The following is a 253,234-nucleotide window of genomic DNA, read 5'->3' on the forward strand; positions in this document are numbered from 1 at the left end:
AGTGGAAATGCCGTCTGGTGGTGGCTGCCGAAATCCAAATCCTTCGGGGTTAGGACCGTGCAGGCCCTGCTCAGTCACAATGGACGACGTGTGTGGGTGGGTGTGTGTGTGTGTGTGTGTGTGTGTGTGTGTGTGTCTCTGTCTCTGTGTCTGTCTCTGTGTCTGTCTCTGTGTCTGTCTTTCCGACAAAAGAATAAACACGTTCATTCTTTTGGCAGATCAATTTCCACAGTGGAATTCTCCGCCGCTGACATTCCGCAATGTGTACTGGTCCACAGAAGACCCATTCACACCAATGCAAATGTTCGCAGAATTACGGAGTGCAATTCCATAGGAATTCAATCGTGTGCACATACCCTATCACTTTATTTGGGGATATACATCGGATTCGGAGATAAGGGTGGGTTCACACTACGTTTCGTTAATAGTGACTCCAGTCGGCTCATTTTTGCCCCGCGTCCGGTTTTCTGACCGCACCTAAAACCGTGGTATACCGCAGTTTTTTGTCCGGTCAGAAAACCGGATACGGGGCAAAAAATAGCTGAACGTCTCCTATGAAGGAGACTTATCAAGCTCCGTAGTAATTTTTTTTTTTTTTTTGCGTAAAAAAGGCGCACGTGTGACATTTCTATACATGCTGCGACTTTTTGATTTTTGCTTATTCCAACGCACATTTCTGAAATCTGCTCATGTATTTATTTTTATTTTTTTTACTCTGCAGTGGTCATGTATTTATCAAATGCGATAGTTGCTATTTATTAGGGATCGACCGATATCGTTTTTTTTTACGGCCGATACCGATAATCGGTGGAGGTTAGAGCCGATAGCCGATAACTTATACAGATATTCCGGTATAAGTTATCGGCTATTTATCCCCCCGCGACACCGCTGCAGATCATTGATTTAAAGCGGGCGCTTTAAATCAATGCACAGCAGTGGCTTTTGTGGTGCCATAGGCCGCCGCCGCCATCCGCTTCTCTCCCCCTACCTGTCAGAGTGGTCCGGGCCATCCTTCCTGTAGTGTCCGGCGGCATTCCGGGTGAAGGGTGAACCGGTCCGGGCTGTCCTTCTTCTCCGGGGGTCCTCTTCTCCACTCCAGGCAGGATCCAGCCTAGTAACGCAGCATAGACGCCGCTGCGCAGTGACGCACCTGACGTCACGGCGTCTATGCAGTGTACTAGGCCGGAGCCTGCCCGGAGTTGAGAAGAGGACCCCCGGAATGCCGCCGGACACTACAGGTCGGTGGGGGGGCGGTCGTGGTGCGGCGGGTTGGGCGGTTGCGGTGCGGTGGGGGAGGCGGGGCATTATCGGCAAGGTAATTGCCGATACCGATAATGCCCAAAATCGTGATTATCGGCCGATAATATCGGCCATACCGATAATCCGTCGATCCCTACTATTTATGAAGAAAAAGTAGCATTTCCATTTAAAAGTCTCATATGTATTCCAGGTCCAACCTGGCTTACAGAAGTGCATACGTCCGCAGAAAAGGACATTAACACCAACTTTAACAACTGTTCTTGTTCTACTACAAAGCTACTACATTGATGTTGATTATTAAAAAAAAAAAATAATATTATATAACTAATAACTATTAATTTTAAGGTTGAAAATACACACTGCACACCTTGTTAATTTTAGGACACGTACATGCTGGCGTACCCACTAAAAATTATAAAATTAATGTTGTGTTAAAATAGAATAAGGCACAAAATAATTGTGTAAAAATTTTTACAGACTACGTAAATAACCCGTATGTGCCACTAAAATGTTTCCTAAAAAAAAAAAAAAAAAAGAAACCTCCACAGTAATACAGATTCATGCACATTTTGGGGTGGGTAATGTACCGAGCCGTTTTTTTTATTTTTATTTTTTTACATTTTTGTGGCTTCACTATTGTTTAAGTGCCTGTTGGTGCTGTTCCTTTCTGACGTAAACTCCGGCCTCAGCGCAACGCAAGACTCCGCTCACCAACGTCACAAAATGCGGGCTCAAAATTAAACAAGAAAACCTCCGGAGTCCGTCCAGATATTCATGGTGCGGCCTAGTATGTTTTTAATATTTTTTTTTTTTTTATTTCTGAGGAGGGTGGGTGGGTTGTTGTGGGATAGTTCGAGTTCAGCTATTTAGTGCCAGTTAGGGTGTCACCCGATGCGGTACGGACCCCCTCCCCATCACTTTCTAGTAACGCTACTGGTCATAAAGGGTAGATTAAGAACTTTGGTTCTTAACATAAGAGAAAACTTTTCTGTTTTAAAAAATGCTTTTGTAATCGGGTTTCCCGAGTTTTGCTTACCGTATTTTTCGTCATATAAGACGCACCTAATTTTATAGGATAAAAATCTAGAAAATAAAGATTCAGAACCAAATACAATGTAAAGTATAGGACAGTGATCTTCAACCTGTGGACCTTCAGATGTTGCAAAACTACAACTCCCAGCATGCCCGGACAGCCGTTGGCTGTCCGGGCATGCTGGGAGTTGTAGTTTTTAAACATCTGGAGGTCCGCAGGTTGAAGACCACTGGTATAGGAGGTAGTACTCGTGTCCACGCCGCTCCGGAACGTCACCGCTGCCCTGGATTTCGCCTTCCATCGCTGTCGCCGCGTCCCCGTCGCTCTGGAACGTCTCTGCTGCCGGGTATCCTCCGTTGCCGCCATCACGTCGCTATGTACGCCGCTCCTATTGGATGATGGGACGGCGTGCGCGACGACGTGATGGCGCCAGCCATGCAGGGGATCCCAGCAGGGAGCAGACACCGAGGAGGCAGGTAAGGTCCCTCCCGGTGTCCTGCAAGCTGTTCGGGACACCGCGATTTCACCACGTTGGTCCTGAGCAGCCGGGTTAGTGTCACTTTCCCTTCAGACGCGGCGGTCAGCTTTGATCGTTGCGTCTGAAGGGTTAATACAGGGCATCACCGCGATCGGTGATGTCCTGTATTATCCGCGGGTCCCGGCCGTTGATGGCCGCAGGGACCATCGCGATAGGACAGGTATTTGCCGTATAAGACGCACCAACTTTTCCCCTCCCAGTTTTGGGGAAGAAAAAGTGCGTCTTATACGGCGAAAAATACGGTATGTGCGATTTGTTTATCAAGGTCCTGCGACTATTTGATAAATAGGTCCCATGTAAGCAAAAGTAACATAAAACAATTGTCGTATAAAAGCCAAACGTTTAAAGGAAAATTGTCAGCTTTCTCCCCCCCCCCCGAACTAACCAGTTGGTAGGGTGGGGGACGCTGATCAGTTTGATCCTTACCGTGCCCGGATCCGCCGCGCCGTCCGTCCCTAATCTATATTCAGTATATTCAAATGAGGTGCTAACTGGCACTCTGACGTCAGTGTAGGGCCGCAGCGCCGCCCAGCTCATCAATATTTCTCTTCTCCCCGCTCTGTAATGAAGAGAGAGGGGAGGAATATTGATGAGCTGGGCGGCGCTGCGGCCCTACACTGACGTCAGAGTGCCAGTTAGCACCTCATTTGAATATACTGAATATAGATTAGGGACGGACGGCGCGGCGGATCCGTGCACGGTAAGGATCAAACTGATCGTGTCCCCCGCACTACCAGCCAGTACCACTGGTTAGTGCGGGGGGAGAAAGCGGACAGTTTTCCTTTAAAAAGATTGATAAATCTACTTCTATATGACTGCGGCCGGCTTGGATACGGGAGCACCCGGCTTTCACGACCCCCAGATGGATTTGGTTCCCGTATTAATAAAACGTAGTGTGAACCCACCATTACGGACGTGTCCTGATATTGTGGTGGTTGTGTGGGACCCATCATCGCCACAATGCGATTTATACAGAAGTGCATTGTGGGACCACCATAGGTCCTCCGTCTGATACACAAGTCCTGACCCCCCCATCACAATCCTTATCACTATCCCCTGATCTGATCTCCTCTGGAATCTACGTCTTCCAGGAATAATGTGATAGGACGTCCTGCGCGCGAGCCCCCTCGTGACCTCACGTACCCCTCCGACACAGTCAGCACTTCCTGTGAAACACGACTGGAGCTGCTCTCACTATTGTTAGCTGATGTTTCACCAAAGGGGGGGAATTATTTACTATGAGCGGTGTCCTGTTTGTTTGGAGCCGGCTGGGAATTAGCAGGCGGGCCGAGTCTCAGTGGCAGCGGCGGGGGCTCATACCAATGGCCATTGGGGGGGGGGGGGGGGGGTCCATGTGTTTTCAGACCAGGTAAACAGGAGGTGCCAGGGAACGGGTCACTATATTTGTTTCCAGTCTGATAAGTCCAGGAATAATAGCGCTTCCTTGGGAATGTTGTCAACAAGATCTGCTACGTAGACGCTCACTTTGTTTGTTTGTTCCTGTTCCGTTCTCTCAGTAGAAGGTGCCGGATTGTGACTTGGCTTACAAGGTGAACAAAATAAAAAAATATTCACACGCGGCGGTGGCGGCGGCGGCTTCCATCCAGACGTCTCCGAGAGTGGAAGAAGTTTGCTGCGGGGAATTCTAAATTTAATATATGACACAATGTTATTTGTTCTGATTAAAGGAGAACACCCGACACCACCATAGACTTGCATGATGCTAGCTTCTCAGTCACATGACACAGAGACGGAAGAGAACTCGCTAAGGCTGGGTTCCTACAACATTTTTGCAATACAGTTCCCGTATCAGGTTTTGATTAAAAAAAAAAAAACAGATTCCTCAAAACAGGAATAAACTGTATCAAAACGTGTCTACAAATGTTAATCCATATACGGTTTGAAAAAGAAAAAAAAAAAAGTTTTTAACTTTTCATTCCATTATTAATAAAGTTTCACTTGTTTGATTGAAATTCCAAGAAAAAAAAAAACTGTGCAAAGTCAAAAACTGTATGGTGAAAACTAGGGATATTATCGGCCGATATTCACGATTTTGGGCGTTATCGGTATTGGCAATTACCTTGCCGATAATCCCATAATGCACCGCCACCACCCCACCGTGTCACAAAAGCCGCTGCAGTTCATTGATTTAAAGGAAAATATTCATCCCCCCTCCCTCTGGTTAGGAGCGGTGAAGAGAGGGAGATCAGGAGGAAGGGGGGATGAATATTCATGAGCGGCGCTCACGTCAGTGTCAGTTATCCTGCAGAAGCCCCGCCCATGCCAGTTACAGCAGGATATACACAGAGTTTAAAACTACAATTGCGGGCGAAAGGCGGTGCGGATCAGACCAAGGTAGGGCTCGTTTTAATCGGCGTCTCCTGCACTATCCACCAGTACCTGTGGATAGTGCGGGAGAAAATATGTGACAGTTTTCCTTTAAAGCACCCGCTTTAAATCAATGATCTGCAGCAGTGTCGCGGGTGGGGCGTGGGGGGGGGGGGGGGGGTCAGGGGCGTAAATAGCCGATAATTTATACCGGAATATCGGTATAAGTTATCGGCTATCGGCCCTAACCTCCACAGATTATCTGTATCGGCCCTAAAAAAACGATATCGGTGTATCCCTAGTGAAAACCGGATGGAACCGTACGCACATACGGTTCTGTACGGTTCCCATTGACTCCCATGTTAAAAAATAAATAAAATAAATAAAAAGTATACGTTTCAATATGGTTTTTCACCCGAACTAAAAACCGTGGTAGGCTATGGTTTTGGATACAGGAAAAAACTGACACAACCGGATGCATCGTTTGGCATATGGTTTTCAAAAAACGGTTTTCAAAAAATTGCAAAAAAACGTGGTGTGAACCCGGCCTAAGCGCGCCCTTTTCTGCGCTTGTTCTCACATTGGGTTTAGGTCTAATAATCCACAGACCGGCTGATTGAAACTTTTGATATGTCTTCTTCTGGTGACAGAACCCATTTAAGACCCCCAGGTATTTTTCTGGGAAAGCCAGATGACAAGCAAGATGTTGGTGGTAGAAGACAAGCATTATGGGTGCTTAAGAAGTTGCTGCTCAGGAGTCTGGGAAAGCTTGCTGAACACAAGTAGAGGAGCCTTAAAGGGGTACTCCACTGGAAAACATTTAAAAAAATAAATAAAATAATGCCAGAAAGTTCAACAGATATGTAAATTACTTATATTAAAAAAATCTTAACCCTTCCAGGACTTATTAGCTGCTGTATAATCCACAGGAAATTCTTTTCTTATAGAATTTCCTTTCTGTCACGACCACAATGCTCTCTGCTGACACCTCTGTCGGTATCAGGAACTGTCCGGAGCAGGAGAGGTTTGCTATGGGGATTTGCTCCTACTCTGGACAGTTCCTAAAATTGAGGTGTCAGCAGAGAGCACTGTGGTCAGGCAGAAAGGAAATTCAAACTTCCTCTGCAGTATACAGCAGCTGATAAGTACTAGAAGGATTAAGATTTTTTTAAACAGAAGTAATTTACAAATCTGTTTAATTTTCTGGCACCAGTTGATTAAAAACATTTTTTTTTTTCCAGTGGAGTACTCCTTTAATGGCACTCCTCCCCCTTACATATGCACAGTTGCATTGGATGAGCATGTATGTGTGGCTTATACTCTGGGGAAGTGTTTCCCAAGCAGGATGCCTCCAGCTTTTGCAAAACTACAACTCCCAGCATGCCCGGACAGCCGTTGGCTGTCCGGGCATGCTGGAAGTTGTAGTTTTGCTACAGCTGGAGGCACCCTGCTTGGGAAACACTTCCCCAGAGTAATGGACATGTTTCAATTCAATAGCCCACTCCTTCATTTTTTAATATATTCCCTTAAAAAAATAGGGTCAGGACACCCCCCCCAATAGACAATAGGCATGGATCACATCATGAAACAACACTACACAGACAAAGATAGGACTACACAACTTCCTGTCAGGAGAAAGGGTGGAGCCGGGAGCAGTTGAGACAGCACCTCGTTGCAAATAAGAGAACTACACACCTTCTTGTCAGGAGAGAGGGAGAAGTAAGGGAGCTGCTGTGACAACACTCCACTGACAGTAAGAGGACTACACAACTTCCTGTCAGGAGAAAGGGTGGAGCCAGTAGCTGCTGAGACATCACCACACTAAGAATGAGAGAACTGCACAACTTCCTGTCAGGAGAGAGGGAGAAGTAAGGGAGCTGCTGTGACAACACTCCACTGACAGTAAGAGGACTACACAACTTCCTGTCAGGAGAAAGGGTGGAGGCGGGAACTGCTGAGACATCACCACACTAAGAGTGAGAGAACTGCACAACTTCCTGTCAGGGGTGGGTCACACAATAACAAGCCAAAGCCATTACAATTTGTGGTGACGCTATATTAGTCAGTTATATATCTTTTTGGGGTGATAGTCTTATTTAAGCACAATTTTCTGATACCAGAATACCCCTTTAAAGGGGTACTCCGGTGGAAAACTTAAACTTTCTGGCACCAGTTGATTTAGAAAAAATACAGATTTGTAAATTACTTCTAATTTAAAAAAATCTTAATCCTTCCAGTACTTATCAGCTGCTGTATACTACAGAGGAATTGTATACTACAGAGGAAAATCTTTTTTTTTTGGATTTCTTTTCTTTCTGTCCACAGTGCTCTCTGCTGACACCTCTGTCCATGTCAGGAACTGTCCAGAGTAGGAGCAAATCCCCATAGCAAACATCTCCTGCTCTGGACAGTTCCTAAAATGGACAGAGGTGTCAGCAGAGAGCACTGTGGACAGACAGAAAAGAAATCCAAAAAGAAAAGCATTTCCTCTGTAGTATACAGCTGCTAATAAGTACTGGAAGGATTAAGATTTTTTTTAATAGAAGTAATTTACAAATTTGTTTAACTTTTTGGCACCAGTTTATTAAAAAAAAAAAAAAAAAAAAAAAATGTTTTTCACCGGAGTACCCCTTTTAATGTAGTGCAGATGGTGATATGCTGGTCAGGAGATTCAGAATCGTCCTGACCGCCATGGTGACTAATTCACAGTCTGCCTTAGGGAATATCTAGAGCTCCCCTTTAAGTTGATAAGAGCATCTTTATAAAGGGATCAGTCTAGCTACTCCTTCCATTAAAATCTAGCATGTTCAGTCCCTATTATGATAAACCTTTACGTGGCAGCCCACAAGCTGTACGGCCCTCCGCCCGTCATGTGACCGCGTCTTATGACCGCGCGCCACAACCAAGAATTTGCAAATACTGAATATCTCACTTCTGCTATCGGATCTAAACCTTGTCAGCAGAGTTCACTGCCTTCTTCCCTCCAGGGCTGAAAATCTTTACAAATGTCAGAGGAGCTACGAGACAAAGACTTATTTCAGCTCTTTCCATGTTTTCGAGTTTTGATTTATATTCTTTAAGGCTATTAACTGTGTACAGTCGGTGTCTTTTATGTTTTCAATAAAAATTTTCACGGACATTTCAAAAGTTGTCATCGGTCAGGGTGTTATCGTAGCGCACAACCACAAGCTTCTCTCCCTGCTCTGTGTCTATGAGACCTGGACGGTTCCATAGACCAGTATTTCCTAACCCGGGCACCTCCATCTGTTGAAAAACTACAGCTCCCAGCAGATTAATGTATTGCAGAGGGGCCCTTGTTCAGCCTTCTTCCCTCTGACGGGGATGAGACGCTGCAAAAAAAAAAAAAAATGTATAATAATTATGCAAATTAGAAGTTCCAGATGTCAAATTTAGAATCTAAGGCAAATACAGAATCTGTTGCAAAACTACAACTCCAAGCATGCCCGGACAGCCGTCGGCGGTCCGGGCATGCTGGGAGTTGTAGTTTTGCAACAGCTGGAGGCACCCTTGTTGGGAAATACTGTCATGATCAGAATGTAAGTATGGCAATGTTTCCCAACTGGGTGCATCCAGCTGTTGCAAAACTACAACTCCCAGCAGATTAATATATTGCAGAGGGGACCTTGTTCAGCCTTCTTCCCTCTGACGGGGATGAAACACTGCAAAAAACAAAAAAACATAATTGTGCAAATTAGAAGTTCCAGATGTCAAATTTAGAATCTAAGGCAAATACAGAATCTGTTGCAAAACTACAACTCCAAGCATAACCGGACAGCCGTCGGCTGTCCGGGCATACTGGGAGTTGTAGTTTTGCAACAGCTGGAGGCACCCTGGTTGGGAAATACTGTTAAGATCATAGTGGAATCATAATGCAAGTCTGTGGCAATGTTTTCCAACAGGGTGCCTCCAGCTGTTGCAAAACTACAACTCCCAGCAGATTAATATATTACAGAGGGGCACTTGTTCAGCCTTATTCCCTCTGACGGGGACGAAACACTGAAAAAAAAACAAAAAAAACATAGTTGTGCAAATTAGAAGTTCCAGGTGTCAAATTTAGAATTTAAGGCAAATACAGAATCTGTTGCAAAACTACAACTCCAAGCATGCCCGGACAGCCGTCGGCTGTCCGGGCAAACTAGGAGTTGTAGTTTTGCAACAGCTGGAGGCACCCTGGTTGGGAAATACTGTCATGATCAGAATGGAATCATAATGTAAGTATGGCAATGTTTCCCAACAGGGTGCCTCCAGCTGTTGCAAAACTACAATTCCAAGCATGCCCGGACAAGCCAGCGGCTTTGGATTTGTAGTTTTGCGACAGATGCTGAATTTGCCTTAATTTTTTTAATTTGACATCTGGGACCTCTAATTTGCACAATGACTATTTTTTCACCGTTCCCCTCCAATTTCCAGTACTTTATCTCCCAAGACGCAATGTTTTGTCTTCGTCAGAGAGAGTAAAGCTGAACAAAGGCCCCTCTGCAATACACTAATCTGCGGGGAGTTGTAGTTTTGCAACAGCTGGAGGCTCCCTGGTTGGGAAACACTGCCATAGTCTTACATTATGATTCCGTCCTGGGCATGTGACACAGAGCTGGAAGAGAGCGCACTAAACGCGCACTTCTCTATTTCGTTCTCGTAGACTCCAAGCAATAAAAACTTTTTGGTGTCATTTCCTATTTCTAGTTAATGGCCATCTTTGCAGACATTTTTTTTTTTGTTACTGAACATAAAAATAAAGCTACATTGTAAAAAAAAAAATATATATATATTTTGTGTATACAGCTCTTGTGCAGACATATGTGTCTCCATGGTTACAAAAAAATAAATAAATAAATAAGTTACCCATCAAATGCCCTGATGAAGCCAAGCTATAGGTATGCTGCTATATGTGTGTGTCTATATATATATATATATATATATATATATATATATAATGACACGAGTGATGCACAGTCAGGTGATGGATGAAGCAAATAGTTAGTCTGTGACTAATGCCCGCGGTCTTTACCTTGAAATACCTCGCTGGACAGGTCATCAGAATTCGCACAATGTGATGACATTTGACATAGCAGCGAGGTGACACCACCAGCAGCCATTGCTAACCAATATTGGGATAAAGAGCGGCGAGCGAGTGAGGCTCATTCATGGCTGCCCGCGTTCATTCACACCAATAACAATGGCCAGGGCTTTTTTTTTATCCGCATCCTTTTTACGGCCATATAAATCAAAGATGATCCAGCCGGTGTTTATCTAGAATTTCCTGGAAGCCGCACACAATCGGGGGCTTCATTCCAGCGTAGGATGTGGATCTTTGCTCATTGACAACAGGTTTAGTGCATTGTCCATATGAATACACGGCAGGCTTATCCAGAGAATGGCCTCCCGCAGGGAGATCACTGTCACTGGCCTCTACACCATCGCCTGCCACGTGCGGATGTCACCATGTGACACTGTGCCGAAAACACAAAGCAGCATTCCATTCACTTAATACTAATAATCCCACGCTGGGAGGGTTATTTACTGTACTCGTCTTTTTAGAGGGAAAATGTTACACAGGATTGTGATTCTTAAAGAGATATTCCTATGGAGAGCATTTCAATGTGAAATTATTCCTGCGTACAGAAATATAACTGCTATAATACTGCCTCCTATGTACAAGAATATAACTACTATAATACTGCTCCTATATACAAGAATATAACTACTATAATACTGCTCCTATATACAAGAATATAACTACTATAATACAGCTCCTATATACAGGAATATAACTACTATAATACTGCACACTATGTACAAGAATATAACTACTATAATACTGCTCCTATATACAAGAATATAACTACTATAATACAGCTCCTATATACAAGAATATAACTACTATAATACTGCCCCTAAATACAAGAATATAACTACTATAATACTGCTCCTATATACAAGAATATAACTACTATAATACTGCTCCTATATACAGGAATATAACTACTATAATACTGCTCCTATATACAAGAATATAACTACTATAATACTGCTCCTATGTACAAGAATATAACTACTATAATACTGCTCCTATATACAAGAATATAACTGCTATAATACTGCTCCTATATACAAGAATATAACTACTATAATACTGCTCCTATACACAGGAATATAACTGCTATAACACTGCTCCTATATACAAGAATATAACTACTATAATACTGCCTCCTATATACAAGAATATAACTACTATAATACTGCCTCCTATATACAAGAATATAACTACTATAATACTGCCTCCTATATACAAGAATATAACTACTATAATACTGCCTCCTATATACAAGAATATAACTACTATAATACTGCTCCTATATACAAGAATACAACTACTATAATACTGCTCCTATATACAAGAATATAACTACTATAATACTGCCTCCTATATACAAGAATATAACTACTATAATACTGGTCCTATATACAAGATTATAACTACTATAATACTGCTCCTATATACAAGAATATAACTACTATAATACTGCCTCCTATATACAGGAATATAACTACTATAATACTGCTCCTATATACAAGAATATAACTACTATAATACTGCCTCCTATATACAAGAATATAACTACTATAATACTGCTCCTATCTACAAGAATATAACTACTATAATACTGCTCCTATATACAAGAATATAACTACTATAATACTGATCCTATATACAAGAATATAACTACTATAATACTGCTCCTATATACAAGAATATAACTACTATAATACTGCTCCTATATACAAGAATATAACTACTATAATACTGCTCCTATATACAAGAATATAACTACTATAATACTGCTCCTATATACAAGAATATAACTACTATAATACTGCTCCTATATACAAGAATATAACTACTATAATACTTCCTCCTATATACAAGAATATAACTGCTATAATACTGCTCCTATATACAAGAATATAACTACTATAATACTGCTCCTATATACAAGAATATAACTACTATAATACTGCTCCTATATACAATATAACTACTATAATACTGCTCCTATATACAAGAATATAACTACTATAATACTGTCTCCTATATACAAGAATATAACTACTATAATACTGCCTCCTATATACAAGAATATAACTACTATAATACTGCCTCCTATATACAAGAATATAACTACTATAATACTGCTCCTATATACAAGAATATAACTACTATAATACTGCTCCTATATACAAGAATATAACTACTATAATACTGCTCCTATATACAAGAATATAACTACTATAATACTGCTCCTATATACAATATAACTACTATAATACTGCTCCTATATACAAGAATATAACTACTATAATACTGTCTCCTATATACAAGAATATAACTACTATAATACTGCCTCCTATATACAAGAATATAACTACTATAATACTGCCTCCTATATACAAGAATATAACTACTATAATACTGCCTCCTATATACAAGAATATAACTACTATAATACTGCTCCTATATACAAGAATACAACTACTATAATACTGCTCCTATATACAAGAATATAACTACTATAATACTGCCTCCTATATACAAGAATATAACTACTATAATACTGGTCCTATATACAAGATTATAACTACTATAATACTGCTCCTATATACAAGAATATAACTACTATAATACTGCCTCCTATATACAGGAATATAACTACTATAATACTGCTCCTATATACAAGAATATAACTACTATAATACTGCCTCCTATATACAAGAATATAACTACTATAATACTGCTCCTATCTACAAGAATATAACTACTATAATACTGCTCCTATATACAAGAATATAACTACTATAATACTGATCCTATATACAAGAATATAACTACTATAATACTGCTCCTATATACAAGAATATAACTACTATAATACTGCTCCTATATACAAGAATATAACTACTATAATACTGCTCCTATATACAAGAATATAACTACTATAATACTGCTCCTATATACAAGAATATAACTACTATAATACTGCTCCTATATACAAGAATATAACTACTATAATACTTCCTCCTATATACAAGAATATAACTGCTATAATACTGCTCCTATATACAAGAATATAACTACTATAATACTGCTCCTATATACAAGAATATAACTACTATAATACTGCTCCTATATACAATATAACTACTATAATACTGCTCCTATATACAAGAATATAACTACTATAATACTGTCTCCTATATACAAGAATATAACTACTATAATACTGCTCCTATATACAAGAGTATAACTACTATAATACTGCTCCTATATACAAGAATATAACTACTATAATACTGCCTCCTATATACAATGATATAACTACTATAATACTGCTCCTATATACAAGAATATAACTACTATAATACTTCTCCTATATACAAGAATATAACTACTATAATACTGCTCCTATATACAAGAATATAACTACTATAATACTGCTCCTATATACAAGAATATAACTACTATAATACTGCTCCTATATACAAGAATATAACTACTATAATACTGCTCCTATATACAAGAATATAACTACTATAATACTGCTCCTATATACAAGAATATAACTACTATAATACTGCTCCTATACACAAGAATATAACTACTATAATACTGCTCCTATATACAAGAATATAACTACTATAATACTGCTCCTATATCCAAGAATATAATTTGTTATTATGTTTTATTACTTTAGTGTAGAAGAATAATGTGTCCTCCCCTCCCCCGCTGTGATCTGACGTCTTGCCCTCTTGTCGTCCCCAGGTCTTCCTGAACAGTACTACAGCCTGACGTGGTTCCTGAGCCCCATCCTCGGTTTGATATTTACTCCTCTCATCGGCTCGGCCAGTGACCAGTGCACGCTGCGATGGGGCCGCCGGCGGCCCTTCATCCTTGGCCTCTGTGTCGGAGTTCTTCTGGGAGTTGCACTTTTCCTCAATGGCTCTGTGATCGGTAAGTGGCCATTTCTCAATGGGTGGCAGATAATACTGTAGGCGGCCCGCGCACCGATTTGAACATTTGATTGGTTGCACAAGAAGTTTTTATGGCCCTTTTGTAGGATCGGTGGTTTGCACTGGGGTCTTTGATTTTGAACCAATTGGGGACATATGCAAAATTGGTAGATTTCCCTTAACCCCTTAAGGACCAGGCCATTTTACACCTTAGGACCCGGCCATTTTACACCTTAGGACCCGGCCATTTTTTGCACATCTGACCACTGTCACTTTAAACATTAATAACTCTGGGATGCTTTTACCAAATATTCTGATTCTGAGATTGTTTTTTCGTGACATATTCTACTTTATTTTGTAGGTAAATTTTCGGCGTAAATTTAGCATTTTTCTAACTTTGAAGCTCTCTGCTTGTAAGGAAAATGGATATTCCCAATAAATTTTGTTTTTATTCACAAATACAATATGTCCACTTTATGTTGGCATCATAATTATGGACATATTTTTGCTTTTTGAAAAAATTAGAGGGCTTCAAAGTAGAGCAGCAATTTTCAAAAATGTCATGAAAATTGCTAAATCTGAAGGGACAGATGTTACAGAACTACAACTCCCAGCATGCCTAGGCAGTCCAGGCATGCTGAGAGTTGTAGTTTGGCAACATCTGGAGGGCTACTGTTTGGGCACCACTGTAACAGTGGTCTCCAAACTGTGACCCTCCAGATGTTGCAAAACTACAACTCCCAGCATGCCCAGACAGCCTTTGGCTGTCTGGGCATGCTGGGAGTTGCAGTTTGGCCTCCCTAGTGGTTGCCACAGTAAAGATCATTTTACTTTCACTTTCAATTCCCCCCCCCCCCATTGACGATTTCATACCTGAGCCAGGATCCAGCAGTCTCCAGCGACGATCAGCTGTTCCCAGGCATCTTCAGGTAAGGTACCCGGCCTCCATCTTCTTCCCACGATCCCTTCGACATCCAGGGGTGGCCAGAACGGGGGGCTGCCATGGCAACCCACTGTCCTGCTCTGCTGTTGGTCAGAATCAATTATGACTAATGGCAGGGGATAGGAGGAGATCGCAGCATTGCGACTTCACTCCTGCCCTGCAAGATGATCAGGGCTGTCACTGAAAGCTCCGATCATCACAATTTTTCGGGTGATCGGGTCACCAGTGACCCGATCAGCCCGGAATAGGAGAAAATCGCATGTCTGAATTGACATGCGATTTTCTGCGATCGCCGACATGGGGGGTCGGCATTTGCACGGCATTTGCACGGCATGCCTGCTGAAGGATTTCAGCAGGTATGCCATTACGATCTCCGCCCAGTGAGCGGCAGAGACCGGAAAACGCCATGACGTACTGGGTCCTTATAGCCCAGGGTACGGAGAAGTACACATTCGTCATGGGTCCTAAAGAGCTTAAAGGGGTACTCCGTTGGAAAACTTTTTTTTTTTTTTTTAAATCAACTGGTGCCAGAAAGTTAAACAAATTTGTAAATTACTTCTATTAAAAAATCTTTGCCCTACCAGTACTTTATAGCAGCTGTATGCTACAGAGGAAATTCTTTTATTTTTTAATTTCTTTTTTGTCTTGTCCACAGTGCTCTCTGCTGACACCTGATGCCCGTATCAGGAACTGTCCAGAGCAGGAGAAAATACTCATAGCAAACCTATGCTGCTCTGATATGGACAGAGGTGTCAGTAGAGGGCACTGTGGACAAGACAAAAAAGAAATTCAAAAAGAAAATAATTTCCTCTGTAGCATACAGCTGCTAATAAGTACTGGAAGGGTAGAGATTTTTTTTTTTTTTTTTTATAGAAGTCATTTACAAATCTGTTTAACTTTCTGGCACCAGTTATTTTGAAAAAAATGTTTTCCACCGGAGTACCCCTTTAAGGACCCTAGAATGTGTAGCACAGTGCTTCCTAACCAGGTGGCCTCCAGCTGTTGCAAAACTACAACTCCCAGCATGCCCGGACAGCCTTTGGCTGTCCGGGCATGCTGGGAGGTGTAGTTTTGCGACAACTGGGGTCACTGGGTTAGAGCATCAATATTTACAAAGCAGATTTATAAGTCACTAGCTGTGTTTTCGGCAGAGAAGAGTCTGGTAAAGCAGCCATATTGGAGCTTTTCCGGATACTGGAAAAGCTGGGTGGCATGCATACTGCATACCACCCAGCTTTGCCAATCTCCTAAAGCCCCAGTAATAACAAGCCGCTCGTCCCCACTGCAGCAGCACTGCCATGCCCTCTCCCTTTCCCTGCACTGATGTCTCACAATAAATCCCTTCTCTCCCTGCCCCTGTACTAACAATTATTTTCACCTGCCTGCCGGACAGTTAAAGGGGTACTCCGGTGGAAAATCAACTGGTGCCAAAAAGTTAAACAGATTTGTAAATTACTTTTATTAAAAAAATCTTAATCCTTTCAGTACTTATTAGCTGCTGAATACTACAGAGGAGTTTTTTTTATTTATTTTTGGAACACAGAGCTCTCTGCTGTCATCACGAGCACAGTGCTCTCTGCTGACATCTGTCGATTTTAGGAACTGTCCAGAGCAGCATAGGTTTGCTATGGGGATTTTCTCCTACTCTGGACAGTTCTTAAAATGGACAGAGATGTCAGCAGAGAGCACCGTGGTCATGATGTCAGCAGAGAGCTCTGTGTTCCAAAAAGAATAGAATTTCCTCTGTATTATTCAGCAGCTAATAAGTACTGGAAGGATTAAGATTTTTTTAATAGAAGTGATTTACAAATCTGCTTAACTTTCTGGCACCAGTTGATTTAAAAAGAAAAAATAAAATAAAGTTTTCCACCGGAGTACCCCTTTAAATCATACTTTACCATGACATTTGAATAAGAAATATTGGGGTAAGTCTTAGTCAGGGCTTGAGTTTTAGATCAGGCAGAATTCTCATTTTCAATTTCAGATTCAGTTTCCCAAATCCATGGTGAGAAAGGGTTTATGAAAAGGTGTATGCCAAATTATCCCAAGATCAAGAGTTATTCCCCATCCACAGGATTGGAGAGAAGTAGTAGATTTGTAGGGTTGGGGTCTCCCTACACGTGAATGGAAGTCCCTTGCTACCTGAGTGACTGAGCTCTCACCCACTGTTCCATGACTTTGCCATAGAGAATAAATGGTGATTTTACCAAGCAGGTGCACTGCCACTCCACGCACTTGGGGTACGATTGCGCTCTGTGGACCCTGCCCCCCGGATCAGTTTGTTATCCTGTCACTATGGTACAGCTTTTTATCTTGGCATAACCATATTAACAAATCCTGTCCTCACTGTGTCTTTATTCTCTATGTACATCTAAAGCTGCACAGAAAATTCTACCTATTTTACCTGTCTGGAATCAGACCCAGGTCTCTGGTCTCCCATGGTGGATGTCATCCATAGCCAAACTGCTTAGCATTGAGCCACAGCCACAGTCCTTTATCAGCTTCCTTACAGTTCATAGGCTGCCCCCATCTGGTATACTGGTTTATATATGATATCTATCTATCTATCTCATATCTATCTATCTCTCTCATATCTATCTATCTATCTATCTCATATATATCTATCTATCTCATATCTATCTCATATCAATCTATCTATCTATCTCATATCAATCTATCTATCTATCTCATATCTATCTATCTATCTCTCTCATATCTATCTATCTCATATCTATCTATCTCATATATATCTATCTATCTCATATCTATCTCATATCAATCTATCTATCTATCTCATATCAATCTATCTATCTCATATCTATCTATCTATCTCATATCTATCTATCTATCTATTTATCTATCTCATATCTATCATCTATCTCATATCTATCTATCTCTGATACCCCTTGATACCCCTATGAATGTTTGGTATTCACTGCTATACTGCTTGAGAAAGGTCAGGTTGAGCTGACCGAAACGTCGCTGCTGCTTGTAATGACATCTTATATGAACAAGATAGAAAGTAGGGAAGTGCATATTAAAACGTAACTTTTACTGTAAATTGCATAAAATAACACCACTAAAGTGAACCCTGTGATATCGTGACACTAGTTAGTGCCTCTTGTACAGATATCCTTATGTATACTACAATTAAATGTAGACAACCCAACGCGTTTCCACCGCTTGCAGCGGTTTCATCAGGGGTAGTTAATAACAGTACCTCAGTACAAGACAAAATATAATGTGTAAATAATATAGAAACGGGTCCCCAGTATTCAGGATATGTGCATTACATTTGTGCACCAAAGACCTGACACTAAAGTTTCATAACTACACACTGACTTCAATCAGAGGCACCTGTGAAAGAAAGAGAAAATACCAACATAATTAGGATGCCGTAAATGTAGAAATGTGTTCCAAATCAGGCAGCTAGAAAGGACCTCCTACCTAGCCTTCTCCTGTGGTACGTAAAGAAAAAGGCACAGATATAGCTCATATTAGGACTCTTGTCCAAAATCTAATGACACCTTATATGGAATAAAAATCAAGTTGTTTTTTTGTTTGTTTTTTGCCACTAATGGTGCTGTGGAGAGATATTATTTTTGTTTCTATCTATCTATCTCATATCTATCTATCTCATATCTATCTATCTCATATCTATCTCATCTATCTGTCTATCTATCTATCTCATATCTATCTATCTATCTATCTCATATATATCTATCTATCTCATATCTATCTATCTCTCATACCTCTATCTCATATCTATCTCATATCTATCTATCTATCTATCTATCTATCTCATATCTATCTATCTCCTATCTATCTATCTATCTATCTATCTATCTATCTATCTATCTCCTATCTATCTATCTATCTATCTATCTATCTATCTATCTCATATCTATCTATCTCATATCTATCTATCTATCTCATATCTATCTCATATCTATCTCATATCTATCTATCTATCTATCTATCTATCTATCTATCTCATATCTATCTATCTCCTATCTATCTATCTATCTATCTATCTATCTATCTCCTATCTATCTATCTATCTATCTATCTATATATCTCATATCTATCTCATATCTATCTATCTATCTCATATCTATCTCATATCTATCTCATATCTATCTCATATCTATCTATCTCATATCTATCTTCATCATATCTATCTATCTCATATCTATCTATCTCATATATATCTATTTATCTATCTACTTATCTTTCTATCTGTAACCCAAAATGCAATGCAGCAAGTCCTATGTACAGTAATGTCCCCCAACAACCTATGACTATCCTGCTATTGCAGATCTACAACCCTGCCTGTAGGCAGCTGTCAGTGCATGCTGGGAGTTGTAGTTTTGCCACACATTGGAGACCACAGATGTTAGATGTTCCAGATATGAGCCAAGTGAGCTCTTCTTGCAGCTTTGACTGTGACTGGAGCGCACTGACTTGGCGTCGGACTACATCTGCACAAACCGTAGGTGTTTGTGTTGCTCTTGCGGCGTATTGTGCGATTCAACAAACAATACACAGAATGTATGCAGAGCGCGCTATGACGGAGCGCGCAACAGGGAGACGCTGCCAGCACTTGGCATGAGAAACCTCTAGGAACCTGTTCACAGGGAGATGTTTCCTGTTGTGAGCCGTTTTCCCTTTATTGCATATCTTACGATGCATCCTGTTTCCAGTATTATTCCAAATATTATCTCCTTTCTCGCTCTCTGTTCTTTTCGGAGACCCGGCCCCGCTGTGGGAAGAAATGACTCCTTCCCTGCAAACAAATAACGGACCCTCATCCTTCGTGCCATAAATACACGGACAAATAAGCGCTTTTTAAGATTCACCATAATCGCACGCCAAACTTTTTCTGAAGAACTGTTCAGCCTGAGCCTCCTGGTTCATTAATAGAGCGCTAGAACTAACAATGGAGACTGACGCACGGGCAGATCAATAACCCGGCACAACTATCATAATCTGACCAGTAGGAGTCACCCAAGTAGGGTGCAGAAATGTTCAGCCTGAGCTTCCTGGTTCATGAATAGAAGACAGATCATTAAGCAAGCGGGTTAGAGCAGTGTTTCTTAACTGGTATTCCTCCAGCTGTCACAAAACTACAACTCCCAGCATGCCCGGACAGCCAAAGGCTGTCCGGGCATGCTGGGAGTTGTAGTTTGGCAACAGCTGCTGGGGTTACTGGGTAAGAGCATTTATAATTACAAAGCAGATATATAAGTCACCAGCTGAGTTTTTGGCATTGGCCTTTCTTACTGTGAGAAGAAAATATCTGCCTGGTAAAGCAGCCATATTGGAGCTCTTCCAGAGACTGGAAAAGATGGGTGGCACGCATATTGTGTACCACCCAGCTTTTCCAATCTCCTAAAGCCCTGCAATAACAAGCCACTTGTCCTCCCAGCACGTTTTATTGCAGCAGCACTGCCATGCCCTCTCCCTGCCCCTGCACTGATGTCTTCTCTGGCCTCACGGGTCTCAGCTCCCAATAAATCACCTCTCTCCCTTCCCCCATATTAACTATTCTTTTCACCTGCCTGCCAGACAGTGAAATCATACTTTACCATCACATTGGTACATTGACTTTGTTACATTAAAGCGCTCCTCTATGTTAATGGCACCTGTAGCATGAACTGTTTTTATTTAGTTCATGAATAAGAAGACTGATGTGGTGTCAACGGAGTGGATAACGTGAAGTTAACCTTTTCGTGACGCCTGGGCAGTGTTAGCCTGTACACGGTCTGAGGTTTGAGACAGCTTCTCCTGGGCCAAGCGCAGGGCAATAAATACTCTGATGCAAGGTTAGGGATAACTGTCTTTACTGAGGCAGGATAGATGGTAAATCCTTTACAGCATAGATTGGTGCAAGGGGAGGTGCAGAGTAAACCTTGGAAGCCTATCGCCTTGCTTGGACTTGTAGTTGTTTGTGATGTATGGTGACTGACTTGTGATGAATGGCAACCCACGCTGACTTTGGGGCTGCAGACTGACTGACTGACATGGTTTAGTGCTTACCGCTAGGCTTTAACGTTCACCTGAGCGTAGGGGATTTTCCTTAGAAGATGCGTGGTTGCAGGAGAGGCCTCCTCAGATCACCTCACTCTTCTCTCTGACTTCTCCACACTGTACCTCAGGAGTTTATCTCACAACTAGCACTGGAGCTGGACTGGAACTAATCTGGGCAGCTCCACCCCCCCTACACAATATACAAGGCAATTCGGAGGACTCCCATTGGGGCAGACAGGTCACCTGATGCACTCTGCACCTTCTCTGCTAACATACTTAAAGAAACAGTTACATATAAAACTCTAGAATAACAACAATGGCATAACAATATAATATATTTAGTCCTGAGTAGTGTGGGCCCAAGACAGACACTGGAGGCAACATCTGCCTGACAGGATGGGCAGGATACGGTATTCCGTACTGGGTCACCACACTGATACTTAGCAGATCAGTAGGAAGGGAGGATATCTCTATATAACTAGTCATATAGACACAGTAGGTACATGGGGGGCACGGTCCTCATAGACGCCGATGTTACATGCTTTGCAAAAGGATAAATTTAAACCAAGGCAACACAGGACCCCGCAGTCCTACACTGTTATATATATATATGGTCAGTGGTGCATTGTGGGTATTCCACATAATCCATATAAAACATGTATTTCTCTCCCCCCTCCCCAGGTCTCGCCATCGGAGACGTCCCGGAGAATCAGACCATTGGGATCGTCCTCACAGTGCTGGGTGTGGTGGTCTTAGACTTCTGCGCCGATGCCACGGAGGGTCCGATCCGCGCCTATCTACTGGACGTGGCGGATACTGTAGAGCAAGACATGGCACTGAATATTCACGCCTTCTCGGCTGGTACGTGCGCCACCTTTATGTCCCCTGAGCCTCAGTGAATTTCTGCACCTTTTTAGTATTTCGTTTTGTTTCTCCTCTGCACCATTGTACTATTTTTCAAGATCCCTGCATGCTGACAGTGAATAGAAAAATCTTCTTAATAAATGCAGCCTGAGATCTGCCGGTGTTGTTGCTATGGACTCGCTGCCTAACAACCACATGCTTTTATATAGGGTTGTATCTGATTACTATGTCCAGCTCAAGGTAGTATTGCTGCTTTGCTGAGGGAGGAGATGGGAAAACAAGGGTTAACAGAACCAAAATCTCAATGTGGTACTGATCGTGGGGGTCGCGCTGCTGGGGCCCCCCGAAATCTCCCTGCTGCACCCGGCGTTCGTTTAGAGCGTTGAGTGCAGCACCGGAGGCTCGTGACATCACGGCCATGCCCCATAGACTTGCATTGAGGGGGTATGGCCATGACGTCAAGAGCCTCCGCCCCGCATCGCCAGCCATCCAGCACGGAGCGAAGTTCACTCCATGCACCGGATGTCTGGGGTGCCTCAGCCGAGATCACAGGGTCCCCAACGGCGGGACCACCGCAATCATACATCTTATCCCCTTATCTTTTAGATAGGGGATAAAATGTCTAGGGGCAGAGTACCCCTTTTAAGGCTTTATTAAAGGGGTACTCCAGTGGAAAACTTTTTTTTTTTTAAATCAACTGGTGCTAGAAAGTTAAACAGATTTGTAAATTACTTCTATTAAAAAATCTTAATCCTTCCAGTACTTATCAGCTGCTGTATACTACAGAAGAAATGTTTTTCTTTTTGGATTTCTCTGATGTCATGACCACAGTGCTCTCTGCTGACCTCTGCTGTACATTTTTGGAACTGTCCAGAGCAGGAGAAAATCCCCATAGCAAACATATATATGCTGCTCTGGACAGGATTTCTCTGATGTCACGAGCACAGTGCTCTCTGCTGACCTCTGCTGTCCATTTTAGGAACTGTCCAGAGCAGTAGAAAACATATGCTGCTCTGGACAGTTCCTAAAATGGACAGCAGAGGTCAGCAGAGAGCACTGTGCTCGTGACATCAGAGAAATCCAAAAAGAAAAGCATTTCCTATGTAGTATACAGCCCCTAATAAGTACTGGAAGGATTAAAAAAAATTTATAGAAGAGATTTACAAATCTGTTTACCTTTCTGGCACCAGTTTATAAAAAAAAAATATATATTTTAGACCGGAGTACCCCTTTAACTATATTCATGTAAATCTAATCCTATGCGCTGCCACTCTGTGGCGCTGCAGTTTAAAGCATAGGGGGAAGGTAGCAGCAACAAACTAAGGGCTCATTCACACTGCAGATATTCCTAAAGGATCAGCAGTACAAGCCAGAACATGTTGGAAAACCCCTTTAAATCCAGTAATAGTGAACAATGGTGAATACACTGTGGGCTCCATTGTCTGTTTAGGGGAACAATGATATGTGCATCCTGACAGATTCCCAGCAAGTCGTGTTACGTATCTGGTGCCAGAAGCGGGCGAGCTGCACACAAACTTTTGGGGGGGGAGGACGTTTATAAATATATAGAAGACTGAACTACACAATAAATAATTGACAGACACTATTGTACTTCATACGTTTGCTTTTGGAAGGGAGTGTATGGATTTTAGGTAATAACATAAAGTGACTAGGCCTCCATGGCTGCCATTAGTGATCCACTTGTGTAGGCAGCCTGTACTAGCCGATCACTGATTTACAGGACCAATGCAATGGGATTGCATTGATCTGTATGAGCAATAAAATGATTGCTCGTACGAGTCCCATAGGAGGAAGAAATGTAAACAAAAAATGAAAAATAAATTCCCAACATTTATCAATTGAAAAAAATGTATAGAAAAAAACGTATTTGGTATCACCACTTCCTGAATTAAAACTATTAAAATATAATGATATTGATCCTGCATGATGAACAGCGTAAATGGGAGGGAAAAATACCATTTATATTTCCATATATTTCAGAAAAGAAGCAATTAAAGAAGTCATATCTATATCAATATAGTACCTATAAAATCTACAGATCACAGCGCAAGAAATGAACCAGCACAGCCTCAAATTTAAAAAAAATTTAAAAAGTTGTAAGAGTCAGAATAGGGGAATTTTGCACTTTTTTTTTTTTTTTTGTAATTTACATAGTTTTTTTAAGTAGTAAGAGAAGACAAAAGCTATATTAATTGGGTATCACGGTAATTGTGCCCATCTGCAGAAATACTACAACATTTCTGTTTTATCATTAGTTGCACTGTATAAAAACAAACCTCCTCGAAAAAAAAGAACATTTATTTCAATTATACCCCACAAATAATTTTTTTTTCTTTATTGTATGATGGATGTTAAAAGTAAATGTCATTGCAAAAGAACAACAAGTCTCATATGACACTAAAGATAAAAATTGAAAGAGGTAAAGGGGTACCCCGCCCCTAGACATTGTATCCCCTATCCAAAGCATAGGGGATAAGATGTCTGATCGCAGGGGTCCTGCCGCTGGGGACCCCGCTATCTCCCTGCTGCACCCAGCGTTAGTTTAGAGCGTTGGGTGCAGCGCCGGAGGCTCCTGACGTCACGGCCATGCCCCCTCAATGCAAGTCTATGGGAGGGAGGCGTGAAGGTCGTCATGCCCCCTCCCATAGACTTGCATTGAGTGGCCGTAACGTCAGGAGTGGGTTGTGGCCGCAACATCACAAGCCTCCGCCGTGCATCGCCTGCCATCCGGCATGGAGCGAAGTTCACTCCGTTCACCGGATGTCTGGGGTGCCGCAGCCGAGATAGCGGGGGGGCCCCAGTGGCGGGACCCCAGCAATCAGACATCTTATCCCCTATCCGCCCCTAGACATCTTATCCCCTATCCAGAGGATAGGGAATAAGATGTCTGAACGTGGGGGTCCCACCACTGGGGACCACCGCGATCTCCGCTGCGGCACCCCAGACATGGGCACAGAGCAAACTTCGGATGACTGGCGATGCGGGGCGGGGGCTCGTGACATCACGGCCATGCCCCCTCATTGCAAGTCTTCCCATAGACTTGCATTGAGGGGGCGTGGCCATGATGTCACGAGCGGGGCGAGTCGTGACGTCACGAGCCCCTGGAGCTGCACCCGATGCTCTAAACGAACGCCGAGTGCAGCAGGGAGATCCTTTGGATAAGGGATAAGATGTCTAGGGGCGGAGTACTCCTTTTAATGCTTTAAAAAAAAAACAGAAATTATACTTGGTTTGGTTGTTAAGGGATTAATAATGATAGTTGTTGATGTTTGGGAATACAAGCCTATACATTTATTTTATTCTGCTTTTTCTAGAGGCTTTAGGATTAGTCGTTGACTATAACCATCAATCCATCTATGGTTGTCCCAACTGTAGGACCCTACCGATGCGCTATGGATATATTCGTACAGTCTTTATGTTTGCTGATTTCCACCCCTCTCTCGGCAGGTCTTGGTGGAGCCATCGGTTACATGCTGGGCGGTCTGGATTGGACTCAGACTTTCCTCGGATCCATCTTTAAGTCTCAGCAGCAGGTGCTTTTCTTTTTCGCAGCCATAATCTTCACTGTGTCCGTCGGCCTTCATCTCTTCAGCATCGAAGAAGAACAGTTCAGCCCTCAGCAGGAGCGCCTGGAAGACGAAGCCGATACCTTGTCAAGCATGAGGCTAAACAGTACCCTGGTGCCCATGTCTCGGCTGGATGTCATCAACGAGGAGAAATCCTACTCTTTTCCAGACGAGGTCCAGTCCGAGAAGGATCTAGATCTCGACTATCTTGAAGTGGATATCAAAAGGAGCCAAAGCGATTCTGTCTTGCACATGCCCGACGCCACGCTGGATTACGAATCAGAGTTTCTACATTACATAGAACCCTCTATTTTCCAGGACTGTTCCTACCCAAACACGCCACGCAGCACCAGCCAGGAACTCCTCCATTCCAAATTCAACCGCCTGTCCGCTTTCCTCAGGGAGAATGAAAGGGAAGAGGAGATGTTGCTCGATAATCACGTCAATGAAGCCAAAGTGCCCAATGGCGGAGATTTAGTACAGAAAGAAAACATGAACGGACACACCAGCATGGGCATGAAGCAGTCCTGCACCGCCAACTCAATGCGGCGCCGCCGGCACATGTTCTATCGCCAGCCCTCTTACACCTTCTCTTACTATGGCAAAGTAGGGTCCCACCGATATCGCTACAGGAGAGCCAACGCCAGCCTGCTGATCAAGTCGTCCCGCAGCATGAATGACATCTACGACATACAGAAGAGACAGCGCCAAAGGCAAAGGCACCGAAACCAGAGTGGGGCCACCAACTCCAGCGGCGATTCTGAAAGCGAGGAAGGAGAGACTAAGACCACGGTCAGGCTGCTCTGGCTTTCCATGCTGAAGATGCCCAAAGAGTTGTTACGTCTATGTTTGTGCCACTTACTGACCTGGTTCTCCATTATTGCCGAAGCAGTGTTCTACACAGACTTCATGGGTCAGGTCATCTTCGAAGGTGACCCTAAGGTACATCACCCCCTCCGGCCTGATACTGCACAGATCTGTAGAGGGGGCTAATGACCGCTGGGGTAGCTGCTCTAACTAGTGGGCTATGGTTCCATTTAATGCCTAAGACAGTGTTTTTCAACCATTGTGCGAAAACTACAACTCCCAATATGCCAAAGGCTGTCCGGGCATGGTGGGGGGTTGTAGTTTTGCAACCGCTGGAGGCACAATGGTTGGCAATCCACTAGGCTATGGTGTCACTGGAATATCTGTACTCCCTAATGGCTTAGGGTAAGGAAGGGTAACAGTAATGTATGTGGTGGTCTATGACATTGAATGGGAGAATTGTTACAACCCTGGTGGCCTAGGGTAGGGAGGAGAAACGATAATGTATGTGATGGTCTATGTCAGTGGTCTTCCAACTGTGGACCTCCCAGATGTTGCAAAACTACAACTCCCAGCATGCTCGGACAGCCGTTGGGTGTCCGAGCATGCTGGGAGTTGTAGTTTTGCAACATCTGGAGGTCCACAGTTTGGAGACCACTGGTCTATGGCAATGAATGGGAGAATGGTTACGTCCCTGGTGGCCTAGGGTAGGGAAGAGTAACGATAATGTATGTGATGGTCTATGGCAGTGTTTCCCAACCCAGTCCTCAAGGCACACCAACAGTCCAGGATTTTAATTTTTCCCTGTTCTATTCCAATGGAGTAACTGAAAAAACCCGTAATGTTGGTGTGCCTTGAGGACTGGGTTGGGAAACACTGGTCTATGGAATTGAATGGGAGAATGGTTACAACCCTGGTGGCCTAGGGTAGGGAAGAGTAACGATATTGTATGTGATGGTCTATGGCAGTGGTCTTCAAACTGTGGACTTCCCAGATGTTGCAAAACCACAACTCCCAGCATGTCCGGACAGCCAACATCTGGAGGTCCACAGTTTGGAGACCACTGGTCTATGACATTGAATGGGACAATGGTTACATCCCTGGTGGCCTAGGGTAGGGAAGAGTAACAGTAATGTATGTGATGGTCTATGGCATTGAATGGGAGAATGGTTACATCCCTGGTGGCCTAGGGTAGGGAAGGGTAACAATAATGTATGTGATGGTCTATGGCATTGAATGGGAGAATATTTACATCCCTGGTGGCCATGGGCATAGAAAAATCTGAACAGATTATATATCTGACCTTGACCTGTTTGACATTACCGACCAGTTTTGGGGACTTGGATTAATTGCTGTGACTACTGGGGTAGTTGATGGGGGGGCTTTGTGACTAGTAAAGATGTAGGAAGGCATAATGTGAGGCTACTGTGACTAATGGAGATTATTGGGGGGCTGCTGTAGGGTATACTTTGACTATTAGGGTAGGCTGAGGCTTTTTTGACTACTAAAGAAGTAGGGAGAAATGTTCAACTATGGGGGATGTGGGGGGGGGTCTGGTACTACTGGGGACTTGGGACTGTTTTGACTGCTGGAAATGTAGGGGAGAAAAATCACAGAAAATTGAGTCAAAATTGTGTAAATTCACAGAAAAGAGACCATACACACTGGTTACTGGTATAAGGGATAAAATTATCGGTCCCCATTTGTTAGATGTTCTTCATAGACTGTATCTGTCTTCGGGCACTTTACTGACTGCAGGGCGTTAGGCGGCCATGATGCATTGTGTGACCTGCGGCTATTGCTGGCTGTATGTGACAGAAAACATTGGGAAACACCAGGTGCTTGTGGTTTTCCCCCATTCACAAATATTCTGACTATTAAAGGGCTACTCCCCTGGAATTTTTTTTTTCTTTTTTAAAATCAACTGGTACCAGAAAGTGAAACAGATTTGCAAATTAAAAATATTACTCCTTTCAGTACTTATCTGCTGCTGTATGCTCCACAGGAAGTTCTTTTCTTTTTTAAATTTCCTTTCTGTCTGACCACAGTGCTCTCTGCTGACACCTCTATCCATTTTAGGAACTGTCCAGAGTAGGAGCAAATCCTGATAGCAAACCTCTCCTGCTCTGGACAGTTCCTAAAATGGACAGAGGTGTCAGCAGAGAGCATTGTGGTCAGACAGAAAGGAAATTAAAAAAGAAAATAACTTCCTGTGGAGCATACAGCAGCTGATATGTACTGGGAGGAGTAATACTTTTATATAGAAGTAATTTACAAATCTGTTTCACTTTCTGGCACCAGTTGATTTAAAAAAAAAAAATGTTTTCCAGGGGAGTGCCCCTTTTAACCCCTACTTCTCACCTACTGCTGTTCCTGGGTCGTCTAATTTTTACATTTTTTTCCCCTTAGGCGATATCTAATTCAACAGAACTACATCAGTACAATGCCGGGGTGCAGATGGGCTGCTGGGGCCTGGTCATATACGCTGCGACTGCTGCCATCTGCTCAGGTAAGGCTTGGTCCATTATTGAAGAGTTCTGTAGCATCCCTGATGCCATCTTACTTTCCATTCAGTATTACTCCCTGCTTCTGTGCTCACAGCTCCGCAGCTCTTACCGTGCAGGACGGTTGCGATGACGTAATCTCATCGCGCGCGGTCTGCACCAGAAGTCCTCCGCCATAAAAGACGCAAAAGTCCACTAGAGAGTTTATTGAGTACAAAAAGGGTTTAAAAACAATGCAGAACTGTAAATCTGGAGCCGCTATAGAGACCCGCTATGTTACTTGGCACCAATGATACCTGCACCCAGGCAGCTGCTCAGTATTTTACACAATACTGTCCCTTACACCATACTGTCCCTTACACCATACTGTCCCTTACACCATACTGTCCCTTACACCATACTGTCCCTTACACCATACTGTCCCTTACACAATACTGTCCCTTACATCATACTGTCCCTTACACCATACTGTCCCTTACACCATACTGTCCCTTACACCATACTGTCCCTTACACAATACTGTCCCTTACACAATACTGTCCCTTACATCATACTGTCCCTTACACCATACTGTCCCTTACACCATACTGTCCCTTACACCATACTGTCCCTTACACCATACTGTCCCTTACACAATACTGTCCCTTACACCATACTGTCCCTTACACCAAACTGTCCCTTACACCAAACTGTCCCTTACACCATACTGTCCCTTACACCATACTGTCCCTTACACCATACTGTCCCTTACACCATACTGTCCCGTACACCATACTGTCCCGTACACCATACTGTCCCGTACACCATACTGTCCCGTACACCATACTGTCCCTTACACCATACTGTCCCTTACACCATTCTGTCCCTTACACCATTCTGTCCCTTACACCATTCTGTCCCTTACACCATACTGTCCCTTACACCATACTGTCCCTAACACCATACTGTCCCTTACACAATACTGTCCCTTACACCATACTGTCCCTTACACCATACTGTCCCTTACACCATACTGTCCCTTACACCATACTGTCCCTAACACCATACTGTCCCTTACACCATACTGTCCCTTACACCATACTGTCCCTTACACCATACTGTCCCTTACACCATACTGTCCCTTACACCATACTGTCCCGTACACCATACTGTCCCTTACACCATACTGTCCCTTACACCATACTGTCCCTTACACCATACTGTCCCTTACACCATACTGTCCCGTACACCATACTGTCCCTTACACCATACTGCCCCTTACACCATACTGCCCCTTACACCATACTGCCCCTTACACCATACTGCCCCTTACACCATACTGTCCCTTACACCATACTGTCCCTAACACCATACTGTCCCTTACACAATACTGTCCCTTACACCATACTGTCCCTTACACAATACTGTGCTGCCAACCACCACTACATAGTAACATCTCGTCAGTGAGGGCCTCATGTTCAAGTTTTACCTAAGGCCTCACGAGGCCTAGAGCCACCTCTGGACACTTTTATCAGTATAAATATAAGCACATGTTTTCTGAATGCTGATCCATGCCGATGCTAGTTCGGTAGGACGTTGCGTTGGGATAAGTACCCGGCTCTGGTGTCAGTGTTCAGAGAGCAGGGATTAGATCGTGTATCATGCTGCTGGAGGGATAAGCTGCGGCAGATGTTGCCGCTCTCGTCCTCTTCTCATTGCCAGATAAAGAGGTAACCGCACGTGGACATCAATGTGTTCCGAAGCGGAGGGTATTACGATGAACAGGAGAGACTGCTGGAACTATAACCCCTATCATCTTAAAAGGGTACTCCGCTGCTCGGTGTTTGGAACAAACTGTTCCTGAACGCTGGAGCCGGGAGCTCGTGATGTCATGGTTGCCGTCACGCCCCCTCCCATAGACTTTCATTGAGGGGGTGGGGGCGTGACGTCATGAGGGGGCGGGGCTATGACGTCACAAGCTCCCGGCGCCGGCTCCAGCGTTCAGGAACAGTTTGTTCCAAACACCGAGCAGCGGAGTACCCCTTTAATCGCCAATATGTCGCTGATTTATGACATCTGCCATAAAGCGTCTTCTCCATATATTTGTATACAGATGTCACAGACTTCCCTTTTCTTGCCCCCTTTACCCACTTTTTGTGAAGAAATTCTTTTTCTTACTATAAGTCTGTGCAGATTACCTACAACTTACATTTTCTTATATTGTAAGTCAATAATGACTGAAAAGGTGTCGCTGATGTCTCCAGGGGGTTTAAAGGGTATTCCAACAAGTTATGGGATAAGTGTGATGTAGCAGGGGGGGTCCGAGCACTGATGTCTAGAATGGCACCCCGACGCCTTTGTTTTGAATGGTGCAGCAGGCATGGTGGGGGTTGTAGTTTTGCAACCGCTGGAGGCACGCTGGTTGGGAAACCACTGGGCTACGGTGTTACTGGAATAGCTGTACTCCCTAGGGTAGGGAAGGGTAACGGTAATGTATGTAATGGTCTATGACATTGAATGGGAGAATGGTTACATCCCTTGTGGCCTAGGGTAGGGAAGGGTAACAGTAATATATGTGGGGGTCTATGACATTGTATTGGAGAATGGTTACATCCCTGGTGGCCTAGGGTAGGGATAAGTAACAATAATGTATGTGATGGTCTATGGCATTAAATGGGAAGGTGGTTACATCCCTGGTGGCCTAGGGTAGGGAAGAGTAACGATAATCTATGTGATGGTCTATGGCATTGAATCGACGAATGTTTACATCCCTGGTGGCCATAGAAGAAGCTGAACAGATTATACATCTGACCTTGACCTGTTTGACATTACCGACCAGCTTTGTCATTAAGACCGCCGTCTCTCTAGCGTTTGATCAGATTGTATGTATTACGACTTACCGTATACGTATAAATAATCGCTTGTCCGTTGTTTTTCGCAGCCTTGCTACAGAAGTATCTGGATAATTATGACCTTAGTATCAAAATCATCTACATTTTGGGAACCCTGGGCTTCTCCATCGGCACCTCGGTGATGTTCATCTTCCCCAACGTTTACGTCTCGATGATCATGATCAGCACCATGGGAATAGTCTCCATGAGCATCTCCTACTGCCCATATGCCCTGCTAGGACAATACCATGAGATGGATGAGGTGAGGGGCTCAGTCCCGTTCAGTGGTGCTGAAATGGCACAAAATGTTTTTTTTGTTAAAGGGGTACTCCACTGCCCCAGCGTTCAGAAAATTTTTGCTGGTAAAATTATATTTTGATATCCATGTTCTCTGTGTGTGTGTGTGTGTATATATATATATATATATATATATATATATATATATATATATTCTAACTTTAGATGGTGTTGGCCGGTTTTATCTAGTTTCAATTAACCATAACCTTAGTTCTGGCCAGCACCCAGTGATGTTCGAAAACTATCCAAATGACCTTGGTAAATAATGAGGCTTTTTCAAGAACAAGCTTTTTCTATGATAAGAAAGTTTAAAAGGAACCCTGTGTTTGGTAAAAAATAAAATTATACACCATGAGCCACCGGGGTTCCTTAGCCAATCAGCTCACATTCAGAGTGTTGCCATATAAAATAGCTGTAATCTATTTTGGGGTATTATTTTCTTTTATGGAGCGGTTTCTCTCCATGTAAGAGAACATCCATCTGTATCAATACATATGAATTAAATCTGTCTACTAATCAACACGGCTGGAGGTGACTGATCACAGGGAGAAATAGATCCTAACAATTTTGTTCCGATTGCCGGGTGAGGGGGTCGAGACGTCACGGCGATGCCCCTTGTGACATCATGCCACGCTACCTCAATTCAAGTCTATGGGAGGGGGTGTGGCGTCTGCCACGCCCCCTCACATAGCCCTGCATTGAGGAGGTGTGGTGTGAAGTCATGAGAGGTGTGGCCGTGACGTCACGACCCCCGCACCCAGCGTGCAGTGGAGTACTGGGGCAGTGGAGTACTGTTTTAATTTTGATGTATCTAATTTTTTGTTATTTTTTTTTCCCCCCTTTCACAGTACATTCATCATAGCCCCGGGAACTCCAAGAGAGGCTTTGGCATAGACTGCGCCATCTTGTCTTGCCAGGTTTACATCTCGCAGATCTTGGTGGCCTCTGCCCTCGGTGCGGTGGTAGACTTGGTGGGCAGTGTTCGGGTGATACCTCTGGTGGCTTCCATAGGTTCCTTCCTGGGATTTCTCACGGCTACGTTCTTGGTAATATACCCCGAGGTCCCAGACGAGAACAAGGAGGAACCCAAACGCCAGGTCGCTCCGGACGCCGCCACTACTAACGGAGTGGATCCTGACAAGCCCCTGGTATTAAAGCTCTCCCCCAAAGGGCAGGCGGCTGCAGTTACTCCAGAAGTAGAAAACGAATCAGCTGTATGAGCAGATGCTTTAAAAAGAAAAAAAAAATCATAACACATTCCACACTGACTCCGCCCACAGCGACAAAATATCGGACGGACGTCTAGACTGAGCTCAACCCATGACCCGTAGCTTCAGGTGTTCTCCTCGTGTGCTTGTGTTACAGAAGGTGAAGTGCGAGGTCATTTCCGATCACCGGGGGGGAAGCAAAACACGGAAAAATAGATGAAGATTCATTTACTTTTCCGGTTTTGCGGATTTTGCCTTTTACTGCATGCGGAGTATAACGTATGTTATTAACGACAACTAGTTTTGCGGTATTTTATGACACTTTGGGTGTATAGAACGACGATTACGTCTTTTTTCAATAGATTTTTCTCTTGTTGAAATCACTGCTGATCTGTGAACGCACCCGTCAGAACACATCTGTCAGCGACACGCAATGGATTCGCCATTTTGCCGATATGGAAAGAGCAAAAAAATAAATATAAAAATTATTTAAAAATAAATAAAAAAAAATTTGCATTTTTTTTTGTTCCCTGCCCCGCTGCTTCCTCTTTCCCAAGGCTCGTGTCAGTCCTCGCTGCAGTGTATAGTTATATTCGTGAAGCAGCGAGCTCAGGATGAACGGGGCGCAAAAGGGAAACAAAAATGTAAATATAAGATGGAGAAGGCACTTAGATCTATTGCGTGTGGGCGGCAGATGATTCGCTTTCACCTCAGAGACTCTGCAGCTTGTACTCTGCGCCTGAAAACCACCAAGTGAAAAAGTTTATACATATATATATATAATTTTTATTTTTTTTGCTATATTGCATTAATTTCATTTTGCCTTTTAAAATTCTATATATTTTGTGTTGGAATGTACCAATAGTTTTTAGTTTTTACAAATGCCTGGCAAATCCGTCCAATTATGGGACGCCGTGAGAATGCGTATGCGGTTGACTTACCCCCCGTTTTACTTAAAGGATGTGTTCGCACACCGTAAAAATAAAAAATAAAAAAAAATTACGTTTTTTTTTTTTTTTTTGCTTTACAGCCAAAAAAAAAAAAGGAAACAACAAAAAATGATGTAAACCAAAAAAACGGTGTGTGAACATGGCTTAAGAAGGAATTATGTTGTTCCTTTTCACTTGATGTCAGGTGTTCCAGATTTAAAGCAATACTACCCCTTATTTTTTTTCTCAGTCCAATCACGTCAGGTCAATGGCTCTAATATAATATATGGCTTATATTGCACCAGAGAAGAAATCTGCTTTAAATCCTAAGCGATTAATGTAAATATTTGTTTTTTTTTGTTTTTTTTTCTACCGTCATTTAATTTCAAAAGATTTTCTGAAACTGTACTTTTTTTTTTTTTTTTAAGCATTTGCATCTTACTGATTAGTTAAGGAAACCAATTCGCGTATGTTGCATACGTTTCAGTTCTGGGCTTATAGAGCTGAACTGTATAGGCCGGGTTCATACAGGGTCGTACATCATCATGGGGCGGCCATCTTGCCGGAGCTGTTTTTAACAGCCTTTTAGAGATATTCTTTACTGCAAGCTTTGTGAACTTTGGCCATAATTGTCTGGACTTTTCCCATTCACATGAATAGGAAACGTTACTGGGCTTGCTCTGTGACCTTTCAGGAAGGTCATTCCACAGAGAGGGAGAGACTGAGCTGTGAGCATCATCTATTGTCTTCCCTATCTACTGTAGCCTCTGTCTTATCATCACAGGCAGAACAGGAAATCTCAGCTCAGTTTTTGAAGACTAATTAGCTTATTTTAGATAGAAAAATTAGAACAAAATCACCAAAAATTCTTTAAAAAAGAAATGTTTAACATAAACACTTAAATAAAAAATAAAATTCCAAAAAGAATTGAAAAAATTAAATTCGAATGACACATTCCTTTAAAAAGGACAATTGAAATATCAATAAAATACATCAACAGGCACCCAAAAAATGTAAAATGCCACTATAATTTATTTTTCTTACTCCCTATGTGAACCCGGCTTTAACACATGATTGACTGGTGGAATTTTTTATTTTTACAAAAAAATGGGAAGCAGATCTGAAAAGCAGGAGCCCTAATATTTTTTCCGGGGACAAAAATATGCAAATGGCACATGGGCGCAGATGTGACCATGTAAGTGCACGTTTGATCCGATTTGATGAAGGGTCACATGGGAGGCGTCTTTTACATGTCCACTTATCAGGAAGCCGTGCCCCTCGGAAGGCCACCCAGTAAGGGCCTCCATCATAAAGGAAAACTTCAGTCGAATGTGGATTTGTGCTCCATTTACTCATAGTTACAGTTTGGCTGTAAAGGCATGCTGGTAGTTGTAGTTGTCTTACTGCTTGAGAACTGCCAAGGTTGAGCCACTCGATGAAGGTTTCCATTATTTGGAAGTTGGACGACTCTACCTGGTGTATGGGCTACAGCAGTGTTTTCCAACCAGAGCACCTCCAGCTGTTGCAAAACTACAGCTCCCAGCATGCCCGGGCAGCCAACGGCTGTCCGGGCATGCTGGGAGTTGTAGTTTTTCAATAGTTTTTGAATTTGACATCTGGAATCTCTGATTTGCACAGTGGCATTTTTTTGCTGGTCCTGTCCATGCTCCAAGAAGCAGTGTTTTGTCTTTGTCAGAGAGAATACAGCTAAACAAGGGCCCCTCCGCAATACACCCTGTTTGGGAAGCACTGGGCTAGAGCGAAATTTAGGTCAATGTGCTGTGCAAAAGCTAGAACTAATTTTGTAAAGCACAAAATATTTTAGATTGGAATCTTTTGGGCATGTGGATGGGAGACTTTTTTTCTCCAAATTTCCTTTTTTTTTCTTTTTTTTTTTCCCCCCTCCTTTTCTTTTTTGCACTTTGTGATAATCACAAATCCTCATTAGTTGTATTAAAAATGCATGGTTTATAATATGTATATATAGTAGAATACTGGCATGTGAAAAAAAAAAGTCATTTTGCCTTAACAACATCTTTTTTAAGATCGTAAATGTTGTTCCGCTGCCGGTCTATAGGTGCTGGGCAGGAATTTTACCGACACTTGAAGAAAAATAATAGGTCGATGTTTGCATTATCTTGCTAAGAAACAAAAAAACATTTTAAATAGATATATAAATATTCAATCCTCATAGCTGTACAGTACAATACCATTAATCCAGGCCCTCAGATGCCAGATTGTCAAATGTTCCGGATTATCAGAGAATAAAAAATTCATAATTACTGTATATAATATAATAATATATTGCTATCACTTAAAAAAAAATTCTCTAAGTCTTCCATTTTGAGTTTTTTTTTTTTTGCGAAATTTTAACTTGGTGATTCTGGGAAAGTAAAAAAAAAAAAAAAAAGTGCTGAATTAAAGGAATTTTACTGTAATTAATGTATATTTTCACCTTTCATCATTTTACAGTTTACATGTTTTGCAAAACTTTAGTGATTTTTGGTTACATCCAAAGCTGCATCCGATTAGAATGACTAAGCTCAGTTTTGAGAGGCACGCCCCAGAGGAACTGCAATGAGTCAGCTCAGTGTTGTGACACGCCCCCGAGGATTTGTAATGAGTTAGCTGAGTGTTGAGAGACATTCCCCAGAGGAATCTTAATGAGGCAGCTTAGTGTTGAGAGACATGCCCCCAAGAATTTGTAATGAGTTAGCTCAGTGTTGAGAGACACGCCCCCGAAAATTTGTAATGAGTTAGCTCAGTGTTGAGAGACACGCCCCCGAGAATTTGTAATTAGTTAGCTCTGTGTTGTGACACGCCCCCGAGCATTTGTAATGAGTTAGCTCAGTGTTGTGACACGCTCCCGAGAATTTGTAATGAGTTAGCTCAGTGTTGTGACACGCCCCAGAGAATTTGTAATGAGTTAGCTCAGTATTGAGAGACATTCCCCAGAGGAATCTTAATGTGGCAGCTTAGTGTTGAGAGACACGCCCCCGAAAATTTGTAATGAGTTAGCTCAGTGTTGTGACACGCCCCCGAGAATTTATAATGAGTTAGCTCAGTGTTGTGACACGCCCCAGAGAATTTGTAATGAGTTAGCTCAGTGTTGTGACACGCCCCCGAGAATTTGTAATGAGTTAGCTCAGTGTTGTGACACGCCCCAGAGAATTTGTAATGAGTTAGCTCAGTATTGAGAGACATTCCCCAGAGGAATCTTAATGTGGCAGCTTAGTGTTGAGAGACACGCCCCCGAGAATTTGTAATGAGTTAGCTCAGTGTTGTGACACGCCCCCGAGAATTTGTAATGAGTTAGCTCAGTGTTGAGAGACCTACCCCAGAGGAATTGTAATGAGGCAGCTTAGTGTTGAGAGACACGCCCTGAGGAATTGTAAAAAGTAATCTCAGTTGTTGAGGGACACGCCCTCGAGGATCCATCATGCTTAAAGGGGTACTCCACTGCCCCAGAATTCGAAACATTTTGTTCCGAACACTGAGTGCAGGCGGCGGGGGGTCGTGACATCACGGCCACGCCACCTTGTGATGCCACACCACGCCCTCTCAATGCAAATCTATAGGAGGGGGCGTGGCGGAAGCCACGCCCCCTCCCATAGATCTGCATTGAGGGGGCGTGGTGTGACATCACGACTCCCGCACCTAGCATTCTAAACAAAACAAACTCTGCACAGGGATCATGGGGGTCCCAGCGGCGTGACCCCTGCGATCAGGCATCTTATACCGTATGCTTTGGATAGGGGATACGATGTCTAAGGGCAGAGTACCCCTTTAAGTTATCTTACAGTGTGACTAAAAAAATCAGCAAACTGTGAATGCAGCTCTTGATGTGACTTGGAATATGCAAAGCTGACTATGATCTGTAGATTGTATTTAAGCTGTTAAATGGTGTTAAAGGGCGAACCAAGGCCTTAAAGAGACGTACAGCATCAAGTAACCCTGGCCCCTAGCAATAAGAACCTATATGCAGATTGTAATAACGTATTACCTTCCTATGCTGATACTAGTGATGTGATGCCTGCACTAGACCGACCCTGGTGTTTTCTATTTGTTTACTTTTTTATTTTATTTTTTTTATAAACGTTTACGCTACTTGAACTAATGTCTCTGAAGCAATCAGGAGTCTGACCCAATCCTTATTGAAGGTCGATGGCCGGTGCATCATAGGACACTTGAAATGAAGTTTTAGCTGCTGATTTACATAAAGATACGCCAGTGATTATCAAGACTACTAAAGCGTCTGCGGTCGCACAGAGTCATAAAGCAAGATGCTGCAAAGATGTGATGGGAGAGGACAGCAATCAGAGAGAGAGAGCCCCCTAAATAATTCCCCCGCCATCTCATAGCCAGCAAAATCCTCTGTCCGTGCACAAGTATGCTAAGGATGATAGGGCTTTGTAGAGTGTAGTTGGCACTTCAGATTGCCCAGCATGCCCCTGGCCTTCCTAGTGGTCAGTGTTAGAGATCTTAAAATTACATAATATGAAGTAGTCACAGACTGCCCTTCTGTGCTGAACAGACTTAGGTCCAACCCATGAGTATTGCAAATTATTTCTTCTCTAAGGAGTTAACCTAGCACCACCTAGGGCCAGCTACACTAATGTCTGACTCATCCCTTTTTTGAGCCATCTGTAGACAGCTATTTTTGGTTCCCACCCCTCATCAGTTCCTAGCCGGGTGCTGGATGGCTCGGAGAGATGTCTTTGGCACCTTAGAGACGTATTGCTTGGTCCTATGGTGCATGGTAAACAAGTGCCGATCCCGTCGATTGGACGATCCCATAGATTGGCGCTCATTCACAGAGCCTTTGCATGGCTTGATCGTTCCTACGTCCCTTTGCTGCATTCAGATCTCGTTGGTTGACGGTAGATTTTTTTCATAGGTCAAAACTACCCAATGAGTCAGTAAACAAGCTATTCGCTGATTTGTCAGCTGATCGTTGGCCCTATTACATATGGCAATATCGACCTGCTTGGCTGATGATTGCTCCATGTAATAGGGCCCTTACTCCCAGTTCTGTCTTCTCAGGGAGATAAAGGGTAAGTCTGGCAGCGGTTTCCCGTCTCCCCATTCCAACCACATGAATGCTTGGCCGAATGAAGTGAATGGTAAAAATAGTTCATACTTTTAACCAAGAGAGACGTACAGGAGAAGTTGTGTAGCTAATGGAGATAAGCTTTATTTTTGATGGCAGCTTCGGATCTACCGGCATGCCCAGTAAAATAGATATCCTGGGTAAGAGTTTTTTTTTATAGTTGAAGAGTCATGAAGAAAAATAAGAGTCTTATTACCCCCAAACACCATAACATAAGGTATCGCTAGATGAAGATAGGGTATATAGTAAAGCATTAAAGTCTTGGCTTTATCGTTCTGGCCTTCGGTCAATGGATGGACCCTTTTTACCACCAATCTACATTGCAGCATTTCCATGGTCAGAAATAGCCAAGTAGAGAAACCCAACGAGACCCTAATTTATTTGTTTGATTTGTACAATTAAATTGACTGTGAGGGTCAATAAAACATCTGGTTTTCTGATTGTAAAGGATTGGGCCATGATGGCCAGAATTGGGTTTGAGTTATGTTGTCACGTTCAATAATGCCAACACTGTACCAAACATTTCTCGTGGACAGTCATGTTTTACAAATACTGTTTGGTGGAACCAAGATTGCTCTCAAATTTGGAACAGTATGGACCTGCCATGATCCCAAACTCAAGTCCACCATAGAGGAAAGTGTAGTTTTCGTGTTGCCGAGACAAGTCTAAGGACTCTCCAAACAATCGTGGTCAGGAAGTTACACATGTGATAGCACATAGAGGACTTATTTTCATATACCCACTTGGGATTGGTCGCCTTATAAGTCCACAGAGACTGTGTGAAGATGATATTAGACGGACTGTATGAGATCCAGCCAGAATGGCCCCCAGTTCAACTCTGCTCTCTTTAAGGGGGTTGCAAGTATTTTGTGATGACTGGAGTTGACCTTTTAAGCTTTCGCTAGTGCCTACAGTTTGGTGATGAAGTATTAATGGTTGATACAAGGTGAAGTTATAGTGTTATTTATTAACATACTGATTGTATCTTATTTTATTATTATTTTGGGAGGATGGCATTTAGCTGTCCTCTTTTTATTGGGCATATACCAAGGGAGCTGACTTTATTACAGTGCATTTCTTTTTATAATGTGCGTCGGTGCAAACTGGCACCTTCTGCGAGTCCTCTTATAATCGTACTCTGTGGCGGGATACACTATTACAAACTAATACTCTAATACCCAGACGTGTCACCTTTAATACAGTGACCCCCCGACCTACGATGGCCCTGACATACGATCATTTCAGCATACGATCACTCTCAGAGGCCATCGCATGGTGAAGGCAGCATCAACATCCGATGCTTTTGTATGTCGGGGCCATCGCATAAACGGCTATTGGGCAGCGCAGACTGCTTCAGCTCCCACCGGATAGCCGTTTACAGTGCCCCGTGTGGTCCGCTGACGATCACTTACCTGTCCTCGGGGCTCCGGCACGTCCTCTTCGGGATCCCCTTCATCGTCGGCGCTCTCCATCGTCGTCATCATCACGTCGCCGCGCACGCCATCCCGTCATCCAATAGGAGCGGCGTGCGTAGCGACGTGATGGCGGCGACGGAGAGCGAGGATGATGGGGAAGCAGAGGCCTTGCCAGAGGGTTGGGGACACCCCGGGGACACGGAGACAGCGATGGAAGGCGACATCCAGGGCAGCAGTGACGGTCCGGAGCGGCGGGGACAGGTGAGTATAACCTCCAATACCAGTAGTCTTCAACCTGCGGACCTCCAGATGTTGCAAAACTACAACTCCCAGCATGCCCGGACAGCCGCTGGCTGTCCGGGCATGCTGGGTGTTGTAGTTTTGCAACATCTGGAGGTCCGCAGGTTGTAGACCACTGTCCTATACTTTACATTGCACGGATCCCCCAACATACGATGGTTTCAACAAACGATGGTCCATTTGGAACGGCTTACCATCGTACGTTGAGGGACCACTGTATAGTGTCATGCCGATTGGGAGATTCACACTGTGTAATCTTTTGGCACCAGAAATGCGAGTCTGATCTCTTTAATTTAACTTGCACAAACCTCTTTATATTTATATCTGTTGGTCACAAACTAAGGAACATCAGTTCCCATTTGGGGTATCGGTGCTGAGTTAAAGACGTAATAATTTGGCACTTGCTTTACTCGAGCCTTTGAATACTTTGGCACCTAATGTGGTAACATCTAACCACTTCATTGACACTGTTCAGGTGTTGTCCGAGACACTCTCCACATTGACATCTGTCTTCCTGTGACGCTGAAACCTTAGCTCCCATTTGTAAGAACAGTGTTGATCAGAGGTAGAGATGAGCGAACTTACAGTAAATTCGATTCGTCACAAACTTCTCGGCTCGGCAGTTGATGACTTTTCCTTCATAAATTAGTTCAGCTTTCTGGTGCTCCGGTGGGCTGGAAAAGGTGGACACAGTCCTAGGAGACTCTTTCCTAGGAATGTATCCACCTTTTCCAGCCCACCGGAGCATCGGAAAGCTGAACTAATTTACGCAGGAAAAGTCATCAACTGCCGAGCCGAGAAGTTCGTGACGAATCGAATTTACTGTAAGTTCGCTCATCTCTAATCAGAGGGTTTAAACCTTTGATCTCTTGGCACCTGATATTGAAAACCAACTCTTGCACATTGTACAACTCTCATGCGAGACAAACAAGAAAAACCATGCAGAAGCGTGATTACAGATCTAAAATCATAAATTTTATTGATACAAAGAGTTAAAATATAAATGTGAACAATGTACAACGACTGGAGACACGACAATGAGAACAAAAAAATGGCAAATCTCACCCCAAACGGATAATATAAAACCAAATACTGGTGTACAAAACAGCTAAGTGCCAAAAGGGAAGTTCCGCCCCGGAAGAAGCCAGGAAGTGGCGAAACGTCGGGCAGTGGCGTCTCATCTCCCTGTTATATTTTCACCACTTGGTAATATATACTTATGACTTCATTTGGGATTGTATTGGTTATTTTGAGGGAACTTCCCTTTTGGCACTTAGCTGTTTTGTACACCAGTATTTGGTTTTATATTATCTGTTTGGGGTGAGATTTGCCGTTTTTTTGTTCTCATTGTCGTGTCTCCAGTCGTTGTACATTGTTCACATTTATATTTTAACTCTTTGTATCAATAAAATTTATGATTTTAGATCTGTAATCACGCTTCTGCATGAGTTGTAGTTTTGCTAAATTTGGTGGTCCACAGTTTAGGAAGCACTCCTCCACATTGATGCTGAAACATTAGCTCCCGTTCCTTATCCTGGTGTCGATCAGTGGGTTTGACCTCTTGGCACCAGATATTGAAAGCCAACTCTTGCACGTAGTACAATCCTCCATATAGAAATCTGTCCTCCTTTTTAAAACCAATTCTGATGCATTGTGGGGGGGGGGGGGGGGGGGGAATTTATCAAAACCTGTTTAAAGAGGCCTGTGAAAAATGAAAGAAGCGATCTGATTGGTTGCTATGGGCAACTGCACCATTCTTTCTCTGCCCAGGTTTCGGCACCATATGTAAAGAACGTCTCTTATGTATTTGGTGTAAGCATCAAGATGGCGGCTTTTATATAAAGAGCTACATCTTCTTCACCTTTCACGCCTCCTTAAATGTCCAGCAAGGGTTGAGTGCACGACACAGCGCCATTTTTTTTTTCTGTATAATACCACTGACGGAGTATAGTATTAAGTGTCAGACAACACTAATATATTGACAGTACAGGGTTTTATTGGTTGGTTATAGCAGCATCAGATTAATGAGAATATGTTGTCTGGCCACATTAGTTATTGTTTAATGCTTTAGCTTGCCAAATAAGGGATGATGGGAGTTGTAGTAATAGTTGGCAGCATGGCGACCTGGGTTGCAGTATTTTTTTTTCCAACTGTTGTTGAAAGTGCCGTACAATAAGAGCAATATAATATCTATTGTGTGCTGCTCAGGGAAGAAACAAAAACATTGCATGGCGCCATATCCCCAAAAAGTGCTGTGTTATTCATGGTAATAAAAAAGTTATTTGAGTTTATTTGACCTTTTTATACATAATTTTGGTATTTACTTATGGGCAATATGGGCTTTATAGTATTCTGCAGTGGCGGGATTAAAAAAAAGAAACAAAAATAAAACAACAGCGCCACATCTGTCTTCAGGGTGTGTGTGGTATTAGCCTGAAGTCCCATGCAAGTCTATGGGATTTCTGGGAAATCTGTTTACTGATCGCTGTAGTCTCGGGCTAGGAAGCTGTGGGAGATTTAAACCGATATCCTGCCGCCGGAACGTGATCGGAGTTACACTTTAAAGATTCCTAAACGTTGGGGGGAAATTTATTAAGCTGTTTGAGGGCCCGTTCACATTAAGGAAATTTCGAAGAGGGAACATTGGGTGGATTTCGCTTCAATGGGATTCCGCTGAACAGTTCACAGGCTCTGCACCACTCAAAGCTCCTCCCCCGAGGATCCCCCTTCCATAGGAATGGTGTTTTAACTTGCTCTGGAGCTTGCAGTGTGTTTGTTTTTTTTTGCTCGCTTGAAAAATGTAACCCCTTATCTCCCAAATATTTGGGTAACCCTGTTCATACCGTCGTTCGACATTCGTGGTTCACCCTTGGGGGCATCTCATTTGTGCTTTGTCACAACATAAGCCTTAATAGGTGTATAGTGTTAGCCTATAACACGCCAGTATCCCCCACCACTGACCCTGTATAGACCCCTATATATACTTTTGCCATAAATGTAGCTTTTATGTAACATTCATCATGTGCCTACTTTATGCATCATTGCCTGGCTCTCTATATTGTAGGTTAATTATGTCAAAAATAAATATATATATTATTTTTTAACTTTCTGCCTATAAAGCCTTGCTCGGATGGCTGTACACCAGTTGTTTCCCAACCAGGGTGCCTCCAGCTGTTGCAAAGCTTCAACTCCCAGCATGCCCGGATAGCCTCTGGCTGTCCGTGCATGCTGGGAGTTGTAGTTTGGCAACAGCTGGAGGCGCTTTGGTTGGGCAAAGATTCTGTAGACCATTGGTCTTCAACCTGCGGACCTCCAGATGTTGCAAAACTACAACTCCCAGCATGCCCGGACAGCCGTTGGCTGTCCGGGCATGCTGGGAGTTGTACTTTTGCAACATCTGGAGGTCCGCAGGATGAAGACCACTGCTGTACGCCATGGCCTACTGAGGCTCATCATAGATTTCTACCCATCACTTGGACTGCATCGGTAAATGGGGCTTAATATTAAAATTGCGCCACATTTACGTATTTAGTATCAGCGAATAAGTTGGCCATTCACACACATGGAAGCGTCAAGTCTTCCAGCCAAGATTCCCGGGGCGGGTGATTTACCAAAGCTAGTGCAATAGGAAATTGGTGCAGTTTAAGAAATGAAATTTGATTGGTCGTTACATATTAGATCAATTTCTAGGCCCCACCCCCCAGGGGTTTTCAACATGCCTGCTTCCTTTATTCTTGGGGCACAAGCCAGCAACCAGAGGCGCCTGGCAGCAGCTATCAGCCCTCTTCTCATCTAGGGGGTGCGTGCACGCTCACTTGAGCTGAGCATGCATAAGGATCAGGAGAAAAGACACTCGTTGTCCCCGTGTCGGCAGATTTTTTACGACAGGTCTCCTAAAGGTCTAAACTTTTTAAATTGTATTTTAAAGTTTTAATTTTTCTAAAAAATTTAATCAAATATTATGCCTCCCCCCCCACCCGCCTTTCCCGAAATAACTATTATATAAAGAGAAATTTCAGTTTTATAAAAGAGTCGACTATTTTGGTATGTGGCGTTTAATACAGAGAAAAAAAACGTGGAAACTCCTAGATACACACACAGAGAAATATATATATATATACAAAAGGCTATAGGTTACATAACAATGTAACGTAACACTGAAACGAAACAAAACTTTTATTTTATTTTTTTTCTTTTTCTTTTTTTTTTTTTTTATTATTTCTTTTCTTTTTTTCTTTTTTTTTTTTATTATTTCTTTTTTTTTTTTTTATGCCTGGAAAGCTGCACTTTAGGCATCTCGTAATGAAGAAAAAAAAAATAAAAAAAAAGATTCTGGTTCTATAGTGAACTGCCCGTATAAACAACTACTTTTTATCAACTTATTAAGTTGAGCACTATTGTAGCTCTTGCTGAGTTTAGCAAATCTTATATAAGCGTGTGTTAAACACATGAAGTCGTTTTTTTTTCTAGAGGGATAAAGGGATTAAGCGCGAGTGACGTCACGAGCGACCGATCGCCGAATGATTTGGGGTTTTTTTTTTTGTCGTTTTATTATTGTTTTTTCGATTTTTGTTTTTACACTGTGGAGCTTGTATTATTCTATTATTTTCCTGTTTTGATCATTTGCATGATGATGATTATTATGTTTTTTTCTTTTGCTGAAATTTTGTTGAAGCCATGTTCCGTGTTTATTTTCTGTCTTGTCTGTCTGATCTGGTTTAATTTAAAGATGATGATGATGATAATAATAATAATGAAAAAGATTTAAAAAAATAAATAAAATGGAGGGATTTTTCCGATTCCCTGCTCTGTATACAGTGTATTTCAATACGTTGTTCAACAGTTTGATCTTAATAAACATTTCAGTAACTGATTGCACCCTCTGTACGTTGTCTTTATTCGCACCGTCTGATTCAATGTTCCTGCAGAAATTGGGGTAATGCAGTAATCAGTGACACACTGTTATGGAGGATCTGTAGATGACACAATGTTATGGGGGGATCTGTAGATGACAGGGATCTGTAGATGACACACTGTTATGGAGGATCTGTAGATGACACAATGTTATGGGGGGATCTGTAGATGACATGGATCTGTAGATGACACAATGTTATGAGGGATATGTAAATGACACACTGTTATGGGGGATCTGTAGAGAACACACTGTTATGGGGGATCTGTAGATGACACACTGTTATGGAGGATCTGTAGATGACACTGTTATAGGGATCTGTAGATGACACACTGTTATGGGGGATCTGTAGATGACACACTGTTATGGGGGATCTGTATATGACACTGTTATGGGGGATCTGTAGAGCAAACACTGTTATGGGGGATCTGTAGATGACACACTGTTATGGGGGATCTGTAGATGACACTGTTATGGTGGATCTGTAGATGACACACTGTTATGGGGCTCTGTAGATGACACTGTTATGGGGGATCTGTAGATGACACTGTTATGGGGGATCTGTAGAGCAAACACTGTTATGGGGGATCTGTAGATGACACTGTTATGGGGGATCTGTAGATGACACACTGTTATGGGGGATCTGTAGATGACACTGTTATGGTGGATCTGTAGATGACACACTGTTATGGGGCTCTGTAGATGACACACTGTTATGGGGGATCAGTAGATGACACACTGTTATGGGGGATCTGTAGATGACACACTGTTCTGGGGGACCTGTAGATGACACACTGTTCTAGGGGAACTGTAGATGACACACTGTTCTGGGGGATCTGTAGATAACACACTATTATGGGGGATCTGTAGATGACACACTGTTCTGGGGGATCTGTAGATTACACACTTTTATGGGGGATCTGTAGAGGACACACTGTTACGGAGGATCTGTAGATGACACTGTTATAGGGATCTGTAGATGACACACTGTTATGGGGGATCTGTAGATGACACACTGTTATGGGGGATCTGTAGATGACACTGTTATGGTGGATCTGTAGATGACACACTGTTATGGGGATCTGTAGAGGACACACTGTTATGGGGGATCTGTAGATGACACTGTTATGGGGGATCTGTAGATGACACACTGTTATGGGGGATCTGTAGATGACACTGTTATGGGGGATCTGTAGATGACACACTGTTATGGGGATCTGTAGATGACACACTGTTATGGAGGATCTGTAGAGGACACACTGTTATGGGGGATCTGTAGATGACACACTGTTACGGAGGATCTGTAGATGACACTGTTATAGGGATCTGTAGATGACACACTGTTATGGGGGATCTGTAGATGACACACTGTTATGGGTGATCTGTAGATGACACTGTTATGGGGGATCTGTAGATGACACACTGTTATGGGGATCTGTAGATGACACACTGTTATGGAGGATCTGTAGAGGACACACTGTTATGGGGGATCTGTAGATGACACTGTTATGGGGGATCTGTAGATGACACACTGTTATGGGGATCTGTAGATGACACACTGTTATGGAGGATCTGTAGAGGACACACTGTTATGGGGGATCTGTAGATGACACACTGTTACGGAGGATCTGTAGATGACACTGTTATAGGGATCTGTAGATGACACACTGTTATGGGGGATCTGTAGATGACACACTGTTATGGGTGATCTGTAGATGACACTGTTATGGGGGATCTGTAGATGACACACTGTTATGGGGATCTGTAGATGACACACTGTTATGGAGGATCTGTAGAGGACACACTGTTATGGGGGATCTGTAGATGACACACTGTTATGGGGATCTGTAGATGACACACTGTTCTGGGAGATCTGTAGGTGACACACTGTTCTGGGGGATCTGTAGATTACACACTTTTATGGGGGATCTGTAGATGACACTGTTACGGAGGATCTGTAGATGACACTGTTATAGGGATCTGTAGATGACACACTGTTATGGGGGATCTGTAGATGACACACTGTTATGGGGGATCTGTAGATGACACTGTTATGTGGATCTGTAGATGACACACTGTTATGGGGATCTGTAGAGGACAAACTGTTATGGGGGATCTGTAGATGACACTGTTATGGGGGATCTGTAGATGACACACTGTTATGGGGGATCTGTAGATGACACTGTTATGGGGGATCTGTAGATGACACACTGTTATGGGGATCTGTAGATGACACACTGTTATGGAGGATCTGTAGAGGACACACTGTTCTGGGGGATCTGTAGATGACACACTGTTACGGAGGATCTGTAGATGACACTGTTATAGGGATCTGTAGACGACACACTATTATAGGGATCTGTAGATGACACACTTTTATGGGGGATCTGTAGATGACACACTGTTATGGGGGATCTGTAGATGGCACACTTTTATGGGGGATCTGTAGATGACACTCTTATAGGGATCTGTAGAGGACACACTGTTATGGAGGATCTGTAGAGGACACACTGTTACGGGGGATCTGTAGATGACACACTGTTATGGGAATCTGTAGATGACACACTGTTATGGAGGATCTGTAGATGACACTGTTATGGGGGGATCTGTATATGACATTGTTATGTGGGATCTGTAGAGGACACACTGTTATGGGGATCTGTAGATGACACACTGTTTTGGGGATCTGTCAATGACACACTGTTATGGGGATCCGTAGATGACACTGTTATGGGGGATCTGTAGATGACACTGTTATGGGGGATCTGTAGATGACACACTGTTATGGGGGATCCGAAGATGACACTGTTATGGGGGATCTGTAGATGACACTGTTATAGGGATCTGTAGATGACAATGTTATGGGGATCTGTAGATGACACTGTTATGGGGATCTGTAGATAACACACTGTTATGGGGGATCTGTAGATGACACACTGTTATGGAGGATCTGTAGATGACACACTGTTTTGGGGATCAGTAGATAACACACTGTTATGGAGGATCTGTAGGGGAAACACTGTTATTTGGGATCTGTAGATGTTACTGTTATGGGGATCTGTAGATAACACACTGTTATGGGGGATCTGTAGATGACACACTGTTATGGAGGATCTGTAGATGACACTGTTATTGGGATCTGTAGATAACACACTGTTATGGAGGATCTGTAGGGGAAACACTGTTATTTGGGATCTGTAGATGACACTGTTATGGGGATCTGTAGATAACACACTGTTATGGGGATCTGTAGATAACACACTGTTATGGAGGATCTGTAGGGGAAACACTGTTATTTGGGATCTGTAGATAACACACTGTTATTTGGGATCTGTAGATGTCACTGTTATTTGGGATCTGTAGATGACACTGATATGGGGATCTGTAGATAACACACTTATGGGGATCAGTAGATAACACACTGTTATGGAGGATCTGTAGGGGAAACACTGTTATTTGGGATCTGTAGATGACACTGATATGGGGATCTGTAGATAACACACTTATGGGGATCAGTAGATAACACACTGTTATGGAGGATCTGTAGGGGAAACACTGTTATTTGGGATCTGTAGATGACACTGATATGGGGATCTGTAGATAACACACTTATGGGGATCAGTAGATAACACACTGTTATGGAGGATCTGTAGGGGAAACACTGTTATTTGGGATCTGTAGATGACACTGTTATGGGGATCTGTAGATAACACACTGTTATGGGGATCTGTAGATAACACACTGTTATGGGTGATCTGTAGATGACACTGTTATGGGGGATCTGTAGATGACACACTGTTATGGGGGATCTGTAGATGACACTGTTATGGGGGATCTGTAGATGACACACTGTTATGGGGATCTGTAGATGACACACTGTTATGGAGGATCTGTAGAGGACACACTGTTATGGGGGATCTGTAGATGACACACTGTTATGGGAATCTGTAGATGACACTGTTATAGGGATCTGTAGATGACACTGTTATAGGGATCTGTAGATGACACTGTTATGGGGGATCTGTAGATGACACACTGTTATGGGGATCTGTAGATGACACACTGTTATGGAGGATCTGTAGAGGACACACTGTTATGGGGGATCTGTAGATGACACACTGTTATGGGAATCTGTAGATGACACACTGTTATGGGGATCTGTAGATGACACACTGTTCTGGGAGATCTGTAGGTGACACACTGTTCTGGGGGATCTGTAGATTACACACTTTTATGGGGGATCTGTAGATGACACTGTTACGAAGGATCTGTAGATGACACTGTTATAGGGATCTGTAGATGACACACTGTTATGGGGGATCTGTAGATGACACTGTTATGTGGATCTGTAGATTACACACTGTTATGGGGATCTGTAGAGGACAAACTGTTATGGGGGATCTGTAGATGACACTGTTATGCGGGATCTGTAGATGACACACTGTTATGGGGGATCTGTAGATGACACTGTTATGGGGGATCTGTAGATGACACACTGTTATGGGGATCTGTAGATGACACACTGTTATGGAGGATCTGTAGAGGACACACTGTTCTGGGGGATCTGTAGATGACACACTGTTACGGAGGATCTGTAGATGACACTGTTATAGGGATCTGTAGACGACACACTATTATAGGGATCTGTAGATGACACACTTTTATGGGGGATCTGTAGATGACACACTGTTATGGGGGATCTGTAGATGGCACACTTTTATGGGGGATCTGTAGATGACACTCTTATAGGGATCTGTAGAGGACACACTGTTATGGAGGATCTGTAGAGGACACACTGTTACGGGGGATCTGTAGATGACACACTGTTATGGGAATCTGTAGATGACACACTGTTATGGAGGATCTGTAGATGACACACTGTTATGGGGGGATCTGTAGATGACACACTGTTATGGGGGATCTGTAGATGACATACTGTTATGGAGGATCTGTAGAGGACACACTGTTATGGGGGATCTGTAGAGGACACACTGTTATGGGGGATCTGTAGATGACACACTGTTCTGGGGGATCTGTAGATGACACACTGTTCTGGGGGATCTGTAGATTACACACTTTTGTGGGGGATCTGTAGATGACACTGTTATGGGGGATCTGTAGATGACACACTGTTATGGGAGATCTGTAGATGACACTGTTATGGGGATCTGTAGAGGACACACTGTTATGGGGATCTGTCGATGACACACTGTTATGGGGATCTGTCGATGACACACTGTTATGGGGATCCGTAGATGACACTGTTATGGGGGATCCGTAGATGACACTGTTATGGGGGATCTGTAGATGACACACTGTTATGGGGATCTGTCGATGACACACTGTTATGGGGGATCCGAAGATGAAACTTATGGGGGATCTGTAGATGACACTGTTATAGGGATCTGTAGATGACACTGTTATAGGGATCTGTAGATGACACTGTTATGGGGATCTGTAGATGACACTGTTATGGGGATCTGTAGATAACACACTGTTATGGGGGATCTGTAGATGACACACTGTTATGGAGGATCTGTAGATGACACTGTTATGGGGATCTGTAGATAACACACTGTTATGGAGGATCTGTAGGGGAAACACTGTTATTTGGGATCTGTAGATGACACTGTTATGGGGATCTGTAGATAACACACTGTTATGGGGATCTGTAGATAACACACTGTTATGGAGGATCTGTAGGGGAAACACTGTTATTTGGGATCTGTAGATGACACTGTTATGGGGATCTGTAGATAACACACTGTTTTGGGGATCAGTAGATAACACTGTTATGGAGGATCTGTAGGGGAAACACTGTTATTTGGGATCTGTAGATGTCACTGTTATGGGGATCTGTAGATAACACACTGTTATGGAGATCTGTAGATAACACACTGTTATGAAGGATCTGTAGGGGAAACACTGTTATTTGGGATCTGTAGATGACACTGTTATGGGGGATCTGTAGATAACACACTGTTATGGAGAATCTGTAGGGGACACACTGTTATTTGGGATCTGTAGAGGACACACTGTTATGGGAATCTGTAGATGACACACTGTTATGGAGGATCTGTAGATGACACACTGTTATGGGGGGATCTGTAGATGACACACTGTTATGGGGGATCTGTAGATGACATACTGTTATGGAGGATCTGTAGAGGACACACTGTTATGGGGGATCTGTAGAGGACACACTGTTATGGGGGATCTGTAGATGACACACTGTTCTGGGGGATCTGTAGATGACACACTGTTCTGGGGGATCTGTAGATTACACACTTTTGTGGGGGATCTGTAGATGACACTGTTATGGGGGATCTGTAGATGACACACTGTTATGGGGGATCTGTAGATGACACTGTTATGGGGATCTGTAGAGGACACACTGTTATGGGGATCTGTAGATGACACACTGTTATGGGGATCTGTCGATGACACACTGTTATGGGGATCTGTAGATGACACTGTTATGGGGGATCCGTAGATGACACTGTTATGGGGGATCTGTAGATGACACACTGTTATGGGGATCTGTTGATGACACACTGTTATGGGGGATCCGAAGATGAAACTTATGGGGGATCTGTAGATGACACTGTTATAGGGATCTGTAGATGACACTGTTATAGGGATCTGTAGATGACACTGTTATGGGGATCTGTAGATGACACTGTTATGGGGATCTGTAGATAACACACTGTTATGGGGGATCTGTAGATGACACACTGTTATGGAGGATCTGTAGATGACACTGTTATGGGGATCTGTAGATAACACACTGTTATGTAGGATCTGTAGGGGAAACACTGTTATTTGGGATCTGTAGATGACACTGTTATGGGGATCTGTAGATAACACACTGTTATGGGGATCTGTAGATAACACACTGTTATGGAGGATCTGTAGGGGAAACACTGTTATTTGGGATCTGTAGATGACACTGTTATGGGGATCTGTAGATAACACACTGTTTTGGGGATCAGTAGATAACACTGTTATGGAGGATCTGTAGGGGAAACACTGTTATTTGGGATCTGTAGATGTCACTGTTATGGGGATCTGTAGATAACACACTGTTATGGAGATCTGTAGATAACACACTGTTATGGAGGATCTGTAGGGGAAACACTGTTATTTGGGATCTGTAGATGACACTGTTATGGAGGATCTGTAGATAACACACTGTTATGGAGAATCTGTAGGGGACACACTGTTATGGGGGATCTGTAGATGACACACTGTTCTGGGGGATCTGTAGATGACACACTGTTCTGGGGGATCTGTAGATTACACACTTTTATGGGGGATCTGTAGATGACACTGTTATGGGGGATCTGTAGATGACACTGTTATGGGGGATCTGTAGATGACACTGTTATGGGGGATCTATAGATGACACACTGTTATGGGGGGATCTGTATATGACATTGTTGTGTGGGATCTGTAGAGGACACACTGTTATGGGGATCTGTAGATGACACACTGTTTTGGGGATCTGTCAATGACACACTGTTATGGGGATCCGTAGATGACACTGTTATGGGGGGATCTGTAGATGACACTGATATGGGGATCTGTAGATAACACACTTATGGGGATCAGTAGATAACACACTGTTATGGAGGATCTGTAGGGGAAACACTGTTATTTGGAATCTGTAGAGGACACTGTTATGGATAATCTGTAGGGGACACACTGTTATTTGGGATCTGTAGATCACACACCGTTATGACACTTTTAACGGGGAGGGGGGGGGGGGGGAGTCAGAAGCTGTTGGTACTATGGGGGATCTATCCAGAAATTCCAGACATTCACACATCTCGGACTCAGTGTTACAGACATCTCACATTTTCTTTCTGATAATTTCTTTCTGACCTTCACTCCAGCTGTTTACTGTATTGTAGGAAACAAGAAAGAAACATATGAAATACGTACAGAAATGTAAACTTCAGGGGGGATTATACTGCCACACAGTGGACACGTGGAGTATTCACACTGTGCCGTCATATGACGGATTTTGTGTACGATCTATGAATACACCTTTAGGGAGGAGTCAGCTAAAGGGATAAAATATATATTCAAACAAAATAAAAAATGTCATATTGTCTTTGAGATTGACTTCAGTGGGTAGGAAAATGCACAGCAGCAAAATACGGCACGTGCGTCACCCTAGCCTCAAACAGTTAAAAAAAAGAAAATAAAATAATAAAAAAAATTAGATAATATAAAAAACACGCTACTTCTGCTTTTTTTTTTTTATTTAAATCCGCTCCTAGACTAAAAAAAAAAAAGAATAAAAAAAAGGAGAAGTAGCGTCTGTTTATTTTTCTAAACTAATGTATTGTTTTCCAACCAGCTGTTGCAAAACTACAACTCCCAGCATACCCGGACAGCCTTAGGCTGTCCGGGTATGCTGGGAGTTGTAGTTTTGCAACAGCTGGAGATGCACAGTTTGGAGACCTAAGGCCTAAATGATGAAAATTCATCAAAGGGGTACTCCGGAGGGGGAAAAAATATTTCTAAATCAACTGGTGCCAAAAAGTTTAACAGATTTGTAAATTTCTTCTATTTAAAAATCTTAATCCTTTCAGTACTTATTAGCTGCTGTATGCTCCACAGGAAGTTGTGGATGAGAGAAAAAGGCTCTCACTGGATTAGAGAAGCAGGACGGTCACTTTAAAGGGGTACTCCGGCAATCAACTGGTGCCAGAAAGTTAAACTGATGTGTAAATTACTTCTATTTAGAAAACGTAATCCTTCAGGTACTTATCAGCTGCTGTATGCTTCAGATGAAGTTGTGTAGTTCTTTTCTGTCTGACCACAGTGCTCTCTGCTGACACCTCTGTCCGTGTCGGGAACTGTCTAGAGTAGGAGCAAATCCCCACAGCAAATGTATCCTGTTCCTGACAGTTCCTGACATGGACAGAGGTGTCGGCAGAGAGCACTGTGGTCAGACAGAAAAGATCTACACAACTTCATCTGAAGCATGCAGCAGCTGATAAGTACCTGAAGGATTAAGATTTCTAAATAGAAGTCATTTACAAATCAGTTTAACTTTCTGGCAACAGTTGATTTCCGGAGTACCCCTTTAAAGTGACCATCCTGCTTCTCTCATCCAGTGATGCGCCTCTTCTCAAAGTCTGCCAACCGGGCTAAATGTCTTTCAGTGCGTTGTAGTAGTCTCCGATCTCTCACCGAGTAGAACACTGCCCAAAAGTAGCCTCTGAGAGCCTTTTTTTTTTTTTAAAGGGCAGCGGAGGAAGCACCTTCATGCCATCTAGCAGAAAGACCCAATGTCTTATCAGACCGCACCCGTAATCACTTAGATATCTGCACAAAATACATTGCTGTCTCTGGGAATGCAATGTCTGCCCAGTCCTAGTGCGGACTGATTCAGCCGCCCTCTCTCGCCGAATCTCCGGCAGGAATTTTTCCGGCAAAAAGATTCCTCATTCTAAACCTGAAACTTACCCCCTCCAAAAAATGGCAAAAAAAAAAAAATGCGATGTGGATTTCAAATTGGACTTTTTTTTTTTCCCCGTCACTACCTAAATTTTTTTTAAAAAACTGAGAAAATAAAAAAGTGAAACACACATACACACTTTATTAAAAATTTATACAAATTTCGGTATGAAAAAAATAATTTTTATTACTTTTTTTTCCATCACTACTGCATTCTTTTTATTTTTTTTATTTATTTATTATTATTTTTTTGGGTACCAAAAAAAACGCCAAAGGGGCCAAAAATGCAATTTCAACTCAAATGCAAAAAAACGGCACAAAAAAATGCAAGAAAAAAACACAGGAAAATGCCAGAAAAAAATGCAAGAAAAAAACGCCAAACAGGAAAAAGCAAGACTTCTGTAGATGGGAAAAATAAATGGCGAAAAAAGTGCTGTGTGTGCGTGTATGTTGCCCTTTTGCGCCCCCCCCCCCCCAAATAAATAAATAAGTAAAATAAAATCTGTCACATGATGACATAAAATCGGAATTGTAACTTAGAAATGTGACAATTACACAGACCTCTGCCCCATTGCATTGGACAGTGTTTCCCAACCAGTGTGCCTCCAGCTGTTGCAAAACTACAATTCCCAGCATGCTGGGAGTTGTAGTTTTGCAGCAGCTGAAGGCACACTGGTTGGGAAACACTGCACTACAAAATCAGGGTCCAGTCTGATAGGCCATTCAGGAGTCTAGAAGAGCTGGGTAATAACCTTCGGCCGCCCAGGCATGCTGGGAGTTGTAGTTTTGCAACAGCTGGAGGCACACTGGTTGGGAAACACTGGCATTGGGATTGCGCTATGGCGCTTGTACAGTGAAATACTTGTACAATGCTGCCATCTAATGGACAGTTCTCACACTGCAATGCATTATTATAATTTTTATTTTTTTTAAACATTATGTATTTTTATTTTTGATATTTGTATTACTCGCCCCACTTACAGATATGTCAGAAGTTTTTTTTTTTTTTTTTTTTTTTTTAAAACCGGAGGCTCACTTGGATAAACTATACTAGATTTACCTGCAGTCCTATGTAAATCCACAGATTGCACATTGGGATATCACCATGAACTGTCACATTCACAGACTCAGCTTTGTACATCTCACAATGGACGTAAGGCTATGGCGTTCATATTCATAGCAGTAAGGACATGCTGGGAGTTGTAGTTTTGCCACAGATTGGATATGACTGTTCTGAGTCTTACATGAGGCTTGTAGTTTAGTAGGATCCGTATCCCCAACCTACAGCCCTGGATCTGATCTAGAGACATAGAATGTGTCGGCAGATAAGAACTAGTGTTGAGCGGCATAGGCCATATTCGAATTCGCGAATATTCGCGAATATACGGACGAATATTCGTCATATATTCGCATATTCGTTATATTCTCGTTTTTATTTTCGCGCATGTGAAAATTCTCGTATGCGAAAATTAACATATGCGATAATTCGCATATGCGAAAAGTAGCATATGCTAATATTCGCATATGCGAATTTTCGCGCGCCAGTCTTACACAGTAGTATTACAGCCTTCTTTACACCACACGAGCTGGAAGCAGAGAGGGGTGATCACTGTGATGTGTACTGTGAAGAAAAAAAAAAAAAAAAAACGAATATTCGTAATTACGAATATATAGCGCTATATTCGCGAAATTCGCGAATTCGCGAATGTGCGATATTCGCGAATAATATTCGAATTGCGAATATTCGCGAGCAACACTAATAAGAACCATTCGGCCCATCTAGTCTGCCCAATAATCTGATTACTATCAATAGTCCCTGGCCCTATCGTATGCGAGGAATAGCCTTATGTCTATCTTATATGCAGGGCTGCCATCAGGAATTCTGAGACCCCTTACATAGCCACCACCAAGTCCACCCCCCATGGCCTGCCCACTATCTTCCCCATTGGCTATGAAAAAAATATTTTTTTTAAAACAGGACAAGAGCACTTTAGTACAATGAGGAAGGATTAAACATTATCACTATACATATTCCCATTATACTGTTACTGACCAAATCCTGTATACTGAGACCAATATTACCAATAATACCAGTATATAAGGAGAAATATTATCACCCTACATATTATTATCACACTGTTACTGACCAAATCCTGTATACTGAGACCAATATTACCAATAATACCAGTATACAAGGAGAAATATTATCACCCTACATATTACCATCATACTGTTTCTGACCAAATCCTGTACACTGAGACCAATAATACCAGTATACAAGGAGAAATATTATCACCATACATATTACTATCATACTGTTACTGACCAAATCCTGTATACTGAGAACAATATTACCAATAATACCAGTATACAAGGAGGAATATTATCACCATACATATTGCAATCCTACTGTTTCTGACCAAATCCTGTATACTGAGACCAGTATTACCAATAATACCAGTATACAAGGAGGAATATTATTACCATACATATTACCGTCATACTGTTCCTAACCAAATCCTGTATGCTGAGACCAATATTACCAATAATACCAGTATACAAGGAGGAATACAATCACTATACATATTACCATCATACTGTTACTGACCAAATCCTGTATACTGAGACCAATATTACTAATAATACCAGTATACAAGGAGGAATATTATCACCATACATATTACAATCCTACTGTTTCTGACCAAATCCTGTATACTGAGACCAGTATTACCAATAATACCAGTATACAAGGAGGAATACAATCACTATACATATTACCATCATACTGTTACTGATCAAATCCTGTACACTGAGACCAATAATACCAGTATACAAGGAGGAATATTATCACCATACATATTACCGTCATACTGTTCCTGACCAAATCCTGTATACTGAGACCAATATTACTAATAATACCAGTATATAAGGAGGAACATTATCACCATATCCCCATACATATTACCATCATACTGTTCCTGACCAAATCCTTTATACTGAGACCAATATTACCAATAATACCATTATACAAGGAGAAATACTATCGCCATACATATTACCATCATACTGTTACTGACCAAATCCTGTATACGGATACCAATATCAACAATACCAGTATACAAGGAGGAATATTATCACCATACATATTACCATCATACTGTTACTGACCAAATCCTGTATACTGAGAGCAATATTACCAATAATACCAGTATACAAGGAGGAATACAATCACTATAAATATTACCATCATACTGTTACTGACCATATCCTGTATACTGAGACCAATATTACCAAAACCAGTATACAAGGAGGAATGTTATCACCATACATATTACCATCATACTGTTACTGACCAAATCCTGTATACTGAGACCAATATTACTAATAATACCTGCACACAGGGTAGAATAATACCGCCACACCATGACAAATACCATTACGACCACATAGTAACTGGATCAAAACCACTGAACATAGACCGATATCCCCCCCCCCCCATACAAAGTCCCCGAAAAAAATGCAAGCCACACAGGCATACGCTGGAGGTTTATCAAGTCACTGAAAATCAGACAGATTTAACATAAGAGTGGGCTCTGTGTATGCCAGTCTGCTGTATACCTGCCAGCAGGTTGGGGCACATCATTACATGGCACTAGATACATCATTTATTAGCATCAGCAAAACTTTCACCCAGAGTCCTACATCTAATGGCTCTTGAATTGCAGCAAAACTACAACTCCCACACTGATCTAGGACATGCTGAGAGTTGTAATAACAAAAGATAGTTGGGGAACAATGGTCTAGGACAGTGGTCTTCAACTTGCGGGCCTCCAGATGTTGCAAAACTACAACTCCCAGCATGCCCGGACAGCCGTTGGCTGTCCGGGCATGCTGGGAGTTGTAGTTTTGCAACATCTGGAGGTCCGCAGGTTGGAGACCGCTGGTCTAGGACATGCTAGGAGAGATACTAGTTGGAGAACACTTCCCTAAGACTAGCTGGGAGTTTTAGTAAGAAGAGCTTTAGAACCACAGATTAAAGGGGTACTCCGGTGGAAAACTAATTTTTTTAAATCAACTGGTGCCAGAAAGTTAAACAGATTTGTAAATTACTTCTATTAAATAATCTTAATCCTTCCAGTAGTTATTAGCTGCTGAATACTACAGAGGAAATTCTTTTCTTTTTGGAACACTGAGCTCTCTGCTGACATCACGAGCACAGTGCTCTCTGCTGACATCTCTGTCCATTTTAGGAACTGTCCACAGTAGGAGAAAATCCCCATAGCAAACATATGCTGCTCTGGACAGTTCCTAAAATGGACAGAGATGTCAGCAGAGAGCACTGTGCTCGTGATGTCAGCAGAGAGCTCTGTGTTCCAAAAATAAATAAAAAATAACTCCTCTGTAGTATTCAGCAGCTAATAAGTACTGGAAGGATTAAGATTTTTTTTAACAGAAGTAATTTACAAATCTGTTTAACTTTCTGGCACCAGTTGATATAAAAAATTCCACCGGAGTACCCCTTTAAAGACCACTTCCCCAGGACATGCTCAGAGTTGTAGTAAGAGAAGCTGCTAAAGGGGCAATGATCATCAGGTGGCGCTGTCCCGGCTCCATACACGTCACTGCTGGCCCATTATACCTTATATCAGGTGTCCTCTCCCCCTGGCGCACTGCATTAGGTAATTGAAGGCTGCAGGTAGAGGATCAGGGGACGAGGGTAGAGATGCCAGGCACATGTGTAGGTTGCTTGGTTTTCCGGGTACACAGGCAGCATCCTGCTGGGCAGACTGTACTCTGCAGCCCGCATGTCGGTGCTGCTCCTGAGAGACCGGTCCGGCCACAGCAGTCACAATGTGATCAGTCACTCAGCGCCCAGGAACCCGGACATCTGACAAATCACTGCAGAAAGGGGGCAGAGAACTTGCTTCTGTCTCTGCATTCAGGCCCTGCTTATATGAAGGATAGCCTTATGCCTATCTCTATCTTATATGAAGGATAGCCTTATACCTATCCCTATCTTATATGAAGGATAGCCTTATGTCTATCTCTATCTTATATGAAGAATAGCCTTATGCTTATCCCTATCTTATATGAAGGATAGCCTTATGCCTATCTCTATCTTATATGAAGGATAGCCTTATACCTATCCCTATCTTATATGAAGGATAGCCTTATGTCTATTCCTATCTTATATGAAGGATAGCCTTATACCTATCCCTATCTTATATGAAGGATAGCCTTATGCCTATCCCTATCTTATATGAAGGCTAACCTTATGCCTGTCCCTATCTTATATGAAGGATAGCCTTATGCTTATCCCTATCTTATATGAAGGATAGCCTTATGCCTATCTCTATCTTATATGAAGGATAGCCTTATGTCTATCTCTATGTTATATGAAGGATAGCCTTATGCCCATCTCTATCTTATATGAAGGATAATCTTATGCTTATCCCTATCTTATATGAAGGATAGTCTTATGCCCATCTCTATCTTATATGAAGGATAGTCTTATGCTTATCCCTATCTTATATGAAGGATAGTCTTATGTCTATCTCTATCTTATATGAAGGATAGCCTTATGCCCATCTCTATCTTATATGAAGGATAGTCTTATGTCTATCTCTATCTTATATGAAGGATAGCCTTATGCCTATCCCTATCTTATATGAAGGATAGCCTTATGCCTATGTCTATCTTATATGAAGGATAACCTTATGCCTATCTGAAGAATAGCCTTATGCCTATCCCTAACTTGTATGAAGGATAGCCTTATGTCCGTCCCTATCTTGTATGAAGGATAGCCTTATGCCTATCCCTATCTTATATGAAGGATAGCCTTATGCCTATCCCTATCTTATATAAAGGATAGCCTTATGCCTATCCCTTTCTTATATGAAGGATAGCCTTATGCCTATCCCTATCTTATATTAAGAGGATAAATGTAGGCAGCACACCAATAATAGTGCTAAATCAAAGTGCTTTTATTCCAAGGAACAAGACAACGTTTTGGCGATCTCACAGCGCCATTTTCAAGTGGTTTACAAGTGATATATGTGGGGTTTAAATACACTCCCCAATCAGTGACATCACAATCATTTACAAATCACATGACATTCTGACATGGAAATAAAGTGAAAAGATTCTCATATAATACATAATTTACGCAATCCAAACAGTGTATTATACTGTGATAAACATATATTTTATGTCCAATCTTTAATATTCATAAAAAATAAGATAAACGTGCTATCTATGTAAGTGTCAAAAGTGACGTAGTGTAATAATTAAAAACATTACCGGGTCAAGCAGTCCCGTCTCCACACTGACCTGCTAATAAGCGCGCCATATACCGCAAGCCCGAGTCTCACATGGGACGCCGGGACTTACTTCCGGAATTCAACCAATCACAGTGACAGCGTCCCGTAGTTATGGAAACCACTTAGACTATCAGTCCGGTGGTGACGTATGCAGCGCGGCCAAGCTCCGTGGCACCCAGCGCATGTTCAGTAGCAGCTAGTGATCCAAAAGCGCCATCTTTAATAAGGGTAATTGTAGATTGCATTTAATTGTAAGGTACTGGCAAAGTACGTTACTAAAATTATATAATCCTCCACAGTATCACCCTGCTGTCATAACACATTTATGGGGCTTAGACACTGCACTCTGTTATTTAAAGACAGTCCTGGGTGCATCTCCTAGAATCCATAGGACCCCAGAGCACGCATATCCCACTCAAAACAGGTGAGTCCTCACCTTCTGTTGATCGGGGTTATACACCAGGCTGTATTTTGTGTACAGAGGTGTCAAAACAGCTCCCCTTCACGCAAATTCCATTCATACCAGGGTGTACCTGTGGGAGTTTTAAACACTATATCAAAATTATGAGTAATTATCCATTATATATTTCGGGTGCTGTCACTATGATGGTGAAAAAAAGTGAAAAAAACTCATTATATTAGACAAAATAATAATAACCATAAGACTAAAAAAATATTTGCGGTTCTTGGCTTTGGTCCTCTTTTTTTGTGTGTGTCTCTTAAGGGCTGCTTGTCCGGAATGTAGCATCTTAATTGATCTGTAAAACAAAGAAGAAAAGAGAATAATATTAACATCACTCATAAAAGATTCAAAATACCTCTGTTTACAGATCTGGCACTTAGGAACACAGACATAGTTACATCATTATTTTAGGAGAAACCACAAACTCCACGTTAAGACCATTGGGTTTCAGAGAGTTGAGGTCATAGATCCATCTCAACTCTCTTTTTGTAGTGTGGCAACCCTATCACCGCCCCTTTTCAGTGGCGGAATATGGTCCACCACCATGCATTTTAAATCATGTTCCCGGTGGCCGGCCTCCAAGAAATGCTTGGAGACTGGTAAGTCAATCCTATTTTTGCGTATAGAATATCTATGTTGACCAAGTCTCACTTTAAACTCGCATTTCGTTTCGCCAATGTAAATGAGTTTACAAGGACACCATAAAATGTAGACCACATAGTTGCTTTCACAGTTCAAATAGTATTTTATTGGGTATGTTTTCCCTGTTTGGGGGTGCGTGAATGTATTCCCTTTCTGGAGGTACTTGCAATTCACGCACCTCCTACAGGGGAAGCACCCCTTAACACCCACAGAAGCATATTTTTGTGTCTGCACTTGTTTAGACACGTCTGCTTTCACAAGTGTATCTTTCAGATTCCTAGATCTACGGTAAGACATTAACGGGAATTCTTTCAACTCTGGAATTTTAGGATAACTCTGGCTAATCAGGTGCCAATGTTTTCTAACTTTTTGAGCAATTTTGTTTGACACTTCATTATATGTTGTGATGAATGGAATACGTGTCGATTGGTCTTTTTTACACCTATGGTTTCTCTGTCCGTTTCGTTCTTCATATAGTCGCTGTTTCTGCCTCTCAATCAGTTGACGTGGGTAGCCTCTCACTACAAATTGTGCTGTCATCTTATTGATAGCACGTTCCAACTTTTCATCATCGTCCACAATTCTACTTGCCCGTAGGAATTGGCTATAGGGTAAACTAGCAACCATTGGTCTAGGGTGACAGGAATTAAACTTAAGTAGAGTGTTACAGTCAGTCGGCTTACTGTATAAGTCGGTCGATAGTTTCTGTCCCATGATGGATACCTCCGTATCCAAAAATTGTATCTTGTCACGTGAGTAAGTGAGTGTAAACTGTAAGTCCGTATCAACATTATTTGGGTATGTTTGAAAGGCCTCTAGTTCCTCCCCTGTGCCACTCCAAATTAAGAAAATATCATCTATGTAGCGCCACCACCCCAGGATATTCCTGGAGTGGTGGGCCACATAGACATATCTCTCCTCAAAGTCTCTCATGACTATGTTTGCATACGTGGGCGCCATGTTGCTGCCCATGGCAGTCCCACGTAATTGAACATAGTACTTCTCATCAAAGAAAAAATAGTTATTCTGTAACACAAACAGCAAAAGTTCCAAAATGAATTCTCTCTGCTCTATATCAAATTGTGCCTCAATCAGGGCACTGTCTATGGCCCTTGCTCCTCTATCATGTCCAATGGACGTGTACAGGCTTACTATGTCAAAACTGGCAATAATTGCATTGGGGGGTAGCTCTATCTGTGAGATTTTTGCTAAAAAATCACTGGTATCACGTAAGTAAGACTGTGCATTAATTGCGAATTGTCGCAAAATTTTGTCCAAAAAGATGGATACATTGTTTGTAATGGACCCTCTGCCGGAGACTATGGGCCTGCCAGGAGGATCCCGCAGGCCCTTGTGGATCTTCGGCAGGAGGTACAGTAAAGGGGTGATGGGGTAATTTACAATCAAGTACTCACTCAATTTTTTATCAATTAGTCCACATTCCAACGCTCTATTTACAATATTCTGTAATTTGTTTGACATCTCATTTATAGGGTCTTTAGACAATATTTTGTACACCTGAGGGTCTCCTAGTTGTCGATAGGCCTCTTTCAAGTATGTGCTCCGGTCCATAATCACAACCCCGCCGCCCTTGTCTGCCGGTTTAATGACGAGGTTGTGATCATGGACCAGTTCCTGTAAAGCAAGTAATTCGCTGTGTGTTAAGTTGGGATGTTTTAATTTTGTCTGCTGTTGTTTGATGGAAATAAATTCTCTCCTAAGGCACTCTAGGAATGTCGTGACTGCAGGGGAATCTACAATAGGTTGAAAGTTACTCGGAATATGTACATCAAGTGTACTGTATGTTATATTAAGGATAGCCTTATGCCTATCCCTTTCTTATATGAAGGATAACCTTATGCCTCTCCCTATCTTATATGAAGGATAGCATTATGCCTATCCCTTTCTTATATGAAGGATAGCCTTATGCCTATCCCTATGTTATACTAAGGATAGGTGGTAACTGCCCATTTATGGTAACTGGTCAAAGATGGTAACTGCCCATAGATGGTAATTGCCCATATATAGTAACTAATCATAGATGGTAACTGTCCATATATGGTAACTGGTCACAGATGGTAACTGGTCATAGATGGTAACTGCCCATATATGGTAACTGGTCATAGATGGTAACTGCCCATATATGGTAACTGGTCATAGATGGTAACTGCCCATATATGGTAACTGGTCATAGATGGTAACTGCCCATATATAGTAACTAATCAAAGATGGTAACTGCCCATATATGGTAACTAATCAAAGATGGTAATTAAAGGGCCAAAAGTGACCAAGAAAATGTCCCCCACACTTTTACACCACCAACAGCCTGAACCGCTGATACAAGGCAGTAGGGATCCATGCTTTATGTGGTTTACACCAAATTATGACCCTGACATCTGAATGTCACAGCTACAATGTTCTTCCATCTTCCTTTGTCCAGTTTTGGTGCCTGTGTGAATTGTAGCCTCACATTCCTGTTCTTAGATGACAAGAGCGGCCCCCGGTGTGGTCTTCAGCTGCTGTAGCCCATCTGCTTAAAGGAGTTATCCAGAAATAGAAAAATAGAGGTAATTTCATTCCAAAACAGCTCCACGTCTGTCTCCAGGTTGGGTGTGGTTTTACAACTTTGCTCCATTCACTTGGAACTGAGCTGCAAAACCACACCCAACCTGGAGACAGACAGGGTGTCGTTTTTAAAAAAAATAAATCAGCTCTTTTTTTCTATTCCTGGATAACACCTTTAAAGATTGAACATGTTGTCAGAGATGGTATTCTGCAGACCTTGGTTGCCTTTCTGTCATCTCGAACCAGTTTGCCCATTCTCCTCTCACACCATCAAGGCATTTTCCTCCGCACAACTGCCGCTCACTGGATATTTTCTCTTTTTCAGACCATTCTCTGTAAACCCTAGAGATGGTTGTATGTGAAAATCCCAGAAGATCAGTTTGTGAAATCATCGGACTATCCTCTCTGGCACCAACAACCATGAAGCTTTCACAGTCACTTAAATTCCCTTTCTTCCCCCGTTCTGATGCTCGGTTTGAACGTTAGCAAGTTGTCTTGACCCCGTCTACATGCCTAAATGCATTGAGTTGCTGCCGTGTGACTGGATAATTAACTATTTGTGTTAACGAGCAATAAAGCAGGTGTAACTTAATAAATTGGCCCTTGACCGTATATCGGGAGTCCTCTTGAGATATATATATATATATATATATATATATATAATAGACAGAAGGCCAAAACATGATGTGAATGGGGCCTAAGAAATCGTTCTCTTTAGTAGATTGATAGGCGCAGACAGAGCTACAGAATAAATTTACCTATAGCACAGTGAATCTCAACCAGGGTGCCTCCAGCTGTTGCAAAACTACAACTCCCAGCATACCCGGACAGCCAAAGGCTGTCCGGGCATGCTGGGAGTTGTAGTTTTGCAACAGCTGCATTTGACACCTGAAAAATCTGATTTACCTAATGACTATTTTTGGCTGTTCCCCCAAAAAAGAGTGTTTCAGCTACGTCAGAGAGAATAAGGCTGAACAAGGGCCCCTCTGCAAACACAAGTCTAAATATTGCAACACAGTAAGCCTACCTGTGGAGATCCAAATCAGTAGTTACAGAAAACTGGAATGAGAACATTTAGGGTCCATTCAGACAGCAGAATTTTTAATCCAGTGTAAAAATTCCGCTTGTAAATTTCGGCACAGCTCAGTATCACTTTTTGGACATGTGGCCAAAGTTGCCGTCTAGCCCCAGCCTTATCCACATCATCCATGGCTCCCTATGTGCTGGTAGCTCTTGTTCTCTTGAGACGTGTTCACACACTGACGCTGTGTTATGGGAACATTAATATACTGTATATATATAGAGAGAGAGAGAGAGAGAGAAAAATATACATATTTGTTTATTTAATTATTATTATTTTTATTTATTATAATTTTTTTAGTACATTTTTTTAATTATAATTTTTTTTTATTATTTATTCCTTTTTTTTTAAAGTAAAAAAAGAACCATGAAATGACAGCAAAAAAATATATAAAAATAAAAAAACTGCGACGTGTGAACACTGACTCCAGGTGAGACGGAAATGTGAAAAAACTTCTCCGACATTTTACTTTTCTGTTGTTTTTAAAATTTACACTTTTTTTTGGGCCAAACCATTGAACATTTATCACCTGCAGGCGCTGAATATGAGGGGAGCAAAGACAAATATTTATGTTCCCTGTTTAGTTTTTGTTCCATTAATAGTCGGGGATTAAACTACGGGAACATTATCTGTTCTTTTCTGTTCTTTCGCTTTTTGACATCCGAAAGCTGCTCTGGAGAAGATCCAGTGCGACAAAGACTGAACGATGGAGGCCGTAAAGTTATATGAGCGTCCGCCATCACCCGCTACCCGAAGAGATGACGGCTACATAGGACTTTTAACTTTTTTTCTTAATTTTTTTTACTTTTTGGGGTTTTTGTCTGATTTATCTTTGTAATTTTTTTTCTCCAACTTGAACGTATTTGGAGTCATATTTAAAAATGAGTTATTCTTATAGAAATACAATGTATTTTACCCCCCTTAAAGGGGTATTCTGGCCTTAGACATATTATCCTCTATGCAAAGGATAGGGGATAAGATGTCTGATTACAGGGGTCCTGCTGCTGGGACCCCCACGATCTCCGTGCAGCCCCCGGCATTCTGTGCCAGGCGCTGCTCCTGGGACTGAGACGTAATGTCACGGCCATGCCCCCCTTGTGATGCCATGCCACGCCCCCTCCGATCATGTCTATGGGAAGGGGTGTGGCCATGATATCACGTCTTGGAAGCAGCGCCCAGCACAGAATGCCAGTGGGCTGCAAGGAGATTGCGGGACCCCTGCGGTCAGACATATTATCCCCGATCCTTTGGATAGGGGATACATTCTAAGGCTGGAATACCCCTTAAGGGTACATTCACACGCGCAGATTTTTTTGCGGGTTTTCCGCTGCGTATTTGAAAGTGGGCGGGCTCTTCTCGGCTGTCCGCAGCAGATTTTCCGCCGCAAAATTTTTGCTGCGGAAAATCCGCCACAGTCCCTACTGACTTCATTGGGGCTTGCGGCGGATTTTCCGCAGTGTACATTCCGCTGCGGAAAATCTGCTGTGGACAGCCGAGAAGAGCCCGCCCACTTTCAAATACGCAGCGGAAAACCCACTAAAAAATCTGTGCGTGTGAACGTACCCTTAAAGGTACAGCCAGCTTCATGTATGCATTTTTTATTTTCCTCCTCGCCTTTTAAGAGGCATAACTCTTACTTTTCCATCCACAGACCCATATGAGGGCTTGCTTTTTGCGTGACCAGTTGTAGTTTGTAAGGACACCTTTCATTTTACCATTAAAAAAATGTATACACAGTTCACTTTACAGTAAAACTGACATGTTTTCGATATTCAGTAGATCAATATGATAAAAATGATCCCCATGTTTACACGCTTTACTATTAGGCTGCTTTCACACTATAGAATTATCCATTTTAAAGATCCGTCATAATGATCCATTAACAAAACCATTAAAAATGGACATAAAACGTCCGTTACAAAATCGCATTATAGTCTACGGGATTTTTACATTACCCATTTAACCTGTCATAGCCCGTTGTTAATAACAGATGTTATTTTGTGACGGGAGAAGGTAACGGAAGAAATAGTGAATTATTGCACAAACAGACATCATAGTAGCATTATTGCACAAAATAACCAGCAGCTAGAATGCAGGAGAACTCTGGTAAAAATAGACACACCCGAGATCTCATTGGTTCTGAGCATTAACCATTCCCAATCCAGGGAGAATAGCAAACTGCTCAGAACAAACTAATATGTGAATACACACCTAAACAGAAAAATACAAAAACAAATAAACGGACATTACACCGGCCATTCCTTGTGGTCACCATTCAGTTTTGTTGTCTCATTTGTTGGAGTCTACGTGTTCTTTCTTCTTCTCTTTCACATTCAGCTCATCTTGCTGCATGTTTTTTTAACTATTTGTTTATGGGATTTCTTTTTCATTGGAGGCATTGTTTAGTTTTGTAAGTCTAGTATCAATTTATTGTTATGGAAATACAGAATAAAGATACGGTGTCATTTTTACTGAAAAGTGCACTGAGTGGAAACGGAAGCCACTTAACTCCTTAACGACGAAGGATGTATATTTACGTCCTGCATCGACTCCCACGATATGCCGTGGGGTCACGCGGTGACCGCGCATCATATCGCGGCGGTCCCGGCGGCCATCAACAGCCGGGACCCACAGCTAATACAGGTCATCACCGTTCATGGTGATGCCCTGTATTAACCCTTTAGACACGGCGATCGAAGCCCCAAAAAGTTACAAAATGGCGTTTTTTCTTCGATTTTGTCACACAATGATTTTTTCTTTGTTTCGCCGTGGATTTTTGGGTAAAATGACTAATGTCACTGCAAAGTAGAATTGGTGATGCAAAAAATAAGCCATAATATGGATTTTTAGGTGGAAAATTGAAAGGGTTATGATTTTTAAAAGGTAAGAAGGAAAAAAACGAAAATGCAAAAACTGAAAAACCCTGCGTCCTTAAGGGGTAAAATGTAGAAAATGGCATGTTTTTTTTGTTTTTTCACACAAATGTCTACTATGGCGCCCTCTAGTGAGCTATTGGTAAATGATCACATCCAGCACTAAATCCTAAACGACATGTTATGACTGTCTCATGATGTCTTCCTGCAGGACATGATGGGAGTGTATAAGCAGAGGTATTAGCAGTACAAAGCAGGAAGTCCTCATGGGTGTATAGGAAGGGATATTAGTAGTACAGAGGAGAACTCATGGGTGTATATGGAAAGGTATTAACAGTAGAGGGTAGTGCTCATGGGAGTGTAAGGAGAGGCATTAGCAGTAGAGGGGGGAGTGCTCAAGGGTGTATAGGGAGAGGTTTTAGCAGTAGAAGGGAGTGCTCATGGATGTATAGGAAGAGTTATAATCAGTAGAAAGGGAAGTGCTCATGAGTGTATAGGTAGAGGTCTTAGCAGTAGAGGGAAGTGCTCAAGTGTATATAGGGAGAGATATTAGCAGTAGAGGGAAGTGATTATGTGTAAATATGGAGAGGCATTAGCAGTAGAGGGGGAGGTGCTCATGGGTGTATAGGAAGAGGTATTAGCAGTAGAGGGAAGTGCTTGTGGGTGTATAGGGAGAGGTAATAGCAGTAGAGGAAAGTGTTCATGGATGTATAGGGAGAGGTATAAGCAGTAGAGAGGGAAGTGCTCATGGGTATATAGGTAGAGGTATTAACAGTAGAAAGGGAAGTGCTCATGGGTGTGTAGGGAGAGGTATTAGCAGTAGAGGGAAGTGCTCAAGGGTGTATAGTAGAGGGAAGTGATTATGTGTAAATATGGAGAGGTATTAGCAGTAGAGGGGGAGGTGCTCGTGGGTGTATAGGGAGAGGTATTAGCAGTAGAGGGAAGTGCTCATGGGTGTATAGGGAGATTTATTAGCAGTAGAAAAGGAAGTGCTCATGGGTGTATAGGAAGAGATATTAGCAGTAGAGGGAAGTGCTCAAGGGTGTATAGGGAGATATTAGCAGTAAAGCAAAGTGATTATGTGTAAATATGGAGAGGTATTAGCAGTAGAGGGGGAGGTGCTCATGGGCGTATAGGAAGAGGTATTAGCAGTAGAGTGAAGTGCTCATGGGTGTATAGGAAGAGGTATTAGCAGTAGAGGTAAGTGCTCATGGGTGTATAGAGAGAGGTATTAGCAATAGAGAGGGAAGTGCTCATGTGTTAATAGGGAGAAGTATAAGCAGGAGAGGGAAGTCCTCATGGGTATATACGGAGTGGTATTAGCAGTAGAGGGAAGTGCTCATAGGTGTATAGGGAAAGGTATAAGCAGTAAAGGGAAGAGCTCATAGGTGTATAGGGAGAGGTGTAAGCAAAAGGGAGGGAAGTTCTCATGGGTGTATAGGGAGAGGTGTTAGCAGTAGAAAGGGAAGTGCTCATGGGTGTACAGGAAGAGGTATTAGCAGTAGAGGGAGGTGCTCAAGGGTATATAGGGAGATATTAGCAGCAGAGGGAAGTGATTATGTGTAAATATGGAGAGGTATTAGCAGTAGATGGGGAGGTGCTCATGGGCGTATAGGAAGAGGTAATAGCAGTAGAGGGAAGTGCTCATGGGTGTATAGGGAGAGGTATTAGCAGTAGAGAGGGAAGTGCTCATTTGTTAATAGGGAGAATTATAAGCAGTAGAGGGAAGTGCTCATGGGTATATACGGAGTGGTATTAGCAGTAGAGGGAAGTGCTCATAGGTGTATAGGGAAAGGTATAAGCAGTAAAGGGAAGTGCTCAAAGGTGTATAGGGAGAGATGTAAGCAAAAGGGAGGGAAGTGCTCATGGGTGTAGAGGCAGAGGTGTAAGCAGTAGAGAGGGAAGTGCTCATGGGACTATAGGGAGAGGTAATAGCAGTAGGGTAGTGATCATAGGTGTTTAAGGTGAGGTATTAGCAGCAGAGTAAAGTTTTCCTAGGTGTATAGGGAGAGGAATGAGCAGAAGGGAGGGAAGTGCTCATGAGTGGATAGGGAGAGGTGTTAGCAGTAGAGAGGGAAGTGCTCATGGGTGTATAGGGAAAGTTATTAGCAGTAGAGGGGGAAGTGCTCATGAGTGTACAGGGAGAGGTCCAAGCAGTAGAGAGGGAAGTGCTCATGGGTGTATAGGGAGAGGTAATAGCAGTAGAGGGTCTTGATCATATGTGTTTAAGCTGAGGTATTAGCAGCAGAGTAAAGTTTTCCTAGGTGTATAGGGAGAGGAATGAGCAGACGGGAGGGAAGTGCTCATGAGTGGATAGGGAGAGGTGTTAGCAGTAGAGAGAGAAGTGCTCATGGGTGTATAGGGAAAGGTATTAGCAGTAGAGGGGGAAGTGCTCATGAGTGTACAGGGAGAGGTATAAGCAGTAGAGGGGGAAGTTCTCATGGGTGTATAGGGGGAGGTATAAACAGTAGGGAGGGAATTGCTCATGAGTGCATAGGAAAAGGTATAAGCAGTAGAGGGGGAAGTGCTTATGGGTGTATAGGGAGATGTATTAGTATTAGATAGAAGTGCTCATAGGTTTATTGGGAGAGGTATTAACAGTAGAGGGGAAAATTCTCATGGGTGTATAGGGAGAGGTATTAGCAGTAGAGGGAAGTGCTCATGGGTGTATAGGGAGAGTTATTAGCAGTGGAGAGGGAGGTGCTCATCGGTGTATAGGGAGAGGGATTAGTAGTAGAGGGAAGTGTTCATGGGTTTATAGAGAGAGGGGTTAGTAGTAGAGGGAAGTGCTCATGGGTGTATAGGGAGAGGTATTAGCAGTAGAAAGAGGGAAGTGCTCATGCAGCTGTACAGAACACTGGTGAGGACTCACTTGGAGTATTGTGCACAGTACTGGAGACCGTATTTCAAGAAGGATATAGATACATTAGGGAGTTCAGAGAAGATACTAAACTAGTCCATGGATTACAGGATAAAACTTACCAGGAAAGGTTACGGGATCTTATCATGAGATAAATGATAGAAACTTAGTGTTATATAGAGGACATAATGTTATAGAGGGGAAAGGTTTCTGCAGGGATTTGAGGAAGTATTACTTTACTGAGAGAGTAGTGGATGCATGGAATAGCCTTCCTGCAGAAGTGGTCACTGCAAATACAGTAAAGGAGTTTAAACATGCATGGGACAGGCATAACGCTATCCTTCAGGTAAGATAGAGATACGCAAAAGGCTATCCTTCATATAAAATAGGGATAGGCATAAGGCTATCCTTCAGGTAAGATATGTATGGGCATAAGGCTATCCTTCATACAAGATAGGGATAAGCATAATGCTATCCTTCATATAAGATAGGGATAAGCATAAGGCTATCCTTCATACAAGATAGGGATAAGCATAAGGCCATCCTTCATATAAGATAGGGATAGGTATAAGGCTATCCTTCATATAAGATAGGGATAGGCATAAGGCTATCCTTCATACAAGATAGGGATAGGCATACCATCTTTGACCAGTTACCATAAATGGGCAGTTACCACCTGTGACCAGTTACCATATATGGGCAGTTACCACCTGTGACCAGTTACCATATATGGGCAGTTACCATATATGGGCAGTTACCATCTGTGACCAGTTACCATATATGGGCAGTTACCATCTATGATTAGTTATCATATATGGGCCTTTACCATCTATGACCAGTTACCATATATGGGCAGTTACCATCTGTGACCAGTTACCATATATGGGCAGTTACCATCTATGATTAGTTACCATATATGGGCAGTTACCATCTATGACCAGTCACCATCTATGACAAGTTACCATATATGGGCAGTTACCACCTGTGACCAGTTACCATATATGGGAAGTTACCATCTATGATCAGTCACCATATATGGGCAGTTACCATCTATGACCAGGTACCATATATGGGCAGTTACCATCTGTGACCAGTTACCATATATGGGCAGTTACCATCTATGATTAGTTACCATATATGGGCCATTACCATCTATGACCAGGTACCATATATGGGCAGTTACCATCTGTGACCAGTTACTATATATGGGCAGTTACCATCTGTGACCAGTTACCATCTTTGATCAGTTACCATCTAAGACCAGTTACTATATATGGGCAGTTACCATCTGTGACCAGTTACCGTATATGGGCAGTTACCATCTGTGACCAGTTACCATATATGGGCAGTTACCATCTATGATTAGTTACTATATATGGGCAATTACCATCTATGGGCAGTTACCATCTATGATTAGTTACCATATATTGGCAGTAACCATCTATGAGCAGTTACAATATAGGTGCAGTTACCATCTATGACCAGTTACCATATATGGGCAGTTACCATCTGTGATCAGTTACCATATATGGGCAGTTACCATATATGGGCAGTTACCATCTATGACCAGTTACCATATAGGGGCAGTTACCATCTATGACCAGTTACCATATATTGGCAGTAACCATCTATGACCTGTTACCATATATGGGTAGCTACCGTATATGTGCAGTTACCGCCCCCACCCCCCCACCCCCACAGCAATCTGGGGGAAACTCTTTGGAGCAGAGAAAGCATTTCTGCATCCTGAAGCCCCACTGATAGCGTTCATTGGAAAGTGACATCACTTGAGTCCCCTGGTGTATACATTAAGCATCTACCTATCATGGAGGCCATAAGCTGGCCACTGTCACCCATAGGCTAATATAGAATCCCTTTCATGGATGATATTTTAAAGGATCCCAAGGTCTGGAATACTATAGTCTACTGATATAGGACACTTATGTTATAGAGAAGCAGCACCTGAGTGGGATGTTTTTTTCTGTATGTGATACTTTTGAAGATCCAGCACGAACTCTGACTGTAGGCCACTAAAGAGATTAGTGTATTGTAGAGGGGCCCTTGTTCAGCCTTATTCTCTCTGACATAGGAGAAACACTCCTTTTTGGAGTACTGGAGCGTGGACAGGGACCACAAAAAATAGTCATTAGACAAATCAGATTTATCAGGAGTCAAATGCAGCTGCTGCAGAACTCCAACTCCAACACGTATTTAATATGTATCTGGACAAGTAGAGCTCTCTCCAGTGAGTTTTATCTCGACTTGTAAGGTTATGTACTGTATGTTGACCTTAAAGGGGTACTCAGATGGAAAAAAAAAAATCAAATCAACAGGTGGCAGAAAGTTATGCAAATTAGCAAAGTTATTTTACTTGAAAATCTTAATCCTTCCAGTACTTATCAGCTGATGTATGCTCCAGAGGAAGTTGTGTAGTATTTCCAGTTTGACCACAGTGCTCTCTGCTGACACCTCTGTCCATGTCAGGAACTGTCCAGAGCAGGAGAAAATCCCCATAGCAAACCTCTCCTGCTCTGGACAGTTCCTGACATAGACAGAGGTGTCAGCAGAGAGCACTGTGGTCAGACTGGAAAGAACTACACAACTTCCTCTGTAGCATACAGCAGCTGATAAGTAATGGAAGGATTAAGATTTTTAAATAGAAGTAATTTACAAAAATGTACTACTTTCTGGCACCAGTTGATTTGAAAACATTTGTTTTACACCGGAGTCAGGAAGGGGTGATAAGAGGTGCAGGGGGGGGGGGGGGGGGGTTATGGGGGTGATAAGAGGTGCAGGGGGGGGGTGTTATGGGGGTGATAAGAGGTGCAGGGGGGGTGTTATGGGGGTGATAAGAGGTGCAGCGGGGGTGTTATGGGGGTGATAAGAGGTGCAGGGGGGTGGGTGTTATGGGGGTGATAAGAGGTGCAGCGGGGGCGGGTGTTATGGGGGTGATAAGAGGTGCGGGGGGTGTTATGGGGGGTGATAAGAGGTGCAGGGGGTGTTATGGGGGTGATAAGAGGTGCAGGGGGTGTTATGGGGGTGATAAGAGGTGCAGGGGGTGTTATGGGGGTGATAAGAGGTGCAGGGGGGTGTTATGGGGGTGATAAGAGGTGCAGGGGGTGTTATGGGGGTGATAAGAGGTGCAGGGGGGTGTTATGGGGGTGATAAGAGGTGCAGGGGGGTGTTATGGGGGGTGATAAGAGGTGCAGGGGGGTGTTATGGGGGTGATAAGAGGTGCAGGGGGTGTTATGGGGGTGATAAGAGGTGCAGGGGGTGTTATGGGGGTGATAAGAGGTGCAGGGGGGTGTTATGGGGGTGATAAGAGGTGCAGGGGGGTGTTATGGGGGGTGATAAGAGGTGCAGGGGGGTGTTATGGGGGTGATAAGAGGTGCAGGGGGGTGTTATGGGGGTGATAAGAGGTGCAGGGGGTGTTATGGGGGTGATAAGAGGTGCAGCGGGGAGTGTTATGGGGGTGATAAGAGGTGCAGGGGGAGTGTTATGGGGTGATAAGAGGTGCAGGGGGGTTTATGGGGGTGATAAGAGGTGCAGGGGGGGGTTATGGGGGGTGATAAGAGGTGCAGGGGGGGGGGGTTTTATGGGGGTGATAAGAGGTGCAGGGGGGGTGTTATGGTCGTGATAAGAGGTGCAGCGGGGGTGTTATGGGGGTGATAAGAGGTGCAGGGGGAGTGTTATGGGGTGATAAGAGGTGCAGGGGGGTGTTATGGGGGTGATAAGAGGTGCAGGGGGGTGTTATGGGGGTGATAAGAGGTGCAGGGGGTGTTATGGGGGTGATAAGAGGTGCAGGGGGGTGTTATGGGGGTGATAAGAGGTGCAGGGGGGTGTTATGGGGGGTGATAAGAGGTGCAGGGGGGTGTTATGGGGGTGATAAGAGGTGCAGGGGGTGTTATGGGGGTGATAAGAGGTGCAGGGGGGTGTTATGGGGGTGATAAGAGGTGCAGGGGGGTGTTATGGGGGGTGATAAGAGGTGCAGGGGGGTGTTATGGGGGTGATAAGAGGTGCAGGGGGTGTTATGGGGGTGATAAGAGGTGCAGGGGGTGTTATGGGGGTGATAAGAGGTGCAGGGGGGTGTTATGGGGGTGATAAGAGGTGCAGGGGGGTGTTATGGGGGGTGATAAGAGGTGCAGGGGGGTGTTATGGGGGTGATAAGAGGTGCAGGGGGGTGTTATGGGGGTGATAAGAGGTGCAGGGGGTGTTATGGGGGTGATAAGAGGTGCAGCGGGGAGTGTTATGGGGGTGATAAGAGGTGCAGGGGGAGTGTTATGGGGTGATAAGAGGTGCAGGGGGGTTTATGGGGGTGATAAGAGGTGCAGGGGGGGGTTATGGGGGGTGATAAGAGGTGCAGGGGGGGGGTGTTATGGGGGTGATAAGAGGTGCAGGGGGGGTGTTATGGGGGTGATAAGAGGTGCAGCGGGGGTGTTATGGGGGTGATAAGAGGTGCGGGGGGTGTTATGGTCGTGATAAGAGGTGCAGCGGGGGTGTTATGGGGGTGATAAGAGGTGCAGGGGGGTGTTATGGGGGTGATAAGAGGTGCAGAGGGGTGTTATGGGGGTGATAAGAGGTGCAGGGGGTGTTATGGGGGTGATAAGAGGTGCAGGGGGGTGTTATGGGGGTGATAAGAGGTGCAGGGGGGTGTTATGGGGGGTGATAAGAGGTGCAGGGGGGTGTTATGGGGGTGATAAGAGGTGCAGGGGGGTGTTATGGGGGTGATAAGAGGTGCAGGGGGTGTTATGGGGGTGATAAGAGGTGCAGCGGGGAGTGTTATGGGGGTGATAAGAGGTGCAGGGGGAGTGTTATGGGGTGATAAGAGGTGCAGGGGGGTGTTATGGGGGTGATAAGAGGTGCAGGGGGGGTGTTATGGGGGTGATAAGAGGTGCAGGGGGGTGTTATGGGGGTGATAAGAGGTGCAGGGAGGTGTTATGGGGGTGATAAGAGGTGCAGGGGGGTGTTATGGGGGTGATAAGAGGTGCAGGGGGTGTTATGGGGGTGATAAGAGGTGCAGGGGGGGTGTTATGGGGGTGATAAGAGGTGCAGGGGGGTGTTATGGGGGTGATAAGAGGTTCAGGGGGGAGTGTTATGGGGTGATAAGAGATGCAGGGGGGAGTGTCATGGGGGTGATAAGAGGTGCAGGGGAGTGTTATGGGGGTGATAAGAGGTTCAGGGGGGAGTGTTATGGGGTGATAAGAGATGCAGGGGGGAGTGTCATGGGGGTGATAAGAGGTGCAGGGGAGTGTTATGGCGGTGATAAGAGGTGCAGGGGGTGTTATGGGGGTGATAAGAGGTGCAGGGGGGTGTTATGGGGGTGATAAGAGGTGCAGGGGTGTTATGGGGGTGATAAGAGGTGCAGGGGGGTGTTATGGGGGTGATAAGAGGCGCAGGGGGGTTATGGGGTGATAAGAGGTGCAGGGGGGAGTGTTATGGGGGTCATGAGAGGTGCAGGGGGGTGTTATGGGGGTGATGAGAGGTGCCCCCCCTCCTCATTACCCCCCATAACCCCCCCTGGTTATAGTAATCATGAGGAGAGTTGGGGGGGGAGTTATAGTAATGATGAGGAGAGGTTTGGCGGGGGGTTATGGGGGTGATGAGGACACAGAGGATAAGAGGGGTATATATGTATATATGATGTGTATGCATGTATGGCAGTATTGTATTCAGTGGATACAGTGTGGAGCAGCATTATATTCAGGGTACAGTGTGTGGCAGCATTATACTCAGGGTACAGTGTGTGGAAGAATTATATTTAGTGGATACGGTGTGTGGCAGAATTACATTTAGTGGGTACAGCATGTGGCAGTATTATATTCAGGGTACAGTGTGTGGCAGTATTGTATTTAGTGGGTACAGTGTATGGCAGTATTATATTTAGTGGATGCAGCATGTGGCAGTATTCAGGTTACAGTGTGTGACAGTATTATATTCAGTGGATACAGTGTGTGGCAGTATTTTATATTCAGGGTACAGTGTGTGGCAGTATTATATTTAGTGGGTACAGTGTATGGCAGTATTATATTTAGTGGGTACAGTGTGTGGCAGTATTATATTCAGGGTACAGTGTGGGGCAGTATTATATTTAGTGGGTACAGTGTATGGCAGTATTTTATTCAGGGTACAGTGTATGGCAGTATTATATTCAGGGTACAGTGTATGGCAGTATTATATTCAAGGTACAGTGTGGGGCAGTATTATAATTAGGGTACAGTGTGGGGCAGTGTTATATTTAGTGGGTACAGTGAATAGCAGTATTATATTCAGGGTACAGTGTGGGGCAGCATTATATTCAGGGTACAGTGTGGGGCAGTATTATATTTAGTGGGTACAGTGATAAGCAGTATTATATTTAGTGGGTACAGTGAATAGCAGTATTATATTCAAGGTACAGTGTGTGGCAGTATTATATTCAGGGTACAGTGTGGAGCAGCATTATATTCAGGGTACAGTGTGTGGCAGCATTATATTCAGGGTAGAGTGTGTGGCAGAATTATATTTAGTGGGTACAGTGTGTGGCAGAATTATATTTAGTGGGTACAGCATGTGGCAGTATTATATTCAGTGTACAGTGTGTGGCAGTATTATATTTAGTGGGTACAATGTATGGCAGTATTATATTTAGTGGATACAGCATGTGGCAGTATTCATGTTACAGTGTGTGGCAGTATTATTTTCAGTGGATACAGTGTGTGGCATTATTTTATATTCAGGGTACAGTGTGTGGCAGTATTATATTTAGTGGGTACAGTGTATGGCAGCATTATATTTAGTGGGTACAGTGTGTGGCAGTATTATATTCAGGGTACAGTGTGGGGCAGTATTATATTTAGTGGGTACAGTGTATGGCAGTATTTTATTCAGGGTACAGTGTATGGCAGTATTATATTCAGGGTACAGTGTATGGCAGTATTATATTCAGGGTACAGTGTGGGGCAGTATTATATTTAGGGTACAGTGTGGGGCAATATTATATTTAGTGGGTACAGTGAATAGCAGTATTATATTTAGTGGGTACAGTGAATAGCAGTATTATATTCAGGGTACGATGTGTGGCAGTATTATATTCAGTGGATACAGTGTGTGGCAGTATTATATTCAGGGTGTGGCAGGATTATATTCAGGGTACAGTGTGGGGCAGTATTATATTTAGTGGGTACAGTGTATGGCAGTATTTTATTCAGGGTACAGTGTATGGCAGTATTATATTCAGGGTACAGTGTATGGCAGTATTATATTCAAGGTACAGTGTGGGGCAGTATTATAATTAGGGTACAGTGTGGGGCAGTGTTATATTTAGTGGGTACAGTGAATAGCAGTATTATATTCAGGGTACAGTGTATGGCAGTATTATATTCAGGGTACAGTGTGGGGCAGCATTATATTCAGGGTACAGTGTGGGGCAGTATTATATTTAGTGGGTACAGTGATAAGCAGTATTATATTTAGTGGGTACAGTGAATAGCAGTATTATATTCAAGGTACAGTGTGTGGCAGTATTATATTCAGGGTACAGTGTGTGGCAGCATTATATTCAGGGTAGAGTGTGTGGCAGAATTATATTTAGTGGGTACAGTGTGTGGCAGAATTATATTTAGTGGGTACAGCATGTGGCAGTATTATATTCAGGGTACAGTGTGTGGCAGTATTATATTTAGTGGGTACAATGTATGGCAGTATTATATTTAGTGGATACAGCATGTGGCAGTATTCATGTTACAGTGTGTGGCAGTATTATATTCAGTGGATACAGTGTGTGGCATTATTTTATATTCAGGGTACAGTGTGTGGCAGTATTATATTTAGTGGGTACAGTGTATGGCAGCATTATATTTAGTGGGTACAGTGTGTGGCAGTATTATATTCAGGGTACAGTGTGGGGCAGTATTATATTTAGTGGGTACAGTGTATGGCAGTATTTTATTCAGGGTACAGTGTATGGCAGTATTATATTCAGGGTACAGTGTATGGCAGTATTATATTCAGGGTACAGTGTGGGGCAGTATTATATTTAGGGTACAGTGTGGGGCAATATTATATTTAGTGGGTACAGTGAATAGCAGTATTATATTTAGTGGGTACAGTGAATAGCAGTATTATATTCAGGGTACGGTGTGTGGCAGTATTATATTCAGTGGATACAGTGTGTGGCAGTATTATATTCAGGGTGTGGCAGGATTATATTCAGGGTACAGTGTACAGCAGTATTATATTCAGGGTACAGCGTGGGGCAGTATTTTATTTAGGGTACAGTGTGTGGCAGTATTATATTCAGGGTACAGTGTACAGCAGTATTATATTCAGGGTACAGTGTGGGGCAGTATTTTATTTCGGGTACACTTTCTGGCAAGGTTATAATGATTTCTGTCTTCATGCAGAGGATGAGGATCTGCTGACATTGAGGAGCCAATGATGTCTGGATGTCAGACTCTGCAGAGAAGATGGAGCTGGAGGAAGACCTGGTCTCTGGATGAGATGAAGAAGAAAAGATAACAGAGAAGATGTCACTCAAGTCAGAAGACGTCACTCAGGTCACTGATATCATTGTGTATTCTCCTGACTGTCCCATCAGAGCTGTAGTCACTTGTAAGTTCTGCAGTGATGATGGGTAAAACTGTGTCCAATCTGTGTCTCTCCAGCTGTTACAAAATTACAACTCCCATTGCAAGAGGCTCTTCAGACATGATGGGAATTTTAGCTTTCCAACAGCTGGAGAACCACTTCAACCGAGGTGATCGGTGGGGTCTCAGCAGTCAGACCCCCACCAAAAAAAATGGCCCTGGGGGGGGGGGGGGGGGGGGGTCTGGACAGGGGGGTATGGGTAGGGAACACTGCTGCACCTAATGTGGGGGGAACACTGCTGCACCTAATGTGGGGGGAACACTGCTGCACCTAATGTGGGGGGAACACTGCCTGCCTACTAAGGGGGAACACTGCCTGCCTAATGTGGGGAACACTGCCAACCTAATGTGGGGAGAACTATGCTGCACCTAATGTGGGGGAACACTGCCAACCTAATGTGGGGGGAACTATGCTGCACCTAATGTGGGGGGGACACTGCCTGCCTAATGTGGGGGAACACTGCCTGCCTAATATGGGGAGAACTATGCTGCACCTAATGTGGGGGGAACACTGCCTACCTAATGTGGGCAGAACTCTGCTGCACCCAATGTGGGGAGAACTCTGCTGCCCCTAATGTGGGGGGAACACTGCCTACCTAATGTGGGGAGAACTATGCTGCACCTAAAGTGGGGGAACACTGCCAACCTAATGTGGGGGGAACTATGCTGCACCTAATGTGGGGGGGGGGGGGAACACTGCCTACCTAATGTGGGGGAACACTGCCTGCCTAATGTGGGGAGAACTATGCTGCACCTAATGAGGGGGGGAACTCTGCTGCACCTAATGTGGGGGGAACACTGCTGCACCTAATGTGGGGAGAACACTGCTGCACCTAATGTGGGGGGAACACTGCTGCACCTAATGTGGGGATAACACTGCTGCACCTAATGTGGGGGGAACACTGCTGCACCTAATGAGGGGAGAACACTGCTGCACCTAATGTGCGTCGTATCGACGTTCGCTCACGTTGCACTCCCAGAATTCAAGGGCCAGCGTTACTATGTCCTGATGCCGGCCCTAAAGCGTGATGTGCGTGAACATCAAAGGGGGGTGGGGGGGCCTCCATGTCCATTTTGCTTGGGGCCCCCAAATTCCTTCAAATGGCCCTGACCGGTGTACCCCTTTAATCATGAATATCATGACCATCAGTAACATCAATTGGTTATAGAGGCAAATGTTTAACAATTCTGGTTTATTTTAGAGAACAAATATAAAATATCCAGCAGAAAAAGAACCCACGTGGCTCTTATGGTTGAAAAACAACAATAAAATAAAGGTAGCTGTGTAAAATCAGTAATGAAAATGACAAGATCTTCTGAAACATAGGAAAAAATGGCAGATGTAAAATTGGATCCTTAGTTCAGCGCAGTGCAGTAGAAGAAGAGTCTGTAATGCAGGGGTTAACTTCATATGGTTTATTCAAAACACAATTGCAACGCGTTTCTTGCCCATACAGGGCACTTCCTCAGGCAATGTGTATACAGGCATGGCAAACCTTCTAAAGGTTACATCAATCAGGCTACTCTGGCTATTACTAGAACCAGAACAGCTGCACTAAACACTAATAAATACAAAAAAAGCAAAAAATCTTTATTATATTCAAAGTAACAAAATACATAGATGGCAACTATGTGTATATAGAGATGATAAAATAGTGTGTTCTAACATAATCTACGGGAGTAAAGAGATATGTCGGGATGTGAGTTCGATCCCTCTTACGGTGAATGCGCATCTCTGGCCATAGTAAGCGTTAGTCCGGATTCGGGCTTCTCACAAATTGATGAATGAAGGCGCTATACAGGCCTTGGCGTGGCTGGTGGTGGGCGGAGTCAGACGTTTTTAGCTCTAGTCTGGATTCTTATCTTCAAGTTTATTAAATGAACAAGGCCGCTATATACGCAGTGGAGTAGCTAATAATGGGCGGAGTCAGCAAGTTTTGCTTTTTAGATGATAAGATGTGCGCTGGCTAAGGTTTTGTAATGCCGCACCATGGGGAAAAAGTAGGAGCGCTATACATGCCGTGGCCAGCGGTGGGCGGAGTCAGAGGGTATTGAAAATTAAGAAGCTGTATCTGTTAATATGATAGACAAAGAATAAGTCAGCCAGCACTTTAGTTGATACCAAACTATTATATGGACCTGGCCTACAGGTGCACGCTACTAGGCTAGATATACAGCAACTGGAGAATACAGCAGCACACTGCCAGCACAAGGATATAGGTGAAACATGAATATGCAGATAAAACATGGAGACTATACAGCTATGGTGTAATAGATGCAAATGTGAAACTATGAAATAGTGAGGCACTTAGCTCGCAAATTTGTCTCCGCCGGCGGTCAAATAGCTTGGACCGTCCCACCGCGATAAGGTGGCCTCCTGGGACGGACCCTACACTGTGAATATGCCTCTGTGTGAACAATTCAGTCAGCATGGCAGGGTCTGCTGCATTCTTCTGTTGCTGTATATCTAGCCTAGTAGCGTGCACCTGTAGGCCAGGTCCATATAATAGTTTGGTATCAACTAAAGTGCTGGCTGACTTATTCTTTGTCTATATTGCACATACGGGGGAGTGGCTACCTCCATGTTTGCCTTGCACCCCACCCACCTCTATCAGGTGTATATAAGGTGTCTTGGATGTTCCAGACCCTGCCATGCTGACTGAACTGTTCACACAGAGGCATATTCACAGTGTAGGGTCCGTCCCAATGAGGCCACCTTATCGCGGTGGGACGGTCCAAGCTATTTGACCGCCAGCAGAGACAAATTTGCGAGCTAAGTGCCTCACTATTTCATAGTTTCACATTTGCATCTATTACACCATAGCTGTATAGTCTCCATGTTTTATCTGCATGTTCATGTTTCACCTATATCCTTGTGCTGGCAGTGTGCTGCTGTATTCTTCTGTTGCTGTTAATATGATAGATAGCAGGATACAGAATCCACAGTTAGTAGAGGTAAGTAGGTAAAGCGGTGATTAATTGTAACGGATAAAGATGGGAAAAAAAGGTCCATAATAGATTATATTACTACAATAAAAAAAAAAAAAATAAAATTTGTAAAACGTAGGGAATCTTTTCATGAATATGAGAGTAATAGGGGATGTAGAGACCCGACAGGGATAATATTTAAGTTGGGAAGAGATCTTGTATAATAAAAAGAATTATTATTTAAGGAATGGTTATATTTCTACTATTATAGCAAAGCTTTACAACTAAGGAAAGAAGAACCTTATATATCAAGGGGGGGGGGGATAAGAAATACAAAGTATAAGGAGAATATTACATGTGGGAAAAGGATGTATGGAATTTGATCTATTAGAATATATAAAAAGGGGGAGTGAGAGAGATAGGATATACTATATATTTAGATGAGATGATTAATCGCAAAGCATTTATTTAATATAAGAAATACGGTTTCCATTGAGTCTAGAATGCCTGAGCAATATAAATATATCATTTAAAAATTGGTTTATTTGTAACAATAACATTAATAAAAATTATTAAAAAGATAAAAATGGGAAGGGGAGGAACTGAACAAAGGAGGGGGGTGGAGGGGGGGAGGGGAAAGGTTATGGGGAGGGAGAGTGAGCACATCGCCTGTGATATTAAATGGTACAATTGGTATCCCTATTCATATACATATATACACATATATATATATATATATATATATATATACATGCACATACACACACACATATAACCCCTGGGTAATAGTAAAATTGGATGCCGTAGAATGCCGTACACCCAAAAGCGGCATTCTCCTGCATATCTATCTATGCAGGAGAACGCCGCTTCCGGGTGTACGGCGCGTGGCGCATGCGCGGGGCTACCCATGTGACCTACACCAGGAGGAAGACTGTGATGAGTCAGCCATGAATATTCATGAGCCGGGCAGCCGCTCCGCCCGGCGAAAATGACGTAAGCGAGTTCGTGCTGATACCTCCCACTGAGTCCCAAGCCTGGGAATACCATATAACTAAACATGAAGATATCTGGCGAACCACTGCACAGTTTTTAATGAGGTAAGAAGCGTTTTAATCTGGATCACCTGCACTACAAGCCTGTGTAACAGGTTTAGTGCGGGTGTTTCTAATGACAGATTTCCTTTAATTTGACTTGGTGCCAAAATATTTTTCAATGTGGGGGCTCTACAGAAATTGATGCCCGGTGTATGGGTTAACGATCTCTTTAAATGTTGGTCATTTTCTAAAATAAACCAATTTTTTTTTTTAATATTTCTAATTTCTGGTGCTGATCTGCTAAAAGTGGCTATAAAATTTTATTCCCATTTATCCTTTTTCTCAACTTTATCTCTTGTTTTATCGTTTTTTTTCCCCTTTTATTTTATCGTTGGACTTTTCCCTATCCTTTCTGGTAGTCAGGCAGTCTTCCTGTGTAAGTAGTTTTGTCTTCTGGTAGGCGTCAGAGAGAAGTTTTTCTGGGTAGTTTTTTCCCCGAAATCTTTTTTGTAAAATGTCCGCTTGTATCCTAAAGTCTTCTTCTTGAGTGTAAATTTTTCTAATATGTTTGTATTGCAAATAGGGTACATTTTCAAGCCATTTTTTATGGTGACTTCTGCCAAAATCAATATAGCTGTTCGTATGTACTTGCTTAAAATATGTTGATGTAATACATTTATTTTCATTGTGTGAGATAGTAAGATCAAGAAATTGGATAGACTCTGAGCTAACATTGACAGTAAAATTGAGACCCCATTCATTGTGATTGATACACTCTACAAATTATTTTATTGAACATTGATGCCCATCCCAGATAAAGACTAAATCATCGATATATCGTCGATAAAATGCCACGTGCTTCTGAAAATTTATTCTAAATATGTCTGGTTTCAAATGCCCCCATGAATAAGTTGGCATATGACGTGGCTACTTTTGCCCCCATTGCGGTCCCCTTTGTTTGATCATAAATTTACTCGAAAACTTACCCTTAAACGATTCTTCAATATGAAGAAATCTGATTGTGAGAACAAAAACACAGAAGCAGACGTCCAAGAACCTGAAACTTATATACATCAGGACGTAAAAGCACCATTGGTATTCCTACACAAACTCAAGGACAATATATTTCTACATGAAATGGTATCTCAGGACTTCAAAAAACTTGATAACAAAAAATCGAAGAATACACAGGTGAAGAAAAACAATCTGAATAAAAACAAAAGGAAGCAATGAAAAACCTTAAAAAAAATCGGGATTTAATTTTTAGACTAGCGGATAAAGGAGATCTAGTTGTCATGAATTATGCCCAATATCACAAAGAAGCTTTACGGATTTTATCAGACACTACTTTTTATGAGAAGGTCCTAGGAGACCCCTTTACTCCAATTCAAAAACAATTAGGAGTGTTCTTCCAAGAAGCACAGCAAGAAAAAATTCTCAATAAACAAGAATATCAATTTCTTACTATGAACCACTGCAACCGTCCTTATTTTTATTTTCTTCCCAAAATAAACAAGTCCATCAGTAATCCTCCCGGTCGGCCCATCATTGCCAGCACAAATTCACCCACCAGTAACCTTGTTCATCATATAAACTTATTCTTTCAAAAACACGTTAACACACTTCCCAGCTATCTTCGTGATTCCACACAGCTCATTCAACACCTGTCTGAAATCCCATGGAAGTCCTCCTATATAATGGTTACTTGCGACAGCTCTCTATACAAATGTAGCCCACCATTTGGGCTTAGAGGCTGTTAGAGAATTTTTATTAAAAGATCCGGAAATCCTTGAACCACAGTTGTCTTTTCTTCTAAAAGGTCTGAAATTTATCCTTGAAAATAATTATTTTATTTATAATGGAGACATTTATGATCAAACAAAGGGGACGGCAATGGGGGCAAAAGTAGCCCCGTCATTTGCCAACTTATTTATGGGGGCATTTGAAACCAGACATATTTGGAATAACTCTATTTTTCAGAAGCACGTGGCACTTTATCGACGATATATCGATGATTTAGTCTTTATCTGGGATGGGCCTCAATGTTCGATAGAATTTGTAGAGTGTATCAATCATAATGAATGGGGTCTCAATTTTACTGTCAATATTAGCTTAGAGTCTATCGAATTTCTTGATCTTACTATCTCACACAATGAAAATAAATTTATTTCATCAACATATTTTAAGCAAGTAAATACGAACAGCTATATTGATTTTGGCAGAAATGGCAGTCACCATAAAAAATGGCTTGAAAATGTACCCTATTCGCAATACAAACGTATTAGAAAAATTGCACTCAAGAAGAAGACTTTAGGATACATGCGGGCATTTTACAAAAAAGATTTCGGGAAAAAAAACTACCCAGAAAAATTTCTCTCTGACGCCTACCAGAAGACAAAACGACTTACACAGGAAGACTGCCTGACTACCAGAAAGGATAGGGAAAAGGCCAACGATAAAATAAAAGGAAAAAAATGATAAAACAAGAGATGAAGTTGAGAAAAAGGATAAATGGGAATTAAATTTTATAACCACTTTTAGCAGATCAGCACCAGAAATTAGAAATATTAAAAAAAAACGTTGGTGTATTTTAGAAAATGACCAACATTTAAAGAGATCGTTAACCCATACACCGGGCATCACTTTCTGTAGAGCCCCCACATTGAAAAATATTTTGTCACTAAGCCAAATTAAACAACATCTCCCAAAAAAACAAAAATTTACCATTATTGGGAGTTTCAAATGTGGAAAGAGCAGATGCCTATGCTGCCAAGAAATAACACATAAACAACATAACTTTACTTCAAATGTCACCAATGAGGTTTTTCCCATAAAACATCATTTATCCTGAGAATCGGACTATGTCATCTACTTAATTAAATGCCACTGTGGGATCCAGTATGTTGGACGGACTACCATGAAATTAAGAAATAGGATAAACAAACACGTTTTTAATGTAAAGACAGGTTTTATGCTTAATAGTTTGTCCAGACATTTTAATATCACACATCATAATACCAATAAAACGTTCACGGTTACTCCCATTGATCACGTCCCCAAACACAAATCCAACCGATTCAAACTTTTACAAAAATTAGAGGTGTTTTGGATATATAAATGTAACACATTACAACCGAGAGGCTTGAATGAAATTTCCGAAACAATTTTAGTCTAACTGTCCTCTCCTCTTTTTTCCTTTTCCTCTCCCTATCCAATTTTACTATTACCCAGGGGTTATATATATATATGTGTAGTAAGGAGATTACATGAGGAGGAGGTTTGTTACAGTGTGTCACCCCCAGTAGTAAGGAGATTACATGAGGAGGAGGTTTGTTACAGTGTGTCACCCCCAGTAGTAAGGAGATTACATGAGGAGAAGGTTTGTTACAGTCTGTCACCCCAGTAGTAAGGAGATTACATGAGGACGAGGTTTGTTACAGTGTGTCACCCCAGTAGTAAGGAGATTACATGAGGAAGGGGGTTTGTTACAGTGTGTCACCCCAGTAGTAAGGAGATTACATGAGGAGGAAGTTTGTTACAGTGTGTCACCCCAGTAGTAAGGAGATAACATGAGGAGGAGGTTTGTTACAGTGTGTCACCCCAGTAGTAATGGAGATTACGTGAGGAGGAGGTTTGTTACAGTGTGTCACCCCAGTAGTAAGGAGATTACATGAGGAGGAGGTTTGTTACAGTGTGTCGCCCCAGTAGTAAGGAGATTACATGAGGAGGAGGTTTGTTACAGTGTGTCACCCCAGTAGTAAGGAGATTACACGAGGAGGAGGTTTGTTACAGTGTGTCACCCCAGTAGTAAGGAGATTACATGAGGAGGAGGTTTGTTACAGCGTGTCACCCCAGTAGTAAGGAGATTACATGAGGAGGAGGTTTGTTACAGTGTGTCACCCCAGTAGTAAGGAGATTACATGAGGAGGAGGTTTGTTACAGTGTGTCACCCCAGTAGTAAGGAGATTACATAAGGAGGAGGTTTGTTACAGCGTGTCACCCCAGTAGTAAGGAGATTACATGAGGAGGAGGTTTGTTACAGTGTGTCACCCCAGTAGTAAGGAGATTACATGAGGAGGGGGTTTGTTACAGTGTGTCACCCCAGTAGTAAGGAGATTACATGAGGAAGAGGTTTGTTACAGTGTGTCACCCCAGTAGTAATGTGATTACATGAGGAGGGGGTTTGTTACAGTGTGTCACCCTAGTAGTAAGGAGATTACATGAGGAGGAGGTTTGTTACAGTGTGTCACCCCAGTAGTAAGGAGATTACATGAGGAGGGGGTTTGTTACAGTGTGTCACCCCAGTAGTAATGTGATTACATGAGGAGGGGGTTTGTTACAGTGTGTCACCCGAGTACTAAGGAGATTACATGAGGAGGAGGTTTGTTACAGTCTGTCACCCCAGTAGTAAGGAGATTACATGAGGAGGAGGTTTGTTACAGCGTGTCACCCCAGTAGTAAGGAGATTACATGAGGAGGAGGTTTGTTACAGTGTGTCACCCCAGTAATAAGGAGATTACATGAGGAGGAGGTTTGTTACAGTGTGTCACCCCAGTAGTAAGGAGATAACATGAGGAGGGGGTTTGTTACATTGTGTCACCCCAGTAGTAAGGAGATTACATGAGGAGGAGGTTTGTTACAGTGTGTCACCCCAGTAGTAAGGAGATAACATGAGGAGGAGGTTTGTTACAGTGTGTCACCCCAGTAGTAAGGAGATTACATGAGGAGGGGGTTTGTTACAGTGTTTCACCCAAGTAGTAAGGAGATTACATGAGGAGGAGATTTGTTACAGTGTGTCACCCCAGTAGTAAGGAGATTACATGAGGAGGGGGTCTGTTACAGTGTGTCACCCCAGTAGTAAGGAGATTACATGAGGAGGAGGTTTGTTACAGTGTGTTACCTCAGTAGTAAGGAGATTACATGAGGAGGAGGGTTGTTACAGTGTGTCACCCCAGTAGTAAGGAGATTACATGAGGAGGAGGTTTGTTACAGTGTGTCACCCCAGTAGTAAGGAGATTACATAAGGAGGAGGATTGTTACAGTGTGTCACCCCAGTAGTAAGGAGATTACATGAGGAGGAGGTTTGTTACAGTGTGTCACCCCAGTAGCAAGGAGATTACACGAGGAGGAGGTTTGTTACAGTGTGTCACCCCAGTAGTAAGGAGATTACATGAGGAGGAGGTTTGTTACAGTGTGTCACCCCAGTAGTAAGGAGATTACATGAGGAGGTTTGTTACAGTGTGTCACCCCAGTAGTAGGGTGGAGCGTGTTAATTGGAGGAGTCAAGGGGTTGGCAAAATTAGCTTTTGCTGAGGCAGAAATCCTTGCACCCGCTCTGATCAGGGCCATTGATACATTGACAATTTGTGACTTGTGATCTTTACTAAGTGTTTTTATTTTTAACAGCTTTACTATTTTATATCCCTCTGTGGGTGAAACAAATAACTCCTTTTCTGCTGGATATTTTTTCATATTTCTTTTATAGAAGAAACCAGTATTGTTGAACATTTGCTTCTATATCTAATAAGATCTTGATTGACACCATTTCCCATATATCTTTACAATCGACATTACATTTCACTGTATCAAGGAGAATATGTTTTTTCTTTGGCTTGAAAGTTTATGTTCACACTAGGGAATGACCACACAGAAAATCTCCATGCGACATTCCGGAGGGCGCTAGGACCGCACAGGAATGCACCATCTCATAGACGGCTATGCATTCCGTGCGGAGTCTTCAGAAAAACAGGTTCATTCTTTCTGCACACACGGAAATCGTAATTTCCGTGCCGGAATCATCTGGCGCTGAAATTCCGCCGTGTGCAACAGAATAAAGTTGAATTTAACAGGACTTGTTTGCAGCAGAATTTCTGCACAGAATTCTAAGCGGAATTCTGCAAGGAAATTCAGAGGTGTAAACATAGTAACATAGTTCATAAGGCAGAAAAAAGACCAGAGTCCATCAAGTTCAACCTATATCCCTACTGATCCAGAGGAGGCAAAAAACCCTCATACTAGAGGTAAAAATTCCCTCCCGACTCCAAATATGGCATCAGAATAAATCCCTGGATCAACGTCCTGTCCCTATAAATCTAGTATATATAACCTGTAATGTTATTATTCTCCAAAAATGCATCCAGACCACCTCCTCCGGGAGAGAATTCCACAGTCTCACTGCTCTTACAGTAAAGAACCCCCGTCTGTGCCGGTGTAGAAACCTTCTTTCCTCTAGACCAGGGGTGGGCAATTATTTTTTCCATGGGGCCACATTAGAAACTAAAAAAATTGTGAAGGGCCGGGTAGTTTTCCCCCAGATTAGGAGCATAGTTTCCCCAGATTAGGCAGCATAGTTTTCCCCCAGATTAGGAGCATAGTTTTCCCCCAGATTAAGCAGCATAGTTGACCCCCAGATTAGGCAGCATAGTTGACCCCCAGATTAGGCAGCATAGTTGTCCCCCAGATTAGGAGCATTGTTGCCCCCCATATTAGGAGCATTGTTGCCCCCCAGATTAGGAGCATAGTTGCTCCCCAGATTAGGAGCATAGCTGCCCCCCATATTAGGAGCATTGTTGCCCCCCAGATTAGGAGCATAGTTGCTCCCCAGATTAGGAGCATAGTTGTCCCCCAGATTAGGAGCATAGTTGTCCCCCAGATTAGGCAGCATAGCTGTCCCCCAGATTAGGCAGCATAGCTGTCCCCCAGATTAGGCAGCATAGCTGTCCCCCAGATTAGGCAGCATAGTTATCCCCCAGATTAGGAGCATAGTTGTCCCCCAGATTAGGCAGCATAGTTGCCCCCAAGATTAGGAACATAGTTGTCCCCCAGATTAGGAGCATAGTTGCCCCCCACATTAGGAGCATAGTTGTCCCCCAGATTAGGCAGCATAGTTGTCCCCCAGATTAGGAGCATAGTTGTCCCCCAGATTAGGAGCATCGTTGTCCCCTAGATTAGGCAGCATAGTTGTCCCCCAGATTAGGAGCATAGTTGTCCCCCAGATTAGGAGCATAGTTGCCCCCAGATTAGGAGCATAGTTGTCCCCCAGATTAGGAGCATAGTTGTCCCCCAGATTAGGCAGCATAGTTGTCCCCCAGATTAGGAGCATAGTTGTCCCCCAGATTAGGAGCATAGTTGTCCCCTAGATTAGGCAGCATAGTTGTCCCCCAGATTAGGAGCATAGTTGTCCCCTAGATTAGGAGCATATATACACATACAACACACAGACACATATATACACAGACAACACACAGACACATATATACACAGACAACCCACAGACACATATATACACACAGACAACACACAGACATATATACACAGACAACACACAGACACATATATACACAGACAACACACAGACACATATATACACACAGACAACACACATATATACACAGACACATATATACACAGACAACACACAGACATATATATACACAGACAACACACAGACACATATATACACAGACAATACACAGACATATATATACACAGACACATATATACACAGACAACACACAGACATATATATACACAGACAACATACAGACACATATATACACAGACAACACACAGACACATATATACACAGACACATATATATACACAGACAACACAGACACATATATACACAGACACATATATACACAGACAACACACAGACACATATATACACAGACACATATATACACAGACAACACACAGACACATATATACACAGACACATATATACACATACAACACACAGACACATATATACACAGACAACACACAGACACATATATACACAGACAACCCACAGACACATATATACACACAGACAACACACAGACATATATACACAGACAACACACAGACACATATATACACAGACAACACACAGACACATATATACACACAGACAACACACATATATACACAGACACATATATACACAGACAACACACAGACATATATATACACAGACAACACACAGACACATATATACACAGACAATACACAGACATATATATACACAGACACATATATACACAGACAACACACAGACATATATATACACAGACAACCCACAGACACATATATACACACAGACAACACACAGACACATATATACACAGACAACACACAGACACATATATACACAGACACATATATATACACAGACAACACAGACACATATATACACAGACACATATATACACAGACAACACACAGACACATATATACACACAGACAACACAGACATATATATACACAGACACATATATACACAGACAACACACAGACACATATATACACAGACACATATATACACAGACAACACACAGACACATATATACACAGACACATATATACACAGACAACACACAGACACATATATACACAGACACATATATACACAGACAACACAGACACATATATACACAGACAACACACAGACACATATATACACACAGACAACACACAGACATATATACACAGACAACACACAGACACATATATACACAGACAACACACAGACACATATATACACAGACACATATATACACAGACAACACACAGACACATATATACACAGACACATATATACACACACAACACACAGACACATATATACACAGACAACACACAGACACATATATACACAGACAACACACAGACACATATATACACAGACAACACACAGACACATATATACACAGACAACACAGACACATATATACACAGACAACACACAGACACATATATACACAGACAACACACAGACACATATATACACAGACACATATATACACAGACAACACACAGACACATATATACACAGACACATATATACACACACAACACACAGACACATATATACACAGACAACACACAGACACATATATACACAGACAACACACAGACATATATACACAGACAACACACAGACACATATATACACACAGACAACATACAGACACATATATACACAGACACATATATACACAGACACATATATACACAGACAACATACAGACACATATATACACAGACACATATATACACAGACAACACACAGACACATATATACACAGACACATATATACACAGACAACACACAGACACATATATACACAGACACATATATACACAGACAACACACAGACACATATATACACAGACACATATATACACAGACACATATTTATACACAGACAACACAGACACATATATACACAGACAACACAGACACATATATACACAGACAACACACAGACACATATATACACAGACAACACACAGACACATATATACACAGACAATACACAGACACATATATACACAGACACATATATACACAGACAACACACAGACACATATATACACAGACACATATATACACACACAACACACAGACACATATATACACAGACAACACAAAGACACATATATACACAGACAGCACACAGACACATATACACAGACAACACACATATATACACAGACACATATATACACAGACAACACAATGTGTGGTCTGACCAGTACTGTACACAGTATTCTATGTGTGGTCTGACTAGTACTGTACACAGTATTCTATGTGTGGTCTGACCAGTACTGTACACAGTATTCTATGTGTGGTCTGACCAGTACTGTACACAGTATTCCATGTGTGGTCTGACCAGTACTGTACACAGTATTCTATATGTGATCTGACCAGTACTGTACACAGTATTCCATGTGTGGTCTGACCAGTACTGTACACAGTATTCTATGTGTGGTCTGACCAGTACTGTACACAGTATTCTATGTGTGGTCTGACCAGTACTGTACACAGTATTCTATGTGTGGTCTGACCAGTACTGTACACAGTATTCTATGTGTGGTCTGACCAGTACTGTACACAGTATTCTATGTGTGGTCTGACCAGTACTGTACACAGTATTCTATGTGTGGTCTGACTAGTACTGTACACAGTATTCCATGTGTGGTCTGACCTGTACTATACACAATATTCTATGTGTGGTCTGACCAGTACTGTATACAGTATTCTATGCGTGGTCTGACCAGTACTGTACACAGTATTCTATGTGTGGTCTGACTAGTACTGTACACAGTATTCTATGTGTGGTCTGACCAGTACTGTACACAATATTCTATGTGTGGTCTGACCAGTACTGTACACAGTATTCTATGTGTGGTCTGACCAGTACTGTACACAGTATTCTATGTGTGGTCTGACTATTGATTTGTACAGTGGTAGAATTATTTCCTTGTCATGGGCATCTATGCCCCTATTGATGCACCCAATGATTTTATTAGCCTTGGCAGCAGCTGCCGACACTGGTCACTACAGCTAAATTTACTGTTAACTAAGACTCTTAAGTCCTTTTCCACGTCAGTCGTGTGCTCCCATTTAATACATAATCCCAGCCTGGATTTCTCCTCCGCATGTGCATTACCTTACATTTATCAGTGTTGAACTTCATCTGCCACTTCCCAGCCCAAACCTCCAACCTATCCCAATCCATTTGTAACAGTGCACTGTCCTCTATAGTGTTATCTACTATGCACAGTGCACTGTCCTCTATAGTGTTATCTACTATACACAGTACATTGTCCTCCATAGTGTTTACCGCTTTACAGAGTTTAGTATCATCTGCAAAGATTGTTACTTTGCTATTCAACCCTTATTCAAGGTCATTAATGAATATATTAAATAGAACAGGACCCAAGACTTACCCCTGTGGTCCCCACTAGTAACAGTCACCCAATCAGAATAAGTAACATTAAGGCTAAGTTTCAACTTGTTTTTTTTTTTTTTTTTTTTTAAATGCCAAGAAAAACGCCAATTCTGCCGCATGGCGTTTTCTTTTGGCCCAAAAACGCTGCGGCCAGATGTTAGCTGTAAATCAATGAGAAATCGCTAAATTCTTATTCCACTTGCCATTTTTCAGTTTGGCATTTATTTTGATCCTTTTGGCATTTTTTCACTATTTTTTGCCGTTTTTCAGCCCCTTGACGGTTTTGCTAAATCGCAGCATGTTGAGGCACTGGCGTTTTTTTCCCTGAAATCGTGGCATTTTTCTCCCATAGAAGTCTATGGGAGTAAAAAAAAAACCAGAATAACGCCATGTGGGTTTTAACTTTGGTGTTTTTTCAGGCGGTTTTTATTCTCTTTTGGACTTTAGCGATCCAAAAAAGTGATGGAGATACCTTTTTTAATAAAATTTCGTAGGGTACCATTAAAAAAATAAAATAAAAAAGATACAGTAGTGATGGAAAAAATTGTATTTAACGAAATTTATCTTTTTTTATAACAAAATTTTTATTCATTTTTAAACAGGGATCAATTCATGTGGGCGGGTGGGGACTGAAAAATATAGCCAACAGTAATAAAAATGTAGTGTGTGTGTTTTTCACTTTTTATTCTTTTTTTTTTAGGTGGTACTACTACTCCCAACATGGAACACACACTGTTCCATGATGGGAGTAGTAGTACCTGTACTAATTGACAGATTGCCCCAGGTCCCTTGTGCTCCTCCTGTATAATGTATAGATGCGGTGGCCGCTCTTCTATGGTCCCCTGCACTGACGTATATATACACCTATTCATATTTCCCGCAGAGAGCTGTGATTGGCCAGATGGTTTCAGCCAATCACAGTTCTGTGGGATATATGAATATGTGTATATATACGTCAGTGCAGGGGACCATAGAAGAGCGGCCGCCGCATCTATACATTATACAGGAGGATCACAGGGGGTGTCAGGAGTGACATTCGCTGTGATCTGTCCTTAACTGCAGGTACTACAGCTCCCAACATGGAGCAGAGTGTGCTCCATGATGGGAGTAGTAGTACCTGCAGTTAAGGACAGATCACAGCGGGTATCGCTCCTGACAACCGCTGTGATCGTCTATAATATAGCAGAGATGCGGAGCGGCTTTCTCCTGTGCTCCGCATCTCTGCTGTGCACTCCGGCCAGTGATGTGAATAGGACATCACTCATTCATATTTCCCTCAGAGCTGTGATTGGCTGCAACCATCTGGCCAATCCCCACTCTGGGCGGGAAATATGAATGAGTGATGTTCTATTCACATCACTGGCCGGAGTACACAGCAGAGATGCGGAGCGCAGGAGAAAGCCGCTCCGCATTTGTGCTATATTATGGACGATCGCATCGGGTGTCAGGACTGACACCCGGGGCGATATGTCTATTACTACAGGTACTACTACTCCCATCATTGAACACTCTGTTCCATGCTGGGAGTAGTAGTACTACCTAAAAAATTTCAAAAAATAGAGGGAAAAAAAGTGAAACACACACACTTTATTAAAAATTAATAAAAATGTTGTTATAAAAATATAAATTTCGTTAAATACATTTTTTTTTCATCACTACTGCATCCTTTTTTTGGGTACTCAACAAATTTTGGGTACCAAAAAAAAAACGCCAAAGGGACCAAAAATGCAATTTCCACACAAATGAAAAAACGCCAGGAAAAATGCCAGATGCAGGAAATTTCACTGGCGTTTTTTTCTTACGTTTTTTTCATACCAAAATACGCAGGACAAAAAACCAAGTAGAAAGACAAAGTAGAAGCTTAGCCTTATAACCACCCTCTGTTTCCTATCACTGAGCCAGTTACTTACCCACTTACACACATTTTCCCCCAGCCCGCATTCACACAGCAGAAATTCTGCATGATGTTACCAAACGGAATTCCCCCAAACTTTTATTGCCTATTCACTTTAATAGCAATGGCAAGGTCATTCACACAGCGCAGAAATTTTGATGCAGAAATTCTGCTTTCCGTGCTCCCAGAAAAATATAAGTCTGGTCTTATATTTTTCCAGACTTCAGCTGCGGAATCCTATTGAAGTCAATGGGGACTAAATTTGTGCAGCATTGGGGGAAATCCTGCAGAATGTATGCAGAATTCTGCATGTATTCCATCTTTTTAAGTGTGCTGTGGAATCATGCAGAAAGCATCTGGATTCTGCAGCACAAATTCTGCATCAATTCAGCATCAATTCCTCATCAATTTTGCAAATGCTCAAAAAGATACAGAATTCTGCAAAAACAAATGTGGATGTGGAATTGATGCTGACATGCGGAATTTCTGCCGTGTGAAGGCGTCCCAAAAGGCTACAATCACATGGCAGCATTTCCACACATCCGCACCAGTTCTGCCTCCGCATTCATTTGGGTGGTTTCTGGCTTGTGCGGATTTCGCGTGGAACCGGTGTGGATTATGTGTGGAATCCGCGTGCAGCCATTCTGAAGTGTGAATGGGAGTGTGGAATTCCATTGAAGTCTATTGGGCTTTAATTTGATGCGGAATCCGCATGCGGCAATTCTGAGGTGGGAACATGGCCTCACACTATCACCAGTGGATTGGATCTTCACCAGTCTGTACCTAACTACACCCGATCAAGGATAAAAATTTGAGAAAAAACACTTTTCTTTTCAAAGGAAAAAAAATAATTTATTGCAGGATGGTTTATTAGCTTGTGGATAAATTGTTTTTCAATAGAAAAGAAAAAAAAATCACAAAAAGTTTAAAAAACTACAGTACGACTGAATCCCCCCCTTTACATCTCCATGTAGAACAGGTCGTCTTTGGAATGCATCTCGTTCTTGTTTTTGGTCTCTATCACCGGTCATTGGATCTGGTGATAAAATGTCTCCCATTGGAGAATGCTCCATTTATTTTTGGGAATCATGTGACCCCTTAGACATCACTATATAATGTTGCTACTCTGTAACGGCAAGGTTACTATGGCATTGGATATAGCTGTCATTGTCCCGGAAGCCTTGGAGTTTTTGTGTAGACCCAGGATGTCCATGCTGGTTTGATCACGTTGATGCTTCCTGAAGATGCTCCTCATGGTGGACTGGAAGTTGTTGGTGACAAAACAGTAGACTATAGGGTCCATACAGCTATTTAGGCTGCTCAGAGTCACCGTAACGTGGTAGACGATGAGTATAACATCCCGAGACATGGTTGTGCTGGCACAGAAGACCACTTGGCTAACATGTATGGGTGTGAAGCACACCGTGAATATGATGAGCACGGTGATGAGAAGCTGTACGGCCTTCATGCGTCTCTCTCGGCTTTGGTTCATGAGGGTTGACCTAGACAAGGCCCACATGATCCTTAGGGTGTAGAAAGTTATGATGATAAGTGGCACAAAGTACTCGAAGACTGTCAGAGTAAAGAGCTGAAACTGGCAACACAATGGGTGATTGATGGTCGTGGTCAAGATGGTGAAGGTCACCACAACAGCAAATATCCATATAAAAATGCATATGCATTTGGCATAGTTGGGACTCCTCCACTTGCGTGACGCCTCCACCTGCACGATGGCCATGTAGCGGTCAACACATATACATGTCAGAAAAAGTATACTACAATACATGTTCACAAAGTAGGTGAAGCTGTGGACAAAGGAACAGGTGGGACAAGCCTCGGCGCTGTAGTACATGACGATGCGGGTCGGCAGGGAGAGGCCCACCAGGAGGTCCGTCACTATTAGGTTGATGGTGTAGATTACTGAGGTGGTCTTGGCTTTGGTTCGGAAGCAGAACACATAAATGGCCAAGCTGTTTAGTATTATCCCCACGAGGAAAATAAGGGTGTTAATGATCAGAAGGGCCACCCAAAGCCCATAAAATCGGTTGTGTAATGTCTCGTCTAAGTCTGCCAGTTGGTTCGCTTGGGGTTTCTGAGTATTTGCAAGAGACGTGTTCAACCCCTGGTCCCCCGTGGTGTTGTGGAGTCGGTTGAGCAGGCACTCCATGGTCTCCAAACCTACCTAAAATGAAGACAGAGAAAAAGTTACACTGAGTTACCTCTGCATCCCCTTAAGTTACTCCAAAAAACTTTTGCACCTAATATTGGGCTTTTCCTAGATTCTGTGTCTTTCCAAATCCTGTCCAATCTGTGTCAACAGATAAGAACCATTTGGCCCCTCTAGTCTGCCAAATATTGTGAATACTATCAATAGTCACTGGCCCTAATCTTATATGAAGGATAGCCTTATGTCTATCCCTATCTTATATGAAGGATAGCTTTATGTCTATCTCTATCTTATATGAAGGATAGCCTTTTGTATATCCCTATCTTATATGAAGGATAACCTTATGTCTATTCCTATCTTATATGAAGGATTGCCTTATGTCTATTCCTATCTTATATGAAAGATAGCCTTATACCTATCCCTATCTTATATGAAGGAAAGCCTTATACCTATCCCTATCTTATATAAAGGATAGCCTTATACCTATCTCTATCTTATATGAAGCCTTATGCCTATCTCTATCTTATATGAAGGATAGCCTTATGCCTATCTCTATCTTATGTGAAGGATAACCTTATGCCTATCCGTATCTTATATGAAGGATAGCCTTATGCCTATCTCTAGCTTATATGAAGGATAACCTTATGTCTATCTCTATCTTATATGAAGGATAGCCTTATGCCTATCCCTATCTTATATGAAGGATAGCCTTATGCCTATCCCTATCTTATATGAAGGATAGCCTTATGCCTATACTATTCATGCATAAACTCCTTCACTGTATTTGCAGCGACCACCTCTGCAGAAAGGTTATTCCATGCATTACTGTCTTGATTCCCTTCATGTCTTTAAAAGTTTCTATCAAGGACTTTAACAGGGAGCCATAAGGTTGGTGGCCTCACTGTAAGGAACCTACCGTATGAGATAGGATAGGGGAGTGGTAGTCTGTCGAGGTCGGTTACCGCAAAAACGTTAACTTGCTAAAGATGGAACTGAGCGGCAGAGATCGCAACCGTGGAACCTTCATAACAATGGAATCCCAAACAAGGGCCGGATGTGTCTGTGAATAAAGACAGTAAACAAGGAATTATTTTAAATACGTCACCAGAGCAAGATCAAGGGGATGACAGAGAAGAATATTATAGTAGTTATATTCTTGTATATAGGGGCAGTATTATAGTAGTTATATTCTTGTAAATAGGAGCAGTATTATAGTAGTTATATTATTGTATATAGGAGACTGTATTATAGTAGTTATATTCTTGTATATAGGAGCAGTATTATAGTAGTTATATTCTTGTATATAGGAGCAGTATTATAGTAGTTATATTCTTGTATATAGGAGCAGTATTATAGTAGTTATATTCTTGTATATAGGAGCAGTATTATAGTAGTTATATTCTTGTATATAGGAGCAGTATTATAGTAGTTATATTCTTGTATATAGGAGCAGTATTATAGTAGTTATATTCTTGTATATAGGAGCAGTATTATAGTAGTTATATTCTTGTATATAGGAGGCAGTATTATAGTAGTTATATTCTTGTATATGGGGCAGTATTATAGTAGTTATATTCTTGTATATAGGAGGTAGTATTATAGTAGTTATATTCTTGTATATAGGAGAGCAGTATTATAGTAGTTATATTCTTGTATATAGGAGCAGTATTATAGTAGTTATATTCTTGTATATAGGAGCAGTATTATAGTAGTTATATTCTTGTATATAGGAGCAGTATTATAGTAGTTATATTCTTGTATATAGGAGCAGTATTATAGTAGTTATATTCTTGTATATAGGAGCAGTATTATAGTAGTTATATTCTTGTATATAGGAGCAGTATTATAGTAGTTATATTCTTGTATATAGGAGCAGTATTATAGAAGTCATATTCTTGTATATAGGAGCAGTATTATAGTAGTTATATTCTTGTATATAGGAGGCAGTATTATAGTAGTTATATTCTTGTATATGGGGCAGTATTATAGTAGTTATATTCTTGTATATAGGAGGTAGTATTATAGTAGTTATATTCTTGTATATAGGAGAGCAGTATTATAGTAGTTATATTCTTGTATATAGGAGCAGTATTATAGTAGTTATATTCTTGTATATAGGAGCAGTATTATAGTAGTTATATTCTTGTATATAGGAGGCAGTATTATAGTAGTTATATTCTTGTATATAGGAGCAGTATTATAGTAGTTATATTCATATATATAGGAGCAGTATTATAGTAGTTATATTCTTGTATATAGGAGCGGTATTATAGTAGTTATATTCATGTATATAGGAGCAGTATTATAGTAGTTATATTCTTTTATTTAGGAGCAGTATTATAGTAGTTATATTCTTGTATACAGGAGCAGTATTATAGTAGTTATATTCTTGTATATATAGGAGCAGTATTATAGTAGTTATGTTCTTGTATACAGGAGCAGTATTACAGCAGTTTTATTCTTGTATATAGGAAGCAGTATTATAGTAGTTATATTCTTGTACAGAGAAGAAGTATTATAGTAGTTATATTCTTGTATACAGAAGCAGTATTACAGTAGTTTTATTCTTGTATATAGAAGACAGTATTATAGTAGTTATATTCTTGTATATAGGAGCAGTATTATAGTAGTTATATTCTTGTATATAAGAGCAGTATTATAGTAGTTATATTCTTGTATATAGGAGGCAGTATTATAGTAGTTATATTCTTGTATATAGGAGCAGTATTATAGTAGTTATATTCTTGTATATAGGAGCAGTATTATAGTAGTTATATTCTTGTATATAGGAGCAGTATTATAGTAGTTATATTCTTGTATATAGGAGCAGTATTATAGTAGTTATATTCTTGTATATAGGAGCAGTATTATAGTAGTTATATTCTTGTATATAGGAGCAGTATTATAGTAGTTATATTCTTGTATATAGGAGCAGTATTATAGTAGTTATATTCTTGTATATAGGTGCAGTATTATAGTAGTTATGGTCTTGTATATAGGAGCAGTATTATAGTAGTTATATTCTTGTACATAGGAGACAGTATTATAGTAATTATATTCTTGTATATAGGAGCAGTATTATAGTAGTTATATTCTTGTATATAGGAGACAGTATTATAGTAGTTATATTCTTGTATATAGGAGCAGTATTATAGTAGTTATATTCTTGTATATAGGAGGCAGTATTATAGTAGTTATATTCTTGTATATAGGAGCAGTATTATAGTAGTTATATTCTTGTATATAGGAGCAGTATTATAGTAGTTATATTCTTGTATATAGGAGCAGTATTATAGTAGTTATATTCTTGTATATAGGAGCAGTATTATAGTAGTTATATTCTTGTATATAGGAGCAGTATTATAGTAGTTATATTCCTGTATATAGGAGGCAGTATTATAGTAGTTATATTCTTGTATATAGGAGCAGTATTATAGTATGATGTGCGGCGTTCGTTGCTGCCGTGGCGTCGTGTCTGCGGGGAGGTGCGACCCATGGACTGGTTTGAGTGGCATTAGGGCCGCTCTGCCAGTGGGTCGTTCCCCCTGTGGGCGCTGGTGTCGCGGCGGTTTTATGCTACGCCATTTTATGCTAGGGACGTTAGGGACCCACTCTAAATAGGTGGCCTTGACGTGGCGAGTGGGCTTTGTACTTTTTGATCAACGTATATACTAACTACATGTTAGTTTTTGAAATTATGCTGAGAAGCAATCAGATCATTGTGCAAGAGTGTAGATGTGCACCATGTCTGTTTTCTACCTGAATTCACATTATAGTAGTTATATTCTTGTATATTGGAGCAGTATTATAGTAGTTATATTCTTGTATATAGGAGCAGTATTATAGTAGTTATATTCTTGTATATAGGAGCAGTATTACAGTAGTTTTATTCTTGTATATAGGAGGCAGTATTATAGTAGTTATATTCTTGTACAGAGAATAAGTATTATAGTAGTTATATTCTTGTATATAGGTGGAGTATTATAGTAGATATATTCTTGTATATAGGAGCAGTATTATAGTTATATTCTTGTATATAGGAGCAGTATTATAGTAGTTCTATTCTTGTATATAGGAGCAGTATTATAGTAGTTATATTCTTGTGTATAGGAGCAGTATTATAGTAGATATATTCTTGTACATAGGAGACAATATTATAGTAATTATATTCTTGCATATAGGAGGCAGTATTATAGTAATTATATTCTTGCATATAGGAGGCAGTATTATAGTAGTTATATTCTTGTATATAGGAGCAGTATTATAGTAGTTATATTCTTGTATATAGCAGCAGTATTATAGTAGTTATATTCTTGTATATAGGAGCAGTATTATAGTAGTTATATTCTTGTATATAGGAGGCAGTATTATAGTAGTTATAGTCTTGTATATAGGAGCAGTATTATAGTAGTTATATTCCTGTATATAGGAGAAGTATTATAGTAGATATATCCTTGTATATAGGAGCAGTATTATAGTAGTTATATTCTTGTATATAGGAGCAGAATTATAGTAGTTATATTCTTGTATATAGGAGCAGTATTATAGTAGTTATATTCTTGTATAGAGGAGCAGTATTATAGTAGTTATATTCTTGTATATAGTAGGCAGTAATATAGTAGTTATATTCTTGTATATAGGAGCAGTATTATAGTAGTTATATTCTTGTATATAGGAGTAGTATTATAGTAGTTATATCCTTGTATATAGGAGCAGTATTATAGTAGTTATATTCTTGTATATAGGAGCATTATTATAGTAGTTATATTCCTGTATATAGGAGAAGTATTATAGTAGTTATATTCTTGTATATAGGAGCAGTATTAAAGTAGTTATATACTTGTATATAGGAGGCAGTATTATAGTAGTTATATTCTTGTATATAGGAGCAGTATTATAGTAGTTATATTCTTGTATATAGGAGCAGTATTATAGTAGTTATATTCTTGTATATAGGAGGCAGTATTATAGTAGTTATATACTTGTATATAGGAGCAGTATTATAGTAGTTATATTCTTGTGTATAGGAGCAGTATTATAGTAGTTATATACTTGTATATAGGAGGCAGTATTATAGTAGTTATATTCTTGTATATAGGAGAAGTATTATAGTAGTTATATTCTTGTATATAGGAGCAGTATTAAAGTAGTTATATACTTGTATATAGGAGGCAGTATTATAGTAGTTATATTCTTGTATATAGGAGCAGTATTATAGTAGTTATATTCTTGTATAAAGGAGCAGTATTATAGTAGTTATATTCTTGTATATAGGAGCAGTATTATAGTAGTTATATTCTTGTATATAGGAGCAGTATTATAGTAGTTATATTCTTGTATACAGGAGCAGTATTATAGTAGTTATATTCTTGTATATAGGAGCAGTATTATAGTAGTTATATTCTTGTATATAGGAGCAGTATTATAGTAGTTATATTCTTGTATATAGGAGCAGTATTATAGTAGTTATATTCTTGTATATAGAGGCAGTATTATAGTAGTTATATTCTTGTATGTAGGAGCAGTATTATAGTAGTTATATTCTTGTATATAGGGATCAGTATTCATTTGACTTTATTATTAGTGTTTAGGTTCTGTTGCTTCATACATCAGTTAGTTATTGTGAGTCACAACTTTGAGCTTTTCTCACATATCAGACAATATCCTGTTAGAACTTTCGCTCCGATCACCTAATATGGCTGCATAATAGACGCAGCCGCCGCTGCCGTACGCAGATTCAGATTATTGTAATGATGAATTTACAGATGACACAGAGCTCGGTTCTCAGGCGTCTCTGTCATCCCAGCAGAGTACTTTATTTTTCTAATCATATTACAATGCAAGATGAATTCATGAGCTAAAACCATTATGAATTCAAAGTCAGACCCATATATTGCTATTGGTGCCATGTTAGGGATCTATATGTAGGCCAGTTCTAGTATTGAAGAGTGTTTCCAAACAAGAGTGCCTCCAGCTGTTGTCAAACTACAAATCCCAGCATGCCCGGACAGCCAAAGGCTGTCCGGGCATGCTGGGAGTTGTAGTTTTGCAACAGCTGCAGGCACACTGGTCTGGAAACACTGTTCGATGCCCAGGTTCTATGGTGGCACATAATATTGCCAACTTTGGAACTACCTGTTATTGCTCCAGTGCAATCAAATATAAAACAATAAGTAATTTCTCCAATAGTCTTGATTAAAACTATCCTCCCGTTTTGTGTATGCAGCTCCTGTGCAGTTCTCTGTGTTTTCAGATACATACAGTGAAACTGAAAAATAAAAAAAAATCTGAATTGACCACTTGAGCAGATTATCAACTTTCTGCAACAGATTTTCAGTCCCACCATATATTCTGGACACTGACATGGTCAACTTTTTTAACATGACGGCCAACCCCCAAAAGGTCGCTTTTTAATGCAGGTTTGGATGGTCATTCTCTAAAATATTCTGTATATAAATACTAGTAGACAATCTGATGTTACCCGGGTCCTTCCTACCTAAACCTTGTGGGAGAAGAAAAAATACAATGACGCTCTTGTCCTCATATCCCGACCACATATCTTGTCCTCATAATCTGACCTTATATCCCATCCTCATATCCCGTCCTCATATCCCGACCTCATATCCCAACCTCATATCTCGTCCTCATATCTTGTCCTCATATCCATTCCTCATATTCCAACCTTATATCCCTTCCTCATATCACGTCCTCATATCTGTCCTCATATCTGTCCTCATATTCCTATATCCTATCCTCATATCCCACCCTCATATCCTGTCCTCATATGCCGTCCTCATATCCCAACCTCATATCCTGTCCTCATATCCCCTCCTCATATCCCGTCCTCATATCCCATCCTCATATCCCGTCCTCATATCCCGTCCTCATATCCCGTCCTCATATCCCGTCCTCATATCCCATCCTCATATCCCGTCCTCATATCCCCTCCTCATTTCCAGTCCTTATATCCCGTCCTCATATCCCATCCTCATATCACCTCCTCATATCCCGTCCTCATATCCCGTCCTCATATCCCGTCCTCATTTCCCATCCTCATATCCCATCCTCATATCCCGCCCTCATATCCCAACCTCATATCCCATCCTCATATCTAATCCTCATATCCCGTCCTCATATCCCGTCCTCATATCCCATCCTCATTTCCCATCCTCATATCCCGTCCTCATATCCCATCCTCATATGCCGTCCTCATATCCCGTCCTCATATCCCGTCCTCATTTCCCGTCCTCATATGCTGTCCTCATATCCCGTCCTCATATCCCGTCCTCGTATCCCATCCTCATTTCCCATCCTCATATGCCGTCCTCATATCCCGTCCTCATATCCCGTCCTCATATCCCGCCCTCTAATCCCGCCCTCATATGCCGTCCTCATATCCCGTCCTCATATCCCGTCCTCATATCCCGTCCTCATATCCCGTCCTCATATCCCGTCCTCATATCCCATCCTCATATCCCGCCCTCATATCCCGCCCTCATATGCTGTCCTCATATCCCGTCCTCACATCCCGACCTCATATCCCGTCCTCATATCCCGTCCTCATATCCTGTCCTCATATCCCATTCACTAATTATTCTCTGCACCTTTCTGTCAGAGTGTCAGCAGACTCTTTAAACTCCCCGGGCAATCTCTGCAGCCCAAGAGTAATGCGATCAGGAGGTATACAGGAAGTGCCATAGGCTTGCATGAGACCTCAGACATAACCCCCACACTTGCATAACTCATGTAACCATGTTTCTTCTAAATATTTCCAGCCATTTGAAAGTCATGTAGGAAAATACACATGTACATTTTTACCGACATACATACATATATACAAACTGTAAGCAAGCAACTGGTAAAATGGAGTATAGGACGTATGTATCACAGGCTTCTTGCCTCAATGACTTACAGGGGTACTCCGCCCCTAGACATCTTACATCCTATTCAAATGATAGGGGATAAGATGTCTGATCGCGGGGGTCCCGCCGCTGAAGACCACTGAGATCTCCCTGCTGCACCCGGCGTTCCTTTAGAGCATTGAGTGCAGCACTGGAGCCTTGTGATGTCACGGCCAGGCCCCGCTTGTGATGTCATGACCATGCCCCCCTCAATGCAAGTCTATGGGAGGGGGTGTGACGGGATGGTAGGGGGCCCTGGTGATCAGACATCTTATCCCCTATCCTTTGGATAAGATGTCTAGGGGTGGAGTACCCCTTTAAGGCTGGAGTTTGGGTCCAAGTTTTGAGAGTGACTGAAGGTTCTGGAGATAAAATCCCTCCCATACTGCTGTTCTGTGTGTGTTGGAGTCCTGAACCTGATCTCACAGGTGTGTGAGCACTGTCACAGAGCAGCAGAGAGGAGTTACTCTGAAGCAGATCAGCTTGTCTGTGGTATGTGGGATACTGATACACTGCACCAAAAAGACTGACTTATGCACAGTTTTCTTAGTGATATAAGGGGCTCCTATTGGCCTGTATGAGTGACCCAATAGATGCCAGGAAGCATGAGGCAGCATTCATGTAATATTGTGATATCATAACCAACTATGTTGTGTGTAATCTGCTGCCGATTTTGGATCCTCCCCTCTGTTAGCAGTCATGGGAGCGAGAAAATGCACATTTAAAGTTTTTTTTTATTTTAAAAGAATGTCCCATGTAAGTTGTTCTAAGATTATATATCACATTCAACACCATCCTTACACCACCCATAGTGTTCCAAATGGTAATAATGCCGCCCTTGGTAGGAAGAGCTGCCTCCTAGCAGGTTAAAATGCCTCCAAGTAGGTAGAGTTACTCAACAGTAAGAGAGCTGTCCCTTAGTAGGTAGGGCTGCCCCATTAGGTAGAGAGTTGTCCCTTAGTAGGTAGGGCTGCCCCATTAGGTAGAGAGCTGTCTCTTAGTAGGTAGGGCTGCCCCATTAGGTAGAGAGCTGTCCCTTAGTAGGTAGGGCTGCCCCATTAGGTAGAGAGCTGTCCCTTAGTAGGTAGGGCTGCCCCATTAGGTAGAGAGCTGTCCCTTAGTAGGTAGGGCTGCCCCATTAGGTAGAGAGTTGTCCCTTAGTAGGTAGGGCTGCCCCATTAGGTAGAGAGCTGTCTCTCAGTAGGTAGGGCTGCCCCATTAGGTAGAGAGCTGTCTCTTAGTAGGTAGGGCTGCCCCATTAGGTAGAGAGCTGTCCCTTAGTAGGTAGGGCTGCCCCATTAGGTAGAGAGCTGTCTCTCAGTAGATAGGGCTGCCCCATTAGGTAGAGAGCTGTCCCTTAGTAGGTAGGGCTGCCCCATTAGGTAGAGAGCTGTCTCTCAGTAGTTACAGCTGCCCCATTAGGAAGAGAGCTGTGCCTCAGTAGGTAGGGCTGCCCCATTAGGAAGAGAGCTGTCTCTCAGTAGGTGGGGTTGCCCCATTAGGTAGAGAGCTGTCCCTCAGTAGGTAGAGCTGCCCCATTAGGTAGAGAGCTGTCCCTCAGTAGGTAGAGCTGCCCCATTTGGTAGAGAGCTGTCCCTCAGTAGGTACAGCTGCCCCATTAGGTAGAGAGCTGTCCCTCCAGTAGGTAGAGCTGCTTCACTAGGTAGAGAGCTGTCCCTCAGTAGGTAGAGCTGCCCCATTAAGTAGAGAGCTGTCCCTCAGTAGGTAGAGCTGCCCCATTAGGTAGAGAGTTGTCCCTCAGTAGGTAGAGATGCCCCATTAGGTAGAGAGCTGTCCCTCAGTAGGTAGAGCTGCCCCTCAGTAGGTAGAGCTGCTTCATTAGGTAGAGATCTGTCCCTCAGTAGGTAGAGCTGCCCCATTAGGTAGAGAGCTGTCCCTCAGTAGGTAGAGCTGCCCCATTAGGTAGAGAGTTGTCCCTCAGTAGGTAGAGATGCCCCATCAGGTAGAGAGCTGTCCCTCAGTAGGTAGAGCTGCCCCTCAGTAGGTAGAGCTGCTTCATTAGGTAGAGATCTGTCCCTCAGTAGGTAGAGCTGCCCCATTAGGTAGAGAGCTGTCCCTCAGTAGGTAGAGCTGCCCCATTAGGTAGAGAGCTGTCCATCAGTAGGTAGAGTTGCCCCATTAGGTAGAGAGTTGTCCCTCAGTAGGTAGAGCGGCCCCATTAGGTAGAGAGCTGTCCCTCAGTAGGTAGAGCTGCCCCATTAGGTAGAGAGTTGTCCCTCAGTAGGTAGAGATGCCCCATTAGGTAGAGAGCTGTCCCTCAGTAGGTACAGCTGCCCCATTAGGTAGAGAGCTGTCCCTCCAGTAGGTAGAGCTGCTTCACTAGGTAGAGAGCTGTCCCTCAGTAGGTAGAGCTGCCCCATTAAGTAGAGAGCTGTCCCTCAGTAGGTAGAGCTGCCCCATTAGGTAGAGAGTTGTCCCTCAGTAGGTAGAGACGCCCCATTAGGTAGAGAGCTGTCCCTCAGTAGGTAGAGCTGCCCCTCAGTAGGTAGAGCTGCTTCATTAGGTAGAGATCTGTCCCTCAGTAGGTAGAGCTGCCCCATTAGGTAGAGAGCTGTCCCTCAGTAGGTAGAGCTGCCCCATTAGGTAGAGAGTTGTCCCTCAGTAGGTAGAGATGCCCCATCAGGTAGAGAGCTGTCCCTCAGTAGGTAGAGCTGCCCCTCAGTAGGTAGAGCTGCTTCATTAGGTAGAGATCTGTCCCTCAGTAGGTAGAGCTGCCCCATTAGGTAGAGAGCTGTCCCTCAGTAGGTAGAGCTGCCCCATTAGGTAGAGAGCTGTCCATCAGTAGGTAGAGTTGCCCCATTAGGTAGAGAGTTGTCCCTCAGTAGGTAGAGCGGCCCCATTAGGTAGAGAGCTGTCCCTCAGTAGGTAGAGCTGCCCCATTAGGTAGAGAGTTGTCCCTCAGTAGGTAGAGATGCCCCATTAGGTAGAGAGCTGTCCCTCAGTAGGTAGAGCTGCCCCTCAGTAGGTAGAGCTGCTTCATTAGGTAGAGAGCTGTCCCTCAGTAAGTAGAGCTGCCCCATTAGGTAGAGAGCTGTCCCTCAGTAGGTAGAGCTGCCCCATTAGGTAGAGAGCTGTCCATCAGTAGGTAGAGTTGCCCCATTAGGTAGAGAGTTGTCCCTCAGTAGGTAGAGATGCCCCATTAGGTAGAGAGCTGTCCCTCAGTAGGTAGAGATGCCCCATTATATATAGAGCTGTCCCTCAGTAGGTAGAGATGCCCCATTATATAGAGAGCTGTCCCTCAGTAGGTAGAGATGCCCCATTAGATAGAGAGCTGTCCCTCAGTAGGTAGAGCTGCCCCCAATTAAGTAGAGAGTTGTTCCCTAGTAGGAAATGATAGGAAGAGCTTTCCACATCAAGTGCAGAGCTGCCCCAGTAAGTAGACTGTATCACCATTCAGTAGAGAATTGCGTCCCCAGTATGGATAGAGCTGTGCCCAGTAGGCATAGTTGCCCCCAGAAGGTATAGTGGCCCCCAGTAGGTATAGGGTTACTCGAGTAAGTAAAATTGCCCCTATCACTATCTGTTAGATGTGGGTGTAACTTGGCAGGTGGTGATTGAAAGAGCTTTATTGTCCGTTCAGTCATTACAAGTCATACAATAAATTACAATCACACAAAGCATGATCGTACAATACACAGCAAAGGTTCCCTAAGCTATACATCGCACATCATGCTACTCTAACACTCCGCTCAATCCTGTAATAGAGAAGCACAAGAGATCGAACAACAAAACAATACAATCTGTGATCGGGGTAGGGGTAACTTGGCAGATGGTAGGCATAAGAAGGAAGCAATAGCACCGTGGGACAATAGCACCTCCTTCAGGTACAATCTGCTGCCTGAGGCAAGATGCTTATCTCGCCTAATGGCAGATATGACCCTGCATGTAGTACAGAGGTAGTTCAGAACCCTTTTTTTTATGATGCATATGTGCCCTAATAGAGCATACAGAAACCCCATAAATTATAAAAGCATTCAGGTCAGACAATGGTCATATCGGCAATGACATCACACAGTGATTATATCATCTGTGACATCACACAATGATTATACCAGCTGTGACATCACACAATGATTATATTAGCTGTGACATCACACAATGATTATACCAGCTGTGACATCACACAATGATTATACCAGCTGTGACATCACACAATGATTATACCAGCTGTGACATCACACAATTATTATACCAGCTGTGACATCACACAATGATTATACCGGCTGTGACATCACACAATGATTATACCAGCTGTGACATCCCACAATGATTATACCAGCTGTGACATCACACAATTATTATACCAGCTGTGACATCACACAATGATTATACCAGCTGTGACATTACACAGTGATTATACCGGCTGTGACATCACACAATGATTATACCAGCTGTGACATCACACAATGATTATACCAGGTGTGACATTACACAATTATTATACCGGCTGTGACATCACACAATGATTATACTGGCTGTGACATCACACAATTATTATACCGGCTGTGACATCACACAATGATTATACCAGCTGTGACATCACACAATGATCATACTGGCTGTGACATCACACAATTATTATACGGCTGTGACATCACACAATGATTATACCGGCTGTGACATCACACAATGATTATATCAGCTGTGACATCACACAGTGATTATACTGGCTGTGACATCACACAATTATTATACCGGCTGTGACATCACACAATGATTATACCAGCTGTGACATCACACAATGAATATACCAGCTGTGACATCACCCAATGATTATACCAGCTGTGACATCACCCAATGATTATACCGGCTGTGACATCACCCGATGATTATACCAGCTGTGACATCACACAAAGATTATACCAGCTCTGACATCACACAATGATTATACCAGCTGTGACATCACACAATGATTATACTGGCTGTGACATCACACAATTATTATACCGGCTGTGACATCACACAATGATTATACCGGCTGTGACATCACACACTGATTATACCAGCTGTGACATCACACAATGATTATACCGGCTGTGACATCACACAATGATTATACCAGCTGTGACATCACACAATTATTATACCAGCTGTGACATCACACAATGATTATACCAGCTGTGACATTACACAGTGATTATACCGGCTGTGACATCACACAATGATTATACCAGCTGTGACATCACACAATGATTATACCAGGTGTGACATTACACAATTATTATACCGGCTGTGACATCACACAATGATTATACTGGCTGTGACATCACACAATTATTATACCGGCTGTGACATCACACAATGATTATACCAGCTGTGACATCACACAATGATTATACTGGCTGTGACATCACACAATTATTATACCGGCTGTGACATCACACAATGATTATACCGGCTGTGACATCACACAATGATTATACCAGCTGTGACATCACACAATGATTATACCGGCTGTGACATCACACAATGATTATACGGCTGTGACATCACACAATGATTATACCGGCTGTGACATCACACAATGATTATATCAGCTGTGACATCACACAGTGATTATACTGGCTGTGACATCACACAATTATTATACCGGCTGTGACATCACACAATGATTATACCAGCTGTGACATCACACAATGATTATACCAGCTGTGACATCACCCAATGATTATACCAGCTGTGATATCACCCAATGATTATACCGGCTGTGACATCACCCGATGATTATACCAGCTGTGACATCACACAAAGATTATACCAGCTCTGACATCACACAATGATTATACCAGCTGTGACATCACACAATGATTATACTGGCTGTGACATCACACAATTATTATACCGGCTGTGACATCACACAATGATTATACCGGCTGTGACATCACACAATGATTATACCAGCTGTGACATCACACAATGATTATACCGGCTGTGACATCACACAATGATTATACCGGCTGTGACATCACACAATGATTATATCAGCTGTGACATCACACAATTATTATACCGGCTGTGACATCACACAATTATTATACCGTCTGTGACATCACACAATGATTATACCAGCTGTGACATCACACAATGATTATACCAGCTGTGACATCACACAATTATTATACCGGCTGTGACATCACACAATGATTATACTGGCTGTGACATCACACAATTATTATACTGGCTGTGACATCACACAATGATTATACCAGCTGTGACATCACACAATGATTATACTGGCTGTGACATCACACAATGATTATACCGGCTGGGACATCACACAATGATTATACCAGCTGTGACATCAAACAATGATTATATCGGCTGTGACATCACCCGATGATTATACCAGCTGTGACATCACACAATGATTATACGAGCTGTGACATCACCCAATGATTATACCAGCTGTGACATCACCCAATGATTATACCGGCTGTGACATCACCCGATGATTATACCAGCTGTGACATCACCCAATGATTATACCAGCTGTGACATCACCCGATGATTATACCAGCTGTGACATCACACAATGATTATATCGGCTGTGACATCACACAATGATTATACCAGCTGTGACATCACACAATGATTATACCAGCTGTGACATCACCCAATGATTATACCAGCTGTGACATCACCCAATGATTATACCGGCTGTGACATCACCCGATGATTATACCAGCTGTGACATCACCCAATGATTATACCGGCTGTGACATCACCCAATGATTATACCGGCTGTGACATCACACAATGATTATATCAGCTGTGACATCACACAATGATTATACCAGCTGTGACATCACACAATGATTATACCAGCTGTGACATCACCCAATGATTATACCAGCTGTGACATCACCCAATGATTATACCAGCTGTGACATCACCCGATGATTATACCGGCTGTGACATCACACAAAGATTATACCGGCTGTGACATCACACAATGATTATACCAGCTGTGACATCACACAATGATTATACCGGCTGTGACATCACACAATGATTATACCGGCTGTGACATCACACAATGATTATACCGGCTGTGACATCACACAATGATTATACCGGCTGTGACATCACACAATGATTATACGGGCTGTGACATCACACAAAGATTATACCGGCTGTGACATCACACAATGATTATACCGGCTGTGACATTACACAATGATTATACCGGCTGTGACATCACACAATGATTATACCAGCTGTGACATCACACAATGATTATACCAGCTGTGACATCACACAATGATTATACCGGCTGTGACATCACACAATGATTATACCAGCTGTGACATCACACAATGATTATACCAGCTGTGACATCACACAATGATTATACGGGCTGTGACATCACACAATGATTATACCAGCTGTGACATCACACAATGATTATACCGGCTGTGACATCCCACACAATGATTATACCTGCTGTGACATCACACAATGATTATACATAAATATGACATCAAAATGACACAAAAGGATTATACCAGAGAAGCAACTCTCACATAACCAGCAGTGACATCACATATCAGTGGTGACATCACACAATAAATAAATCAGCAGTGACATTACACAACATATAAACCAGCAGTGACATCACATATCTGTGGTGACATCACACAACATATAAACCAGCAGTGACATCACATATCAGTGGTGACATCACACAATAAATAAATCAGCAGTGACATTACACAACATATAAACCAGCAGTGACATCACATATCAGTGGTGACATCACACAACATATAAACCAGCAGTGACATCACATATCAGTGGTGAAATCACACAACATATAAACCAGCAGTGACATCACATATAAGTGGTGACATCACACAACATGTAAACCAGCAGTGACATCACATATAAATGGTGACATCACACAATAAATAAATAAACCAGCAGTGACATCACACAATATATAAACCAGCAGTGACATCACATATTAGTGGTGACATCACACAATAAATAAACCAGCAGTGACATCACACATTTATTAATAAATAAGTAATGAAGAATAACATTATGAGCAATATTTATAGTTTCCTCTTGCCGGCCAGTAGGGGGCACACACTATCTTAATTTAAATACTATCTGGAACTAATCAGCAATGTATCTGGCAGTATGACCATGGGAAATCTTCTATCATACAATGTCTTGTACAATGGGGTGAATATTGTGTGACACGTAGGAATAGCTTATTAATAAAATGCAATGGGGGATACATTGTTGCTGATTCCATCTCATCCTAACCGCTAATAATAGTAATAACAACAGCAACAACCTCTTGGGGGCAATATTTTAGATATATTCTTGTATATAGGAACAGTATTATAGTAGTTATATTTTTATATATAGAAGCAGTATTATAGTAGTTATATTCTTGTATATAGGAGCAGTATTATAGTAGTTATATTCTTGTATATAGGAGGCAGTATTATAGTAGTTATATTCTTGTATATAGGAGCAGTATTATAGTAGTTATATTCTTGTATATAGGAGCAGTATTATAGTAGTTATATTCTTGTATATAGGGGGCAGTATTATAGTAGTTATATTCTTGTATATAGGAGCAGTATTATAGTAGTTATATTCTTGTATATAGGGGCAGTATTATAGTAGTTGTTACGCCGAGCGCTCCGGGTTCCCGCTCCTCCCCGGAGCGCTCGCTTCACCTCCTCCGCTGCAGCGCCCCGGTCACGTCCTCTGACCCGGGGCGCTGCGATCCTGCTGCTAGCCGGGATGCGATTCGCGATGCGGGTAGCGCCCGCTCGCGATGCGCACCCCGGCTCTCCTACCTGACTCGCTCCCCGTCTGTTCTGTCCCGGCGCGCGCGGCCCCGCTCCCTAGGGCGCGCGCGCGCCGGGTCTCTGCGATTTAAAGGGCCACTGCGCCGCTGATTGGCGCAGTGGTTCCAATTAGAGTTATCACCTGTGCACTCCCTATATTACCTCACTTCCCTTGCACTCCCTTGCCGGATCTTGTTGCCTTAGTGCCAGTGAAAGCGTTCCTTGTGTGTCCCTTGCCAGTGTTTCCAGACCTTCTGCCGTTGCCCCTGACTACGATCCTTGCTGCCTGCCCCGACCTTCTGCTACGTCCGACCTTGCTTCTGCCTACTCCCTTGTACCGCGCCTATCTTCAGCAGCCAGAGAGGTGAGCCGTTGCTAGTGGATACGACCTGGTCACTACCGCCGCAGCAAGACCATCCCGCTTTGCGGCGGGCTCTGGTGAAAACCAGTAGTGGCTTAGAACCGGTCCACTAGCACGGTCCACGCCAATCCCTCTCTGGCACAGAGGGTCCACTACCTGCCAGCCGGCATCGTGACAGTAGATCCGGCCATGGATCCCGCTGAAGTTCCTCTGCCAGTTGTCGCTGACCTCACCACGGTGGTCGCCCAGCAGTCACAACAGATTGCGCAACAAGGCCAACAGCTGTCTCAACTGACCGTTATGCTACAACAGTTGCTACCACAGCTTCAGCAGTCATCTCCTCCGCCAGCTCCTGCACCTCCTCCGCAGCGAGTGGCCGCTCCTGGGATACGCTTATCCTTGCCGGATAAGTTTGATGGGGACTCTAAGTTTTGCCGTGGCTTCCTTTCCCAATGTTCCCTGCATCTGGAGATGATGTCGGACCTGTTTCCCACTGAAAGGTCTAAGGTGGCTTTCGTAGTCAGTCTTCTGTCCGGAAAAGCCCTGTCATGGGCCACACCGCTCTGGGACCGCAATGACCCCGTCACTGCCTCAGTACACTCCTTCTTCTCGGAAATCCGAAGTGTCTTTGAGGAACCTGCCCGAGCCTCTTCTGCTGAGACTGCCCTGTTGAACCTGGTCCAGGGTAATTCTTCCGTTGGCGAGTATGCCGTACAATTCCGTACACTTGCTTCAGAATTGTCCTGGAATAATGAGGCCCTCTGCGCGACCTTCAAAAAAGGCCTATCCAGCAACATTAAAGATGTTCTGGCCGCACGAGAAATTCCTGCTAATCTACATGAACTTATTCACCTAGCCACTCGCATTGACATGCGTTTTTCTGAAAGGCGTCAGGAACTCCGCCAAGATATGGACTCTGTTCGCACGAGGCGTTTCGTCTCCTCGGCTCCTCTCTCCTCTGGTCCCCTGCAATCTGTTCCTGTGCCTCCCGCCGTGGAGACTATGCAGGTCGACCGGTCTCGCCTGACACCTCAAGAGAGGACACGACGCCGTATGGAGAACCTCTGCCTGTACTGTGCTAGTACCGAACACTTCCTGAGGGATTGTCCTATCCGTCCTCCCCGCCTGGAAAGACGTACGCTGACTCCGCACAAGGGTGAGACAGTCCTTGATGTCTACTCTGCTTCTCCACGTCTTACTGTGCCTGTGCGGATGTCTGCTTCTGCCTTCTCCTTCTCTACAGTGGCCTTCTTGGACTCTGGTTCTGCAGGAAATTTTATTTTGGCCTCTCTCGTCAACAGGTTCAACATCCCTGTGACCAGTCTCGCCAGACCCCTCTACATCAATTGTGTAAATAATGAAAGATTGGACTGTACCATACGTTTCCGCACGGAGCCCCTTCTTATGAGCATCGGATCTCATCATGAGAGGATTGAACTTTTGGTCCTCCCCAATTGCACCTCGGAGATTCTCCTTGGACTTCCCTGGCTTCAACTTCATTCCCCAACCCTGGATTGGTCCACTGGGGAGATCAAGAGTTGGGGGTCCTCTTGTTCCAAGAACTGTCTAAAACCGGTTCCCAGTAACCCTTGCCGTAACTCTGTGGTTCCTCCAGTAACCGGTCTCCCCAAGACCTATATGGACTTCGCGGATGTTTTCTGCAAAAAACAAGCTGAGACTCTACCTCCTCACAGGCCTTATGATTGCCCTATCGACCTCCTCCCGGGTACTACTCCACCCCGGGGCAGAATTTATCCTCTCTCTGCCCCAGAGACTCTTGCCATGTCCGAATACGTCCAGGAGAATCTAAAAAGGGGCTTTATCCGTAAATCCTCCTCTCCTGCCGGAGCCGGATTTTTCTTTGTCTCCAAAAAAGATGGCTCCCTACGTCCTTGCATTGACTACCGCGGTCTTAATAAAATCACGGTTAAGAACCGCTACCCCTTACCCCTCATCTCTGAACTCTTTGATCGCCTCCAAGGTGCCCACATCTTCACTAAATTGGACTTAAGAGGCGCCTATAACCTCATCCGCATCAGAGAGGGGGACGAGTGGAAAACGGCATTTAACACCAGAGATGGACACTTTGAGTATCTGGTCATGCCCTTTGGACTGTGCAATGCCCCTGCCGTCTTCCAAGACTTTGTCAATGAAATTTTTCGTGATCTATTATACTCCTGTGTTGTGGTATATCTGGACGATATCCTAATTTTTTCTGCCAATCTAGAGGAACACCGCCGGCATGTCCGTATGGTTCTTCAGAGACTTCGTGACAACCAACTCTATGCCAAAATTGAGAAATGTCTGTTTGAATGCCAATCTCTTCCTTTTCTAGGATATTTGGTCTCTGGCCAGGGACTACAGATGGATCCAGACAAACTCTCTGCCGTCTTAAATTGGCCACGCCCCTCCGGACTCCGTGCTATCCAACGCTTTTTGGGGTTCGCCAATTATTACAGGCAATTTATTCCACATTTTTCTACCATTGTGGCTCCTATCGTGGCTTTAACCAAGAAAAATGCTGATCCCAAGTCCTGGCCTCCTCAAGCAGAAGACTCCTTTAAACAACTCAAGTCTGCCTTTTCTTCGGCTCCCGTGCTCTCCAGACCTGACCCTTCCAAACCCTTCCTATTGGAGGTTGATGCCTCCTCAGTAGGAGCTGGAGCTGTTCTTCTACAAAAAAATCCTTCCGGGCATGCTGTCACTTGTGGTTTTTTCTCTAGGACCTTCTCTCCAGCGGAGAGGAACTACTCCATCGGGGATCGAGAACTTCTAGCCATTAAATTAGCACTTGAGGAATGGAGGCATCTGCTGGAGGGATCAAGATTTCCTGTTATTATCTACACCGACCACAAGAACCTCTCCTACCTCCAGTCGGCCCAACGGCTGAATCCTCGCCAGGCCCGGTGGTCTCTGTTCTTTGCCCGATTTAATTTTGAGATTCACTTTCGTCCTGCCGATAAGAACATTAGAGCCGATGCTCTCTCTCGTTCCTCGGATGCCTCAGAAGTTGATCTCCCTCCGCAACACATCATTCCACCTGACTGCCTGATCTCCACTTCTCCTGCCTCCATCAGACAGACTCCTCCAGGAAAGACCTTTGTTTCTCCACGCCAACGCCTCGGAATCCTCAAATGGGGTCACTCCTCCCATCTCGCAGGTCATGCGGGCATCAAGAAATCTGTGCAACTCATCTCCCGCTTCTATTGGTGGCCAACTCTGGAGACGGACGTTGGGGACTTTGTGCGAGCCTGCACTATCTGTGCCCGGGATAAGACTCCTCGCCAGAAGCCCGCTGGTTTTCTTCATCCTCTGCCTGTCCCCGAACAGCCTTGGTCTCTGATTGGTATGGATTTTATTACTGATTTACCCCCTTCCCGTGGCAACACCGTTATTTGGGTGGTCGTTGATCGATTCTCCAAAATGGCACATTTCATTCCTCTTCCTGGTCTTCCTTCTGCGCCTCAGTTGGCTAAACAATTTTTTGTACACATTTTTCGTCTTCACGGGTTGCCTACGCAGATTGTCTCGGATAGAGGGGTCCAATTCGTGTCTAAATTCTGGAGAGCTCTCTGTAAACAACTCAAGATTAAATTAAATTTTTCCTCTGCATATCATCCCCAGTCCAATGGACAAGTAGAAAGAATTAACCAGATCCTGGGTGATTATTTGCGACATTTTGTTTCCTCCCGCCAGGATGACTGGGCAGATCTCCTTCCATGGGCCGAATTCTCGTATAACTTCAGGGTCTCTGAATCTTCCTCCAAATCCCCATTTTTCGTGGTGTACGGCCGTCACCCTCTTCCCCCCCTCCCTACCCCCTTGCCCTCTGGTCTGCCCGCTGTGGATGAAATTTCTCGTGACCTTTCCATTATATGGAGAGAGACCCAAAATTCTCTCTTACAGGCTTCTTCACGCATGAAGAGGTTCGCGGATAAGAAAAGAAGAGCTCCCCCCGTTTTTTCCCCTGGAGACAAGGTATGGCTCTCCGCTAAATATGTCCGCTTCCGTGTCCCTAGCTACAAGTTGGGACCACGCTATCTTGGTCCTTTCAAAATTCTGTGTCAAATTAATCCTGTCTCTTATAAACTTCTTCTTCCTCCTTCTCTTCGTATCCCTAATGCCTTTCACGTCTCTCTTCTCAAACCACTCATCCTCAACCGTTTTTCTCCCAAATCTGTTCCTCCCACTCCTGTTTCCGGCTCCTCGGACGTCTTCTCGGTCAAGGAGATTTTGGCTGCCAAAAAGGTCAGAGGAAAAAATTTTTTTTTAGTAGACTGGGAGGGTTGTGGTCCTGAAGAGAGATCCTGGGAACCTGAGGACAACATCCTTGACAAAAGTCTGCTCCTCAGGTTCTCAGGCTCCAAGAAGAGGGGGAGACCCAAGGGGGGGGGTACTGTTACGCCGAGCGCTCCGGGTTCCCGCTCCTCCCCGGAGCGCTCGCTTCACCTCCTCCGCTGCAGCGCCCCGGTCACGTCCTCTGACCCGGGGCGCTGCGATCCTGCTGCTAGCCGGGATGCGATTCGCGATGCGGGTAGCGCCCGCTCGCGATGCGCACCCCGGCTCTCCTACCTGACTCGCTCCCCGTCTGTTCTGTCCCGGCGCGCGCGGCCCCGCTCCCTAGGGCGCGCGCGCGCCGGGTCTCTGCGATTTAAAGGGCCACTGCGCCGCTGATTGGCGCAGTGGTTCCAATTAGAGTTATCACCTGTGCACTCCCTATATTACCTCACTTCCCTTGCACTCCCTTGCCGGATCTTGTTGCCTTAGTGCCAGTGAAAGCGTTCCTTGTGTGTCCCTTGCCAGTGTTTCCAGACCTTCTGCCGTTGCCCCTGACTACGATCCTTGCTGCCTGCCCCGACCTTCTGCTACGTCCGACCTTGCTTCTGCCTACTCCCTTGTACCGCGCCTATCTTCAGCAGCCAGAGAGGTGAGCCGTTGCTAGTGGATACGACCTGGTCACTACCGCCGCAGCAAGACCATCCCGCTTTGCGGCGGGCTCTGGTGAAAACCAGTAGTGGCTTAGAACCGGTCCACTAGCACGGTCCACGCCAATCCCTCTCTGGCACAGAGGGTCCACTACCTGCCAGCCGGCATCGTGACAGTAGTTATATTCTTGTATATAGGAGCAGTATTATAGTAGTTATATTCTTGTATATAGGAGCAGTATTATAGTAGTTATATTCTTGTATATAGAAGCAGTATTATAGTAGTTATATTCTTGTATATAGGGGCAGTATTATAGTAGTTATATTCTTGTATATAGGAGCAGTATTATAGTAGTTATATTCTTGTACATAGGAGCAGTATTATAGTATCTATATTCTTGTATATAGGAGCAGTATTATAGTAGTTATATTCTTATATATAGGAGCAGTATTATAGTAGCTATATTCTTGTATATAGGAGCAGTATTATAGTAGTTATATTCTTGTACATAGGAGCAGTATTAGAGTAGCCATATTCTTGTATATAGGAGCAGTATTATAGTAGTTATATTCTTGTATATAGGAGCAGTATTATAGTAGTTATATTCTTGTATATAGGGGACAGTATTATAGTAGTTATATTCTTGTATATAGGAGCAGTATTGTAGTAGTTATATTCTTGTATATAGGAGCAGTATTATAGTAGTTATATTCTTGTATATAGGAGCAGTATTATAGTAGTTATATTCTTGTATATAGGAGCAGTATTATAGTAGTTATATTATTGTATATAGGAGCAGTATTATAGTAGTTATATTCTTGTATATAGGAGACAGTATTATAGTAGTTATATTTTTGTATATAGGAGCAGTATTATAGTAGTTATATTCTTATATATAGGAGCAGCAGGGGCGTACCTAGAGAATTTGGCACCCCGGGCAGACCCTTTGTTTGCCCCCCCCCCCACCCACACCCTCCTTAATTACACCCCCCCACCACACACCCCCCTTAATTACACCCCGCTCCCTCCCCCAATTACATCCCCCCTTAATTACACAACATTAGATTCCACATTAGGTAGCATAGATTCCCCACATTAGGAAGCGCAGTTTCCTCACATTAGGTAGTATAGATTCCCCACATTAGGTATAATAGATTCCCCACATTAGGTAGCATTGATTCCCCACATTAGGAAGCCTAAATTCCCCACATTAGGTAGCATAGTATTCCACATTAGGTAGCATAGATTCCCCACATTAGGTAGAATAGATTCCCCACATTAGGAAGCATAGATTCCTCACATTAGGTAGCATAGATTCTCCACATTAGGTAGCATAGAATTCCACATTAGGTAGCATAGATTCCCCACATTAGGTAGCATAGATTCTCCACATTAGGTAGCATAGATTCTCCACATTAGGTAGCATAGATTCTCCCCATTAGGTAGCATATATTCTCCACATTAGGTAGCATATATTCTCCACATTAGGTAGCATAGATTCTCCACATTAGGAAGCGCACTTTCCCCACATTCGGTAGAATAGATTCCCCACATTAGGTAGCATAGTTTTCCACATTAGGTAGCATAGACTCCCCACATTAGAAAGCACAGTTTCCCCACATTATTAGAGAAGCGCAGTTTCCCCACATTAGGAAGCATAGTCGCCCCCCCCCGACAAGCACACACACACATACATAGACAGACACAGACACACACACACATAGACAGACACACACACATAGACAGACACACACAGACAGACACACACATAGACACACACATACACAGACAGACACACACATAGACACACACACACACAGACACACACACATAGACACACATAGACAGACACACACACATAGACACACACACACAGACAGACACACACAGACAGACAGGCACACACACATAGACAGACAGACACACACACACAGACAGACACACACACACATAGACAGACACACACACACACATAGACAGACACACACACAGACAGACACACACACACACACACACACATAGACACACAGACAGACACACAGACAGACAGACAGACACACATAGACACACTTACGTGGCAGCGTTTCTTCCCTCCAGTGGCGGCCTGACGAGTGATGTCACTGACGTCCTCCTGCGCGGGTCTGCGGAGGGACATCACATGCTCGACGTCCCTCATCAGACCCAGGCCGGCCGCCAGCACAGCTGCAAACAGGGGTCGGCGGAGCGAGGTAATGGGGTGCTAACGGGTGGGAGCGAGCGCAGCTGAAGACGAGGGGGGCACCCCAGTCACTGAGCAGCATGGTGTCACCCCATTAGGCTGGTGTCACCCAGTTCGGTCCGCATCCCAGCTGCTACGCGACGGGATTGGGGGGGGGACTCCGTCATGGCACCCCCCCTGTGAGTGGCACCCGGGGCGGGCCGCCCCCCCCCCCCCCCCTTGGTACGCCACTGAGGAGCAGTATTATAGTAGTTATATTCTTGGATATAGGAGCAGTATTATAGTAGTTATATTCTTGTATATAGGAGCAGTATTATAGTAGTTATATTCTTGTATATAGGAGGCAGTATTATAGTAGTTATATTCTTGTATATAGGAGGCAGTATTATAGTAGTTATATTCTTGTATATAGGAGGCAGTATTATAGTAGTTATATTCTTGTATATAGGAGCAGTATTATAGTAGTTATATTCTTGTATATAGGAGCAGTATTATAGTAGTTATATTCTTGTATATAGGAGCAGTATTATAGTAGTTATATTCTTGTATATAGGAGCAGTATTATAGTAGTTATATTCTTGTATATAGGAGCAGTATTATAGTAGTTATATTCTTGTATATAGGAGCAGTATTATAGTAGTTATATTCTTGTATATAGGAGCAGTATTATAGTAGTTATATTCTTGTATATAGGAGCAGTATTATAGTAGTTATATTCTTGTATATAGGAGCAGTATTATAGTAGTTATATTCTTGTATATAGGAGCAGTATTATAGTAGGTAAATTCTTGTATATTGTAGTAGTTATAAAACAAGAAAGAAAATAGTAGTCGGCACTACTACCCCCGCAATTTCTCAGCTTCGCCAATCTCCCCACCACACAATTCACTGCAACGCTGACAGCGCTAGCAGCTCCTGCTTGCCGGACAAACTCCATAGACCGCGGTTCCAAAGCCCAAGAGAAACAGTTCTAATATACAAGTATAAAGAGAGATGGGCGTCACTCACCGGTCCATAGAAAACGGAATTCTTTATTGTAAAAGTGCAGACAAGACGGTGCAGACACGGACAGATCTTCAGGGTACGCCGCAGGTCAGCAACATGCCGGGTAACAGCTGTTTTTTGTGTGCGTCCGCACGCTTCTTCAGACCCATACATGCCTTCCAACACATCACCCAGATATAGCTCCACCCGGAGACGTGTGCAAGCTCAGGTGTACGAAGACATATCAAAAACAACATCTAATATATGCAAACTGACATAAAACAGATCAAGCTTACAGGAACACGTTGTAGTCCACTCTTTTATTCAAACCAAGATTACCAGAGGCCTTTCATTTTATAATCCATTTAGCCTCTGTCTTGTCTGGAGGAGGAGTTTTTTCTTATCTGTATTTTCTCTTATTTTCACCTGCTCCAAACCTTGATTGAGAAGAAAGAGAAGACTACCGAAGTCATCACCACGGACAGTGTTAATGTGCTCAATAAAACGTGGAGAACCTTTTTTAGAACAAACTGAATAGACATGTTCTCTAAACCTTGCGTTCATGGCTCTCTTGGTGCTACCAATATAAAACCGCCCACAACTACATGTAATGGCATAATTACTACTAGTAACAACATCCCTAAGATTTTTACAATGACAGAAAGCAACCATAGGTTTTCTTGTACCAATTTTCCCAGATCTGGATAATTTTTGATTATTGACCGATTCTTATTAATGGCAGCTCTAATAACCTTCTCAAGGGGGCTGAACTTAAAAGAAAAGGAAAACCGAGTAGGACCCTCAGGCGCATTATGACCCTTCTTTCTCTTTTTAAACAAAAGGTTCATCCTGTCCTGTGTAAAAGCCTTATCCAGGGCTTTGTCCAAGATTTTTCTAGGATAACCACGTGCCTCCAAGCGCTCCCTCAGCTCTCCAGCTTTCTGCAAAAAAGATTCACCCGAGCTATTAATCTGCCGTAGGTGTAAAAATTGGCCATAAGGCAAAGAAGTCTTTACATGCTCTGGATGATAGCTGGAGAACTGGAGGAGAGTATTGGAGACAGTGGGCTTTCTGTAACCCAAGGTGGTTACTTCACCATTTTTGACTTTAACAAGCACATCGGGGAACTCCATCTGCCTAGCATAAACCTTGAAAGTAAATTAGATTTTCAGATCATTACTATGATTCAGATAGTTAACAAACTTCTCAAAGTCCGCCATGGTGCCATCACAGGCGATGAAAACGTCATCGATAAACCTGAGATAGCACCTGATGGACTTGAGAAACGCATTTCTCTCAGTAAGTATGAATTTGCTCTCAAAAGAAGCTACATATAAATTTGCAAAAAAAGCGCAGTCTACGGGGGTGCCCATGGCCACACCCTGGACCTGCCTATACCAGCAATCATCAAACTGAAAGGAGTTGTTACCTAAAACAAAAGAATGGGCTTCACAAAATTTTTTTACCGTGCTAGTGCTTTTGTTGGAGTGCTCTAAGATCTCTCTCACACATTCCACCCCTAAATGCTGCGGTATGCTGGTATATAAGCTCTCTATATCAATAGACGCTAAAAGCATGTTTGCCGACCAAGGGAGGTCCTGCAAACAATTAAGAAATTGATTGGTGTCTTTCACCAGCGATGGCACTTCTAGCAGAAGGGAACGCAAGAGCTAGTCCAAATATTTGGATAATGGCTCCGTAAAGGCTCCCACCCTGGAGACAATAGGTCTTCCGCAGGGGCCTTAGAGGTCTTGTGTACCTTCGGCAAAAAGTACCATCGCAGGCAAGACGGGAAAAGGGGATCAACTTTTCAACTTTTTTCCTGGAAATGACGCCTCTCTCGACAAATTTCCTCAAATTAGACTTAGGTTTCTCAATAGGGTAACCCTGCAATTTGAGATAAAAAGCACGATCCTCCAGTTGACGCGATGCCTCGCCAAAATAATATTCAGCAGACATCACGACAACATTTCCGCATTTGTCAGATTTTTTAACCACTATATCTTTTCTCTTCCTAAGGTGGTCCATAGCCAGATATTTGCTTTTACTCAAATTGCAGGGAGCTCTTGGATACACCAATGCTTTTACATTCTCCAATATTTTATTATGGAAAACATCCAGATTACTTTCAGGAGTGACCTGTGGACAAAAGGAAGAATTCACCCGCCCATAAAATCTTGTAAAGTCACTGTATCATTCGGAATGAGGGAAGCTTCAACCACATCATGTAAATCAATGAGAGAATCTAGGCGCTCCAATTCGGCGGTAGAAGCATGTTTAGATACACTAAAGCCTAACGGGCCTACCATAGCTGGTGTATCGCCCTCTAGTGATCTTTAGCAAGATCTTTATTGGCAAACAACTTCTTAATTTTCTAATGGATTTGAACAAATCTACTTCAAATTCTACAATATCAAAATCCTCAACTAGGCAAAAATTCAATCCTCGAGATAATAAAGAAATTGTGTCACTCAAGATCTTTTCCAGTGAGATTAATAACGGCCCATTTCTCCTCAATAGTGCTGTTTATCCGTGCCATGTCACTTTTTTCGGTTTCTTAGGATCCGTCTTCTACCTGGGAAGGCCCTCGCTTCCTCTTTCTCTTCAACCCCTTCCTTGGTTTCCTCCTAAAGGGTTGACCGATGACTGCTTTAGAAATTTTCTATTGCCACTCATACTTGTAGAATTTGTAGAATTAGTGGCACCACTATGACTAACGGCAGCACTCTCATTATCATCATTCCCACTGGATTCAGGGTCCGTGGTCCAGTAATCCAACGTTTTTTTTAATTAAAATTCCTGCCCTGTCGTTGATGCTGTCGTCTACCTACCACAGGTGGGAAATCTTTATTAAAAGAGTACTCCAGGATGGAAAAATTGGCCTCCATACTGCCGGCAGTAAAAAAAAATAAAGACATACATACCTTCCTTCACTCCCCCGGTGCCTCCGGTAACCCACTCCGGTCTCCATCGCGATCCTCTTCCTGGTTGCCGGTGGTCGGTGAGTCATACTGCACTCAGCCAATCACCGGCTGCAGCAAAATCCCGACTCGGCCGGCGATAGGCTGAGTGGCAGTGTGACGTTTTCGGTGCCGGGGCCGAACACGTCACACTGCCGCTCAGCCTATCGCCGGCCGAGTCGGGACTTCTCTACGGCCGGTGATTGGCTGAGTACAGTATGAATCGCCGACCACCGGCAACCAGGAGGAGGATCACGATGGAGATGGGAGTGGGTTACCGGAGGCACTGGGGGAGTGAAGGAAGGTATGTATGTCTTTATTTTTTTACTGCCAGCAGTATGGAGGATAATTTTTCTATCCTGGAGTACTCCTTTAAGGTCATTTTATCACGTATAAACGTATCTTTTTTCTGGTCTTTTATAACCGACTGTAAAGCAACTATCTTTTATTCCAGACGCTTAGAAAATGACCAAAATTGCTCATCCGACAAACGTGCTCTCAGCTCTGTTTTAGCTCTTAACAACTTTTCTGTAGTTTTTGAATATTCTTCCTCATTCTTGTTAATTACTGCTCGCAGCATATTAAGTGAGTATTCTTGGTGGATGTTCTTCCACACTTGCAAAAAATGAGGATCATCACTGAACTGCGAAGGTTCTTTGTAGCCTCTGAGTCCTCTAGGGACCCGTTCACACTCATTATACGATTTAAGAGAATTAACAGTCCAGAAAAGACGAGTTTCTTTCTCCGCTAGAGACAAAACTTAAAGTTCAAGGCTCTTCACACTGATCACTTGTAACATGTCTTTTGAATTGCATTGACTGAAAAAACTGCTGGCGTCCCTCTGTCCGGCACCCAGGAGTCATCGGGCTCCATACTTCAACTTGGGGATAGAAAAGCAAAAGAGATATGGGGTTTGCTCTGACTGGAAAGAAAGAAAATAGTAGTCGGCACTACTACCCCCGCAGTCGGCACTACTACCTACCTCAGCTACGCCAATCTCCCCACAATACAGTTCATTGTAACGTTGACAGCGCTAGCAGCTCCTGCTTGCCGGACAAGCTCCGTAGACCGCGGTTCCAAAGCCCAAGAGAAACTGTTCCAATATGCAAGTATAAAGAGAGATGGGCGTCACTCACCGGTCCATAGAAAACGGAATTCTTTATTGTAAAAGTGCAGACAAGACAGGGTGCAAACATGGACAGATATTCAGGGTACGCCGCAGGTGCGGACACACGCACAAACAGCTGTTACCCTCCATGTTGCTGACCTGCGGTGTATTATAGTAGTTATATTCTTGCATATATCAGCAGTATTATAGTAGTTATATTCTTGTATATAGGAGCAGTATTATAGTAGTTATTCAACAAATAGAAAGGCAGGTGGCTGGCACTAGTATGGTATGGATGTACGCATCTGGTCAGCAATCAAGTCCATGCATAGACCAAGAAAGAAACACTGCGGTGGCACTCACGTTTCAGGTGATCAGGTAGGCTTCTTTATTTTCTTTGTGCATATAAAATCAATGCATAGCGGGGCGGCAGAGTCCTCTGACGCCCCGCTATGCATTGATTTTATATGCACAAAGAAAATAAAGAAGCCTACCTGATCACCTGAAACGTGAGTGCCACCGCAGTGCTTCTTTCTTGGTCTATTATAGTAGTTATATTCTTGTACATAGGAGCACTATTATAGTAGTTATATTCTTGTATATAGGAGGCAGTATTATAGTAGTTATATTCATGTATATAGGAGCAGTATTATAGTAGTTATATTCTTGTATATAGGAGCAGTATTATAGTAGTTATATTCTTGTATATAGGAGCAGTATTATAGTAGTTATATTCTTGTACATAGGGGGCAGTATTATAGTAGTTATATTCTTATATATAGGAGCAGTATTATGGTAGTTGTAATATTGTATATAGGAGCAGTATTATAGTAGTTATATTCTTGTACATAGGAGGCAGTCACCAATAGTAACACTATCACTTTAAGAGACTCAGACTTATCAGATCAATAATTATCGCCTTAGGGAAAGCGTCATTTCTCACCATTAGGTCACAATGTAGATTTTGGGCTGGGAAACTGTGAACCTCAGGGATCAGGCTCTGGCGCGGTGCCAGATTGTGTAAGAAATATGTAAACACCATAATGATTCATTTTCTAGTAGACTTATCCAAAATCTGTGGCGGTCCATGACCCTGATTTAGGGAGTGAGATAACTATAATATACATGGTGTCAGTTTCCGTATGATCAAAGTTGGGGGTTGGTTCTTGCACTCAGTCGTGCCGGGCACAAGCCGTCAGTTTAACACATTGTGGTTATGAGATGTTTACGTGACAGTCTCACAACTGAGGGTCAAAAAGTTGCCTAGAGTTTTTGTATTCACACATTATAAACTAGAGGGTGTGATACCACGGCTTGGGACATGAGAAAGAATATTTAGGAAAATTTTTATTTTTATATCAACTGGCTCAAGAAAGTTTAACAGATTTGTAAATTACTTCTATTAAGAATTCGTAATCCTTCCAATAATTATCAGCTGCTGAAGTTGAGTTGTTCTTTTCTTCCTGGCAACAGTGCTCTCTGCTGACACCTCTGCTTGTTTCGCGAACTGCACAGAGTAGAAGAGGTTTGCTATGGGGATTTGCTTCTACTCTGGACAGTTCCCGAGACAGGTATCATCAGAGAGCACTTAGACAGAAAAGAACAACTCAACTTCAGCAGCTGATAAGTACTATAGAAGTAAATTACAAATCTTGGTGTACTTGATAGAAGAATGAATGGTTGGCACTCACCGGTACTTCCAGTTCAGCAAGATTTATTGCACCTACTCACAGCCTGATACATGATCAACGGGAGAACAGCAGATGGTAACCGGGGGGGTATCACAGAGAGGCGACACCGATGTTTCGCAGTGATTACTGCTTTGACGGGCCTGTCTCTGAACCGGAATGTGTCATCTTTTATACAGGTGAGTGGTTACCTACACCAATCACCGATTCATACACCTTGTGATGTTAAAAAAGTGGGAGGTTACTATTTCTAGCTTGTTCTTACAGCAATCTAGCTCGTAATTCAGACCTGAAAGCCAGAAACCAAAAACCTATTAGAAGCAAACTGAGACGTCAACTTTATCATTGAGTCCGAGGACCCCTGTTGCCTCTCAGTGGTTATAATCCAATGTGTCTCTCTTCTCAATAGGTTTTTGTCTGACTTTATTCCTGGTTTGGCAGTAACTTTTTCTATACCAGCAAATCTCAAGGACTCGTGGCTTCCTCCGTGTGCTTCCATTATATGGGAGATGAATCTGGGGGCTCCCTTTTTAGTGCGTAGAGAATAAAAGTGTTCTCTAATTCTGGCGCACAATTGTCTGATCGTCTTCCCAATATAATAGAAGCCACATACACTATATTTTTGGATTTACATGTGATAAGCTCTTGGACAGTGTGAGTTATTGGACGTATCCTGAATGTTCTCAAACCTAAATTGTATTTGCAAAAATTACAATTCCTGCATAAAAAATTTCCTACTGGTACTTGATCCGTTAGCCAATCAGTTTTTCTTTTTTTTTTCTTTATGATTTTTATGCGATTGTTTGACTGTATCACCTATGGTTTTAGTTTTTCTGTAGGATATCAGGGGTTTGTTTTCTGCAATTTCATCTGTTTCTATGACACATTCCGGTTCAGAGACAGGCCCGTCGAAGCACTAATCAGTGCGAAACATCGGTGTCGCCTCTCTGTGATACCCCCCGGTTACCATCTGCTGTCCTCCCGTTGATCATGTATCAGGCTGTGAGTATGTGCAATAAATCTTGCTGAACCGGAAGTGCCGACTATTCATTCTTCTATCCAGTATACCAAGGTTACGTCTTATATGTGTCTGAGCACGACCTAGTCCACTGCCGCAATAGCGACTCAGTGTCCGCCCGCCATAGGTACAGAAGTAAGCAGTAAATTACAAATCTGTTTAACTTTCCGGAGTCAGTTGATATATAAAAATGTTTATTTTTTTTCTGGATAACCCCTTTAAATCCAATGGGGCTATTTATGAAGCATTTTACCCTTGTTTTCTTGGGTAAAATAGTCGCAAACTTTGGCACCGTGTATTTTTTGCGACTGTTTGTGACTTATACATATACTCGCCTTTCTGTGTTTGGCTGTGTTACACGTTTTTTGAGTCGGGTTTTTGCAGTGGTCAGGAATTTACGAAAATGTGACTTTTTAAAAAGGCGCAAAATTTGACACAAACCCTTTAAAAAGGCGCAAATGACCTCCATAAAAAAAAGTGACATAGAAAACACACATTACAAAAATGTGTTGAAATGACTTGTTAATATGAGAAAATTACCTTGTTATTTGAAATATAAATATATTAGTATTTCCTATAAAAAAAAGATATAACAAAAAATAGAACTTTATTTTTTTTATTTAATTTTTTTATTTGAAAACATTTTTCAATATGGTTAGGATGGACATGTTTAAAAGTCTGGATATTTGATACAATTAAGTTTAAAAACCGTACTTGTTTACATGTTTATCCAAATAATTACTTAAAAATTTTACGGATGCAAATGCATGAGCAGGTGCACCAATCACATGCCACCACCACATGGTAGGGACACGCCCCCTTCCCCTCATTGGATTTATAACCCTGTGAGCTAATGGAAAGATGTAAAATGAAATATTAAGTAAAAGACATTCACAATGAAGCTACTAGAGATGAGTGAACTTACAGTAAATTTGATTCGTCACGAACTTCTCAGCTCGGCAGTTGATGACTTATCCTGCATAAATTAGTTCAGCTTTCCAGTGCTCCGGTGGGCTGGAAAAGGTGGATACAGTCCTAGGAGACTCTTTCCTAGGAATGTATCCACCTTTTCCAGCCCACCGGAGCGCCTGAAAGCTGAACTAATTTATGCAGGATAAGTCATCAACTGCCGAGCCGAGAAGTTTGTGACGAATCAAATTTACTGTAAGTTTGCTCATCTCTAGAAGCTACTAAACAGTCCTGCTGTAACACACAAGGAATCACCTCTGAAAGAGCTTCCTGGAACAATCACCTGAAAGTCACACATATGACAGTCATTTCTGAAATTGCGCCAAATTTATAGCCTGACCTGCGCTTTTTTTATAAATTTGGTGCAGTGAGTTAAAAAATCCACCCATGAAAAAGGAGTAAAATGACACATACCACAGCCATTATTCGTAAATACCCCCCAATAGTTTTAACCCTTTAGCGACAATGGACGTAAATGTACCTCATAGTGCCGTGGTACTTAGTGCACCATGACGTACATTTACGCTCTCTAATGACCGCGAGCACAGGACCGATGCTTGCATCATGGCAGGTCCCGGGTGCTATTAGCAACCAGGGACCTGCCGGTAATGGCGGACATCAACGATCCAGCTGATGTCCGCCATTAACCCCTCAGATGCCGTGATCAATACAGAGTACGGGCATGCTGGGAGTTGTAGTTTTGCAAGAGCTGGAGGTCCACAGTTTAGAGACCACTGCTCAGTAGGCTGACCGATCCTTCTGGTCACAGAATGACTCTGCTTTCCCTTAGCTATTCATTACACTCCTGCCACCCTGCCTAATCCCTTCTCACAGCCCTCCTCCCAGTTCCCTGCCTAGAGCTATTTCAGAACATCTCATGTCATAGCAGACTTTCGCACAGAGTGCGGCACCTGCTCCATACATTTCCTGACTGCTCCTTTGCTCATACAGTGACATTGTACAGCACATGCTGTAACCATACCTCAATCTTCCTAAATGACCTAATAAAGATATAAAAATGTATATGACAGGAAGATGCTGATGTTGCTGTAGGGGCTGGTTGGAGGTGATCACTCAAGGGGAATGGCACAGGCTCAGAGACAAGCCACACCTCATGAGGCAGTAGAGGATGTTGTTTCGTCTCGGGAGAGGGGGAGGAGCCAGAAGCTACTGAGACAACACCACTCTGACAATGACAGGACTACACAACTTCCTGTCAGGAGAAAGGGAGGAACCGAGGAGCTGCTGAGAGACAACACCTCAATAACAATCATAGAACTACACAACTTCCTGTCAGGAGAAAAGGAGGAGCCGGGGAGCTGGAGACAACACTATGTTGACAATGAGAGGAGCTTCTAAAACAACACCATTCTGACAATGACAGGACTACACAACTTCCTGTCGGGAGAAAGGGATGTACCAAGGAGCTGCTGAGACAACATCTCACTGACACGCACAACTTCCTGTCAGGAGAAAGGGAGGAACCAAGGAGCTGCTGAGACAACACCTCAATAACAATCATAGGACTACATAGCTTCCTGTGAGGAGAAAGGGATGATTCACGTTCTCTGTAGCTGGTTAATAGACGAGGGTCCTGAAACAAGTAATCCCACCTTTACTATGTATTATGATTTATTTATTTGATATTGGATTTTTTTCAACATGACGAACTCCTTAATAAAATAATGCCTAGAATGAATTGAGGATTGAAAGTGGGGAAATTTATAAACTTCCGATCTACAAACCTCCAGAAATTCCCCATTTTTACATAAACCCCGTCCCCTTTAGAGGGGTACTTTGCCCCTAGACATCTTATCCTCTATACAAAGGACCCTGTGATCTCGGCTGTGGCACCCCAGACATCCGGAACTTCGCTCCCTGACGGATGACTGGTGATACGGGGCGGAGGCTTGTGATGTCACAACTATGCCCCATCAATGCCAGTCTATGGGAGGGGGCGTGACGGCCCTCATGCCCCCTCCTATGGACTTGCATTCAGGGGACGTAGCTGTGATGTCATGAGCGGGGCACGGCCGTGACGTCACGAGCCTCCGGCGATGCACCTGACACTCTAAACCAATGCCGATCAGACATCTTATCCCCTGTCTAGGGGTGGAGTACCCCTTTAAGGCCCATTGGATGGATGGGAGGTATAAAATGGATGGAATTGCCGGCCACCACATCATAGAGTCAAACCTCCGAGGCTACCCTACCTTCTGGAAGAAACATGTAGCATCCCGGCTACATAACTCAGCATTCCTTCCGCTACAATGTACCGTTATGTACTTCCGTAAAACAACAGAACAGTATTTTCCCTATGAAATATTTGGGAGCGAAAGGTCTCGGCTAATATAAACAGAACTGTAGCCGGGGCCTCGAGGACCTGATTTAGCGGTAGATCAAATATGATTTGTTCTACAACGTTCTGGCCAAAAATAAATGCTTATTTTTATTGGATTGGCCAGATGGAAAGCTTTAAAATGTTTCTCATGTTGTTAAGTAAAAATACCCTGAACCCAGAATGTACATCCTCAAGGAAACCAGGCGGAAAATCCTCCGAAAATAAGAAATATCTCCTAATGCTGATTGGCAGCAGCGAAAGAGCCACATAAGTATTACAAGGAGAGAGAGATCTTCTGAGAAAACACTTGTCTTCATTGCCTGAGAATGGAAACACTACAAGAAGAAGGGCGAGGGCGAGACATCTCAGCGTATGTGCTGTATGTAGAGCGGAGTAATAAAGAGAGCGGCGGCCGTCTGGGAACAAGATCTTAAATGAGAAAATGCTGTTCTAATATGTTATCCTCGTGCAAATAATAATCGCTGGCACCGAACCATTGTTCCATGAGACATGAGGAGCGCAACGTAACAGGCGTTCTGAGGAATTATAATAAATACATATCAATTCAATGCGAAATTCTCAGCACTTCTGTATTATTTTCTCAGGGATTTTTACAACATCATAAAGGGGCTGCAGAGAATCTAACAAATACATGGGGCGGCACAGATCTAAAAAACACACTGCACCCTATGTACAAGAAAAAAACTACTATAATACTGCTCCTATATACAAGAATATAACTAATATAATACTGCCTCCTATATACAAGAATATAACTACTATAACACTGCCCCCTATATGCAAGAATATAACTACTATAATACTGCTCCTATATACAAGAATATAACTACTATAATACTGCCTCCTATATACAAGAATATAACTGCTATAATATTGCTCCTATATACAAGAATATAACTACTATAATACTGCCTCCTATGTACAAGAATATAACTACTATAATACTGCTCCTATATACAAGAATATAACTACTATAATACTGTTCCTATATACAAGAATATAACTACTATAATACTGCCTCCTATGTACAAGAATATAACTACTATAATACTGCCTCCTATATACAAGAATATAACTACTATAATACTGCTCCTATATACAAGAATATAACTACTATAATACTGCTCCTATATACAAGAATATAACTACTATAATACTGCTCCTATATACAAGAATATAACTACTATAATACTGCCTCCTATATACAAGAATATAACTACTATAATACTGCTCCTATATACAAGAATATAACTACTATAATACTGCTCCTATATACAAGAATATAACTACTATAATACTGCTCCTATATACAAGAGTATAACTACTATAATATTGCTCCTATATACAAGAATATAACTACTATAATACTGCTCCTATATACAAGAATATAACTACTATAATACTGCTCCTATATACAAGAATATAACTACTATAATACTATAGTATTATACTATATATAGCCTGTCATTAGTGAGGCTCTGCTCCCTGTATACTGATGTTTTCTATATATTCCTGTCAGTAGTGAGGCCCTGCTCACTATATACTGATGTTTTCTATATATTCCTGTCAGTAGTGAGGCCCTGCTCACTATATACTGATGTTTTCTATATATTCCTGTCAGTAGTGAGGCTCTGCTCACTGTATACGGATGTTTTCTATATATTCTGTCAGTAGTGAGGCTCTGCTCACTATATACTGATGTCTTCTATATATTCCTGTCAGTAGTGAGGCTCTGCTCCCTATATACTGATGTTTTCTATATATAGCCTGTCATTAGTGAGGCTCTGCTCACTATATACTGATGTTTTCTATATATTCCTGTCAGTAGTGAGGCTCTGCTCACTATATACTGATGTTTTCTATATATTCCTGTCAGTAGTGAGGCTCTGCTCACTATATACTGATGTTTTCTATATATTCCTGTCAGTAGTGAGGCCCTGCTCACTATATACTGATGTTTTCTATATATTCCTGTCAGTAGTGAGGCCCTGCTCACTATATACTGATGTTTTCTATATATTCCTGTCAGTAGTGAGGCTCTGCTCACTATATACTGATGTTTTCTATATATTCCTGTCAGTAGTGAGGCCCTGCTCACTATATACTGATGTTTTCTATATATTCCTGTCAGTAGTGAGGCCCTGCTCACTATATACTGATGTTTTCTATATATTCCTGTCAGTAGTGAGGCCCTGCTCACTATATACTGATGTTTTCTATATAGTCCTGTCAGTAGTGAGGCTCTGCTCACTATATACTGATGTTTTCTATATATTCCTGTCAGTAGTGAGGCCCTGCTCACTGTATACTGATGTTTTCTATATATTCCTGTCAGTAGTGAGGCCCTGCTCCCTGTATACTGATGTTTTCTATATATTCCTGTCAGTAGTGAGGCCCTGCTCACTATATACTGATGTTTTCTATATAGGTCTGTCAGTAATGAGGCCCTGCTCACTATATACTGATGTTTTCTATATATTCCTGTCAGTAGTGAGGCTCTGCTCACTGTATACTGATGTTTTCTATATATTCCTGTCAGTAGTGAGGCTCTGCTCACTATATACTGATGTTTTCTATATATATTCCTGTCAGTAGTGAGGCCCTGCTCACTGTATACTGATGTTTTCTATATATTCCTGTCAATAGTGAGGTCCTGCTCACTATATACTGATGATTTCTATATATTCCTGTCAGTAGTGAGGCCCTGCTCACTATATACTGATGTTTTCTATATAGTCCTGTCAGTAGTGAGGCTCTGCTCACTGTATACTGATGTTTTCTATATATTCCTGTCAGTAGTGAGGCCCTGCTCACTGTATACTGATGTTTTCTATATATTCCTGTCAGTAGTGAGGCTCTGCTCACTATATACTGATGTTTTCTATATATTCCTGTCAGTAGTGAGGCTCTGCTCACTATATACTGATGTTTTCTATATATTCCTGTCAGTAGTGAGGCTCTGCTCACTATATACTGATGTTTTCTATATATTCCTGTCAGTACTGAGGTCCTGCTCACTGTATACTGATGTTTTCTATATATTCCTGTCAGTAGTGAGGCCCTGCTCACTATATACTGATGTTTTCTATATATTCCTGTCAGTAGTGAGGCTCTGCTCACTATATACTGATGTTTTCTATATATTCCTGTCAGTAGTGAGGCTCTGCTCACTATATACTGATGTTTTCTATATATTCCTGTCAGTAGTGAGGCTCTGCTCACTATATACTGATGTTTCCTATGTATTCCTGTCAGTAGTGAGGCCCTGCTCACTGTATACTGATGTTTTCTATATATTCCTGTCAGTAGTGAGGCCCTGCTCACTATATACTGATGTTTTCTATATATTCCTGTCAGTAGTGAGGCCCTGCTCACTATATACTGATGTTTTCTATATATTCCTGTTAGTAGTGAGGCCCTGCTCACTGTATACTGATGTTTTCTATATAGTCCTGTCAGTAGTGAGGCTCTGCTCACTATATACTGATGTTTTCTATATATTCCTGTCAGTAGTGAGGCTCTGCTCACTATATACTGATGTTTTCTATATATTCCTGTCAGTAGTGAGGCCCTGCTCACTATATACTGATGTTTTCTATATATTCCTGTCAGTAGTGAGGCTCTGCTCACTATATACTGATGTTTTCTATATATTCCTGTCAGTAGTGAGGCTCTGCTCACTGTATACGGATGTTTTTCATGTACAAGTCTTTGCTGACATTTTTTGCTCTTGAGTAGACACAAGAGTGGACAAAGCCAGACAGGTACATGAGATGGACTCCAGGCTCAAGTCAGAGTCCAAACATTGGGAGAATCCAGGTAAGACAGACTCTGCGGTTACTTAACTATGTAAAGTCACTGGTGTCCTCAGATATCCATCTCTGCCACCATGAGTAGTCCGGCTGAGCAGAGACATTGAGGACAAGGTACCTGGAGAAGAATTGTCTCCCAAGTGTCCTCACTCAGGTCTGTATCAGACGTTCTATGTGATTTCCCTTAGATATGTTTAGAATCTCATCTGAGAATCAGCCCGGTTGTCTGATGGGTCAGCAGTATATGAGGATCAAAGAGTTCCTCCAAGGAAAGGAAGAGCTTGGCCTTTCCACAAGCTGCCAAATGGAAACCATCTTAGTCCTGCTGATCTAAAGGGCGAAACTTCTTCTCCAAGAGCCAATGTTCTGCAAAAGGGCTCAGGATAAAGGAACCAGGGAGAAGACTACCAAACCAAATCAGTTTGATGTCAGAAGGACAACCATGGTTGGTGCAAGACTTTCTGGATTCCTGTCAGCCTGAGGAAAGGTGGCATGTGTTATGGGCACCTATCTACATGTGCCCATACATCCATCCTCAGCGGAATATCAGAGTGGTCAACTAGTCAGGAAAGGGAGTGCTTCACTATTCTGGACCCTGCCATTAGTATATACTCCCAGGGTGGTAGAGCCATTGTGGTAGTGGCTGTTATTCATCTTCAGGGGATCCATGTGGTGCCGTACCTGGGCACCTGACTCCGGCTGGTTTTCTCACTGAAGAAGTCACATTCTACAAACAGTCTGAGAGATTTCCAGGAGAAAGTTCAGTCTGCCTGGACAGGAATCTCCATTATTCTTCCTCCCCGCTTGGGCTGTCAGTCGCACATGCAGGAGTCTCAGAACATGGCTTTCCAAAAGAAAACCTCCCAGTAGGTTGTAGCTTTTGACCTACGGATGTGGTCCTGCTCACAACAGATGCCTCTGAATCAGATTAAAGAGCTTACATGTTGGATCTTTGAGTCCAGAGGAGCTGGACACATGAAGAATATCAGATGTCAGCCAACCTGAGGAAGATGGGGCCAGTGAATTTGGCTATTTTGGCTACTCTTTAACCCAGTGCCCAGTATCCCAGCGGTCCCAGCAGGCACTCTGAATGTCCAGGCGGATCAGCCAAGCAGAACTATTCTATGTTCAAGCAGAGGTCCCTCACTGAAGTATACCTCTGCCAAATAGTCAGCAGGAGAGGTCTACCTGATTACGACATGAGGGCTACCATAGAAAACTGGAAGGTTGCTAAATTTGCTTATCTGAATTGAAGACCAACCAGACATCTTGGGTGCACTGACAGTATCATAGAGAGGCCTCTACATCTATCTATTTCAGCCTCCAGTCATAAGGAAGATCCTTATGACAAGAATCTGGATCCTGATAGCCCCATACTGGCCAAGACGGGGTTTGTTTTCCCTCCTGTGACATTTAAAGGAAATTTCCTCCCCACAGGGACCTGCTGACACAGAATGGGTCCTTCATCCACAGCCGGAGCTGTTGCCTTTGACTGTGTGGAGTTTGAGAAGAATAGATTCCATATGATGGGCTCATTGGAGGAGGTGATATCTACTCGTCTTTTCAGACGAAAGAGAATCCTTAAAGGCGCTCTACTCGACACTCTAGAGAAAGTTCACGTTCTGGAGGAGGATCTAGAAGAGGTTTCATTTGCAGTCATTTTGCATTTCCTCCAAGATGGATTCGAGAAAAGCCTGTGAGCGAATACATTGAGGCTCCATGTCTCAATTAATTCCTTCACAGATAGCAGATTGGCGGTCATCCAGTCATCACTTGATTCTTCACAGCACTAAGGCAGGTCAGACCAGTCATAGGTCTTCCTCAGACCAGTCATAGGTCTTCCTCAGACCTGTTATGGGTCTTTCTCAGACCAGTCATGGGTCTTCCTCAGACCAGTCGTGGGTCTTCCTCAGACCAGTCGTGGGTCTTCCTCCGACCAGTCGTATGTCTTCTTCCGGTGGTGGTGTCTAAGCCTCTCCCGAGTAAGTCGACCTGAAGTGATTGTCCTACAAGTTCTTTCCTGATTGCGATAACATTCTCACACAGGTTGGCATAAAATACAAGCGCTCTCCTCATGAGATCCCTTTATAAGATTTGTACCAGAGGGAGTCCTGCTGAAGGTGTCATCTGAGACGACATCATCAGGGAATTCGCTTGCTGAAGTTCTTACTGGATCCACTGTTGAGGAGGAAGAGTTCTTCACCATCTGGATGGGTCTACAGCACTGATCTGCTACCACAATAGAACCAAGACATTCAGGGTGGAAGAGAATCTGTTCGTACAGTTGCCGGTGTGGTAAAGGGAAGAAAGGTGTCTAAAGCTACCTTGGTGAAATGGCTTAAGTCTACGATTCTGAATGCCAGTGAGATCACAGGAGTTGAGCCACCAGATTCCATCATAGCTCAATCTACACTCTAGACAACCAAAGCTGGGGTCCAGCCTCTGGCATGTCGGTGCTCTATGCCGGGTTCAATTAGGTATCCCCCCTTATGTTGCTATACAGCTCCCTTCTGTGCTGCCTGAAGACGAAATGGAAAGGGAAAATTTGTACTTACCGTAATTTTGCTTTCCATGAGTCTGAAGGCAGCACATACAAACCCTCCCTACTATAGGTCATCTTTTTGCATCAGAACTGAGTCTATTCAATAACACAAGTGGATGAGGTTCTGATGGATGGGTATAGCCAGGCCTAGCCTGGTGCTTGTTTATTCTCTTAATTGTTTGCTAGGTGGGCGGTCCTAGGATGAACTGAAAGGAGCTATTAACCATTCTGTGCTGCCTTCAGACTCATGGAAAGCAAAATTACGATAAGTACAAATTTTCCCTATAATACTGCTCCTATATACAATAATATAACTACTATAAGACTGCCTTCTATATACAAGAATATAACTACTATAATACTGCTCCTATATACAAGAATATAACTACTATAATACTGTTCCTATATACAAGAATATAACTACTATAATACTGCCTCCTATATACAGGAATATAACTACTATAATACTGCCTCCTATGTACTAGAATACATCTACTATAATACTGTTCTTATGTACAAGAATATAACTACTATAATACTGCGTCTATATACAAGAATATAACTACTATAATACTGTTCTTATATACAAGAATATAACTACTATAATACTGCCTCCTATATACAAGAATATAACTACTATAATACTGCTCCTATATACAAGAATATAACTACTATAATCCTGCTCCTATATACAAGAATATAACTACTATAATACTGTCTCCTATATACAAGAATATAACTACTATAATACTGCCTCCTATATACAAGAATATAACTACTATAATACTGCCTCCTATATACAAGAATATAACTACTATAATACTGCTCCTATATACAAGAATATAACTATTATAATACTGCTCCTATATACAAGAATATAACTACTATAATACTGCTCCTATATACAAGAATATAACTACTATAATCCTGCTCCTATATACAAGAATATAACTACTATAATACTGTCTCCTATATACAAGAATATAACTACTATAATACTGCCTCCTATATACAAGAATATAACTACTATAATACTGCTCCTATATACAAGAATATAACTACTATAATACTGCCTCCTATATACAAGAATATAACTACTATAATACTGCCTCCTATATACAAGAATATAACTACTATAATACTGCCTCCTATATACAAGAATATAACTACTATAATACTGCTTCTATATACAAGAATATAAGTACTATAATACTGCTCCTATATACAAGGATATAACTACTATAATACTGCTCCTATGCTGTGTTCTCCTGCTTCCTCATTGTTATCAGCTTCTTTGATGTGAGATATACAATGCTACAGTTCATTGCAGTAATTGTCAGGAATGTCCATAGATTTGGGTCAGGGGGATGTGTTCGTTACATTCAACCATTTATTGCACAACCACAGATGTGATTCATTGTGATATAATTTATTATTTTCAGACACATTTCATTAAGTTGTTGTTGATAAAAAATTAAAAATGAAGCACCATTGATCCCATGGCAACAATTCCTGTTGTGTGTTCTGGCCGTGCAACCTTATCAAAGGGTCACATAGGGACGTAATCATTCTCACATGGGGAAACTGTGGCAAAGAAACTGTAGAGCTACACTCACTTTTTGTGACTAACTGCAACATTCACAAACAAACTGCGACATTACATCACTAGTCAGGTGTTGAAAAGGAGCGTGTCTGTGCTTCAATGGGTGGAGCAACCACTGGATGGGGGGTGGGGTGATCATTCTTCACATTGCTGCAGGGAATTGTCTTCCAATTTGTGGGGTGGCTGATGTGTTGGCTGATGTGTGAGAGAAAGAAAAGTGAACTCACACTTACAAACAAGTGATCATGGGACTCCTAGTTGGAGGAGGGAACTCCAACAGGAAATAGCCATTTCACAAAAAGAAAGCAGCAGCGTTATGGTGAACTCACAACACAGCCATTAAAGGGGTACTTCGCTGCTCAGCATTTGGAACAAACTGTTCTGAACAATGGAGCTGGCACCGGGAGCTTGTGAGGTCATAGCCCCCTCATGACATCACGCCCCTATGCTATGATGTCACGAGCTTCCGGCGCCGGCTCCAGCGTTCGGAACAGTTTGTTCCAAACGCTGAGCAGCGGAGTACCCCTTTAAGCCCCAAGACAAGCACGGATCTTCCCTAAGCATGTCAATAAGGCTAGGTTCAGGCTACGGAATGAGCAACGCCATTCTTCAGGCGGAAATTACCAAGCGGATTTTCCGTTCACAAATTCCGCTTCACAAATTCCGAAGTGTGAATTTGTGAACGGAAACCCATTCACTACACTATACACTTTAGCAAGCGGAATTTCCGCCTGCAGTTTCAAAGCGGAATTGCAGGCGGAAATTCCGTAGTCTGAACCTAGCCTTACTGTTGGGCAGGTAAGTACTAAAGTCACCTTATGGGGGATAACCCCTTTAAGCCATTTTTTTTTTGCAATGTTGCCTTATTTTACATTTTAGGCTCATTCAAATCAATAAATAAATTGAAAAAGCAATGAAAAGCAACTGTGAATGTGTTTTTTATGAATACTTTTTATTTTATAAATTTTTATAATTTTTTAAAAATGTAATTTTCTTCTGCTACAATTGTCCTGTAAGGCCAGGTTCACCTAGGTTTATTAAAGACACATTTTCGCTTCTGTCCTGGCCTGACATGTGCCAATTTGAGTCATTAGAAGAAGGGTCGGGTTAGGATTTGTGGCAGTAATACGGATGCAAAAATGTGGCAGTAATATGCCAATGTGAAGCTGGCCTAAGTATGCAAAGAAGCTTACCTCCAATAGGTGGCAGTGGAGAGCAAGCTCCTTTCTTTCTTTAAAAAGCATTTATAATTCTCTGTCTTAACAAAATACTAAATAGTCAATGAATTCTAGAAATGTCTATATACAGATTTTCTGCTGTGTTTGTGTTTCTATTAAAGGGGTACTCTTGATTTTTTATTTTAGATCAACTGGTGCTAGAAAGTTAAACAGATTTGCAAATTACTTCTATTTAAAAATCTTAATCCTTTCAGTATTTATCAGCTGCTGTATGCTCCACAGGAAGTTGTGTAGTTCTTTCCAGTCCGACCACAGTGCTCTCTGCTGCCACCTCTGTCCGTATCAGTAACTGTTTAGAGCAGGAGAAGTTTGTCATGGGGACTTGCTACTTTTCCAGACAGTTCCTTACACGGACAGAGGTGTCAGCAGAGAGCACTGTGGTCGGACTGGAAAGAACTACACAACTTCCTGTGGAGCATACAGCACCTGATAAGTACTGAAAGGTTTAAGATTTTTAAATGGAATCAATTTACAAATCTTTAAAACTTTCTGGCACAAGTTGATTTGGAAAAATGTTTTTTTTTTTCCTCCAGAGTACCCCTTTAACCCATAGAGGACCAATGATGTAAATGTACATCATGGTATTTAGTGCACCATGATATTTATGTCATAAACATGAAGCCAGCGCAGGAGCGGCAACCGCTTCATGCAGGGTCCCAGCCGCCTCACCGTCAGTGTTGGTCATCAACAATCACACTGATGCCCCCATTAACCCTTTAGATGGCGCGACCAGTGCTGATCACAGCATCTGAAACTGTTGCAAGCTTTGGCTTCACTCTTCGGACCACCCACAGTGCAATTGCGGGGGTCTGATTAGTGAAGATGACGGCCGGAGGTCCCCTTACTTCCTCTGTGCTTCTCTTAGGGAGTCTTCTTGTATTGTCTGCCATCTGGCAGGCCATACAAGTAGATCGCCGATCATACCTACCAGTGCTATGCAAATAGTACTGCATAGTCCCCTGTAGGGAAAATGTATAAGAAAAAAAAGAATATTTAGGAAAAAAAATACAAATAGGCCCCTCCCCCAATAAAAAACAAACAAAAAAAACCCCACTCAAACTTATCTAGTATTGCAGCGCGTGGAAATTTCCAAACTATTAAAATTTTATGTTAAGCTGAGCTCACTTTATACCGTTTGGTCCCATGGTTAATGCCCAACATCCCCAGTCAGGCAGATGTTTGGAATCAAAGTTGATTGTGATGTCTAAAAGTGGCAAAAATAAATGACCTTTGGGGGGTTTGATTTTTACGCAGTGCACTTTATGGTAAAAATTATACATTATCTTTATTCTGTAGGTCAATGGAATTAAAATGATCCCCAATTTATATAGTTTTTCTATTATTGTACTACTTAAAAAAAATGCTAACTTTGCTTTAACAAAATTCATATGCATAAAATTTGTCCCTTTCTGACCCTCTTAACTTTTTTATTTTTCCGTATTCCATATAGGGCTCATTTTTTGTGCCGAGATCTGTAGTTTTCATCTATACTATTTTTGTTTTGATAGGACTTTTTGATATTTATATATTTTTTCCTGATATATGATGTAATAAAAAATCTGAATTTTTGGTGTTTGATATGTTTTTTTACGTTTACGGCGTTTACTGTGCAGCATCATAAACATTATATTTTAATAGTTTGGACATTTACGCACATGGCGATACCAAATATGTTAACTTTTTTCATTTTTTTTTTTTAAATGGGAAAATAAGGGTAATTACATTTTTTATTAGTGGAGGAGGTGTTATATAATTTTAGAACCTTTTTATTTATTTATTATTATTATTTTTTTTTACAAAGTTCCCATAGGGGACTTTGATATGCAATCATTAGATTGCATTTACTGTATAATGCTATGCCTATGGTATAGCATTATACAGTGTGATTGGTGATCCACTGATACAGCCTGGCTAAATCAGTTAGATCGGTGATTGGTGGCAGGAGGCAGGTAAGGGGACCCTCCTTCGCCATTTTGGCTCATGAAACCCTTTGGTGAGCCCCTCAGAGCTGCCGGAGATTTTTAGTTTCACTTCAGACGCCATGATCGTTATTGATCAAGGCAGTCATTAACAGTGAGTATTCGGCTACTAATAGTGCCCGACATTTAATTTTCTGCTTCAAAGCCGTTTAAGGACTCAGGGCGTACAGGTACCTTAAGTACCAGGACGCAAGGGTGTACCTGTATGCCTTTCGCCCTTAACAGGTTAAATAAAATGATGTAAACAAAAATTAACATACGTGGTATTGCCGCATGAGTAAATGTCCGAACTATAAAAATATAATGTTAATTAAACTGCACAGTCAATGGCGTAAGCATAAAAAGACCAGAATTCAATATGTTTAGTGACTTCTTATACTAGAAAAAAGTAAACAAAAAGCCATAAAAAAGTCCCATCAAACAAATATGGTAGTGATATAAACTACAGATCATGGCAAAAAAATTGGTAAATTTTAGGTATACTCATTTTCTCACTAAAAGTTTAACTTCTTTTTTTTATGCAGTTCAGTAACAGACAAGAAAGTAAAGATGAGGATCCTTTAATTGTATTGATCCACCGAATAATGGTCAGTTTTAATGTTAAGTACACTACTTGAAAATTAGCAAATTTGCATAGTTTTTTTCATGGGGGGATGAAAAAAATTATGCAAATTTGCTAATTTTCAATGGGTTCATTTCTGAATTTCTGAATTTTTCGTATGGGTTCAGGGGCCTTGGGTGTGACATCATGAACACACAGTTTTGATTTCCAGGTGCTGCCATATGAGGCTTGTTTTTTTGCTCGACCAATTGTTCTTTGTAACAACACCTTTCATTTTGCCATAAAACAATGAAAAAAATATTATTTGTGGGCCCCCCCCCCCCCACAAATAATATTTTTTTCATTGTTTTATGGCAAAATGAAAGGTGTTGTTACAAAGAACAATTGGTCGAGCAAAAAAACAAGCCTCATATGGCAGCACCTGGAAATCAAAACTGTGTGTTCATGATGTCACACCCACGGCCCCTGAACCCATACGAAAAATTCAGAATGCCAGGGTGGCGTGCAGAAGATCGTGGGGGTTTCCAGTGGCGGGACCCCCATGATCAGACATCTTATCCCTATCCTTTGGATAGAGGAAAAGAAGTCTATTGGCAGAGTACCCCTTTAAAGGAGAACTATGGTGAAACATTTTTAATTTCCCCTCTGCCTGTGCTGCAAAAACTAAAAAAACAAACTTAAACTCACCTTCCTACGTTCCCCGGTTCCTGGTCCTCCGGTGCTGGTCTTCTTCCTGCTTCCTGGGCTCGGTGACTCATACATACGCACTCAGCATAGCGCCGGCCGCAGCAATGTCCCACCTCGGCCGGTAATAGGCTGAGCACACTCTATAAGGAGCAGGGCCGTTGTTAGGGCGGGGAAACCTGGACATATTTACATCCATGCTCACAATATTGTATTTTGCTGTGATTTACACAAAATCGCAGTAAAATAGCCGCGTTTTTACCGCAATTTTGCACAAATCGCGGCAAGATACAATCAGGGCCGGATTTGTCATTTTTCAGGCACTGGCAGGGCCGATTACAACCCTGACTGGCAGCTGCTATGGGACCCATGGCCGCACTTATATCCCTATGCTCTACGGCCACAGGCTGGTTTAGAACTGCAGGAGCACGTTGATGACATCACAGGTCCGACACAGGCAGCAGGATGTAATCCTACGGAAGCCGGTGAGATGCCTAGCAACATCTGGAGGGCTAAAGTGTGAGACCACTATACAGTGGTCTCTAAACTGTAGCCCTCCAGATGTTGCAAAACTACAACTCTCAGCATGCCCAGACAGCTATTTGCTGTGTGGGCATGCTGGGATTTGCAGTTTTGCAACAGCTTGAGGGCTACAGTTTAGAGATCATTTTGCAGTGGTCTCTAAACTGTGGCCCTCTAGATCTTGCAAAACTACAACTCCTAGCATGCCCACACAGCAGTTTGCTGTCTGGGCATGCTGGGATTTGTAGTTTTGCAACATCTGGAGGGCCACAGTTTGGGATCACTGTGCAGTAGTCTCTAAACTGTAGCCCTCCAGATGTTGCAAAACTGCAAATCCCAGCATGCCCAAACAGCAAACAGCTGTCTCGGCATGCTAGGAGTTGTAGTTGTGTACCTCCAGCTGTTGCATAACTACATCTCCCAGCATGCACTTCGGCGATCAGTACATGCTGGGAGTTGTAGTACATTCACACAGGCGGGGGTTTATGGGGAGTTTCCCGCTAGGAGTTTGTGCTGCGGCAAAAAAAAAGGCCGCAGCTCAAATTTCAAGCAAGAAACTTACTGTAAACCCACCAGTGTGAATGTACCCTGTACATTCACATGGGGGGGGGGGGGCAAACCTCCAGCTGTTTCAAAACTACAACTCCCAGCATGTACTGACAGACCGTGTATGCTGGGAGTTGTACTTATGCAACAGCTGGAGGCACACTGGTTGGAAAATACTGAGTTAGGTAACAGAACCTAACTGAAGGTTTTCCAACCAGTGTGCCTCCAGCTGTTGCAAAAGTACAACTTCCAGCATGCACGGTCTGTCAGTACATGCTGGGAGTTGTAGTTTTGAAACAGCTGGAGGTTTGCCCCCCCCATGTGAATGTACAGGGTACATTCACACTGGTGGGTTTACAGTAAGTTTCTTGCTTGAAGTTTGAGCTGCGGCAAATTTTTCACCGCAGCGCAAACTCCTAGCGGGAAACTCCCCATAAACCCCCGCCTGTGTGAATGTACCCTAAAAACACTACACTACACTAACACATAATAAAGGGTAAAACACAACATATACACCCCCTTACACTGTACCCCAATAAAAATGAAAAACGTATCGTACGGCAGTGTTTCCAAAATGGAGCCTCCAGCTGTTGCAAAACAACAACTCCCAGCATTTCCGGACAGCCACTGACTGTCCAGGCATGCTGAGAGTTTAGCAACAGCTGGAGGCACCCTGTTTGGGAATCACGGGCGTAGAATACCCCTATGTCCACCCCTATGCAATCCCTAATTTAGTCCTCAAATGCGCAAGGTGCTCTCTCACTTCGGAGCCCTGTCGTATTTCAAGGAAAAAGTTTAGGGTCACATATGGGGTATCTCCGTACTCGGGAGAAATTGCACAAGTTTTGGGGGGCTTTTTCTCTTTTTACCCCTAATGAAAAGGAAAAGCTGGGGGCTACACCAGCCTGTTAGTGTAAAAAAAATGCTGGTGTTGCCCCATACTTTTTATTTTCACAAGCGGTAAAAGGAAAAAAAGACCCCCAAAATTTGTAACGCAATTTCTCCTGAGTACGGAAATACCCCATATGTGGGTGTAAAATGCTCTGCGGGCGCACAACAAGGCTCAGGAGTGAGAGCGCACTATGTACATTTGAGGCCTAAATTGGTGATTTGCACAGGTGGTTGATTTTACAGCGGTTCTGACATAAACGCAAAAAAATAAATACCCACATGTGACCCCATTTTTTAAATTACACCCCTCACGGAATGTAGCAAGGAGTACAGTGAGCCTTAACACCCCACAGGTGTTTTCGTTAAAGTTGTATGGGAAAATGGAAAATATATTTTTTTTTCACTAAAATGCTGGTGTTACCCTAAATTTTTCATTTTCACAAGGGAAAATAGGAAAAAAGCCCCCAAAATTTGTAACCCCATTTCTTCTGAGTAAGAACACACCCCATATGTGGATGTAAAGTGCTCTGCGGGCGTAATACAATGCTCAGAAGAGAAGGTGTGCCATTGGGCTTTTGAAGAGAAAATTTGTCCGGAATTGAAGGCCACGTGTGTTTACAAAGCCCCCCTGGTGCCAGAACGATGGACCCCCCCACATGTGACCCCATTTTGGAAACAACACCCCTCATGTAATGTAATAAGGGGTACAGTGATTAGTTACGCCCCACAGGTGTCTGACAGATTTTTGGAACAGTGGTCCGTGAAAATGAAAAATTTTATTTTTCATTTGCACAGCCCACTGTTCCAAAGATCTGTCAAACGACAGTGGGGTGTAAATACTCACTGCACCCCTTATTAAATTCTGTGAGGGGTGTAGTTTCCAAAATGGGGTCACATGTGGGGGGTCCACTGTTCTGGCACCACTGGGGGCTTGGTAAACGCACATGGCCCCTGACTTCCATTCCAAACAAATTCACTCTCCAAAAGCTCAATGGCGCTCCTCCTCTTCTGAGCATTGTAGTTTGCCAGCAGAGCACTTGACGTCCACACATGGGGTATTTCCATACTCAGAATAAATGGGGTTACAAATTTTGGGGGTCATTTTCTACTATTACCCCTTGTAAAAATGTACAATTTGGGGAAAAAACTGCATTTTAGTGAAAATGTTTTTTTCATTTACACATCCAACTTCTAACAAAAAGTCGTCAAACACCTGTGGGGGGTTATGGCTAACTGGACCCCTTGTTACGTTCCTTGAGGCATGTAGCTTCCAAAATAGTATGCCATGTAGGTTTTTTTTTTGCTGTTCTGGCACCATAGGGGCTTCCTAAATACAACATGCCCCCCAAAAACCATTTCAGCAAAATTTGCTTTCCTAAAGCCAAAGGTGATTCCTTCTCTTCTGAGGATTGTAGTGCACCCGGAGAGAATTTTACATCCTAACATGGGGTATTTTAATACTCAGAAGAGATGGGGTTACAAATTTTGGGGGGCATTTTCTAGTATTACTCCTTGTAAAAATTAAAAATTCGGGGGAAAACTAGCATTTTAGTGAAAAAAATATATAATTTACACATCCAACTTAACGAAAAGTCGTCAAACACCTGTGGAGTGTTAAGGCTCACTGTACCCCTTGTTACGTTCCTTGAGGGGTGTAGTTTCCAAAATAGTATGCCATGGTTTTTCTTTTTGCAGTTCTGGCACCATAGGGGCTTCTTAAATGTGACATGCCCCCCAAAAACATTTTCAGAAAAGCTCACTCTCCAAAATCCCACTGTCGCTCCTTCCCTTCTGAGCCCTCTAGTGCACCCGCCGAACACTTGACATACACATATGAGGTATTTTCTTACTCGAGAGAAATTGGGTTACACATTTCAGGAAGATTTCTCTCCTTTTACCCCTTGTAAAAATTCAAAAACTGGGTCTACAAGAACATGCCAGTTTAAAAAATGAAGATTTTGAATTTTCTCCTTCAATTTGCTGCTATTCCTGTGAAACACCTAAATGGATAACAAATCCTTTGAATGTCATTTTGGATACTTTGAGGGGTGCAGTTTTTATAATGGGGTCATTTATGGGGTATTTCTAATAAGAAGGCCCTTCAAATCCACTTCAAAACGGAAATGGTCCCTGAAAATTTTCGATTTTGAAAATTTTGTGAATTTTTTTTAAAATTGCTGCTATACTTTGAAGCCCTCTGATGTTTTCCAAAAGTAAAAACATGTCAACTTTATGATGCAAACACAAAGTAGACCTGCTGTATATGTGAATCAATATATAATTTATTTGGAATATTCATTTTCCTTATAAGCAGAGAGCTTCAAAGTAAAAAAAAAAAAGCAAAATTTCCAATTTTTTTCATCATATTTTGCCATTTTTCACCAAGAAATAATGCAAGTATCGACAAAATTTTACCACTAACATAAGGTAGAATATGTCAGAATGAAAGGTAAAAGCATCCCAGAGTTAATAATGCTTAAAGTGACAGTGGTCATATGTGCAAAATTTGCCGGGTCCTACACTGAAAATTGGCTGGGTACTTAAGGGGTTAAAGGGGTACATCTTTGTTTTAAATCAACTGGTGCCAGAAAGTTAACAGATTTGTAAATTACTTCTATTAAAAAACCTTAATCCTACCTGTACTTATTAGCTGCTGAATATTACAGAGGAAATTCTTTACTTTTTGGAACACAGTGCTCTCTGCTGACATCATGACCACAGTGCTCTCTGCTGACACCTCTGTCCATTTTAAGAACTGTCCAGAGTAGGAGAAAATCCCCATAGAAAACATATGCTGCTCTGGACAGTTCCTAAAATGGACAGAAATGTCAGCAGAGAGCACTGTGGTCATGATGTCAGCAGAGAGCACTGTGTTCCAAAAAGAAAATAATTCCTTCTGTAGTATTCAGCAGCTAATAAGTACTGGAAGGATTAAGATTTTTTTTTATAGAAGTCATTTACAAATCTGTTTAACTTTCTGGCACCAGTTGATAAAAAAAACAAAAACAAAAACAAAAAAAAAAACATTTCCACCGGAGTACCCCTTTAACAAACATAGGAAAGGAGAGTAGAAGATAATGGGGAAAGGATGAGGGGGGGGGGGGGGGGATGGGGCATAGGGATCAGTGTATAGTTACACCTTAGAAATGGGGAGTGGGGTTGTGATTTCATATTTTTTCCACTCAGGACACAGCCAGGTTTTATTTTTGCATTTTCGTTTTTTCCTCCTCGTCTTCTGAGAGTCATAACTCTTATATTTCCATCCACAGACCCAAATGAGGCTTGTTTTGTTTTTTTGCGTGACCAATTGTACTTTGTAATGACATCACTCATTTTACCATAAAATGTACAGCGAACGCAATAAATTATTATTTTGTGGGGAAATTAAAAAGAATACCACCATTTTGCAGCTTTTGCGGGGGGGGGGGGGGGTATAATTTTTAAGCAGTACACTTTACATTAAAAAGTCCATATTTTCTTTATTCTGTAGGTCAATATGATTAAAATGATACCCATGATTACTTGCTTTAATTATTATTGAACTGGTTTTAAAAAAAACAACTCATACTTTTTAACAAAATCAGGATGTAAAATTGCCCTATTCTGACCCCTGTTATCTGTAGTTTTTATTGGTTTCACTTTGGCGTTTATGTCACTTTTTGATCACTTTTTATTTTATTTTCTGAAATAAATGATGTGACCAAAAAGCAGCAATTTGAGTTTTTTTTTTTTTTTTACGTATACAGTGACCCCCTGACCTACGATGGCCCCGACATACGATCATTTCAACATTCGATCACTCTCAGAGGCCATCACATGTTGAAGGCAGCATCAATATACGATGCTTTTGTATGTCGGGGCCATCGCATAAACTGCTATCCGGCAGCGCAGACTGCTTCAGCTGCCACCGCATAGCCGTTTACGGTGCCCCGTGTGGTCCGCTGACGATCACTTACCTGTCCTCGGGGCTCCGGCGCGTCCTCTTCGGGATCCCCTGCATCTCCATCGTCGTCATCACGTCGCTGCGCACGCCGTCCCGTCATCCAATAGGAGCGGCGTGCGTAGCGACGTGATGGCGGTGACGGAGAGCGAGGATGCCGGGGAGGCAGAGGTCTTGCCGGAGCGTTGGGGACACCACGGCGCGGCGACAGCGACATCCAGGGCAGCGGTGACGGTCCGGAGCGGCGGGGACACGTACGGCGAGTACAACCTCCAATACCAGTGGTCTTCAACCTGCGGACGTCCAGATGTTGCAAAACTACAACTCCCAGCATGCCCAGACAGCCGTTGGCTGTCTGGGCATGCTGGGTGTTGTAGTTTTGCAACATCTGGAGGTCCGCAGGTTGTAGACCACTGTCCTATACTTTACATTGCACGGATCCCTCAACATACGATGGTTTCAACAAACGATGGTCCATTTGGAACGGATTACCATCGTATGTTGAGGGACCACTGTACACTGTTCACTGTACGGGATCATTATATATTATTTAAATCGGGCACCAAAAGCCAGAAGAAGACCAGGACCGGAGGACGGGACTGCGATACTGGCGACACCAGGGGAGTGGTGAAAGGTTAGTTAAAGTTTATTATTTTTATTCTGGCAGCCCGGACATAGTGCATAATTTTTTTTTTTGTACTGAAGTTCTCCTTCCGGGTACATTCACACGCTCGTAACTAGCAGCCGGTTTCCCACAGCAGAAAAACCTGTGAAGGTTTCGCTACCGTTCATTTTAACGGGACTGCAAACCTGCCACTATTACGGACTGTCCATGTGCCCAAACAAGTGCATGGTAGCGCAACGCACAGTGGAAACCTACTGCTAGTTAGGAACGTGTGAACGTTCTCTTAAACACAGAAAACATTTACTATAGATCTTAGATTTGGACCCTGATACGTTTGTGTTATGGCCTTAAATGCTTTTCCCCCCCATTGGGATCTTAGGCCGTATTCACATGATGCGTGATCAGTAACCTAGTGCTGTGTATTCTGTATCACAAAACAGAGGAAACCAGGAAAATCTTTGGTCATGCAATTCGGGGGGCCCTATATTTAATTTTGCCCAGGGTCACACTTAGTCTAAAACCGGCCCTGGTAAGGAGCCGGGGCCCCAGGAAGAAGACCAGCACCGGAGGACCAGGAGGCCGATATTGGCGCAACGGGGAATGTAGGAAGGTGAGTTAGTGTTTTTTTTTTTTTTTTTTTTTTAGTTTTTGCAGCCCGGGCGCAGGGGAAACAAAAAATGTTTCACCACAGTTCTCCTTTAAGGCCAAAATGGGCTGTGTCTTTAAAGGGGTACTCCGTTGGAAAACTTTTTTCTTTTAATCAACTGGTGCCAGAAAGTTAAACAGATTTGTAAATTACTTCTATTAAAAAAATCTTAATCCTTTATGTACTTATTAGCTTCTGAATACTACAGAGGAAATTCTTTTCTTTTTGGAACACAGTGCTGTCTGCTGACATCACGAGCACAGTGCTCTCTGCTGACATCTCTGTCCATTTTAGGAACTGTCCAGAGCAGCATATGTTTGCTATGAAGATTTTCTCCTACTCTGGACAGTTCTTAAAATGGACAGAGATGTCAGCAGAGAGCACTGTGTTCCTGATGTCAGCAGAGAGTTCTGTGTTCCAAAAAGAAAATAATTTCCTCTGTAGTATTCAGCAGCTAATAAGTACTGGAAGGATTAAGATTTTTTTATAGAAGTAATTTACAAATCTGTTTAAAGGGGTATTCCGGGCAAAAATTTTTATCCTCTATCCAAAGGATAGGTGATAAGATGTCTGATCGTGGGGAGCCCGCTGCTGAGACCCCCCGCGATCTCCCTGCAGCACCCGCATTCTATGCGGGTGCTGAATCTCAAGTTTTGGAAACCTCCGGGTTTCCGAGACTGGGGACGTGACGTGAATGGAGGGGGCGTGACGTCACCTTCCCCCGCGATCAGACATCTTATGCCCTATCCTCTGGATAGGGGATAAAATGTTTTTGCCAGGAATACCCCTTTAACTTTCTGGCACCAGTTGATTAAAAAAAAAAAAAAAATTTCCACCAGAGTACGCCTTTAAAGGGTCAATGTATTTCTTTACTTCTGGAATTTGCATAGCACTGACTTATTCTGCTGCGCAGGACAGAAATGGTCAACATCTACACCAGTCCCCTCCCCCATGGGGGCTGATTACAATATTATTGCCCTATTTCAGATGCCCTTTGGGGGCAGTATTTCCAGGACTCTATTGGTTTTCAACTTTCTGCGTGACTTAAGGGTCAAAGTCATCTTTATGGGAAAGTACATAACATAACCGAATGTGACTCTTGTGTGTTTTTTCCTCTGACATATTTTTAGAGCTTAAAGACCAGTCATCACCTTTTTAACCCAATCATCTACATCACCCATAATGCAACGTTGCTCTGTTGATCTTAAGTGAGGATGAGACCATATGACAAATGTCATCCTTGCATTGATGTCTGGGCTGAGAAGCACATATATATATATATATATATATATATATATATATATATATATATATATAATTTCCAGACAATGTCACGGGAAACTAGAGACTTTTCCAAACCAATGTGAATTTTTTTCCTACTTTTTTTTTTTGATACTTTTACCCATAGTCTTGGCCCCTGTGAAGAATTTTTTGACCGAAGCCACCAGAATTAATTTCTCATCCTTCTAAACATTGCCCTGGGATGTAATCTGCCCACAGGATGGGCCGGGCAACTTGTGTCTTATCTGGGAGACAACAAACCCCCTGGAAGGAAAAAAAAAAAGAAATACCAGTCGCTTCAAACATCAATCCTCTGTCTTTTGTTTGGTGAATTGTAGTAAACAGAACAATCACGGCTCCGGTGTTTTTGTTCCACCTTCCTGTCGGGAGCGGGCACACTCTGTACGGCTATTTATACGTTTTCCTAATGCAGTGTACTTTCTGACCAGGGTGCCCCCAGCTGTTGCAAAACTACGACTTCCAGCATGCCGAGGCAGTCAAAGGCTTATACCCGGGATCAACAAGTCCTAGTTGCTAGGTCACCATGGCAACTGAAAATTTCTCCCTGGTGCCGCGGTGATTGCCAACCCTGTGGCCTGTGTGCGCAGCTGACCAAGAGCCAGGGTGACAGCTCGCACTTATACCGCTTTTTACCTGGACGACTTTCCCATCCTGTATTCCACTATGGGATTCAGAATGTCGTGTGCATCGGCCAATGAGAAGGCTCAGAACTGCCCGTCGTCTTTCATTGGCTCTCCACTGATGCGAAGGGCAGAGTAATTGGAAGAGGCTGGAGACAAAGGAGGAGGGTCAGAATGAGGTGGAGGCAGCCTTCGTTTTCATAGTTTGACCAGGTGGGCTGGAGGGTTTGGGACCGGAGCCTTTTGCGTTGTGGGGATGACACTGAATTGCAGAGTACTGCTGCGGGGTGATCCTCTTCCCGACCATGACCTATATTTACGTCATGGGTCGAGTGAGGGAGATTGATTCGTGCCCAAGAGTCGTGCTCATGTCATACCCGGAAGGTACCGGCTGCCATCTGCAACTGACATCAGCCGATAATGACAGACATTGCTGGTAATGTCTGTCATTTACCTGTTTAAATGCTGCATTTGAATAGTTATGGCGTGCATACCTGGTGGTCCAGTGGGTCTATAGCCCCCTATGATTTAATTGTGGGGTGCCGATAGGTTCTCAGGCCAGCCCAGGGCCTGTATTAGGCCTCAGTGCAGGCTGTGAATCTGCAGTTTGTACCTTCTGCCTTAAAGGGGTACTACAGGGAATGAAACCCATAGGCCATCCTTTCCCTCTCACCAACCTATTTATTTGTCTAAACGTAATCCATTAGCTATATAGAGCAGTCTCTCTCTTTCAGCTGTCACTTACATGCAGGGAGTGAGAGAAAGACGTCATTCTTAGATCCTGCTTGCCTTTGTGCAAAGCCCTCACTGAGACTAGCCCCCACCCTCCTGCAAGACTAAAACCAAGTGGTTTATGTCTTGTAAAAGGGTGTGTGATCTTGCCGGGAGAGAAACAGCCCAGTGTCTCCTCAGCACATAACACTGCTCTATGCCTCCTGTAGATCTAATCACTGACTGCTGCCATTCAGAGCATATCATGATTTATTCCTGGGAGGAAGGATGGTTTGAAAGAAAAGACTTGTACAGTGTGTGCTACTGACTGTGTTTACAACAACACAGTGTGCACACAGATAGTAAAGGCAATTTGCTGGCAGCCATTACACAGAGCTGTACTGATTGCTGGGAGTTGTAATCTATTCAGGAGAAACCAGGGGCGACAGGAGCTGGCAAAATCACAAGGATAACTACAAGGGACACAGAAGAGGTATTGTGGTGGCTTTGGTGCATTTTTCTTTTTCTTAACTTTCTCGGAGCACCTCTCTGCTATAGATGCAGATGGGATAAACAGCCTGTCTCACTGACACATATACATATCATTTGTGCATGCGACCTTGACACAATAAATATAATCACAAGAGCTGAAATACTCTGTTCTACTGGGAATTCCACTCTTTCCACTATGTAATTGCCAGCACACTCCTCTGGTAAATTCAGCTGATTGGACAGGATTTGGTAAGACACAGCCCTGTCTATATAAGGTCTCACAGCTGACAATGTATATCAGAGCAAAAAACAAGCCATCAGGGGGAAAGAATGGCCTGTAGAGCTCAGAGACAGGATTGTGTGGAGGCAGAGATATGGAGAAGGGGACAAAAACATTTCTGCTGCAGTGAAAGTTTCCAAGAGCTCAGTGTTCTCCATTATTCTTACATGGAAGAAGAAGGAACAACCAGGACTCTTCCTAGAGCTGCCAAATCCCCAATTAAGTAACCGGGGAAGAAGGGACTTGGTAAGAGAGGAGACCAAGAACCCAATGGTCACTGAGCTCCAAAGATCTTGTGTGCAGATGGGAGAAACTTCCAGAATGTCCAGAACCATCACTGCAGCCTCCACAATCTGGGCTTTATGGGAGAAAGAAGCCTCCTCAGTAATAACAAATAGAAGACGCCTGAAGATTACAGAAAAGGATCTAAAGGATCAGACTGTGAGGAACAATATTTCTGATCTGATGGAACCAAAATTGAATTTTTTTAATTCATTTCTAAATATCATGTCTGGAGGAAACCAGGTACTGCCCATCAACTGCCCAATACCATCCCTACAGTGATCATGGTGGGGCAGCATCATGTCTGGGGGAAACCAGGCACTGCCCATCACCTGCCCAATACCATCCCTACAGTGATCATGGTGGGGGCAGCATCATGTCTGGAGGAAACCAGGTACTGCCCATCACCTGCCCAATACCATCCCTACAGTGATCATGGTGGGGGCAGCATCATGACTGAGGGAAACCAGGCACGGCTCATCACCTGCCCAATACCATCCCTACAGTGATCATGGTGGGGGCAGCATCATGTCTGGGGGAAACCAGGCACTGCCCATCACCTGCCCAATACCATCCCTACAGTGATCATGGTGGGGGCAGCATCATGTATAGAGGAAACCAGGCACTGCCCATCACCTTCCCAATACCATCCCTACAGTGATCATGGTGGGGGCAGAATCATGTCTAGGGGGAAACCAGGCACTGCCCATCACCTGCCCAATACCATCCCTACAGTGATCATGGTGGGGGCAGCATCATGTCTGGGGGAAACCAGGCACTGCCCATCACCTGCCCAATACCATCCCTACAGTGATCATGGTGGGGGCAGCATCATGTCTGGGGGAAACCAGGCACGGCTCATCACCTGCCCAATACCATCCCTACAGTGATCATGGTGGGGGCAGCATCATGTCTGGGGGAAACCAGGCACTGCCCATCACCTGCCCAATACCATCCCTACAGTGATCATGGTGGGGGCAGCATCATGTATAGAGGAAACCAGGCACTGCCCATCACCTTCCCAATACCATCCCTACAGTGATCATGGTGGGGGCAGCATCATGTCTGGGGGAAACCAGGCACTGCCCATCACCTGCCCAATACCATCCCTACAGTGATCATGGTGGGGGCAGCATCATGTCTGGGGGAAACCAGGCACTGCCCATCACCTGCCCAATACCATCCCTACAGTGATCATGGTGGGGGCAGCATCATGTCTGGGGGAAACCAGATACTGCCCATCACCTGCCCAATACCATCCCTACAGTGATCATGGTGGGGGCAGCATCATGTCTGGGGGAAACCAGGCACTGCCCATCACCTGCCCAATACCATCCCTACAGTGATCATGGCGGGGACAGCATCATGTCTGGGGGAAGCCAGGCACTGCCCATCACCTGCCCAATACCATTCCTACAGTGATCATGGTGGGGGCAGCATCATGTCTGGGGGAAACCAGGCACTGCCCATCACCTGCCCAATACCATCCCTACAGTGATCATGGTGGGGGCAGCATCATGTATAGAGGAAACCAGGCACTGCCCATCACCTTCCCAATACCATCCCTACAGTGATCATGGTGGGGGCAGCATCATGTCTGGGGGAAACCAGGCACTGCCCATCACCTGCCCAATACCATCCCTACAGTGATCATGGTGGGGGCAGCATCATGTCTGGGGGAAACCAGGCACTGCCCATCACCTGCCCAATACCATCCCTACAGTGATCATGGTGGGGCAGCATCATGTCTGGGGGAAACCAGATACTGCCCATCACCTGACCAATACCATCCCTACAGTGATCATGGTGGGGGCAACATCATGTCTGGGGGAAACCAGGCACTGCCCATCACCTGTCCAATACCATCCCTACAGTGATCCTGGTGGGGACAGCATCATGTCTGGGGGAAGCCAGGCACTGCCCATCACCTGCCCAATACCATCCCTACAGTGATCATGGTGGGGGCAGCATCATGTCTGGGGGAAACCAGGCACTGCCCATCACCTGCCCAATACCATCCCTACAGTGATCATGGTGGGGGCAGCATCATGTCTGGAGGAAACCAGGCACTACCCATCACCTGCCCAATACCATCCCTACAGAGATCATAGTGGGGCAGCATCATGTCTGGAGGAAACCAAGTACTATCCATCACCTGCCCAAGACCAGCCCTATAGTGATTATGGTGGGGGCAGCATAATGTCTGGGAGAAACCAGGCACTGCCCATCAACTGCCCAATACCATCCCTACAGTGATCATGGTGGGGCAGCATCATGTCTGGAGGAAACCAGGTACTGCCCATCACCTGCCCAATACCATCCCTACAGTGATCATGGTGGGGGCAGCATTATGTCTGGGGGAAGACAGGCACTGCCCATCACCTGCCCAATACCATCCCTACAGTGATCATGGTGGGGGCAGCATCATGCATAGAGGAAACCAGGCACTGCTCATCACCTTCCCAATACCATCCCTACAGTGATCATGGTGGGGGCAGCATCATGTCTGGGGGAAACCAGGCACTGCCCATCACCTGCCCAATACCATCCCTACAATGATCATGGTGGGGGCAGCATCATGTCTGGGGGAATCCAGATACTGCCCATCCCCTGCCCAATACCATCCCTACAGTGATCAAGGTGGGGGCAGCATCATGTCTGGGGGAAACCAGATACTGCCCATCACCTGCCCAATACCATCCCTACAGTGATCATGGTGGGGGCAGCATCATGTCTGGGGGAAACCAGGCACTGCCCATCACCTGCCCAATGCCATCCCTACAGTGATCATGGTGGGGACAGCATCATGTCTGGGGGAAGCCAGGCACTGCCCATCACCTGCCCAATACCATCCCTACAGTGATCATGGTGGGGGCAGCATCATGTATAGAGGAAACCAGGTACTGACCATCACCTTCCCAATACCATCCCTACAGTGATCATGGTGGGGGCAGCATCATGTCTGGGAGAAACCAGGCACTGCCCATCACCTGCCCAATACCATCCCTAGAGTGATCATGGTGGGGGCAGCATCATGTCTGGGGGAAACCAGGCACTGCCCATCACCTGCCCAATACCATCCCTACAGTGATCATGGTGGGGGCAGCATCATGTCTGGGGGAAACCAGATACTGCCCATCACCTGCCCAATACCATCCCTACAGTGATCATGGTGGGGGCAGCATCATGTCTGGGGGAAACCAGGCACTGCCCATCACCTGCCCAATACCATCCCTACAGTGATCATGGTGGGGACAGCATCATGTCTGGGGGAAGCCAGGCACTGCCCATCACCCGCCCAATACCATCCCTACAGTGATCATGGTGGGGGCAGCATCATGTCTGGCGGAAACCAGGCACTGCCCATCACCTGCCCAATACCATCCCTACAGTGATCATGGTGGGGGTAGCATCATGTCTGGAGGAAACCATGCACTACCCATCACCTGCCCAATACCATTCCTACAGTGATCATAGTGGGGGCAGCATCATGTCTGGAGGAAACCAAGTACTTTCCATCACCTGCCCAATACCAGCCCTATAGTGATCATGGTGGGAGCAGCATAATGTCTGGGAGAAACCAGGCACTGCCCATCACCTGCCCAATACCATCCCTACAGTGATCATAGTGGGGGCAGCATCATGTTTGGAGGAAACCAAGTACTACCCATCACCTGCCCAATACCAGCCCTATAGTGATCATGGTGGGGGCAGCATAATGTCTGGGAGAAACCAGGCACTGCCCATCACCTGCCCAATACCATCCCTACAGTGATCATAGTGGGGGCAGCATCATGTTTGGAGGAAACCAAGTACTACCCATCACCTGCCCAATACCAGCCCTATAGTGATCATGGTGGGGGCAGCATAATGTCTGGGAGAAACCAGGCACTGCCCATCACCTGCCCAATACCATCTCTACAGTGATCATGGTGGAGGCAGCATCATGTCTGAAGGAAACCAGGCACTGCCCATCACCTGCCCAATACCACCCCTACAGTGATCATGGTGGAGGCAGCATCATACTGTGGGGACAGGAAGACTGGTCAGGGTTAAAGGAAAGCTGAGATATTGTTAATGAAAGCCTGAGCCTGAGGGCTCACAGACGTTAAAGGCGGTCAAAGTGGGGGGGGGATAAGAGCCCTTAAAGGGGTACTCCGCTGCTCAGCGTTTTGGAACAACCTGTTCCGAATGCTGGAGCAGTTGCCGGTAGCTCGTGACATCATAGCCCCACCACCTCATGACTTCACGCCCTGCCCCCTCAATGCAAGTCTATGGGAGGGGGCGTGATGGCTGTCACGCCCCCTCCCATAGACTTGCATTGAGAGGGGCAGGCGTGAAGTCATGAGGGGGCGGGGCTATGACGTCACGAGCTCCCGTCACCGGCTCCAGCGTTCGGAACAATTTGTTCCAAATGCTGAGCAGCGGAGTACCCCTTTAAGGTCTGTTTGGAACAGAGCAACTTTGTAGTGTGAAAGTAGTCCTTAGGCTAAGTTTCTACTTGTTTTTTTGTCCTGCATTTTTTGGGTTGAAAAAAACGCATGAAAAAACAACAGTGCAATGTCCTGCGTCTGGCATTTTTTCTGGCGTTTTTTCATTTGTGTGGAAATTGCACCTTGGAAGTTTGTTTTGGTACCCAAAAGGTGTTGGGTACCAAAAAAAAAAAAGGATGCAGTAGTGATGGAAAACATTTTATTTAACAAAATGTATATATTTTAGAACAACATTTTTATTAATTGTTAATAAAGTGTGTATGTTTCACTTTTTTTCTCTATTTCTTTTACATTTTTTTAGGTAGTACTACTACTCCCAGCATGGAAAGACTGTTCCATGATGGAAGTAGTAGTACCTGTAGTAATAGACATATAGCCCAGGGTCTCAGTCCTGACACCCGATGTGATCGTCCATAATATAGCAGAGATGCGGCTGTATACAGCGCTCACATCTCTGCTCTGTCCTCCGGCCAGTGATGTGAATAGAACATCACTCATTCATATTTTCCGCCCAGAGCTGTGATTGGCCGGATGGTGGCAGCCAATCACAGCTCTGAGGGAAATATGAATGAGTGAGTGGCCGGAGTACAGTGCAGAGATGCGAGCGCTGTATACAGCTGCTCCATCTCTGCAATAGACAGGACGATCACAGAGGGTGTCAGTAGTGATACCCGCTGTGATCTGTTCTTACCTGCAGGTACTCATACTCCCAACATGGAGCACACTCTGCTCCATGCTGGGAGCTGTAGTACCTGCATTAATAGACAGATCGCAGCGAGTGTAACTTCGGACACGTGCTGTGATCTGTCTATTAATGCAGGTACTACAGCTCCCAGCATGGAGCAGAGTGTGCTCTATGTTGGGAGTAGTACCTGCAGTTAAGGAAAGATCACAGCGGGTATCACTCCTGACACCCCCTGTGATCCTCCTGTATAATGTATAGATGCGGCGGACGCTCTTCTATGGTCCCCTGCACTGACGTATATATACACATATTCATATATCCCACAGAGAGCTGTGATTGGCTGGAACCATCTGGCCAATCACAGCTCTCTGCAGGAAATATGAATATGTGTATATATACATCAGTGCAGGGACCATAGAGGAACAGCCGCCCGCATCTATACATTTTACAGAAAGATCGCAATGGGCGATCTGTCAATTAGTACAGGTACTACTACTCCCATCATGGAACCGTGTGTTCCATGCTGGGAGTAGTAGTACTACCTAAAAAAAAAAAAAACATAAGAAATAAGGGAAAAACACGCACACACTACATTTTTTATAATTGTCTGCTACATTTTTAGGTCCCTGCCCACCCACATAAATTGATCCCTGTTTAAAAATTAATAAAAATTTGGTTATAAAAAAGATAAATTTCGTTAGATAAATTTTTTCCATCACTACTGTATTTTTTTTATTTTTTATGTTTTTTAATGGTACCCTACGAAATTTTATTAAAAAAGGTATCTCCATCACATTTTTGGATCGCTAAAGTCCAAAAAATAATAAAAACGGCCTGCAAAAACACCAAAGTTAAAACCCACACATCATTTTTCTTGGCGTTTTTTCATTCCCATAGACTTCTATGCGAGAAAAACGCCACAATTTTGACAAAAAAAATCGCTAGTGGCTCAACATGCTGCGATTTTGGAAAACCGCCAAGGAGCTGAAAAACGCCAAAAAAAGAGTAAACAAAAAAAAAAGAGGATAAAAAAACGCCAAAGTGAAAAAGTGGAAAAAGTGGAAAATAAGATTTTTGAAATTTCTCATTGGCCGAAAAAACACTATGCAGCAGAATTGGCGTTTTTTATGGCGTCCCCCCCCCCCCCCCCAAAAAAAAACAAGTAGAAACTTAGCCTTAGGGTACGTTCACACGCGCGCGGATTTTCACAGCGTATTTAGCTGCAGATCCGCTGGTGAAGGCCCCGCTCTATGCTGCCTTTACTTGTGCCTGCTGGAAATGGCAATACGCCGCTACGAGCAGACACACTGCAGCGATGCAGCACCACTCTCCCTGCTCTGAGTTAGGCAGAGAGCTCCTGCGATGTGCGAGTATACTGCGACTCGCACATTGCAGTGTGTCTGCTCGTAGTGGCGTATTGCAGCTACCAGCAGGCACATGTAAAAACAGCAGAGAGCGGGGCCTTCACCAGCGGATTTGCAGCGTAAAATCCGCTGTAAATCCGTGCATGTGAACGTACCCTTATAGTCTGTCATACATGCATCTCCTGAAACACTCTGCAGCTTGCTTCCTGTCCCCATAGAACAGTTTAGATAGAAAAAGTAAAAAAAAAAATTCAGATATGTAGCTAAAAGAGGTATAAACCTTGCAGTCACATCCAGTCTCTAAAAACATTAGTGGTCTCCAGCCTGTGTCTCCGCAGCTGCTGTCAAACTACAACTCTGAGCATATTCTGACCTGCACAATATTTACAGGTCACAGTCACCTCTAAATCCTGTTTATCACATTAAATTTGTAACTGTAACAAATATTTATAGTAACAACAAATATCCCTGAGATACATGTAACTATGGATGCTGCATTGTTCAGTCCACGAAATGCGTCGGTATAACAATGGGATGTAAAAAACTGGTGTAAACATGTGGGATACAAAGTGCAGAAGAGATGACACAGACAACACAATGTGCATCAAACTGCCCAAAAATAATCATCTACACAGTGCAAAACATCATCTGATCTCAGAATAGAAAAGAATCAATGTTTTATAGAGAAAGACACTGCAGGAAAATGACTGAACTAAATATATCTCATTATAAACCAAGGAGAGAGACGAAAACAACGGGAAAAACACTGACACCTCTGACTCAGCAAAACATCACCCCAGACTGTCATATAATGCGTCCGAGCTGCACATATATAACAATATACAGTGTATACCCAGGTTATATCAGCATGGTCCATATCACTATATACAGGAGATATATAACTTATACCAGCTGTACATATATATTATATACAGTATATACCAGGTTATACCAGTATGGTCCATATCACTATATACAGGAGATATATAACTTATACCAGCTGTACATATATATTATATACAGTATATACCAGGTTATACCAGCATGGTCCATATCACTATATACAGGAGATATATAACTTATACCAGCTGTACATATATATTATATACAGTATATACCCAGGTTATATCAGCATGGTCCATATCACTATATACAGGAGATATATGACTTATACCAGCTGTACATATATAATTATATACAGTTTATACCCAGGTTATATCAGCATGGTCCATATCACTATATACAAGAGATGTATAACTTATACCAGCTGTACATATATATTATATACAGTATATACCAGGTTATACCAGCATGGTCCATATCACTATATACAGGAGATATATGACTTATACCAGCTGTACATATATAATTATATACAGTTTATACCCAGGTTATATCAGCATGGTCCATATCACTGTATACAAGAGATATATAACTTATACCAGCTGTACATATATATTATATACAGTATATACCCAGGTTATACCAGCATGGTCCATATCACTATATACAGGCGATATATAACTTATACCAGCTGTACATATATATTATATACAGTATATACCAGGTTATACCAGCATGGTCCATATCACTATATACAGGAGATATGTAACTTATACCAGCTGTACATATATATAATATACAGTATATACTCAGGTGATACCAGCATGGTCGATATCACTATATACAGGAGATATATAACTTATACCAGCTGTACATATATATTATGTGCGAAGGTTAATTGACTGAGTCACTTAACCTGTGTTTGTGGGAGGGGCGGTACTTGCGCTTAAAAGCCACGGCTCCCTGTGTACAGTGCGCCACGGCTCTCGCGTTGTTTGGAGTCCGTGACGTCAGACGCTGGGGGAAGTCTCTCCAGCCTCGTGTTCGTTCCTGTGCTCTGCTGTGCACGTCATTTCAGGTTAGTTCAGACGCTAGGTAGGGGGTGACGGCGGAGCAGGTCCGGGGGGTGACTGCAGGAGTCTGGGGGCTCGTGTCTTGATGAACCCTGCAGTTGTCTCCTGTGCCCTGCCTTTCGCATGTTGGTGTTGTTGTGGTTCAGCATCTGTAGCGGGCTGCTAAGCAACGTTGCGCGCTTCCAGCTGCCCGGCTCTGCATGTCGGGGGTTTGTTTTCAGATGTGTGGTGCTGGTTTGGGGAGGTGACAGCGGGAGTTACCTTCGGAGCATATGTCCTTCGGAGCTCCGCGGTATTCTCCCGTCCCGTTCCGCTGCCTTACGCATGCCGGCTTTCTTATTCGGTCACCAGTCTCAGCCGGCAGCCAGTTCGTTACACACCTCCTGCGGCTCAGCTCTGCATGCTGGGTGCTTGTTTGCATACTGTAGGTATTATAGTCTTGTAGTTCTAGGTGTTAGTCTTAGTGTCAGTGCACGTTGACTACTGGTCAGGACGCTTCGTTAATGTGTCACAGATGTCCCTGCTGTGTATTTCACTGGTTGACGCGTTTGTTCCGCAGTTGCTTCTCATATACCTAATCTCTTTCATATTCCATGTATTTTACACTGTTGCTCCTTGTATCTACACTTCGGACGCATACATTGGTCCGTATTAGTCATGTTTTAACTCATGAGTCTGTTAGTTCGTTAGTTGTTGTTTTTGAAAAAAAAAAATATATATATATATATATATATATATATATATAAATAAATAAATTAATAAATAAATTTAAAAAAATAGATATATATATAATCAATCAAACTCACATTCCTTCTGCATACGCTGCTGATACACTGCCACTATATGCTCCGCTATTTGTCTGGTACTATAATTCTGTTCTCACATGGTCGATTTGCCTTCCGCTGTTTTGCCTCTGTCTTCATGGTATTTATTGCTTCATGGTATTTATTGCTAGTCGTAGTTATTTACTTTGCTCGTTGTTTGGTACCGTTTTACTCTAACTTGTTGTGGTAGTGAATAAGGCGGTTGTTCCTAAATTAGTTTGCCTGGCTTGTAGCATGGTCTTCAATGTGCGCTGCTGTTTTATTGTTCCTGTGCTCCCATGGTTACTCTATTACCTGGCTAGGTGTTTATGTTATGTTACTGGCTAATTCTTCGTCATAGCCTCACTAAGCGCCTTGTAGGTGTTGATCCACGCCTGTACCTATTCAGTTATGTGGTGGGTTTACCTTTGCCATTATTCTTGTTTTTACATTTTAGTTTTTCTCCTTGCCCTTACGTAGTATTGTGCCTTACAATCGTTTGTCATTGTCGGTCAAGTGGTGTATTTACGTTGGTTTTCCTATTTTCAGTTTATTCGCAAGAAATCTACCTCCTGCATTAGACCATCGTCTTACTAGCTCAGTAACGCTGTGTAGCTGTCTAGGCTCGAAGTTCATCTTTACGCAAGTTCGCTGTCCTCGGCCCGGTCGCTTTTAGGTAAAAAGAGAAAAAAGAGTATATTTGGAATTTTGCATATATGTATATAGGTGTTAATTTAAAGTTTTATGTTCATGCAAGTTGTTTTTTCTTCCCCCAACTCGCCCTTTGGGGCTCGGTTGGTGTCCTTTCCACCGACTCAACTCGTCTTTGGGTCCTCGTGTGGATCTGCCTTAGCCTGTGTGTTGTTAAGTTATATGCCTGTGTGTTTTATTCAGCAGTTGTCCACGCACGCTCTTGTGGCTTAAACGTCTGCTGTCGTGAACTTCGTGTTGGCTTACCACCCTTGGTACAGGTATGTGCAGTCTATTTTTTGGGTTAGTTATAGTAAACGTTCTCTTCATACGGTTCTCCTTTGGCTCGCAGTGTTCATCCTGGTGGTCTCGCCTCGCTTCAGCTTCTACGTTGTTCCAGCGCCTGTTCGTGTCGAGATTGACCGTCATAACCCAGTTGTCAAGGTGCGGTCTGTTTTAGGCTTCAGGAAGCCCAGGTATTCATGTCTTAGTTCGTTACCCATTACGTCCTTGGGTATACTCTTTATCCCCTGCTCATCACGTCTTTGGGCCAAGGGGTTCGTTAGTCACGAGTAACTTTACGTGTCACGCTGTTAGCATGTGTTTAGTCACCACTCGGTACTCTTCACTTTCTAGTCTAATTCTGTTGTGGCAGTGGTTTTGGTTTCCGGGTTAGTCTTGCTCTGACAGGTGTATTTCGTTTTGGTTTGTTCCTTGGGTCAGGATTTGATTGTTGTAAATCTAATTTTCAGAAATGTCTCACGCATCAGACATTGAAGATGCAGCTTCTGTTCTGGACAATGTCGCTAGAACATCGGATCTGGGTAGCGTCCCATCTCTTCGTAACTGGACCATTCCTAAACTGACGGCTGAACTCGTCTGCAAAGGCATCCCGTTCCCGGCTACTGCCCGCAAGGCGGAACTTTATCGCTTATTGGTCTCTGAGCAGTCGGGACCCTGTGATCAAGCAGGCCCTAGCAGTGAAGAAGTGTCCATGCAGACACTTAATACGTCCATCTTGCAGTTGCATACGTTAATTAACTCGCTGTGCTCTAGAGTTGATACCTTGGAGTGTAAGAGTTCGGAGGCTCCCGCTCCGGCCCCAGTGGTGGGTTCGGCTTCGGCCGTTCCACACACTTCCGTTCCCCCTCAGGTTTCTGCTACCCCGCAGGCTTCAGTATTACCGGTTGGACTTAATATGCTCGTGCCAAATGTCGCGCCAGCTCATTTTATCCCGACTAATATGAAGAAGGACATTCTTGATGGTAAAGATGTTAATCTCGCTTCCTTGCTTATTGCATCTCATGATGTTTCCGAGAACAAGACTATTGCTTGCGGTGAGGTGTCGGTTATTCTGAAAGCTAAAGATGTAAGGTTAAGTCGCAAGCTTACATTAGCTGAATTCAGTATGGCGTTCGCCATTTATCGTGACGTTTTATGCTCAGTCAAGCCAAAAAGACGTGAAGAGCTTGACATGTATCTGTACAAAGTCACAGGGTTAGCTCATAAATATGGTGGGTTCACGTTTTATGATTATCATAAATCATTTTCAGCTAAGGCGGCGGCAGCTCTAGTGCAGTACAACTATACAGTTAATTGGGCGTTGGTTGACACCGAGATTTTCTGCAATAATTTTGCAGGTCTTAAAGCCCCCGTTTGCTCTCGGTGTCAGTCCATCGCCCATACCACTGAATGGTGCAATACTGTTAATTCCCCATCAGAGGTAAATCCCGGCACGTCCTCACCCACATTTCAGCCTAGGAATCAGAAACACCCGGGCTTGATTGACAAGTTAGGTAGGCCCATCAAGTATCTTGGTAAATCTCAAATTTGCAATAATTTCAATTTTGGGTCTTGCAATTATAACCAGTGTAGACTTTTACATGTCTGTGCATTCTGTTTCAGGGCCCATCCTAAGGCCAGTTGTCCACAGAAGTCGAAAGCATGACTAGCAGTGATAGACGTGTTGTGTTTAGAACATTTTCTTGCTGATCATCCAGATAGGTGTTTTGTTCAGTTTTTGATTCATGGACTCCGGTCAGGTTTCCACACAGGTTTCATTACTTTACCCTCTGCTACGTATGAGTGTGACAATTTACGTTCTGCTCTAAGGGACCCTAGGGCTGTAGATACCCTGATACAAGCTGAAATAGACAAGGGTTTTGTTATTGGTCCATTTGATGAGCCCCCCTTTGACGTTTGGAGAGTAAGCCCATTGGGGTTGGTGGCTGGGAAATTCAGTAATAAACTTTGTTTAATTTATGATTTGTCCGCCCCTTACTCTGCACACACACCTAGTTTAAACTCTCTTATTCCCGCTGAAGAGTTCTCCCTGAAATATGCTTCCATAGATGAGGCAATAGCGGTCATCCTGAGCATGGGCGGTAACACGTGGCTGTCCAAGATCGATATTTCCGATGCCTTTAAGCTCCTGCCCATTATGCCTCAGCTATGGAAGTGGCACGGTATTAAATGGCGCGACAAGTATTATTTTGCTGTTAAGTTAACTTTTGGTTCCAGGAGTAGTCCTTGGTTATTTGATAAATTTGCGCAATCCCTACACTGGCTCCTGGAAAACAGGTTTGACTGTTCCCATGTCATCCACTACTTGGACGACTTTTTGTTTATTGAGCCAGGTAACGTGTGCTCCAGGGACTTGACAACCTCGTTAGCAGTGTTCCAGCAACTGGCGGTTCCGGTGTCAGATAAAAAAAGTTGAGGGCCCTTGCAAGTCACTGACTTTCTTAGGTATTGTTCTAGACACACAGGTCATGGAAGCCCGATTACCGCTCGACAAGCTCTCACGTATTAGACAGACCATGCATGATCTTGTCAATTCACCCCGGGTGACCAAGGTGCAGCTACAATCCATTCTCGGCATGCTGAACTTTGCCATGCGTGTAATTCCACAGGGTAGGAGTTTTGTTTCCAGGTTGTTAGACGCTATGAATTCTGTGCCTGGCCAAAGCGACATAGTCATATTTGATAGACAAGCGATTGCCGATTTTGCTATGTGGCATACGTTTTTGACTAACTGGAATGGGGTATCCTTTTTCACCCCTGGTATCGATAATGCTTCTCCTTTAGTTTTTTCCGATGGTTCCTCCTCAGTGGGTTTTGCAGCCATTTGGGAGAATCATTGGTTGGCCAGTGCTTGGCCAATTGAGGTATTTCAGTCTCCGGGTTTTAGCAGGTCCTCAGCATTGTTTGAGTTGTACCCTATAGTTGCAGCTGCCAGTGAGTGGGGTCACCTATGGTTTAGGAAGTCAGTACTGTTCGTTTCTGATAATGAAGCTACGGTGTATATTCTACTTAAAGGTAGATCCTCGTCCCCACAGGTCATGTCTTTGATGCGTAAACTAGTATGGTTATCATTGTCACATAATTTTCACTTTTCTAGTTCACATATAGATGGTGTTAGGAACACGGCTGCTGATGCACTGTCTAGGCTCAATTTTCCACTTTTCTTCCAGGTAATGCCAGAGGCCGATCCATCAGGATGCATGGTTCCAGCGTTCCACGATTTGATTTTGAACTAAATGCCTATTTGTCTGTAGGTCAGGACTTGATTAATAGTTCACTTTCCCGTAACACTCAGAAAGTTTACCGTACTGCCTTTAATCTGTTTACTAAGTTCTGTCAGTCTCACCCGCATGACGATGTCCTTTCAGTATCTTTTATTTTAGCCTTTATAGGGTTTTGCCACTCCTCCTTACGGCTAGCATATAACACCATAAAGATTTATTTGGCAGGCATACAACACTTTGTTACTTTGAAGTTCCCGGATCGGGCATCTTTGTTTACTTCACATGCAGTTAAGGCTGCCCTTAAGGGGGTTGCCAAAAGTAGAGTACCAAAGCCTCCAGGCCGGCAGCCCATCTCGGGGTCGCTGTTTAGGCAGCTGGCAGATGCTCTGGATCACTCCCCGTTTGGTCTAGGTAATAGTTTAACGCTAAAAGCAGCCCTCTTCTTAGGTTTCTATGGCTTTCTGAGGCCAGGCGAGTTCACGAGTAGAACTAGTACCGCACCATTTCTCAAGTTGGGACAATTGCAGCGAGCCACGGATCATTTCACTCTCGTTCTGCACGACACTAAGACATCACTTCCCGGTCAGGAGGTGCACGTCAAATATTTTAAAACCTCTCACAAATGGTGTCCGGTCTTGGTCTTTAACTCGTTACTTGCTCTTCGTGTTCATGACAGTCCAGAATGCCCTTTGTTGTTGTTTAATAACATTGCTCTTACTTCCTCAGTTTTTGTTCGTTATTTACGTGTATTAGTTAAATCCTTAGGCCATGATGCTTCGGTCATATCCGGTCATTCTCTACGCATAGGGGCAGCCGCGTCTGCCTCTCGTCATGGTGTTCCTGCTCATGTTATCAGGAAGTTAGGTCGCTGGAAGTCCAGTGCGTACATACGTTATGTTCCAAACCCGAAATTGGAGATGCAGTGTGCTTTTGAATCGCTTGTGTTGTAATTACTAATAAAGCTTGTTTTTGATTTCTGAGTTGCCTGTTTGGTTTGAGTTTTGCCCTCTTATTTTACCCTTACGCGGCAGTATATGGCACAGTTCAGACTGCCTAGCCATAGTTGAGTTAGTTTTAAGTAGGTAGGCTCGCTATTTGTAGCACCGAGCAAAAATACAGTATATACCCAGGTTATACCAGCATGGTCCATATCACTACATACAGGAGATATATAACTTATACCAGCTGTACATATATAATTATATACAGTATATACCAGGTTATACCAGAATGGCCCATATCACTATATACAGGAGATATATAACTTATACCAGCTGTACATATATATTATATACAGTATATACCCAGGATATACCAGCATGGTCCATATCACCATATACAGGAGATATATAACTTATACCAGCTGTACATATATATTATATACAGTATATACCCAGGTTATACCAGCATGGTCCATATCATTATATACAGGAGATATATAACTTATACCAACTGTACATATATAATTATATGCAGTATATACCAGGTTATACCAGCATGGTCCATATCACTATATACAGGAGATATATGACTTATACAAGCTGTACATATATAATTATATACAGTTTATACCCAGGTTATACCAGCATGGTCCATATCACTATATACAGGAGATATATAACTTATACCAGCTGTACATATATATTATATACAGTATATACCCAGGTTATACCAGCATGGTCCATATCACTATATACAGGAGATATATAACTTATACCAGCTGTACATATATAATTATATACAGTTTATACCCAGGTTATACCAGCATGGTCCATAACACTATATACAGGAGATATATAACTTATACCATCTGTACATATATATTATATACAGTATATACCCAGGTTATACCAGCATAGTCCATATCACTATATACAGGAGATATATAACTTATACCAACTGTACATATATATTATATACAGTATATACCCAGGTTATTCAAGCATGGTCCATATCACTATATACAGGAGATATATAACTTATACCAGCTGTGCATATATAATTATATACAGTATATACACAGGATATACCAGCATGGTCCATATCACTATATATAGGAGATATATAACTTATACCAGCTGTACATATATATTATATACAGTATATACCAGGTTATACCAGCATGGTCCATATCACTATATACAGGAGATATATAACTTATACCAGCTGTGCATATATAATTATATACAGTATATACCAGGTTATACCAGCATGGTTCATATAACTATATACAGTATATATAACTTATACCAGCTGTACATATATATTATATACAGTATATACCAGGGTTATACCAGCATGGTCCATATCACTATATATAGGAGATATATAACTTATACCAGCTGTACATATATAACAATATACAGTGTATACTCAGGTTATATCAGCATGGTCTATATCACTATATACAGGAGATATATAACTTATACCAGCTGTACATATATATTATATACAGTATATACCCAGGTTATATCAGCATGGTCCATATCATTATATGCAGGAGATATATAACTTATACCAGCTGTACATATACATTATATCCAGTATATACCCAGGTTATATCAGCATGGTCCGTATCACCATATACAGGACATATATAACTTATACCAGCTGTACATATACATTATATCCAGTATATACCCAGGTTATATCAGCATGGTCCGTATCACCATATACAGGACATATATAACTTATACCAGCTGTACATATATATTATATACAGTATATACCAGGTTATACCAGCATGGTCCATATCATTATATGCAGGAGATATATAACTTATACCAGCTGTACATATACATTATATACAGTATATACCCAGGTTATATCAGCATGGTCTGTATCACCATATACAGGAGATATATAACTTATACCAGCTGTACATATATATTATATACAGTATATACAAGGTTATACCAGCATGGTCCATATCATTATATGCAGGAGATATATAACTTATACCAGCTGTACATATACATTATATACAGTATATACCCAGGTTATACCAGCATGGTCCATATCACTATATACAGGAGATATATAACTTATACCAGCTGTACATATATATTATATACAGTATATACCAGGTTATACCAGCATGGTCCATATCACTATATACAGGAGATATATAACTTATACCAGCTGTACATATATAATTATATACAGTTTATACCCAGGTTATACCAGCATGGTCCATAACACTATATACAGGAGATATATAACTTATACCAGCTGTACATATATATTATATACAGTATATACCAGGTTATACCAGAATGGCCCATATCACTATATACAGGAGATATATAACTTATACCAGCTGTACATATATATTATATACAGTATATACCCAGGATATACCAGCATGGTCCATATCACCATATACAGGAGATATATAACTTATACCAGCTGTACATATATATTATATACAGTATATACCCAGGTTATACCAGCATGGTCCATATCATTATATACAGGAGATATATAACTTATACCAGCTGTACATATATATATATTATATACAGTATATACCAGGTTATATCAGCATGGTCCATATCACCATAAACAGGAGATATATAACTTATACCAGCTGTACATATATATTATATACAGTATATACCCAGGTTATATCAGCATGGTTCATATCATTATATACAGGAGATATGTAACTTATACCAGCTGTACATATATATTATATACAATATATACCAGGTTATACCAGCATGATCCATGTCACTATATACAGGAGATTTATAACTTATGCCAGCTGTACATATATAATTATATGCTATATATACCCAGGTTATACCAGCATGGTCCATATCACTATATACAGGAGATATATAACTTATACCAGCTGTACATATATATTATATACAGTATATACAGGTTATACCAGCATGGTCCATATCACTATATACAGGAGATATATAACTTATACCAGCTGTACATATATATTATATACAGTATATACCAGGTTATACCAGCATGGTCCATATCACTATATACAGGAGATATATAACTTATACCAGCTGTACATATATAATTATATACAGTTTATACCCAGGTTATACCAGCATGGTCCATAACACTATATACAGGAGATATATAACTTATACCAGCTGTACATATATATTATATACAGTATATACCAGGTTATACCAGAATGGCCCATATCACTATATACAGGAGATATATAACTTATACCAGCTGTACATATATATTATATACAGTATATACCCAGGATATACCAGCATGGTCCATATCACCATATACAGGAGATATATAACTTATACCAGCTGTACATATATATTATATACAGTATATACCCAGGTTATACCAGCATGGTCCATATCCCTATATACAGGAGATATATAACTTATACCAGCTGTACATATATATTATATACAGTATATACCCAGGTTATACCAGCATGGTCCATGTCACATATGTTTCCTGAAGCTGCGGTACGTCTTGTCTTTGTTGCTGTGAGGGTGGCAGTATTTGTACCTTAAAGGTCATCTGGAGGAGTCTCTTCACTGTGACAGTAGAGATGACCTTTGTAGTGCAGGATGGCTTGTGGAACTTGGTGTGAGTTGTTGCCGGTACGGAATGGATATAAAGCTTTACTTGTCGTGTCAAATGTTATGAGCGGTCTGGGTCTCAATAGTAAGACCCCCACCAATCACTAGATAAAGCTGGGAGAAGCATGCGGCTATGTGTACTTCACTCCCTGACTCATCACTACATTTAACCTGTAACAGGTCAGATTGAGTCTAAGGAGTAAGCGCTATATGTAGCATATGGTGGGGTCTAGGTGTCAAGACCCCGACAGATCAAAACTTTAGACATGTCTGTGTGACAACGACGTAGGGTCACACGTAGCGTATTTGATGTTGCGTCTTTGATGTAGCTGTGTATTTTCCTACCTATTTAATTCAATGAGTAGAATAGAATACAGCAGCATCAAATACGCAGCATCAAATATGCTTTATGGGACCCTTCCCTAAAAAGGTTTTAGCAGCCATTGTAGGGGTCAATTTTCGGCAGGGCAGGCACTGCCTATAGGCAAAATAGGCAACCGCCTAGAGCTCCCAGAGGGCGCTGTTCTGCCTGCCGCAAGGAAGTTAGACAACAACATCCAAACCACTCGCTCAACCAGCAGCATGAGGAGGAGATTTGTTACAGTGTGTCACTCCAGTAGTATGGTGGGGCATGTCAAGGGGCTACATGAGACCAGGTGGAAGGATTTATTTTGTGGGAGTTGTTGGAGAGTGGGCCCGAATCAGGTGGGACTCCTCTTCTGTTGTACTGACTGCAGATATGGCACTGGTAACAATTAGTTCTATTGTAATATAGGGTTAAACCATTTGAGGGGTGGGAATTGGCTGTCAGGGGTTCCGGCAACGCTGGAGGCTCCGGATCCCGACCACGCGAGTGGAAGAGCGTGATGTCACGACTCCGCCCCCCCGTGTGACGTCACGCCCGGACCCTCAATGCAAGTCTAGGGGACGACCGTCATGCCCCCTCCCGTAGACTTGCATTGAGGGGCCCGGGCGGGATGTCACACGGGGCGGAGTAGTGATGTCACGCTCTTCCGCTCGTGTGGTCGGGATCCGAAGCCTCTAGCGTTGCCGGAAGCCGTTGAGGTGGGTGCTGCAGCCGAGATCCCGGGGATCCCCAGCAGTGGGACCCCCACGATCTGACATCTTATCCCCTATCCTTTGGATAGGGGATAAGATGTCTAGGGGCGGAGTACTTCTTTAACTGTGTTTGACTTCTTTTCAGAAACTTCTGATAATGTTCCAGTCAGAGTGCCACCTTGTTATACTGACACCATTAAAGGGGTACTCCGGTGGGAAACATTTTTTTCTGATGAGATGTGCTTGCTTGATAATCCGGAACTAATGCTAATAAATCTTAACCCTTCCAGTACTTATTAGCAGCTGTATGTTTTTTTATTTCTTTTTCTTGTCTTGTCTCTGCTGACACCTGATGCCCGTATCAGGAACTGTCCATAGCAGGAGAAAATCCCCATAGCAAACCTATACTGCTCTGGACAGTTCCTGACACGGACAGAGGTGTCAGCAGAGAGCACTGTGGACAAGACAGAAAAGAAATTCAAAAAGAAAAGTGTGGTATCCCAGTACAGGACCTGGTCCTGTCCCTTGTCTAAGGTCCCCGCAGCTAGAGTCCCTTCATGTCTATAGGGCTCTCCCGTAGGGTTTACCCCTAGTCGCCTCATATAAATGTGTTATTTAATGTATATGTATATATATATATATATCTTTAATGTATAGGAAATATATGTATAGGACCTTAGTGGTCACGTGATACACAGTTATGATGTATAAAATGCTTAAAGGGGTACTCCGATGGAAAACTTTATTTTTTTTTTTTAATCAACTGGTGCCAGAAAGTAAAACTTAAAATGGACAGAGGTGTCAGCAGAGAGCACTGTGGTCATGATGTCAGCAGAGAGCTCTGTGTTCCAAAAAGAAAATAATTTCCTGTGTAGTATTCAGCAGCTAAGAAGTACTGGAAGGATTAAGATTTTTTAATTGAAGTAATTTACAAATCTGTTTAACTTTCTGGTACCAATTGATTAAAAAGAAAAAGTTTTCCACCGGAGTACCCCTTTAAGGACCTTTGGAGGTCTTGTGATGTACCCAGAGTTCACTGGGTTCAGGACTTACAGGTTTGCTGACCAATGAGCTTAGTCCAGCCCCTTATTATATAAAGGGCTGTAGTCAATCAATTTACTCTCTTAGTTCCGGATTGTCAAGCAAGGACATCTCATCATCTCATCAGCATCAATTCAAGCTAGCCCCAAAGCCTAAGAACCTGCAGCCACAAAAAGTGAGTTACTCAAAGCTCAAACTACTGAATCCTGTGTGACTACTATCAGCTCAAATACTCTAAAATAGTAGCACAGTGGCTAGCATCAAAAGCTCATTGCTTCCAAGTCTCAGCAAACCTGTGAGGAACCTGTATCCCGGTTCACTCTTAAAGGGGTTATCCAGGAAAAAAAACCTTTTATTTTATATATCAACTGGCTCCAGAAAGTTAAACAGATTTGTAAATTACTTCTATTAAAAAATCTTAATCCTTTCAGTACTTATGAGCTTCTGAAGTTAAGGTTGTTCTTTTCTGTCTAAGTGCTCTCTGATGACACATGTCTCGGGAACAGCCCAGTTTAGAAGAGGTTTGCTATGGGGATTTGCTTCTAAACTGGGCGGTTCCCGAGACACGTGTCATCAGAGAGCACTTAGACAGAAAAGAACAACCTTAACTTCAGAAGCTCATAAGTTCTGAAAGGATTAAGATTTTTTAATAGAAGTAAATTACAAATTTGTTTAACTTTCTGGAGCCAGTTGATATATATATATATATATATATATATAAAAAAAAAGTTTTTTCCTGGATAACCCCTTTAAGAGACTGTTCAATACCGTTGCATAAAAGCTGCAAGTAAAGTTTCTTCAGTTTACTTCATAAAATCTGCTGTGGACATTCAGTTATTTCTCCCTACCATAGGAACATTACTATTGAGGAAACTTCACCCTGGCATCATGACATTCAAGGGTTAATGCCACCAGACCCTACACTAGAGATGAGCGAACTTACAGTAAATTTGATTCGTCACAAACTTCTCGGCTCGGCAGTTGATGACTTATCCTGCATAAATTAGTTCAGCTTTCAGGTGCTCCCGTGGGCTGGAAAAGGTGGATAAATTCCTAGGAGACTCTTTCCCAGGACTGTATCCACCTTTTCCAGCCCACCGGAGCACCGGAAAGCTGAACTAATTTATGCAGGATAAGTCATCAACTGCCGAGCCGAGAAGTTCGTGACGAATCGAATTTACTGTAAGTTCCCTCATCTCTACCCTACACCATTACCACAACACCCTAGACACCATTACTCTCCCCAGCACCACAAAAGAATTTACTCTGTAGCATACAGCTGCTAATAAGTACTGAAAGGATTAAGATTTTTTAATAGAAGTAATTTACAAATCTGTTTTACTTTCTGGCACTAGTTAATTAAAAAAATAAATAAATAAATGTTTCCACCGGAGTATCCCTTTAAGCTTTTGCACTCGTTGTCTTTTTTTGGACACTAGTAGGCTTCACGTACTTTCAAATTGGAAATGGCCGCAACCTACCATGTCCCCGGTGATTTGTAAGACCCAGAGGCACACCCTCAGGTATCTCTACTGCGCACACACACCCTAAAAGCGACAACCCCACCTACAGATGATGATACATAACACTATTGGTGCCACAATTCTGTAGCTGGGACACCAGAAAAATTAAATGGCAACAAAGCTGAGACAACGGTTCTGCCAGATTCTACTCGCCAGACTCTGATGGGTACAATAACTACCCACAATGCAATACAGCAATCTACAGTGCACAGTAACATAAATAAACACGACTTACGATGCAGGTGCATCATTTTACGTTTATGAAGAGGCAAGTGTGTTAATTGCAGTCCACCCCCCAGACATGGTCACCTATCGTGAGAGGTGGATCCTGTCTTATCTGCCTCCATCTTTCTAATAGTTGGGTCACCTTCTGATGTAATTCTATACCTTGAAGCAGTGTTTTCCAAACAGTGTGCCTCCAGCTGTTGCAAAAACTACAATTCCCAGCATGCCTGGACAGCCTTCGGCTGTCCAGGCATGCTGGGAGTTGTAGTTTTGTCAATAGCTGGAGGCACTCTGTTTGGAAAACACTGCTCTGATGATACAGAGATGACCAGTGAGCCCTGATATGGGGTTAAAGGGGTACTCCAATGTAAAAGACAATGCGCAATTATAACTTTCACCTAAAAGAAGGGAGGAATCAGTGTCCAGTCTGGAAGTGCCGATATTCGCGGTAATCATTTGCATTTCGAATATTCGCGCTCAACACTATTCCTGACATGGACAACAGAGGTGTCAGCAGAGAGCACTGTGGTCAGACTGGAACGAACTGCACAACTTACCCCTACCCCTTAATTCCCTGGTTGAACTTGATGGACATATGTCTTTTTTCGACCGTACTAACTATGTAACTTCCTCTGGAGCATACAGCAGCTGATAAGTACAGAAAGGATTGAGATTTTTAAATAGAAGTAATTACCAGTAGATTTTTAATAATATTGCCCCCCCCCCCCCCCCCGAGTACCCCTTTAAAAGATTCCCCTTGTGCTCCTACATCTGGTTCCTCCCAGATGGGTGACATCATCTGTATGTAATGATGTCTGCAATCTGCTGGTGAATAGTGAACATTACACGGGAGATATTCACCAGCAGATGGCAGGCATAAGCCCTGGAGTAGTAGGGGAGCATTCACACCTCTGTAGTCCTGCTGGGCCAGAGAGATCACGCAGAGAACGTAAGTGTATGTGTCACAGTGTTCACAGCGTGTATATATGTGTGAATTCCTAACTATGTGTGTGCATCACTGTGTGTAAATATATGTGCATATAAATGTATCTCTAAATAAATGTGTAAGGCTTTTTTTTTAACATGGACGTCAATGGGAAACGCACATGTATACGGTTCAATACGGGAAAAACGTATACGTTTTTACATTGCACATGCGCATGTGAATCCTAAAGTCCCCACCCAAGACCCCTCCCATTAAAAATGGACAACATTTTCAAAAACGTATGGGTTTTTTTTCTATAAAAATGGACGGAACAGTATGCACTTTTAAAAACAGTATACTGTTTAAAAACGCATACGGTTTACTTTTTCCCATACTGTTTCATCCGTTTTTTCCCATACGGTTTTTGATAGAAAAAGTATGTGGGAACCGTAGTTGAAAAACGTAGTGTGAACCCAGCCTAAGGATGGGTTCACACCTACTTTTTTGCAATACAGTTCCCGTATACGGTTTGAGCGTCAAAACTATATGGAACCGTATTGCAAACCGTACTCATTGACTTTGTATTGCAAACCGTATGTTAACCGTTACGGTTAAAAGCGTTTATTTCCTGTACTTCAAACCGTAGTCTACTACGGATTGAAGTCCGTTTGAAAAACCGTATTTAACCCCTTAAGGACTCAGGGTTTTTCCGTTTTTACACTTTCGTTTTTTCCTCCTTACCTTTTAAAAATCATAACCCTTTCAATTTTCCACCTAAAAATCCATATTATGGCTTATTTTTTGCGTCACCAATTCTACTTTGCAGGGACATTAGTCATTTTACCCAAAAATTCACGACGAAACGGAAAAAAAAATCATTGTGCGACAAAATCGAAGAAAAAACGCCATTTTGTAACTTTTGGGGGCTTCCGTTTCTACGTAGTACATATTTCGGTAAAAATGACACCTTATCTTTATTCTGTAGGTCCATACGGTTAAAATGATCCCCTACTTATATAGGTTGGATATTGTCGCACTTCTGGAAAAAATCATAACTACATGCAGGAAAATTTATATGTTTAAAAATGTCATCTTCTGACCCCTATAACTTTTTTATTTTTCCACGTACAGGGCTCATTTTTTGCATTTTTTTTGCATTTTGTACAGGGTATGAAGGCTCATTTTTTGCGCCGTAATCTGAAGTTTTTATCGGTACGATTTTTGTTTTGAGCGGACTTTTTGATCACTTTTTATTCATTTTTTAATGGTATAAAAAGTGACCAAAATACGCTTTTTTGGACTTTGGAATTTTTTTGCGCATACGCCATTGACCGAGCGGTTTAATTAATGATATATTTTTATAGTTTGGACATTTACCCATGTGGCGATATCACATATGTTTATTTTTATTTTTATTTACACTGTTTTATTTTTTTTATGGGAAAAGGGGGGTGATTCAAACTTTTATTAGGGAAGGGGTTAAATGACCTTTATTAACACTTTTTTTTTGCAGTGTTATAGGTCCCATAGGGACCTATAACACTGCTCACACTGATCTCTTATACTGATCATTGTAATCCCATAGGGACCTATAACACTGCTCACACTGATCTCTTATACTGATCATTGTTATCCCATAGGGACCTATAACACTGCACACACTGATCTCTTATACTGATCATTGTTATCCCATAGGGACCTATAACACTGCACACACTGATCTCTTATACTGATCATTGTTATCCCATAGGGACCTATAACACTGCTCACACTGATCTCTTATACTGATCATTGTTATCCCATAGGGACCTATAACACTGCTCACACTGATCTCTTATACTGATCATTGTTATCCCATAGGGACCTATAACACTGCACACACTGATCTCTCATGCTGATCACTGGCGTGTATTAACACGCCTGTGATCAGTGTTATCGGCGCTTGACTGCTCCTGCCTGGATCTCATGCACGGAGCAGTCATTCGTCGATCGGACACCGAGGAGGCAGGTAAGGGCCCTCCCGGTGTCCTGCTAGCTGTTCGGGATGCCGCTATTTCACCGCGGCGGTCCCGAACAGCCCGACTGACTAGCTGGGATACTTTCGCTTTAGAAGCGGCGGTCAGCTTTGACCGCCGCTTCTAAAGGGTTAATACCGCACATCGCCGCGATCGGCGAAGTGTGGTATTAGCCGTGGGTCCCGGCCGTTGATGAGCGCCGGGACTGACGCGATGTGATGCCGCTTCATATCGCGGGAGCCGGCGCAGGACGTAAATAAACGTCCTGCGTAGTTAAAGGGTTAAACCGTATCCGTTTTTTATATAATGGTGGTCTATGAGAACAGTATTCAACCGGATACACTTACGGTTACATCCGGTTTTCACAATACGGTTTACGAAATCCAAAAGAAAACCACTCCCAGTTTTATGTAATATCAATAAAACAAGCAGAACTTTATTTAATTTTGGAGAGCAAAAAAAAACGTATACGTTTTTTTTAAGTGTAAAACCGTATGCAACCATATATCCGTTTTTTTTATTACAATACGGTTTATTACCGGAATCCAGCATATACGATTGCATACGGTTCCATACGGTTTAGTACGGTTTTTAACGATACGTTTCCTTCAAAAAAACGTGACACGGGAACTGGATTGCAAAAAACGTGGTGTGAACCCACCCTAAACTGTATCAAAACGTGTGTACAAATTTCAACCCGTATACGGTTTGAAAAATGATGTCCGGTTGCATCCGTTTTTTTAAGAAAAAAACACGCATGTTTTTAACTTTTCACTCCATTATGACTAAAGGTTCACTTGTTTGATTGAAATTCCAAGAAAAATAAATGTGCAAAGTCAAAAACCGTATGGTGAAAACCGGATGGAACCATACGCCACATACGGTTCCCATTGACTCCCATGTTAAAAAAAACCAAAAACTTATACGTTTTAATACGGTTTTTCACCCGGACCAAAAAAACGTGGTGGGCTACGGTTTTGGGTACGGGTAAAAAACCAGACAAAACCGTATAAGTCGCAAAACAAACTAAACCGGATGATGCGTTTGACATCCGGTTTACAATGTTAAGTCAATGCATACGGTTTTCTATACGGTTCCGTACGTTTTTGTTTTTTTTACCTTGAAAGCGTATACGGGAACTGTATAGCAAAAACGTGGTGCGCATGCCGCCTAAGCCGTATCACATGACTCTCGCTGAGTACGCACTGCAGGACACTAATCATTGTGTGACTAAACGCAGACGGAACGAGAGATGATACAGCGCATATAAATCTAAACCGCGTCCTGAAGAAGATTCCATCCCGGAATAATGTCATAATATTTATATAAACGTCACCATACGATGTCACCCTCTACACTTCTGTATGCGAGCTCCGAAATATTTTACCATTCATCTTAGAGATATTTCTGAACTATCCTTCCGCAAGACCCACTCAGCTCGGCTACTCCTGATAGGCTTAGATACACCGGTTCAACACACAGTATTACACTTGATAGGGGAAGGTGCATCCAAACTTGTGCAGTTAACCAGTTGCCCATAGCAACCAATCAGATCGCTGCTTTCATTTTACAGAGGCCCTGTTGAAAATGAAAGCAGTGATTTGATTGGTTGCTATGGGCAACTGGTTAACTTTTCTTTTGTACAGGTGATGAATCTCCCCCTCCCCGATATGTTTAGATACCTTCACATAGCAAATAGTATCATTCAGGAAAGGGTTAAATCAGTGTTTCCCAACCAGGGTGCCTCCAGCTGTTGCAAAACTACAACTCCCAGCATGCCCGGACTTGTAGATTTGCAACAGCTGGGAGCCCCCTGGTTGGGAAACACTGGGTTAGATACACCAGCATATAAGGCAGTATTACTAAGAATAGAGTTGGATACACCAAATCTAGAGATTGTATCACACAGGATACACTTAGATATAATAGCTCAGGAGCACGGTATGACAAATAATATGGTTTGATACAATAAACCAGTGGTGTCCAACCTGCGGTCCTCCAGATGTTGCAAAACTACAACTCCCAGCATGCCCGGACAGCCGTTGGCTGTCCGGGCATGCTGGGAGTTGTTGTTTTGCAACATCTGGAGGTTCACAGGTTGAAGACCACTGCAATAAACAGTATCACATGTGACAGACTTAGATACATTGGCTCATTTAACAGTATGACACCTGATAAACTTAGATACACACATTGACAATCAGTATCAGACCTGATAGGCTTAGATACAGCTGCTCAGCTGACAGTATCGCACATAAAGCTTAGATGCACATGATAGGTGTTGATATGTTTGCTTAGATACAGATGGGACTTCGATACAGCTGTTCAGCCGACAGCATCACACATAAGGCTTAGATACACAAGCTTGCAATCTGTATCACACATGATAGGTGTAGATACATTAGCTTAAATACAGGTGAGTCTTAGATACATCTTTTCAGCAGACAGTAATCCATACGATAGTCCTAGATACGGCAATTTAACAGACAGTATCACAAATAGTAGGCCTAGATACAGTGGCTCAGCAAATCGTATTAAACATGAAAGGCTTAGATACACAAACTTGCAATCTGTATCACACATGATAGTTGTAGATACATTAGCTTAAATACAGGTCAGTTGTAGATACAGCTGTTCAGCATACAGTATCACACATAGTAGGCCTAGATACAGTGGCTCAGCAGATAGTATCATGCATGCTTAGATACAGATTCACAGCAGACAGTATTAAACATGGCAGGCTTAGATACAGAGGCTCAGCATAGTATGACACAGGACAGGGTTAATCACACCAGTTCACAAGACAGAATTCTGTGTGATGTGGTTAGATACACAGGGTCACAAGCCATTACCACACATGATAAGCTTAGATACAGCAGCTCAGCAGACAGTTTCACACCTGATGGGATTAGATACGGCGCTTCAGTAAACAGTAACACGCATAATAGAATTATGTACATCAGCTCTGCAGGCAATATCCCACATGATAAGCTTAGATACAGTGGCTTAGAAGATAGAATCACCAGTGATGGGCTTAGATACAGCGGGTCAGCAGATAGTGTCACACATGATAAGCTAAAATACAGCGACGTAGTAGATAGAATCCCACATGATAAGCTTAGATACAGTGGCTTAGAAGATAGAATCACCAGTGATGGGCTTAGATACAGCGGGTCAGCAGATAGTGTCACACATGATAAGCTAAAATACAGCGACGTAGTAGATAGAATCCCACATGATAAGCTTAGATACAGTGGCTTAGCAGATAGAATCACCAGTGATGGGCTTAGATACAGCGGGTCAGCAGATGGTGTCACACATGATAAGCTAAGATACAGCAACTTAGTAGATAGAATCCCACATGATTAGCTTAGATACAGCGGCTGAGGAGACAGTATCACAAATGATAGAACTATATGCATCAGCTCTGCAGGCAGTATCACACATGATAAGCTTAGATACAGCGGCTTAGCAGACAGTATTGCAAGTGATGGGCTTAGATACAGTGGCTCTGCAGACAGTATCACACATAATAGAATTATGTACATCAGCTCTGCAGGCAATATCCCACATGATAAGCTTAGATACAGTGGCTTAGCAGATAGAATCACCAGTGATGGGCTTAGATACAGCGGGTCAGCAGATAGTGTCACACATGATAAGCTAAAATACAGCGACATAGTAGATAGAATCCCACATGATAAGCTTAGATACAGTGGCTTAGCAGATATGATCACCAGTGATGGGCTTAGATACAGACGGTCAGCAGATGGTGTCACACATGATAAGCTAAGATACAGCAACTTAGTAGATAGAATCCCACATGATTAGCTTAGATACAGCGGCTAAGGAGACAGTATCACAAATGATAGAACTATATGCATCAGCTCTGCAGGCAGTATCACACATGATAAGCTTAGATACAGCAGCTTAGCAGACAGTATTGCAAGTGATGGGCTTAGATACAGTGGCTCTGCAGACAGTATCACACATAATAGAATTATGTACATCAGCTCTGCAGGCAGTATCACACATGATAAGCTTAGATACAGTGGCTTAGCAGGCTGTATCACAAGAGATGGGCTTAGATACAGTGGCTCTGCAGACAGTATCACACATAATAGAACTATGTACATCAGCTCTGCAAGCAGTATCACACATGATAAGCTTAGATACAGCGACTTAGCAGACAGTATGGCAAGTGATGGGCTTAGATACAGTGGCTCTGCAGAAAGCATCACACATAATATAATTATGTACATCAGCTCTGCAGGCAGTATCACACATGATAAGCTTAGATACAGTGGCTTAGCAGACTGTATCACAAGAGATGGGCTTAGATACAGTGGCTCTGCAGACAGTATCACACATAATAGAACTATGTACATGAGCTCTGCAGGCAGTATCACACATGATAAACTTAGAGAATCTCAGCAGACCGTATCACACATGATTAGCTTAGATACAGCATCTCAGGAGACAGTATTAAATATGATAGGCTTAGATACAGCGGCCCAGCAGACAGTATGACACATAATAGGATTATATACATTAGCTCTGCAGGCAGTATTACACATGATAAGCTTAGATACAGAGGCTCAGCAGACAGTATCACACATGATAGAACTATATACATCAGCTCTGTAGGCAGTATCACAAATGATAAGCTTAGATACAGCGGCTTAGCAGACAGTATCACAAGTGATAGGCTTAGATACAGTGGCTCTTCAGACAGTATCACACATAATAGAACTATGTACATCAGCTCTGCAGGCAGTATCACACATGATAAGCTTAGATAGAGCATCTCAGCAGACAGTATCACACTTGATTAGCTTAGATACAGCATCTCAGGTGACAGTATAAAATATGATAGGCTTAGATACAGCGGCCCAGCAGACAGTATGACACATAATAGTATTATATACATTAGCTCTGCAGGCAGTATTACACATGATAAGCTTAGATACACAGGTTCAGCAGATAGTATCCCTCAGGAATAGCTTAGACACAGCGGCTTAGCAGACATGATAGGCTTATCAAACATGATAGGCTTAAATACAGTACCTCAGCAGACAGTATCACACATGATAGGCTTAGATACATTGGCTCTGCAGCAGTATCAAACATGATAAGCTTAGATACAGCATCTCAGCAGAGAGAATTAAACATGATTAGCTTAGATACGGCGGCTTAGCAGACAGTATCAAACATGATAAGCTTAGATACAGCATCTCAGCAGAGAGAGTTAAACATGATTAGCTTAGATACGGTGGCTTAGCAGACAGGATCACACATGATAAGCTTAGATACAGCATCTCAGCAGAGAGAGTTAAACATGATTAGCTTAGATACGGCGTCTCAGCAGACAGTATCACACATGATAAGCTTAGATACATTGCCTGTGTATGAGTAATACAGTAGGATACAGAATAGGCTCCCTGTCATGCTGATCCCACATCATTACTTACAACACGTGTAGACGGTCCCAGCCGCAGATGTTCACAGATAAAGTGAGGGGATAGTCTGCAGAGACGCTCCGGGATACAGGGTCCAGCCCTCCGTTTACTTTGACATTGACGTCAGCCGTCCCTCCGCATCCTCTGCTAAGTTTGGGTAAAGGACGTCCTTAAAAGACAAGAAAAAATCCTGATGTCTGGGAACTGCTGGACGGAGTCCTGACACTGGCTGAGAGGGACTGAGGATCAGCCGGGACCCTCCTGCACCTGACCCCTAGTGACAGTCCGCCGTATACCATCATTACATGGCGTATATATACTGGTCAGAAGGACGTTATATAGGGAGATCCGTAGTATACAAGTGAAAAAACGTCACAGTATTATTAACACAACATCATAACCCCCCCCCCCCCCCCCCCCCACTGCGGCTGTTCTGATGGTGCCCTGTCCTCACTGCGGCTGTTCTGATGGTGCCCTGTCCTCACTGCGGCTGTTCTGATGGTGCCCTGTCCCCACTGCTGCTGTACTGATGGTGCCCTGTCCTCACTGCTGCTGTACTTATGGTGTCCAGTCCCCACTGCTGCTGTTCTGATGGTGCCCTGTCCTCACTGCTGCTGTACTGATGGTGCCCTGTCCTCACTGCTGCTGTACTGATGGTGCCCTGTCCTCACTGCTGCTGTACTGATGGTGCCCTGTCCTCACTGCTGCTGTTCTGATGGTGCCCTGTCCTCACTGCTGCTGGTCTGATGGTGCCCTGTCCCTACTGTTGCTGTTCTGATGTGCCCTGTCCCCACTGTTGCTGTTCTGATGGTGCCCTGTCCCCACTGTTGCTGTTCTGATGGGGCCCTGTCCCCACTGCTGCTGTTCTGATATTGCCCTGTCCTCACTGCTGCTGTACTGATGGTGCCCTGTCCTCACTGCTACTGTTCTAATGGTGCCCTGTCCTCACTGCTGCTGTTCTGATGTTGCCCTGTCCTCACTGCTGCTGTTCTGATGGTGTCCTGTCCCCACTGCTGCTGTACTGATGGTGCCCTGTCCCCACTGCTGCTGTTCTGATGGTGCTCTGTCCCCACTGCTGCTGTTCTGATGGTGTCCTGTCCCTACTGCTGCTGTTCTCTTTGTGCCCTGTCCTCACTTCTGCTGTTCTGATGGTGCCCTGTCCCCACTGCTGCTGTTCTGATGTTGCCCTGTCCCCACTGCTGCTGTTCTGATGGTGCCCTGTCCTCACTGCTGCTGTTCTGATGGTGCCCTGTCCTCACTGCTGCTGTACTGATGGTGCCCTGTCCTCACTGCTGCTGTTCTGATGGTGCCCTGTCCTCACTGCTGCTGTACTGATGGTGCCCTGTCCTCACTGCTGCTGTTCTGATGGTGCCATGTCCTCACTGCTGCTGTTCTGATGGTGCCCTGTCCCCACTGCTGCTGTTCTGATGGTGCCCTGTCCCCACTGCTCCTGTTCTGATGGTGCCCTGTCCTCACTGCTGCTGTTCTGATGGTGCCCTGTCCCCACTGTTGCTGTTCTGATGGTGCCCTGTCCCCACTGTTGCTGTTCTGATGGGGCCCTGTCCCCACTGCTGCTGTTCTGATATTGCCCTGTCCTCACTGCTGCTGTACTGATAGTGCCCTGTCCCCACTGCTGCTGTTCTGATGGTGCCCTGTCCTCACTGCTGCTGTTCTCATGGTTCCCTGTCCTCACTGCTGCTGTTCTGATGTTGCCCTGTCCTCACTGCTGCTGTTCTGATGGTGCCCTGTCCCCACTGCTGCTGTTCTGATGGTGCCCTGTCCTCACTGCTGCTGTACTGATGGTGCCCTGTCCCCACTGCTGCTGTTCTGATGGTGCTCTGTCCCCACTGCTGCTGTTCTGATGGTGTCCTGTCCCTACTGCTGCTGTTCTCTTTGTGCCCTGTCCTCACTTCTGCTGTTCTGATGGTGCCCTGTCCTCACTGCTGCTGTTCTGATGTTGCCCTGTCCCCACTGCAGCTGTACTGATGGTGCCCTGTCCCCACTGCTGCTGTACTGATGGTGCCCTGTCCTCACTGCTGCTGTTCTAATGGGGCCCTGTCCTCACTGCTGCTGTTCTCTTTGTGCCCTGTCCTCACTGCTGCTGTTCTCTTTGTGCCCTGTCCTCACTGCTGCTGTACTGATGGTGCCCTGTCCCCACTGCTGCTGTTCTGATGGTGCTCTGTCCCCACTGCTGCTGTTCTGATGGTGTCCTGTCCCTACTGCTGCTGTTCTCTTTGTGCCCTGTCCTCACTTCTGCTGTTCTGATGGTGCCCTGTCCTCACTGCTGCTGTTCTGATGTTGCCCTGTCCCCACTGCAGCTGTACTGATGGTGCCCTGTCCCCACTGCTGCTGTCCTGATGGTGCCCTGTCCTCACTGCTGCTGTTCTAATGGGGCCCTGTCCTCACTGCTGCTGTTCTCTTTGTGCCCTGTCCTCACTGCTGCTGTTCTCTTTGTGCCCTGTCCTCACTGCTGCTGTTCTCTTTGTGCCCTGTCCTCACTGCTGCTGTTCTGATGGTGCCCTGTCCTCGCTGCTGCTGTTCTGATGTTGCCCTGTCCTCACTGCTGCTGTTCTGATGTTGCCCTGTCCTCACTGCTGCTGTTCTGATGTTGCCCTGTCCTCACTGCTGCTGTTCTGATGGTGCCCTGTCCTCACTGCTGCTGTTCTGATGTTGCCCCGTCCTCACTGCTGCTGTTCTGATGTTGCCCTGTCCCCACTGCTGCTGTTCTGATGATGCCCCGTCCCCACTGCTGCTGTTCTGATGGTGCCCTGTCCCCACTGCTGCTGTTCTGATGTTGCCCTGTCCTCACTGCTGCTGTTCTGATGTTGCCCTGTCCTCACTGCTGCTGTTCTGATGGTGCCCTGTCCTCACTGCTGCTGTACTGATGGTGCCCTGTCCTCACTGCTGCTGTTCTGATGGTGCCCTGTCCTCACTGCTGCTGTTCTGATGGTGCCCTGTCCTCACTGCTGCTGTACTGATGGTGCCCTGTCCTCACTGCTGCTGTTCTGATGGTGCCCTGTCCTCACTGCTGCTGTTCTGATGGTGCCCTGTCCTCACTGCTGCTGTTCTGATAGTGCCCTGTCCCCACTGCTGCTGTTCTGATGGTGCCCTGTTCCCACTGTTGCTGTTCTGATGGTGCCCTGTCCCCACTGTTGCTGTTCTGATGGTGCCCTGTCCCCACTGTTGCTGTTCTGATGGGGCCCTGTCCCCACTGCTGCTGTACTGATGGTGCCCTGTCCCCACTGCTGCTGTTCTGATGGTGCCCTGTCCTCACTGCTGCTGTTCTAATGGTTCCCTGTCCTCACTGCTGCTGTTCTGATGGTGCCCTGTCCTCACTGCTGCTGTTCTGATGGTGTCCTGTCCTCTCTGCTGCTGTACTGATGGTGCCCTGTCCCCACTGCTGCTGTTCTGATGTTGCCCTGTCCTCACTGCTGCTGTTCTGATGTTGCCCTGTCCTCACTGCTGCTGTTCTGATGGTGCCCTGTCCTCACTGCTGCTGTTCTGATGGTGTCCTGTCCCCACTGCTGCTGTTCTCATGGTTCCCTCTCCCTACTGCTGCTGTTCTGATGGTGCCCTGTCCCCACTGCTGCTGTTCTGATGGTGCCCTGTCCTCACTGCTGCTGTTCTGATGGGGCCCTGTCCTCACTGCTGCTGTTCTCATGGTTCCCTGTCCCTACTGCTGCTGTTCTGATAGTGCCCTGTCCCCACTGCTGCTGTTCTGATGGTGCCCTGTCCTCACTGCTGCTGTTCTAATGGTTCCCTGTCCTCACTGCTGCTGTTCTGATGTTGCCCTGTCCTCACTGCTGCTGTTCTGATGGTGCCCTGTCCTCACTGCTGCTGTTCTGATGGTGCCCTGTCCTCACTGCTGCTGTTCTGATGGTGCTCTGTCCTCACTGCTGCTGTTCTGATGGTGCCCTGTCCTCACTGCTGCTGTTCTGATGGTGCTCTGTCCTCACTGCTGCTGTTCTGATGGTGCCCTGTCCTCACTGCTGCTGTTCTGATGGTGCCCTGTCCTCACTTCTGCTGTTCTGATGGTGCCCCGTCCTCACTGCTGCTGTACTGATGGTGCCCTGTCCTCACTTCTGCTGTTCTGATGGTGCCATGTCCTCACTGCTGCTGTTCTGATGGTGCCCTGTCCCCACTGCTGCTGTTCTGATGGTGCCCTGTCCTCACTGCTGCTGTTCTGATGGTGCCCTGTCCCCACTGCTGCTGTTCTGATGGTGCCCTGTCCTCACTGCTGCTGTTCTCATGGTTCCCTGTCCCCACTGCTGCTGTTCTGATGGTGCCCTGTCCTCACTGCTGCTGTTCTGATGGTGCCCTGTCCCCACTGCTGCTGTTCTGATGGTGCCCTGTCCTCACTGCTGCTGTTCTAATGGTTCCCTGTCCTCACTGCTGCTGTTCTGATAGTGCCCTGTCCTCACTGCTGCTGTACTGATGGTGCCCTGTCCTCACTGCTGCTGTTCTGATGGTGCCCTGTCCTCACTGCTGCTGTTCTGATGGTGCCCTGTCCTCACTGCTGCTGTTCTCTTTGTGCCCTGTCCTCACTGCTGCTGTTCTGATGGTGCCCTGTCCTCACTGCTGCTGTTCTGATGTTGCCCTGTCCTCACTGCTGCTGTTCTGATGGTGCCCTGTCCTCACTGCTGCTGTTCTGATGTTGCCCTGTCCTCACTGCTGCTGTTCTGATGGTGCCCTGTCCTCACTGCTGCTGTTCTGATGGTGCCCTGTCCCCACTGCCGCTTTTCTGATGGTTCCCTGTCCTCACTGCTGCTGCTCTGATGGTGCCCTGTCCCCACTGCTGCTTTTCTGATGGTGCCCTGTCCTCACTGCTGCTGTTCTGATGGTGCCCTGTCCTCACTGCTGCTGTTCTGATGGTGCCCTGTCCTCACTGCTGCTGTTCTGATGGGGCCCTGTCCTCACTGCTGCTGTTCTGATGGTGCCCTGTCCTCACTGCTGCTGTTCTGATGGTGCTCTGTCCTCACTGCTGCTGTTCTAATGGTTCCCTGTCCTCACTGCTGCTGTTCTGATGGTGCCCTGTCCTCACTGCTGCTGTTCTAATGGTTCCCTGTCCTCACTGCTGCTGTTCTGATGGTTCCCTTTCCTCACTGCTGCTGTTCTAATGGTTCCCTGTCCTCACTGCTGCTGTTCTAATGGTTCCCTGTCCTCACTGCTGCTGTTCTAATGGTTCCCTGTCCTCACTGCTGCTGTTCTAATGGTTCCCTGTCCTCGCTGCTGCTGTTCTGATGGGGCCCTGTCCTCACTGCTGCTGTTCTGATGGTGCCCTGTCCTCGCTGCTGCTGTTCTGATGGTGCCCTGTCCTCACTGCTGCTGTTCTGATGGTGCCCTGTCCTCGCTGCTGCTGTTCTGATGGGGCCCTGTCCTCGCTGCTGCTGTTCTGATGGTTCCCTGTCCTCGCTGCTGCTGTTCTGATGGTGCCCTGTCCTCACTGCTGCTGTTCTGATGGTGCCTTGTCCTCACTGCTGCTGTTCTGATGGTGCCCTGTCCACACTGCTGCTGTGCTGATGGTGCCCTGTCCCCACTGCGGCTGTTCTGATGGTGCCCTGTCCTCACTTCTGCTGTTCTGATGGTGCTCGGTCCCTCACTGCTGCTGTACTTATGGTGCCCTGTCCTCACTGCTGCTGTTCTGGTGGTGCCCTGTCCTCACTGCTGCTGTTCTGATGGGGCCCTGTCCTCACTGCTGCTGTTCTGATGGTGCCCTGTCCTCACTGCTGCTGTTCTGATGGTGCCCTGTCCTCACTGCTGCTGGTCTGATGGTGCCCTGTCCTCACTGCTGCTGTTCTGATGGTTCCCTGTCCTCACTGCTGCTGTTCTGATGGTGCCCTGTCCTCACTGCTGCTGTTCTGATGGTGCCCTGTCCTCTCTGCTGCTGTTCTGATGGTGCCCTGTCCCCACTGCTGCTGTTCTGAATGTGCCCTGTTCCCACTGCTGCTGTTCTGATGGTGCCCTGTCCTCACTGCTGCTGTTCTGATGGTGCCCTGTTCTCACTGCTGCTGTTCTGATGGGGCCCTGTCCCCACTGCTGCTGTACTGATGGTGCCCTGTCCCCACTGCTGCTGTTCTGATATTGCCCTGTCCTCACTGCTGCTGTACTGATGGTGTCCTGTCCCCACTGCTGCTGATCTGATGGTGCCCTGTCCTCACTGCTGCTGTTCTCATGGTTCCCTGTCCCTACTGCTGCTGTTCTGATAGTGCCCTGTCCCCACTGTTGCTGTTCTGATGGTGCCCTGTCCTCACTGCTGCTGTTCTGATGTTGCCCTGTCCTCACTGCTGCTGTTCTGATGGTGTCCTGTCCTCACTGCTGCTGTTCTAATGGTTCCCTGTCCCTACTGCTGCTGTTCTGATGGTGCCCTTTCCTCACTGCTGCTGTTCTCATGGTTCCCTGTCCTCACTGCTGCTGTTCTGATGGTGCCCTGTCCTCACTGCTGCTGTACTGATGGTGCCCTGTCCCCACTGCTGCTGTTCTGATGGTGCTCTGTCCCCACTGCTGCTGTTCTGATGGTGTCCTGTCCCTACTGCTGCTGTTCTCTTCGTGCCCTGTCCTCACTTCTGCTGTTCTGATGGTGCCCTGTCCTCACTGCTGCTGTTCTTATGGTGCCTTGTCCTCACTGCTGCTGTACTGATGGTGCCCTGTCCTCACTGCTGCTGTTCTGATGGGGCCCTGTCCTCACTGCGGCTGTTCTGATGGTGCCCTGTCCTCACTGCGGCTGTTCTGATGGTGCCCTGTCCTCACTGCGGCTGTTCTGATGGTGCCCTGTCCTCTCTGCTGCTGTTCTGATGGTGCCCTTTCCCCACTGCTGCTGTTGTGATGGTGCCCTGTCCTCACTGCGGCTGTTCTGAATGTGCCCTGTTCCCACTGCTGCTGTTCTGATGGTGCCCTGTTCTCACTGTTGCTGTTCTGATGGTGCCCTGTCCCCACTGTTGCTGTACTGATGGTGCCCTGTCCTCACTGCTGCTGTACTGATGGTGCCCTGTCCTCACTGCTGCTGTTCTAATGTTGCCCTGTCCTCACTGCTGCTGTTCTGATGGTGCCCTGTCCTCACTGCTGCTGTACTGATGGTGCCCTGTCCTCACTGCTGCTGTTCTGATGGTGCCCTGTCCTCACTGCTGCTGTACTGATGGTGCCCTGTCCTCACTGCTGCTGTTCTGATGGTGCCCTGTCCTCACTGCTGCTGTACTGATGGTGCCCTGTCCTCACTGCTGCTGTTCTGATGGTGCCCTGTCCTCACTGCTGCTGTACTGATGGTGCCCTGTCCTCACTGCTGCTGTTCTGGTGGTGCCCTGTCCCTACTGCTGATGTTCTGATGGTGCCCTGTCCTCACTGCTGCTGTACTGATTGTGCCCTGTCCCTACTGCTGCAGTTTTGATGGTGCCCTGTCCCTATTGCTGCAGTTTTGATGGTGCCCTGTCCTCACTGCGGCTGTTCTGATGGTGCCCTGTCCTCACTTCGGCTGTTCTGATGGTGCCCTATCCTCACTGCTGCTGTTCTGATGGTGCCCTGTCCCCACTGCTGCTGGTCTGATGGTGCCCTGTCCTCACTGCTGCTGTTCTGATGGTGCCCTGTCCCCACTGCTGCTGTTCTGATGGTGCCCTGTCCCCACTGCTGCTGTTCTGATGGTGCCCTGTCCCCACTGCTGCTGTACTGATGGTGCCCTGTCCTCACTGCTGCTGGTCTGATGGAGGAATGCCCTGCTGCTGCTGTTCTCACCTGCCCTGTCTCGACATACAGGAAATGCCCAATCAGCAGGAGCAGGGAATCGGGCACCATCTGAACAGCAGCAGTGGGGACAGGGCACCAATGAAATAGCAGCAGCAGTGACAGGGCACCATTTGTACAGCAGCAGCCCTGGACCGCACACCATCTGAACAGCAGCAGGAGGGGACTGGGCACCATCTGAACAGTGGCAGCAGGGGGTCGGCCAGCCTGAGCCCTTTTTGCTAGCATCGCAGAAGCTAACATATAGTTCTGATACACAGTACAAACCCTAAATCAACTATTACTGTGGTGTCCTGGTACAGGACCTTGTCCTGTCCCTGTCTAAAGTCCACTCAGCTAGAGTCCCTCCATTTCACAGGGCTCTCCTGCAGGGATTAGCCCTTTCTCCCCTTGTATAATTCATCGTGGAGGTATTGTGAATGTCGTCTAGTATGTATAAAGTTATGTATAAAATTGTATAAATGTAAAGGACCTTCAGGGGTCATGTGATAATATCATGTGATGTACCCAGAGTTCCCTGGGTTCAGGACCTACAGTTTTGCTGGCCAATGAGCTTAGTTCAGCCCCCTTAATATATAAGGGGCTGTAGTCTCTAAATTTGCGCTCTTGTTCCTGCTCTTAGCTCCGGACTATCAAGCAAGCACAATCAGCACATCTCAATTGATCTCAACAAGGCCAAAGCCTAAAAGAACCAGCAGCCACAAAAATCGTGAGTTACAAAGCTCAATCTCTAAATCCTGTGTGACTACTATTCTGCACCAATCCTATAATTAGTAGCACCGTGGCCTGGTTAACAGCTCATTATACCAGTCCCAGCGAAGCCTGTGAGGAACTGTATTGTGGCCATGTGTAAAATCAGGAACGAAGCCATGCTACAAGCTCCACTGCAGACCTCTGCAGTCTCGAGATGACAGCGAGGTGTACAGAGATGGTGGAGCCCACCGCAACACGTGAAGAGAGCAGTAAGATGGCACTGAGTCAGCGGGAAGTTGCCGCGGCCGCAGCACAACTATTTGATGAGCTTGCCGACCGCTTGCAGCGGTTATCCCTGGGGGCCGAGGAGGCCTGCAACCTGCCTCCCTTACTCGAGAATGACGAGTGGCCGGCTACCCCGAAAGGGGCATCACCCGGGACATCAGAAACGGCATCACCGGTGAGACTGTCCCCTCACCACAGGACATGGGGATCCTGGGCCGAGATTCCTCCTCCAGCCCAGAGAAAGAAATTCCCTTGTCCTAATTAACTCCAGCCAGCGCACGCCCCCGTTCACCCACTCTCCCAAAATGGGTGTTCGGCGATGAGCTTGCGTTGATACAGTATATGTGGGATCACGTCCTTCCGCAGCAAGGGAAGTCCCATCTACCAGTCCCCACAGCTGAGAAAGAAAGGGCCCGCAGAGAGGCTGAAATTGCCGGCATCATTGAGAAATTAAAGGCCCAGCATAGGGAGAGATATGGCCCAAAACGCCTCCCTCATGAAGTCCAGGAGGAGCAGCAGAGGGACACTAAAAGGCTGGAAGCTATGTACATCCGGATGCTGGACTATCCACTAGAGGGTGAGCCACCCTTAGAGTGCCGACGCACCACAGTGGTCAAGTTTGACCGAGCAAGAGGTTTTGGTACCCTCCAGGACTGCCGGCATGGAGGGACCATATTAGTCAACCGAAGGGCTGTTCAGCGGGACTACCTGCATAAAAGATGCCACTCCCTGGAGAGAGGGGAGATTGGGGAATATACCCCAGTCCAAAGTCTGCGGGGTGAATGGGCTGCAACCGTAACCCGGCCCAAAAATCCTAGACAAATTCGGTTTACTTATTTTCCGTCTGATGATTGGAATGCAGATCCCCACGGGATACGGCCAATGAGGTCTACAGATGCCCATGAAGAGGAGGAGCAGTACCTGGCCGAGGAGCCCGTGATGGCTCCAAAATATCTAAGAAAGTCAAGTTCCATCTCATCTTTAACGGAGAATGTGCCCAGGTCTACTCCTCCAGAGGAGGTTAGACCTACCCAGCGGGCATCAACATATGTACCTAGGCCTACTTCCCCTGAGGAGGTGTGGCCTCATCTACAGGTACCAACTGATGTGCCGCGGCCTACTTCACCCAAGGAGGTGTGGCCGGACCCACGGACACCTACAATTGTTCCTGTGACCTCAGCTGCCCAGGTCAATGTAGTGGTAAATGTTTATCCCACTATTGCCCAGTCAAGGCTAACTAACGTGACATGGGATACTCATGTCCATCCCATGCGGGAACCCCAACCCCGTGCTCCGAGATACACGTCACAAGCACGGAAACACGTTGTCCTGCGGGAGTGGGAAGCAAGGAAGAATGCCTTTTAATTCTGTTATTTGCTTGCCATTAAGTGTGTAGTACACCAGTACCCTTATTGTTTTACAGGTTTTCCAGTTTTTGTAACCTGTTCAAGAGGAAGTGCCTGGCAGGACTATGCCAAGAAGTTCACCTGTTCAGCAATGTAACCATCTTCTTAAGCTTGTGCCTGGCCCCAGGCCGAGAGACTCCTTGCCTGAGGAGATCCTAGTAAGTCTGTACCCGGCATTCGGCAACAGCCGTGTTTCATTCAGGACTTCTAATATGTAACCTTTGTAGTCCAAACAAATGAAATGTCTGGTTACATAAAATGCCAAAAATTTAAATTGTATTATTGTACAGAAGTAGAAAAAAATCCCTGTACAGAAGTACGAAATTCCTGTACGGAAGTAGAAAAAAAATATATATATATATTGTATATATCTTTTCTAGGTGTTATAGTGTTTACTTCAAGGAGCCCTCTCAGCTCCTCTGGGAGTAACAATAAATGCCACCCTTCACTAATACCTTAGAAACATACCAATCAGATACCAAGACTGACTTCACATCAATAAAATTCATTAGTGTACATTCAGAATTTAGTACACATAACTCAGTACACATCATTAGTAACCTATGCTTATAAGAAAGAATAATAGGTACATGAATATATCTCACCCTTAAATACAAAATAAGTCTCAGGGACTGTAACAGTGTTCTATATCAGTCCATACCACTGTTATGCACAAATGTCATGCACTAACATGTTCTTTTGTCTTTACGTGTTCAGGATACTCTTCCTAGCCAGAAGGTATACCTGTAGCTAACTAAACAATACACGTATCCAGTAAGGTAACAGTATGCTTAATTGTTATCTAAGTTAAAGAGTTTTAGGGGTAAGTGTGTAGTACTGATAGACCCTAGTAGCTAAGGCATTGGGCAGAAAGCCTCAGGCAACCCAATCCGCAACCAGTGTATAGCAAATGGAAATAAAAAGTGGTATAATATTAAATGAATAAAAAAAAATAAAAAAAAAAAAATATATATATATATATATATAATAATTGTCACGATTCGGCTTACAGGTTGTGGATCCTCTGTGTCAGCGAGGGATTGGCGTGGACCGTGCTGGTGGACCGGTTCTAAGAGGCTACTGGTGTTCACCAGAGCCCGCCGCAAAGCGGGATGGTCTTGCTGCGGCAGTAGCAACCAGGTCGTATCCACTAGCAACGGCTCAACCTCGCTGACTGCTGAGAAGGCGTGGGACAGAAGGACTAGGCAGAGGCAAGGTCAGACGTAGCAGAAGGTCGGGGCAGGCGGCAAGGTTCGTAGTCAAGATGGATAGCAGGAGTTCAGGTAACACAGGCTTTGGACAACACTAAACGCTTTCACTGGCACAAGGCAACAAGATCCGGCAAGGGAGTGCAGGGGAAGTGATGTGATATAGCCAGGGAGCAGGTGGAAGCCAATTAAGCTAATTGGGCCAGGCACCAATCATTGGTGCACTGGCCCTTTAAGTCTCAGAGAGCTGGCACGCGCGCGCCCTAGAGAGCGGAGCCGCGCGTGCCAGCACATGACAGCAGGGGACCGGGACGGGTAAGTGACTTGGGATGCGATTCGCGAGCGGGCGCGTCCCGCTGTGCGAATCGCATCCCCGACGGCCATGTCAGTGCAGCGCTCCCGGTCAGCGGGACTGACCGGGGCGCTGTAGGGAGAGAGACGCCGTGAGCGCTCCGGGGAGGAGCAGGGACCCGGAGCGCTCGGCGTAACAATAATAGTGAGATTAATTACCGTATGTAGAAGCCTTATCGTCATTATGCATACTTTCAGTCAGAGATTGTATAGTCAAAGTCTACCTGTCAGTCAAATATCAAATGTCCGATGTCAATCAAATTTACAGCTATAGACGGATGCTATAGTTGAGGATGTTATAGCTAGAACAACTTAATTTCATGCATAGTCAGTAATGCATAGTCTTATGTGCTAAAGTAAAAAACAAAAAAACAAAAAAAAAGGGAATACCCAAGGTAAAAAATTATGCTTTCTATTCAGTTAACTTGTGTATGAATAGGGGCTAATACAATCCTGTTCATGAGACAGTACCAGTATCATTTCATTTCTATATGGTATTATATCCTGTTCTATATCCTGTTCTATATCCTGTTCGGAAATTAATTTTAGAGCATGTATGGACATTTCTTAAATGCACAGAGACTCTATATTTTCCTTCTTTTATTCATCACTAGCCTGAATATGGACATTTATATTAATGCTTCAGGACTGCATCCGTCCCAATGGCCATTCCGTCCCTCTACCTTAGGGGACCTACGTCGAGGACGACTTATCTAAAGTAAGGGGGTTTGTGGTGTCCTGGTACAGGACCTTGTCCTGTCCCTGTCTAGTCCGCTCAGCTAGAGTCCCTCCATTTCACAGGGCTCTCCTGCAGGGATTACCCCTTTCTCCCCTTGTATAATTCATCGTGGAGGTATTGTGAATGTCGTCTAGTATGTATAAAGTTATGTATAAAATTGTATAAATGTAAAGGACCTTCAGGGGTCATGTGATAATATTATGTGATGTACCCAGAGTTCACTGGGTTCAGGACCTACAGATTTGCTGGCCAATGAGCTTAGTCAGGCCCCCTTAATATATAAGGGACTGTAGTCTCTAAATTTGCGCTCTTGTTCCTGCTCTTAGCTCCGGACTATCAAGCAAGCACAATCATCACATCTCAGTAGATCTCAACAAGGCCAAAGCCTAAAAGAACCAGAAGCCACTAAAACAAAGCTCAATCTCTAAATCCTGTGTGACTACTATTCTGCACCAATCCTATAATTAGGAGCACCGTGGCCTGCTTAACAGCTCATTATACCAGTCCCAGCAAAGCCTGTGAGGAACCTGCATCCCGGTTACCTAGAGAGACACTGTATAATTGTAAAGATTGTTGCCCAAAGTTCAAGTAAAAGTATACAGTTATCTCATCAAATCTGCTGTGGACATTCCGTTTATTATCCCTGCCATTTGTGAGTCGGTTGGCGGCAGGACCTTCAATACTAAGCAAACCGCACCCTGGTATCACGACAATTAAGGGTTAATACCACAGACCCTGTAATATCGTTGCGACACCCCAGACACCTCATTACTATATAATAAAATGATGTCGCGTTTTGGTTCGAGTTACTGAGCCTTAGTCATACGACGTATGTCGTATGACTAAGGCTCAGTAACTCGAGCCGAAACGCGTCACAAGCTTTCGTGTACCTGTTTGTTCTCCATGGCACCTTAAAGGGTACCTCTCATCAAATAAACTTTTCATATATTTTAGATTAATGAATGCTGAATAACTTTCCAATAGCATGTTAAGGAAAAATATGCTTCTTTCTATTGTATTTTTCCCAATCAGTCCTGTCAGCAAGCATTTCTGACTCATGCCGGAGTCCTAAACACTCAGAGCTGCCAGCCTGCTTTGTTCACAGCCAAACAGGCTGTGAACAAAGCAGGCTGGCAGCTCTGAGTGTTCTCCTTTGTGAACAAAGCAGACTGGCAGCTCGTAGTGTTTAGGACTCCAGGATGAGTCTGAAATGCTAGCTGCCAGGACTGGTAGGGAGACCCCTAGTGGTCATTTCTTCAAAGTGGAAAATTAAATAGAAAGAAGCATATTTTTTAATAACATGCAATTGTAAAGTTATTCTGCATACATTAATCTATAATATATCAAAAGTTTTTTTGATGAGAGGTACCCTTTAATAAAGATACCGTTCCCTGAGTCAAGTCCTGGACGAATTTTCTTCTCATATTTACCTGTCGGGGCGGAGTCCATGCCTGGTCAGTGCACTGCATGCGAGGGGGAGCTGATACGAACTTTGTTTAATAAAATGATCAGTATGGTTTTACATCAGTATAACAGGCTAATAGAAAGTTCAAAATGTAGGGCGGCACATGGACTGGCGTGGTGCACGAGGAAAATGAGTAAAGTAAACTGGAATAAATTCCGGCACTCACTCTTCGTATCATGCAGAATGGATCTTTATTCACGCAAGACGCGTTTCGGCTACAAGCCTTTTGTTTGCAATTGAAAAAGGCTTGTAGCCGAAACGCGTCTTGCGTGAATAAAGATCCATTCTGCATGATACGAAGAGTGAGTGCCGGGATTTATTCCAGTTTACTTAACAGGCTAATAGGACTTGTCATTATCCGTTGTGGCCTATTGTTCTTTAGAAAACACGTAACGACCAATGTCCTGTGATATCGTGCGACTTATATGTTATAGTATATTATTTGCATTATACTCCTAACTAAAACTAATTGTAAAATATTGGAGAGAAACCTAGACCAGATGGCAACATGGGCAAAATGCACCTAGGTTACAAGAAGGTCATGCTCCCAGCTTTTTGGTTTTTATTTTCAGACGTTTCCATGTGCTTGTCCTTTCTTTTGCTTTTCCCTGTTTTTCAGCAATTTAGGGGGAGATTCATCAAAATGTGTGCAGAGCAAAAGTCGACCAGTTGCCCATAGCAACCAATCAGATTGCTTCTTTAAGATTTAAAAGGCCTCTGGAAAATTAAAGAAAAATCTGACTCGTTGCTAAGGGTAACTGGTCGACTTTTGCTCTGCACGCGTTTTGATAAATCTCCCCCTAAGTGTTTACAAAATGGTCTAAAATACTGTGTGAGAATATAACCTAAATAGAATAAAACTGGAAATTCAAAACAAGAGAAGAACCTGGGTTTTCTGGTTAGAAATCAGCGAAGCGGAGTACTCAGTGTCAGGCAGCAGCAGCCAAAGCAGATAAGATTTTATACAAAAGAGGGATAATTGTGATCAATGTACTAAAACTCCCTTTTAAATCCCTTGTTAGGCCGTATCTGGAATACAGGTGACCTGGGACGTAAGACGTAACAATGGACCAAAGGGACATTCTTTACAATTCAGACATCAACATAAGAAAGGGCACTATACACAGTGGCGTATTAATAGAGGTCGCAGCGGTCCCAATCGCGGCCGGGCCCCCCTTGCCATTACACAATATGCTGCCACCTCTTAGTAAAGTAAGTGGCGATCCCCAAAATATAGGCATCGCCATTTAGTATCTTACTGGAGCGGTGGTAACCAGCTGTCCCTGTGTCTGTATGTACAATTAATGGCACACCAGAAGCTTCTAGTGCAGCGGGCGAGGTAATGTACATATAGAAGCGGGGTCTCCAGTCTTTTCCGGACTCCCCGCCCCTGTCATGTACAGCAGTGCAGCACTTCTATTCGCATGCGGTGATGTCATTTCATTGGCGCAGCCTGCAGTAGAAGTCCTGCACAGAGTGGAGGAGGATGAAGAATGCCTGTCGTCAGAGAAGAAGAGGAGGAAAGGTGAGAGGGATTTTTAATATTTTTTGGAGGGGACCAAATGGGCGAAAATTACCTAACTACAGGGGCTTCTTCTTAATGGGGGTGCATAACCTACCTACCTATCTATTGGGGGCTTCAACCTAATGGGGTTGGGGATAACCTTACCTACCTATCTACTGGGGGGTTTCTACTTAATAGAGGTGGGGATAACCTACCTATGTACTGGGGGCCTTCCACTTAATAGGGGCTTAAGCAACCTACAGGTTTAATTTATGTAAAGGGGGGGGGGGTGACGAAATTACCTACAAATTGGGGCATTTGCTTAATGGGGGGAGTGAATTACCTATCTCCTGGGGGCTTCTACTTAATGAGGGAGGTTAGCCTATCTACAGGGTGCCTCTATTTATTTGGGGGTTAACCAACCTACTGGGGAATCTACCTAAAGGGGGGATTACGTACTTATTGGGGAATCTACCTAATGGGGGGGGAGGGGGGTTACCTATCTACTGGGGTCTTCTACCTTATAAGGGATTACCTACCTATTGGGGGCATCTACTTAATGGGGGGGAATTACCTTTCTGCTGAGGGCTTCTACCTAATGGGGGATTACCTGCCTATTGGGGGCATCTACTTAATGGGGGGGGGGGGGGGTTACCTATTTAATTGGGGCTTCTATTGGGGGCTTCAAATTAATGGGGTTAACTACCCACCACCACCACCAAATGCCCCTACCCTTCCCCCTAACACATGCGGTAGCCCTTGGGGGTAATAGTAATTGGGGTATTGTTGCGGTAGATGAGGGGTTAATGTTAACCCTATAGTTCGTGACGCCAGGCTGAGGGCTAGTATGCTGAGATAATTCTCCGGCCTATCGCCGCCCTTCCCAGTAACGATAGGTGCATGCATAAAATGACTGAGGTCCACAAGGAAGTTGAACTTGAACTGGGATAACTTTACTTAAATGCTTGCGGTACATCCAATGAACAATAACAGTCTCGTTAATACAGTCTCTATACAGTTCAATGACTGACAGTTGTTGCGGACCTTGACTTCTGATACAAGTCTCTGAATTTTGGGTAATTTGCGAAGATCCGTCCGGATTTAGGGGATAGATAAGGTCCGGTGATCTTGCAGAGTGCTTAGGGATTGATACACTCACGATTCTGAATAGATCAGCTGTTACCGCAAGGCTCGGGCCTTACTCACTGCGGAAGATAGCTGCGCAGATCCTGCTCATTTAACAGCCCGGGAACAAGAGAGAGAGCAATGGCGGCCATTCCCTTATATGGGCAGGGGCAGGGCCGTTTTGGATTGGTCCGGGTAACTGTCACTCACTGTTACAGGGAGTGATGGGAGAAATACGTCATAGGGACCTCCAATGGTCCTTAAGCAATAAACCATAGAGTTCACCTTGATCACGTGACCCGCAGGTCCTGCTACACTACGTAGAGGTAATTAACCAATTATATACATTTGTACAATCCTATATATATAAATCCTAAATAATTACTAGATAACTAATACCTAGATGAGAGGTGACTAGGGGTGGACTAGACAATAAGGACCCGCACGTCCTAGGGACTCTGGCTATGGGGACCTATACACACAGGTACCGTATAGGATGTGGTACTGGGACACCACACACACACAAACCTACTCACCACTCAAATTGACCTCTTGTACCAGGGCCCAAGAATCTTTAGCTACGCCCCTGTCTACACTGTTCTAGAAAACTGCTACTTAGTTACCGATACACTGAAAAATGTAATGAATCTAGTAATTTGTGATATAAGTTGACGGGCCTTTGTCTTTTTTCGACCTACCTTACCACTTTTTCCTATTGTTAAAATGTATGTACAATAAAATAAATTAAGCAACTTTTACAAACAGCTAAAAAATCTCTCCCCGTTTTGTGTATACAGCTCTCCTGCAGACCTATGTGACTTTGGGTACCTGACCATAAACCAACTATGTGTAGTCTGAACCTGCACTGTTTTTCCTCCATATTTACTGCTGGTAGATTTTTTTTTTTTTTTTTTTTAATCGTGATCTGACTACAGAAGGTTTGTTTTGTAGTCTGTAACTATAGTGACGCATTGGTCTGCCTGGGAGCTGTATACACAAAAAAAAAATTCAGTTTCACTTATTTAGCAAAATAACTTATTAGCATTTAAATTTTTTTTAAATTATGAGTGCATTAAAAAGGTTGCAAACGTATACTGTACATACCCCTTATCTGTGAGCAATAAATTAACTATTCATCTCCTGTATAATAACTCAGATTACAGCAGCCGCAGCAGCTTTCATATACGAACCGGCAGAAGCAGAAATTAAATCTGTTCCGGTAACATAGAATTTGACGCCGTAATAACAGGATAGGGGATAAGATGTCAGATCGCCGGAGTCCCGCTGCTGGGGACCCCGGGGATCGCCACTGCAGCACCCCGCTATCATTACTGCGCAGAGCGAGTTCGCTCTGCACGTAATGACGGGCAATACAGGGGCCGGAGCCTCGTTACGTCACGGCTCCGCCCCTCGTGACATCACGGCCCGCCCCGTCAATACAAGCCTATGGGAGGGGGCGTGGTGGTCCTCACGCCCCTGCCATAAACTTGCATTAAGGGGACGGGCCGTGATGTCATGAGGGGTGGAGCCATGATGTCACGCTGCTTCGGCCCCTGTATCGCCCGTCATTACGTGCAGAGCGATCTCGCTCTGTGCAGTAATGATGGCGGGGTGCCGCAATGGCGATCCCCGGGGTTCCCAGCAGTGGGACCGCAGCGATCTAACATCTTATCCCCTATCCTTTGGATAAGGGATAAGATGCCAGGGGCGGAGTACCCCTTTAAGATAAGGCAGTGTTTCCCAACCAGGGTGCCTCCAGCCGTTGCAAAACTACAACTCCCAGCATGCCCTGGTCAGCCATCGGCGAAAGTAAGACAGATTTCTATGTATTTACCCTTATGATAAGTTTGTGTTTTCCAACCAGGGTGCCTCCAGCCGTTGCAAAACTACAACTCCCAGCATGCCCTGGTCAGCCATCGGCAAAAGTTAGACAGATTTCTATGTATTTACCCTTATGATAAGTTTGTGTTTTCCAACCAGGGTGCCTCCAGCCGTTGCAAAACTACAACTCCCAGCATGCCCTGGTCAGCCATCGGCAAAAGTTAGACAGATTTCTATGTATTTACCCTTATGATAAGTTTGTGTTTTCCAACCAGGGTGCCTCCAGCCGTTGCAAAACTACAACTCCCAGCATGCCCGGACAGCCTTTGGCTGTCCGGGCGTGCTGGGAGTTGTAGTTTTGCAACAGGTGGAGGCACCCTGGTTGGGAAACACTGTGCTAAGTTATTGTTTCTTTAGGACGTGTTGTGCTATTTCTGTATTGTTCCATAATTTGATGCCATAAAATAAAAAAATATTCAATTTTCTCCAGTGAAAGTTTTGGCCGTGAAACGAGGTCCAAGTCTAAACTTTTCTTTGGAACAAATGTCGAAATAACAAATATTGGTGTTTCCTCGGTTGAAGGCCGCTCAGAGGTTTCCTTGCGGCTCCGTGTAAGGAAGGATGTGATTGTAAGAGGAAGAAAGACTCGGAGACAATGGGGAGAACCTTTGTGTATGGAGAGATGCCCATTTATGTCTAGAGAACAGTGTGACAACCAATCACCGTCCTTCAGGGGTGGTCTTCTGGCTCTTGGTGTCTTCTGATTGGCCGCTTCAGACGGTAATACCTCCCCTGCTTGCGTGTTGGTTTATAACCAGCCAGGACCGTCTTATATAAAAGCTGAATGATGCGCAAAGGCAAAAGGTGAAGCGCCTTGACCCTAATACCAAATCTGTAACAGTCTCCTCCCCCAAAGGGCTCCTGGGTCCCTCGGTCCAGGTGAAACCTAAACCCCACATTACCACCCAAGATACCAGGAAACAGATGTTAAAGTAGCACTCCTACCTTACCACCACTAGTCCTACAGCGCCATCTGTTCAATTCCAGCACAGCTGCACACATGCGTTTCGAGTCGTGTGATCACTAGAAAGTGGTCAGTCCTGGGCCAGCTGACTTCCTGTAAACTACAGGATGACATCACCTATCAGATCCCTCCAGGCAGCTCCCAGACCTCTCCCCTCCAGCTCTATCTGTATACTGCTGCTGCTATCTCTATAGGATCAGGCTATATATAGTAGTTATACACCTCCCCTCCAGCTCTATCTGTATACTGCTGCTGCTATCTCTATAGGATCAGGCTATATATATAGTAGTTATACACCTCCCCTCCAGCTCTATCTGTACACTGCTGCTGCTATCTCTATAGGATCAGGCTATATATAGTAGTTATACACCTCTCCTCCAGCTCTATGGGGGAGATTTATCAAAACCTGTGCAAATGAAAAAGTTGCCCAGTTGCCCATAGCAACCAATCAGATCGCTTCTTTCATTTTACAGAAGCTTTTGAAGCGTTGAAAATGATGGGCAACTCAGCAACTTTTCCTCTGGACAGGTTTTGATAAATCTCCCCCTATGTGTATATTGCTGCTGCTGTCTCTATGGGATCAGGATATATAGTAGTTATACACCTCACCTCCAGCTCTATCTGTATACTGCTGCTGCTATCTCTGTGGGATCAGGATATATAGTAGTTATGCACCTCACCTCCAGCTCTATCTGTATACTGCTGCTGCTATCTCTGTGGGATCAGGATATATAGTAGTTATGCACCTCTCCTCCAGCTCTATCTGTATACTGCTGATGCTATCTCTATGGGATCAGGATACATAGTAGTTATACACCTCCACTCCAGCTCTATCTGTATACTGCTGCTGCTATCTCTATGGGATCAGGATATATAGTAGTTATACACCTCCACTCCAGCTCTATCTGTATACTGCTGCTGCTATCTCTATGGGATCAGGATATATAGTAGTTATATACCTCTCCTCCAGCTCTATCTGTATACTGCTGCTACTATCTCTATAGGATCAGGATATATATAGAAGTTATACACCTCCCCTCCAGCTCTAGCTGTATACTGCTAATGTTATCTCTATGGGATCAGTATATAGTAGTTATAAACCTCCCCTCCAGCTCTAGCTGCATACTACTGCTGCTGCTATCTCTATGGGATCAGGATATATAGTAGTTATACACCTCCCCTCCAGCTCTATCTGTGTATTGCTGTTATCTCTATGGGATCAGGATATATAGTAGTTATACACCTCCCCTCCAGCTCTAGCTGTATACTGCTAATGTTTATCTCTATGGGATCAGTATATAGTAGTTATAAACCTCCCCCTCAAGCTCTATCTGTATACTACTGCTATCTCTATGGGATCAGGATATATAGTAGTTATACATCTCCCCTCCAGCTCTATCTGTATACTGCTGCTGCTATCTCTATGGGATCAGAATATATAGTAGTTATACATCTCCCCTCCAGCTCTATCTGTATACTGCTGCTGCTATCTCCATGGGATCAGGATATATATAGCAGTTATACACCTCTCCTCCAGCTCTATGGGGGAGATTTATCAAGACCTGTGCAAAGGAAAAGTTGCCCTGTTGCCCATAGCAACCAATCAGATCGCTTCTTTCCTTTTACAGAAGCTTTGTTGAAAATGAAAAAAGCGATCTGATTGGTTGCTATGGGCAACTCAGCAACTTTTTCTCTGCTGCTATCTCTATGGGGTCAGGATATATAGGAGCTATACACCTCCCCCACAGCTCTATCTGTATACTTCTGCTGCTATCTCTATGGGATCAGGTTATGTCGTAGTTATACACCTCTCCTCCAGCTCTATCTGTATACTGCTGCTATCTATGGGATCAAGTTATGTAGTAGTTATACACCTCTCCTCCAGCTCTATATGTATACTACTGCTGATATCTCTATGGGATCAGGATATATAGTAATTATACACCTCCCCCCCAGCTCTATCTGTATACTGCTGATATCTCCATGGGATCAGGATATATAGTAGTTATACATCTCCCCTTCAGCTCTATCTGTATACTGCTGCTGATATCTCTATGGGATCAGGATATATAGTAGTTATATTCCTCCCCCCTTTAGCTCTATCTGTATACCGATGCTGGTATCTTTATGGGATCAGGATATAAATTAGTTATACACCTCTCCTCCAGCTCTATCTGTATACTGCTGCTATCTCTATGGGATCAGGATATATAGTAGTTATACACCTCTCCTCCAGCTCTATCTGTATACTGCTGCTGCTATCTCTATGGGATCAGGATATATAGTAGTTATACACCTATCCTCAAGCTCAATCTGTATACTGCTGCTGATATCTCTATGGGATCAGGATATATAGTAGTTATATTCCTCCCCCCTCCAGCTCTATCTGTATACTGATGCTGGTATCTTTATGGGATCAGGATATAAATTAGTTATTCACCTCTCCTCCAGCTCTATCTGTATACTGCTGCTATCTCTATGGGATCAGGATATATAGTTGTTATATTCCTCCCCCCTCCAGCTCTATCTATATACTGCTGCTGGTATCTTTATGGGATCAGGATATAAATAAGTTATACACCTCTCCTCCAGCTCTATCTGTATACTGCTGCTACTATCTCTAAAGGAATCTGGATATATAGTAGTTATACACCTCTCCTCCAGCTCTATCTGTATACTGCTGCTATATCTAAAGGAATCTGGATATATAGTAGTTATACACCTCTCCTCCAGCTCTATCTGTATACTGCTGCTATATCTAAAGGAATCTGGATATATAGTAGTTATACACCTCTCCTCCAGCTCTATCTGTATACTGCTGCTATATCTAAAGAAATCTGGATATATAGTAGTTATACACCTCTCCTCCAGCTCTATCTGTATACTGCTGCTGCTATCTCTGTGGGATCAGGATATATAGTAGTTATACACCTCCACTCCAGCTCTATCTGTATACTGCTGCTGCTATCTCTATGGGATCAGGATATATAGTAGTTATACACCTCTCCTCCAGCTCTATCTGTATACTGCTGCTATATCTAAAGGAATCTGGATATATAGTAGTTATACACCTCTCCTCCAGCTCTATCTGTATACTGCTGCTATATCTAAAGGAATCTGGATATATAGTAGTTATACACCTCTCCTCCAGCTCTATCTGTATACTGCTGCTATATCTAAAGGAATCTGGATATATAGTAGTTATACACCTCTCCTGAGGCTGTGTTCATGTTTTTTTATGTGAGTTTGCAAAATTGCACTATTTTACAGTGATTGCAAAAATAAAAAAAAGCTACATTTTTGAAACAATTTTGGAAAATCATAACAAAAACATTGTCAAAACACTGTAACAAAGCTACAAAAACGTGGTAAAAACGCAAGACGGGAACACGGCCAGAAGACTTTAAATATTCATAAAACACCTCAGTTGTGATTCTAGGTCACTTTTTACCCCATGACAATATTTCTCTAAAAAACGCACTTTAACCCCTTAAGGACCGGAGGTTTTTCCGTTTTTGCATTTTCGTTTTTTGCTCCTTGCCTTTAAAAAATCATAACTCTTTCAAATTTACACCTAAAAATCCATATGATGGCTTATTTTTTGCGTCACCAATTCTACTTTGTAATGACGTCAGTCATTTTGCCCAAAAATCTATGGTGAAGCGGGAAAAAAAATCATTGTGCGACAAAATTTAAAAAAAAACGCTGTTTTGTAACTTTTGGGGGCTTCCGTTTCTACGTAGTACATTTTTCGGTAAAAATGACACCTGATATGTATTCTGTAGGTCCATACGATTAAAATGATCCCCTACTTATATAGGTTTGATTTTGTCGGACTTCTGGAAAAAATCATAACTACATGCAGGAAAATTAATACGTTTAAAATTGTCATCTTCTGACCCCTATAACTTTTTTATTTTTCCGTGTATGGGGCGGTATGAGGGCTCATTTTTTGCGCCGTGATCTGAAGTTTTTAACGGTACCATGTTTGCATTGATAGGACTTATTGATCGCTTTTTATTCATTTTTTCATGATATAAAAAGTGACCAAAAATGCACTATTTTGGACTTTGGAATTTTTTTGCGCGCACGCCATTGACCGTGTGGTTTAATTAACGATATATTTTTATAATTCGGACATTTCCGCACGCGGCGATACCATTTATGTTTATTTTTATTTTTATTTACACTGTGTTTTTTCTTTTATGGGAAAAGGGGGGTGATTCAAACTTTTAATAGGGAAGGGGTTAAATGATGTTTATTCACTTTTTTTTTGCACTTTTTTTTTGCAGTGTTATAGGTCCCATAGGGACCTATAACACTGCACACACTGATCTTTTACATTGATCACTGGTTTCTCATAAGAAACCAGTGATCGATGATTCTGCCGCATGACTGCTCATGCCTGGATCTCAGGCACTGAGCAGTCATTCGGCGATCGGACAGCGAGGAGGCAGGTAGGGGCCCTCCCGCTGTCCTGTCAGCTGTTCGGGATGCCGCGATTTCACCGCGGCTATCCCGAACAGCCCACTGAGCTAGCCGGCATGCTTTCGGTTTCACTTTAGACGCGGCGTTCAACTTTGAACGCCGCGTCTAAAGGGTTAATAGCGCGCGGCACAGCGATCAATGCCGCGCGCTATTAGCCACGGGTCCCGGCCGTTGTTAGAGGCCGGGCCCGAACCGCTATGACGCGGGGCCACGCCGTGGCCCCGCGTTATAGATCGGGAGTGGACACATGACGTTCCAGTACGTCATGTGTCCTTAAGGGGTTAAATAAAAAAAAATAAAAACGTTTAAAAACTGCACACAATGGGAACTGACCTCAACCCACTTATGACTCAAATCAGTTCACCTGGGTGACCTCCAGCACCAGCAGCCTAATTAGATGACCAGGTGCAGTGATCAGACACCACACTTTCTATCTGCAAAGCCAGAGGATTTATGGGAAATGTAGGCAGCCTATGCAGATCCAAGACTTGTCAGAGCTTAGAATTTGCCACATTTCGGGGAAGTTCGCTATAGACTCATACAGTGAGTACTGTGCTGGACAGGTGTTATATATAGTCAGTATAGTTGTATCATTTATGGCTGGTGTCAGGTGTGGTCCCTGTCTTAAAGGGGTACTCCGGTGGAATTATTATTTTTTTAAATCAACTGATGCCAGAAAGTTAAACAGATTTGTAAATTATACCTAAAACAACAATACTATACAGTCCTACTAGGTTGAGAATAGAAAAGGAATAAAGGAAAGATATACGGTAGAATAAGTCATTTGTGGTCTAATATTTATATGTAATTTCATTTTTGAGTTCGTAAAGGGGTACTCCATGCTCAGTGTTTGGACAGAACTGCTCCGAACGCTGGATTCGGCACAGGGAGCTCTATTTAAAAATAATAATCCTTCCAGTACTTATCAGTTGCTGTATGCTCCACAGGAAGTTGTGTAGTTCTTTCCAGTCTGAACACAGTGCTCTCTGCTGACACCTCTGTCCATGTCAGCAACTGTCAAATCCCCATAGCAAACCTCTCCTGCTCTGGACAGTTCCTGATATGGACAGAGGTGGGGACAGAGGTGTCAGCAGAGAGCACTGTGATCAGACTGTGAACTGCACAACTTCCTGTGGAGCATACAGCAGCTGATAAGTACTGGAAGGATTGACATTTTTAAATTGAAGTAATGTACAAATCTAATACAGAAAAAAAGGTGGTGGGAACTCAACATGGATCAGACAGAAATTCAAAAAGAAATGAGCTTCCTGTGGAGCATACAGCAGCTAATAAGTACTGGAAGGATTAAAGGGGTATTCCAGGAAAAAACTTTTTTTTTACATATCAACTGGCTCCAGAAAGTTAAACAGATTTGTAAATTATAAATCAAATGTATAGCCTTTACCTCAAGACCCTCCCCAACTAAGGTGCATATTGATATGTATGGAAACGTGAATGAATTAAGTAAAAAAAACAGCTTCACTAGTACAGAAAGAATTTTAATTCAATAAAATATAAACATATAAAATATACTACACAAATACAGGCACTAATAAATACCCCACTGGGCCCTAGTGGAGTATCAAATGTTAAATATATGGACATAAAGTGTTAATTCGGCATATATGTATACGCAGTCCAATAATCCGGCACCTGGTTATAAAGTCCCTTTGCGGAGCAGATGGTTGAAGTGCACCTGAAAGATCTTATAAAATCCGACTCCGAAGAGTCAATAGTCAATAGACACGCCTTCTTTACCATGAGAACTGTGAACTTATGGAACAGTCTACCTCAGGAACTGGTCACAGCAGGAAAAATGAACAGCTTTAAAACAGGATTAGATACATTCCTGGAACAAAATAACATTAATGCTTATGAAGAAATATAAAATCCCATCCCTTCCCCAATATCGCGCCACACCCCTACCCCTTAATTCCCTGGTTGAACTTGATGGACATATGTCTTTTTTCGACCGTACTAACTATGTAACTATGTTAGAAATAAAATAGATATTAATACTTGTAATTCTCACCGCCTGCAGCCGCCTGGTTCTCACTGGCGTGGACCGATGTCACGCGGCTGTTATGGGCTCTCCCGTATATCTCACACTAGGTGCGCAACCCCCGATGGCAACGAGGTGCGACACGGTGGTCCGAGCAACAGCTTTCAGCCGCTCCACAGTAAATGGCTCGGTGGTGACAAAGCCGACACTATGGCAGGAGTGTAAATGTAACACAAGAGCCGCGTCTGCAGGTGAGATGCCGCCAAACAGTGCGGGAGATTGGAGCCTGGGTTAACTCCTCAGATGCCGAGATAGGTGCGGACGCTGGTGGTAGAATGCGTACCAGCAAAAGTGTGAATAGTGCCAAATCCTATACGCGTCTCAGGGTGCTGGGAATTGTAGTCCTCCGACCCCCTCTTCAGTAGTTAAGTGTGCAACGTTTACCTACTGAGAAGGAGCCTGAGGAGTTAACCCAGGCTCCAATCTCCCGCACTGTTTGGCGGCATCTCACCTGCAGACGCGGCTCCTGTGTTACATTTACACTCCTGCCATAGTGTCGGCTTTGTCACCACCGAGCCATTTACTGTGGAGCGGATGAAAGCTGTTGCTCGGACCACCGTGTCGCACCCCATTGTCATCGGGGGTTGCGAACCTAGTGTGAGATCGCCACATACCATCTTGTGGATATACGGGGGAGCCCATAACAGCCGCATGACATCGGTCCACGCCAGTGAGAACCAGGCGGCTGCAGGCGGTGAGAATTACAAGTATTAATATCTCTTTTATTTCTAACATCTATTGACTCTTCGGAGTCGGATTTTATAAGATCTTATTGGACTGCGTATACATACAGTGGTCCCTCAAGTTACAATATTAATCGGTTCCAGGACGACCATTGTATGTTGAAACCATTGTATGTTGAGACCAGAACTCTATGGAAACCTGATAATTGGTTCTGAAGCCACCAAAATGTCATCCAAAAATAGGAAAAAGGGAGGAATAAAGAAAAATAAGCAGATAGCTAATATAGATAAAGCAAATCCTTACATATAAAAGTAAGAAAGATCTGCTGGGAGCTGTAACTCTTTTTATTATAAAAATGAAAAACAAATCTGATACAAAACATAAAACAAAAACAAGCTCAACCAGCTATAACAAACATAACATAAATAAAATTACAAAAACAAAATCTGCCTAACCGGCCAGCCCAAATTTACTAAAATATACTTTTACTTTTTTCCTCATACCAAAAGACAAAAAACACACACAAACACTCATTCCAAAAAAAAAAAAAAAAGAACATAAAAATAGCCCAACTTGGCTTAAAAAAAAAAAAATTTATAAAACATAAAATAAAGCACGACTTGGCTATAAAACAAAAGAAAAGGAACATAAAAGTAGCACAACTTGGCTGTAACTCAAAAATTACCCTTACCCAGGGGGAAAAAAAAAAAAAAAAAAAAAAAAAAAAAAAAAAAAAATTATTTTATAATATTTCGGCACAACTTGCTACTAAATAACACTCTGCCTCCCAGCCAGAGATCCACCGGTGAAAGAAGGGCAGGGAAAAAACAGCGCGGAGACGCGGCCGGAGAGAGGGCCCAAAGAGCCCAGCCCCACGTACCGCCCCCGCACGACCGCAAGGCCCGCGAAGCACGCCCAGCACGGCAAGAAGCCGAGGACGGCCAGAGAGGACCCGCGCACGGCCCAGAAACCGGCGAGCGCCGGACCCAAAAAGAGCAAGCCAGAAGCAAAGAAGAGGACAACACCGCCGAAAAGCGAGACCGCAAAGCCGGAGGCGAGGAGAGCAGAGACACCAGAGGGGAGCAGCCCCCCCAAGGAGGAAAAAATTAAATATAAAATTTTATACACAAACATGTATTTAACATGCACATACGCAAGCATACACATACACACATATATACATATATATATATATACATACACATGTATATACACATAAACGCACACATATATATACACATAAACACATATGACACCACTTAACTACTGACCCGACTGCCACTATACACTATATAATATAAAATAATATAAAACAATATAAATACAAAACACAATATATACAAAAATCACTGAAAATACACAAAAATATACTACAGAAAATAACGGAAAGCACCTACACTAAAACTGTCCCCTCACCCACACCACCCCTCCTGTACATGGGTCAGAGTCCATACCGTCCATACCGTTCTCAAAGTCCAGTCCTTCACTGACCCATGTCAGGACCCCAAAACACCACAAAACCACCACCCACAAATACACCCTCCCCACCTAACACTCCTCCCAACCAACTTATATACAAACTTATACATTCTGAACCACCACCCCCTTTTAGGCCCAAGTTTGGTTGCCTGTAAGCCCTTCATACCATGTAATTGAAAACAAAACAAAAAGCTAATGTGCACATGCATCAGCCCACCACCAGGGAGAAGGATGGCAGACCTGATACATAAATCATTTTATACTCTTTCCCTAACTCCCCCTACAATTCTCCCTAATTCTATCCCTACAAGAAATCTGACCCTGCCCTCACCCTATCTCTACCCCTATAACAACCCCTAACCAAAAATAAAAGGTACTCTACCCAAAAGGTTTAGTACCTAGGGCACATGAAATGAGAAACCTCTCCACAGGAGAGAAGCCCTACTGGTACCAAGACTGCCATACTCCAAAGACCTGATCTTCCCGAGGTCACCAGTGATGTTCCTACATACCTCCACCTCGGAGAGGATTTTCTGTTGGGTCGACACTAAGCACCGTGCGTTCCACGTGTAGTACCTAACCACTAAACTGACTAAGAATAAAGTGCCCCGATCTCGGCCACCCAGGTTCCTGAATGCCCCATAAGCCCACTCCGGATAGGCAAGGCCGGCAAGTTGACTCCAGCCGATGGAAGCGCCCACCCTGTTATAGACCCCTATGTTAAAGGGACAATGAAGCAGGAAGTGGTCCATGCTTTCCAGCGTGTCCCCGCACTCTTCTCGGGGACATCCCCGGTCATCAGAGTTCCTGTACTTCAGGTTGTCCTTTACACATAGCTTCCCCTGAAAGCAGCGCCAGGCCAAGTCCCAAAACTTCTGGGGGATCCTTTTCATGTTTAAAAGATACAACCCCACCCTCAGATCCCGACCTGGGCAGTCCCTGAGCGCCAGAGGCTTCTGGAAGTGGGTCAACAGAACCCGTTTGTCAAGGAACTGCCTTGACTGGGTCCTGATCTCCCACACTCCCAGACCCCACCGACGTATCGCCTTCAGAGTCGGGGTAGCGTAAGCCGGAAGATATCCATGTGGTGTACGGAGGTCCTTCACTTGCCCTCCTGTCTCCCATTCCTGGAAGAAAGGCCGAAACCACTCCTTGCAGGAGAGTACCCACGGAGGAGCCCTCTCTTCCCAGAGGTTTGCAATGTTGGCTTTCAAGAAGGTGTTCGTTAAGAACACCACGGGGTTTACCATAGATAAACCCCCTAGTCTCCTCGTGCGGTACGTAACCTCCCTCTTGACTAGGTTCAACCTGTTCCCCCATAACAGTTGGAAAAACAGGCTGTAGACCCTAGTGTAGTAAGCCTCTGGTAAGATACATACACTGCCCAGATAGATAAACAAGGGGAGCAGGTACGATTTGATCAGGTGTACCCTTTCCCTGAGGGTCATAGACCAACCCTTCCACTGGTTCACCCTCTGAGTGGCATCCTGGAGCTTACCGTCCCAGTTTTTGGTGGGATAATCATCCTGGCCGAATGTGATGCCCAGAATGTTTGCTGACTCTTGGAGCCCTGGAAGGGTGTCAGGGAGATCAAACGTGGGATCTCCCCCTCCCAGCCAGAGACTTTCACACTTATCCCGGTTGATCTTGGACCCGGATGCCTCCGAGTAGCGGTCCACCTCTGACATCACCACATCGACCTCCTCCCGTGAGGAGACGAAAATAGTGACATCATCAGCGTACGCCACTACTCTCTGGGCGACATCCGGCTCCGCCAGAGTCATCCCGACTCCCGCCAACGGCCCACAATCTACCCTCCGGACGAAGGGATCGATTGCGAACACGTATAACAGCGGGCTCAAAGGACAACCCTGACGGACTCCGGACCCCACCTCAAAAGAGCGGCCAGACCAACCGTTCACCAGCGGGAAACTCTCTGCCCCTGCATATAAGGTGACAAGCCAATTCACAAAAGTACTCGGTAAGCCATATCTCAGGAGGACGGACCAGAGGTACTCGTGGTTCACCCGATCAAATGCTTTGGCCTGATCCAAGGACAGCATGTACCCCTTCCAGAGACCCGCACTACTCCGCTCCACTGCCTCCCTGACACTGAGGACAGCACTTAAGGTGCTTCGGCCTGGAACAGAGCAGTGCTGGGCCCCCGAAAGGAGCCGGGGTGCAAATTTCACCAACCGATTAAACAGTATCTTGGCCAGAAGCTTTCTGTCCGTATTGAGAAGAGCTATGGGCCTCCAATTCTCAATCCGGCTAGGATCTTTACCCTTTGACAGAAGAATCAGGGCTGACCTCCTCATTGACTTTGGTAGAGTGCCCGAGGAGAGACACTCATTGAATACCTCAGTCAAGAGGGGAGCTAAAGACTCCTTAAAGGTCCTGTACCACTCGGATGTTAAGCCATCCGGACCTGGCGACTTCTTGGGGGCGAGCCCCTCGATCGCCAGTCTCACTTCCTCTTCCCTGATTTCTTCTGCCAAAACATCAAGAGAGGGGTCTACCCCTGGCTCAGGAATAGTTTCAGCCAGGAAAGCCGACATCCCGTCTCGATCTAGATCCTTCCTTCCCAAGAGGTGCGAGTAGAAGGATCTGACGACCTCCAGGATCCCTGATCTGGACCGATTCAGAGATCCCGTACTATCAATCAGTCCTGAGACCACTTTACTACTCACTGACATCTTACAGTTCTTGTAAGGGTCGGGCGAGCGGTACCTCCCGTAATCCCTCTCAAAAACCAAAGATGCGTGCCTATCGTACTGACACCCCATCAGCAAGGATTTCACTCTGGAGATATCCTCCCGGCTACCTCCAGTCGAGACAAGGAGCTCGAGTTTCCTCCTCAGACCCTGATACAGGCGGTACCTATTCAGGGACCTGAGGCTCGAGAGCTGGCGGAAGAACCCCGCAACCCGCTTCTTGAATATCTCCCACCACTCTGACTTACTACTACAAAAGTCCAGTAAAGGTACCTGACTCTGAAGAAAATCCTCAAAGGACTGTCTTATCTCCGCTTCCTCCAGGAGGGACGAATTCAGCTTCCAATAACCTTTACCCATCCGGGGGGTCTCTGAAACATTCAAGGAAAACAAAATCATACAGTGATCGGAGAATTCCACCTCAACCACGGACACTGCGGAAGAGACGGCTTCCTCTAGGCGAGCTTCCCTAACTATATTATTGAGGGCCACGCTATCGTAAGCCAGCGGACCATTGGAACCTCTCCTATCTTGGGACCTCGTGACATTATTGAAGTCGCCTCCAAAAATCACTTGCCGGCTAGTAAAAAGGAAGGGCTTAATCCTCATAAAGAGATCTTTGCGGCCCCACTTGGTTTGTGGGGCGTAGATGTTAATGAGCCGGAGCTCTTGCCCCTTCATGAGGACATCTAAGATCAGGCACCTCCCCATTTCTAACTCAATAACCCGTCGGCATTCAACCGGAGCGGTAAAAAGGACCGCCACCCCACTATACGGCTCAGCCGCAAGAGACCAGTGGGAGGGACCGCACCTCCACTCTCTTCTGGCTTTTACCAGGGAGGCTGAATCTGACAACCTGGTCTCTTGCAGATACAAAATGTCGGCTTCAACACGGCCGAGAAAATCAAAGGCTGCGAATCTAGCCGTATCAGACTTTATGCTGGCACAGTTAATGGATGCCAGCGTCAATGGGGTGAGTGCCGCCATCATGGGTGATTAAGTTAGATGGCCTCACCTTTATTTCTTCTTTCCCTTCTTCTTCGTGCCCTCATCCCCAGAAGAAGAAGAAAGGGCAGGACCGCTTTTACCCCTTTTTTTGGACTCACTCTGGTCCATATGGTCCCCGTCTCCGTCCGACCCCGGTCTAGCCCTGCCCTCTGAGGAAGGTGCCTCAACAGGACAGGGCCCAGTTCCCCCCAGAGGCTCTCTCTCCCTAGGCACCTCGCCCTCACCTTCCCCCTCCAAGGAGGGGGAGGAGATGTTGTCAAGGACGAGGTACCGGTTTGACAGGTCAACCAGAGGGGGGGCAGTCAGGCTTCCGCTTTGGACCCGGCCCGCAGTACGAGGGAGAGAGGGCTTGGACCTCTTCTTTCTCCCTTTCCTTTTGCCCTTGTCTTTCTTTTTGGCCTTCTCTACACTCTCCTCATCCACACTTACATAGTGGGAGGAATCGGAAGAGTCGGCCATATTGCCTTCCTCTTCGCCCAGTCAAAGGCTGTCCGGGCATGCTGGGAGATGTAGTTTTGCAACAGCTGGGGGCACCCTGCTTGGGAAACAATGGTCTATGTAGAGGACAGGAGCTTCTTCAGGGTCCTGTACAGTACACGCAGTGACCTAAAAAAATTATGTAGCCGCCCTCACCTGGTGTCCAAATAAGCAGCTAACCCTGGCACAGGTAAAGAGTACAGAAGATGTAATACCTCCCTGTACTGTAGGGGGCGCTACCAGACACCAGTCAGTGCATACACTTCAGTAATACAGGTAAAGAGTACAGAACATGTAATACCTCCCTGTACTGTAGGGGGCGCTACCAGACATCAGTCAGTGCATACGCTTCAGTAATACAGGTAAAGAGTACAGAACATGTAATACCTCCCTGTACTGTATGGGGCGCTACCAGACACCAGCAGTGCATGCACTTCAGTAATACAGGTAAAGAGTACAGAACATGTAATACCTCCCTGTACTGTAGGGGGCGCTACCAGACATCAGTCAGTGCATACACTTCAGTAATACAGGTAAAGAGTACAGAACATGTAATACCTCCCTGTACTGTAGGGGACGCTACCAGACACCAGTCAGTGCATACACTTCAGTAATACAGGTAAAGAGTACAGAACATGTAATACCTCCCTGTACTGTAGGGGGCGCTACCAGACATCAGTCAGTGCATACGCTTCAGTAATACAGGTAAAGAGTACAGAACATGTAATACCTCCCTGTACTGTAGGGGACGCTACCAGACACCAGTCAGTGCATACACTTCAGTAATACAGGTAAAGAGTACAGAACATGTAATACCTCCCTGTACTGTAGGGGGCGCTATCAGACACCAGTCAGTGCATACACTTCAGTAATACAGGTAAAGAGTAGTACAGAACATGTAATACCTCCCTGTACTGTAGGGGGCGCTACCAGACACCAGTCAGTGCATGCACTTCAGTAATACAGATGTTTTACCAGTAAAATGCCCATTCTGATTGGTCGGTTCTTCCGGCCATTGACACGATTCACAGATCTGGATTGTCCGTAGCATTGTATGTTGAGTCTGGTTTCAACTTACGATGGTCCAGAAAAGACCATTGTATGTTGAAACTATTGTATGTTGAGGCCATTGTAAGTTGAGGGGTCACTGTATATGCCGAATTAACACTTTATGTCCATTTATTTAACATTTGGATACTCCACTAGGGCCCAGTGGGGTATTTATTAGTGCCTGTATTTGTGTAGTATATTTTTATATTTTATTGAATTAAAATTCTTTCTGTACTAGTGAAGCTGTTTTTTTTTTACTTAATTCAATCACGTTTCCATACATATCAATATGCACCTTAGTTGGGGAGGGTCTTGAGGTAAAGGCTATACATTTCACTTATATTTTTCCTCTGACGCCGGTGGGGACCGGTTATAGCCTTAATACCTCGTACCTCTTTGTTGTGAGCTGCACCTTTTTTTTGAAAAGATTTGTAAATGACTTCTATTAAAAAATCTTAATCCTTTCAGTACTTATGAGCTTCTGAAGTTAAGGTTGTTCTTTTCTGTCTAAATCCTCTCTGATGACACGTGTCTCAGGAAACGCCCAGTCAAGCAAATCCCCATAGCAAACCTCTTCTAAACTGGGCGTTTCCCTAGACACGTGTCATCAGAGAGGATTTAGACAGAAAAGAACAACCTTAACTTCAGAAGCTCATAAGTACTGAAAGGATTAAGATTTTTTAATAGAAGTCATTTACAAATCTGTTTAACTTTCTGGAGCCAGTTGATATATATATAAAAAGTTTTTTTTCTGGAATACCCCTTTAAGTCTGTTTAACTTTCTGGCACCAGTTGATTTGGAACATATATGGCGATCCCGGAGTGTTCCTACGGAGTGCCTTCCATGTTTTATGTCAGGCTCGTATGAGTTGTATGATCCCGACTCCTCGGTGTCACCTACCGCCTAGTAATACATCCCATTATTCATCACAACTTTCCAGCGCCGGTGTGTGTTATGCGGCAGGCGAGAGACATACATCATCCTGCACGCCTCAGCCAAGCATGGTAAAGAATTCCAAGCTCCTGCGCTCACATCCCAACAGGGGAAGAGAATTTTCCATAGGAACCTACTACGTACATTCATGCGGCTCATTGCGAACGTACAGCAGTGTGGGCGCGCGGTGTACAGTCTTCTGTCTGTCAGTGAATAGGGTATTATGGGTCAGCACTATAAGTCATGGCCACAAAAAAAATAATGTCTATGGCCAACATTATTCTGGTCAGAGCAATGCTAAAGTGGTAGTGTGGTGTCCGAGTACTACTGTTCCAGCCACATTCTTAAAGGAGTAGTCCAGTGGTGAACAACTTATCCCCTATCCTAAGGATAGGGGATAAGTTTGAGATCGCGGGGGGTCTGACCGCTGGGGCCCCCTGCGATCTCCTGTACGGAGCCCCGACAGCCCGCGGGAAGGGGGCGTGTCGACCTTCGCACGAAGCGGCGGCCGACACGCCCCCTCAATACAACTCTATGGCAGAGCCGAAGCGCTGCCTTCGGCAATCTCCAGCTTTGCCATAGAGATGTGTTGAGGGGGCGTGTTGGCCACCGCTTCGTGCGGAGGTCGACACCCGCTATCTGGCCGGAGAGCCTGGCCCCCGTACAGAGAGATCGCAGGGGGCCCCAGCGGTCGGACCCCCCGCGATCTCAAACTTATCCCCTATCCTTAGGATAGGGGATAAGTTTTTCACCACTGGACTACCCCTTTAAAGAAGTTATGCATAAGATGTGTATCAGGTTCTGTAGGGTTTAGCAAATGTATTTTCTACATTGTACTTAATTTAAGACATGCACTAAGCTCTTGCATAGTGTCAAAGGTTAAAGGGGTGGTACTCTCTGCTGACCTCTGCTGTCCATTTTAATAACTGTTCAGAGCAGGAGAAAATCCCCATAGCAAACATATGCTGCTCTGGACAGTTCCTAAAATGGACAGCAGAGGTCAGCAGAGAGCACTGTAGTCATGACATCAGAGGAAATGCACTTCTTTTTTGGATTTCTCTTTGGTATACAGCCCCTAAAAAGTACTGGAAGGATAAAGATTTTTTTTTAATAGAAGTGATTTACAAATCTGTTTAACTTTCTGGCACCAGATGATTTAAAAAAAAAGTTTTCCACGGGAGTACCCCTTTAAGGGTACGTTCACACTGACAAATATCTGAGCGGAATTTGCGCTGAACAAATCCGCTCAGAAATGACAGTTTTTTTTCTGCGGAGTTCAGCGCAGCATAGAAGACATTGTAAATTATTTTTTTTCGCGGGAATTCCGCGGCAATTCCGCGCGATTTCTGCACAATTTCCGCGCGGAAGTGTGACGGCCTGAAATTTTTTTTTACATTGACCTCTATGGAGTTACAACGCGAATTCCGCATGAAGAACGAACATGTTCATTCTTCATGCGGAACGGAATTCAGTGACAGAATTCCGCTAGCGGAAATTCCTCAGTGTGAACTGAGGAGCAGAATTTTCATTACATACTATGGGGTTTTTCACTGCTGAACGAATTGGAGAGGAATAAGCGAGCAGAACTACTCGCGGAAATTCCTCTCCAAACCTTCAGTGTGAACATACCCTAACAGAGATGAATGGTGCCTTAGTCACATGCTTCTCCTAGCCAATGTTTGGAAGAAACAGTCCTCAATCCAGTGTTTTCGAAACAGTGTCTCCAGTTGTTGCAAAACTACAACTCCCAGTATGCCCGGACAGCCGTTGGCTGTCCGGGCATGCTGGGAGTTGTAGTTTTGCAACAGCTGGAGACACACTGTTTGGAAAACACTGCCTAAGTCCTAGTGTGGCTGGGTGTCTAGAGGTTTGGTTAATGCATAAAATGTATATCATGTACTGGAGTTTTTTTTTTGCAAATGTATATTTCTTCCTTGCACTTAATTTTAGACATGCACTGAGGTCTTGCATAGTGTCAAAGGCTAACAAAGTTAAATGGTGCTTTGGTCATATGCTTCTCCTAGCCGATGATTGAAAAAAACAGTCCCTAATCCAGTGCTTCCAAACAGCGTGTCTCCAGCTTTTGCAAAACTACAACTCCCAGCAAAGGCTGTCCGGGCATGCTGGAAGTTGTAGTTTTGCAACAGCTGGAGACACATTGTTTGGAAAACACTGCCCTAGTCCAACCTCTCTATCCCTAATGTGGCTGTTTGGTGGGTGGCTGAGTGTCTAAAGGGGTACTCCGGTGGAAAACTTTTTTTTTTTAATCAACTGGCGCCAGAAAGTTAAACAGATTTGTAAATTACTTCTATTAACAAAACGTAATCCTTCCAGTACTTATTAGCTGCTGAATACTACAGAGGAAATTATTTTCTGTTTGGAACACAGAGCTCTCTGCTGACATCACGAGCACGGTGCTCTCTCCTGACATCTCTGTCCATTTTAAGAACTGTCCAGAGTAGGAGAAAATCCCCATAGAAGACACATGCTGCTCTGGACAGTTCCTAAAATGGACAGAGATGTCAGCAGAGAGCACTGTGCTTGTGATGTCAGCAGAGAGCTCTGTGTTCCAAAAAGAAAATAATTTCCTCTGTAGTATTCAGCAGCTAATAAGGACTGGAAGGATTTTTAAATAGAAGTACTTTACAAATCTGTTTAACTTTCTGGCACTAGTTGATTTAAAAAAAATAGCAGTATTATTTGGGAAATGTATGATTTTGTTATATAGTTATAATAGTATTATATAGGCATTACATGGCAGTTTGATTTAGGAACTGAAAGGCAGTATTATTTGTGTAGCATATGGTTTTGTTATATAGGCATGGGAGTATTATATAGGCATTCTATGGAGCTTTTATTTAGAAATGGAATAGAAATATTATTTGTAAAACATATGGTTTTGTTATATAGTTATAGTAGTATTATATAGACATTATATGGCGGTTTAATCTAGAAGCTGAAGAGCTGTATTATTTGAGAATCCTATCATTGTTTTGTTGGTATACTAGATTATATAGGCATTATATGGTGGTTTTATTTAGGAACAGAATAGCAGTATTATTTGTGAAACATGGTATTGTTATATAGGTACAGTAGTATTATATAGGCACTCTATGGCGGTTTTATGTAGGAACTGAATAGCAGTATTATTTGTAAAACATGTGGTATTGTTGTATAGGTTTAGTAGTATTATACAGGCATTATATGGCGGTTAAATTTAGGAACTGAATGGCAGTATTATTTGTGAATCATAAGGTATTTTTATAAAGGTATTGCAGTATTATATTGGCATTCTATGGCGATTTTATTAAGGAACTGAATAGCAGTATTTGTGAAACATATGGTAATATTATATATATAGGTATAGCAGTATTATATAGGCATTGTATCAATGTATTATTTAGACAGTAAATAGGTTAATTTGGCGATATCGATAATGTAAGGCATTATGTGGGCACCATATAGAAGCATTATTTTGACACTGTATGAAGGAATTGGGTAGGCATTGTATGACAGTATTTTTGGCACTGCTTCTCAATATTGTGTGGGTATTGTACGGAAGTATTTTTTGGCATTGTATGGATGTATTACTTGCTATGGGTATAATATGCTTTTATGTAAATGTTACATGAAAATTTCTCTCGCTCCCCTTAGGGGCGGCTAGGCCACTGTCTCACTGTAGGTCGATGGGTATCCCCACGATGATCATCAAGCCAAACTTACTTACCTAGGCATTAAAGGGATACTCCGTTGCTAAGACATCTTATCCCCTATTCAAAGGATAGGGGATAAGATGCCTGATCGAGGGGGTCCCACCGCTGGGGACCCCCGTGATCTTCCACGCCGCACCCCATTAGAATCAGCCCCCGGAGCGTGCTCGCTCCGGGTCTGATTACTGGCGATCACGGGGACGGAGCATGACGTCACACAGGGGCGGAGCCGTGACGTCCCTATGCTCCGTCCCCGTGATCGCCAGTAATCAGATTCGGAGCGAGCACGCTCCGGGGGCTGATTCTAACGGGGTGCGGCGTGGAAGATCACGGGGGTCCCCAGCGGTGGGACCCCCGCGATCAGGCATCTTATCCCCTATCCTTTGGGTAGGAGATAAGATATCTTAGCGTCGGAGTACCCCTTTAAAATAGGAAAGGTACCCTCTTCCTTATGCACCCTAAACTACCCACCTCTCTTTAAATTGATTTCAGAGGAACTAGAGGGGTAGCAGGAATTGCGTGATGCTGACCGGGACAGAAACAATGCAGGTGCGGTGACTTGAAGTAAAATTCTTTATTGACCAAGATGCAACGCAAGCGCAGCTTCCTCAGGCATAGCAAGTATAGGCAGTTAACAAGGCTATATACTAAGGGGTTAACCCTTACATATCAACAACAATACACTTATAACATATTATATATATATATATATATATATATATATATATATTACGCATATATATATAATACTCATAATACGCGGGATAAAATAGATTTGGGGTATCCCCCTACTTGGAAAAGGGATATCCCAAATCTATATTACATGATGCTTATAAAAAAGTAAAAAAATATAAACAATCAGAACTGGTGGTTGCGAAAAATAACAAATTAACAACTGATTTACAAACCGAACATAATTTTAAATCCAATTTCATAACTAATTATAATTGTGAGACGTCAAACATTAAAAAACATTCTAAAGAAAATTGACCCATTATTCTTAACGATCCCATTCTGAAAGATTTAGGACCCTCAACTCCCAATGTTACATTTAGACGTTACAAAAACCTTCATAACTTAGTTGCCCCGGGTAGACTTAAAGGGGTACTCCGGCCCTAAGACATCTTTTCCCCTATCCAAAGGATAGGGGATAAGATGTCTGACCGCGGGGGTCCCGCCGCTAGGGAACCCCGCAATCTTGCATTTGGCACCCACCTCTTTGAGCTGCACGCCGTGGTTGGCACCCGGCAGTTTGTGAGCTGGCAGCATGGCGTGCAGCTCAAAGAGGTGGGTGCCAAATGCAAGATTGCGGGGTTTTTTGTTTAATTATAATTAATAAATCTCACTAATTATATGACACCTGTGTATTATATATACCCTATACTTTGTACCATTCACTGCTTGACAATGGCCGTGTTAGAGGGCTGAAGCGTCGCTATCCTTGATGTTTGGTTGAATAAAGCCACTCCTTTTTTCACCGACATTGGAGTGCTGCTATTTCTCTACATGGAATCTATTATGACCAAGTCATCCAGCCTGCACCAGTAACACTTTTGTTTGTGCTGCCCATTTTCTACAATTATCTATCTATCTCAAATCTATCTATCTATCTATCTATCTATCTCATATCTATCTATCTCATATCTATCTATCTCTCATATATATATATATATATATATATCTCATATCTATCAATCTATCTCATATCTATCTATCTCATATCTATCTATCTATCTATCTATCTCTCATATATATCTATCTCATATCTATCAATCTATCTCATATCTATCTCATATCTATCTCATATCTATCTATCTCATATCTATCTATCTCATATCTATCTATCTCATATCTATCTCATATCTATCTATCTAAACAAGGATAAGTTGGCCAGCACTACTTATACCAAAACTACTGCATGGACCTGGCATACAGGTGCACGCTGCTGGGCTAAATATACATGAACAGGAGAATACAGCAGCACACTGCTAGCACAAAGACACAGATAAAACAGGAAATGCTATACAGCTATAGTGCAAAAAATGAAAAAGTGGGGTACTTAGCTCACAATTTGGCAGCCAAATAGTTTAGACCCTCCCACCATGGTAAGGTGATCTCATTGGGACGGACCCTACACTGTGAATATGCCTCTGTGCAATCAGTTTAACAGTTTACCTCCATGTTGGCTCCTGCACCCCACCCACCTCTATTAGGTGTTGTATAAGGTGCTGGACGTCTCAGACCTTGCAATGCCTGTTAAACTGATTTCACAGAGGCATATTCACAGTGTAGGGTCCGTCCCAATGAGGTCACCTTACCGTGGTGGGATGGTCCAAACTATTTGGCCGCCAAATTGTGAGCTAAGTACCTAACTTTTTCATTTTTTGCACTATAGCTGTATAGCATTTCAAGTTTTATCTGTATCTTTGTGCTAACAGTGTGCTGCTGTATTCTCCTGTTTTTATCTATCTATCTCATATCTATCTATATATCTCATATCAATCTATCTATCTATCTATCTATCTCATATCAATCTATCTATCTATCCATCTCATATCTATCTATCTCATATATATCTATCTATCTATCTATCTAATATCTGTCCATCTATCTATCTCCTAATATTCTTGGTCTATACAAAAGTGATAATGGGTCTATGACATTTTTAATTTTGAATATTGTCATGTCATATTCGCGAAAATCGTCACTATCTATCCACCTATCTAATTTTAGTGATGATATTCGCGAATATGAGGATATTCGAGAATATTCTCATATTCGCATATTCTCAAATTCGCGAATATTAGCTCTCCAGTCTTATACAGTAAATAGTATAGGAGCTTTCTTTAGACCACAAGCTGGAAGCAGAGAGGGATGAGATCACTGTGATGTGTTCTGTTGGGGGAAAAAAATTACGAATATTCGCGCTCAGCATTAATGATAACATTTATGAAAATTCAATAAACGAAGTTTAACCCCTTAACGACCAAGGACGTATATTTACGGTGACCCCACGTTATATCTGATGCCGGGACCCGGGGCAAATAGCGTGCGGCAGCGATCGCGGTGCCGCACGCTATTAACCTTTTAGTTGAACGCCGCATCTAGACCGAAAGTGAAAGCTGCCCGGCTGATCAGCGGGGCTGATCGGGACTACCGCAGTGAAAATTTGGTGTCCCGATCAGCTATGACACGAGCGGAGGTCCTCTTACCTGCCTCCGGCGTGTCCCCTCGGCGATTGATTGCTCCAAGCCTGAGATTCAGGCATGAGCAATCGACCGCCGATAACCCTGATCACTGCAAAGCTATGGCTTTGCAGTGAACAGGGTATAAGATCAGTGTGTGCAGTGGTAGAGGTCCCTGTGGAGCTATAACACTGCAAAAAAAAAGGGTAAAAAAAAAGTTAATAAATGTGATTTAACCCTTTCCTTAATAAAAGTTCAAATCACCCCCCTTTTCCCATTAAAAAAAAACACCATGTAAATAAAAATAAATATAAACTTATGTGGTATCGCCGCGTGAGTAAATGTCCGAACTATAGAAATATATCATTAATTAAACCGCACGATTAATGGCGTGCGCGCAAAAAAATTCCAAAGTCCAAAATAACTTATTTTTGTTCACTTTTTATATCATGAAAAAATGAATAAACAGCGATCAAAAAGTCCGATCAATACAAAAATGGTACCGCTAAAAACTTCAGATCACAGCGCAAAAAATGAGCCCTCATACCGCCCCATATGTGGAAAATTTTTCTGCATGTAGTTATAATTTTTTACAGAAGTACGACAAAATCAAACCTATATAAGTAGGGGATCATTTTAATCGTATGGACCTACAGAATAAAGATAAGGTGTCATTTTTACCGAAAAATGTACTGCGTACAAACGGAAGCCCCCAAAATTAACAAAATGGCGTTTTTTCTTCAATTTCGTCGCACAATGATTTTTTTTTTCCGTTTCGCCGTAGATTTTTGGGTAAAATAGAATGGGAAGAATTGGTGGCGCAAAAAATAAGCCATCATATGGATTTTTAGGTGCAAAATTGAAAGGGTTGTGATTTTTAAAAAGGTGAGGAGGAAAAAGCGAAAGTGCAAAAACGGAAAAACCCGTGGTCCTTAAGGGGTTAAAAAAAATAATGATAATAATTTGTATCTTAAAAATGAAACGTTTCCCCTCCTACTCCCCCCCTTAACAAGTACAATTGAGCAGAGTCCAAACCTGCTGGTAATGTGCGTCCGGCAGAGTGTGATCTGTTCAGGACGGCGGTGTCATTTCTGCCAGTGGAGGATGTGTTTGTATGAGCGGTTCCGGTGTGTGCTTCATATCCAGACAAATTAGGTCCCTGTTCTTCTCTGTTTGGAAGAAACGACAATGGGTTATGAAAACATTTATCCCAGGGTGATGCATGAGGCCGATGTGCGCCGTTCACTGGAAGAATCTGCAGCGAAACAGATAAAGGTTTTGCAAAGAGAGAGAAATGGTTGTGATGCCATTGGCGACCAGACAGGAATGCCGGTCCTGGGTAAACGTTGCCAGATCTGCCAATCTCTGGCATTTTTTTTAAATTAAATCCTATTTGCATATTGCTGGTTAGGAATTACTCTGTCGGGGGCGAGAAGATCAATGTAAAGTAGGTCACATGGTAGCTAAGCATTCTTTATAGCAGTGTTCTCCAAACTGTGGATCTCCAGATGTTGCAAAACAACAACTCCAAGCATGCCCGGACAGCCGTTGGCTGTCCGGGCATGCTTGGAGTTGTCGTATTGCAACATCTGGAGGTCCACAGACTGGAGATCACGACCCTCTAGTAATAGCGTGGTGTCGAGTGAGGGTAATGTGTGTAATTAACCTTTTCGTGACGCCAGGGCGTGATTGACCTATACACCACACGAGGTAGACCAGCTTCTCCTGTTCCAGGCACAGGGTAAATAATTACTCCGATGCAAGGTTATGGATAACTGGCTTGCTTTACTGAGGTTGGAAAGATGGTACAAGCCGTTACAGCTCAGATTAGCATGAAGGAGATGCAGGGTAAACTTTGGGAAGCTTACCGGCTTGCTGGGCCTTATACACTGCTAAAAAAAAAATAAAGGGAACACTAAGATAACACATCCTAGATCAGAATGAATGAACTAATCGTATGAAATACTTTCGTCTTTACATAGTTGAATGCGCTGACAACAACATCACACACAAAAATTATCAATGGAAATCAAATGTATCCACCCATGGAGGTCTGGATATGGAGTCACCCTCAAAATCACAGTGGAAAACCCCACTACAGGCTGATCCAACTTTATGTAATGTCCTTAATACAAGTCCCAATGAGGCTCAGTAGTGTGTGTGGCCTCCACGTGCCCATATGACCTCCCTACAACGCCTGGGCATGATCCTGATGAGGTGGAGGATGGTCTCTTGAGGGATGTCCTCCCAGACCTGGACTAAAGCATCCGCCAACTCCTGGACAGTCTGTGGTGGATGGAGCGAGTCGTCCCAGATGTGATCAACCGGATTCAGGGGAACGGGCAGGCCAGTCCATAGGATCAATGCCTTCCTCTTGTAGGAACTGCTGACACACTCCAGCCACATGAGGTCTAGCATTGTCTTGTATTAGGAGGAACCCAGGGCCAACCGCACAAGCATATGGTCTCACAAGGGGTCTGAGGATCTCATCTCGGTACCTAATGGCAGTCAGGCTACCTCTGGCAAGCACATGGAGGGCTGTGCGGCCCCTAAACAAATGCCACCCCACACCATTACTGACCCACCGCCAAACCAGTCAGGAGGATGTTGCAGGCAGCAGAACATTCTCCACGGCATCTCCAGACTCTGTCACGTCTGTCACATGTGCTCAGTGTGAACCTGCTTTCATCTGTGAAGAACACATGCCGCCAGTGGTGAATTTGCCAATCTTGGTGTTCTCTGGCAAATGCCAAACATCCTGCACGGTGTTGGGCTGTAAGCACAACCCCCACCTGTGGACGTCGGGCCCTCATACCACCTTCATGGAGTCTGTTTCTGACCGTTTGAGTGGACACATGCACATTTGTGGCCTGCTGGAGGTCATTTTGCAGGGCTCTGGCAGTGCTCCTCCTTGCACAAAGGTGGAGGTAGCGGTCCTGCTGCTGGGTTGTTGCCCTCCTACGGCCTCCTCCACATCTCCCGATGTACTGGCCTGACTCCTGGTAGCGACTCCATGCTCTGGACACTACGCTGACAGACACAGCAAACCTTCTTGCCACAGCTCGCATTGATGTGCCATCCTGGATGAGCTGAACTACCTGAGCCACTTGTGTGGGTTGTAGACTCCGTCTCATGCTACCACTAGAGTGAAAGCACCGCCAGCATTCAAAAGTGACCAAAACATCAGCCAGGAAACTTAGGAACTGAGAAGTGGTCTGTGATCACCACCTGCAGAACCACTCCTTTATTGAGGGTGTCTTGCTAATTGCCTATAATTTCCACCTGTTGTCTGTTCCATGTGAAATTGATTGTCAATCAGTGTTCTTCCTGAGTGGACAGTGGGATTTCACACAAGTGTCAGTGACTTGGAGTCACATTGTGTTGTATAAGTGTTCCCTTTATTTTTTTGAGCATTGTAGTTGATTGTGCTGTATATGACTAACTTGACTTGAATTGATCCCCGGTAGTGCTTACCGCCAGGCTCTGACTTTCACCCAGGCGCAGGGGATAACTGGTAGTGGATGCTTGGTTCCTGGACTAGGCCTCAGGCCTCCTTCAGAATCCCCTCACAGACTCCCCTCAACTGTACCTCAGCATAAGACTGAACTCAGCATAAGAGAGAAGCCCCATTGGGCAGATAAGTCACATGGTTCACCTCTGCATACTCCCCTAACAACAAGGTCCTTAACAACAGGTTTAAGGTGACAAGTACATAGAAAATACATGAACCATTCCATAACAGTTTTCCATATAGAGTCGTGAGGAATGTGGGCCCAAGACGGACATTGATGCAGCATCGTATATATCAGACAAAAAATAGACAGCGCTCAGATCCGACACCAATCACCTTTATAGTATAAATGGAGGGAACTCACCCGGTGTATGTGGTGGGCTATAGGCAAAGTCCCCACAAAACACCCAAGAGTCAGGAAGATATATAAAATAACCAGCAGTGGTTCATGTACTTCTCAAATATCCAATGTAGAGGAGAGCGTCTGGTACTCCGGATTAGGGATCGACTGATCATCGGTATGGCCGATATTATCGGCCGATAATCACGATTTTGGGCATTATCGGTATCGGCAATTACCTTGCCGATAAGCCGATAATGCCCCGCATCGCCCGCACCGCGCCGCAAACGCCCCCCTCGACCTGCTGCACCGCGCGACCGTCCCCCCCGACCCACCGCGTCGCACCCCCCACCGTAGTGCTGGGCGGTATACCGGTATGAACCGGATACCGTTTTTTTTTTTCTCCCACGGTATGGATTTTTGCCCATACTGCTATACCGGTCGGGCCTCTCCCCCACCCTCCGAGTCCATTAAAAAAATTAAACTTCCCCGTAATAGGGGTGGTCCGGGCCATCCATCCTTCCTGTAGTGTCCGGCGGCATTCCGGGTGGAGGGTGAACCGGTCCGGGCTGTCCTTCTCCGGGGGTCCTCTTCTCCACTCCGGGCAGGCTCCGGCCTAGTACGATGCATAGACGCCGCTACGTCCGTGACGTCAGGTGCGTCGCTGCGCACGGGCATCACTGCGCAGCGGCGTCTATGCAGCGTTACTAGGCCGGAGCCTGCCCGGAGTGGAGAAGAGGACCCCCGGAGAAGAAGGACAGCCCGGACCGGTTCACCCTCCACCTGGAATGCCGCCGGACACTACAGGAAGGATGGATGGCCCGGACCACCCTCCCCGGACGGTCCCTGCAGCAACTGGGAAGGTGAGTCAGGGTTCTGGGATGGACAGGGGTCTGTATAATATACTATAACTACAGTAGGCCCTCCAGCTGTTGCAAAACTACAACTCCCAGCATGCCCGAACAGCCAACGGCTGTCCGGGCATGCTGGGAGTAGTAGTTTTGCAACAGCTGGAGGCACCCCTAGGCGCGGTGCGGCGCGGCGGTGGGAGCGGTGGCGGTGATAGGTCTCAGGACCCCCGGACAGGCAGGGGGAGAGAAGCAGGTGGCGGCGGTGGTCTTTGGCACCGCAAAAGCCACTGCAGTGCATTGATTTAAAGCGCCCGGTTTAAATCAATGATCTGCAGCGGTGTCGCAGGGGGATAAATAGCCGATAACTTATACCGGAAAATTGGTATAAGTTATCGGCTATCGGCCCTAACCTCCACCGATTATCGGTATCGGCCCTAAAAAAACGATATCGATCCATATAATGGAATCCGTTTAGGAGCAACAAGAAAGAAAAAGGTAGAAAAAATCAGCGCTCAGAGAAGACACAGCACATCCCTTTCCAAAATCCCCAGTGAAGTGAGTGTTTGCTCTGGATATTGATCCTGCCCTGTATATCTAAGATTGTGCTGCGTCTTCTCTGAGCGCTGGTTTTTTTCTGCCTCTTTCTTTCTTATTGATGCAGCATCGGCCACACAGGATGGGCAGGAGTACAGAAGAACACATTTTTCTTTACTGGGTCACCACAACAGTCTCCATCCTGTGGCTCTCCAGTTGTTGCAAAAATTACAATTTGGAAGAAGACCACGACTGGAGAAGACAAAGGAGGATGCAAGGCCATGTTGAAAATTGCAATTGTGCACTTGCCGCTGTAGAGGCCCAGGGACCACCATTAGAGACCAGAGAAGGAATGCTAGGAGTTGTAGTGGTACATAAAGCTGTCAAGACCACCATTGGAGAACACAGATGGAGGCTACATGGCCATGCTTAAAGGGGTACTCCATTGAAAAAAATTTTTTTTAATCAACTGGTGCCAGAAAGGTAAACATCCATTACTTCTATTTAAAAATCTTAATCCTTCCAGTACTTATCAGCTGCTGTATGCTCCAGAGAAAGTTGTGTAGTTCTTTCCAGTCTGACCACAGTGCTCTCTGCTGACACCTCTGTCCATGTCAGGAACTGTCCAGAGCAGGATAAGTTTGCTATGGGGATTTGTTCCTGCTCTGGACAGTTCCTGACATGGACAGAGGTGTCAGCAGAGTGCACTGTGGCCAGACTAGAAAGAATTACACAACTGCATCTGTAGCATACAGCAGCTCATAAGTACTGGAAGGATGAACATTTTTAATAGAATATAATTTACAAATCTATTTAATTTTCTGGCACCTGTTGGGAGTTGGGAGTTGTAGTTTTGCAACATCTGGAGGTCCGCAGGTTGGAGACCACTGCCCTAAATGATATGGGTGACCCCCATAGACATCTGCCCAGTTTGCTCCACCTAACTAGATGTTTTGTATACAGACCTAAAGCCAAGTATATCCAGTGCCCCTCACCCTGACATAGACCTTCCCATTCAGTGCCAGAAATAGCGCCACATATTGATATTTCCCAGTGCGCTTTATTCTTCGTGCCGATGCTTGTGGGTTTCTGCTTATTTTGGAGCATTCCTGACCCCGAGACATAAACAATTTGTCTCCGAAATATTTTTTCTTACATTCAAGTACAAGAGGACGGGGAGCACAAGTGAAGCTTACTGCACCCAGGGTCGGCCTGAGGAGAGATGGCGACCTGGGTGGAATTTCGCTGGTGCAAAATGACCATTTAAATTAAAGAGGTACTCCGGTGAAAACCTTTTTTCTTTTAAATCAACTGGTGGCAGAAAGGTAAACATATTTGTAAATTACTTCTATTAAAAATCTTAATCCTTCCAGTACTTATTAGCTGCTGAATGCTACAGAGGAAATTCCTTTCTTTTGGATCACTAATGACATCACGAGCACAGTGCTCTCTGCTGACATCTCTTTCCATTTTAGCAACCATGCATAGCAGATGCATGCTAAGGGCAGCATGGTGGCTCAGTGGTTAGCACTGCTGCCTTGCAGTGCTGGGGACTTAGGTTCAAATCCCACTAAGGACAACAATAAATAAAGTGTTATTATTATTATTATTATAATAACGTCAGCAGAGAGAACTGTGCTTGTGATGTCATCAGAGAGCATTCCAAAAAGAAAAGAATTTCCTCTGTAGTATTCAGCAGCTTATAAGTACAGGAAGGATTAAGATTTTTTAATAGAAGTAATTTACAAATATGTTTAACTTTCTGCCACCAGTTGATTTAAAAGAAAAAAGGTTTTCATCGGAGTACCCCTTTAAGTTTACACCGCCTAATAGTTGGTGAAATTTACAGCGTAATTTTGTGAAATAAATAAAATTGGCTTATTTTAATAGCTTAGTCACACGCAAGCCACACCCTTTGCGGCTATACCACACCCATTTTTTACTAAACCCCACCCCCTTTTCATGCGAGGCACAAGATTACCATACCCAGATTTCCCTAGGGATATAGGGGGAGATTTATCAAAACCTGTCCAGAGGAAAAGTTGCTGAGTTGCCCATAGCAACCAATCAGATCGCTGCTTTCATTTAGCAAATGCCTTTTTAGCTTGTTAATGACCCTTGACGTACCGGAACTTCATGAGTCCGCTCCCGTTCTATAAAGCGGCACTGATCCCCGTGCTGCGTGGTATTAACCCTTTAGATGCGTCGTTCAAAGCTGAACGCCGCATCTAAAGTGAAAATAAATCATTGCTGGTTAGCTCAGGGGGCTGTTCGGGATGTCCACAGCGAAATCGCGGCATCCCGAACAGCTGAGACACAGCAGGAGGGTCCCTTACCTTGCCCCCTTGTGTCTGATCGCCGAATGACTGCTCAGTGCCTGAGATCCAGGCATGAGCAGTCAAACGGCAGAATCCTCGATCAATGGTTTCCTATGAGAAACCATTGATCAATGTAAAAGGTCAGTGTGTGCAGTGTTATAGTCTCCTATGGGATAACAATGATCAGTGTGTGCAGTGTTATAGTCTCCTATGGGATAACAATGATCAGTGTGTGCAGTGTTATAGTCGCCCATAGGATAACAATGATCAGTGTGTGCAGTGTTATAGTCTCCTATGGGATAACAATGATCAGTGTGTGCAGTGTTATAGTCTCCTATGGGATAACAATGATCAATGTAAAAGATCAGTGTGTGCAGTGTTATAGTCTCCTATGGGGTAACAATGATCAGTATAAGAGATCAGTGTGTGCAGTGTTATAGTCCCCTATGGGATAACAATGATCAGTATAAGAGATCAGTGTGTGCAGTGTTATAGTCTCCTATGGGATAACAATGATCAATGTAAAAGATCAGTGTGTGCAGTGTTATAGTCCCCTACGGGAGCTATAACACTGCAAAAAAAAAAAGTTAAAAAAAGTGAACAAAGATCATTTAACCCCTTCCCTAATAAAAGTTTGAATCACCCCCCTTTTCCTATTTAAAAAAAACAAAACAGTGTGAATAAAAATAAACATATGTGATATTGCCACGTGCGGAAACGTCCGAATTATAAAAAATATATATTTAATTAAACTGCACGGTCAATGGCGTACGCGCCCAAAAATTCAAAAGTCCAAAATAGTGTAATTTTGGTCACTTTTTATATCATGATCAATAAGTCCGATCAATAAAATAATGGTACCGCTAAAAACTTCAGATCACAGCGCAAAAAATGAGCCCTCATACCGCCCCATATGCAGAAAAATTTAAAAGTTATAGGGGTCAGAAGATGACAATTTTAAACGTATACAATTTCCTGCATGTAGTTATGATTTTTTCCAGAAGTCCGACAATATCCAACCTATATAAGTAGGGGATCATTTTAACCGTATGGACCTACAGAATAAAGATGAGGTGTCATTTTTACCCCAAAAGTTACAAAATGGCGTTTAATTTTCAATTTTGTCTCACAATGATATTTTTTCCCGTTCTGACGTAGATTTTTGGGTACAATGACTGACGTCATTACAAAGTAGAATTTGTGGCGCAAAAAATAAGAGTTATGGTTTTTTAAAGGTAAGGAGGAAAAAATGAAAATGCAAAAACAGAAAAACCCCGGGTCCTTAAGGGGTTAAAAGTGAAAGCAGCGATCTGATTGGTTGCTATGGGCAACTCAGCAACTTTTCCTCTGCACAGGTTTTGATAAATCTCCCCCATTGTCCTTGTATGCAATATAGTATAGTGTACAGAGGTGGTCTCAAACTGTGGCCCTCCAGATGTAGCAAAACTTCAATTCCCAGCATGCCCGGACAGCCAACGGCTGTCCGGGCATGCTGGGAGTTAAAGTTTTGCAACATCTGGAGGGCCACAGTTTGAGACCACTGGTGTACAGTATCGCTTTTTTCATTTTTGAAAAGGCCTCTGTAAAATGAAAGCAGCGATCTGATTGGTTGCTATGGGCAACTCAGCAACGTTTCCTCTGGACAGGTTTTGATAAATCTCCCTCATATACTTCCTAAAATCTGGTGTCCACATACCATGAGGAAGCATAGCGATTCCTGATAACTGTCCCTTTCGCTGTCTGACACTATAAACAATTGTGGTGTCCCGGTACCGTATTGCATGCCGTACCTAGTGTAGAGGTCCCCAAAGTCAGAGTAACTGCGTTCAGGTAGGGTTCCTCAGGTGGGACAGCCCCTAGTCACCTCTCCTCAAGTCTATCTCTAATGATAATATATGTATATATTTAATAATTATATATATTTTATAGTAATGTATAGTGCTTACCTTGTTCAGCGTCGCAGGACCTTCGGTCCTGTGACCATGCTAAAAACCTCTATGGTATGTTAGAGGACCTTTGGAGGTCCTTGGGTCACGTGTTACCCACAAATCTTTGTAATGGTGATTGACATACGTATGGACCAATTAGCATTGGTCCTGTCCCGGCCCATGTTAGGGAGCTGCGTCCAATTATCGCTCTGTTGGGTTGCTGCTCTCGTGGATGCCGGACTAACAGGATGGATCTGCGCAACTTTCAAAGGCACGCTAGGCCTCAAAAACCTGCCGGTCTAAGCTGAACCAAAACTGTGAGTTCAAATCTAAATCCCTGCTAATGCTAGCGTGACTACTGGACCGCAACTAAACCCCTAAATCCAGTGGAACAACGCACAGCACTAAAAGACTCTTAATGCTAAAGTCCCAACCTTTGTCAATCTCCAAGGAAAGCCGTTGTTATGCTTAGAGACTGTTATGTTATTGAAGCTTGCAGAAAAGCTTCAGTAAAAGTTAATACTGTTTCAGAAAACTCTCCGATTGTGGACAATCTATTATTATCTACCTCCCTATCGCTCATGGGAAGGGTGGCGGTAGGACAAGAATTACTGAGGAGCCCCCACCCTGGCGTCACGAATAGCAAGGGTTAACAAGCACCCTTTAATAACCGCACAGCTACACTCTCCATACCCTACATCCCCCAGGCTATCACACAATTATTTACATCTCTACTATGATGTTGTTTTACCGATTGATGCAAAAAATCTGCCAGTATTCTCCTCGGGATTTTCTCCTGTCTGAATGTAAATAGTATAAAGCAGGTAACAAGTGAATATAAACTGTGTATCTTTGCAGCTGCATTGTATAAGGAAAGTATGACACAATTCTCCATCACCTAGGAAACCAAGGAGGTCGCTATTACAATCATTGGAGTAATTAGCACCCAGCTTTCCTATACCCCTGAAACACAAAGGTGCTGTACTTGCTGTACGAACTGGGTGACAACCGCAATGAGAACAGTGAGGGAGGTCATAGTAGTTTAAATCCACCCTTCCCAGAAGTTTCTTATCATCTTATCTCTGACACAATTTATTTAAAGGAAATGATCTTTAATATTCTAATAAAAAGAGATGAGAAGTGACGCTGGGCTAACGGTGTAAGAGGAGAAGGGGTGACTTGTTTCCTGTGTTCCCCGAAAAATGTCTTTATTTCTTTAAGTGATACTCCGGTGGAAAACTTTTTTTTTTTATGAACTGGTGCCGGAAAGTTAAACAGATTTGTAAATTATTTCTATTAAAAAATCTTTACCCTTCCTGTACTTTTTAGCGGCTGTATGCTACAGAGGAAATTCTGTTCTTTTTTCATTTCTTTTTTGTCTTGTCCACAGTGCTCTCTTCTGACACCTGATGCCCGTGTCAGGAACTGTCCAGAGCAGGAGAAAATCCCTGTAGCAAACCTATGCTGCTCTGGACAGTTCCTGACATGGACAGAGGTGTCAGCAGAGAGAACTGTGGACAAGGCAAAAAAGAAATTAAAAAAGAACAGAATTTCCTTGGTTGCATACAGCTGCTAAAAAGTACTGGAAGGGTAAAGATTTTTTAATAGAAGTAATTTACAAATCTATTTAACTTTCTGGCACCAGTTGACTTTTAAAGACCTATAAAAAAAAAATGTTGTCCACCGGAGTACCCCTTTAATATTTTATTACATTTTGTGAAGAATAGAGAATGCAAAATGTAAAAGAAAGAATCCAGGAAAAACGTATATATTGTGCTCTGACACAGGTCCTCTGTAGGGTGATGTAAACATAACGAGAGTTCGTGACGCCAGGAGTGTTCCACCACCCTCCAAGGGTAATTGGTTGCCAGTGCCAAGCACCAGGTAAAGAATACCACAAATGCAAGGTTTGGGAAACCATTTGTAACTTTACTTCAGGAATTGCAGCAAGATGGTACAGACAGTACAGTTCAATTATAGTGCTATTAGGCTGAAGGATGCAATAGGGAACTACAGTTTTACTGGCACTTTGGGACTTGTAGTTCTCTTCGTCTGAAATGTGACTGAGCTAGCCTTGACGTAACAAGACTGAACTGACTTAGACTTGACTTTGACAAAGTAGGATACACAGACTCCAAAGAAAAGTTGGGGAGTCACACACGGGGTTCCTGATTCCTACTTACTGCCAGGTTGGACTTGTACGGACAGGAGTGGCCAGAGAATCTTCACTCCTTCGTCCTTTGGTTGCTATGGGGCCCGACAGCTCTTTGGCACTTGTCCCCAAAGCTAACTTGAACTTGACTGATGGCCTGGTCTGCAGAATCCGTGTGCGGGCCGACAACCGCTTAGGAAAAGTAGACCAATGGATAGACATGGAACCAGTCCCCATTAGAGTTATGGAGCAGGTATTCTACAGGGATCCTTTACATTCTCCTCTGACTGGACTCACTAACTCCTCCCTGTCTAGACAGACCTAGGGGAGCAGGGCAGAAGGCCCTGATTGGCCAAAGTGCACATGATTCCCCATGCATCCTCCTACAAAGATACAGTTAACTCTTGAAATGACATGAACAAGGCAAGTACATTAAATAAAGGATAATACATTAGAATAAATCACAAAACACATGACAATGTAACCTGGAGCTGTGGGTCAGAGCAGACGTGACATCCACCTGACAGGGCAGGTGGACAAAAGTGTTCCACACCGGGACACCACACATAAGGTACTCACAGGTACTGATGCTTCTGAAGTTACACTGGACCTGTCAACAATGCCTGCACTACACAAGTGCCACCACTGTTGGCACTCTTGCACTGATACCTTCATCGTATATGACCAGGAAGGATTGACTCCATGATGTACCGCACTTCTTCTTTCAGAATTTGGTCTGGAAGATTCATTAAAGGGGTACTCCGCCCCTAGACATCTTATCCCCTATCCAAAGGATAGGGGATAAGATGTCTGATCGCAGGGGTCCCGCCACTGGGGACCCTCGCAATCTCAGCTGCGGCTCCCCAGACATCTGGTGCATGGAGCGAATTTCGCCGGATGACTGGCGATACGGGGCGGAGGCACGCGACATCATGGCCACGCCCCCTCAATGCAAGTCTATGGGAGGGGGCGTGACAGCTGTCACGCCCCCTCCCATAGACTTGCATTGATGGGACGTGGCCGTGATGTCATGAGCAGGCATGGCTGTGATGTCATGAGCCTCCGGCGCTGCACCTGACGCTCTAAATGAACGCCGGGTGCAGCAGGGAGATCGCGGGGGTCTTGAAAACCTGTGCAGATGAAGAGTTGTCCACTTACCCATAGAAACCATTCAGATCATTTATTTCATTTTGAAAAAGGCCTCTGAGAAGTAAAAAGAAGCTATTTGATTGGTTGCTATAGGCAACTGGTCAACATTTCCTTTGCACAGGTCTTGATGGATCTCCCTATTTGTGTCAAATTGTGGATTAGCAAAAATTTGGGACTATTGGGTATTAGATTAAAAGACTATAATTTTAGAATCAGAGATAAGGTAGATCGGAGAACACTGAGCGTTCACGAAAATACCATTTCCCTGATGAGTCTCAGAGGACACTGTCGGGAAATTCTACATATCAAGCTGACAGGCCCTGTATGCCACTGGAAAGTATGCCAGACGCTTGACTTTTCAAACCCTGGCACCGACCCAACGTAGGAAAAAGAGCCTGAGAAAATGTCGAGAGAGCCAGGAGGAGCGTTCTTCAGTCTCATCTCAATGTCACCGGCCCCAATCATACCATATCCATCCCCTGTGCCTGAGAGCGATGGTGAGGCCGGCACTGCCACCAGACGCGGGTATTATAGTGTTAGGTTAATGGAGCAGTAAAGTGGGGAAATTAATCAAGTAAAGTATAAATAGTAACTCCGCACCGAAGGGAACGAGCTAATAATACAATCCACTCGCTGTGTCATTCGATGTTTCATGATACTTCAGCTACTGGTCCTAAATGAAAATAAAACAGGTGCCCCCTCTACTGGTGTGGACCCTAAAGAATTGCCTAAACCACCAACCTTCTCATCTATATGCTTTTTTGACTGACTACAACAATGTCCATTCCTAGGGGGCTTGCCTGGCACCATAAAACCCCAAACCCTCGGATCTGTTTCAGTGAGCTAATAATACAGGTAGTTTACTCACTGCAGGTGCGGATCCAGGGAAGGGGGGGCAACAATTAACCCCGTTGAAGCACTACTAAGTGCGAAACACAAGTGTCGCCTCTCTGTGGTACCCCCCGTATACCATCCGTCGTCTCCCCGAAAATTGTACTACGGCTGTGAGAAATGTGCAATAAAATCTGCTGAATTGGAAACCCGGTGAGTGCCGACTTTTCTTTGTTTTATCATGCACTGATGGTATATTCTACGTGAGTCCGAGCACCACCGTATCCCCACTCCGCTACAGCGACTTAGTGTCCACCCGCTTTAGGTTCAGAACTTAGCAGTGCCGAACCACTCATCTACACGCTACTATATGTAGTTATATTTACTATTTTCCGTGTGGACATAGCCTAATGGTGCCCCTCCCGAGACAAGACACTTTGGATCTGCCACTGACTGTTTCTTGATAATCATCCCGGGGACTCAAACCCCCCTAAAATTGGCACCCCTCCTTTTGTGAATACTTATGAACCGCACAATAAACCAACAATGCTTTGCAGCTCTCTTGCCACGTGAGGGAGTTTTCCTACATCGCTAGCACTGTTTTAGTCAAGTTATCCTGTCTATCATGTCCTGCTTCAGAGGTAAAAGAAAGGGTGGTGTGGTGAGGGTGTGATGAGGGCAGATGGAATTACCTTAGGGCCAGATGGCATTAATCCCTTGTGTTCGTGATGCCAGGGCGTGGTTTATCCTCTGCACCACCCGAAGATATTCCGCTGGATCCTGGGCTAGGCACGGGGAAAAATAATTACTCTGGCACCAAGTTATGGCAACTATACTGAGTCAGACAAATGTAACAGTCTGTACAGCTTGGCTAGGCCCAAGGAGGTGACCAGTGACTCCAGAGACCACAGGGCTTGCTGGGACTTATGGTGGACTTGAACAATTTGATGCAGGGCCACGCTGACTTGAGACAGACTTGACTTTGACTGAGTTGATTGAGACTGACTATGACAGACATTTTTCCCCGTTTGTAGCTTACCAGGTTTTGACTTGGACCTGGTGGGTAGTGGACTTGGGGATCCGTGGCTGCATGGTAGCCTCCTCTGGACTCCAGACACACACCTAGGACTTGACCTTACTGTAGCTCAGCTAAGCAGGAACTAAGAGAGTGAGCTAGCTTCACCCAGGGCTTATATGGGGGAGACTTGGAGGGCTCCCATAGGTCCCCCTGTATGTCATGTGTCACTGGTACCTTCCTTGGTTACAATCACATGACAACCATTCTTAAAGGTATATAACATTTTACGTACAATGCATGACATAACTTAGGTACTTAGGATTTATTATACAAGACACAGGTGTAGGGGGGGGGGGGCAGGAATCACAGAATGGAGTTGGCCTGACAGGGCAACTAGGGTACAGGGGAGCAACTCCTGTACTGGGCCACCACAAACTCCCCCTCTTAACAACAGCCATCCTCGGCGCCCAGTCCTGCAGGGCGGATGACAGAAAGTGGCCACTGGGGCCTGGAGACACATAACAGTTCTTGGGGCATTTACGAATGTCCTTTCTCAGGGCCGACACACAAATAACTGGGAAAGAGTCCATGTGGCATTGATGGTAATGCCCTTACATGCTCCATTTTTTATAAGGGTATTTGAAAACTGGGATTATGACACGGGGAATTTTTAAGTCTTGCAACTGCATACTTGAACATATAATTAATCGGATCGGGCTGCCGGAGGCTTTCTACCCAAATGCCTTAGCTGCTGGGGCCCTTCGGCTACAGCTACTTCTCCCCAGAACATTACATAAAGGAAATATACACTCTCTGATAAGATACAATAATATATGAAAGTATTACCTACATACATGGTAGCTCTGTCACTGTATGTGTTTATCTAGGCTTCCAGGAGAACTCTCTGGCCAGTAGAGCACCCTGTACACGATGGACAGGAAAATGGTTAGACATAAGACATTACTGACTATTATGGACTGGTAATATACATTGGTTAGCTACAGTCCTGACTAGACATGACATTTGACTAGTTTAGATACAAACAATGCTATGTACAACACTGACTTAGCTATACATGAACTGACATTAGCATTATTTATGCTACACTGACTATTATACACAGGCACTATCACTGTCTGTACCTGGCTGGTAACTGTCATGGCAGTGAGGTAGTGAATACGCTTTTCCTGACCTAGTCAGGATACCTCCTATACAAATTGCCATGGGTAGAAAAGACATTATACACTTCAGACATTTGTGTATAAACACGCTATATACACTTTATTACAATGTACCTTAAACAATACAACAATGACAATGTTTGCATTCACTTGTGCCAAAAGGATAAACAGTATACAGTATATTACTCCGAAAATATACATTTTTATAGTACCGCTCCACAGTTCTGGTACACTTAGTGTTCTCAGTAAAGGATCACGGCTGTGGATCACAGTAAAGAATCACGGGCATGTGAGCTTACGCAAATGGTTACAGGAGTTCTTGGTGAGTCCACCAGGCACTTTTCTTGAACGTTGCAGGAACCTGAAAACAATGATAATGCTTCACGTAACAAAGTTAGTCTCACGAATTAATAGAAAATTTATCACGCGTAGACCCTTCAGCCTGGGTATTTTCCATCCCAGCCTCGCCTGTCGGACTGCTTCCAAGGTTGGGACATATAACGGGGCCCACGGGATTGTGCCCCCTCTAATGGACTTATTTGGGTGTTCCAATTGACCCTGGACAGGGTAGACTTAGTGATGGTGGGACTGATGGTGACCACCATCTCAACTGCAGCAGCTTGCGCCACTGGGGGAACAGACGTTGGTGCCTGTTGAGCCGGCCAATCCTCCTCCTCAGCAAGAGTAGGCCGAGGCACTTTTGTTGGTGCCCGCTGGTTAGGCCAAACCTTCTCAGCAACAGGAGTAGGCCTGCGCACATCCACAGACAGCTTGGGTAGTTACTTCGATGCCATGACAGGTGCCTTGGGCAAGTAGATTTCTTCCTCTGTACCAGACTCGTTGCGCTTAGAAGATAGTAGACCAAAGAGATCTGCGTCCCAATCATCAGAGGGAAAATAGACAAAGGGGATCTGCGTGGACTAACAGAGAGAACACAGCTCTGTGCATACCTACAAGACAATTTAGGCCTGAAGCCTATCTCTTCAGCATCTTCCTAACCATGAGTTTACCCAACTCCATCCTAAAATCCTACTTTAATACTAAACCTAAAACATACCCCTAAATTCAGTGGAACAGCGTAAAGCAAGAATTCAAAACTTATTCCCTACAAGGTCCCAGCCAACCTGTGAGGAACCTAAAAATTCCGGTCCTCTTGTAAAGACTGTTGTTAATGGCATCCTGCATAAAATCTGCAGTAAAGTTATTTACCATTCCGGCTGTGGACAATCCTTTATTTCTCCCTATCACTCTTGGGACGGGTGGCAGTAGGACATATAGATATGTGATAGCCTGGGGGAGTAGGGTATATGGGGTGTAGCTGTGCTGTGACTAAAGGGTGTTTGATTAACCCTTACTATTCGTGACGCCAGGGTGTGGGCTCCTCTGTAATGCTTGTCCTACCGCCACCCTTCCCAAGAGCGTTAGGGAGGTACAGAATAATTGAATGTCCACAACCGCAGAGTTTGCTGAAAACAGTTGGAACTTTTACTGAAGATTTTATGCAAGCTTCATAACAGGAACAGTCTCTACACATGCAAAGTCTCTCTGAGATTGACAAAGGTTGGGACCTTAAGCAATTTTGCGTCCTTAGACTGATATGCGCTGTTCCACTGGATTTAGGGGATTTAGTTGCGGTCCAGTAGTCACGCTAGCTTTAGCGGGGATTAGTTTAGAACTCATGGTTTAGTTTAGGCTGAGGCCGGTAGGTTTTCTGGCCTAGCTTGTCTTTGAAAGTTGCGCAGATCCGTCCTGCTAGTCAGGCATCCACGAGAGCAGCAACTCCAAAGAGCGTTAATTGGCTACAGCTCCCTTATATGGGCAGGGGCTGGACTAGAGCTAATTGGTCCAATACTTCTGTCAATCACCCTTACACAGAATTATGGGTAAACATGTGACCCAATGACCCCCAAAGGTCCTCCAACATACCATAGAGTAATTAACATGGTCACATGACCGAAGGTCCTGCGACGCTAACAAGGTAAGCACTATACATTATATTAAATATGCACATTATTATTAAATATGTACATATAAACATCACAGAATTAGAATAGAGGAGAGGCGACTAGGGGCTGTCCCAGATGGGGATCCTACCTGAGTGTAGTTACTCTGACTTTGGGGACCACCATACAAGGTACGGTATGCAATACTGTACCGGGACACCACAGATACAGAGGAAGCCCTTCACCCTGGCGTCACGACAATTAACGGTTAGCTCTATACCCAGCAACACCATTCTGCAACACCCCTGTTCACCCCTCATCCCAAGTCACCACAAGACTTTTTGGCATCTTACGAACAGGATACGGGTGTGTGCCTACAGCTGTTGCCACCATTTAAAGAATACTCCCCCTTTGAGAACTGTGATTAATGTACTGTGAGAAAACTCAGCACGCTGCGAATAAGTGTGCGCACACAAGTGAACGGGACTGTGCTTATGTTACTGTGTGTAAGAAGTGTGCACGAAAAGAAAGGGGGAGGCGAAAATGTATTTGCTACGAAAATGTGTAAAGTATGTGGCGATGCCATGCTACAATCCTCTGGTCCATTCAGTACTGCAGGGGTTAATCTTCTATCAGAAAAGCGTTCAAAGAAAGCACACGTGTCGCAGCCAAAAGGGAACTTAAAGCCATTGCTGTTGTTTGCCGGGGGACCGGAAGTCGGGGCTGCACCGATGACGTCCTTCTGGTCGGCAGCCATTTTGGAGAAGCCCAAGATAAAAGGAGCACTGCGGAGCGACCTCTTCAGTCTGCATGAGGAAAAGGAGAGTACAGACATGGCAGAGAGCAGCGTTCCACGTGGAGGGAGTCCAAAGATAGCGCCGGAGCAGGGAAAAGTTGTTGCGGCCGCAGCCCAACTATTACAGGATTTGGCCGACTGCCTGCAGTGGTTGTCGCTCACCACTGAGGGCACCTGCGATCTACCTCCATTGCCTGATGACGACGACAGGCCGGCCACACCGATTGGGGAATCTTCAGGGATATCCAGAGCGGCATCACCGGTGAGACTGTGCCCTCACCACCGGACATGGGGATCCTGGGCCGAGATCCCGACGGAGGAGCCTTCCGTGAGTACCCCGGCAGAAGCCGCATTCTCCTCCTACCCCAGCCTAGAGACAGAAGTACCCCTCTGCCTAAGTGGGTGTTCGGGGATGAACCGGAGCTGATTCAGTTTATGCACGAGATTCTTCTCCCTGATCCCGGGAAGCCACTTCCACCGATCCCCACAGCACAGAGAGAAAGGGCTTACAGGGAGGCTGAAATGGCTAAACTTATGGAGAAGTTAAAGGCCCGACATGGGGAACTCTATGCATCCACCTCTCTTATGAGAAGAGGGTCTGTCAGCAATAAGACACAAAGCAGCTGGAGGCCCTCTACATCCGGATGTGGGACTATCCCCAAGAGAGGGAGGCACCGTTGGAGCGCCACCGCGCTACGGTGGCCAAGTTTGATAAGTCCAGTTGATATGGTACTCCCTTAGATTGCAGGATGGGGGTACCATCCTGTTGAACCGAAGGGCCGTCCAGAAGGACTATTTGCACAAGAAATACCACTCCCTAGAAGTGGGAGCAATTGTGGAGTATACTCCGGTCCAAAGTCCAAGGGGTGTATGGGCTGCAGCGGTCACAAGACCCAGCTACCCCACACAGCTTCCATTCAAATATTTTCCCTCGGATGACTGGGAGGCGGATCCGTTTGGACTGAGGCCGAAGTGGCCTGCCCCTACAGCCTCCACCATCAAGTCCTGCGACAGAGAGTTCCTTCAGCGTCAACCAGATGCCTTCATGCCTTCCAATGTGCCCAGGCCTACTCCTAGCGGGGAGGTAAGGTCTAAACTGCGGGTACCAACCACTGTGCCGTGGCCCACTCCTACCAAGGAGGTGGGGCGAATCAACCGGCACCAACAAGTGTACCACTGGCCTCTTCAGCAGCGGCCGTTAACTTTATGGTCAATGTAAATCCCTCCGTATCTCAGTCTATGCTCACCAACCTTGCCTGGGATACGACCATCAACCCTGTCAGAGGGTCCTCCTCTCATCCTGAGCCTTAAAGGGGCAAGAGCACAATCAGGAGCGGGTGGGGTGTCAGGAGGAGTTTCAAGTGAGGCCTGCACTAATCTTCTTGGTATAGTTTTTTGTCTTCCACATACTGTTGCAACATGTTTAAGCTGGTGCCTGGCTGGACTATGCCGTGAGAGTTTTTTTTGTTGTTCACCATTGGAACTGTCAAGCTTGTACCTGGCCATTGGCTAAGAGACTCCTGGGTGTTAGGAGATTCGTAAGTGTGTGCCCGGCTATTGGTGGCATCCATGTTTACTGAACTCTGAACTCGGGGGACTGCCGATCCTTGTGCGTCTGTTTACATGTACATACCTCTAAAGTAATATATTGTCTTTTTGTGTCGACCATTTGCACTTGCGTCAGGTTAAATGCACCTGTACATTTTTTGTACTTAAGTAACACGTAAAGTAAGAGGTCAAGAAAATGTAAGTGTTACGCCGAGCGCTCCGGGTCCCCGCTCCTCCCCGGAGCGCTCGCTTCACTCTCCCCGCGGCAGCGCTCCGGTCACGTCCTCTGACCCGGGGCGCTGCGATTCCGCTGCCAGCCGGGATGCGATTCGCGATGCGGGTAGCGCCCGCTCGCGATGCGCACCCCGGCTCCCCTACCTGACTCGCTCTCCGTCTGTTCTGTCCCGGCGCGCGCGGCCCCGCTCCCTAGGGCGCGCGCGCGCCGGGTCTCTGCGATTTAAAGGGCCACTGCGCCGCTGATTGGCGCAGTGGTTCCAATCAGTGTGTTCACCTGTGCACTTCCCTATATCACCTCACTTCCCCTGCACTCCCTTGCCGGATCTTGTTGCCTTAGTGCCAGTGAAAGCGTTCCTTGTGTGTTCCTTGCCTGTGTTTCCAGACCTTCTGCCGTTGCCCCTGACTACGATCCTTGCTGCCTGCCCCGACCTTCTGCTACGTCCGACCTTGCTTTTGCCTACTCCCTTGTACCGCGCCTATCTTCAGCAGCCAGAGAGGTGAGCCGTTGCTAGTGGATACGACCTGGTCACTACCGCCGCAGCAAGACCATCCCGCTTTGCGGCGGGCTCTGGTGAAAACCAGTAGTGGCTTAGAACCGGTCCACTAGCACGGTCCACGCCAATCCCTCTCTGGCACAGAGGATCCACTACCTGCCAGCCGGCATCGTGACAGTAGATCCGGCCATGGATCCCGCTGAAGTTCCTCTGCCAGTTGTCGCTGACCTCACCACGGTGGTCGCCCAGCAGTCACAACAGATAGCGCAACAAGGCCAACAGCTGTCTCAACTGACCGTTATGCTACAACAGTTACTACCACAGCTTCAGCAGTCATCTCCTCCGCCAGCTCCTGCACCTCCTCCGCAGCGAGTGGCCGCTCCTGGGATACGCTTATCCTTGCCGGATAAATTTGATGGGGACTCTAAGTTTTGCCGTGGCTTTCTTTCCCAATGTTCCCTGCATCTGGAGATGATGTCGGACCTGTTTCCCACCAAAAGGTCTAAGGTGGCTTTCGTAGTCAGCCTTCTGTCCGGAAAAGCCCTGTCATGGGCCACACCGCTCTGGGACCGCAATGACCCCGTCACTGCCTCTGTACACTCCTTCTTCTCGGAAATCCGAAGTGTCTTTGAGGAACCTGCCCGAGCCTCTTCTGCTGAGACTGCCCTGTTGAACCTGGTCCAGGGTAATTCTTCCGTTGGCGAGTATGCCGTACAATTCCGTACTCTTGCTTCAGAATTGTCCTGGAATAATGAGGCCCTCTGCGCGACCTTCAAAAAAGGCCTATCCAGCAACATTAAAGATGTTCTGGCCGCACGAGAAATTCCTGCTAATCTACATGAACTTATTCACCTAGCCACTCGCATTGACATGCGTTTTTCCGAAAGGCGTCAGGAACTCCGCCAAGATATGGACTCTGTTCGCACGAGGCGTTTCTTCTCCTCGGCTCCTCTCTCCTCTGGTCCCCTGCAATCTGTTCCTGTGCCTCCCGCCGTGGAGGCTATGCAGGTCGACCGGTCTCGCCTGACACCTCAAGAGAGGACACGACGCCGTATGGAGAACCTCTGCCTGTACTGTGCTAGTACCGAACACTTCCTGAGAGATTGTCCTATCCGTCCTCCCCGCCTGGAAAGACGTACGCTGACTCCGCACAAAGATGAGACAGTCCTTGATGTCTACTCTGCTTCTCCACGTCTTACTGTGCCTGTGCGGATGTCTGCCTCTGCCTTCTCCTTCTCTACAGTGGCCTTCTTGGACTCTGGATCTGCAGGAAATTTTATTTTGGCCTCTCTCGTCAACAGGTTCAACATCCCGGTGACCAGTCTCGCCAGACCCCTCTACATCAATTGTGTAAATAATGAAAGATTGGACTGTACCATACGTTTCCGCACGGAGCCCCTTCTTATGAGCATCGGATCTCATCATGAGAGGATTGAACTTTTGGTCCTCCCCAATTGCACCTCGGAAATTCTCCTTGGACTTCCCTGGCTTCAACTTCATTCCCCTACCCTGGATTGGTCCACTGGGGAGATCAAGAGTTGGGGGTCCTCTTGTTCCAAGAACTGTCTAAAACCGGTTCCCAGTAACCCTTGCCGTAACTCTGTGGTTCCTCCAGTAACCGGTCTCCCTAAGGCCTATATGGACTTCGCGGATGTTTTCTGCAAAAAACAAGCTGAGACTCTACCTCCTCACAGGCCTTATGATTGCCCTATCGACCTCCTCCCGGGCACTACTCCACCCCGGGGCAGAATTTATCCTCTCTCTGCCCCAGAGACTCTTGCCATGTCCGAATATGTCCAGGAGAATCTAAAAAAGGGCTTTATCCGTAAATCCTCCTCTCCTGCCGGAGCCGGATTTTTCTTTGTGTCCAAAAAAGATGGCTCCCTACGTCCATGCATTGACTACCGCGGTCTTAATAAAATCACGGTTAAGAACCGCTACCCCTTACCCCTCATCTCTGAACTCTTTGATCGCCTCCAAGGTGCCCACATCTTCACTAAATTGGACTTAAGAGGCGCCTATAACCTCATCCGCATCAGAGAGGGGGACGAGTGGAAAACGGCATTTAACACCAGAGATGGACACTTTGAGTATCTGGTCATGCCCTTTGGACTGTGCAACGCCCCTGCCGTCTTCCAAGACTTTGTCAATGAAATTTTTCGTGATCTGTTATACTCCTGTGTTGTTGTATATCTGGACGATATCCTAATTTTTTCTGCCAATCTAGAAGAACACCGCCAGCATGTCCGTATGGTTCTTCAGAGACTTCGTGACAACCAACTCTATGCCAAAATTGAGAAATGTCTGTTTGAATGCCAATCTCTTGCTTTTCTAGGATATTTGGTCTCTGGCCAGGGACTACAGATGGATCCAGACAAACTCTCTGCCGTCTTAGATTGGCCACGCCCCTCCGGACTCCGTGCTATCCAACGCTTTTTGGGGTTCGCCAATTATTACAGGCAATTTATTCCACATTTTTCTACCATTGTGGCTCCTATCGTGGCTTTAACCAAAAAAAATGCTGATCCCAAGTCCTGGCCCCCTCAAGCAGAAGACGCCTTTAAACGACTCAAGTCTGCCTTTTCTTCGGCTCCCGTCCTCTCCAGACCTGACCCTTCCAAACCCTTCCTATTGGAGGTTGATGCCTCCTCAGTGGGAGCTGGAGCTGTTCTTCTACAAAAAAATTCTTCCGGGCATGCTGTCACTTGTGGTTTTTTCTCTAGGACCTTCTCTCCAGCGGAGAG

The 253,234-nt window shown here is 43.7% G+C and overlaps 2 protein-coding genes across 11 annotated transcripts in view; one reads left to right on the plus strand and one right to left on the minus strand.

Moving 5' to 3' along the window:
* SLC45A4 (solute carrier family 45 member 4) overlaps window positions 1-36,527 on the plus strand; it is a 116,574-nt gene extending 80,047 nt beyond the window's left edge. For all 3 annotated transcript variants that reach the window (XM_056522850.1, XM_056522851.1, XM_056522852.1), the window contains exons 4-9: window positions 13,999-14,187; window positions 21,841-22,020; window positions 25,492-26,552; window positions 28,827-28,926; window positions 31,842-32,053; window positions 32,937-36,527. In XM_056522850.1, the coding sequence (XP_056378825.1) occupies window positions 13,999-14,187; window positions 21,841-22,020; window positions 25,492-26,552; window positions 28,827-28,926; window positions 31,842-32,053; window positions 32,937-33,308 (2,114 nt within the window). In that variant the 3' untranslated portion in view covers window positions 33,309-36,527. The remainder of the gene's footprint in view (window positions 1-13,998; window positions 14,188-21,840; window positions 22,021-25,491; window positions 26,553-28,826; window positions 28,927-31,841; window positions 32,054-32,936) is intronic.
* Window positions 36,528-98,301: 61,774 nt separating this feature from the next.
* GPR20 (G protein-coupled receptor 20) lies at window positions 98,302-233,266 on the minus strand. 8 transcript variants are annotated; one of them, XM_056518656.1, is made up of 5 exons: window positions 233,134-233,266; window positions 230,695-230,828; window positions 188,529-188,685; window positions 100,521-100,668; window positions 98,302-99,619 (listed from the first exon to the last, which is right to left on the minus strand). In XM_056518656.1, exon 5 carries the CDS (start codon window positions 99,606-99,608, stop codon window positions 98,550-98,552), a length of 1,059 nt encoding a protein of 352 aa, XP_056374631.1. In that variant the 5' UTR covers window positions 99,609-99,619; window positions 100,521-100,668; window positions 188,529-188,685; window positions 230,695-230,828; window positions 233,134-233,266; the 3' UTR covers window positions 98,302-98,549. The 8 variants fall into 8 exon arrangements, with proteins under 8 accessions (XP_056374631.1, XP_056374630.1, XP_056374634.1 ...); XM_056518655.1 differs by lacking the exon at window positions 188,529-188,685; XM_056518659.1 differs by lacking the exons at window positions 188,529-188,685; window positions 230,695-230,828; window positions 233,134-233,266 and adding exons at window positions 128,769-128,879; window positions 184,445-184,561.
* Window positions 233,267-253,234: the final 19,968 nt, after the last annotated feature.

This window comes from Hyla sarda, chromosome 5 (genome assembly GCF_029499605.1).
Source record: "Hyla sarda isolate aHylSar1 chromosome 5, aHylSar1.hap1, whole genome shotgun sequence".
Taxonomy (NCBI): Eukaryota; Metazoa; Chordata; class Amphibia; order Anura; family Hylidae; genus Hyla; species Hyla sarda.

Coding starts and splice junctions, on each gene's coding strand:
- GPR20 (XM_056518655.1), bottom strand. CDS start 99,608: ATGGAGTGCCTGCTCAACCGACTCCACAACACCACGGGGGACCAGGGG.